The 286,385-nt window shown below is 44.8% G+C and overlaps 2 protein-coding genes and 1 long non-coding RNA gene across 4 annotated transcripts; 1 reads left to right on the top strand and 2 right to left on the bottom strand.

The window, feature by feature from the left end:
* Positions 1-33,456: 33,456 nt before the first annotated feature.
* Positions 33,457-37,860, bottom strand: BHLHE23 (basic helix-loop-helix family member e23). 2 transcript variants are annotated; one of them, XM_030010258.1, is made up of 2 exons: positions 34,937-37,860; positions 33,457-34,026 (listed from the first exon to the last, which is right to left on the bottom strand). In XM_030010258.1, the coding sequence occupies exon 1, from the start codon at positions 37,704-37,706 to the stop codon at positions 36,993-36,995; it is 714 nt and encodes a 237-aa protein (XP_029866118.1). In that variant the 5' UTR covers positions 37,707-37,860; the 3' UTR covers positions 33,457-34,026; positions 34,937-36,992. The 2 variants fall into 2 exon arrangements, with proteins under 2 accessions (XP_029866118.1, XP_029866119.1); XM_030010259.1 differs by having other exon boundaries at positions 33,457-33,984.
* A 35,651-nt stretch (positions 37,861-73,511) lies between these two features.
* LOC115339061 lies at positions 73,512-284,692 on the bottom strand. The gene is made up of 13 exons (XM_030008393.1): positions 284,613-284,692; positions 232,002-232,074; positions 154,357-154,431; positions 111,911-112,063; positions 110,570-111,290; positions 108,556-108,785; positions 107,066-107,178; positions 102,861-102,962; positions 101,308-101,459; positions 95,238-95,351; positions 94,033-94,161; positions 80,195-80,300; positions 73,512-74,420 (listed from the first exon to the last, which is right to left on the bottom strand). The coding sequence occupies exons 5-13, from the start codon at positions 110,879-110,881 to the stop codon at positions 74,371-74,373; spliced, it is 1,308 nt and encodes a 435-aa protein (XP_029864253.1). The 5' UTR covers positions 110,882-111,290; positions 111,911-112,063; positions 154,357-154,431; positions 232,002-232,074; positions 284,613-284,692; the 3' UTR covers positions 73,512-74,370.
* LOC115339062 lies at positions 217,538-218,720 on the top strand. The gene is made up of 3 exons (XR_003922623.1): positions 217,538-217,814; positions 217,929-218,037; positions 218,379-218,720. It is a non-coding gene; the product is annotated as an uncharacterized LOC115339062 (long non-coding RNA).
* Positions 284,693-286,385: the final 1,693 nt, after the last annotated feature.

Raw genomic sequence — 286,385 nt, 5'->3', positions numbered from 1 at the left:
GCACCAGGGAAGTCAGGTGCAAATCTCTGTGTAGCATCACTTGCCACCAACAGCATCCTCTGAGAGAGGGGCACAGCATTCAAACGAAACAGGGGCCTGTCCAATTAATTAATTTGGCCTCCACACCCTGCACAAACATAGCAGATCAAGGGCCTATTATGTTATAAGAGCAATCTGTGAAGCCTTTGTAGCAATGCGTGGCTCTGAATCATGCTTTGGAGGTTAACAACTAAAGTAGGGCTAAAGCTCCCTCCCTCCTGGTCTATCTTGCACGTGGAGGAGACACTGTATAATCGAGCAGAAAAGGCAAAACCTCTTCCCAGGAGAGGTGGAGGCGAGTCAGCCCCAAACCCTAATTGAGACCTCGGAGACCAGCCTTTAGATGTCAAGCAGCCGGACAAAAAATGATTGCTTCTCAGTCATGCTTGGACAGATCAGCTGGGCTCCCCTTGCCCTCGGCTTTAGCAGGGCTCAGTCTGGTAATGGCCGTAAGGAAAAAGAAGAAAGGAATAAAACCCCCAGATTTTAGCAGGAGGAGGGCAAAAGAAAGCATTCAGAAGGACTGTCTATCCATTCCTGGAAATTTTTTTCTAGGTATCGACTGCTTTATCTGCTTGTACTCTTGCATGGTCCAAGGTTTGCAAGCAACACTGCTGTAAGGCAGAGTAAGGGTTAGAAAGCAAGGTGGGGACTAGCGCCCGCGGGATGGCAGGTAAAATTGTCCTGCCCTGTCGTCAGCACATCTGGCAGCTGCTTCAGAGAAGGAAAGGTTCTTCGCTTTTACACTGCCCTCCGAACCGAGGAAGGCACTTGAGTGTTGTAGCCACACTCTTCTGAGAGTCTGAAACACTTGGTTTCGAGAGCTGGTTTGATTTCTTGCTTCTAGACCCAGTATAGGACCAGAGCAAGAAATCCCAAAATATCAGAGAAAATCATCTACATGTCTGTAAGAATGGGGAAGGAAACAGGGCCATTGCCTGGCTCTGTAAGGTGGGTGGGAAAACCTGGCAGCAGCTGAAGGGTCACGTTAGAAGGAAGGATGGAGCTTCATGCACCCAAGATGGATACCGGCATTCGGAGCAGGAGATGGGAACGGGGAATTTTAACTCCTGACCTGCTCTGAAGAAGCAAAGAGCTGGCCCAGAGGCTGGGATTGCGGTGAGGGTGGGAAGGTGGTCGGTGTGGGAAAGTCACAGTGGAGAGTACATCTTACCCCTCCCGGCAAAGCATTTATCTCCGTGCTTTCATCTGGCTCTCAGGGATGATGTTTATCAGGCAGAGGTTTCTACCCAGGGCCTCCAGGCACAGGTGACAACAGCCCTCTTAGATACTCCAGACGGAGCAAAGCAAGAATTTGAAGTGCAAGGGCAAAATAATTGCTTGACGCTTTGTCCATCTCCTGAGCAGCATCGTCCCAGCGGCAGCATCCGCATCCCCGCAGCTCCGCCGAGGGACGGCCCTTTGTGCAGCGCGCACAAAATTTCCTTGGCAAAAGCGTGGATCCCTCCACCCGCGGCTGATAAAACCACATGGTCTCACAACTCTTTCGTTGCCATTGCCCAACTACAAACATAGCAAATGGATTTGCATTTTCTTAGAGCCACTGGGAATTTGGATGAAAAATTTTTCCAGCTGATGCTCAGCACTGGGCGGTAAGGACATTACCCCATGTGCTACAGCTCTAGCTGGGACGCTGAAATGCAGAAACATGACCTGACACGAAGAATAAACACAAAACACATGATTTATTTATTTATTAGTCCCCTCACATGATGTGCCATTAGCTAATGCCTCAGCAATGCGTTACCAACAGGCAACATAATGAGTATTGTCTTGCTTGGCTTCAGATAGAAACTTCAAGTTGAGACATGGATTGAAACTTCTCCTTGTGGTCCCTCTTGCTTTCCTCCTTTTTTCCACAGGAATTAGAGGAAACTCCATCTCCCTTCCCTGTCGCCATAGCAGAAGTATCCCACACCAGGTCACCGTCTTTTTTGCTTTCTGCAAGAAATCATACGAGACTTCTCTGTACCTCTATGTACCGAAACAGTAGGGATAGTTGGACAATATCTTCCTTTTCTCCCAATTTCTAGTTTTCTGTAATTAATGTTTTCTCTCTAGAAGGTTCCCCCCCCCTCCCCAAGGTCTGCCTGAAAAAAGCAGCTCTTAAAATAAAACATTTGGGGTTCAATATGGGTATGCTCCACAGGAATTTCTCTTGGTTTCGTTTTCCAAGTGTTTTGAATGGAAAACTTCAACCAGATGGCGCCCGAGAGAGCGCTTTGCAGCTTTGCAATTTTTAGGACTGATATAACTTATCGTCAACTGCAAAATAGCTTCTTTCACTCTGTTCCTTATACCAGCCCTTAACAGCAACCTCTTTGGTGACACAGCTCAATAATTAAAACCTGCACTCAGGAAGCGAATCCTTTCACTGTGGAAATTAAAGAAGTTGCTCCTGAGCTTCCAAACATTTGCACGGGACTGAGAAGCCATCCGAGAGCCTGTCCCCACCGTGGTTTTACCGTAGGAAAGGGAGAGAAAAGAGGAGAGTGATGCCAATGCTCGGTCCTTGGAAAGAAAAGAGCCGCTTGCGAGTGCGTGTGCTCCAACTGCAGCCTGGGCTCGTTGTAAATCTTCCCCCCGTGCAGCAGCACCTCTTGCTTGATAAATGATGCTCCAGCATGAAGTGTCAAAAGAAAAGAAAAAAAACCCACTTTTTTTTTTTTTTCCCCTACTTCTTTCTAGTTATTTTTGACAAGCTGGAAGAGAACAGGGGGAGAGGGAAAGGCTGATGCATGTTTGATATACACTTTTGACGGAGCTTTTACTTTATTATGTTTAATTGAAAAGTGTTAACATCGTCCGACATGAATATTCAGCTGATGCCTTTTGGTGCTGTTCCAGGAGTTACGATCGCCTGTGATTCCACTACGGCTTCTCAGCACGGAGCCCTGTCAAAGCCAGAGTGACAGTGGGGAAGCTATTAATTGAAATAGCTTCATTAATTAGTAATTAACAGCAGGGTAATGACTATGTCACACATCGTATTTCAATGAATGCCCTTCATGTGTTATGGGGCTTTTAATTAAAGAATATGCATTTTAATTAAAGGCAAGTTTGGCCCTTTGGCCTCTGGAATACAAAAGATGTTTCTAACTTTCAAGACTGGGAGGAGGAAAGGTTAGTGTGGGGAAAAACAGGCTAAGTGCAAGTCGTTTCAAAGTTAAATCCCCACCGCTGCCGAGCCCGGAGCGTGATTCCCGGCTCCCGGCCGGGTGAGGAGCAGCCGCTGTGTTTGCAGGATCCGTGTGTAAAGCCGGGTCCGAGCAAACCATGTCTTTGCACCCAGGGTGTCGCTTGATGCACCGTGCTTGATGCAGCGGCCGCATTCGTGTCTGACCGAGAGAAAATGAAGGTTTGGGGGATTTTGGAGCGGCTCGAGCACAGCTCCCATCCTTCACGGCGGTTCCTGGGGAAGAAAGTACCTGTCACTCCTGAGACGGGCACAGGAGTGGGAGAGGATCGTTTCAATGAGCCAAACGGAATAAATCATAGCAGATTTCAGTCTTTGCATATTCTGCTGGTTAGGATTTACTCCCTGGGACGGGAGTGGGCACAGTGTTGGTTTCTGTTGGCTGTAAGCACAGCTCTTTCTGGAGTGATCCCATGCATATGCTCGGAAAGATGATTTGGAGGTTTGAAATATACGGACTATACAATGAGCATCAAGGGAAAGTTTAGGAAAATAGATTCAAGGTGCCTGAGAGCTATTTACAGTCTCAAGCAAAAAAACCTCAACCCCCATAAAACAATAAAACCTCAACCCAACCCAACCAGAAACAACCACCAAAAGGGTTACTTTACATTTTGATCAAAAAAGCATTTACGTTTTAAAAACAAAAAACTTCAAACTGGCCCCTTTCAAAAATAAACTCTACTCCCCTGACATCCCGATCTGAAGGACTGAAGAGAAGCTTCCCAAATGTGATGAGGATTAGATGAGTGAGACATTGCATTTCAAAGAGAAAATGGCACATCAAAGGCGGCTCCAGCCCGATATTGAAGTACCCACCCAGGAGGGCTCCTGCCTGGAGGATTGGACAAGGCAGAGGCGGTCGCTGCTGCTGGGAGCGCTCGGAGAGAAGGTGGGAAGGGCAAGAGGCAGCCCCACGTCTTTCTGAAGGCAGCTGGGGTCTGGATCAGGCCAACGCGGTTTTTGGGAAGCACATCTGCCTCTCCCGGCTAATGATGCCGGTTGGAAAGTCACCGCTTTGCCCTCTGCTGCTGAAACGTCAACAGTGTAATCGTGTCTTTGACCGACCCCAGAAATTAATGTAATAACGAACTAAGAGCATCTTCTGCCTCCCCACCTGGCCACTTCCAGAAGGTTTTGGGTGAGGCATCCCCCACCTTGCCAGCGTGTCTTGGGGATGGCTGATCCCCCGGTCCGTCACGCGGTGAGGACGCTGTTTCCCTCGAGCAGATCAGACGTTGTCTCAATTTATGGGCTATAGAAGAAATTGTGCTAAAACTTAGTCATAAAAGCCAATAGTTTCACCAGGTGAGGATAATTTATACCACTATTCATACTAAAATATGACCCTCTTATTGCACTAGAGCGCTGAACTCCTCCAGTATCTCTTTAGCCTCATCGGAGAGGGTGCAGAGAGATCTGCGAGTCCCTGATACTCAACAGCACTAATTGAGCTCACCTTGGGTCTTGGCACGGGCCAAACCCTTCCAGACCCCCCCGGTACCCCCATGGATGTGGTAGCTGGAAACTGGGACACACACGTACGCACCAAACGGAGGCTTGGTGGCTGTGGTGCGAAAGAAGGAGATGCAGAGGAAATAAGGTTTGGAGCAAAGTGGATGGGGATGGTGAGATACCATCTGCCAAATCCCTTCTGCTGCTTTAAGGAAATAAATGGAGAAAACAAGCGGATGTCGAAAATCAGAGTTAAACTTTGGAGGAGAAGTTGGGGGAGGGAAAACGTGTGAATCACTCAGGGTATCCAAGTATGGTAATTAATGTTAATAACATTAAATAATTTAAATGGACAAGCAATATTTTATATTATATTTCTTTGGCATTTTTACTGGTGTCACACTGGATTTGTCCTTGTGTCCTGGATCAGTAAGATCCCATTCACCCTGAGTAAAACCAAGGGTGACTTTGGGGTGAGGGGTTGTTTTAAAGATCACTTATTTTTTTTCTATTTCCCAAGGTAAAATTCCAGGTATGAAATTCCTAATCAGGTGGGAATGTAAATTGTACAGACACAAATGATTTATTTATTTTGCAACAGCAGGTGTTTTGTGCAATTGAGGGAAGATGGACCATGCTTCTGTTCACCACTAAGGCTTTTGTGTGTACATTTTGCTGTTACACTTGCTCAGATACTAAGAACAGCATATTTTAAGCATATTTTCACCTTCAGGCCCTACATCCATCCATTGGTTTCACAACCTGTGCTAAAGTTGGGACTAGGCTGGAGGGGAAAGTGCCATCACAATATGTGTCAAAAAAAGTCTTTGGTTTTACCACAATTGCTTATACGATTGTTAAAATGCTGTTGGCGTGCTCAGCTGTGTATAAAACACAGAGATCAGGTTTGCCTCCCGAACAGGGCTGCTTGAAAAATCATACACGAATTTTTAAAAGGAAAATGGTTCCTTAGGTACATAAATTTTGGTGGCACATAGAACAGCAAAAGATGCTATGGCTTTCATAAAAATAAGAATCAAACCCTCTTTTTTTCCAGTTATCTCATCTGTAACGCTGGCTGGATTCACCTTAGCAGAAAAAAACCCTCAATGAGTCTTAATTTTCTTCAACAGTTTGAACCAAAATAAATCCTGATTTAGGGTCAGTCTTGATAGACTAAGCCTAAACATGCTGAGCATGAAATGCCTGGATTGTCCCAGCCTTATCCCTTTTCTTGCTGTAGGGCAGAGAGATGCTTGGGGTGTTTTTGCAGCTCTGCAGCTGGAAAATTCATCAAAATACAGTAAATCCCTGTTCAGATGCAACACAGACAGGGGGAAAGTAGTCTGGCTGGTCTCCGTGGGACATCTTGGCCACAATTTTCCTCTTTATTTGCAGACACAGCAAGAAAGTCCAACCGGGACATGACCCACCCTGCGCAGAGCAGAGTTTGGCCCTGACTCACGGCGACCGCGATTCAGGTCTGATGATGCTCGTGAGGTTTCTCCCACTTGGGCGAAGAGTCTACCATTAGTCTGCCCATTAGGTGCAAGCCATTAAGCTGATTGCTATCGCTGCAGGAAGGCCACCGACGGCTCCTGCCCCCAGCCAGGGGATGCCAGCAGCCAGGTCTGTGGCCGATGCCGGCGTCGGCTCTGGAGTCAAGCCAACGCTGCTCCACGCTTTGCCTCCACCTGGGAAGAGCATCGTGGCAGAAGACAGACCGACCTGTCCTATTTACAGGTTTAAGTGAAATCCAAACATCCCCGCGACACGCGCTGAAAACCCATGTAAATGCCTGACCTTGCTCCGCTTTCCCTCTGTTGTACAACTCCAGGAGGGGAGCCAACTTGTCCCTTTTTTCCACTCCTTTTTTTTTTTTTAATACCTTGTTTGTTGTGTACCAGAAGTTGCCTCATCACTTTCAAATCAAACGTCGTCTTCCTTTCTGCTCCCAGAAATTAAAATGTGGCAAGGTCTTTTCTTCTTCTTCTTTTTTTTTTTTTTGTTTTTGAACAGCAAGATTAAAAGTTGTTTGAAGAATAATGTTTTCCTAAGTTTTAGCTGACATTCAATTTTAATGACTTTTTAAACAAAGTAACTATTAACTGTGCATCGTTTTATAGTTTCCTGATGTCTGACAGGTGTTTTTGCCCATGTGGGAAACAGATGCTAATAACATTTTCCCTAATAGCTCATAAATAATAAGCATTTAGCATTTTCCTTTGTATACTGCTCTGTCAATAGCCAATTTACTTTTCAGAAGCCACAACGTTTTCCTGTCAATCAGTTTTAGCCTCGGGCACTTTTTGGTGATTAGAAACCCCTTAGAGAGTGAGAACTCCAAATTAGTTTTAAATAAAAAATAAGAATATTCATGCTGTTGAACATCTAAAGGTAAAAAAAAAAAGATCTGGGTACATAAATATCACTGGTGGGGTATTAATACTTCATAGAAATAGAGTGACCAACTGCTCTCAGGAGAAATGCAGCAAAGACACGCACATGACACAAAGAAAATAATGTGTGCTGGAGAAAAATAACTTTTTATTTTAAAAAGGAAGTAATTTAGGGGTTTGCTAAAAAGCTTTAACTCTAGGAGAGCTATATCACCTTCTCATTTGGAAAATGAGCAGCGGGTCTAGCACAGCACTTGATGCCTACCGCTGTGCCTCATTCTTCCAATATGCCTTGGATCTAGTCGTGACATTTTGTCTCTTTCCAGAAGAGAAAAGGAGTAAAGCCAAAATCTTTCCCTCCGAGGGGAGAGCAGATCCAGAAGTGGGATGTCCGCAATGGTAGGCACCAAACCCAGAAGGTGCTTGGAGGACCACGGGGAGCAGGGACCGGCTCTCCAGGCAGTTGTCTTCTGCTGGGTCATCCCTGCAGAAACCTTCCCTTTTCTACAGTCACAAGAAGCATCAGGTAAGGGTCCAGGTATCTCCTGTCAGACCTTTTAGGTTTCACTCTAATATCTATGCACCTCCCAAGTAACAACGGTTTTAATAAACTCCCTTTAAATCACCTTTTCCCCCTCAATGATCACAATAAACAGCACTTTGGAAGAGAGAAGAACCTTGTGCTCCAGGATTCAAACCTATTTCTGGTGGTGGCGTGTTCAGATTTGACACCGGCTTTGCATCACCTGACTTTTTCACATCGGCGTTTTGGGGGTTGTCGGATCTTCAGCAGAGTTCTGGTCACCGCTGGAGACAGGATACCAATACGGATGCAGCTTGGCTCCAACACAGTTTGGCCTTTTCTGCATAAATGAGCTGAAATTCATTGATTTCACTGTTCATTAGCCTTAGATCATCACATTGCGTTGTAATATGCAGCTCTTCTGCCAAATTTATTTTATCGTTCATTTTGCAAGAGAAATGGAGTGATGCAACATTCACCAGCCAGTACAAAAGCCAGCATTTTTTTTAAGAGAAAGTGGCCTCATTTATTTCAACATATTGACCTGAAACTCTGCGGCACACTGACATATCTGCAGCCACACTGAATACCATTAAACCCCAAGGGGTCTTAGTTAATCAAATGTAAACATGAATAATGCAGTGACATAAAATGCAGGTATCACACATATATAAGACAAAGGGTCAGACAGTGGGTTGGTTCTTCTGGTTGATTTTTCTCATTGAGTGAAGGAAAAGGAAACTTTTGCCCTCAAATGAAGTGATTCTTCAATCCCTGCCGTCAAACATGACAACAGTGACGTGACCCACGTTACTTTCTTCCTTCATGAGCTCATTTTGCAGCAGTAGCAGTGTCACATCAACTCCTTTGGAAGTGACAGCAACAAAATGGTTAATGGCAGTGTTAAATGACTATCCTTGGATTTAGCATTAACACTGAGGTGAGGAAGCTTGGATTTCTCTAAGCAATTCAGGCTGCCTGGTTGCCCATGCAGAAGGCAAACATGCCTAATGTTTCAATTCACATGTGGTAACTTTCTAATAATAGGGGTGTTAATTGAGAGTAGAATAGCTCTAGCAGGTGAGCAACAATTAGCTGACGCTCCTGCTTTTACAAAACGTACCATGGCACATCCATGCATAGGAGGCTGGAAATCACTTTTGCATATCTAATTTTTAAAGCTAAAAGATGGCTGTTCTGGAAGCAAAAGGGCTTCTGGCACCAGGCTGGGGCATTGCATTAGCATTCATTGCTCCGGAATTGTTGCAGCGAACAGCCCTGACATCACTGACTGTAGGGTGCCCGGTTTTGTTCAGTTCAACACCTTCTCTTCAATCCCCAACTGGACAATGTCCTTCAAGGAGTACTTGCCAGGAATAGTTGGATGAAAGAAAGGTCGATGCTTGGTATTGCTGGGATCATAACTCATTTTCAGGGTCTGGGTGCTGGTAGAGTACCGAAACCCGCGAGAAGTTTTGAGACTCGCTCTCCAGATGGCGTTGGGTGGGAATTGTCACTGCTGAGTAGCTCAGCGTTAAGTGTAAGAGGTTTGAAAGAAACCCGAAAGACTCATGACACTTTTCTGTCTGTTATTTTTCATTCATTTACTCCTCGGTAATCTTCTCCCACCCATCCCCACCAGCCCCAAACCCCTTATCACTGCTGCTCAGGCTCCCACGTGGGAACAGTTCACTCCTTGGCCAACCTCAACAGCCTGAAAATGAGGGAGAAGCTCTTAAAACCCACACACATCCTTATGAGACTTTCTCTTGCACGTCAAAGCGATGGATAGGAATCAGAATAATCCCAATGAGCTATTTCAGTATATTTAACCCCGATTCTTTTTGCCCCTGCAGTAGTCAGGAATAATGCCTGGTTTTGGTCTTCTCCTTTCCTTTTTTTTTTTCTGGCTTACTACACACCAAATGGTAAACTGCCCTGAACAGCTACCTTGTTAGTTTTTCCTCTCTGAGCAGTTGGGTTGAAACATATGCCATTAGACCTGATGTCCCCAGTTAAAACCCCTGTCACATCACTAAATATTTTAGCAAATAAAAAATTTTTTAAACACGCGGCCAGATGTCCACATTGACATAGTGCTTAAGGCGTTTGACTGATAAAAAGCCAGGGCCCTTGGTAAGTGGGGATTTAAAAACATGTCCTGAGGCAAGTGTGTGATATTAAAAACATCCTGGGCTCTTTTGTATGGAGATTTGCATACGTTGAGGTTTTAAAGAGAGTGTCCATCTGTCACTGAGCATTCTCCCAATACAACAAAGCATCGACAAATATTTTGAACCACAGTCACTTTTCAGCAGGCACCAGCAAGGAAGCAGAATGGTTTCAGCTGGGATATCCATTGCTTTGTGCAATAAAAGGAACTGCAGTTTCACTTGGAAGCGGTGTTTAATATTCATGAGGATGACAGCCCTGTACAATTACAGAACTACAACCTGGCCCTTGAGTGATTCCATAAAAAGTATCGGCCAGCCAGAGCAAAAAAACCCAAAACGCAAAGCTTTTGTTCTGGAAAGTCTGGCTGCTGGATGTAGCGATGTCCTGCGATCGTGCTTCGGCAACGGTGGCACCCGCTTGCAACGCACATGGCAGCAGGCCTGCTCCAGTGTCTGTTGAAGCAACGGAAAGACTCCTGCCAGCTTTAATGAGCTCTGGACCAGCCTGGATGCAGCTGAATTGTCACCGAAGTGGATGAAATCCATCGTTCTTAGTGTACATGTGGGGAAGAAAGGGTCAAAACCAGGCTGCAGTCCTGTTCAGATCTATTGCATCAGCGATGGGTTTGGCTCCTTGGATTTAAGACAATATTCTGTTTTAAGGTTCAGTCTGGGATGTGAGAAAACATACAGTGGCAGCAAGGATGAGGATCAGGATGTTCTCACTGTTCTAGAAGGCCCAACGCGTGGAAGGCATTTTACAGAAGGAAAAAGCAAGCAAGCAGGCATCGCTTGGTGCCTTGAGGAGCTGGCAGTCTCATTTCAGACAGGACAGAGTGAATGACCAGCTCTCCAAACTCCACATTTTTATTTAGGTTTGCTTTTCTGGGTTGACATTTTCCATTCTGGGTTGCCATATTCCTCTTATTCTCCAACCATCTAGAAGATCTGAAGTGTCTAATTGAGACGAGACAAAGTCACAGCACAAAATACGCTTGCAGCAACTACTTTAGTTAATTAGACAATTACAGTTTAAGCACGTGTGCATTTGAACAGATTGACTATCTCAGTAGATTTCCAGCCTGTCCTTCTCGTGTTGTTTTCTCCCTTTAATCTGAATCCATTTCTGAACTCTTCCTGCCTGACCACTGACCATTCTAAAGACCCACCCATAAAATAGATGGTTATTAACATTTGGTTTCTCTGTTTTTCTTGCAAAGCTGGTTCTAATGGTGCAGTAAATATTACTGATGGTGCTGATGGCGGGACATGCCAGGTGGCAGCTGGATTTTTTCAGAGGTGCAGCATGATGCTCTTACACAGTATATGGGTAGGTGACTGCATATCTAGCTTGACTGAGAAAGGAATCTCTACTAGCACGTTTGGGGGTATTTCTGTAAGTCTCATGTTTAAGTTGTTAAACATCTGAGGAAAGGAGACTTTCAAGAAAGCAAAAGGCGGACAGTAATAAACCCCATCTATTTCATTTGCAGAATACACATATTTATTGGAAAGGCATTGATTTCCACCCCCCAGCAGGCAATACATGTTTACTGCTGCTTGACGGCAGCAATACTTTATTTGCAAGCATATGCTGCTAAAGGAAACTCTGACTTTCCTGTCTACAGTTGTAGTACAGCTTCTAACCAAGCAAGGGACACTTTGGGGCAAACCCTGTGTGTCTTGATGGTTAAACGGCTGCATCAGTTGTGTCAGTGGTTGTGGTGTTAAATGCATGATTGCTTGGGAGAACAGGAGGATGTGACAGAGGAAAAATAGCTCATGACCATATTAATTTCAGACAGAAGACAGGGGATGACGTGGATAAGAATATCAGCCAAAGACATTCCAGTCCTAAGGCCAGTTTGGAGAAACTGAATGCTCACCTGCTTGATTAATCTCTGCCGGAAATTTAAGCTACCTAATATGCAAACTGGGAACTCAATGTGCAATTGCAGCTCACAAGCTTTCTGCACGCTCAGTTGCTGGTAGTAAGACATGCGATCAGACGGCTCAGTTCTGAAAAAGAAATCTGGTATTCTAGTCTTTGCTTGTATTTTGGGCACTAATTCATATTAAAGGGCCATTTCCCCGCTCTGGTACAAGACCTCAGCTGTCATTTAATGCAAGGGCTTAGATATTTTCCTCAAGAAAAAGGACTATGATGACCCACAGCTTGCATCCATCCCAGCGGTGTGGTACGTCTCAAGGACAGCTAACATACGAATCAAGTGTCATAGACCTTCCCTGTGAAATCTGGTTCCCAGGAATTTGAGACTTGGGCTGCAGGGAGGGATATTTCCACAACCCTCTCAAACACCTGTGTTGAGCAATCTTCTGCTTCCAAGCAGATAGCAGTCCCTCCTTGGATCAAGCAAATGAATTTCAGAAGGTCTACCTTGATGATTGCTGGAAATTGGTGCAAAAATTTTTGAATTTAAAGTTTGCCACATCAAGAACGCACGTGAGAGAGTGTTAATGCTTCCAGCACAAGCAAGAGCCAGGAAAACAAACGGTGATTTTAAAGCCTTTGTGGATAGTCCCAGTACGTTTTTGCAGAGGGGACGCAGCTGTATATTGAACCAGTTTGGCTGGGCTTTATTTGATTGCCAGAGCTGGCTTGGACGCACCAGTCCCATAGCCCATGCAGCTGAAGAAGGGCTGGAAGACTTTTATTGATCATTTAACAACCTGTTGGCTGGTGCATCCTCGATCCAGCACTGATGGCCTGGGGAACATGCACACCACGCTCGCATCAGCCAGAACCTCACCTCGGCAAGCCAGCAGAGCCATGCCAAGTTATGCTGGCTCCGACTCTTGCCAAATGGATATGCCATAGAAATTAAATGCCAAATTCTTTTGGTTTTGTATAGCCAATTAAAGTCAATTAGACTACTGGCGTGAGCTGGGCACACCAGCACTGGGGTAAAGACAAAACCATGCTGCATGCCTTCAACAAGCAGAGCTGGATTATTCTCTGTTTTTCCCCCAGAATGATTCAAGTGAAGGGAAGAGGCACTAGCCTGGGAGGAGAAGCATTTCAGAGAAAAAATCGGCCCTCGCTAAATCCATATCCCATCTCCTCAAAGCGTGCTTACTGCCAGCTCCCTAATTTATGTAAACTAGTCGTCAGAGCTGAATTAAAACCTACAATTAGCAATCCAGGAGGGCACGGCTGTAATTCAGACAGATGTGCCACTTAAAAATATTTACATAAAGCTTGCAGGATAACTAGCACTCCCACGGGGAGCCATCAAGCAAGCCTCCCGTCGAGCCCGGCCACGGGACAACGCGACTCGGAGCTGGCTTCGAGGTGATGTCCACCAACTCAGCTCAGCTGCCCCAGGCTGCAGAGAACAGCTATGGCTTAGATTTGCAAACTGCTGCAACCACAGCTGCAGCTCTTGGGATCAAAAAGTATCAAGACCTAAAGAAGTTATCAAGAGCCTGACTGTTTTCTGACCTTTTTCTCAGAGGAGATGGGAGAAGGTGCTCTGGAACAGGTGTGAGTTGGTTTGAAGCTGCTCAAAAAAGCTGAAAACCATCTTATCGGACCAGAAAAGCTTTGTTGCTTGCTGCACCATAAGCTTATTGGCAAGTACCCTCCCTGCACGCAACGATTAGGACTTTCTGAGTTTAAAATCAAGGAAGAAGTACATGACATGGAGAGCAGCTTGGCTCCGTGGTTAGAGCAGGAGGAAAGGGCTGGCAGCTGCTTCTCAATTCACTTTTTTGCTTGTAAGGGCCAATTCAATCTAGCAATTTCTTCTTGGAAAAGACTTCAGAGATTAATTTGCAGTTTTAAAAACTTCAGATTATTGACCAGACTAGAAAGCTTTCGCTGTGACCTGGCTGTGAGCATGGCTTTCACTTTTGTTTTAACCAGCTTGTGCCAGCAATGTGCTTTTGTTAGAAAGCATGAAGAAGCTTAGGGGAAAAGTTTTAATTTGTAAAGATCCATTGCTGTTACGGTGCAAAATTTAAAGCTGTTTATACCCTCCCTTAGTCATTCTCCAGTGTAATTCAGATGTGAAGGAAATCCTTGTGAATGGACACTGGGTTCCATTTGTTGACCTCTCCCTCTGGTGCACTCCCTTTTTTATCTCCCAAATCAAACGCAAGAGATAAATAAACTGTGTCAAGAAACTCAAATTTAGAGGCTTTATCTCCAATTTCAGAAGCACGTAAGGATTGCTTGAAAGGAATCGTGTTGGTGGCGTTGGCATGCCAGGAGGGGAATCAGGCTTCCTCAGGAGGGTTTAGGAGCCCTGAACAAACACATCTGCCTGAGTGTTTTAAAGCTGGGAAAAACATTTGTAACAGTCAGTTATAAAATGGGGCCAGTTCACACAGATGGTGAAGACAGTCATGCTGTTTTAAATCCACAGCAAACCCAATGACTAAAATTGGCTCAGATGTAGCTCTGGTAGAACCAGTAAAAACTATTCACAGATGTCAATTTATGGAGATAAGCTTTTTTTTCCTCCACCACTGCCCTGGCTACAAATAATCACCATTTTCCACCTTTCCAGCTGCAGAAGTTCACATCTGATGTAAAGAAATTTCAGCCTGGAGAATGCAAATGAAATTTTGAAGGTATTTCTTTGATATCCGCTTGCTACTCTCATCACACACAGTATTTCCTGCTCCCTTACTGGTAGCCAACACCTCCTCTGGCACTGACACATATTCCAAAATGATTGCAAAAGCCCATCAATTTTTCTCAAATATTTATGGGAATATCCAGCATATTCACAGCAACAGATGAAAGAAGACTGGGTACCAGATTCACTCGTGTATTAGCAAAATACAGAAAAAAAAGAAAAGTGGTTGCCCCGTTTTGTTTCTATTCTATCTGTGGCTTGCTCCAAACTTTCCAAATTTGAATATGCTTTCATTTTAAAATGGAAGTGATTTACACCAAGCTTGATTCATCTGCTGGCCTTGGCAGCTGGAATATTCCAGCAACGGGTTTGCTTTGTTTCAGCACAATAGAAGTTGAAAAAAATACTGCAGACGAATTTTATTATTGCAGCTTTTATATGGGACATGAAAGTGCACTAGTTTAATACAAAGTCATTACTGCAGTTAAAACCATTAAGTTAATTAATATGGACATTTATTACTACCGATAAAAGATAATATCAGGGGATTTATAGAAACAATATATCTGTATATTCTTCCTCCTAAAGTCTCCACAAAGACAGGACTTTCAGTGGGGCGGAATATATTGTAATGGCACCTGTTACTGGGGCTTGCACTAAAGGTAGGTCAAGGGGAACACTTGCAGGAGAGTCGTTAAGATAACCCCGTCCCCGGGAGCACCAGGGCTCGCAAAATAAATCCTTCAGCCTTTATAACGACAACACGTTGAAGGAAGCAGAAAGTCCCTTCGTCCTGCCAAGCCTTGAGCGGTAGAGAGGGAGTTGTTAGTGTAACCCGTCTCTTCCAGCGGGAGCAACCCCTCCACTACCGAACGTGGGGACGGTGTCAGCTCCCACCCTCAAACATAAAGATAATTCCGTACGCCGTTTTTTAGCCAGAGAAAAGTCAGCAAACCCTCAGCTTTCACCCCTTCCACCTCCCCAGGTCTTCGGAACTGAAAAACCTCAAGTTGTCCCTGACTGCTCTTGGTCATTTCCTTGTACTGATGCTGGATAACAGTTGGGAGACGTGGTAATTTAATAAAGCTTTGCAAATGTCGACAACTGCAGAATGTGATAGAGGGGCTGTATCAATCACGGTAATGACAGACATTAGCAGAATGCCAAGTGTTTTGGTCTCAACAGATCTGTCACCGGTTTGCAGGCGGCAGTTGTAAGTACAGGTCTGTGCAACGGCCGCTCTAATTTAGTGCTGTCTGCAAAGCTGTCATTTCAAGAGGAGATTTATTGGGCTGATACATGTGATTTATGTCAGACGGCTTCAGCTTTGCTAACTTGTGTGCGACAATAGTAGTTAACAAGCAATTAAAATCTTTGGTCCATTGTGCTGGAAGCTACAGGATAGTTCCCCGGAGCCATCATTCAGCATTATCCCCTCTTAAAAATCCTCGTTTTGGAGGCTGGGGAGAACTTCAGGGACTGCCCTCCCTGGCATAGATAGTTTCTTCCTCCACTTAAAATGGTGTGAATCTGTTCTCGGGTAGGGTATTTTTAATTCTGATTTTCTCCAGCTCCACTTCTTCCACGGTTATGCTGTGGAAGTCTCTAGGTGACGAGAGATATCTACCACCTATGTGTCTGCTCCTGCACGCACATGGTGCTGTGACCGTGGTCTGCAGCCAGCGGGAAGCACCATTAGATGTAATGACCCAAAGAAACATCGCCTCGTCTCATGGCTAAGCCCAGTTCAGCCTGTGCACGCACGTTTGCTGCGATCCTCTCTGCCAGAGCAGCTCCCCCAGGACCCCGCTCCTTGGCTGCTTTCCTCTCCCCCAAGCTGACGAGCTGGTGACCTCTCGGTGACGTCCACCCACCTAAACTGCTGCCGCCGTACCCATCCTGGGAGCAACGGGGCAAAAACTTGGTACAGCCACACCCGGATGTGAAAAGAAATAGATATTCTGGAGCAAAAATGAATTTGGGTCAATCGTTTCAGGCAGCATCTCCTCAAGCTGCACTCGTGGACCCGTTGCCGTCATCCCAACGCCGTGCTCCATCCTTCCCGCGGCTGCGGCTGTCGGGGGCTACGGACGCCGATGAGCGGTAACGACCCTTTCTGCCGCCTCCGAATCCCACCGTCAGGGCGAGGAGCCGAAGTCAAACCGCTCCGACTGAAGTGCAGCCAGCCTAGCTGTGTGAGCCCCTCTGCGTGTTCCCGTGAACCAAACTCTTTTAAATCAAACAGTACTTTGGAGATAATTAGCCTCATTGCATATACACAACGGCTCTCCCATGAATGATGCAGGCTTAATTACTAATGACAGGGCTGGGGGTTTTTTTTGTCCTTCTATTACAACCGCAAGTGACGGTAAATACACACCTTAGTGGGGATTTTCACCCACTGAACGCTGCAGTCCTTTTTCCCCCTTTCTTTTTGTGATCTTTGAGATGGTATTTGAGATACCAGAGGTTTTTTCCCTGTTATGAAATGGGTATGGGAGGCTGCATGCAGTCGGAGTTTTCTGTGTGTAGGTGATGCGCTCGCTAATACCTACTGTATATTTAAATCCCTTTTCCCCTTGTTTTATGTACAAACTTCAGTTCCTATTAGAAATACTATATTCGTGTTTCTGCACTTTTCAACCTGTTAAAACACAGGGAAATTTTACAGAGGAGTGATTGCCCAGCGCAGAGAGCAGCCATCGGGAAACGCTGCATCTCACTGCTTAACCAATAACCAGAGCTTTTGTATATTTTCCAACACTTTGTCCTGCAGGGACAGTGTTTATATGTCGCAGGTGAATATTTGGTGTTTAAAAACCCACAAAGCCCTCCCCCTAACCCTTATTCCTGCTATTAGTCACTTGTGGTCCACATGCAGAGAGCCTTGAGCAGGGAAGGTGCTACTGGAGGGCAAACTCCAGTGATGGGCTTAGTTCAGTTTTTTGGCTCCAGCCCAGCTTTACTAGTATTCAGGCAAGTTTTTCTGGTATTTACAATTTTCCTGGCTGTTTTTCCCTCTCCCACCACCCCAGAGGCTGGATCCTTCCTGCCCCCCCCACCCAACAAGCCAGGAAAACCCTGGGGCATCAGCTAATGAGGCATCGGGAGGGATTTGTGCCTTTTGGTACAAGGTGGGTAGAACAGGTCTACTTCTGCTCCTTTAAATTGTTCAATGTTTTCTTCCTTTTCAAGGCAAAAACTATATCCACCCTTTTGGCTCATCTGTTTTTACCAGGGGGCTGAATTGTCTGATCCTTTATATGCAGGACCTGGGCGTGAAGACCCAAATAAGTCCAGGATTACAGTCGGCATCCCAACACGGTCTGCGGCGCTGAGCCGTGCAGCCTGTCTCACACATCAGGTTGGGAAGAGGGCATGTTTGCTTAAAGTAAAGCGAAAAATACCTAAGGAACTAAACAAACCCTCTGGAAAAACTTCTGCTGAGCAAAGGTGATCCGAACTGACATTGAGAATTGTTTGATTTACAATAACGGGGAGATAATATTTTGCTAAGCCTTCCTGTAATACAATGTGTGTCATTTTAAATTTCCCATTACACTGAGCAATCTAATAAATAAATGCCCCGGCTGCAATAAACATGAATCATTCAGTGCGGTGAAGCTCTCAGCAGCCCTGTAACACATATCTTCTTCCTAATGGTCTTTGGAAGTCACCGATTAATTTGACTTTCAGCTGACTGGCTCTGAAGCAGAGGAGCCTGGCTACTGCCAGACAAGTGCCTGCAAGATGCTAGGTCAAACTCTGCAGAGATTTAGTGACAAATCAGATTTACAAATTAGGGATATGCTGCTCTGTAAAGGATATGGCTCAAGCCTGGTGATTAGCAAGTACACGGTCAAATAGAATTGGCTACCAGGGTTTTCCAGGTTTTTTTTTTCAATGGTAGAAAACAAAAGCAGTTGTTTTACATGCTGCAGTAATGGAAGCCACCTTCTGAGAACAAAAAGAAGTTCATGTTATTTGTCCCCTAATTTCTGCTGTTAATCTTTCACCGGATTACGTGCACGTGAAGGTATTTTAGCTATCTTCTGCCCTCATGCCAATATTTGTTAGAATTTGGGATGGAATTTAATATGAGTAATGCTAGGAGAAACAGGTCAGGGTTTCAGATTAACACCAATAACCGTAATGAGAACAGATGCTTATATCCATCTGGAATGTAGATTTAATATGTTAAATTCATAGCTCAGCCCATGAAATGCAATCATCAGATGTTTACTGGTCCCAATTTAATGAACGATTTTGGATTAAACAGGGGCCAAACAACAGGCCACCAATCTATATTAAATCTCTGCAAAATGAAAATTGCAAAGATTTACTTAGGGTCATTACACAAGAAAATTTAATCACAACCTCATCCATAATGTCACATCGTCATCAGACTGATAATTGAAATGCCATGTGAGGGATTATGAATAACCCTCTGTTTATGAAGATAGCTTTCTGATTATCTCGATGTCCTGTGAGTAACATAAAATATGATTTGTATTAATGTACATAGTCCTTGCCTAAAAGAAACGCATTGGGGATCTGCATAAAAAGTCTGGGTTTTTTACCTTCGCTAATACTGACGGGAGATGTTGTTAAGTCACATTATTGCCACAATTTTAAAGCTGCACAGTAAGGTGAAGCCTTGCATACAGACTCATGCTGTGTTTCATGGCATCGCAGGGAGACATAGCTTGCAATATCCCTGCAGCGGTGCGGGTGCTATAAAGTATTCAGCACATGATTTTAGTAAGCAAACATTGATTTGTCTAGAATCAATATTAATTTTTCAGACTGTATGTTCTCTGGGGCAAGAAATGTATCTTCCAGTATTTACTAAACACTTAGTACACTTGGGATGTTAATAAGAGCACGCTTTTGATTTTGGCATATTACAAAATATTAAACTCTTGGATATCTGACAATTATATAATTGTGCATTGTACTGGATTATACAACAGCCTACAAATAGCCAAATTTCTAATAGCATTTGTTTTGAAAGGTCCATCTAAATATTTATAGAGCGTGTGCTGAGGGACTTTCTGTTCCAGCCCCGAAGGTGAATGCTCAGTTGAGATACTCCAGAAACCTCACAAATGAGCAACAGGCTCTTCTGGTGAACAAGCGTATAAGCTGCTGACATACGTGTGTCGCTACCACCCTTTGCTTCCAAATTTACACCTGCTTCGTTGTTTAGTTCACACTTACATGATCCAGCCCGTCAGGAGATGATGTCCTGCTCTGCCACCGACTTCCTTGCTGGCCCTGGTCATGTCACCTCCTCCTTGTGAGATGGTACCACGAAGCCAACGTACCCGGCCACAGGAGGTGACCCAAGACACTGTTAGTGGAACCAGTTAGTGCCCTGCACAGAGAAGAGGGTTTCTCATTTTCTGGCCCCGCAGATGAGATCTCGATTTGAGTAACTAAACTGAGCTTCCCCCGGCCAAGGCCAGGGCGGGAGTGAGGATGAACTGAGCAGCTCATCTCCAAAAACATGGCCTCCTCCTCCTCCGAGTTGCATGAGCTCAGTCTGAACATGTCACACACCCTGGGGATTGAGGTCCATTTTGGGCAAGACCAGAAGGCAAGCGGGAATGTGTCTTTTCCCCTGTTCGGCGCTGCTTTCTGTACCTCCTCATTGTCAGTGCTGCAAAACCGATCACATCCGATGTGTTTTAATTGCCCTGCATATGAATTAATTAGCCCCTTTGTCAGAGAACAATTAACCAGCAAGCTCAGGAACAAGAAAAGCCGAGGCAGAATAAAAACCTGAGTCTCCCGACTGTCAGACAGAAGCCAGCGGTCCCTGAGATGGGCATCTCGCATCCCAGCTGGAGAGCGGTGCCTGCGGTGGGGCATCCCGACAGTCGGGTCTTTGCGTCGCTGCAGCCCCGAGCAAAAGTTCAGATCAACTCCCCCCATCGCACTTATTTATCCAAATTTCAAACAGCTTTAGCCACATACATGCCCACATGGAGAGAGCTAAAGTTTCCAGTGGTTCTCAGCCCACATTGAGCTTAACGGGCTCTGCAAAACTTTTGCATCTACTTCTTAGCTGTGCTAGCCTGGGAATGACCTTCCCCTCTGTAAATCATTTGTCTCCAAGCAAATCTCCGCTCCTCTTTGACTGCAGCAGGTATCAGGCAACCACAAGTGGAAGGAGCCAGATTTTTCACCAGCGATTAAGTAGGAGGTAGAAAAAAGCCGCACACTTTGCAGGTGAAGGTTACACCTGGAAAAAGGCTGGCACTCAACACTGGATGTGTCACCCTGAGCTCTGATACATTTACCAGCGTCTACGGCTGAGGATTCACAGAAAAAATGTTGCTGTGCATTCAAAACATGCACCTGCTATATATATACATGGAACTGGAGAAAGCAGCGGAGCAGCTTGATGGACCCACAGAGGTACATCGGTGCCACTGCCCGTGGGCATGGTTTATACATCGGTTTGGCTTAGGTCAGAAGGTACGGGGCAATGCGATTGAAGTGCAGACAAAGTGGATGTTGTGAGTTGTAACTACAGGGCTTGTCAGAAAACGCAGGCTGAACTTCTTGCCCTGAGATTAATGCCAGGGTGCCAGGTCCTGGAACAGGGATGAGATGGTTACTCTGCCCCAAAAATTGGCTCAGGAGAGAGGGAGCACAGATGGAGCCCTTTCCAGCTGGCTAGTCCGGATCAATGACCGGACCCCAGCTTTCATTATTTACACAAGTAGCACAGATAAAGCTATTAAAAACAAGACATCCGCAGAGAATGGGGAGCCATACGCTGCGCATAATTTACATCAGAGCATGCACCAGCACTAATACATAACCAATGCAATTAAATGCAGATAAATAGGTAAGCCATATCCCTCCATGGACCAAGGTAAGAGAGGATGTTATTTTAGAAGTCCTTGTGATATTTCTGGCTGCCCAACCATTGGAAAACCAAGGACCAACTCCCATGCGGGTGGAATTTTACCCAAGATGCCACATACCCAACTAAATCACAGGAAACAAGGTGCATTAAGTGGCTAATAATGGGGTGGACTCCTTTTGTTAAGTAGACATAAATGATAATGGCCCAGCACTTGAAGCACACAGTGATTTCCGTCTGCTGGTGTTAGCAGAGCACACAGATGGGGAACTCCACAGGCAATGACGCTGCTCTCATAACTTCACTTCAGCGTATGCTTCTTGAAGGGGATGGCCCAAAGCTACTGTCGTGAGATGGGGTGGTCTCCGAAATCACCACAGCACCATGGAAAGGTTCCTTGGGAGGATTACCCCAGCCCTTAAAAAGAAACGTGTTTTCCACTAAAGCCACAAAACATTCCCTGAGCCTCATTTACATCTGTTTAATCCCTTATTGGCCAATAGTGTTTTTAAGAGGAGTAGTATGAAGGAATGGACTGGGTGATCTCCTCTATGCCTAAGGGTTTGTGCTTGTCATGCCACCCAAAATGCTGAAATATGAGCAGAAAATTTCTGCTACCGACGGTGCACAACCCCGACTCTGTCCTGAGTCAGGACAGAGAACAACCTGTGGTATTTGAGGTGGGTATCCGTAGAAGGCAAGTTGGATATGACTCGAGCGTTCACCTAGGAGCTGTTTGGCCCTTGCTGTCTTCCACTTTAGGTGTGATTCCATCAGAGATCACTGACAGATGATGGCATATCTAGCGGCACATTTAATGGCACCCTGAAATGCCACTTCCCAGCTGTCCCCTGCCACCACTATGGAACAAGGTCCCCGCTTTCCCAAGGTGTGCGTGACGAGGGTGATGTGTACCCAACGCGTGTGGGCTCTGCGCACCATCTTCCCATGCTCACGTGCAAGAATCGGACCGCCGTGCCTGCAAGTGGACAGTTACAGTCACTTTCTCGGGATCTGCATATTTAACAGGCTTAGCCAGCGTTATATCTCCCAGGCACCTTCTCTCCTGTGGGCTGATCCATATAAGCACCTAAGAGCATCGTACCACTGCCAGGCGATGGTTCCCTCCACTGACAGATGTCCCTGTGCGATATTTAAACTCTGAGGTTCTAATCCCGCAATTACCCATTAGGGAGGTCATTATACATGTACTGACACAGCAAACCTGGGTGGAGATTGACAGCTTTCATTAGTCCCTTCCTCTTTTCCAAACCCAGGATATCTTACTGAGTTTGTCTAGACATAAGGTGCTGGAGTGGATTCAGCTTTGCGGTGATGACAGGACGCTATCTGCTACTTTTTCATTGAACAGTTGGGCTGAGTGTTGCCTTCCTTATTACCGAGGGTAAAAAAATAACGAGTCATTATTAATGGTTGCTGGCATGTGGGCAAAGTTCAAAGGTGTTGGGTGAGGGCCAAGATATGCACATGCCCATGGCTGCATGGATACAGGCATGCTCTCATGTGTGGGTCTCCCTGCAGCTATGAGAAATAGGAATTTAAATGCAAATACTGCTATGGGGACAAAGCTCTCCGGTGTGTAACAGGGCTGATACGGCGCAACGCTTTAGTGAATCCCATTCTGTAAAAGTCCTCATCTGAAGGTGACAGCAGCCACAAAATGGAGGTGTTAAAGAGAACTGACGCATCAGATAAACTCCAGCTGTCGCCTCCAGTCAGCGCCTCTTCTCTTTCCCCTGTCTGGCCCTCTTCTCTTGGCTAATATCCCCAATGATTAAGATTGAAAACAATTTTTTCTCCTTTTGCTGTCAGCCTCAAAGGTTGATCTTTGTTCTTCTTCCTTTCGTTCTTTAAACAGTCTTATTTCTCAAAGAAGAGGCAACTGAAACCCAGGAAAAGTCAGTAGTTTGCTGCTTGACCTGTTTTTCTCTAGAAAGCTTGTAAGACACCTTTTGGATGCTTTTCTGTATTCCTCCAGGTAAACACTGCTCCAGACTCTGTGCTCAGTACTTTTCTTTTTCTCTCCCACCCCCTGTTTAAAAGAGCAGATCTGAAGCTTTTTTTCTTGCTGCAAAAAGACTTCTAACACAGATCAGAGGACCCCAACCCAAAGTCTTTGAGGTCAAACTTGGGTCACATCATCTAGTCTGAAACAGATTATCTTTGCTATATTTTCTGGTTGAAAGTTTGGTGTGGTGGTGCAGGGTGGTCTGCAAACAACTGCAAACTACTACAGTGGCCCCTGGTCCAAAAATTAATTGAACTTAGTAGACTCTCTCTTTTGAATTGTTTCATAGGGTGATTTTCTCATAGCTTAACCTTAGCCAGGGGAAAGATGAGTCTGTTTGCAAAGAAAATCATGAAAGAGTTAAAGGATGCTGCAGAAGCAGAGGCTGCCAGTTCAGGATGCAAATACACTACCCACTAAATCAGGGCTAAAACTAGTGTTCCTCAGAGGGTAATAAAGATTGCTGTGTGGCTCTTCTGCGCTGAGATGAAAACATTTGTTTGAGGTGCCTCCCAGGTACCCAGTTTTTGCATGGCAAATACTAAAAGCATTCCTGGCTCAAGTAACGGTGCCAGTAAGGACCTGTCTCCCTCAGCTCTCCTAGCAGGGTAAGGCAGTCTTCCCTGCCTATACACAACCCTGTTGCGATTCACTCAAACCGCTAAAATTGATCCCCCTCCCTGTAGAGGCAAAGTATTTAGGACCTTTTGGGACACTTAATTTTGCTTCATTAAGCCCAAACACATAAAGTCTATGTGTGTATAGAAGATCGTGGGCTTTAAATGGACAAACGTTCATTGTCGTGCTGACAAATGGGCCAAACAGGTCTAAATATATCTCCATCAACAGATATATTGAGACACTGATCAATCCACCACTATACCTCAGGATGTTATTTTGTGCAGAGAAATAAAAATCTTTTGAATTAATTTCTACTCTTGTCTCAGGGGTGCTGTGGAAAATTACCCAATGGTGAAGAATGTCACCTACTAAAGTCTTATTCTGTCCAAGTAAAATGGTTGATAAATTAATGTAAATAATCTACAGCACTTTGCTTTAAATAGTCCACCACCAGTTAGAAATCTCATAAAGAGACTGAAGCAATGGGAAAACACTGTAGAACTGATCCCTTGATGTTGTTTTTTTCCAATAGTGGCTATTTGGAAAATATACTCTGCTTGCTTACATGAACAACACACAGAGAAGAGTTAAAAGTGGCACATTATCTTTCCAATGACATATTTAGCCAGTTATTCAGGCTATAATGAAGCTGTGTAATGAAGTCAATGTCCTTGAAAGTTCTTCATCAATTTTTTTCTCATCTGTCAGCATATCCACTTGCCGACACAATATTAATTAAACACAACATTTCCTGGAGTGTTGAAGTGAAGTCCCATCACTGATAATGAACAGGTTTAGGAGAGTCACATCCCAACAAAATTACTTTTTAAACCAGCCTTATTAAGCAGAAAATTAGACCTAAATCACCCTACAACATCCTCATTAAAAGCCACTGATCCTTGGCTGCTTCTATGTTCTAACATCTTTAATTAGCAAACTGCTAGTCTATCTGCCATGATAAATGCTATTAATCTTACCTTTCATTTGCTTTCTCTTAACCTATCGTTTGCCCACTTCAGGGAGACACATGCTTCCACCAGAATTCATTTTATTGCGTCTAACGTCCTTGTAAGAATGAAAAATGTGGTAGTCACGGGTTAAACGCGATGACTCTCTCCGCCCTCACTCCATCACTGAGTTTCAGGATTTGCAGATATCTTGGATGGCAGACTTGCTGTGTTTGAGGGGAAATTAAGACTATTTTCCAGTAGATACGTATGGAATACTGTTGTCAAGCCTCGATAGTAAACCACAGTGCAACTGTGGAGCGGTGCCCTCTCTGCTGCCCTACTTCAACCAGGGAAGAGTTATGGACATCAATTAAAAAAAACCTTCTGGGTGTCTGTGAAGGCTCCACCCAGGGAAAAGATATGCTTTAAAAACACAATTGCATTTTAGAATTGTAGCTACTAAACCTATCGCCTTTGAGTAGCCTTTACAAAGCGTGACAGCTTCACAGCTTCCTTAATATTTGTTCACAGAAGCTCCAGAATGTATCAGGACAAATAACATACTGCATTAGGCCACTTTCACATTACATTCATCAGATGTAAGCATATAATGCAGGGCCATACTATGCATTTCAGAAATGCATTATTATTTGCCGTGTTCTCAGGTGCAAAATGCCATCTTGTACATGCAGTGCTTTTTTCCAGTTTATAACTATGGAATAGGGACTTTTCATTAGGTCCACACTGGCTGATTTTTGCAGCGTGCCTGTGCATCATCTTCTTACAGCAAATAACAGCACCATCTTCAGCTCACAGCTCTGGGGCAACAGAGAAGTACAAATTTGACCTCACCCACTCAAATATTTTGTGTGATAAATTCTGTTCGCATTATTCAGTAGGTCTTTTCAACGGATCTCTGAAAGGGGCTCTAACCCGGGTTAACGTTACATGTCCTGATCGCAGACACTGTCCACAACCTTCAATTTTAGGAGCTTAGCTCTGAGGTTTGTCAGCATAATTTACTCCATTTACCCCTATTCATTTATCTCTTTCATTGTTATTATCCCATATTATTTAGAGACCACACTTGCTTCCCACAGATATAAACACTTTCCCTTGGCAGCTTTAATGAAAGCTGCTTTTAATTTCACATTGCCTTGGGTTATGCTTACTGCTGATGGGCTGCTCCTTATCGCGGCCAGGTTATTCTAACTGGTAGGAAACCGCAACCTTTCAAGCTCTCATTGTAAGTCCTAGCACTAGGCTGTAAGGCGGGGGTTTATCTCACTGTCTTTAGGCGTCTGAAAACCAGGCATCTATTCTAAGCAACCTCTGTACCTTCTGCAGTCAATGTCAAGAGATAAGCATCCCCAGAAGGCGACTTGTCCACCTATTCTACAGTGACATGAATTACCCTTGGGAAACCGTTACCTATTATTCCTCAGTATGGAGACAGCCCAGGCTTAATTAGTTGTCTGACTTTTAGATGTTGAGTTAGGTACAATAATCTGACTCCTAGTGATGTTTTTTTCGGTCTGGAGCAGATGAGTCACGGTTCGTATGCGAGAATCGTATTCATGAAGCTGTGCTTTTCTAATGAAGCCCTTCTCTCACCCCCAATATGTTTCCATTATCTCGCCATCAGGAAATAATTTTTTCTCCTGCATGCAAAGACACATGACATGCTCATTTACCCGCACACGTGCGAAACCAGATTAACTACTCCATAAATTACTTAAAAGATTTTCCCAGAGAAAATGAAGAGGAAAGACATGTAATTTCCACTTCTCAACTCCTGAATGAATGAAGATACCCTGTCTGCTCTGTCCATGACTATGTAGACAGATACTAGAAATCCAGATCACTGAATTGTGATGACCAAATTTATGTGAACAGAGGGTCACCAGTCTATCCCAAGCTATTCATGTTTTTATCTCAAAATTAATGACCACAGTGGGTTTTTTTTTTCATATTTGGGTTGAACACCACCATCCCGTGCCTCCAAATTTGGGATATACCAATCCTGAATTTTAACAGCTGGACCAAATGAAACCCCGAACTTGGGGTAAAACCACATCTGAATGGAAATTGAGATCAGAATAAACATTTGGTCTAACTCAAATAGAGTGTTTCAGGCCAGCAGCTAGGATAATGTGGTGAATGAATCATAGGCCACTGTAGCAAACAGACTGAAAGTCGTTAGAGAGTCATCAGAAGATTTGTGACAAAAAAATAGCTTTTGCCATGATTGGACTGGTTATGGGGCATTCTTGTCTGAGCAGATACCGCTCACATCAGTACCAGGCTGAGCCACTTTCTGCTGGCCAAATCCCAACACGACCCCAATCCGCTGACCCTTGGAGGAGCTTTTAGAAGTTTTTAGATTATATTAAAGTGCAAAAGATGAGGGTTACTCCAACTGCAGGACCTGGTGGGAGTTACACACCTGTGGAGCATACCTGCCACATTCAGCAAGTGAGCAGAGACACACCTTTTTGTCTGGGTTGAATAAAATATCTACTGTGCCTTACCTGGTCACCTGGGTTGTCTGCTTTTGACCAGAGCATTCCTCATGTCATTTCCTAGCAGAGTCTTTAATGCCATTGGGTAGGTGAAAATAGTTCTTTCATTTCAGACAACTAAACCCAGCTATTAAAAGGGTTTCAGCCAGCAGAAATGTGTGCGTGTGTGTCATCAGCAATGTTGGGTGTTACAAAGGACATTATGGAAAGGGCTAGAGAATAGAAACGAAGTGCTAGAAGTTAACTGCCCAAATAATGCTGATCACAAAAAGTGAGTTTCATGAGGCTGGCACTCGTCTCATTTGAAAATGAGAAGGCTTCCTGACATTAGGAGAGTGATACTGGTGCAAAATTAGTGTAAGAAACGGATTAACTCCTTGGAATGAAAACCAAAAGTTGGGTGTCAAATTGGGAGGGGAATTAGAGGTGTGTAAGTATAATCACCTCAGGATGAGCGAGAGCAAACTGGGGCTGGTTCAAAACCAAAGGCTAGGCTAAAGCAGGGATGTCACTATACGAAAAAAAAAATCTCCGTTAGAAGTGCCTGTCTTCCTTGTAAAGAGAAAACCAAAGAGTTGTTCAGCCAGCGATAGCACCTCCTCCTCCTCCCACCGTGTATCAGCCTTTCTTGTTTCCTGGGGTTACCAGCTTCGTGCAGGACTCTCTCTGAGGCAGGAGCCTGTGGCTCGAACAGCGACAGAGATGCAGAGAGAGCAGCAAAGGACAGCCCTGCGATGACACTTCACGTTACAGACTGGTGCTTTCACAGACAGAGCCAGGATCTTGGCTGGAGTCTTTGCCATCTCCCCCGTTGCAGGGCAAGAAGCGAAGGGTGTTGAGACGGGAGCTCAGAGAACAAGAAAGCTGCGTTTTGCAGCGAGGGCATGTTTCTATAGCAAAGCTTTTCATAAACTCTGGCCCAGATTCTCCCCTACGACTCGACTGCGCTCAGTGCAAGACGAGGATTGGAGAACAAAGGTGGCTTGAAGCCACCTTTATGCTTCTCCACTCTGGAAGCAGCTGGGGACTGGCTGGTCCCAGGGTAGGTTCAACTTGCCTCGGGCTAAAGTAGCGGCAGGAGATTGCTAGAAAATAGCCAAGATGAAGCTACACCTCCTTTTCCATTGGCTGTCGCTGCTCCAGAAGGAACCAGGAGGTGACTTGGGTGACACCACCACCACAATAGAGGCTCAGTCTTCCCAGGGACCCCGAGCGTGCGGAGAGAGAGAGAAAATATCAGCACGGATGCTGCTGAGGAGGCAGCGTAATGTGCGGCTTATTTAGGAAAGCAGCAAGCTAAGATCATCTGAATTCAAATATGGTGAGCCACTCACTCAAGTCAGTGTGTGTCCATGGGCAAATGCCTTGATCTTTTCTGCGCCTCAGGGCAAGGCAACTGGAGAAGGAAGTCAAAAGCAACAGAATTTCACTAAAATGATCAGATGCTGCTTCCAAATTTGGTTTAACTCTAAACCCAAAACCAAGTAAATATCTACAGACATGCACGCTCGATGCGGTTGAGAATTAATATCTCACATATTTATATAGAAACTATTCTGTTTGCAGGCTGGATCAGAATCCCACTGAGGGCAGAAGCATTTACAGGGCAGATAATTTGCGAGAATGGGAACTTCAACAATAGGTCTGGTCCTAACAAGTGCACACAAGAGCTCAAAAAGGAAAGGAAAGTCTCCTGCCTGACAAGGATTTTGGTTTTGCTTTTGATGGAGTAAAATATAAGACAGACCCCAAACAACTGCCAAGGAGAGAAACATTGGCGAAAAGGTGCTCTTTGCTGCATTGCTTACCCCCCCAAAAAGGGTATTTGCGAACTGCTACAAGCAAGCACCTGAAAGAGGAGTCAAGTCATACAGGAATAAGCTTGCCTATGTTCTGCAATCTCCCAGTACCAAGATTATTCTATACAGTGCCACATTCAATTGCAAAAAGGACCGTTAGGAGTAATAGAGCTCCTGTAACTAAAGTGTTTTCTGTCCTCAAATCTTCGAGGAAACTGATGGAGTCAAGAGAGGGAAAAAGCCAAGGGGAGAAAAGTTGTTAGAAGTAAAATTGTATTTTCTTGGACATCGGAAAGGAAGTAGAACTAAGCCAGAGGCCTCCAAGTCAGCAGCCATTTTAACATTTTGCAAGAGATTTTCATCTTTTTCCCCTACAGCCTCAGTTCTGCTGTAAACACCGAGCGCACCCACCATGGCTGTCAGCTGTGTAGTTTGCTTTACACTGAAGCTGCCAGGAGATAAAAAATACTTAAGGTAACATAATTTACAAATCAGTGGCATAAGGATTTCTTCATGACACCTCTGTGAAGAGCGCAATGCATGACATTTACTTTTAGCAAATCAATAAAAATAGGATGCATGCATTTGGAAACCAGTAAAAGCAAAGATACGCTCGTTCTCCATCGTTCTTACTGCAAAGCTGCCGATGGCAGAATGGGAAACGAACACCCTGTCCTGTCCCAAGACATCACTTTCTTTTTTAAGGGTAAAATAAAGCGATGAAAAATATTATTCACGGGTTTGTCATGTTGGACAGGTCAAAGCAGTTTTTCAGGAGACCAGCGGTTTTTATGCAATGACACTTTCTGTGCTACAGTCAAATGATGTTGTACAAAGTTTCATGAGAACATAACAAAAGCATGCCAGTAAAGCTACCAACAATTGATGGAAAAAAGACACGTTGGGTAAACAAATTATAGAAATACTCTTTCATGCGTGCATGAGTGCAATACATGTGAAGACATTATAAATATACATCAACACATCACGCATGTGGATGTGCCTTTTACACAGACAAACATGCCCGCACATAGAACCACATTTATCAGCGTAACCTGATTTTGACAGGTTTTTTCTTCAATAATCAATTGACTGCTGTTTTCTTGAAGGCAAATACAAGCACAATAAATTCCTTACTGGTATCATGGAAGAGGAAACACAACTACAGACTATAGAAAAGTTCAGCACTAGTAAATTCTGATGAACACCATTACTGTGATTACTGTTTGTGCAAAGATATGCCTGCCTCATTGTCATTTCTTATACTACATCAAGCAAAGGCTGGTGGGGACCTAGTACTGCTGTCGCCCAACTGAATGTGACCTTTTTTGGGTGACCGCGTTGCGGTGGGGGTTTTCCTACTCCTCTGGGAAAGCGTGAATAAAAAAAAAAGTGCAGACCCTAGGATGCGACGTAAGGTTTTAATAAGTGCAGAAATTAAATAGATGAGCTTTTTGCTTTTAAATGTCAGCATTGCAACTTCCCTGTCGTTTGCAGGAGAAAAGGGAAGGGGCTAAACATCTTGGGATGTGGCAAGTTTTAAACCACATAATGATGGCGATAAAAATCTATAATGTCAGTTGCCTTGTGGCAATCAACAAACATTTCGCATTATGCTTGCATCTTAAGGTTTGCGGCCAAAAAACAGATTTGCCTCTGTCTCATTAAAATAACGAATGCAGTCCGAATGGATCTGCAATGATTCACTGTACGTCACACTAAATCACAACGCTTTTTGGAGCCAACTGACTATGGCCTCATTACTTTAGACAAAAGTGGGCTTGGAGGAAAAACTGGGGTGATGTTTTTTTGCTCAGCCATGTTTTTCCCTTTGAAATACTTAAGGCAAAAGAGCAGATAGTTTTTTCCCATTGGTAGCTGAGGAAGGTTGGGTTATATTCATAGTACAATTCCGTATCAATATGCATAAACACACAAAACATTAGTATTAGCATGGGGAAATAGAAATTAAGCAAATACAAACGGCATTAATGAAACAGATTTTAATGAACATGAATCACTGATGAAATTAAAGACTTAAAAATGAAAATAAGCTGTTAAATAATAATAATAAAAATATATATTTTAACTGTTTCACTAGGGCAGGGAGTTTGAAAAGCAGCATGCTCTCCTTCTCTGTTTTGTAAGGTGTTACATACTTGTGGTTTGTCTTCTGCGAGTCTTTGTTCTGCAAATTTCGCTACCTGACGTATAGCAAAAAAATTAAAACCCCACTTTTGGGTTTTTTTGGCTAAATATCACTACGAATCAATTTATTTTAAAACTAATACTTAAGATTAATCTATTTGGCCTTAAAGAAATTTTGAGATTTATGCTAAAACCTGTTTACCATTTCAGGAATAAACATTAACTCAAATTTTACTATTGTTAAATGAAGTTAAGAATATTTTAAAAAATTAACTGGATAATTTTAAAACTGTACTTATTTATAAACACAAATGGAAATAAGAATTTGAAGTAACAGGTAAAAGAATTAATGTGAATTTTGACTATGAAAATATTATATAAAGTTCATGGGGAAAATCATACTTTGAAACATCTAAATGAATGGCAAAGATCTCTCACATATATTCTTTGTTTTCATAACTGTTTCCATTGTCTCTTATGCACATATGCTTTATTATAAAGAGAAAATGTTTCATATTAAGCTATTTTTCTACAAAAACCATGCAAACATATTTCTAATTTGACAGCAAAATATTTTCTTATATACCCATTAGGTATTTTTTATTTCAGGTTGGAGAAAAACTGCCTGACAAGTATTCATGGAATGACTGATTTAAATGTTATAAATCCCTGAATTTTTCATCTCCCTTTGAACGGAACGCCAAAGGGGATTAAAGACTAAAGACATATCACAAACAAATTTACATTATTAAAATTACTGTAATCAAGAGTCTTTTCTAGCCTTAATCAGGATTAGTGAAAACAAAACCCCCCAACTTTTCTACTGTGCAATACTAATCAAAATTTTATCAAATGACAGGTAAGAGAGTAAAAGCAGTTTTGAAAATTAAAAATATCAGTTAGAGTATTCTAGTAGTCTTTAAAAGTATTTTCACCCATTTGAGATCAGAGCAATGATTTCTCTGTTGATAATTCACATGGCAGGCAACAAGCATAGGTAAAAATAAATTTCAGTAACGCTGCAAAGTCCGACCTCTTATTTTCAGGAGCACATCCAAGAAACATACTTGTTTGAACATACATTAATAGAAGCAGGAGGGAAAAGTGCAATGTGGAATGCTTGGTTTTGTTCTCCTAAACTCTAAGCTAAATAACACGAGTTGTGGAAAACTCAACTTGAAACCTGCCGTAAGCGAGAACTCAACCTTGCAGCACCGCAACTCCCTCGCTGCTGAGCTGGCAATTAGCAGGTTTGGTCTGAAGAAGCGTGAAAGGTTTTAAGCAAGGTCTTTATCCACCGTGCCTGATGCTTTACAGTTAAGTTACAAGGCTGATACAGCAAAGGGATAAAGCTTGTACAGACTTTTCTGGTCCTCTGGAGCCTCTTGAAGAAGGCACCATTATGTTGGTTTCGGAAACCACCACTCTGCTCTGGAGCATCAGGCCCCATCTTGCCGTCACTAGAATCACCAGAAATGCCGCCAATTAGTAAAACAGCAGCAGGATTGGACCCTACATTCATTTCACCCTTGTAAAATGTCAGCTACTATTTTAAAATGGAAAGGATAGAAATGTATATGTAAAGAACAACCCTGAAAAATGATCTGAGAACAATGTCCACTTTCTAAAGTCTCAGAAACAAGCTCGGCAATGCAGCAGTATTCAGATATTATGAAGTATGTCAGAAAATCAACTATACAGGTTAAAGAACAAGGAAAACTGCATGATTGTCATGGCTTCTTTCTAGAACTCCAACTGATTTAACTTTTTGCTGGTATCTGAAGTAGACAGCTGCCTTCCGGGCCCTCCATCTTCAAACCTGTTGCTTCCCTGTATTTGGTTAAACAAGATTTTACCTTGCAAGCTCAAGACTGCTAATGTTAAATCTTGACTGATGCAGTGCAAACTGACAGCAGTTTCCAACTCCCTGTTAGTAAGGTTATATATATTAATTATTAAAACCTTAGTTTTGGTTAGTGACTAGAATTATGCAGCTTAAAAAAAGCAACAGACAGTGGAGCAGCATCTCCTCTCTGCATCTCTTCCTAATGACACCTCATGCTGATCATTCTTGAAGTTCAAAGAAAAACTAAGTGAGGTTAGAAAACAATATATTATCTTTAATTAAAAGTTGGCATAATGTTTTCTTCAAAGTATGAACATACCAGGATAATGAGTACATTAGAACACATGATCTGTATTTCAGTTCCATCTGAGCATACACCATAAATCCTTCTTGGAAAAAAAGCAGGCAGCATAACAAGAACATTTGAGCAGAAAAAAGATCTTCAGCATTTTGAAGTCCTCCCTTTATATTCTCTGAGACACCAACCAGAAGCAGACACTTAAAACCTTACATGGTACACAAAATAAGTTTTGGATTTTTTTTTTTTCATACGCCAGAGAAGGGGAAAAACAAATGACAAGTTACAGGATCTCATCCCCAGGATAACCATGCACATTTGCAAGGTTAGCACCGATGCTTCACACACACAAATGCAATAATCAGATGATAGTTTATCCCCTCCCAACAAAATCATCTTTCCAGTGGTATTAGGCATTCACTTGGCAGCGGTTTTAGCAGCAGCTCAGCACAAAGCGTAAGTCACATCAAAATAGATGCCTTCCTGTTAACGGGAAATGCAAAGGGCTCAGTACGGGTTTCAACTCTGTATGAGAAGAGCTAAAATCCTGTAAGTCTGTGGTGGCTAGAAGCAACCCACAGGACTGAGCTTTCAGATTAACTGAGAAGTTAGTCAACTTTGTTTTAGTTTAATATGAATTTATTTGTTGCAGGAAAAATTATGATTGGACTTCTTTTTACTTCTGAATTAAAACCCCTGTATTTTAAGGTCAATTTCAGTAATGATTTACAAGTTCCTCTAGTATTGCTTTGGTAAGTTCCACATTTCTGTTTTTAATACCTAGCCTTTTAACAGTACTTAGATACTCAAGCTTGCTATTTTTTCTATCAAAATTTTCTTTAATGAAGGTTTTATCTTCTGTATTTGAAATTCCATGTTTAGCCTCCTGAGATCGTTTAACTCAAAGTGCACTCTCAAAGCGCCTTCTGAATATTTCAAGGACTCTCAGAAGGTGGATTTTTAGGATTCTAGGTAGATACGGTAATACGAGCAAGCTTTTTACTCATGTAAATTATAGCAAAAGAATTAAACAATCACTGTACTAAAAACCACTGTTCCAAAAATAGCTTGTCTCTAAGACTATGAAGAATTTTTTAGGCTCTGAAATTAGTGAGCCACTTTTTTTGCCATAATTATTTGAGAAAGAAGCAATCATAAATTCCATTATTATTACCGTAAGTCTTTAACCAAACTCATATTTAATATTAAGCTGTTAAATACTTTATTGTCCAACTATTTTAGTTTTGGTGAAAAATGAACAGTTAAACTAATCTCCATTTAAATATTCCCAACTGCTCAATCTTCTATAACTTTCACCAGAAGTAATAAACATTTACCTAAAAACCATGACTCTCTGTTAAACTGACCCCCCCTTTTTTTTTTTTTCCCCAAAATATTATCTAGCACCAACTCAGTCTGCAAAATTTTAAATGACCTTTGCTGATTTGCAGTATCCAGTCATTTTTGCTTCAGTAGTGGTTTTGGTCGGCTTTCGCTTCATCAGATGCCTTTTAAGAGTATTTTCAAGATTTTCTTTTATGGAAAAAGGTACAACAGATAAACTGTTCTGTAAAACTATTCTGTAAAAAAAAAAAAAAAAAAAGAAGAAATGAAGATATAAAAATGGAAATGAGCAGGAACCAGTTTTAAGCATATGTCTTTATGACTGAGGCTTAATCACACACTTCGTTTTCCAAACACAAAAAGTCTTTTGGAAATGTATTAATTAAAATTAAGTGCCATAGACAAGCAGCTTTAGAGGGATGGCAGTCCTTTTCAAATTAGCATAACACTAGCGACAGGCATGGAAATTGGTTTAATAACCCTAAATAGTTACACCCCACTCCTAACACAAATGGCCATGGACAGCTCTAGCCCCTCAGGCTGCAACTGTACCAGTTTACACGGTTGCTCTGACATTGGGTGGGTATTCCAATCTGAACAGAAATCACTGAATGCACCTCAATTATTATTATTATATAATGACTAGTGAAGCGTACAAGGCACCAAAGCGTTAAACATCATAAACCAGAAAACCAAAGTAAACCAACACAAGCAACATCAAAAACTTCGCCAGAAAGGGGCTCACTTTGTAACTTGTACTAACACACTCAATACTTGGCAAGAGATTATTAGTTTAGTCATGACACTAAGTGGCCCAAACCCCACACATGGGTCTAGGGTCAAGCCACAGATCTAACAGAAAACCAAGCCAAAGGGATAAGCAGAGTCTTTAAGTGATTTCCTTCCCTGCCATGTTTTACATGGATGTCCTCAGAGCTAAGATCAGTCCTACAATAACCCCTTTTAAACACCACTTTCAGGGCACAGCATTCTCCAGCAAGTGTCCAAATACACAAGCTAAATCTCTACCTGCTTAACTCTAGATGTCAAGCATAATCAACATTTTTTTTTGTGTGCTCATGATTCATGAGAAACTGGAGAAAAAACAAATCCCTGCTGATAAGGAGCTGAACGTCCACAAGCTTTTTCCAAGTATTCCGATCATTCGCCTAACTTCACAAAGCTGCTCCTCTGCAAAGGATTGCCGTGTCCGTCTCTACCTTACTTCAGCAGGGGCTTTGCTTTGACTGCCAGCTGGTTTTAGAGACATGCAGGACAGAGAAAGCAGTTATTCATGTCTTTTATTTATTATAAATACATATAAATATGTTAATTGACCTTTTGCTTTGTTTATCATGATGAGCAATGACTTTGGAAAATCATCCGGAAAACTTAACCAAGCTGAGAAACAGGCAAAAAGCAGGCATTAGCATACAATCACAGGTTCCTCTCGGCTCAAGAACAGGTCAATTTTTATTTTAAGAGGAAAAAAAAAAAAAGCATCTTATTTTGAAGCATCTATTGTTTTATCAAGAGCACCGGTCTTCCCCCCTCCCATGAGCTGACCAAATGACATTTTCATTTGGATTTGTGGGTGCAGTCCAAGCCAACTGGCTACACCAGACATCCCCCACCCCGATTCGGAAACATTGCATAGTTTTGCAGCTGGATTTTGCCCCCCTCCCCCTTCTTTTTAAGCTATTTTTAACACAGGTCAATAATTCCAGAGAAAACTCACTGAGGTTTCCATTTCCAGATCTCTCTCCCTCCCTGTTTTTCTATGGTTTAGTTTAAAAGCTGCTCAAAAACTTTGTAGATCAGAGCAAGTGGAAAAGCAACGTTGTGCTCACAGTCCACTAACAGGCTGGGAAGGAAATAACTCTACAGATGAAGTTGCGTGTGGGGGGTGCAACTAAACAAAGTTGAAAGTGGGTGTTTTGGGGGTCCACGTAAACTGCCAAATATTTCCAAATGGGGTACGGGGAGGGGAGGGGTATTTAAGAGAAGCAAACGAAAAGAAAACCCAGACTTAACTGATGGTAGGAAGCCAGGGCTGATGGTAGTGGAAAGAAAAAGTGCACAGAAAAAAAAAAATAAAAAAAAAAAGAAGAAAAGAAACCCAAAAAGCCCGAAGAAGCAGCCAGAAGTCAAGGCTTGTCATTACAGTGTTTGCAGAGGGCGGAGGCGGCTCCTGTGAAGGCAGTGCATTTCTCGGGGCAGCCGGGCAAGGCCGCGCCGCCGAAGGGGTAGACGGCCGACTGTCCGAAGGGGTTGAGGGTGGCGGGCAGCGGGGTGCTCAGCGTCTGGCCCTGGTTCAGGTAGGCCACCAGCCGCCTCATCTCCTCCAGGGCCTGCGCCTGCATGAGGATGTAGTTCTTGGCCAGGAGCAGGGTGGCGATTTTGGAGAGTTTCCGCACCGAGGGGCTGTGGGCGTAAGGGATGACGGAGCGCAGCCCGTCCAGGGCGTCGTTCAGGTCGTGCATCCTCCGCCGTTCCCGCGCGTTGATGCTGAGGCGCAGCGAGCGCTGCTCCTTGGGCTTCTTGCCCAGGGCTCCCCCCTTCAGCTTGCCCTCTCGCTCGAAGGCCGCGCCGCCCTTCACCCCGGCCTCGAAGCCGTCCTCCTCGTCGCCGCTCTGCTCGCCGCTACTCTCCGCCGACTTGCCCAACGCCCCGGGGTGGAAGTCCGACCCTCCTCCTCCTCCTCCTCCTCCGCCGCCGCCTCCTCCGCCGCCGCTCCCCGCGTAGGCCCCCCGCGGGCCCTCGGCACCGCCGCGTACCGCCCCGTAGGCGAAAGCCGACGGGCCGTAGCCCGGGGCCAGCGCCAGGTACGCCTCGCCGCCCAGCGACTTGAGCTCGGCCATCGCCTCGGCGCTCGGAGGCGGGAAGCCGCGCTCTGCCGCCTCAGCGCTGAGGAGGAAGAGGAGGAACGAGGAGGAGGAGGAGGAGGAGGCGGCCCCGCCGCTCCGCTCCGCGCTGCGCCCGGGCTGGGGGCGGGCAGTGAGCCCGGCGCCGGCCCCGCCGCCCCTTATATCGCGGAGAGGGGCCCGCTGGGATTCCCCCGCCGCCCAATCAGAGGGGCCGCGGCGGCTCGCGGGGGGCTGAGGGGCGGCGGGCAGCGCCTGAGGCGGCGGGCGGGAAGGGGAGAGACGGGAGGAGAGCGGCGCCGGCCTCTCCCTTCGTGACCGGCCTTTTCCCTTCGTGACCGGCCTTTTCCCTTCGTGGCCGGGTTCCCGCTCTCCTCACCGCCGTCCCGCGGCTCCCTGACTTTTCCGGGAGAGACAAGATACGCCCGGAGGAGGGGTCCCGGGGTCCGACGGCGGCAACGGACACCCGTCGGTGGTGAGAGGAGGGGCTGCCTGAGGAGAAACCAGCGGCGAGCAGCGAGCGGGAATGGGAACGAGCCCCTCTTGCCCTTCTGGAACTTGTGTTTGCTGGCTGGGACGAGGCAGCAGAGGAGAAAATGGCAGCGTGAACTGCTCGGCACCGAGGGTATTGCCTCTGCTTCACTGGGTGCTGGCAGGGCAGGGAAGGGATCCTGACTTCGTGGTGCAGTCCCTGGCGTGCGGTGTCTGGACTCTCTGGAAACGTGAGAGCAGGTTCAGCTCTTAGAAAGTAATAGAGCTGAGCTCCAGGCCTGCCAATTTGCTCGTTTCCCTTCCTAAAATTAAAGGGAAAAGGCGATGGGTGAGCTGATGCTTCTGACTGCTTCTCACCTTAGCCCTTGTTGGCCCCAGAGCAAATAAAGAATTGAATAGGGAACCAAAGTATTTTCTGGAGAGCTTTCTAGTGTCATTCCCAGGGAAAACTGGAGGAGCGAACGCTCTCCCCCACCCCAGACATGGGAACACGAACCACTCGTGGTACGTGTTGCGATGGGAGGCAAAGGCATGCAAGGTCTTGACAGCTGTGGGCATGGCTTGCTGATCAGGTCCTTTTGATTTAGGCGAGGATGACAGAGGAGGCACCTGTTGTGCAGAGAGATTTCCAAGGCAAAGGCCCTGTCTATTTCCATTTTCTTCAGAGACTCCCTTTGCTCCTTCCTTCCGTGTGCCAGAAAAAGAAGTTTGATCCTTGGTGACTCAGTCCAGCTCTGAAGGGACTCTCTGTCCTTCCCAGTTGTGGGTGCCAGTAATTGAGTGCTAAGCTTGGAAAGGAAACAAACCACTTCACATCGTGGCCTGCAGTGCGAGAAGTCATCACTCGGGGGGGGGGGGAATCCTTGCCATGACTGGTGGACCGTCTGGCTCACGGAGAAATCCCAAGGAGAATCCAAGGCAGCCACTGGCAAAGGTGAGAGCTGCATAGAGAAGGATAAGCAGGATGCTTTGTCTTATGTTCCTGCGTTGACATGATAGAGAAGGCCTAATCTTTAATTGCAACAGAAAGAGGTCCCAGTCTCTTTTTTTTTTCCTAGGCTTCTGAGACTGCTTCACGATACTGAGTTTTGGTATAAAGATAGTATAAGGGCATTCCAGGCTTTCTCCAAGCATGACACGTGCCTGATCCAGGCCCCTCAAGTGTCTGCTTAGAAAGGATGGGATGAATCCTGTGTAGTGACGTACAGATGTGAGCAGGTGGATATTGCCTACAGGCAGATGCAACCAGTTGATGCAGATGTACCTGGTAGGTTATTTGCTGTAGTAAATAGCTTGGGTGTTAAGGTGACACGAGGCTTTTTCCAGAACGTGTTTTGTTTTTATCAGGCCCTCTACAAAGCGTAGTTAGCTTGTCCTCTTCCCATCACCTCCCTTTATGCAGTGCGCTAACGTGAAATGACGAGCTTGTCTCTCTTCCTTCTCCACATCAGAGCCAAGAGTGCCAAGATCTGCAGTGACACATGCACCCTCACCCGTGGTTGCAGAGCTGCTGCCTGGAATGAGGCTGTTCTCCTGCTTTGTGAATGTAAGTCTGGAAGGTTGCGTTTCCGTGTTTTGGAGTAGTGGAGCACATAAAACTAGCTGCTGTCCAAGCCTGGCTGTCAGACCGTGCGCAAGGTTTGACCATCATACTTTTCACTGGTCTTCTCTTATCTCACCTCCAGTGTCTTTAACGTGTTACAATATTGTCACGTCTCTTCTTTGCTACCCTTATCGGGCTTATCAGACCATGAAGACCGATTACTGGTTTTAGTAATTTAATTGTTTTATGAGAATTGGACCACTTAACTACTCCCGGGACAGATCACTGTATATATTCATGGGGACTTTCAAATACCGGCGAGCACAGCGTAACTTCCGCTCATCTCTGGAATCAGTCCCACACTCCAAGTGATAATAGACAAAAGGAGGGAGGTACTAGAATATTATTACTGGCATAAATCATTCCCATGAGAAAGATGTGCAGGGATTGTTAAAAGCAGGATCGTCCCCTGCTAGAAATGATTTACCTTTTTTGTAATGTGTTGAGATCTTGCAATGAGAAGGACTAGCAGTGTTACAACGTTTCAGGAATTCTGGTTGTAAAGAGATGTTACAAGTATTGCTGGCTTTCTAAATATGTCATATGCATTTATCAAGGCTAATGCCAGGAGAAGCAGTGGGCTGAAAATTAGATGTAAACACTTTCCACACAGGCTCTCTAGTGCTTTAATAAATAGATGAGTTCTTCAAGGGTTATTTCAACACTGAAGGGCAGCTTGGGAGTTATATTAACTACAAGAGAACAGAGCAGAAGGATTTGATGCTTTATATGTAATTCCAAAAAGCACAGCTGAGGGAAATCATTTGGAGCCTGTATGAATCTGAAATCAAATCAGGTTTAATGTGCTACCAAAAAATGCACATAGAAGAATTTGGTTTGGACTTCTCTCTTAAATTTCAGCTGTGAATATGCATCTTTGAAATTATTCAACCTGGTTTCTCACTGAAAACTGAGAAACAGGAACATCTGATTTGGATTTGACATGTTGGACTAGAACAACAGAAAAGGAAGATAAAAAAATAGCAGAAGGGAGTGACTCATATGGAAGAACGTGGCAGAAAATAAAATCTCTTCCAAGTGCTTTGGGGAAAAATGGACTTATGCAATAGGAAATAAATTTATTAGATGCTGTAGAGTATTTGCCAGCTTTAAAGTGTTTTTTTTTTTCTTCTACTGTTTTACATATTCAAAACTTGGTGTGAATATTTAATAATTAATAGCAGACTATTATCACTGCAGTTATAATAGTTCTTGTAACTGTAAGTTCCTTAAGGCAGGACCCATACCTTTATTAAGACTCTTTCAAGTCACAAATATTTTATAAATAATAGGCAGTGTCAGTGATTTCGTTACTGCATTCCGCACATCTGCCTCCGTAAATTCAAGGGCTTTCTGTTAGCTTGACAAGGTGAAACTACCTACAAAAAGAAACACTTGCTGCTTAACTGTGTACAGGGACCAAACCGTGAGCAGCACAGACTGCCAGGGCTGCACTGACCATCGTTTGCTGCTATTTCAGGACTACAGCTCCCAGGTTCAGCTGCAGCTTGGAGATTGCTCTCATGCTTCTGGGGAAAAAAAAGCAAATTTGGAGGTTGCAGCACCTGTTACTACAGAAAGAGCTTGCATACAATTTATTTCAGTTTTGATATGAAGAGAGGGAGAAAAGGATCGAAATAATTACATATTTTCTTCAATTTCAGTTTTAAAGTCACGCACCTGAATCAAGCAATGCATCTTACAGTGTCAGTGCCTACTGTCTGAATGTCTAGAGGACTGGAATGAGATAGGACTAAGCTATAAAGCATGAACCTTTACTCAGAGCTATGTGTTACTTATCACACGTAGATAAAAGACCTCAGCATTTGGGGTAGACCTGTTATCGAAATGTATAAGAAAATTAGTTGCAAAGATTGCCACATTTGTTTAAAAACTTTAGTTGTTTTGCTGGATAACAGCATTTTTGACTGAGGGACCAAGGCACAAATGGATTTTTTTCCACCAGAAAAGAGGGGGCCGCTGTGAGAAATGCATCTCCATCCCGATCAGCCAGATTTGGCTATTAAAAGTAGAACAACTCCAAATCTCTTTAAAAGATCGGAAGGAAGGAGGTGTAAGAGAGACCAATATGCTCTGGTTTTATGATTTTTGTTAGGACGGCGGGGCGGGGGGGGGGGGGGTCGGGCAGGCCCCCCCCGAGGGCCCGGCGCCCTGCCCGGTAGCCGGGAGCGGTGGCCGGTGTGGCGGTCCCATGCTGACACCTAGCGACCACCTCCTCCAGAGCCCCGCCGTCAGCGGGCACCCACCGACCCTCCTCGGCGTCCAGGCAGAGGGTAGGCAAAGTGCTAAAAATTCAGAAATAACCCAAAAGGCTAACAGGCACAATAAGGGCTGTGAGCGCTTATGGGCCTCGGGTTGTAATCCCACACCTTGTGTTTTGGCTTCCTGCCCTGTAAATACGACCCTGTTCATGGTGGCAGCTATCACTGCAGCCTTTGGACCTTTTATTCAGACAAACAGAAGAGAGTGGAAAGTGAAGAGGTGTTCCAGCATCCAAATGAGTGAATGGATCATCTTCTGCTGAGTACAAATGATGGTAGGATGAGTGGAGTTATTCTACTGAAAGCTCAACTGGAACTGCTGGAAATAGTGGGTGAATACTTCTTTCCCTCAGGTGTAATAGTAGAAAATCAGCAAGAACAACCAGGCAGAAAAAGCACAAGCTATGGCAACACTGTGCTGGTTCTGGCTATTTGGAAATGGTAGGTAGGCAGAGGACAGAAACTCAAGGCAGGGAAAAGCAGGCAGGGATCAGTCTAGCAGGCGTCTGGCCAAACATGTATAGGTCTGGACTAGCTAGAGGTCACGGCTGTCGCCTGGAAGCATGACAGGAATGTAAGAAGAACTGGAACTGCTGAAGTGTTAGTGTTTCTGCTGACTTCTTGTCTATCACTTGTCCATCACACAGCTGAGGCTTTCCTCTCAAAAAATCCCTGAGTGATGCAGGAACGTACCATTTTTATTTTAGGGAAGGAAGACCTTATGGCTAAGGTACAGGGCTTTGTATATAAGACTTCTGTTCTCAGTCCTACCTGAAGCTCACTCAGGTAGTAACAAGAAGTTTGATTCTGATTGCAAAACCTGCCTGAAAAATTAGGTGGATGTGTAAAGAGTCTATGCTTATAATCCTCCCTGCCATAGTGGCTATACTAATTATGTATTCATGATAATAAAAAAGACAGTGAAATCTTCCTTTACTGTCTGATACTGCAAAGACCACCTCAATTCCTACAGCTTATAAGAGCAGTCCAAAGAGTTTCAGTACAACAAAATGGACAATATTGTGTTGCTCTTCAGACAGAAGTGATGATAAAGGCCTCCGTCAGTAGCAGGGCCCTTTCTGAAGGAGACTTCCAACAGGGAAGGAGCAGACCTTCGTGCAACTTTGAAGGTTATTTTGAAGCAGTTTATTCAAAGTAAGAGTTTGTTTAATAAGTACAAGCCTCTGGGATGGCTTTTGCTCCGCTTATGTCACTCAGTCATACTTTTTCCCCTTCACTAGGTGGCAGCAAGAAGATAGGTATAAGAAATTGCAGGATTTTATTTTTTTTTTTTAATACCGTAAGTGGAGAGATTTCAATTGGTTTCCTGTTTGAATGGATTTCTTTAGCAGTCCGCGTACACACACAGCCTTCAACAACCAAACCAGCCAGCAGCAAGTTGGTCAAAAGCACTGGCAGACGTGCCTGAAACATCTCTCCCACATAGGAGAGAAGAGATGCGGCTTATCTACGGGCTTCGGTGCATGTTTCAGCGTGGAAGGAGAGATTATGTGGTCTGCAGTTCCCTCTGCTGGCAAAGTCTCTCCTTGCACCAGCCAGCCTCAGAAGCAGCCCGGGGAGGAGGGACAGGGCCACACTGAAGTAGCCTCGGATGTGCTGCCTGGGCACAGGGCCACAGTAGCCCTTGCCCCTTACAAGAGCAAGGGGGCATCATCCTTTCTTTCCTACCTAGCTCCAGTTTTTGCTTGCAGGTGGGATACTGGATATTGAAACTGGACATACAGTTCCTGCTTCTCACATGTCACAGTCTCCTCCTGTTCTTCCTTCCCAGCACTAGGACAAAGTTCTTTATGGCAGCCAGCAGCGCACGGAGGGCCCTCAGCTCTGGCTGCACCCTCTACAAACTTGCTGAACAGCCCTCATCATTGCTTCTGCTAAGAGAAGGGATGTGTGGATATTCAGCCCCGCACAGAGAGGAGAAAGCATATATTTTCAGGGAGAGTTTGCATAGTCTTATGCAGAGCTATATCCCAGAACGTGAAACCTACTAAAGAGAAGACAGAGTGACAAAAACCCCAGCTGCCCCCTTAGAGTCCAAGCAAAAATGTTGCCTGCCTTCAATAAAACAGATGCTAAACACAGTCCGTTTCTAAACTGGAAGAAAGGTTCAATGCATGCCTTCCTCTGTTCTTCACAACTCTCTTATAAATCCGCTGTGCATCTTGCTAACTCTCCACAGCTGGGCGCAAGGAGCAGCTTGGATCCCTTTCCTAGCCAAAGCAAAGGAGCTAGCCCTTCTGTGGTCCTCTCCTGGCACAGGGGGCTGCATGACACCAACATGCAAGTGCTTAGTTTTCCAAGAAGAAAGTGTTGATGGAAGCAGTAGCATGCAGAAAGAAGGGATGGGCTGACTGTTCAGACCTGAATGACTGTATAGTCATGGCGTGGCTAGTGGGATGTGCAGTGTGAATGTAAGTGCATTGTCAGGTTGGTGCAGGCTGGCAATCATGGGCTTTGGTTTCTGTGCTCAAGCGTAATAATGAGTCCCTGTTGTCATATCCTCAAGTCTTAGAGGCATTAAGGAAGGTGCAGGGGATTCTTCTGGTAATTGACTTTCTAAGACATTGGCTTGTCCCATCGAGTATGCCTGTTTGGCTCTTCCACCTCTCCAGAACTGACCCATGCATTAGAGAAGGCGATGCTTGAGAGATCTGGATGTGACAGATGGCCTTGAAGAAAAACTGAAATGAAAAGATGTTCCAGTGTGGGTGAGGGCTGACGGTGGACGCAGGATGTGTCACGGTTCACAGAAATGGAGCCAGGCTTTCTATCAGAAGGTTTTTAGAGGAGGGGTTTGGGTTCAGAATAAGGTCTAGGCTTTTCTCCCAAAGGCAAATGATCTGTTCTCTTTCCTGCCTTTCAGGAGGTTTCTGCTTCTCTGGGCGCTTTCAGTTCCCTCCTGCAACGTGAATATCCCAACCTAACAAGTGTGGGAAAACTTGGCTGTTCTAATAAGACAGGGGAGTAGTTGAAAATGGATTAAGAAGGGATTGAATGTGTCTTGTGAGAGCTTGGCTATTGATTTCTAAGCCTCCCATTCTGATGTTATTGCAGAAATGATTTTCTCCTGTACCATGCAAAGATTAAATATTAATAAATAGAAAATTAAAAAAAAAGGAGGAGAAAAAGACCAGATCCCAAGACATCCCACTGCACAATTAAAAAGTAAATGAAGGATTTCTGGAATGAAAAACTTTGTTTCCTCAAGTTTTCTTGAGCTCAGAGTAGAAACATAAGGGGTTTTGTTGAGATCATTTATAATATTTCTATTTAGTGTTTTGTAGCAGAGGTGTGTGAGTTCGAGCCACATTCAGTTGCAGTAGGTTGAGTATAAAGATAGAATAAAAAGGATGGAGATTTACTTAGATCCCATTCACCAGTGACCCATTTACTCACTGATGATGAAGTAAGGGGGAAGATGCAGGTCTACTTTGGCTTCGCTTACGCTGCATCCTGCAGTCATACTCAGTTCCATTAGGTTTCTATTTATTATTTAACACAAGAGATGGAAGACAAGGCACACCAAGATGATTTTTATGTCCTAGGCTTTTCACTTGCACAGGCATTGCACAGGCTGCTACTTCCCATGAACTCTGTGGTTCCCAAGTGAAACCCACATCCTTGGGTCTCTGAAGCAGGAGAGGAGCGGACAGGCAACCTCTGCATGCAGACCAGGGCTCCTAATGCGTGCAGGCTTTGCAAGGAAATCTACTCCCCACTTTGAGCTCTCCTATGAGAACTACAGTTACCATTCTGCCCCATCTTTCCCCTCATTCCAGAGAGCTGGGTAGTAACTGGATGAAAAAAGGGCTCAGTGAGAATCTCCCATCCAACTTCTGCAAGATCAGTATTCTCTCTGGAGCAGGACACACATGGAAAATACAAATGAAAGTTTAGAGGTATTTAATATGGAAGACCATTCTTTTTAAGGGAGTTGTTACCATGAGAAGGGGGCTTGCTAGGGTCTTATCCAAAGGCTGCGTAAGTGTATGTGTGTCTACCTCCCATCATTCACATTCTCTCCCAGCACTCTAAAAGGTTACTTATGTTGGTACATTGTCCAACAAATTCAGAGCAAAGTTAGTGAGTGGAGACAACAGAGGAAGGAAGAGGAAATAGCTCTAGGGTCCCATGAGCATAACCAAAGGCAGGATTTGGCCCACTGCTTTTCTCCACTCCCATCTGCAACAGTCAGCAGTGTTGCTGGCTGATTTCCATTCTAATCCAATAGCTTTCAAGCTTCACAAGATGTATGATCAGTGTTTTACATCCCAAAGAGGCCCTTCTTTGACAGACTCATAGCTGGACATACCTTGTCTGTTCCTGTCTCTATTCATCTTCTTTTTTATGATCTCCCTTGAATTTAGTGGCCATGGCTGGTTGTGGCTTTGCTGCTGTCAGTTCTTCATGGTGTTAATGCTCAGCCATTTGAAGTCAGCTCAGCGGCTTTGGATCTTGTCCCCGCGTTACTCATTTCATTATGGTCCTGTAGCCTGTTCTTTGTTTCCTCAGCAAAGCAAGCCCAGGTGGGACTTTCAAGATAGATGGGCAAGCCTGTGGAGAGAGACCCCTTACTTGGATGGCAGAACTGCTGACCACCAGTAAAGGAGGGGGAAAAGGATTGTTTCTCTGGATTTAAGGGAATTTGGTAGATAAATTTGTGCCAAGCACATGGACAAATGGAAACCTGGCCCTGGGCTTCAGATTCTGCTGTAGGGCTGAGCAGATGGGGCTCCAGTCTTTAGTCTTTTACTGATTCACTGTGTGCCTGAGGTGGCCCAGGTCCTTGAAATCAGTGGGAGTCAGGAAGCTAAAGGCTTGTGAAACCCTGGCTATAAAGTGCTAGAGCTTCCGCAGCTTAACAAGTGACTGCCTATCAGCAGAGCTGGAGTACCTAATCATGTGCACTCTCAGTCTGTTCTGAAAATAATACATCCTAAATTGGAGAGTGGTCCAAGAATGCTTATATAGACAGTTATTAGGGATCAGCTGATAGGTGGTAACCCTGTAAGCCACAGTAAATCAATTGCTTTCTGTTATTCCTCATGCTCTCAGCTGCTTTCTGCGCTTCAGTTCCTCGTCTTCAAAATAGCAGTGTTTGCAGTCCTGGGGCCTGAGAGGATCATACACAAATGATTGTAAAGCACTGATGTTGTAGATAATGCTGGAGTCCCATACATGTTCTCCAGTGTTGCCTGGTAAGATGGTACAGTAATAGAAAAAAGTGAGTAAATGCCCTTCCTGGGTGTATAAAAAGAGCATGTGCAGATTATCCAGCACATCACACCTAGGTTTAGGAGCAACATACGGCATTATTTGGCAGACACTAGGCAATATTTAGTGACTACGCGAGCTATATATAATGGAATTACGGAGGGTGTGAGAAAGCAGCACCTCCTCCCATCTGCCCCTCTTAAGGGACGCAAATGCTTTGCTATAACACCGTTCCCCAAGAGCTAGAACTTTAGCAAATAAGGGACTTTATTAAGTTGTTAATAAGATTTCATTTTCTCACTAATGCTGTGGTGCTACATTATTAATTTAAAACTGTATTTAGCCTGACATGCTAAAGTGCTAGGCCTCATTATTAATGCATAAACCCATGCCTCTGTTGTTTAATTAAACACCATGATTATGAAGTTCTGATGTGGTTTAATGATAGCAGGCTGGAGTGGCAGTACATTCCTGTGCTCAGATCTCCCCCATTCCCCCCTCCTGCTACCTTCTCCTTTCATTTCCCTTTAAAAGCACAAATGCAGTTGTTGTTCTGCTGAATAAACACCACATGACAAATGATGTTGATCTTCCCAAGGTGACATAGAATTGCATTTTTATTTTCCTAGGCTTAGCTTCTTATTGACCAGAGATTCCTATCCTTGATTTCTTAACAGCTCTGAAGGTAACTGTATTTCCCCAGAAGACAATGTAATCCTCGCTCCCGATAAAGTCAACAGGAGTTTCCAACTGGTTTCAATGGGGCATTTTCACCTAAAGGCAAGAAGAGACCTAGAGAAGAAGCCTAGACCATTGTTGTATATGTCTGTTTAAACATGGTCGTTCCTAAACAGTTGTTACCTTGGAGATGGAGCTTGGTCAAGGGAAGATGTACTGAATCACATAAGAATTAAATGGATCTAGACCAGGATAATAAACCCTGTGGACATTTCCTTGTTTCAGTTTCCCCACTAGCATCCTTCTGCATCGTGCTCAAGTGTTTTGGAGTCATTGTTTCCTGCAGCCCATAATTTATTGTATTCTCCTTGTTGTCCTTTGCAGGACCAAGACTTTCTGGGTATTTCTGGGAGACTTTCTGCTATGTATTCCCTCCTTTATCCCCTCAACATTTGGCTTCATCATCTTATTCCTCCCTGTTCCTTGTGATGATTCTTTCTGAACAGCAGCTTACCCAACTTGGCTTGCAGAGCCTCTTACTTTATTGGCTGGGAGTAAAATTAAACATATTCTTATGTACATTCCTGATTAATAAGCATTTACGCAGATCAGCCCTCTGTGCCTGTGTTTCTCTCCATACCCCTTGCCTGGTTGTCTGTTCAAACAGGAAGTTCTTGGCTTTGGAGCCTGCCATCTCCCAAACTTTGCAGTCCTCTCCGTCTTTTGAAGGCAAAGGGGGGTTTGCTGTGGTCTTTACTGGAACCAGAATTTTTCCGCAAGTGTTTTTAAGCCAAGGCAGACACCGGTCTGGCTAGAGGAGAAGGACAATGAACAAGTTGCATGACTGCATCAGGAGTGCAGGAGCGCTCATGTTTCTGGCCGTTTCTAGCAGGGTGGGTAAAGTCCCTCTCTATTGCCATCCAGGTGAATTCACAGCTGACAACTAGTGCTTTGCTCAGCAGAGCCCAAATTCTGTTTTTAAATAGCCATTTGTTTGAAACACATCTTCGATTCTCTTCCTTGTATTTCTCAAAGAAGAAATTTGTTCATTATAATCAACCTTCCTTTGCATTCTTGCACTGCAAGTGAGTGCACAGATCTGTTCTCTGCATGGGCAAATACAACAGAAATGTTACCAAGCTTAATTTCCTTTAGTAGATTTTTTTTTTAAAGTATGCGTTCAGCAAAGTAACCTTTCTCTAACAAAGAGATGACCTTTTTGCATTTATGTAGTGCTTGTTGCTAGGATTTAGATCTTTGCTGAAAGCTGTTATTTCTCTTAAGTACGGGAGAAAGTGCATTTTCACCTCCATTTGGGTAAACTGTCATTTTCTACTGTTCACTGCTTTTCTCACCATGGAATAATAATTTGAGGTTCAGTGGATTTTTTGAGAGAATGCATTCCAGGAGTGTGGTGGGGCCTGGGAAGTCCTCTACATTGCTGGTGGGGGAGAAAAGGAAGAGGAGGGAGAAGGCTTCTGAAATATTTAAGGCTTCTGAGTACTGCAGTTGCTCAGCTGCTGCCATCAAATCATATTCAATTTAGGAGGGTCATGCAGGTATTTTATAATCGTACACAAAAAGCAGCTGGTGGGTAGCTGAGAAGCTATACATGTATGCATAATATATTATTTTTTGGTGGTAGCACTAGCATCCATGGGAAGCCACTTTAGGTAGATTTATGAGGATTCTGTCCAACCGTGATACTGATGAATAACAGAAATAATCTAATATTACTCTTTGTATAGCTGCGTTACCGGTGTTATTAGAAGTCATACCATTAATACGTGATGCAGTAGGAACTGAGCCACTTCACATGCAGTAGGCTGTAACAGAGTGAAAGGGAGAGTTAGACACATGTATGCAGATCACTTCATGAGGCATAGAAATTAGTATCTCACTCTTTCTTGAACTGTTTCCTGTATTAGCTTCTGTAGGTAGTGAGAGATGAAAGAAACTGCAAAGAGCAACTTGACTAGTTATCTCTCTTTTCTCTGCAAATTGAGCATGGGAAAATCCCTCAATTCCCTTGGTGTTGGAAATGTATGAAGACCCTGCCTACTGGGGAAAAGGGCCCAAAGACTTCAAGCATGTGCAGCTTCAGTTGTCTCCAAATAGGAACATGCAAAGTAAAAATGTCCCCTAAGAATATTTACACTTTTCTTGGTCAAAATTGCTCTTCAAACACATGGCTTCATAAATTGGATATGCTGTTTGCCAGTCTCACAGTATTTCAGGAAGTGGCAGGCAGTATCGTAAGCATTTATCAGTCGTGTAAAATACGTCGTGTAAATTGGTCGTGTAAATTGAATTGAATGGCACAAAATTGCACTGCGCAGTGCAGAGTGCATTGCATGCTGTGGTTTCCAAAAGGTCAGTCAGGCCAGCCAAGTTAGCAGGAATAGTCCCTCTTTACATCCTCTTTCTGTCTCACAGGCACTTAGAAGCGAGAGAACAATCGACAGTTTCTTTGCAATTGAAACAACTAAAATTAATCAAGTCCAAATCCATCCTGTCCAAGAGACCGTGAATTCAACTGGATCAGAAGCCCTTGGTTAAGCAGCCCCTGAAAGTCTATCAGAAGTTTATTAGTATGGTAATTTATCTGGGTAAGCGCATAAAGATGCTAATTGAAATGTTTTTTTATGCATTATTTTTTAAAGGCAGAAAGGCTGGGGATTTTCTAGGAAGAAAAGTAGAATTGTCACTTATGTTTCATCATGTCATAATGTTATAATTTCATTATTTTCCTATGCTTCACTTTAATTTTTTTATTTTAAACATGAAGAACAAAGAACTTGATACTCCAAAGATTTGGGGCTTGTGCCACGTCTGGTTCTGGTCTTGATGCATGGAGATAGATTGAATTAATCAAACTTCTTCACACTGCTATTTAATCGGGTTTACAATTAGCTGAGGGCTGCAGGTCTCCCGGGCCTATCAGCTTTGCAAGCAGAAGCTGTAATACAGCAGCTCTGCAGCCACACACTGGGAGTGCCTTACAGACCAGATTGTCATAATGTGGCATGAAATTAAAGCGTGATGTTACTTGACAACAGAATTTCAATTTCTCCCTCCCCCCCTTTTTTCTCTTTAACAAAGTCTCTACCTAGAGATAGGCCTCCCTGTTGAGCTGCACCCACCTGCTCTAAGCTACACAGCTGCCTTCAAAAGAGTTTCTGATACTATTAAACCAATCTGTGTTCCATTACAGTCATTCTGATATTCTTCCCTGTCTGCTTTCAATGGCAGATTATTTTGCTGTGAGGAGCTAATAAGCATACAGCTCTTAACTTGTTTCAATTCTTACTCAAATGTATTGATTTCGTCTCTCCCTCTCTTCTCACAACACAGAGGGTTTTCGCTGGCATCTGTTCTCCCCAGACCTGCCTGCACAGTTATGTCAAGCCTCCTCAAACCCACTTCCATTCAGATAAAAAAAACAGAGGAGTGGAGAGCCTGGGCCGTTTTTTTCTTCCATCACCCTTCATCTCTCGAGAAGCAGTGTGGATGCATGGTTTGGAAATGGGATTTATAATTCCCCCTCCTGCAAGCAAGTCAAGATCTTGTGAACACCACCACCACCACAAATTAATTATCTGGGTGTTGATGATTCTGTGTTGTTCAGGAAACCTGTCATAGGAAGAGTTGAAAAGAGGACATAATGAACATGAACCCAGAAGGGCTGGCTGGAAAGAGGTGAGGATCAGGTCAAGTTGGTAATGGAGGATGTTATTCCCTCCTTGAACTGACCTGGAATCTAATCTAATTCAATGTACACCTTAGAAATCAATGGGTAGATGATGAAGCGTTCCCTGCAGTTGCAAAGGAAAAGGTTGGGCATATGTTCCTGATGGTGAGATTTGACTGTGGAATGAGCTCCCAAGCTGCAACTCTTGAAGGTGCTGGAGTTACACTGGACAAGGAGAACCAGACTCTAGGTTGAGAAGCCTGGCCAAGTGGTGTACATGGGGGATCCACCTCTGCACCTGCTGAAGGGAATGAGCGAGGCTTCTGCAAAAACAAGGTCTGGCCTTTGATGACAGTTTGGTTTCTGTGGACCATGCTCACTGTGTTCTCATGACTTCTCTAGGTCTGGGAAGTGATCAGACCCACTGGTGGCCTGGCCCTTCAATTTGCAATGATGGATTCTGCTCATTAGTTCTGTGCTTTTTTCCACCTCTGAATTAAGGAAGTGTTTAAATTCTATCTCTTCTAATATCAGACACTGAATCAAAAACCATATTGTATCCACAGAACAACACTTGTAGGTGGGTGACAGAGGTGAGATTTGTGCAAACCAGGCATAATTATGTCTTCTTCATTCACTTTAACTCTATCTGCTGCCTGAAATGGCACAGAGCTTTTTGGACATATTTAATCAGAGTAGCCTCCATTTAGTTATCAAACACAGGAGCAAAATGAGCTTTGCTTATAAAAAACCCCAAACTTTCTAAACGTCTGTCCCCCATTGCTCTCCATTCTTTTTTCCTTCCTGCATGGTGCTGAGCATCTCCCAAGGATTAAGCGATTATTCAGAAAATTGATTCTGCTCCCATTGAAGGTGATTACTTCCCCCATGCTGAAATCCACAAAAGCACAATCAGGTATACAACTAAGGTAGTTTTAAGCATTTGCATCTTATACAGGTTGGCCTGCAAACACCTGTAGTTTTTCTGGCTGATAGCAACCATTTATGGGCATAGGGGGTAAGGAAAAAATCAGTGAGCTTTAAAAAGCAAAATAAAAAGGGAACATTTTTCTGATTGAGAAAAATCAAGCTTAATGAACTGAGATGAAATCATTTCCTCAATTTGCTTGGACATTTTAAATTAAAAGCAGAGTGTAACCTCTGCTTGCAAATTACTGTAAACATTTCAATCCCTCTCTAATTCATGGTGAAAGGGAGGAAAGGCTGGACTATGGAATATTAATCAACGATCACTCCTGGGAAGTCAGACTCTTTGTTTTCCCCTATTTTTTTGGGCCAGAGTGTCTAGGACTTTACAGAATTTTTTTTATATATATATATATATATATTCATATATATATATGAATATTTATGAAGAGCTTGCTAGTGACAGACCAGGCTGGCCCTGCAGGCCCAAAGGAATTAATGTAAATTCCAGTCAACCATGAAAACCCACTAGAATTGAACTGTATTTCAGCATGGTGGATAAAGCACATCAAAGAGCAGAATTTCTATAAGATAATTACACACAATGCAACTCTAATCACAGAAAGACTGTGGATATTGCTGATAAAGCGTAATAAATCTTTTATGACTACGCCTTGTTCTGCTGAATCAGCTTTCTGTTTCTATTGCACTAAACTCCAGATTCTTGCCCTTATTTATATATTTACAATTTTAAAAAACACATCAGCTAACAATTTACTGTAAAGGTTTGAGCTTATTTAGATTTTTGTAGTTGCACTTGTTGAAGTGCAGTTAGATCAACAACAGCAAAATATTTGTCTCTCCTGTCTGGCAAGTCTGCAGAAATAAATTGTCTGTAAGCTGAGAACCTGCCTTTCTGTTGTATTTTAAGAAATTGGAATAATTTCAGTTTTGACAGTTCAAAGTGTTCAAAATCCAGGCTCCTTCCTTCATATTCTGTAGCACCATGAATTCATCTCACAGACTCACAGAATGGTTGAGGTGGCAAAGACCTCTGGACTCTCATCTAGTGCAACCCCCCTGCTCAAGCAGGGCCATCTACTCCTCAGGACCACATCCACTCGCGTTTTGAATGTCTCCAAGGATGGAGACTCCATAACCCCTCTGAGCAACTGGTTCCTGTACTTCACCCTCACAGGAAATTTTTTTCCCATACATTTAAACAGAATTTCCCGTGCTTCAATTTGTGCCCATTGCCTCTTGTGCTTTAAGTGGGCACCACTGAGAAGAGTCTGGCTGTTTCCCAGCTTCCCACAGCTGGTGTCCCCTTACACGCAGGTGTAAGCCTGGGGAGTGAGCAAGCTCTAGCACAGTACGGGCCCTGAGCAGCAGTAACCTGTGCCAGGGATAAGGCCTGATGCTGATAACACCCCATTCCTACAGCAGTAGAGGAACTGGAAACGTAGAGTGTGTGGTCACCAACTGTTTCTTGACTGTTCTTGGGGACTCCTTGTGTCTCACTGTGGATCTCGCTCGTATATCAAAACATCATCTGAGCACCAGCAGCCACATTTATGGAAGGTGTCTTTATTGTTCCTTAATCAAGAAGCAAAAGTTTGCCGCCTTCATGTGAGCTTTGCCCTTCATTTGTCTTTCTGGCATATGGGCAGCAGAAGGTCTCTGCTTCTGACAGAGTGAAAGAATTTTACATATGGTTTAATTACAGTAAATTATCAGCAAAGGGAAGAGTTTTCAGGGGGACAGCTGAATCCCACTCATGGGTTCAGTGAACGTCTGCCCAGGATCTCAGTGCTCTGCCATGTTTCACAGTGACACTTTGCTCCACCCCAGAGGACAACTGTTTTGAGAAAAGTCCATCCCTTGGTGTCTCTCTGTGCTGGGAACCTTTCTCAAAATGACAGCATGGGAAATGTGTGGCTTCTTAGTCTGTCGTCTCAACTTTGTGCTCTGGGAGGAGCATGGAGAGGAATTTGACAACAAGATCAATATTTCCTAACCCCAGATTCATATCCTCTTCTAATTCCAGAACTTAGAGGCTGATGTCCTCTCTGGCTGTTGTCTTCATTAAGTCTATGGCAAGTTTGAATATGAACTGATGTATCCTCTGGCAAGTAGCTAGATATTCTCTTCCCCATCTATTGCACATTCCTGATCCCTTCAACAAGTGCATGTTACTCAAGTTATACTTAAGGATTTCCACAGCCCTTGTGAGTGCACCATAACTTCAGAGCCTTATTTATATTAGTAGCATCATCCTGGTTGTCACCCAATGGGAAGTGCTTTTGTATGCAATCCCCCAAGCAGACATGAAAGACCATGTCAGGACAATGGAGGGTTGCAGAAGATGTTCTTCCTTTGCCTGATTTACATCGTATCTTTGAAAGTGTATCCCTCTTGTGACAGTCTGAAGCGAATAAACAAAGTTCCTTGGGAAATGGTATGCAGTGTTCAAACACTTTGCTGAACTTTAATGTTCTGTAAGTTGTAAGAAAATGACTACAAAAGCCTTAGAAGAGCAAAGGAAGAGAGTTAGCTCAAGGCAAGGTGATATTCCCTCATTAAAATCTATTTGTGCAAAGTTAAGATGTCAAAGAAATTTCACTTGTTCCAAGAGGGTATGAAAGCCCATGTTATTAGTGATCAGAAGGGACTTGGGAGTCCTATTTGCCAAAGAGGAGGGTGTAGTGAAAGAAAGGAAAAGGAAAAAAAAAATGTATTTGAGCATTGAATGTTATCTAAGAAGAATAATGAATTCAGCTGCCTTAAAACAACAACTTTTGTTACCCAAGTATAGATCATAGAAAATATTTTTAAGGAAAAAAGTCTTCCAAATGTGGGCTGAGATTCTGCATGCAGTTTTTCAAGCCATACTGCTGCACACAGAGACACCCGCAGTTCCAAGGGTAACCAGCCTTGTATCACTTCACTCATTTTCATAGAGGGTGAATGAGGTTGTTAAAGATCACCTTATTAATTCTTAGATTATCCAGATGTATGCTTTTGTGGATGGTGTGTGCCCCAGAACCGTGGTATCACAGGCAGGGTTAGAATGAGGTTTAGCATTAAACCTGGCACTTCTTTTCATATTTTCATAGCTCAAGGATGACAGCATCAGGGGTTTTTACAATCCAAGAATGAAACACTCCTCAGATGCAAACCGTTTTGTGGTTGTCGGGGGGTTGGCCTTTTAGATGCAGGGGTTTTGGCAGAATCAGCATTTGCATCTGTGTTCAAAGTTGCCTGAGCAGAGATGTGGCGAGGAGCGCCATGTGGTCAGCCTGCCCTTAACTGCTAGTGAGTAGAGGGGGAAATGAGTCTGGGCCTTAGATTCTGCACTTCATGATGTATTAGCCATCTGCAACAGTGGGAAGAACTGCTAAAAATACTAGCCTGAGGTACTAATAATCCTGCCTCCAGGAAAAGCAGCTTTGGCTGATGGTGGGGCATGCGAGTGAGCCAGACTGCAAAATTTAGCAGCGTTCCTGGACACCATGTGCCAGCAGTGACCCTTTTCTGTGCCTCTTTCCAAGTGCTGTACTCCTCGACAGGATCTGCCGTGGGACCCGCTTGGGAAACTCAGCCCGTGCTCCAGAGAGAGCAGCCGTGTTGCAGCGGGGAGGGGGTGGCAGCAGACGAGACTGCAGTAGCACACACAAAAATGGAGTTAGGATAGGTAAGCTTATGACCCTCCAAGGCCTTGCCAGAGCCTCGGTTGCTCCGTGAGCGGTAACTGCTGAGGATGTGCATAGTGCTCGCTGCATGCTTTTTCTCTCTTTCCCATAGAAATCAGCAGAAATCTCCTATCTCTGCCTACGCTGGCCTGTCCATCTGTTTTGACAGCTCCTTTTATCACTAGTGGCCATGTGAAGAATGAGCACATTAAAAGGTAAGGCTCTTTTTTTTTGTGCTGATAGTAGACGAGGCCCTCCCCCAGTTTTGCATTAATGTAGAGTGGCGACGTGGCCATGGGCTGATTGCATTTGCTAATGTTAATCACCAAGGGGCCAGGCGAGGTGAATAAGTGAACTATATTTTATTCAGTTTGACAGAAGGAGGAGTCGAATGGAAATGATTTTTATCTCTGGTTGTGGCCGACCTAAATTAATGTTACCTCTGGTGCTGAAAGGCTCAGGAGAGCAGATGTCTGTATTTTATATGCTCTCCTTTGTAGGGGTACCAAACTACACATCAGACTGTGCATTAACTTATGGACAAAGCTGATCTGTGTTCCCAGTTGCATGGGCTGTGCAGCCTGAAAGATGAAGATGTAGGGAGTGAAGTCATAGTTTGTTTTTTGCCTGCTTGAAACAAAGACAGGTGACTAGAGCTGAATTTCAAGTGCTGGAGAAGTGGATGGCAGGTCCTTTAGCATGACCTGTACAGAGGGAAAGCGGGGAGGGAAAATACCTTAGCAACTCTTCAGCAAAACACTAATTAATTGCTGAATACCAGTGATGATTACTATCCTGCCAGGAGTGTAGACCTGGCTGTATTGTTTTTGTCTGAGGAGACTCTGCACTCCCAGACCAGGTAAACAAGGTTGCATGTTGGACTGTTCCCCAGACTCACCCAAACCTTGCAATCTAAATAATACTGAAAGCTTTCAAGGTTTAAATAGGGGGTAAGATATTGCTGCTGCGGTGCCCAAGTGGGAGGGAAGTTACTAGAAGCCTGGCAAGGACCCTTGTCTCTAACATCCCTCCTGGGGAGCAGTGCTATGGGCTCCCTGCCAGTGGGATCTGAGGTGCTGCTTGCCCAAAGGCTCTACAGGGGATCGGTAGGAGAATGACCAAGGCCTGGCACTACCACCAGAAAACATTTCCTGCCTTTCATCTTGCTTCTTTTTTTTCTTGGGAAAGTATCTTGCATTTGCCTCTTGCATTAGCATCTTGCATCTTGCATTTGCTTCTCGGAAAAAGAAACGCTGTGCTAATGATAGATAGGTTAAAACAGAGCAGTCACTGGAAAGAGAGAGGATGGAAGAGGCTTAACGAAATCTACCCAGCAAATGAAAGAGCGATGGGAAGGAGAGCGAACAGGGAAGCAAATGTGATAATTGGCAGAGCGTGGTAAGCAGTGCCACCCACACAGCTATGGGTGGGATGTTGGGAGCTAAGGCAAGAGGCACTGCAAGCACATTTCCATTTCTTTATTCTCTGTATCATGTTCCTCTTCTCATTTCAAGGTCTGATCAAGTTTGACTATCGTCACCCCTTTTTGCCGCAAAGACACCTATTAATGTTGACAGTTTAGGTGGCTGGGGGATGTGGTATTAGTACTGACAAATGCTGGTAATTTGCAAGCAATGTTTTCCCTCTAGCACCAGTGGGAAATCACCTAACCTTTGCCAATAATTCTCAACATAACTCACAAAACCTCATCTTCTATCATTACAAGGAGCAGCATTTCTGAAAATTATCAGCTGCTTCTTGAATCCATCCATGCTAGACTATACAGAGGAGGTGATATTAATCAGTGTGTGAGGCCCACTGTAGTATTAAGGATTCTCTTACAAGATCTTTTTGCCATATGCTCTCTTATATTAAGCTTATTTGATTATGCTTTCAGATCTTTTTTTTCCAACTTGTCACATCACTTGGCTTTAACTATTTTTTAGCTGTTGTTATTATATCAATTTTTTTAACTATAATTTGCTTAACATGTCTGTGGAGAGCACTTGGGTATGTTTTTGCTTTAAACTAACACTGATTAATCAATAACTGGTGGACTGGTATAACTGTAACTGGCACAGATCTGAAGGCTGCAATGGGGACAGTGAGCTGAGAATCTGACCTGCCATCCATACACTGACGCATAAGTAACAGATATGCAGAAGTGCTGAGCTTAGAGCAGCTCCTTTGGAGGATACATTGAGCTGTTGGCCAGTTAAGTCTTTGGCAAATCTTGCCTTAATTTTTCAACTGAGAATATACAAAGAAACGACACTGGTCGAAAATATCCTGGCACCTGTGCTGAGCCAAGGAACCTCCTGAGTTCACATATAGCCTGATCTTATTTTGCAGAAGCTGTAGCCAAACAATGCTGATAGCAACTGTCTTTAAAGTGAAATTAAAATGTAATGAGGGTGGGAGGCAGGGACAAGCTAGCATGGACCATCTGAGCTGTTGCAATTCTAGAATTCATCAGTGCCGCTGAAAGTGGAGAGCGGCTGTTGTGTTATTGATGCAGGGGGAGAGCGAGGTTATTGCATTATTGACATACAGTAGGTGGAGAAAGATTACCATGTTAGCAGTGGTACAAGAAGCGAGATTATCCAAATGCAATAAGCCATTGTTACAGGAATGACATTTTTCCACACCTCCCCCCAACCCCCCCCTTACCCTGTCCTTTCCACCTCCCGCCTGCATAATATTAAAGGTCAGTAATATCCAGACAGATGGTTGGGAGGGTTTACGGAGAGGGCCTGCTTTCTTTGGTCATTTTTCTGAAATGGTGATTGTGCTCAGAAAAAAAGAAAGCATTTGGGTTTTCCGACTGGGATTAACTCATCCAAATGCTATACTAGGCAAGAGAGAATTTGGGTTAGGAGATTGTCCCTTTCACTGACATCTGCGCTACTCTATATGACAGCTCTGAGAGGCACAGCTGCATCACAGGCACTGGAACCAAGAGATAAATGCCACTGGATTTTGGGTCTTCATTTAATAAATAACTTTACTAAATGTTTTTTTTGCTGTGAAAAAGGGGCAGCAAACTTTTTGAGGGGGGTCTCTGCAATGTGCTGATCCTCAAAGGACTCTGATCCCTCATTAAGAGAGTATTTATCTCTCAGGTTCACTTTTTTTGCTTCTAGATGAAACTTGTCTTCTCTTATATTTCAGTTCCCTGGATTTAGTTCTGTCTTCATCTGGAACTGCTTGTTTGCTCTTAGAGCAGGCTTCCTAATACTAAACCATAATTGAGTAAAATCATTACCCACTGCAGAGAAAGTGACTCACTTTGTAAAATACCCTCCCCAGAAGATGCATCAAGCAGTGTTCATGGGTCAGATCTGCAGTTCAGAGAAGTTCATGTCAAGATTCCCCATCGATGGTCATGAGTTTTGGAGCTGGTGAGCAGCTCATATCCTCTTGGATTTAATTGGGTTACAGGGACAACTTCTGATCCCTGATCCCCAGGGAAGGAGCCACAAAGATTGCCGCGTCTGCAGCAATCTCATCTGTCCATGGTCGCAGTCAGGGAGAGAAGAATGGCTGCTTAATCAGACGCACAATCTGAAAATGTCACATTATTATTTATGAAGTGTTTAATAATCACACCACAATCATTGGACGCAGTGAGGTGGAAAACGAAAATGTATTTTTTCAAATAATATATTCAAATTCTGTTATTTTGGGAGAAAAAAACCTAAGTAAATGATTTCTTTTAATTTGAAGAATACAGTTTGTGCTAGTCTTGCAACAATGCCTCATTTATGCATGGCTCAGAAGTCACACACAGCTGGGGCAGTCTTGAATTTAGCAGCTAGGATCAACTAGATGTGCCCTTCTGCTGTCCACATGCATCTCTGACTTGCTGTTGTGAAACCTGCAAAGTTAATTCAGCTCTCAGCATCACAGCCCAGGTGCTGGATTGTCTCTAAGAAGCAGCACACTGAGAAGTTCAAACCTGGCTGTGTCTGTGAATACTAGCAATAATCTATAGCTTTTAGGTATTTTTTAGATAAAGCTATAGTACAGTGGCATTTTCAGCTGAGAAAAAGCAACAGCTCTATCATAAAAAACACTTACTTAACTATCCCGGGGTGGCTGGAGGGCAAACCACATTTGGATAGATGTGGGTCTGGAAACCGGAGCGGTGCAGGGAGTGTTTCTACTGTGGGCAGGTATTTGCATGATGCTGGAGAACATGACTTGTCTCAAAAGAAAGGCAAGCAGGCTACTGTGCTTACTGAGGGAGAAAAAGGAATATATAGTGTTTCTTTTCAGACAGAAATTAATCTGAAAAAATGGATTAGTGTAATTTGTAATTATTAGACATGTGTGTCTGGTTTTTTGCCTGTGTGTTTCACCTAATAACTTTTCCATCTTGCTGTCTTTCCCTTTGTGACCAGGGAATTATTTTGTAGAAGAGCTTAAGCTTAAAAACATAAACGCCTATCCTCTCTCAATGTTTTGCATCCTTTCTTTCCAGAGTGGCCTTTTCTTTGCTGATGTCTTGCTTTATTTTCCTATTTTCAGATCACGGCTCTTATTTGGAGTAGGGTCCTGCGAAGAGCTAAGCTGCTCCGTGTCCTGTCACAGGGGAAGGGAGTTCAGAGCACATTATTTCTCCAAGGCTGGAGCCTTTGGCTGCCTCCTGGTTTGTGTGCCAGCACGATCAGCAATCGAACACAGCCGAGGGGATCGCAGAGTCCAGGCATGTACCGCTGCTCAGGAATTTGTGCTCCCTCTGTTGGCTGGCTGGCTCTGGAGCAGTGGAGGAAAAAAAAAAAAAATGTTATTACGTTATGTCAGGCAGAAAGAATTTCTCTACTTTTAATTGCCTGGTGCCCAGCAAGCCAATTTTGGAGGGCACTATCAAAATAAAGGGCCTATGGCTTCAAGAATGTGACTACCCAACTGCTTCTGGTTTGGTGTGTTGTGGATAACTCAGGCAATTAGACCTTGAGTCATTTAAATGCTTCTGTCTGGGGTATGTGTCTATGTGGGAGAAACAGTGTGAAGCTGAGGTGGGTGGGCTCAGGTCTGTGTAAATCTGAGCAGCTTCAGGAGCCACTCCAGCACATCCCTGGGGCAAAGAGCCTTCATGGTGCATGGCAGCCAGACGTGTCCCCAAATTTGTCATCTGTGCTTTGGGCCTGTTGGTGGAGATGGTGCAAAGCCTTGCGCTCGGCGTGTGCCTCTGTGGCGATGCTGTCAGCTCATCCGCAGCTTGCCTCCACACACACTTGCAGCAGAAATGGGTCTGCATCTCTCCCCCACACCTGCACCTCCCACCCCACGGGTGTGTAAGTGATGGCACGGGGAAGAAGACAACACAGGCCCATACAGACATGTATTTCATATAGCTTCCCATGTATCATATCATCTCTGCCGATTAATGCGGTGCAATCAACAGTTTAATATGTTACTACTAAATACGTTAATTATATTATTCCTTTCTGACACTGCAATCACTAGATTTTTATGCTTTGATGTTGAATCTAGTAAAACTTTAAATGAGAGTAATTAAATAATTAGCTGTAATATGCGACAAGCCAACAAAACGATTACTGTTTTATTATTTTTGCGGTGACATCGTCGCTTCTGTTTGTGTTCAGGAAGCCAGGCCTTGCAAGGGAGTATACAATCAGGAAAACCATCTTATTTCAGAACCAGAGATCTCAGCCAGAGAAAATTTTGACCAGGGAAAGTAATTTGTACTGTCTTGAGCTCCAACAGTAGCTCTCCATGTTTTTCTGACTTCTGTTTCTTTGTCTTTAAGATATACTTCACCATCCCTTTCTCCTTAAGAATTATTTCTACTCTTTTCCAAAGCTCTACTGTCCCTAATGGCTTTTCCCTCTCCGTTTAACCTTACACTTCAGTGCACTTGTTTAGGCTTTTATCTTTGGTTCAGGGCTCTGCTGTTTTCTGCATGCCTTTTTTTTTTTTTTTTTAATTTATATATATTAGCTGTCCAACACATCCCTGTGACAACTGGAAAAAGAAATATCCCCTTTTCTGCCTGAGGAGCTCCTGCGGGGGAAAATGAGTTGGGTGAGGTTTCACGGTATAGCACTGGCAACCTGAAATGTATCAAACTGGACAGCCCTGCAAGAGAAATGGATCTGTCAATGCCGCGTTGTGGTATGCTCAGAAATCAAACATCCATTTAGATGAGCAGGAAGATTGCCAGCACAGACCTGGGCTCTTCTCTTTCATTTTCCCTCTTTACCCCTTCTCCCACTCCCTCTGGTTCTCCCTCGCTCTCCTGTTTACTCATGCAACCACTTGTGCCCGAGCAGCACGCAAAGTGCTTGGGAAATCACTGGTTGCAGCAATTGCAATTACTAGATTTTATAACTCCTTCGGAGATCATTGAGATTTTTAAGTTGACATCTGAACAAGGTCCTGTTACGAGGATGTCAGGTTTTAATGGAGCCTTTGTTTGTTTGTTTGCTTGTTTATTTTAATGCCAGCTGTTTTCTTACAGGTTGGTGCCAGGAGAAAATCCTGCTCTTGTACATTATTCAGGACCCTTTAGGTGAGAAAGGGGATGCTTCCCTGGCCCCTCTGCAGTGCTTTGGCACTGCAAACCATGGCCAGAGGCAAAATGAGAGTGTCCTCGTTTACCAGCTCCCTCCCATGACAGTGGGCAAAGACTCTGGAGCGGCGTCCAAAAGCGTTTCGGATTGTGTTGTTCCAGCAAAGTGCCCCTCGTGCAATCCCTCTGCCCATGGACGTCGGCATCTCACTGTGATTAAAACCCCCAGCCCGTGCCTGCGCAGAGGCAGGACCTCGGGCTGGAGGACCCTCCTGAACGACAGCTTTTGTCCCTCCTGCACACGTTCTCCTGTTTTCAGCAGCTCTTCCAAAAACTGAGAGCAGCAGTGATGTGTTTTACAGCCCCACAGAGTGTGAGGAGAAGTGACAAGATTTTCCTATAAATAAGACTCTAATCACACAAATGTGCAAACCCCTTAGGAGGGATCCAGGTGAATTTCACACTCTCTGATAGGTTTTTGTTGTTGTTTCATTTTCTTGTCTTTGGGTTGGGGTTTTTTTTGCTAATTTTTTACATCGCTGCAAGTTCTGGGCTGCACCTTACATTTTTTCTTATAGACAGCTTAGGCTACGTCTCCAGAAACACTAGAAGGATCTAAATTAAATACTTCACAGCAATGCAGCACTTTACAGCCTTGAATTGACTATTAATCCTCACACACTCTCTTTTGGCCAGCAATGTAAAAACAGTCTGACTCCTCTAAAATAAGTGGAAAACAAAGCAAAAGAGCCAGGTTAACTGTGGTTGCCCAGTAGCAGCATCGACTTCAGTGGGCTTATGTCAGGGGTTAATTTGGCTTAGAGAGATTCTGTTTTTAAAAAATAATCCTCCAATTTTCCTCTCATCCTATCAGCACCTTTATTTGGTGCGTACCCATCCAGTAATGACACTCATACCCCTGACAGAACATACAACCACCAAGCCTTTTGCTGTTGCTATTTTTCTAGCAACGCGAACACTATATATATTCCTCATGCTACATTTCAAGCATTTTACATCATATGTACATATCTGGCATCACTGGTCCCTGAGATGCTGCTTGCTGGTAAGCTTGATGGGATATGAATTTTGTTAGCTTCCCTGGGAAAATTCATTCTTTCACTTGTTTTAACTTCTTGTTTTAATCCTAAAAAGGAGCGGCAGGGAGTAACCTTGCAAAGTAGGAAAGATATTTAAGAAAAAAGAAAGAAAAAGAGAGTAATTTGTCGAGCAGGCTTCCCCCCCCCCCCCATAAGAAGCACTATTTTAAAATGTTAGAAATTTGAATATAGACACTCAAATGGATTTTTTTAGCAAAATTAGTGGAAACCCAAAAATAACACCTTAAGTAATTAAGGCACTTTGCTCCTAACTCCTGAGGTATTTGGTAGGCTTGGCTCTTGCACAGCAGAAGTTGGATATCATTGCAGGGAGAGATCTGTAAAGTAACTTACACCAGGTGGAAGTTTGATGAGATCTAACTTAAATAGGTGCCTTTTAGGGCATGTTACAATAGCTCTACCTTTCAGCCCATTACTGAGCAGCCTGCATGCAAACCAGTGGGATCTATTGTCCGTCACCTCCGGTGCTATTTATATGGGTAATTTAATTTAACACCAGCAGGAGGCTTCCAAATAACTCTCCCCAGCATGGGAAGAACAATAACCTCTAGTGCATATTCACACAATATTTTTGACCTGCGGGGCTGGCCAGATTTGGGAGGGGATGCACGTTGTTCTGCTTGGAGGAGAAATGAAGGCAGATATGCCTTTATCCTCTTTCTGTTTTATTTAAGGGATTTCCTAATTCTCCTTTCTCAGAGCTGGGTCTCCAGGGCTCATCGCGTCCCTGCCATTTCTTTCTCCTAGCTCTTGCATTTGTGATATTATATTAAACTGCACAAATCACATCTGCCTTTATGACCAAGCCTCTATGCTGGATTTTTTTTGGACCGTTACACAAATGCAGTTTCAATGACGGCCCTATAGATGATTGTATTGACCCAGGAGCAGTGTGTGTGGCTCTTAGGGGTCGGGAGCATGGTAGCTCAGGGCTGGGAAACTCGGAACCACAACCCTAGCGTTGCTGTGCCAGCCTGTGTTTTGAGTGATGGCCTCTCTTGTTTTGGCTATCATGACATTAAGCCTCAATGGAAAGGCAACTGCAACTGCCAGTTTCACTGAGGTTATAACCCACCCATCGCAATATGGTATATGTCTGCGTAGAGTGAGGATTTATAGGCTTGTGGAAAGATGCCACATGCTTACTAGCCGGTGAATAGAAATAAGAGAGTACTAATTAGGTCTGTGATGTTGGCAGATGGATCCATGTGTCAGGAAAAGAAAGCACTGTACTATACAGAAATCCGGCCATCTTTCAAGTGTATTCATCAGTATATGTAAACTGGGAAGAGGAGTTATTCCACGTTTGAAGAACACAACACAGATTTCGGCGCCAGGCTCCTATGAAAGATGCAACCTTCTGAACCGAGCCATTTCTGAATACATCATTTAACTTATCTCACGGTGCAGCTGTCTTGTGTGATTCCAAATGTCACTAAGTTTGGGGAGATTTCTGAAAGGAAATGTGCTCGCTATTTCTTCAGTTGCCTTTATTAATTGAACCAGAGAAGGAGCAAGTGGATACAAATGGTTTCATTTGGCACGCGGGATATATTGATGCCGGTATTTTATCCTGCAAGTATTATTTGCTGGAGCAGAAGTTTTCCAAGCTGGATACCAGTTTTATTTAGTGCCTTCGCATGTCTGGGGGAAGCTGGCAGCCTTGCCTGCGAATCTGGTGGCCCAGGTGAATGCATAATGCTCTGACTTCGCCTGCCGGTATTAGTCCTTGCCCTACATTTCCTCGCAGCGCTAAACACTCCTTTATTTCGGCTCCCCCCGAACGGGCCAACAACAAGAGCTAATTACCTGCTTCAGCTCCGCTGCCCAGGCCTGTGCATATCAAAACCCAGTATTTTGCCCGTGCATCGACTGTGTTACATGAAAACACGCTCAGTTGCATCCTGCCAGCTGCTGCTGCCCCTTATACTAGTGCTCTGCAGTAACCAAGCCCTGGCAAATCCTGGAGGCATTCTCACCCCTCACTCAGGGTGCTGATGGGTGAAGAAACATGCTCAGCTTTTTTGGGAGCTGTGTTTAATTATTGCACTCAATTAGTCACTTCCCCCACCCCCACACTTTATTTATAATTCTTTTTCCACAAGTCATGAAAAGGTTGTAGCCAAAAGCTTTAGAGATGACAGATGATTCACAGATAACCCCCTCTCCGTTTTTGTACTCCCAAGAACTTTGGGAACCAGAAAGCAAAGTAATTTTTGGACTAATGCAACCGCTCATGCTGGGGCTGTATAGCGATAAATTACCTGGCCTCTCCCTTCTCCTTCCCTCCGGTGGCTCTGGCACCTGCGTGTTATGATTAATATAGGCATTGCAGGTAATATTAAGCACACTGGAAGGTTTCCATGAGCCAAAGGCTATTGGGGGCCATTTCACGGGCTGGAACGAAGGCTGTTAGGGAAAATGTGGGCATTGCAATTTCATAAAATGCATGAAGAGCTGGCTCTAAAGGAAGACACACCTCCCTCTTTTGAGAGGAGACCCCAGAAAGGCAATCCTTTATTTTCCTGAAGCCTTTTTCTGCCTGCTTAAGTTCTTGAGCTGTTACAGAAAATAGGAACATTTGGGCCCTATCAGTGTAATAGCTAATAATAGCCTCACAGTTTACTTATCTTCACAAGAACCCTTTAATATACCCAGTCATTTTCTAACAGATGGGAAACAGGTATGGAGGAAACCTAAGCAGCTGGCCCAAGGTCGTACGGGAAGGCTGTGGCAGAGCCGGAGCTGAGTCCAAGTCTGCAGATCTTGAGCCAGATCCCCAGCGACTGGGTGATATCCTCACCTAGCAAGCAACGGGAGATTACACGCTGGGAGCCAAGCCATGTCCTGGACTATCCTCAGCCTTATCTGCTGACAGAGAAGGTCTCAAATTGCTGCTGAGGGCTGAGACTGATCTGCCCTGACTGATGCTGCAGCCTGACCCGGGGCTGGGATCTCAGTAGGAACAAGAGGGACTCAGCATCTCTCTGAGCGGTAGCTAGGATTTGGCCTTGTGCAGCAGCGTCTATGCTAGGGAGAGCTGAAGGAGCCGGTCATCTTGCAGAATGCATGCATATATGTAAATATATGTATATATAACCTACCTCCCACATGCAGCTGGAGAGGTTCAGCTCAGCGCCATGGGCTCTGCTCCACCTATTACTGAGCTCACCCCGCTCAGACTTGCCACGCTCCCGATCGATACCTGTTCATACAGCATTTCCGCGTTAATTTTTGTTTGGCGGCCTTTGCAGCGAGGTGCAACAACGTGCTTGTACAAACACCGCCGGGGAGAAGAGAGGGCACCTCCTGCTTCGCCCTGCCAGCTCACCGGCAGCCTGGAAACACTTTGCGGAGGGGATGGTCTCTCCTGGGCTCCCCAGCACCTCCTCGGGGAGCCCCCAGACCCAAGGGATGACGTTTTCAAACCCGTCAGGCTATTTTAAAGAGGGCCATCTCTTTCTTTAAAAACACTTCGGTGAAACAGATGCTTGAGTCGTTCTTTAATCTAGAAGGTAACTGATAATTAGTTTTGCATACAGCATAAGCCTTCGCTCCACATGGCATATTTTGTGTCAGCGAAGGATCCCTATCAGGGACTTTATCTGTTCGCTGTCCTCCCCCGGTATTCAAGAGAGAAGCGGAGTTCCCATCACCAGCTCTGCCTTTCCACTCTTATCATTTCTCTCTTAAAAATCAAATCATGCATCCCGTGTGGCCGAAATGGGGTGTTTGGAGGAGGGGACCAACCCCTTCCCCCTAGTCCTGCTCAATTTCTTTCCACGAAGGCTGCATGGCTTCTGGGGCAGTCCACGTGTGTGTTGTGGCTGCACACTAGTGGTTTTTTTTTCTTTCAGCAGGGCCCCTCTGCCGCATGGGGATTGCACATGTGTGGGAGGAATACAGTGCATGGCCCATTTGAAGTCTTCTTTATAAATATTCAATTCCCCTTGACGCAACGGGCAACACAGCAAAGCAGCCCCTCGTGGTCTTGCATGCCAATAATTTGCAGATTAAAACTCCTCCAATGTGCATCTCCACAATGGGCCCTGCCTTATCTGGAATGGGCCTGTGGAACTATTGTGGTGATAATCTGGGGATTAAGAGACTTTAATAAAAAGCTTTGACATGACAGGTCATAGCCGCTCTGGAAAAAAAAAAAAAAAATCAAATCTGTTACTCCCGAACGGCTTAATCCTGTGTGAGCCAGGATCCTCACTCTCGAAGGGTGCCAGAGGGATTCAGAGGCGCTCAGCACCTCACTCCAGGAGCTCGTGGTCCCCTAGGACCGGGCTAATTGCCTTAACGAGTTTGCTGTTCTCAGTGTCCCCTATATATTGCCAACCTGGGGGGACTCCAATGCCCTTTTGGAGCTTTTCTTAAAATCCACCACCCCAGGGCTGCCACTGCCCTTAACCCTCGGCCGCGGAGGACCCATGCTGCATCCGTCCTTCTGAGCTGGCTGCGATGCTGGCCACGGCACAGCCCGGCCACGGTCCTCACTCCGCTCCCAGTGTGTTTCGGGGAGGACTCCCAGTTCAGCCGCCCTCCTGGACCCCACACTGAGCGTACGCCCATGCACATTAATTACATTTGGGTTTCTTATAAAAATACAACGCTGCAGCAGTCCTCATCCAGCACTTGTGTCTAAACAAATTGTTAATATTTTAAGTGTCTTTCATGAGGCTGAGTCTAATTAATTAAAGGTTTATGAAAAACAATTAGGTTTTGATAGGGATCACCTTCTCTTGAGTCCCATGTCTGCATGGAAAAAAGAGAGGGGTTAGAAAGGCTCAGGTTGAAATTTAGAACTGCAGTGAATAAGAGAATACACAAATCCCACATGGATTGGGGAAATTAGGACATTTGGTGCCAGATTGTCTGACTAATTAGATTTCTATCAAGTCCTGAGGGACTGGCTGATGCAGCATTTTAATTTAAAGCTGCAGCAGCAGCAGCAGCAGCAGCTTTTTTCCTTCTTCTCGTGCTCTTTATCAAATTGCCTGTGTTTTCAACATGCATCCGTTTTCCTTTCTAACGTTGCACCTCTGCAAGGATCAAACCTTTTTGTTCTGCGTTTTGCAGCATGGGTCTGCTGCTCACTGCTGGGTTTCGTTCGAATGGGAAAACAACTCTCTGTGTCTGCAAGGGGATTTTCCCATAACATGAGGCATGGCATTCCTTGACAGACACGTGGGATATACTCGTATGGGAAAAAGCTGAGGTGTCGCAGAGTTACCCGGTACACCGGCTAGCCTTTATAATTGAGAGCATCTTCAAAATCTGATGTATTGCACAGGAAAGCAGACTGAAGGACGTAGTCCCTCTCGCTGTAGAGTCACGCTGCTCTCTGAACCTGCTATCTAAATAGCTTACTGGGCATCGGGAGTGTAGCTTTGCATTTCAGATGAAATGCTGGCAATTTCTTGGAGTTAGTTCATTTCCATCCTGAACCTCCTGAAATTAAGATCAATGCTTAAACGGCTGCTCCCTGCAGGGAGAATAGAATGGCACCTCTTTCAATTATATTAATTTAAAATACAGTGATGCAATTGTTCTGCATTCAGATACAGGCTGGAAAACAGAGCAGCTTGGTGGCAAAGCTGTGGAGCGAGTACAAGTCTGAGGTCCCCGTCCCTGAACTATATTGCTAGTTCAGGCACCTAATTTAGAGCAGGCATCTAACTTTTAAGTCCCTGAAGTTATAGGGGCTGAACTCAGGCTTAATGTATATGGAGCAATGCACAAATTGATTCGGAACTGCAAAATTGTCAGATTCCTACTTAGTAGGTGCCCAAATTTAGTGTTAATTGCTTCAAAATTAGTTAGCATTATTGAAATAAAGTGGAGTTTTTTAAAGCCATTTCTTACTTGACAGCACGAGATTGCAAATATTCCAGTGCCCTATTTAATGAAAAATTATTATGCTATTATTGCTATTTTATATGATGGATACATAATTAACAGGGTCTATAGAATCATTTCTTCTCCCATTTTGCTCTACTTCTTCCAGATTATTTTATCCAAAAAAAAAAAAGATAATGGAATTATATCTTATGCTTCAATGAAACTGAAAACTATTATTCCTCTCGATAACCAAACCCAGCAAAGTCAACCATTCCAGTGAATATTAAACACAAAAAGTACATTTCAGATGTATTATGAATCTGCTGCTAAGTCTTTAACTCATTGCTTTGTGAAAAGAAGTTCAGCAGTGGAGGGAGCTAAAATGAAATCATAGCCTCTAAAGACATTGAATTTCCCAGCTTTCATTGATTGAAAGCAGGCCTATAACATTATTGAAATGGTTTCACTTAACCTTATTTTTTTGTTATTATTTTGTTATGCTTTTTGGGGAAGGTTATATAATACTTATTAACTCCTGTCAGTGATCCCTAGATGCTAAAAACGATATAACCCCACCGCGTTTCAGCCAGATGCCTGATGCAGGAGGCAACAGGAGCCTGGCTGGGACCAACAGCCCTGTTTGTGGCCCGATCATTTCAATTTACAGTATATGTGTTACAGAGGGAAAAGGCCAGCTATTACTGTAAAAGCATTAAAAGCCCGAGTGATGGATGAGATCCCACTAAACTGAGTAATAAAGAAACGCAGAACAAAAAGGACATTTCTAGCCCCCAAGTGCCCAGAGCTGCTGGGCTTTGAAAGGTACCATAAGCATCACGATAAGAGCAAATGAGTTTGAGCTCCTGTGAAAGTATAGCTCTTATTTAGGGTCCTAAGAGGGATCTCGGGTCTCTTGAAAAAGTAAAAAACCCTAATTCTCTCACCCAGATTTGTGGACCTATAAAGTGCTCCTACAATTTTGTGCTGGTGCTTTTTCACCCTTGAAATGTCGGAACAGATAGAAAATGCAGAATGATGATTATAAAACACACTTTCAGGAAGCTGCTTCTGGAGAGAGATGGTTTTTTCCCTCGCTTGCTCCCCTCCTGTTTCTCTCTCCACCCAACAGAGAACTGCAACAAATTTCCAACATATTTGGATTAACTAGAAATTAATTTTCTTTCTCGTCCTTTTCCTTTCACTGAAAGAAAAGCGAAGAATGGAACAAGCCACTGTTTTGCATTGATGATACTCTTTCATTTCCCTTTCTTTTGTTTTAAATCCCATTTTATTTTCAAATTAAATTGAGGCACATCCAGAGAATAATTTCTCTCACTGGAAGGTAGTAGAAACGCGAAGGAGGGATATGCTGTTTGTGCTCACGGATTGTGGAACCTAGCTGAGGGGTCTCCATTTTCGATGGCTAAAGTTACAGAGAGAAAACCCCCCACTGGAGGTCTGAAATTAGAAAAGAAATAGGTATTGGTTTGAAAATTATCAAAATGAGATCATTTTGACTTTTCCTAAGAATAATTCCTGCTTGTAACTCTGCATTATACCTGTGAAAAATTGTCTGTGGCTCCATCAGAACTAATACAGTTTTGAAAATAAACTAGTTATCTGAAAATGCATTTATTTTGATTTGCAGTGTGCATATTGTGAAAACATTGTCCTGAGCGACCATGATAAATGTTGTTCACACCATTCTGTAAATAACAATACAATGAACAAGTTGAGGATTGCTTCCCAACATAACACAGCAAGTCTAGCCAGAAGGTTTGAAGAAAAAAGCCAAAAAAGTCTTGTTTCAGCGATTTCCAAGATGAAACCATTTTGTTTCTAATTCAAACATTTCCAGGATTCACCTCTCCCGATTTTGAGCTGGACAAGTAACCTGGGACAATTACAGGAGGGACGGACGCAGGTCCTGCAGGCACCGGGGCTGGGGAGTACTTGGATAAATGCTGAAGTGGTTATGGGCCACATGTCACACTATGAATATGTGACACATGAGGATGTTTTTCAGGCCGTCAGTAGCGAGGGCAGATATTGAACTCTTTTTCAACAGTTCTTTACAGTTTAAAAGTGGATCTGATGCTCGTGGAAGGTGTCTCGCTGCCTTCCTTCAGGTAACTGGGAAATCGGGAAAAGGCTGTTAAAAAGTTTGGGGACACTGCATCATTTCTCGTGTTACCCGTCCTCTTGCTATAATGCCAGGACACAGTGCGTTTTCCCTCCAAGCACTATCTAGTACTATCTGAGGTGTCTTCTTTAATGTTATTTAAGTGTAAAGCACGGGTAAAAGATGTCCAAAAGCATGATTTGGCAGAAGAGCAAGGAAATCAGGACCTGCTCCGTGCCCTGCTCCTTTGCATCTGGCAGCCTGTGTCCGATGCTGCCCAAAAGCAGGAGGCTGTGAGCTGGAAACTCTGCAAGGCGAGATAGCAGGAGCTCAGAGAAAGTTGTCTTTAACACGCGCTCCTGTCTTTTGGGGATTACTGGCTCTAACTCCAGTCCAGAGACTGTTACTTTCAATAGATCACATATTGGCCAAGCAACTGTGAAAAACAACTGCTCTGTAGGAGGTGGACGATCTAACAAAACAGTCAAAACATTCCTATATGAAATAAAGGGTATAACTTGTTATATTGCAGCTATTGCAGGCAACAGCGTCGAGTGTTTCATGTTCTGTTGGCCTGAGCAACTAGCCGAAAAAATGGGGGACTTGAATATTATTTTGTGTCTTTGGTTCAGTCCACAGAAAAGAAAACAAAACAAAAAAATAAATCATGTTTTCCTGAAAGTAGCAGAACTCTGCCAGGAGGAACCAGGTTCTGCTTTTGCAGCTTTGAGCCCCTTGTAGGGAATAATCAGCCCAGAGCATCCTTCTTGCTGCCCCGAGTACCAGGTTTGCTCAGTGTCTGGCACATCCTTGCTACCTTTCCCCTCAATGCCTCCGGACTTTTCCGCCTAATACCAACCCACAGAGCTCGTAGTTTTGCAGCCTACACCTTGCCAACCCTTTGCTGAAAGCGGTGGGATGAGTCTGTGCTTTGGGCGAGGGCTGCAATCCTTTTGTTTAACCTGAAGGATACCTCAAGTATGTTTTACCTGCCTTAAATGGAAGGTGACAGCTATGTCTGCATCTTCGCTACTCCCTGACGTGCTATCTCAGCCCACAGAGAGAAAACACATGATTTATTTTAATACAGGAGCCTAAATGACTTAGAAGCCAGACCTTGTTTTCTAGTAATTATTTATGCCCTGCTCTATAGTAAAGAATAGATTGCACCGGTGGGATATTTTCAAAAGAAAGTTTGAAAAAAAAAAAGCTGAAAAATTATGTGTTTGTGCTTCGGACACAAAGAAATTACGAACTACTGTGCGTTTCTGCCCGGTTTGATGCAGATGGAAACCCTGTCAGCGATTTAAGTCCACGGGCCCTTGACCAGCTACCTCCAGTCAACACGTCTCACTTGCCTGGGAAGTGAAGGGAAATCTATTTTGTTTGTAATAAAGCTGATTATCATAGATAAATGTATCTAATTAGTCTCATTTGCTGACACACAAGCCTTTAATTGCAAGTTGAATAATTAGACATATCTGCATATGCAAATGAATAGGGTTATACTATGTCACTCTTAACATGATTTCTCTAGAGACAAATAGCTCTCTATATTTCAGGAGAGAATATGATATATTAATTTACGTAGACAAATAACTTTATTTAGAACGAGTCGCTCTCATGTTTGTTTATATAAAGCAATAAGAGAAGAAATAGAAGAGATTTTTATGTGGAAGGAAACAGCTGGAAGATACTAATTTATGAGGGGGAAATCCTTGCAAACCGTGATGCTTCTCTGCGGTGCGCGACGGGAGCAGGGACCGTTCCCCCAGCAGAATCCTCCGGGTGGGACCGGACATCCCGGCACGGCGGGGTCGGGATCTGCGGCACACGGCCGTGGCCTCGCTGGAACCGTCGCTCCCCGCTCTTTCGCTCCCGCGCATCCATCCACGCCGACCACCTTCCTTCTCCCTGGCATTTCTGCATCCCCCCCCCCCCCCCCCCCTTCACTTTCTCCTCGCTGGCTGGATACATGACGTGATGCTGAAACTGTTTGGCCTGTTGTTTTCCAACCAGATGGCCGCTGCAGCACGAGCAATGGTCTGCAATTTTGGGCGGGTGCATGCCGGGATACGTATGCCCTCCTCCGTCTGGATGCGAGGTGAATCCTAATCAGGCAACGGGAAGCTTTTGGGGGGTGGGGGGGGGCTGACAGGCACCCTATTTTGGGTGAGAAAGAGGTGGAGACCGCTCGCTGGAGCACAGGAGCCGGTTGCCAGCGGGCTACCAAGACCCCAGCGGGCTACCAAGACCCCGTGGCGGAGCGGGACACTGCGGATGGGGCAGGAGGGGCAATCCCAGGCTGGGCACTTTTTTTGGGGGGGGGGGGGTGGCAAAACTGGATGCTGGTGGGGGGGGAGGATGAGCAGCAGCGACTAAAAGCGCTTGGAAGCGGTGATGTCTCCGTGTCCGCCCGCAATGGAATAGCTGCTACAGGATGAAAACGCGCTCCGAGTCCCGGCTTCTGCCCAAATAAAGAGCTAAAAATGAAGAAGGATAATAGAATACTACTAATAATAGCGGAGCGGCTCCCCCCCCCTCCCCGCCCCGGCTCAGCCCGGTTTGCAGCCCCCCCCCCCAGCTCGGCACCATCTCCGGAGGAGCCCCGGCAGCGGGACATCCCCGGCGGAGACGGGTCCGGTCCCGTCCCCGCCCCCCCCCAGCCCCGTCCCGCCTCCGGTGCCCCGGTCCCCGTCCGTGTGTCCGCCCCCCCCCCGTCCCCGTGTCCGTCCGTCCCCCGTCCCCCATCGTTGCCGCGGCAACCGCGGGCCGGGCCGGGCCGGCTGCAGGGGGCGGGGCGCTGCCGGCAGGGGGCAGCACCGGTACGGGCCTGCCCGGGGCGGGGGGGGGGGCCGGGGGGGTGCAGGCAGGGTGCAGGCAGGGTGTGCAGAGGCTGGGGGCAGGCTGGGTGCAGGCAGGGTGCAGGCAGGGTGCAGGCAGGGTGTGCAGAGGCTGGGGGCAGGCTGGGTGCAGGCAGGGTGCAGGCAGGGTGTGCAGAGGCTGGGGGCAGGCTGGGTGCAGGCAGGGTGCAGGCAGGGTGTGCAGAGGCTGGGGGCAGGCTGGGTGCAGGCAGGGTGCAGGCAGGGTGTGCAGAGGCTGGGGGCAGGCTGGGTGCAGGCAGGGTGCAGGCAGGGTGTGCAGAGGCTGGGGGCAGGCTGGGTGCTGGCATGGGTGCAGGCAGGGTGCAGGCAGGGTGCTGGCAGGGTGCAGGCTGCACACAGGTTGATTGCAGGCTGGGTGCAGGCTGTGCAGAGGCTGATTGCAGGCAGGGTGCAGGCAGCATGCAGGCAGGGTGCAGGCTGCACACAGGTTGATTGCAGGCTGGGTGCAGGCTGTGCAGAGGCTGATTGCAGGCTGGGTGCAGGCAGGGTGCTGGCAGGGTGCAGGCTGTGCAGAGGCTGATTGCAGGCTGGGTGCAGGCAGGGTGCTGGCAGGGTGCAGGCTGTGCAGAGGCTGATTGCAGGCTGGGTGCAGGCAGGGTGCAGGATGTGCAGAGGCTGATTGCAGGCTGGGGTGCAGCTGGGTGCAGGGTGATTGCAGGCAGGGTGCAGGCTGCGCACAGGCTGATTGGGTGCAGGCAGGGTGCAGGCTGTGCAGAGGCTGATTGCAGGCAGGGTGCAGGCAGCGTGCTGGCAGGGTGCTGGCGTGGTGCAGGCTGTGCACAGGCTGATTGCAGGCAGCATGCAGGACCCCCACTTCCAGTGCCAGAGCCGAGCCCCTGCTCAGCAACCAGCATCCCTTCCTGGCTGCCCTGCACAGGGAAATGCCGTGCCAGGGCCTGGAGCTGCGCAGGGTTAGTTTTCCATTTGCGCCCATGTCCCACTCGTGTCAGCTAGAGGCAGGTGGTGTTTTGCCCCGCATCGGGAGCAGCCCCGCGTCTCTGCATGCCACGGTCACAGCAGTGGAAGGACCATCATTCGGAGCTGGCTGGCGTCGGGCCACGGTTTCCCATGTTAGCCACGCAGCAAAGCAGGGGTTCCGGACAGGATTCCCGTTCAGACCTCATATCCCTATGAGGAAGCCTAAATCATGTTCAGGACTTCTAAAACAAGCCTGAGTCATTGTCTTGGCAGGATCTGATGATGCAACTTGCTTCTCATAATTTCGTAACTTCCTCTTCCATCCTGATTTTGAACTTTTAAGTCAAGCAAGATAGCCTTAATTTAAGCATGGGGGTATCCATCATGACACAGCAAGGGAAGCTCGCAGAAAGGCAGCCCCCTAGTCCATCCCTCTGCCCAGCTAAGGGAATGGCCACATCTGCTATATCAGCCCAACTCAAACATGAAATAACTGTGAGTTACTTAAAGATGTTTACGCGTAAACTGGATGTTGGTTAACTCACACTTTACTACTCAAATACAGCTATGAGCTAAGGAAAATTGCAATAAACATCTACATTCTTAATACAGACTAGTACAACACCCTTAACGCTACACAAACAGCCTTTCTTTAATCTGACTCGTATAGACTTTGTGATAAGAGAAAGATGGGAAAAATGGCTGATAAGGCACCCAGATTTCCGTGGCAGGTTTTCTAAGCAAGTTGCCAGATGGCCTCACTAAGGCGCTGTGTCATGCCGTAAAGTTTTAGGATTCCCACGACCAAAAACCTCCCCGAGCCCTTAAAGACATTTGGGGTGTGCTGGCGCTGGAGGGGTTAACTAGCGGAGAGGGTGGAATCTGCATAAGGCTGATTTGGGGAAAAAAAAAAAATAATGAAATGCAGCTTAGCTGAAATCACGGCTGAGTGGGATTTGGTGAATGACATCTCTGAAGGGAAACCTGCCCTAGATAGGAGCTGCGGCGCTGTGCAAGGGGCATCTCGCTGGAAGGAGGCAAGGCCTCTAATTCACGCGCAGAAACATCCATCCCTCCATGAGACGTGGGTTATTTATCGCTTCCCGGCTCAGTGCTTTCCCCCCCTGCCTGCAGGGGAAGGTGATGGGTGGCCGTGGGGGCTGCCCGCGGGTGCTGGTGCCCTGTCCTGGCCATCGCAACGCTGCAACGTGACCTTGCGTGGAGCCACCTACCCCAAGGCTACATCAAAGTTGCATTAATTTGCCTCAATGATCAGTTCAAGACGAGCCTTTTCCCATTGCACTATTATTATTGTTGTTGTTGTTATTATTATTATTGAATATTTCTACACAGCAGCATCTGGGAGCTGCATCCAGCCCCAGTCTGTTCCGTGCAATCAAATCCTCTTGCTGCTGCAGCGAGTTTTTCATGTAAAAGCAGCTCTGTGCGACCGATCCCTTCCCTTGTTCCAGAAACTATTATTTCCCACGGGCTGGATGTGTGCTGGGAACCACCCTGCATTTCTCCCTGCGATTCAGGGGACAGAGGGGTCTCGGGATGCCCGAACCCTATTGCTGCATCCCCCCAGCAACAACACCCCGACAGCAACCTCCTCCACGGACCTTTGAGTCGATGAAATTATGCAGGTGCATTTCTGTAGCCCTTCCTGGGACAGCTCGGTCCCCTGCTCACGCTTTTCTAATGACACCTTGAGTCCTTACAGGCTTTCCTTCTGTGCGTATGGCTGCGTACGTGCATGTATTTCTGCGTACACACACCCAAATACGGTAGTTTTTGGAAAGGCGATGTCACAGTGTCACGACGCTTTGCTAAAACCCGTCAAGTTGTCATTCCCGTTAATGCCTTCCTAATCCCAGTGACTTGGTGAAGAGTGATCAGACTGCATCCTTGGCTTCGGAAAAGCCGTGGGGCTCTTTTCACTAATTCGTGGTTTTATTCTTCCTAGCTGAGTGCAGCATTTTAAAGGCAGGTTGCAGCTCAGCATCGCCCTTTTTATTCTCTGTAACAGTTTCTTTGCCTCGTGACAACACAGAGCTTTCACAGCACAAACAAGTCCAAGGAATAGATGAGTTTCCTCAGCTATGAAATAAGTAAAGCAGATGATTGAATAAAGTTTCTTTTCCCCGCCTGGTTCAGCAGCTCTGTCTTGCTGTATTACATTTCCTAACTTCTGGCCTCAGCAACTCTCTTACCCAGATCTGCAACCCCCCCCCCCGAGCGGGTAATGCCATTGGGTTTCCTCTGCCATTGAAAACCCGACCCTTTTACATAGGGCCAAATGCTGCTTTCAATTCCCTGGGTTAATCTGGAGTAAATCCCTGGGATTAACTGGCTTTAACCCTGCGCTGGCTGAGCAGCTGTGTGCAGCCCTCACTGGCGGCGTTGCCAGGGGTCTATTGGGCTCTGCGTCCTCGCCACGAGCCACAGGTTGGGTAAAGAGATGCTCCCAGAAAAGTCCAATAAACCATCCCACTCTCCACAGGCAACGGCAGCTCAACCACCTCCTGGTGAAACGCTGGAGGGGATCCATCCAAAATCAGCAGAGCCTTTCTGCTCAGCAAGCGGGTAGACCTGAAAGCCGAAGGCCAACCCCTTTCCCCTCCATTAAATCATCCTTCTTAAAAAAAAGGATCTCTCCTTCCCACTTTCACCTCCTTTTCTCCCTCCCTGGCCGCCCTGGGAGTTTTTGCTGCACAGTTTATTAGGACTTTCTTATTTTCATTCTCTCTGGTTTCCTCCCCAGAGCATGTGCCATCCAGGAGGGGGGCTTGGGGAGCTGTGACCATCACATGCGGGGGCTTCCCTGCCCTCCCTGGGGTGGGGGCACAGGGTTTTGTTTCAGTGGTTTTTTTTTTTTTTTCCTTGGGAGCCTGGGTAAAATATTCAGGCTCTTTGGCCAAAACCAGGCTGAAAAGCCTGCGTGAGGAAGGTGCCTATAGCCATGGTTTTTCTACCTGCTGGGTATTTTCTCGGCCTGACGTGAACGAGGGGAGGTTCTGCCTCCACGGGACCCTGGCGAGAAGCTCACCCTGCCCCTGCCTCCGCGTCTTCCTAAAACCCTTTTCAGGCCCATCATCCCACGAGGATGCCGTGACTTGGGCTGGGCGCCGGAGGACGGAGCGAGTCCCCTTTTGCTCTCCCTGTGTGTAACCGAGGGAGAAGCTCTCACCTCCGGTTCCCCAAAGCCGCCTCGGTCTCCTCCGCCACTGTTCCACCCTCGCCGGCAGAACTCTTCCCCCCCTCACCCCGCCGCCGGCTGCCTGGCGAAGGAGGCTGATGGAAAAAGAGAGCAGCAAACCCCAAAGACGTGTCATTGTGCTAAGTGCTTTCAAACCTTGCAGGATGTCACTGTGTCACAATTTCAGTTCATTAGGCGGCGCAGGGAAGACGCCGTGACATCAAAGCACTCCTTTTCCCTATAGAAACGGGAGCTGCTCTTTTGATCTCAGCCCCCAGTATCCCCCCCAGATTAATATTTACTTGTACAACCCAAACCTACGGGGGATCCTGCGCTTGATTCCGCCATATGTTCTGGGGCGGTTTTTGTTGCTTCCCTGGTTTTCTTTGGGAGGCGGTTTGTCGGTGGGGGGAGGAGTAAGCAGTAATTTTTATATGTTTATTTATATCCACGCTACCCTCTGCTCCTCGGGCACAGCAGGGGAGGGCACCCAACCTATTTCGTGTCAACCAGTCGCTTTGAAGCTTGCCACAATCAAACGCTTTTATTTTGGGGGAACCCGGCCAGCTGTTTGTTTGCTTCCCTGCTTTATATTGATTCAAGGAGATGATCTCCCAGGCCCCACGTGCTTAATCTGTGAGCTGCTAATGTTGCATGAGACATCAAAATGGTCCCTTCTCCCCCGGACTGCTGGGGTATTTATAGCTTAATGCAGAGGTTTACGGCATAACGCTCATTTTCAGAGCAGCGGAGGATACGTTCGTGTATCTAATACCACTTTAGACTTTAGCGGGGATGTTGTAACTCTAATTCAGTGCCAAAAAGTGACCAACGTACTTTATATTGTAAGAATATTCTGATATAACTTGGTTCCCAGCGAGTCGCTGGCATGTCTGGCGGCAGGGTTCAGCTGCTGCCTGCATCCGAGCAAGAGCATTGCTTCGTGCAAAGGATGCTCCCTGCGGTCCCGACAGGCAGGGCATGAATTCGGGATGGGGACAAACTCGGCCCCAGTGCGAAGCCCCGGCTTCTGCGCGCCAAAAGAGGGACCGCGTCTCAAAGCCGGTTAGAGCGGGATCTGGCTCTCCCTGTGTTAGCGTCTGACAAAATGGAGTGGAAATGAATTCAATTCAGAGACATCTAATTTCATGAGAGACTCTCTAAGAATAATTCTACTGCAGATGCTTAAAGTGATTTCAACATGAAAAGCAGGAAAGACAGAGAAGATGATGGAAAATGACTACAGAATTTATACCTTCCCCTCCTTCGTTTAAGCCCGGCACATACTGCGCGTGTCCTGGCATGAAAGCTGAAGAAAACCGCGGTACAAATGAAACAATTTCTTCGATGTTCTTCTTGCCCTGAAACAAAGAGATGGCCACTGAAGGTCTGTATAGCTGCCTGTCCTGGACCCACAGGGACCAGTCCAGGGGGAAAATTTGTAGTTTTTTTAAATGAAGTTTTTTAGCATGGTTTTAAGTGCTGCTTACAGAGTGAGAAAAGGCAATATTTAAATCACATGCACTGGATATCAGTTATTCACACCATCCTGGGGTGCTCTAGATGATACTTCTGTGCCCTAAGTCGTGTTTGGAAAGCCAGATCCCAAACGCCTTGACACAGTGACTGTTGCTGATAAGAACACACGACCACTATTCTCTCTCTTTTTTTTTTTTTTTTTAACTGCTTTTTTCCTTCCTGCTGTTTAGGGGGTTTAAACAGCCTTGATTTTCTGTGGCTGACAACACACCCCATATGCTATTTATCTTGTCAGAACTCTCTCCCTCTGCCCTCAGCTCCCATTTTGTTCTCATTAATAGTGATTATGAAAAATGGGGCTAAATACTTACTTTCATATGATTTATCCAAATGTTGAACTGCGTAATTGGAGAAGCTAAGACATTATCCCTTCAGATTCTGTCAAGACTCAATTTCTGCATTTGATTTAATTTTTAGACTCATGACCCATAACAGTACATATATTTATTGCCTTTATGGTGGCTTGGCTGAACAATATATCTATCAGTCAGAAGCGGGAAGCTGCATATTATTTATAAGAATTTAAATAGTCAGTGTTTTTTAAGAACACTTGTCCTTAGCATGCAGTTATTAACACAGGGCCCCTAGATACAACAAAATTGAAAGTCAGCTGGAAGGAATGCCCTTATAATGAAGATATTTAATAACTGGCGTCAGACTCTGATTTTCCTTTCGGTGACAGAAGTGACGCATGAGCAGAGGCAGGGGAGAGCTTTGCAGTGCAGAAACCTCCCCTGCCCCCTTCCAGGGCCTGATCCCGCCGCTTCCTCGCCTTCCCCTCGCCACTGGGAATTGCTGATGTATAAAAGGCACGGCTGCACAGCCACAGAAAATTTGGTCCTGCCTTTTTGAGCTCCCACCCAGCGATGCGCAGACACCCGCGCTTGCACACGCAGCGTTTACGGGAGCGTGCGTCGCTGCCTCGCAGCGATTTTGCGCATCCCTCTCCCCCTTCCTAATCCATCATTTCTCTGCCTGTTTTGTTTTTTTTTTTTTTTTTTTTTTTTTTTTTTTTTTCCCGCAAATCACTTTTGCACGGCTTTGGCCCTGATGGCCAGCTGAATGCAAATGCTTATCCGCAGTGGAGTGTCTCGATCGTATGGATCGTCAACACGCAACTCGAATCGAAACCGAGACTCCTCTAGGCTTCAAAGCCCGGATTGCTGGGGTAAGGGCGGCCAGCGCAGATCGGCGAGCTAAATAACAAAGCATCGCGGAAACTCAAAGCCACCGTCGCATCCACGTCGCTGACAATACCGCCCCGCTTCCCAAATCAACACTGACACAGTGTTGAAATTGTTAATAAAACAAGTAATCAAGCTGCTAATATCTGCAAGCACCATTTTGGAAAAAAGATAATAGAGCAACCATCAGGGAGTATAGTTAATGTATAAAACAATTACTGTAGTCAGATGCTTAAATAAGAGCCATAGTGGTAACAAATGCATTACTGTACAGAGCAGCAGTTTACAGTACACAGGATATTTCATTTCCGATGCCCAAATGAAAAAGAATACCTCTAAGATGAAGCTGATGCATTTATCACCAGATTTTCTCCAGCAGCCTTTTTTCTTGGCATGAAACCTGCTAACACACGCGTGTGCACACTCACATACATGTGCACCCCGACACAGTTTTTACTTAGTATTATTTGTTGTAGAAACTAATATAATTATTTAAAGCACACTCATTTACTGCCAGCTAGTTGATGTCAGTGGTCGTCTTTCTTTTAAATACAAATGCAGTAATCAGTCAGGAGGGCTTTCTTTTAAGTAGACCTTTTAAACAAAAGCTTCCCATTGCCATTTTTGATAAGGATCTAACCGCTAATCTTGTATTTTGCAGCCAGCCCTGAGACTTGGGCATGGCTCTTTCCTCCTTGTGAGACCCTTGCAGAGAACAATAAGAATATTGATTGTTTTTTTTTTTTTAGACTCGTAATATCGCAATGATTTCCCCCCCGCCTTCTTATTTTCGCTACCATTTGGTGGGTTTTGACCAGCTTTAATTGCTACAAAGCTCTCCTATTTTCTGTTGTTAGCGCTAAATCCGTACCCTGCTCTCTGCTGCACGGCAGCGGTTAGGACTTCTCATTGTCTCTTTAATCCCAATTCTTCTGTTGTGCATCTTCCTCTGGAAGGAGTAAAAACTGCCTGGAGAACCCCAAAGCACAGAGGAAAAAATATCAAGAATATAAAGAAAAGGGCTGGCTGGGACATCCTGCTTAAATACCTACGGAGCGGGAGCGTGTTTGCTGGGAGAGGGTTGCTAAGAAGGAGTTTTGCTGGTTTTAGTTTAAGGCTGAATGTCAGAGTGGACGTACATAAAATGGCTTAACTGAAGTGCGTTGGGTTTGTTCAGAAAGATTTCTGTCTATGCAGCCATCCAACCTGACTGGGAGAAAAAGAGAAGTGTTGTCACCGATAATTTTTTTATTAAACCTCGCCTTTTAGAAATCCCAAATTGCTATTCATGAAATATTTTTCCCTCTAGTGAACGCAGCTCAATTTTTTAATGGGTACAAGATATTTTAGTTGTTTCCTCACCTTTAATTTCAAAAAGTGAAAAAAAAAAGTCAAAATTCAAAATAGTGTATCAGCTTTAATAACCACATTATCTCTCCGGTTTTGATTTTATGCCATATACTGCATACTAGTACAATTCAAAGCCGGCAGAACTACTCTACACCTCCATTTAAAAAAAATGGAGATGGTGATCTACTGTACAATTCCTTCTGGTTGTATTATAGACCGAGCAACCATAATAATCGTACTCAGGTTATCTAGCACTTTGCATTTAAACTCAGTTTCACATTATTTCAAATTATGGCTACTTTTAGCCTAAATTTTAAACTGAAACAATTGACTAATTTCTCAGAATAAGGTCAATGACAATCAAAAAACTCTGTCCAATAAAAAACTATTTTCGGAGCCCAGTGCACTTGCTGGGTATTTTCCCCGCACGTCAGGATTTGCGAAGGGCCGTGTGCTCTTTCCCATCGACTTCCATGAACTTTGCATTTATCTATTCATCTAGTGCTCTTTGGTTCCTGTGGGAAATATCTTTAATGCTGGAAAACCCGAGGTTAACTAGCTACAAATGGTATTTAGTTATTAAAAGCATTGGCCGGTCTTGAGGCTGAGCAAGGATGGGTTTCTTGGCCAGGAGATCCAGGGCTTTGCCTGGAGAAACGCAATCAGCCGAACGCGAAGGGTCTCATCCGTTCCTGGGCAGCATCACCAGCTCCGCTTCGACGGCATCAGGGATGCAGGAGACCTCAGCCCCTCGTCCCAGTGCCCTCCGCTACGGTGGCCGGCACATCGCAATTGCTATTATTGGTTTTTTTTTAATCATATCGCTTGCCTTTTTTATGGTCAGACTGCCAGCATCAATTATGAGCGTTAATATTGACGTTGTCTTAAAAGAGGTTTAAATATTAAAGTGAAAAGGGACTTGCTCTGGGCTTCATCTCTTTGTGGTGTTCGTCAGTAAAACCTTAACTTGCAAAACAGTTGTCACAGTGATTTTTTTGTGTCTTGCTCTGACGATGCCTGAGCGGCAAATGTCGCTGGAATTTTTCAAATGAGCAAACTGCGCTTATTAATTATGCTAATAATCACGACTCAAGATAGCTGCTCTGAGGAAGACAATAGCTGAAACTTGCTCCTCGTAAAAGGGGCAGTGGACGAGCCGCCGCCTTTGTCGTATTTAGAGGCTCTATGCAGGAAAAAAAATCTTCCTCCACTTCTCGGGAAACAGCCGTTCACACATATAAACCAGAAACCTCACTATGCATATCTTTATTTTAACCACCATGCTATTTATTGATTTTCCCTACAATTATGCAGCGCCGTATTTATTTGCATCAGTGCTCTGCTGTGCCATATATTAAACCTCCCTTCCTCCAGTGGTGGCTCTTTAGAAAAATGCTTCTGATTTCCCCTCAGAGTATGAGGTCAATAGGCCATAACTTATGATTTTGAACCTATAGCCAGACCTAATTTATGGATCATTTCTGGTTTCTTGTGTTTAACTGTTTCTGGGAGAGGGTTTCATCAGAGAGATGGAGCGGATTCGCTGTGCACAGCTGAGATCCTGGCTTTAGGGGCGAGAGACGTATGGATGGTAGTAAAGCTCAATGCACTGCTATAGCTAATTCAGCTCTGCTTCTCTATAAATTATGTATAGTTCTTCTGAAAAATGTTTGCATTTCCTAATATAGCTCTAGATTATCTCACTAAAGCAAGGGAAATGTTGTTAAGAGAAAGTCAGTTCTCACGTATCAGAAATTAATTTTCATTTGCTAAGCACAGAATGCATTTAGTTCTTAAATTTTGTTTATCGGACTAATATTGACAAAACATGGATTCGCTTTTCTCACTCTCTAACAACTTTGGCAATATTTGCCATGGACGAGAGGTTAAGGTTTTACATTACAATTTGTAAACCTTAAAAAAAAATTCTCCTGATCTCCAGCAAGTTTGCAGCTTGCATTGCCCAGCACCTTTTGCAGCTCTCACGGCGGTCGGCAGGATCAGCAAAGGGATTGCCGATTTGGGTTTCACTTGCCGTACGAGCGTTTGACCGGCACGTGCTCTTCGCTCCGACTCAAACCGGCTCAGGGTGCTTAGGAAAGGGCCGATCACCCCTTCCAGCAGATTTTTGGATCAGATGCGGAGAAAGCTCGGCGTATAAATCGCCGCGGAGGCCGCGGGGACAGCACGGAGCTGGCTGTGCGGAAGAAAGCGTCTGAAGCCGGCCGGGACAGGGGCTGTGGCATGCTGCATGCATCACTTCATTTTTGACTTAACTGCCTCAGCAGCTCTTGGGAGCGATCCCCTTGTGCTTTACATCACCAAAACCATCTGCTAGAGTTGTGCCTTGAATCGCCTGGTCCTCTAGAGGCAGCAGGGAGAAAAAAGGCAAAGTGAAATTCTTCCGTGGAAAGAAGTAAAAAAAAAAGAAAAAAAAAAAAAAATTTTAAAAAATTTAACCCATTCAATCCCGAATGAAGTTTTTGCAACCCCCAGCCCAGGCAGCAGCTGGATTGGACCCATCCTTCGGGAACTCACTGGTGGTATCGGGTGCCCTGAGGTTAGCCAGGTGCCTGGAGGGTATATTGAACAGGCCAGGGAACAAATAGACGGCAGCGTCAAATGCTACTGATGAGGTTCGGATGTGAACCGGAGCCAGGCGCTATCGTCAGCGGTACTGCAGCGTCGCGCTGCGTCAGCACGGAGCTTGCCATGAGAACCTTTTCCACTCGGCGTGCGCACCCCGGCAAGTGGGATCTCGGGAAACCTGGCAAGAAAAATGCCACGGGAAGTCCAGACCGAGGACGGAGCTGCTCCTCTCTCCCTGGAGCGTGGGCTGAGCATCCCAGGCTGCCCGCTACGCTGCAGGGGCAGCTGCACATGTGCAACGAGTGCGTGGGTGCTCATGCCCGCTCACAGCAGGCTCTGCCCCCCCCCCCCGCCGCAGCACCTAGGCACCACGGGGTGGGCTGGAGACAAACCCGCAGCCTTTAATTCTGGATTTATGGCTGTTACTGATCCTAAGCTAACCTTTTGCCATTACAGTGTCTGAATGCAACTTTGGGGATTAATAAACGGGAAAAGTCGGGACCTTAACTGTCAGGAATATAGTAGATGTGCCCGGCACTAAACCCAACAGCCATAAACCATGGAGGAATCCACTTCACCTAAAGAAAACCCAGCTACCTGGTGTATAGGGTTAATAGCATCAAGCCAACGTGCTAAGAGACCGCAGCCATCGCTACAGGCTCCGCTGCGCAGCGTCTGCGTAGCAGGATCCCAAGGAGTTAAAATGAAGCAAACCTCCTCATGCATTTTATGTCACAACTCCCCCTTTTTTTGTCTGTGTGTGACCAAGCCAAGTTCTTTTTTAGCTCTACCCTTTTGAAAACTGCTGGTTACAGATAAATTAAAATGCCAGAACTGAAATTGCCCACGTTAGCCCCTAAGGGAGCCTGCACTGTCATCTTTCATTAGATGCTGATAGACCAAAAGCCCAAGGCAAAGTGTAAGCTGGTTCCTAAGAAAGGGCTCGGAGCCAGGAGCTGCATCTCTCTGCTGTAATCTTGCATCTCTGTCCTTTTAAGTTTAAGCTGAGCAATGCTTTCTTAGGCATGTCTGTTTTCATACTGCAAATTTCAGTCTTAAAATCAACAGCAAATATGAACAGGGTATTCCACAGAGTCCTGAATTGTCAAGACAAGCCAATGCATTTTCTCGGAGCAATCTGATGGTTTTGTCTGGTGTCAGCCCTTACATCCTCCAGTGCAGATGATATGTTTGGACGGTTTAATAAAGAGCTGTTTAGAAATGTGACTGTTATTCTTTTTTAAAAAAAGAGAGTCACGTAATAGTTCAGCAGCAAAGGCGGGATTTTCCCCATACTTCTTCCATCATTTTGAAGGAGGGATGGTGGCTTCGTGGGTTTTGTGAAGTGCAACACAGCAGTGACACGGTCTAGTCTCAAAAAAAAAAACAAAAAACAAACCCTAAAATTATGCCTGCACAAGGAGCTTAATAAACCATAAAGGCCAGTGGCTTTCCAGCACCCTTTCACTTTGTGTTTGAATTAGAGATGTGCTTTGGCTTAGAAAAAGGGATCTAGTTCTTGGTGTGCATAAGCACTCGGCAGCAGGGCAGGCTGCTTGCTGGGCTGCGGGCAGGAGCCTCCGAAAGGAGCAAAAGCCCAAATCCGATTCCTTATGGGTAACTCGAATTGCACTTTGCTGTTGTGCCTGAAGGATAAAAACTTCCTTGTGTCCCCAGGAGCAGTGAATGGGTGAGGAAGAGGAGGCTCTCAGACATCACCCCTGTGTCACCTTATCCCTACAAAATCCCGCTGAGGAAATCAAGCTGGAAAACCATACTGGGCTGCCTGGTTATTGTAAATCTTTGGATGGACGGCCACCGTGAAGTTCAGCAGCAGGTGGCCGAATATGGTGGTTTTTTTAAGGCGTGCAAAAGTGTTGAAAGCCTGGAGAAGCCAGCCCAGTTGTTTTTTGCTCATCTGTCGCTCTAGGCAGTGAAATAATTTACTCCATTTCCATCCACCTTCTTCTATTTATTTGTATTGAGTTATGATGGGGAAAGGAACCGTCTTAGATGTCTCTTACTTTCCTGGAGTCAGCAAGACTTTAGTTTTCAGCCTCTTATATCTCTGTGCTCCTAATCTCAGTGGTTTTTTTTTCTAGCTGCTCCTGAATTAACTTTTATTCTGTGTACACAACACAAAGCAAACAACTGCACAGCAAAGTCCAGCGCGCTTTTCCCTCTGCAGCAGGTAGGACCGCTTCACTGTATGACATCCACAATTGATTGAGTATATGAAACCATAACACAAAGTAAAGAAAACTGGAAAATATATTGTTCCAAAAGTTATTGGGCGAGGCCGTGGGGAATTAATTTTCATTGCACTACAGCTCCAGAGACGGCAATAATAATGAGCTGCACTTAGCAAAAGTAAATACCTGTGACAACTCCATGTAGGTGCACAGGGCTCAGGCTGCTGCGCCGTGTCAGCTGCTGTATGCTGGACACCTCGAGATCACAAAGTAAGGGGAAGCATTTTGACTTGAGTTCTGGGGAGTTTCTGCTATATCTGAGCACTTAATTGGAAAGCATTGTGGTAGGAGTGGTATGAGAGGTCTCAGCAAGGACAAACGTTCCTGCGATGCAATAACTTGGCATTTTGATTATAGATTTTCTTTCACCGCATCCCAAAGACTTGCTTCAAACATGCAATGAGGAAGGTACTTCCATGGTCTTCACTGAACAGCACTGCCACTGCTCTGCCTTCCCAATTTCACTGCTTCTCACTTCTTAAATAAATTTATGCTCATATGCCGCAGATGAAGTTTCACCTATCCCGCCTGTTGCCAGAGGCTACTCATTTGGGATAAAGCAGACGTTTAATCTCACGTGCGTGATCTAAATAAAATGAGAAGAGTGAAAAGAAGCAGATCAGACTTTGGCTCTCATTTTGCTCTCACTTCTCCTGAGTCTGCGGATGATTTTTGCAGACTGTGATTCATCTGGAGGGGTGGCAAAGGGTGTGCGTGCACCCAGCAAGCCTTCGTGATGCCCAGCGAGAATGCAGCCTCATCTCCTTGTCTGGCTCTTCCAGTCCTCTGGCATCCCCACTACATCGAAAGGACATGCAAAAAAAACCAGCCAAGCCTCCATCCCTTTCCAAAAGGAGCCCGGGAACAGCCGTCAGGCAGCAAGGGTGCTTGGCACGGTGCAAATCAGGGTGGTTTCTCCCACTGCTGTGCAGAGACGGGTGCTCTAAAGAAGCTGTTTTGGCCACAGAGCAAAGGTTGTGGCAGCAGAAGCTGTGAGGTTGCAAGAAGGGCAAATTTGGTCTAAAATCAGAAACGCCATTTAGTTTCCTGACTTACAAAAGAGGATAATCACGCTCCCTTTACATGGGTATCATGCCGTTTAATTAGTAAATGATTAATTTGTTAATGATTTCCCTGGCATGGAAAGCACTACTGAACAGCTTCTTTTCCCAGCCATGTAAATCTGTAGCAGAAGGGAGGTACATCTGCACCTTCTCAGGTCCCTGTTCGGTTACTCCCCCATTCCTCTGCTGCTCTGCCCAGATCTATTCCCTCGGGAGATGCAGCGAGTGAAACGCAGCTCGGGGAGCCTCTTCCTGCAGCACCTCTGCATCAGGGCATGCAAGATTTCCGTGAAGCTGAGCCACGTCGTTGCCCTCTCTGAAGCGAAAAGAGAGAAGATGTTTTCTCAGAGCTGGACGAGAGCTGGGAACCGGAGTATCAGCTCTCCTGGTGCCCACCACTGCGCCTCACGCGGAGCCACCTGCAGAAGATGCACGTTTGCCTTGCAGACTTAGACCTAAACCATGTCGTTATGCTCTATAAACACTCAGATATCCCGAATTCTGTTTTATTCACAGTTTCAGCAAATAAGATTATCAGTGAAAAGAGAAGGAAGCAGAAACAAATTGCAGCCTTGCTTCAGAAAAGGGAAAGAGACCCATTTAAGCCAATTTCTCCAATCAAGAAGAAAGGCTTTTTGAAAAACAGATCAAAACAAGCCTCGTTTCTTTGCAAAGGGAGTTGATCAGAATGGCATTTTCCATAAAAAGTGTTCGAGAGGGACCGTCAGGAGGCTGGGGCCGATTCCCCAGGGTGGTTTGCACCTTCGTAGCACACGCTGCAGCATTCCCATCCCCTGGTGTGGCTGTTCTCCACCTTCACCTGGCTCCCAAGGGGTTAGCTGGCTACAGAGACAGATGAAAAGCTCCAGAAAGGTTTCCATTTTCCTGACCCTGCTCCAAAGCTTCCCTGACCGAGATGAATCTGCTCCCTGGCCTCTGGGAACATCTCGCGTTTCAGGCAGCTCAGTGGTAGCAGAGATATGGCTCACGCCTATCCTCTGCCGTGGGTCCTGCCCTTTTAATTCTTGCTAGCGGCTTATCTGCCTTTCCTTATCTCAATCCTTTCCTTCTTCATGATGCCCTTCTTACCCTAACCTTCCCTCTATCCTTTTTCCCAGCCCAGCTAAACCTCCCTGGGGAGGGGGCTGCCCCTTTTAGAGCTTTTTGCCTGAAGCCACATGACTCCCAAGCAAGTGCTTTTTTTAGGGCTCTTGACTTTAAAAAGCTCCAGTTTTGGAGCTCAGTGGTGAAGTATAACTCTGACATTGGCATTGTGGTACCGGAAAAAAACCCTGCTACAAGCGTGAGCAGAGCTGGACCCCTCGCATTTTGAGTGGCTTCATATTCCTTAGGAAAGCTTAACACACAAACACACTGTGCAAAAGCCATGTATTCAGCTCTCTGCAAGCTGGTGAGATTGGCTTAAAAATAATGAGGTTTAAAAAATAGAGTAAAATACATTTTGGGCAACTTTCATCCGCTCCTTGGCTTTGGAGTGGTTTTCAGTTTGGCTCTGGGGACCACTTCAATCCCATTTCCAAGTTCTTCTCCGTACCCTGGAGGGCCAGACATCTACTTGAGGAAATCAAATCAAATCTGAGATTGCCAGAAACCCTGCAAAAATACTGATTGTTTTTAAACCAAACAAAATCTTCGCTCCAAATGGAAGCCCAGTCCAGCCTGACAACAAAAATCACAAGTTGGCAGTGCAGCCCTCCTAGCGAGGCATCCTTGCTGATTAGCGCTGCTGCCTCATTAACATGCATACTGTAATCTCATTTGCTCCAGGATTGCTTTGATGTTAATTCCAGCGTTTTGGTGCAGTGTGGTACTGCACTTTGTGTTTCCAGGCTAGCATCCCTCTCTTCTGCAGCCCAAGCCTTTTCTTTCTCTTGAATCTACCCGTGCTGCGGCCACTAAAGCACCGGCCACCTTCACCCTCCCAGCTTGTGGCTTTGCCCTCCTACCTCGCAGCCTGGCCCCGTACTGGTTGTGCTCTGCTCTCCGTATAATGTTCTCTCCCCGTAGTTTTTCAGCCACCTTTTCATATATTTTTTCGAACTACGCGCACCTTTTTCCCAAGCCCTGTGACACCTAGGTAGGATGTTCAGCCATGAAGGTTGTCAAATTTGGGGACGAGGGAATGAAACCTTGATGCATCCCGCCCTGTGCGTTTGCTATGTGGCTCATGAATAAACCTGCTCAGCCCTGCGCCTGCAGCCCGGCCAAACTGTGCTGCGTCCCTTCGCCCTGACCGTGGGGACAGCTTTGGAGTGGAGAGGGACGGACAGACAGACAGACAGCATCCTCGCAAGGGCACCTGCCGAGCCCTGGTCTCTCCAAACACGCTCTCTGTTCCTGAGGTTATTTTTACGGCTAGAGGAGAAGGGCTACGGGATTTCCATTCCGAGCAGGAGCTCTGAACCTGCCTGCCAGCCCGGGAGAAACGTGCCCGCTCCCCGTGCAGCTGCATCCAGCCGTGGGGGCACGGTAGCCAGACGGGTCAGTGGCCACGGCCACGGGTGCTGGGGTGCTGGCTACGGGCTCCTCGCGCTCAGGGATGGCAAGTGCTGCATCTCCAGAAAGCGCTGCGCTCGTGCATGTACATTGTCTATAGGTGCTTCTGGGGACCGCGTATCCCAAATGGCTTGCACCCCCCGGGAAACGCTGGCCCCCTCCTCCTGGGTGACCCCGAGCTGGAGCACGGGAAATCAGCAGGAGAAGCCAGCGAGTGCACGCGGAGTAGTAAATCCTGGTTACTCCAATGAGAAAATAAATGCAATGGTGCAGCGTGGACGAGGGCATCAGGCAGATGTCCAGCGAGGCGGGGTAAGAAAGTTTAATGCATGTCATTACGGGGAGCTGAGTTATCAAGAGAGCCAGATGTGTGGCCGGGGTCAGCTGGGGCTGGAAATGCTGTAAAGAGGTTTTGTTCAAAGCAAGATGGGGACTTCACCTCCCTGCGAAATCGATCATTTACACACTTCTCAAATGTGGCTTCCAGGTATCCCGGGTGTTTACGACTGTGAGGGTTCAGAGCTACCTCAAAATACGGGCAGGCCAGAAAAGTGAGCCTGCTTTATTGTCTGGGAGATCAATGACTTTAATAATTAGCATCTTACTTACACACGATGCCTATACTCAATTTGAATCTTAATTAGAGATGGAGAGGGGGACTTAGAAACCGTGATGTAGCACAACGCCGTGCCTTTCTCCCGCCTGCTTGGAGGAGGAGACCCTCCGGCAGGACTCGTGACAAACCCGCCGCAGCATCGGGGACCTCACCCGGGGGTGGGGAGGACGGACACGGGCTCTGGAGGGTCCCACAGCCACGTCACCTACACGCGTGCAGCCCCGAAGCACGGCTCCAGCCTGCGGGGACAAGAGCTGGCCAAAGGGTCACGCACCTCGGGTGCCCACCCGGCGCGTGTCCCCAGCTTGCAGGTGCCGCGTGTCACCAACACCTTCTGCTAAAGGGAGACGTGACCAGCCCTGGGACCACCTTTTCTCGCTGGGGAGCACGGAGCAATTCTGGACACAGCTGAGGCCGAGGTTCCTGCCTGAAGTGCTCAGCAGCTGTAAAAATCTGCTGCAATTTAGGGACCAAGAAAGGGACCGGGGCGGGGGGGGGGGGGGGGCTGTCAGTTCAGGCAAGCAGCTTTAAACCTCTCAGCCTACGTGTCTTTACACAGGGACGTGCATTAAAAAAATGCGAAGCATTTGAAGCCCACCATTTTAATTAAACTGATTTAACATCCGAGCTTGCGAGGGGCGTGGGGCTGGCAAACACAAAGGAGCCGCACAATCACTTTGGCTCCATTGTTGACGGGCTTTTGCTCTCTGTTTGTACAATAACCTATTGAACTTTTCCAGACTGTAATTCAAGACAGAATAGATCCTTGCAGGAGGCTTTTTTGGCAGGGAGCACTGAAGGCCTTGAATCAATTTCACTTTTCCAGCGTGGCTGTTTAATGTATTGATACCAGCTGGAAAAAAAAAAAAAAAAAAGAAAAATAAAAAGGAATCAATGTTACTTTTATTTGTCCTGAGCTGAAGCCTTTTGGGTCCGTTCTTTGTGACACTGATACCATGCAGCGTGTGGCTATTGTCCCACCTTCGCCAGGAAAAGCAAAGACTGTTAATGCGAAACAAGGCAGGTTTTTTTCTTCTCAGTAATACTTCCCGGTTTTGCAAAGGCTTAAAACCTTTTATAGGAAGAGAAAAGTCCAGCAATTGCACTGCCACATGGCTTAGCTGGTTTTTCTAGCGATAGCGAGACAATACCGTGTAACACCTCGGACTCTGGATGCGCAGCCAAGGTGGTGCTCAGGATCAGGCATGGCCCCATCGCTCGGGCACACGCCGGGAGCTGAGCACCGCATCGCTCCAGACAGGGCTTTTCTTTTTGAGGTTCTTTTTGAGGACCTGGTTTAAAAACAACCCAGGGAGCTGCTGCCACGGTCTGGCAGCGCAGCTGGATCCGGCCCTACGAGGGACCGGTGCGGCATCGCCGGCGGGACGCCCTCATCCTACGCATCCCGGGCAGCAGCACAAGTACGTCTGCGCATCCTCAGAGCAAGTGCAAGAGGGGAAAAACCGTCATCGTGGCTGCAGCGGAGCCTGGGATGGGCTCGGCAGCACCGTGCAGCCCACCATCACCCTTCCACATGGAAGGGTGAGGAGTGGGAAGGAGCTGGGGGATGTCCGCAGTTTGGGTAAGATGGTAGGAGAGCGCAGGCTCCGGGAGCAGGGGATACGCACGCTGCGCACCAGAAGCACTCCCAAAAGACAAGGCTGTTAATTGTTACTTAAGCAATCAAGCTGTTTCCAGATCGCCTGGGGTGAAGCGGCGGCAGTGGAAGGTGTCTTACTGCCAGAGTGAGAAGTGGCATCGTCGGGGCCCCTCTTTGGTGGGAAACTTTTGCTGGGGGTGTGAACGAAAGCTGTGGGCTGCCCGGGGGACCGCTGGTGTGGCATGCAAACATGAAGCACCTGGGAGAGAAACTAGAGAAACCAGCGGAAAGCGAGCATGCGGAGGGAAAGAAAATCCCTCTTGGGTTGAGCCAAACTTCCAGACAAAAACCAGGGAGGAGGACTGGGACAGGTCAGACCTACCCTGGGCTCCCAGGCATCCCTGCTGAGCCGGCGTGCCTTTTCCAGCACCAGAAGAGGAGCATTTCCCTGCCTCGCCTCCATCCCAGCCCTCCCTGAGCCATGCTGCGTGCAGAGGATCTGGCCTCCGTCCTGTGTGATATATAATATGTGCACCAACGTAACATTATACATATGAACACGCACACACAGAGGTAGAGGATGTGCTTGGTGACAATTGCCAGTTTTCCTAGGAAAAGGAAAGACTGGATTTCACAAATCCTTAAGTGCTGTAAAAGCACAAATCCCGCTGACTTAACACTCTGAGAGTATTTTTCTGTTAGGATTTGCCCCAAATGAAGAGGAGACTGTTACTGCAATAGTTAACTGCAGGAAACAGGACGACAGTTTTGAATGGAATTTCACTTGCTGAAGATCTGCCCTGAAGATTTAGCCTTGGGTTTAAAAGGCAGCTGCTTGAGGGCCAGACAGAGCTTTCTGCCCTGCTGTTTACCAGGAGAGAGAGGGTAAAACGCGTGCCTAAAATATATATATTTATGTATGCATTGCGAGGTGTCTGTGCCTCCCTATCTGATTAGAAATCCAAGCTGTCCGATATTACTGTAGCGAGTCCTACCAAAGGGAACTGGGAAACAAAGTCACTGCTAATAATTAGGTGCTGCAGTGTAAATCTAATCTTCATTCACAGCAATTTCTGAAAGACAAAGAAAAATCCACCTGACGAGGTGTTGGTGAACCGTACGATTTACCTACAAATCAAAGCCCCGCGTCTCGAAACTTAGCTGGGAAGGGGAAATAAATGGCAGGGGAGCAGCCGACGAGGTGGCACACACCTTGCAGGAGCCATCCCCGGGCAGGATGGGGCCGGTGGGGATTAAATGCCCAGGAGCATCGCCCATCCGTGCAGCCCCCTCCCCGCCGCACACGCGATGTACGCCTGACCCTCAGCATCCCCTCACTCCCCTTCCCCCCCCTCCACTTATAAATCAGAGCAGAATTAATTCAGGCGCCGCGTTTTATTTGATAAACGTCAAAATATGTAAATACCGGGCTCTCTTCCTACAGTCGCTAAAACAAATGGAAAACACATTTATTAGCATAGAGATGAGTTTAATCAAATCAGCGGCGAGTACAAATTAGCCACAGGAAACGTAATGAGCTGGGAATTAATTAGCAGCATAATGGTAATAACTTTGCCTGCTGATTACCTTGCGGCCATGGCTCTCCCCCAGGGCTTTCCATGGGTTCTCCAACAGCTGATCTTTTCTGTTGCAGGAGCCCCTGAACTGGAACAGCATGGCCGACAGCTCCCGTGCAACAGACTGGAGGAGGGGAGGGAGACAGAGCGAGGGAGGGGAAAAAAAAAAAAAAAAGCCATGTGAGAGATCCACTGCCTTTACCTTCCCAAGCCACAAGCCCGTTTCTTCACCTATTGCTCTCCCAGTTTGTCCTGCCAGACGGAGCGTTCCCCAGTCCCGATGCGGCTCTGGTGCGGGGCGGGGGGATGCTGCGCTCATGGGTGGTGGGTTGGGTGAGACATCTGGGTCACCTTCGCCAACTGAATATTGCCTCCCTGGCCAGGCACATGGCGCATTTCAGAGCCCCAAGAGCAGCCATCCTGCACCCCGGGGTTATTTCAGTGCTTTCAGCATCGTGCTGCAAGGGGGTGATGCTGGACCCGACTTGTCCGAAAATAAATAGCCAGGCAGTTTTGGATAGGAGCTGAAGTTGCCTTGGGAAGGGCAGGAGCAGGGTGACCCCCGGAGACTCAGCTGGCTTTTTTGAGGAGCTGATGTTGCATGAGAAAGGGACAATTGGTGCTCCAGGGGCTTTGTAAAGTGCTGGGCTTGTAAATTAACTGTTTGACACCAACAGTGATGGAGAACAGTGGGGGGCAGGGGCTGGATGGAGGAAAGGGGCAGTTTCTCTTCTTGATTTATTTGTATTCCTTCTGCAGTGCCTCTCCTCCTAACACCTGAGCAGTCCAAAATAACTTGCGCAGAGCCTTCCAGTGCTGCAGCTAAAAGCACTTCATAAGCCTTAATGAATCAAGCTGTGCAACAGCCCTGCGAGGAATTATTATTCCCAATGGTGCAGGAAGGTTAAGGGAAAAACGCTCATGTTTGGGGCCCTCCATTTAGATGCTCCAGTCCATCCTCGTGCACCTTCACACCGCAGCCTCCCATTCAAGTGACTGAGTCAATACTTGAGAAGTTAAAAAAAATAAAGCTAAGTTAAAAAAATAAGCCGGGCCACGCATTGAGGTGCTTTAGCAGGGATTTGTGGGGGGATTAACTGAGCTTCTAAGTTTAAAATGTAGTTCAAAGTGATTTCTGGAAATCGTACGGATGCTGAAAAGTGGGAGCACTGCTCCCAGGTCGCTGGTACCTGCAGCAGCCTTTTTTTTCCTCTCTGCTTTGGATAGTTGGCTCCAGCCTGCATAAATGCTCCATGAAATGGAGGGAGAACAATAAGGCAAAGGCCCAACACTGACAAGGACACGGTGATTTTTTTTTTTTTTTTTCCAGGGAGATGGTGTCAGTTTGGACTCGTGCATCCCCCAGTCCTCTGGGCTGTCAGTGGTACCTAATAAATCAGGCTGGTGTATCCAAGATGTGATGCTAACCATATCGCTCCAACCGCTCTAAACTGTGCCTCAACCATGCCAGTTGCTTGGGCCATCTAGGTTTGGACAGACGTTTGATTGGAGCTGTCAGGAGCTGGCGGACTGAAACTGATGCAAACAAGGAAGAAGTCAGCACTTTAAAAAATATATGGGTTTTGGATGGGAAGGGGCAGAGGTTCTTTCATTTACTGGAGACAAAAGAGAGAGAGAATTTTCACATTTTACAGAGCGTGTCTGTGCTAACGGGAAGGTATCTGCACTTTGGGGTTTAACTCCAGGAGGCTTCAGAGAAGCAAGGGTTTCTCTCAACACTGAGATGAACTTAGACCAAAATGAAGGCTCTGTCTCGTCATTAAGCGTAAAGAAACTTAGTAAAAATCCGTATCTGACCTTTGGAGGCAAAAATAAGTGAGTAGGCATACAAATTCCTGCTTAGACACCCAAGATAAAGCTTTCCAAAGTCCTCAGTATTGCCCTGACTTTGTTTTTCCAGGCTTTTCTGGGGCATTCGCCATTGCCTTTAATTCAAGCAAAGTTGGGTCATTGATTCTACCAACATCTCCCTAACCGATTTGATCAAACCTGCCAATGTCAGCAGCACTGATGGCAATGCCTCGCCTCAGCAAGCTGGATGGTAGAAGACTTTGATGTCTTCACAGTTGTCCCCGAAAAACCTCACAAGTCCCTCCAAAACCAAGAGTCAGAGGAGAGAAAAGGAGCCCTGCTGCACACCAGATCAGACTAGCTTTCACGGAGGGACTGAAATGCTTATTTAGAAGTCCCAAAACATGGCAATAAACTGCAATTCGCTCCCCACGGGAGGTTTTGGTGATGTGTGAACTTCCGTGGGAGCCTTTGCTCCTTCCAGAGAAGCAGAGGCAGAACTAAGACACGGCAACTATTTAGAGCCCACTCTGCAGAGGGACGTGGGAAAAGGATGTTTGCAGGGATATTTTCAGCATTTTTGCAAAAGTTCTCCTTTCAGGAGGCAGTGCTGGCTGCCCTGTTAGTGGCTTGGCTGGGCTCAAGCCTTCCTGCTGCTTGTTGGGTTTGTACCTAATGTTGAAGGGTATCCAAAAACGATGGGCGCTGTGGGCTGTGCAGTAGCTATCATCCACTCTCAAAGGCCATCGCCGGAATGCTCTTCCACGGAGATCTCACTCTGCAGAGTCAGGGCAACAAGGGCCTGACCTCTGATGAAAGTTGCGTGGCTTCAGTTAAAGATGCTTGGGTTTTTACTCCTTTTAATGCCTCTGATTTTTTTTTTTTCCAAGGGAGCTTGTGCAAGTTGACACAATAGATTAAACCATGAGTTGTAGTTGAAGGATCCTGTATTTTATTATCAAGGATAAATAATATCTCACCCAGAGGAAAGTGGGAGAACACAAGGTCACCCAGCATGCCTAAAGCTGAGCCCGAATAGGAGGTCTAAGTTGCTGGCTCGTGCTCCAGCCTTCCATGCAGCCCATGCTTCGTTCTGAAGGCAGAGGGTTTTTATTCTTCAAAGTGCCACTTTCCTTTGCTATCTGCAGACAAATAGGTTGCTCTAAGATGCATGCCACGAGCTGATTTTTGATTCATGAGAGCCTGAACCAACACTGATCATAAGAGAATCGACAGTGATCATAAAATATGAAAGGTTTTTAAGAAGGACTCTACATCATATTGAGGTCTGCAGCAGGCTTTCTGCTTCAGAACCAGAAGGGCCAAATGCAACTCTAGTTTATTAAGGAAAATGTGGAAATGAAAGCAGTGAGAGGAGAATTTGCCCCTGTGTATTCAAGGCTACCTAGTTCCGCAGAAGCTTTTAGGAAATCTACCACTTTAAGCATAAACATAAGACAATTTTGTTTTCATGCAATTTTCTTGCCAATGCTTTTTCTTAAAAATCTGTACGGCTGTCATATAAAATATGCCTTGGTTTGTTCTAATTTAGATTACGCATATTTGTCCTCAGTGAATGATTGATTAAGTGCTCTGATCTTGACTGCTATGTTAGCAGCAGGGTATCTGTGCAAGAGGATTGGAAATCTCATTGGATAAATGGTAGAGATGAAATCCTAGCTGTTATAGATCTGGTTTTCTTTTTCACAGCCAAGGCAAATGCTGTCTTCTTTGCAATAACAAACACGCTTTGTAATGCGTTCCAGGACAGTGCTGAGCCTGACTTTGTTTCTTCATGGAGGGGCTTTAAGCTGTCATAATACCATGGCACCAAACTCTTAATGTCACAGATATCGCTGTAAAGTGGGTATCTCTGAGTTCACTAGATCAGTTGTGATTTACACTGCTGTAACTGAAAACAAAATGTGTCTCACTGACATCTGCGGAGTTGCTCTGATAAAACCATCATATAAGCAAAACTAGGGAAAAAAGATATCTCTGCGCAACTGAGCTCATTCAAAGCATCAAGCATGGTTTAGCAGGACTGCCCAAAATGGAAAACCTCCTTCAGGGGTTAGTTACCCTGTCAATCTCACTTTAACATCACTGAACCTGAGCTGTGTGCGAATGCATTGTTACCCACAGGAGCTGGGAGATATTTTCTTGCTTGTTTGTATAATCTTATGTCCCATACTTCTTATGGGAAATTATGTCAAGCTGTGTTTTGTCATCTTTTCATTTGTTTGTATTTATGAGCTAGAACTGGCGCAACTAAAGGTACCTGAAAAGACTAACTTTAAAAAAAAAAGGTATTTTGTTTTTCTTTAATATGTCTTAATTTCTAACATTGGTCTATTGCGTTGTCTTTGGAGCACTGTATTGCCAGGAAGGTGTGGTAACAAACCAGGCAATTTTCTAAAGAAAGGAGGATTTTTTTTTTCTCCTTTTCACTTTCTGAAGCTTTTCTCTGACCTTCTTGGAGGTGTAGAAAAAGCTTTCAAGACCATCAGAATAAATGGGTTGTTTACTGTGATGCTTGCAGCCTTGGAAAAAAAAAAGATAAAAGAATAAAGAAAAGAAAATCCCTATACCTGCTGTCTTCCAAAAGGAGACAGATGTGGTGTGAGCTCAAGAGAAAATATTCCAAAATCTGAGCATGATGCCCTCACAGTAGAGTAAAACAGAGAAAAACTAAACAAAAAGGTAGTGACCCCAGGGGAGGCAGCAGGACTCAGCACCCTCCTTCTTTTCAGGGGGTTCAATGCTTTGGAAAAAAAAAAAAGGCAGGTTGCGGAAATATAAGGAGATATATCTTGGAAAAAAGTCTGTTCTGGCTTAATTTCCCATGATTAGGATATCATGTTTGCTATTGTCTGCACTGATTTGTTCACACATACCCGCGCGCGCAGACGTGATGACCAGGGGCAGGATCTCAGGTGACTTCTGACGAGATCTCCAGGCTCGGTCGCCGAACCGCGAGCCCTTTCCCGAGGAAAACCATGGCCTGTAGCCACGTACGGAAGTGCTAAGCTGTGTTAATGATGCTGTGTTATCATCAGGCTCTAATGCTGCCTTGAATGGATGTCACTACTGTGTATGTTCCTGCAGATCAGTTGGTAATTACACTTGCATCCAAAGTAATTACGTTGAGACTTGCACTCTGGTTTAGAAGACAGAAATAACCATGCACTCGCCTAGTCCCACACGTAGCACTTGTGATGTAATTTAATAGCCAGCTACTAACATGAAAGTAAAGAGGCATTTCTCTTACATTTATGCCCTTTTAAATTAAACATCGGTGTTTTTTCCTTTGAAAGGAGCAGGGGCCGGCGTGCCACCGGTCTTCTTTTTCCCGCTCAAGCGCCCTCCTCTTTTCTTGACAAAATGAAATACTCTGAAGCAAAATAAATATTTATAAGCTCCTCCTGGTGTGCGGTTGTTTTGACAAAACAACTCGAGCAGGTTGCTTTGGCTTTACTCTCTGCCCTATTTCAATTTTAGGCAGGGCAAAACCAGCCCTCTAAAGGCTGGAGGAAGATGAGACGTTTGGATGAATTTTGTGGTCTCTGGGCGGGGAACGGACGGACCAACCATCCCTTTTTAAGGTTTTCCAGGTCACATCTGCCAGTGCGTTTCCTCTCTAACCTCTGAACATTAAACACCTGGACAGCTGTAGCACCGCATTAAGCACCCTTTTTTGATGAAGACCTCAAAGGCGAGGCAGACTGACGCCCGGAGCCCACGTATAAACGGGTACCTTCACTGTCTGCAGTTCTGTTTCCCAACCGCCCATTAGCAAAGCATGCAGCTTTTTTTCATGTAGAATTTACTCCTTGTGCATTTCCAAATCAGCCAGTCCTTCTGCAAATAGTCTTCTTCCTTCAGGGTGAGTGGCTTATTTTCGTTAGGAAAAGAAAGAGTCTACTGTGATCTCTTTCTTTTGGCAATGTCTGGGTAATCATTGCTCATAATAATGCCATCCCAGATGTTGAAACATCTCCTGTATTAATTTTACCCAGAAGATAATTTCCCTTAGAAATCATGTGCAAATCCCCTGTTCTAATTTAAGAATTAATTCAGTACACTAAATCTTAGCACTTCATCCTAGAAATGTTTTGCAGTGTCTGTTAACCCTTTGCAAGAACAACAACAACAAGCCTAAATGGGAGATTTAGGGATTTAACTAAGCCTGTCTCTCATACCAAGCTCTGTTGAGTCTAGCACACAATATTTTGAAATGTGGGTCCCCTTTGACACCTAGAGCCTACCTGCTTGAATGATTTCCTTCTCAGGGAATCACAAATATAACTTGATTTGTTGTTACAAATGTAGCGGGCAAATACACCAGTGGTCCCAGAGAGCCCCGCTCCAGTGGTGCCTGGAATCGTCATTCCACCCTCCATCGGGGCTTTGGCGGATGCTAGGAATGAAAATATGATGATTCCACATTTTACAAGACTTGAAGGAAAATGAGGAGCTAAATGGCTTGTCTGAACCCATATAAGAAATCTATGGGAGAGTTCGGAACACATCGCACTTCTTTTGAGTCCTAGACAGGGGTCAGTGATACCTGACCACCCTTCCCTCCCTTGGTGGTCTCATGCATACACCAGGACACACCAGTCTACTGCTGGTGTGAAGTGTCCCATGCATTTGATGGGCTTTCTTAATTTAGTTTATAATGGAAACTACGTCAGACTCCAAACGGGGCAGTTTCCTGCCCTTGCACATTGTGACAATCTTAGCACATCACTAAGCCTTTATACTGAAAGTCTTTGACCGTCAGTGAAAACAATAAAGAAAATAAAGAGGCCAAATCTATGAATTTCATCCCAGCTATGTGAGATCAGAGTGCAGTCCAGCACACCTTCTACGGAGCAGGATGTTTCAAAAGCCATGAATCTTCTGTTTGTACTCTGCTTTGCCTTTTTTGCCTTATTTCTAGTGGTATTTGGAGTACAAAAGAATTTCAGGTATCGGTATTTTAAGTTAAAAAAAATCATGCAAGGAATTGGTCTCTGGGTTTTTGCAGCTACACAGCTTGCAAATGCACAAACCCATATTAATAAGATCATGCCACCAACTATAAAGTGTACATGCAAACCTTCAGAAGATCACAGAATTCTTTCAGACAGAATTTTTATATGTATCTACAAATGTTTCCTGATTCCTACCATAATGACATGAATTTATTATGTCTCAGTGATAATATCTAGCTAGCTCCTTCATGCAACGTAATGTCACATTTTGGATTTCACTGATTTTACTTCTGGTGATTGTTGTGTTTGCACAAGCAGTACCTCGTGCATTTTGCAGAGCAGAGGGCAGGCCAAGGACCTTCTCCAAAGAGGATTCATCTGGAATCAGCTTTGATAATTATCATAAGGTGATAATAAGTGATTAATGCCGGGACGTGCCAGCACTTCCACTACCACCTCATAAACTCTCACATGCTGTACTGAGACTGCGCAGCAGCTCAGCCTCAGAGGAGAGGGATGATGCAATCCCAAAAAGGAAGCAAAGGAGAAAAGGCAATGTGGCTCATAGTGGGGCAAATCCCATTTTCCTCTCTCAGAGTGATCCACTGTTAATAGTAAGTAGTGGCTCTGAGCCTGTCTTATTCACCTATGTGGCAATGCTCAGGGAGGTAAGGCAGTAAATCAATCACCCTAGAAAGGGCATACATTTCTCCCAAGCTGATCATCAGATTGAATGCTAACCTGGCATAAAATGGTACAGATCCAAGGAAACTTTTCTGATTTACACAGCCAAGACTGCACATAGCTCCCAAAGTCAGGAAAAAATGAAAGAACATGATCACCTGTCCCATCCCGTCTGACCGGATTGCAGATCCCGTGCCAGGTGTCTTCACATCCCCCGAGTAGATCACATCTGCTGTCCTGTGCATCACTGAGAGGATCTGCTGGAATGAGAGAAACCATTTAAACCTTTTTCCTTCATTCACAAAAGATATTCAGTTTAATGACCCCCTTGCTGGGCACTGCTAGTTAGTCTTGTTTGCTGCTGCTTAGACTTCATGTTTATTCTTTCTCTCTCATTTCAATAAAATAGGCTGGAAAAAAATACTGTTGTGTCCTTCTGGTCCTTAAGTAAGGGAGACTGCATTTATGCTACCCTGAAATTCAACACACTGACAACTGCAGGATGGATCTGCTGGCCCAGCAACTCCAAGCTTGTGCATTGGTTATTATTCCTCCTGATGAATTCACTTGGGGGATCTGCTCCTTGAATGCAAAGCTCTCAGGTCAGGACAAATGGAAAATGCGTTACATGGAGCGTGACATACTGTGAGTCCCAGAAATGAGTGCGTGTTGAGATATGTCCACAGGCAGTGGGATAAGTTGTTCCTTTATCTCCAAGTTGCTGCTGGAATTTCCTTCTAAAAACCTGTGTTTGCAGCAGCAATGGCTACTTGCAGTGAAATATTGGAGTTTCTTGTATTTGTTACATATTGAGGTTTAACAAGCTAAAATCACAGCTTTGTTCTTATTTGGTTAGTGGGGTTTTTAGCTTCCTGTCTCCAGTGTTCCTGGACTCTGACCATTCCCTGCAGTCAGAGACCAGTCCCAGCAAGGAGACTTTTCCCATGGGGAGCAGTTTAGTTCCCTTCCATTCCTTCAACTCCCCATTTGGGGTCCCCCTTCACAAGACACCCACAACCAAATCAGGTCCACACGCATCTCGGCCACCCTCCCCACCCGCAACCTCGCAGGGCAAAGAGCAGAGCCCAGTGCAACTCACCTCTGCTGTGATGGGGATATGCAAGTTTCTCTGCGTGCTATAATCTTCCTTTATTTTATTATCTCCAGGCAGCACCCCTTAGCCTTGACATGAAAGTGCCCGCCCTATAACTGCATGACCAGACATTTTATATTTATCTGCCAAACCTTTGTCTCTTGCCCTGCTCTAGCTATGATGTTAATGACGTTCCTATTTTCAGCCACAGAGGCTGCTGTCATTTAGGTTTTGTCAAGGAAATGACAAAAAGATCCAGTATCAAATCTGAAATATTTAGGAAGCCTTTCTCCAAAAAGCAGAACTTTAAATATTGTCCTGCTGGGAAAGCTAGCTGTAGTTTTCCAGCAAACTTCCAGCCCAAATTTTCTGCAGCATCTCAGGATCTTGATCCCAAAAAGGAACAGTTTGTGGTGTCTGAGGCCCTGATCCTGCCACGAAACATGTGCTGGGTGGTTCTGCGGGGGTTTTCTCCTGTCTTCAGAGAGAGAGAGAGAGACATAGTTTAGTGTTATTTAGTGAATTGTCACAAGACAAGCAAAGAGACAGCTATTCTCACCCAACCCACTGATCTTTCTAGAAGACTTTATATATCGTTTGTTTTGCTTTGCTGTTCTCCTGAGCTACAGGGTACTACATTCTCATTCAGGTTGTTTCATATTCAGATCCTAAAACATCTTGTGAAGGAGAGGAACTGTGTTTCTAGCCACATTTTGCAGCTCAGATCAACATGCTAAAGTCCTGGTCTCAGCAATAGCTTCCCAAATGTGTAGGACGTGGGAGGCTGACGTGTGGATGAGTTGATGCAATCAAGATACAAGGGGGCAGGAGGTCGCTGTTAGTTTGGTGGCCTGGGAGAGGTCCTGGTATCTGCTGGAGATGGGAGTAGAAGTCCTGTGCAGCCTGTTGGCAGCAGGAAGGAGGAAAACATCACGGCAGAAAACGATGCCCACTGTCAAACCAAAGCAGAGCAGAGGTTGAAGAACTGCGTCTAGATTTGCCTGTATTCTAATGCGCATCAGAAAGTCAGCTGGCGGGCAAAGGGAGGAAGGAAAAGCCAAGGGAAGAAGCTGGTGCAGGGCTGACTTCTGGGATTCAGAGGCTGTGCATGGAGAGTTGGACTGAGAGTCTGTGGGGGTCTTTGTCATTGCCTCACTGCAGCCCCAAGCAAGACCGACCGTCCCTCGCCGTGAACACGCACTCATGGCAGCTCTTGTTCCAGGACCCATCTCCTAGCTCGGTGTTTTAGCTGAGGACAGTGAGCGTTGGCACAATAGGGCATCTTCTTTTCTTTCCCTTCGTTTCCCCTCCCCTGGGGGAAAAAGTTGGGTTTAAAGACTGCTCTTGTTTGATAACTTCCCTTAACTATCAGCTAAATAATACATGAACACTGATCCACCACGCTGACTGATGACTCCCTCTGCTGACCCTGTTTTATTTTTATTGCTTGGCTCGGGCCAGTTCCTTCAAGTCCTGAATCATCAGAACAGAGACCTTGAGGTATTCCAGCCAAATCAATCCCTGGCCCATTGACATATTGCTTTACCTAACCAACCATACAACTTCGCTTTTCCCTGATAATTTCTCAATTAATTGCTTTTCAGCTCTCATTCGTTACAAGGTCAGGCTGTGACTGGGCTTGTACATTCCCATCTCTGATAAACTCTCCTGGTCCCCTAATCAGCTACGACTGGGATTTTAGTTCCATTAACTTATTCATCATCTAGACATTTTCATCTTGGGGAGCTTGACTTTTGATTGTATCAGTAGTATCTTCAATTATTTAAGAGGACTTAAAATTCCCTTCTTACCTAAAAGGAAAATGCATTTTGAGCACTGAAAATTGATCATATTGGACAAGTGTCTTTTGGATGTTCGTATGTGCAAGCCCATGTTAAACAACTCATGCATGGCGACAGCATAAGAATTTGCTGCTGCTGAACATGTGTGTGCATGGGGCTGACTATATTAAGATGTCAGATATAGGGGAATGACAGTATGCTGATGACTAGTGGCTTACTAATGCTAAATCACGCCTGAGATTCTGTTCCATGATGTCAAACATTGATTCAGTTTCCGTGGGAAGTTATGCAAATGCCAGAGCCCCTGGATGAGATCTGAAACTGAAATTGCTAGCACAAAAAAAAAAAGCTTGCCCTCTCCTAGCGATAAATCTTCTTAGAAAACCTCGAAGGGAGCTGCCTCAGGAGGGGAGTGCATTTTGAACATGCCCCCCCTAGACAGAAGGTCTTATAGGACCCTTCTTCAGCTTTGGTGCTAGCTGGGAGCCAAATCCTTCGCTTCTGCTGCAACCTTCTGTCTGAGTCTGTGCTTCATCTTTGCAGCAGCTGGTCCAGTCCAAGGCAGCAACCCACTAGTGCTACTCACCACAAAATTAATCCTTTAACAGAAGCAGCAGTCCCTGTTGCACAATGAAATGCCCTCCATCCCAGCTCTTCTCAGTGCCCCTCTTCTCACAATTTGCATCCAGGCAAAAATCCTAAGAGTCTGCAAGATTCTTCCAGTAGGAAAACTAGTGGCAAAAACTAACAAACCGGCATCAGCTGGGAAATAGTACATTTCTGAACGGGGTGATGGGACCAAGGCGTCTGGAGGTCCCGTCTTGCTCTTTGTCCCAGGCTCCGTGGAAGCCAGTTGACTGAAAACCACCTTCCTAGGATGGGGCCAAGGGACCCTTTTAGATTATCTGAGCGCTTCAGGCTCTGAAGAATATCCATAGAGACAGGTCAAACTGTATTGACAGACTCTCCAGGAAGAAAAGCTAGTTTAATATTGGCAAGGCAAGACCTACTGCATATTTAAAAGGACCCTCTCCTTCCAGGAAATATGTGCTCAGGTCTCAGTTTCCTTTCTGCAAAATGCAGGTCATAGATTTTAATGCTCATGATTTCATTGCAGACAGCAGAATTATGGATTTTTCTTGCGAAGTCTACGCTCACACTTTTGAGTGTAAGTTTTCATCATTTGCTCAAAAAGAAAAGCCCACATTATTGCTCAGAAGGGCTTAAAAAAGATTAAAAGCACAGAAAATTGAAAAAGCCCCACACCAATAGGCAGTGCGTTGTAATGAAGGAAAGTGCAATAGCAACAACAGTATGAACTCTGGAGTGTTGCTTTGTTTGCTTTTCCCCTCAGACTGTAATAACTCACCCACCCCACTGGAAAAACTCTGTCCTTTCCTGCTCTTTCTTGATGCAACAGCATGAAGGGCCTTTCCAAGGTCTCTGTTGCTCCCTGTAAATCACGTACCAGAAGGCACCAACACTTGGAGGACGTGAAGAAACGTACAGTTCTCTCTCCGCCTGTTGCTAGGATTCACAGCTATACCCCACCACTTCCTGGGGCTTCGGCTCCTATTTTGGCTGTAGGAAAAAAGAAGGAAACCTTGTTGCTTCCAGGCTCTCTGCATCGGGCTTCAGCAGCTCCAATGCCAACCCTTACAATATTGCTACAGTCAGACATAAAATCTTAATGCACGATAGTGCCTTGAATCTTACATTCTTCTGAAAAAGGTGAGTCCCCAGTAGTAAATGAAATATTAAACATTATTAAATATGAAGCAGCTAAACCTGGATTCCATTAAAATGAATCTTTCATAGTTTTCCTGGTTTTTTTTTTTTTTTCCTTTCCCTTTTTTTCCCAGGGCGCGCAGTGATCTCATGAGCTTTTATGTGTCCTTTTAAAGACAGAAAAATCACAGGTAATTTAAGTCTATTCTATTCAGATTTATTTTAGCTGGAAAACAAATCAAGGCTGTGAAACTCTCTCATGGTCGCATCTATCTCACTGAACTATTCAGCAGTCTATATCAAAGGCTCACCTAAAGACACTGTTGTAATGCCTGCTGACATGTGCCACCTATTTAGAGCTGTTGTATCCAGTTACGCACTCTACTTTCATTTAGAATGGCTTTAATCTTCCACCATATGCTAAAAAACCCCCTCTTTTCATATTACATAGGATACATTTAGAGCTGGTTTTGTTGCTCCTGCAGGTTTTCTGGGAGTTAAACTGTGACTAAAGTGAGTGCCGATGTGTGAGCTGGCAACTGGGCATCTAAAGGCATCTCTGCAAGAAAAAGCTTAAAATTTTATAGAGCTGCCATTAGTCTGGGATAGGTTGATCATGCAAACATGACTGAGGTTATGACTGTACAGATAGCACAGGGCAGTCAACAGGATAAGCCGTGACTCAATATTGTTGCTATATTTTGTGACCCTAGTATTTGCACCTCAAAATTCATAAATACATGGGCATCTGCGCAGGTTGGCTGAATCTCTGGTGCTAAAACAGATACAAAGGTGTATAATTCTCATTAGATGTATTTATGTCCTTGCACTCAGAATGTAAGCTCTCTTTTTTATTATTCACCGCTGTATTTGAACAGGACTGATAGGAATTTTTAAAAGAGGATGGGAAAAAGAGCATTTGGCCTTGCTAAGAGGGTCCCAGAGCCTGGTTCTGTGTGAGAGCATTCCCACCCTCCGGACCGCTGGGACTGCTGAAGAAAGCTGGGTCTGGTGGGAGGCCGCATCTCCAGCACACCCCTTAATTCTTGACTCTTCAGGCTGCTGCCTTATGGTCTCCAAAACATGCACGCGTTAATTTGTCAGTCTACAGACACACTTTCGGACTGGAAGGCAATAACTACTAAGAAGGACGAGCTAAAATGGCAGAGAAGGTAGAAATCCATTAATTATTCATGACTACGGTTCCATTTTGTGCAAAAAGCCTTCTACCTTGCTTTCCTTAGGTCACTTCTGAGGCTCAGCAAAGCGGATTTAAATGGACTCCCCACCGCAGGAGCTCGTGCTCGTGACTCCAGCGGTTCGTCTGCACCCAGCTGGGTTTCACATCTCCCCCTCCAGGAACTGAGCAAAGTGGGGGAAAAAAAGAAGCTGGTTCTGCAGCAAAGTGGGAGAACCCACGCTCTTCCCTGTTTCAGATTTTTGTAGCATTTCGCGGATTTCTAAAAAAAATAAAAAGAGCAAATTGTACGAGGTTATTTTCTGTGTTTAAACACCAGTGTTTTGTTTTTGGTGTGCTTCTACTTCAGCTGAGATGGTAAGAGCATCCCACCAGCAATGACCTTCTCGCAGCCTGACCAGAAACATACGCTCTTCGTCTGGTTTTGTAAGGGCTTTTTGTGCCTAATTCTGGCCTGACACCCTTGGGATTGAGAGGAACAAATCCCAACTTTATTATTTATTTATTTAAATGAACTGCCGTTGGCCAGCTCATGTTTTCACCACAAAGGTTTCAAATTGCCTCAGAGCACCAGGAAACATGTTGCAAACTGCTATGAAGCTTAGACACAAACATGTCAAATAAGTGATCCACATGAGAGCAGATAGACGTGACATTTAGTAATCATCTTTCTTGGACAAAATGGGGCATTGCTGTCACTTTAAGTAAATCTCAGTCAAATTTCTCGCATTTTACCATAGGCGAAGCAGGAGGCATAATAGTAAATTTCTCTTTAAAAAATATAAAAGATCAACCTTGGGAAAAAAAATGGTTGCCACAATTTCAGGTGTAATACCTCATCCTAGCTTGGCCATCCGTTTACTTGCTGCTGATATCAGTATGTCACCCCTAATGTTTACTGATGTTCACTTTATAAATGACTTTTCCTAGCTGTCAGAATATCTGTCACCAGCATCTCTTCCTCCTCTTTGCCTCTCATCCCCTTTAATAAAGATTAATATCTTTGAGGTTAAGTAAAAAGATCAGATACTACGTAAATGACACCATAGGTCTGATATTTAAACAAGATGAACATGTAATTGCTGAGATTATGTGAGCAAATTGGGTAATTCCTAGCCTAAATGAACACAGTTGGCTTTTGCGGGGTCAGTTAATATGAATGCACATTCAAATGAATTGTATATCGTGCAGGCATTTGGGCTTCTGAAGTTTCACCCATTGAAGAATTGTAGATGTCCAAAGCAAAAATTGGTGAGTTTAGCTTCTACAGCTTCTCTGAAGTACTAATACGTTTAAAAGACATGCAGAATGGGGATTCTATAAAAATATGGCACATTGGTTTTCCGTATTTATAGTCCACCAGTGACTTCTATATTAAACGGTTTCAGTCTATGAGTCCAAACAAGATTTTTCAACCTGTCACTCCCGCAGCTCAACCTGCTATATGAAATGCTAAACATGTTCTGTCTGCTTTGTACATCTTCCTTGACAAACACCTGGAGTAATGATTCCAGAATGAATATTTAGCTGGCAATTTTATGGATGAAGCACAAACCAGTTATTTTGGCTTTGCAATGCTAAGAGTAGTGAACATGCATTTGGCTTTTCAATTGCAAGATGCGACTTGGAAGACGCAGTGGAAGAGATGATGGACTCTTCACATAAGCTATGCTCCAAGTGGCTCAAGTAAGGTTTGCCTGACCAAGAACGGCAGGATCAGACCAAAACATAGGATCATACCTATGGACCAAACCCTACAAGATCGGACCAAAACAGCTGCTGTGGAGGTCAAACTTAGACTTATTTTGCTGACCACCACCTTTGTTGTATACTTAGGATGGTCTTGTGGTTACGAGTGGAAGATATGAGGTTCGTAGTCCAATTTAGAGTTTCCTGCAGACCTCCCAGCCAGGTTATGTGGAACACAGCTAATAAAGGAGGCAAACACCTCAAAAGGAACTTCAGCCCTACTTCCCAACCTATTAACCTGAAATCCTTTACTTCTTGGCACTCCAGCTTTGGATGTTAGAGCTCTCAGATACCTACAGCAATAATTCTGTGTATCCCCGGAGTCATGGCAGTTTTGACATGGCTGAGCCACTCAGTTTGTGGTTTGTACTTCTGCCCCGTTGGGAACTTGCACACAGAGGCTCTTCCACCCTCTTTCAGGCACCATCCACCGGGATTTCTCTGAACGTGGTGGAGACCAGGCGCAGGGCGCTGGTGATCTAGGTCCTGCCGCTGCCTGGGAGGACCCAGACCCACCTCCCTGCACGTGGCAGTGTCTCCTTTTCTACGCTGGCGGGTATTTTGGACACGTGCATGTGGATGTGTGGCGGTGATCTGGCTCCTCTTCATCCTGCCTGTTCAAGAAGCATCCCTGGAGATGGAGAAAATCCTAAGGACTCATTGGATCAGGAACGGAGCATGAACGGGGTCGTGGCTTTGATGAAGACACTTCTTTAGGAGTGGAGCATTTGGTTCTGTTTTGTGCTTTATCCAGAGGCAGTTTGACATAAATTGTTAGATTTAACCCTTAAACTCTGAGTAAAACCCTCCTCCCAATGTCAAAGGCGACGTCCCCATCAGTGCCATGCTACAGCCTCCTCTTTGAGCAGGTACGTTTTGCTGTGTTGTGAACTCAAACTCAGAGATAACTGCAGTTCCTTGCCTCCACAGGGATGGGACTGTTTGAGAGGCAGATCTCGCATAAAGGGCGCTGACGGTGTTCCTCAGCATCACACAAAACCTTCCAAATATTGGCAAGCTGCAAAAAAAAAATAGTAAGTACCAAAAGCCGACTCCTGAAGTGAGAATTGCGTACGTAATTTCTTTCCAGTGCACCAACAAAACTATTGTGCTCAGAAGATGACTCTGAAACTGCCTTTTGTTGTATTTTGTATGAAGTAGGATTTTATATCTGCAATAACCACTGGGTGATTGTATTTCTAGGAACTAGATTATTTTACAATAAAAGAAAAGACTCTCTGATCGGTATTTTAGGAATCATATTATGAAGAAAAACCACATCTAAACGTTCCAGGAATATTATAATATGTCCTAAAACCAATTTAGTTTTGACTCACACAGATTGATATTTGCACAATTTAATGTACGGCACTGGTTTTCTTATACACACAATTGTTTCTTTCAACTATAACTAACTTGATTCTTCATGTAGCAGGATCTGAAATTTTACACTGCAGACTGCAGCAAGCAGAGGTCTCTCTAGCGAAGGCATTATTTTACAAAATGATGGATGTGCATATTTATTTGCTCTGTGACTTCCATGTCAGGTTTGTCATATTTCCTCAAATTACTAGTTAAACCAAGGTTTTGTGTTTTGTTTTGTTTTTGTTTCTGCTGAAGCCTGCAGGCTCAATATACCTTATAAAAATCAAGCTGTAATTTATCTGCTCCATAGATCATGTGTAACAATAATCACTCTGGAGTCTGTGCTGGGTTCTGATGTCTGGCTTTGTTGGAAGAGATGTATGAAGTGAACAAAAAGCTTCCTGATTTTCATACTCTGTAATAAACCTGAAATATGGAGAGAAGTGAAACACGTATTTAAATTAAACTGTGGAATCATGACAAAGAAGGAGTACAGAGAAATACATGCACACCCAGACACATATTATGCAATGACACAGTATTATTTCTCTTACCAGATGGACCTCTACAAGTTATGTATACTATACGTCGCATACATATAGCAATTGAACTAGCGAAACCATTTTTATCCTGAACTTGGACTCATCAAAATGGTGCATATGTTAACTTGAATTTTGCAGGGACAAAAACCTTTGCCAACGTAAAAATGCGTGGACCCCCAAATGGGTTAATCTTCACAGGCGTTACCCGCAATAGCTAAGTGATAGTTCACACTAAATTCACTGCTCAGTGTTAATGTTTGTTTCACATACATATGGGTAATTTTGGAAAGGCCACGAAGAAACTTCAGAATTTTTTGTAGATGTTTGCAAAAATAAAAAAAAAGGCTAAAATTATTAGATGAACAATCTAACTGTATACAAATGGAAAATGGGTAGAAAAACTCGCTGAAGATTGCTGTAGCTTAAATTCCCCCAACACCCACACCCACATATACCCCTGTGAGGGCAGGAAATAATATTAAAATCTTGCAATATTTTTTATTGCCCTGGGTGGGCAGCTCCTCCCACAGCTGAATTGCCTTTTGCAAGGCGTTGCTCTCCCCGTTTTGCTTATTGCAATACAAAAAGAATACGTGATTCATCTTTGCAGATGTTAGAAAAGCACCTCCCCACCTGGAGACGCGAGCCGGGCGCTAGACGTTGTGCAAAGGCGCTTGCCAGGACCATGCGAGTCCTTTGTCACCGCACGGGTTAATAAGCATTGAAGTGCTGTCACCACCGGGGCCCCAAGGAAGCCAGGCACTGGGTAAAGATTTCTGGTCCATTGGCCATAGGAATAGAGAGCTGCAGCGAGGCCCTAGCATTAAGAACAGAATGTAATTTTAAAATTAATTAATTCTCTGCAATGCACTTAGTTGGAGAGATGCAGCCCCGTTCTGACTGTGGGAGGGGTACCTCCTCCGCTCCCTAGCTAAAACGATGCCTGGGACTGTACGGATAAAACACGTCTTAGGAGGCACTTTTCAAAAGGCTGAGGTCCATTTAGTCTGCAGCCTGAGTTATAGGGCAAATCTGATTCTGCCTCTAGCTCCCCAAAGTCTCTCTTGCCTTTTTTTTAAAAAAAAAAAAACCAAACCAAAATTGCAGTGGCATCATCATTAAGAGATCCAACAGAAGCCTGGAAGAAGAGATTAGCACATACCAGAGTGACAGGGCTGCTTGGAAGGGGAAAAAATAGACAACATCAGTGCAATGTACCATTAAAAGTATGGAGTGACAGATGACAGTTGGTCTGTGATGGGGTGATTCAGCTAAATGGTAAACAGAAGGGCGAATTCTGATCTTGCTTATGCCAACATAAACCTTGGGTTGCAGAGGAGCTGCTTCGCGTCTCTAGTACCGGAGTCGAGCCCATAAAAGCTGTGACTCAGCCAGATAATCTCTGACAACTGTTAGCGCCGTGGTAAATATGGCAGCGTGGCAGGCTGGAAAAGAGACTAAAAAAAGTTTCACTTCCACGCTTCCAAACCGAAATGTTTCAGAGCTTTTTTTCCTCAAAACAACATTTAAAGTCTTGATAGTAATAATAGAGGTCGTTAAGGAGTGTCTAGGTAAAACATAACTTCTTTTTTTTTTTCAGGTTGGATGAAATATTTTGATTATGGCCAAATTAATAAGGTTGCTGAGCCAATGAGTTGAAAAGTCGGTTATTCCCATAACTCCAGTCTCTCCGGATCAGATCTGGTGGACACCTTACACAACCATTAGTGGCGATGCAGTGGACAGACACTAACTCTGCATGAGATGGACCCGGATAAGTTTTGAAAGGAGATATTTGCTAAGAAACTCTTTAGCATTTCATTTCGCTTCAAAGAAAGGATCCCACCTAAAACATACGGTACCCCCTTTGCGTGGGCAGGTGTGCAAACACTAACGCGGGACCTCACAAACTGCAAATTAGAGCTGAAGTCTTGTTGAAGCCAAAGCCAAAACTCTCCCATCCTGCCTGCTGGGGCTTCCTCGTGATAAAGCTGGCTGATTTTAGCACCGAGATGTCTGAAACTCAAAGGGATGGATTCGGCTTGTCCTGCCTCCTGGGCTGTCCGAGACCCCTTGTCCCTTCATGGTGGTGCCACCATCTGGCACCACGTTGTTTGCATTTGGCAAATCGCAAGCTAACAATTTATTGGGATGCGAGCGTGCGTCATATTGCTTTGGTGATTAAAAGAACAAATTCCTTTTTTTCTGTCTGTGGTTTAACTTTGCGAGGTATTGGTATTTTTACTTCAGTCCACATCGTGCCTGGTTTCACTAGCAAGCTACTGCGGTATCTGCAGGACTAAAAATAAGTCATTTCTCATGGAAAAATGTCACATTTTTGTGCGCAGAGCTGAGAAGATCTGAAGTTTGCTTCTGATGTGCATGCAAAAGTTGGGATGCCCACCTGGAAACCCATCCTCCTTGGTGGGAAAGGCCGAGAGAAGGGGCTGTCCCACGGCGGGGGGCCACCGCTGCAGCGGGAACTCGCAGCTCCTGAGCTCACATCACTCTCCAAGGCTTTCGGAAATTTAGGATCACTCAGAGCTATTTGAAGATCTGGCGAAAGGTTTTTGTATTAAGCAGAATGAGTTTCGCCTGTGAGCCCGACTCAAGGTGGCAGTGGAAATGGGTCTAGGAAATAAAGCCATGCAGAAGTATTCACCTTACAGGAAAGCCACCAAAAAATATATGGATTGTGGAATTACTCTTTGCTGAGATGGGAATTCAGATTTTATTCCTTTTATTACGTTTTATTTCTTGTGTCATTACAGCACACACAAGCAGATTATTCCCCAGCTACAAAAACAGTTGTACTGAGATGCTGCAGTTGAAAAGAACAAAACAGGCAACAGTTCAACATTCTCAGTTAAGATAATTATGTTAATATTAATGGATATTAATTTCTGTTTATTTTACAAATATTGTTTTAGGAAACTAGCTTTCAAATTCACACCTCACCAAATGCTTTTCAACAATGATTTGTTTCATTAATTTTATCAGCTGCATTCCTTATTTTTTTATAGCACATTCTTTGCTGAGAGACATTAATCCGTGATAGAGCATCCTAAAAGTCTGTGCAGAGGAACCGAGCTGATAAATGTCAGTGTATAGGCTACCCACCACTGTCAATTTTTCAATTTGCAATGTAGTTGGGGCACGTAATAGATTTCTGATTTTTTAATTTTTATTTTAAAGAAGCCTTGAAAAATTTCTGTGCATATTTTCTCACTGTTTGAACACACGTATGAGACCTCAACATTCAAATGTCAAATTATGTGTAATATGGGTTAGGTAATAAACCCTATGGTATTATTTTTAGAATACCTATAAAAATAACTAACAGAGTTTAAATATCTTAGTCAAATATTCAGTGCAGAATTAGTTTTTAGCTGAATTCAGTATCCACCATTTCTGAGTTTCTCACTAATAAATACAAAATGCTAACAGCAAATGAACAGGAAAATATTCTGTGTATGCTAAATTCACCTTATATTCAAAGTGCACAAATGCTTGTGCCATGTGTTTAGTTGGTTAAAAAAAAATAAAGTGCGTTAATGCTTACACCTAAATGAAAAAGGGAACAGTGCACACATTGTTATTTAAAATGTTTTCTTTAAAATCTCAGGTTTAGAAAATGTTGTGGCCTTCTCCATAACGGCGAGAACAGAGAGGGCTAGCTGACACTAAATTTTGTTTCTGATTTTGATCGAGATGAATTCCTACTGATGTAACTCCTCATTTCTGAAGGATATTCTGCTCCCGAGTATTGCAATTTTACCCCAGTGCCCCTTTACCCATTGTGGGGGATGTCGGTGGGCAACTGGCACGAGGGAGCAGCAACTGGTACCCTCCAGTGCACCCAGCTCCGGTTGAGTTACGTCTGGCACATATATTTATTATTCTTTAACACTTGTGTGCCAGCAGGCTTTACGTGCCGTAATCAGACAACGGCATAGGACGTTACACCTCCGAAATGATAAACTCTTCCCCAAAAGGAGCGTGTAAAGCCAAGGCGGGGATGGAGGTCTGCAGAACCTTCTTCCAGGTAAGGGCGAGCCCTGGGTGAGGGTTTTACAGGCTGAAATAACCACCCTAAGCAGAACGCCAAGCTGCTTTTGCTCTGCGCTTCCCTGCCAATTTGCTGTGAATGCTCCACTAGATGCTGAATTCCTCTGCTAAAAACTGGAGATGGAGCTAAAAATCAGGTCTTGCGATCAAACCTCCTTGTACTGCGCTGACTCTCGTGTCTGGCGAGCACCGCCGGCTATGAATCAGTGTGGGAATGTCAATAGTGAAACATTACAATAAAAAATGGGTGCAGTCACATTCCCTCCCCTCTACCCAGCTTGCTGGACCAAATTTCTTTCTCTCTCCAAATGTATCTCAAACCCAACGAAGTCAATAGAAAAACCAGTTGACTAGACCCTGACTCACCCCTTGGCTTGCTTAAACCAGGCAATGCCGTTGAGTTAACCCATAATACACGTCAGTTTACCTTCATCCCTTTCCCCAGAGTAGACAGAGAATCCTACTTTTCATATTTCTTTCCCTGGACCTTGGCCAGCTGAACAGAGGTCAAATACGTCAAGCTGGGTCTAAAGCACAGGAAAAAAAATGAGCTGCATTTCAACCTTTTCCTCTAGCAGAGTGACAATATAATTCATGTTTATATTCCTGCCTTTGCCACCGTCCTGCTGTTTGACCTTGGGGAAGTCACTTCATCTTTTTGGACCTTCATTTCTCCTCCAGCTAGTTTCTTTTTTATGTAGACTAATATGGGGCAAACCCAGACTAATATCTATGGGGCAAAACGTGGCTTACGCTGTGCATTTGCGTTGCTACTACGTAGTGCATCCATCTCCTGGACTTGAGGGCTCAGGCAGAAGTTAAGGAAAATAGTATCGACACAAATTCCCAGCTATGGGATAAATCTAAAGCAACGTACTGTCTCCATGCATGCACATATGCCGTGTGTTTTCAGTATTCCTTGCATGTTTAAGATGACTCAGAAGAATTTGTTCCCAACCACCCAAATTAGCAGGCAGCCTCTTTCATGCAAAGCAGCGCCGTGCCCACCAATTCTGCCATACAGCAGGAAAAGCAAAACGCTCGCTCTGTGCTGAGCTGTGATTGAATTTGTTCAGATTAGACCAGGAGCTGAGCAAACTTGAAATGCCTTCATTTGAGTGAAGCTCCCATTTTTATGGAGATGTTTGGCTGTCTTCAGATCTAATTTCAGGATCCAAACACTCCAATTTCCCCATAAGAATGTGTTCAAACACCGCTTGACTGCTATTCTTCTCCCTTGATGCAGAGCTGGGAAGTCATCACGTCTGATGAGGATTCATTATAAAGTTGACAATTTGCCCCTTCCCTTCAAAAAAACTCAGCAGAGCTTCGTTCCTTTCAGCCCACACCGACTCTCATCCGAAGCCTTCCCTGCTGCTTTTAAGAAACCTAAAATATCTGAACTGCAGGATTAAACCCATCCTCGCCCGCTCCAAACAAACAAACAAATAACAAAAGAAGGAAGAAATTATCTCTACGGTGGAGCGATGAATGTAAAGAGCTTATATGTTAATCATTAGCAGAAAAAAAAAAATCCCAACTGCTCACACCGCCCTGAAGTCAGAAGGAAAGAAAGGGAGAGATAAAGGAAGAATATGGACATCGGGCAAAGAAAAGAGGCAAGAGCAAGAAATAAAAAGTGCCGCTGCCAAGAGTATTATTTGTCCGCTGGGCAAGAGCGCTGTTCGAGCCCTGTCCGGACTGGTTAACTAGATGATTCAACTTTTAAACTCCCAGTAATTCCTGCGGTGAGTCCCCTGGGCTCCCACACCTGGGGGGAGGCCACCCACCCGCGGGCCCCCTCCACGGCGCTGCGCTCTGCCTTGCAGAAATGCCGTCGTGTCCTCGGAGGGCTGGGAGGGAGGGAGGACAGACCAAACCCAGCAAGCCCCCCTTCTCTCTTGAAGTCCGCGATCTCCTTTATACCCATCGCTTATTCAGGCATTCGTTTCTCCTCCTGATGGCTATTTGCAAAATAAAGGCCGAATTTATGTATTTTTATTTATCATTATTTTATTTTTTGGGTATCCCTGGTCTGGAAGGAGTTAAAGTAATTATCTCCTCGGATGTCCACAGCAGCACCACATCCCCGCTGTGCTCTATCAGAGCTGCTGGGGCAGTGTCAGCGATGACTTCACCTCCGTGCATTGCAGCATTCCACAGTGCCCAACTGCTGGAGTTTGCTAATTTGTGTGTTTTCACTCGAGGCCTGCTGATTCAATCATTTTAAAGATGCCCATTTCTTCCAAGCCAGGGATTTTATGACTCTAAGGATTAGAAGCTGTTATCCCAACAAACCCTGGAGCTCTATATATTCTGATTTTATGGTAAGCTTCACTAATAAACTGTTTAAAACATATGCTAATTGTGTTTATTGTATTCTTTAATTATCATATGTATCATTAAAGATGTACTATCCCGTTTGGAATCCTAATACCTAATGCCCTCCTTTTTTTTTTTTTTTTTGTACCGTTGCACAGTACTGTGTTACTTTAAAAAAAAAAAAGAGAGGAAATAGAGAGATATATATTTTAACAAGGAAGCCTATTTTCAATTTTCATTGTTTATTTAAAAGTAGAGTCTTTGAATTTAATTTGAAATCTCTCTCCTGAAGAAAGGCAGGCAGGGAATGACATAACAAAACATGGCATTCTGTCTCTGTGCATTTTATTCCTTAATTTATTTTTTAAATATGCCTCCCTGTAGTCTATTATGCTTAGTTTTCTGTTTTCAGACTGCTCAAAATGATAATTTGCACAGCCGAGATGGGTTACAAAAGATCAGAATAATTGTCCCCTCATTTTTGTTATAGCTCATTATTCTTATCATACGTACACACACTCATATACACACTCCAGCACGTGCATAATAAATAAGTGTATTATGTATATGTACACACACCCATGTATACATATGTATATTCGCACTTATTCTTGTGCCAATTTTTTCCCAATTAATTAAGAGTTGTTTTTCCAAAAAAGAGATACCAGTCGTCTTAGCCATGCGAGTAATTTTCACTATTTTGAAGACTGATCTTGATCCTGAATGCGGTTTTATCCTGCCCCTTTAAAATGAGGGTTCCCCTGCATAATAAAATCCTCATATTTAGCTCTCACAATATATTCCTCTCTACTGACCTGCTCCCAACGGCTGAAACAACGTCTCCCAGCCCTGTTCGCTATTGATTGCAATGGCCTGCCCCCATTCCTCTATTTGCTGTTTTGATTTGTTTCTTTTCTTTCTTTTTTTTTCTTCACCTGGGAAAATGAATTGGCATTAACATCAGGGCATTTCGTTCACTGCTTAAAAACAAAACAGCAACAAAAAAATCCAAGTGTTTTTCAGCTGTGCAAGTCGAGGAAAAGGGATGTGGGGAGAAAGACGCATGTGCAGTGAGATCGGTCCTTGGTCATCAATATTGCAGATGAGAATAATAAATATGTGCAGACACACACCAGCAAAATGTGGGCACGCATGTTTATCACCGGCTCCTTCTTCCTTTCCACTGGGTCGTGTGCATTCATGTGCTCCAGCCCAGATCTTTAAAGTTTTTTTTCCCCACGTTCAAGGGACATCCTGGGAAAAAACACGAATATCCCAACCGAGAGTTATGTTTTGATGCAAAAGAATGAAACTACTGGGCTGCTTCACTGCTGGCGTAGCGGGGAATTTGTTCTCACGAATTTATCAATCAGACTTTTTTTATTTTAGTTGGTGAAGAGTGTTTCCTTTAGGTACCAGATGCTAATGTCACATCATGAATGAAACCGCTTCTGCAAATTGAATCATGTCATTTGCATTCACTCATTCAAAATAACATTGAAAAGTGGCGATGCTGCTCTGTGTTAAAGTAAAAAATCATATTTCCAGGCAAAAGACAGCGTCTGCTTGGGTATCCAAGCCATGATAAAACAATGGGATTTGGATTCTGATAGAAGTATTTAATATACCTGTTAAATAAGTGTATCATTGGGCCAAAAATAATTTCAAAACCCACAGGATTTTAGTTTCTAAATAATGCCAACCAACAGTCCACAGCATCCTCGTCACATAATACAGAACTTAACGTCGGGTCAGATTCTCTTTGTAGGGGTGTCGGGTAAATTTGGAATAAGCTGCTTGCATATGTTTTGATGCTTTTCACTTGTTGGGATCACTGAGAATGTCATTAGTTGTTTGTTTTGCTTTTTTTGGAGATCCAGCCCGTGTGTACTTGTTGGTTTGACAGCCCAGCCACAGGTGTACTTCAAGCTGCAGGAAGAAATAGTGGATTGTATAACGTCAAAATAATCCTATTGCGATTAGAGACATCTCAGCCGTGTGCAGACCAAGGTTGATTTTACCCCGGCTTCCCTGGGTTTAATATTTTACCCCGGCACCCGGGGTGTTGGTGGGTCTGGGGGACGTTGGGGAGAGCACGTCTCCCCTGCCTGCACCAACGCAGCCAGCGCCGGTCTGCCCTCGCTGCAGCCCCTGGAAATGATCATTTTGCTCAGCCCCAAACAAATTAAAGCGTCGCCCTCTCTTCCTATTATATTAATGGATTTTATGCTACTTTTTAAATTACGCTGTTTTCAAACATGAATACATTTGAATGTCAGACTCTAGTACCCAAATATAAATGTCAAGACCTCTGTACATCTCTGGCATGTAGGAACTAATTTAATCATCTCAGTGAAGCGATTTCAGTTCAGACAATCACTTTGTTCGAGTGGAAGGGTTATGAAGAGGGTGCACAGTCGCAGGAGAGTGCTTACACACTATTTAGGGCCATGCTTTTTTATAAAAAGAAAACCAAGATGGGCATTTGTTCATGAGTGGAAATTCCCAGCCCCTGCTCAGCTGATGGAAACTGGGGTAATTGTATCTCGGGTTCAGAAAAATGACGTGTGGCACCAAGGAATATGAAATTTTCATTTCTTGGGGAAAAAATGGGGGGAAAAGTGATGGGAAATGATTTTTTTTTCTCCTGTGATTGGACTAAAAAAGGACAATCTTGTGAAATATAGGACGCCTGGTCACTGTGCGCTGCTCAGCTCCCCGAGTGGGTGATCATGCCGGCTGCGTGCACAGATGAAGCGAATGCGGGAGCAAAACCAGCTACAGCTTCGCATATGGACTGTGGGCCTCCTTCTTCTAAAATTCAGCTTAGATGGTTTCCTTCCTCCTTTTTACATACCGCATTTAAAAAAAGGCAAAGGCAGCGCAGGCAGTATTTTTTCCAAGGGGTAACTGCTAAACAGGACTAGCAGAAGGAGCTTATTCTCTGTGTGGGCCAGCTACCCACAGCAGTCATGTTACTCAACCATAACCCATGTCTTCAATCTGTCTTAGGAGGAAGGAAAGTTCCTCCTAAATTTCTGGGGGAGTTCGGATCGGCTCTCTGCGCAAAAACTCTCATTGGGGTCATCAGCAGGAGCACAATGATTGTATGGGAAAGACCAAGCAACCTCACGCCTCATTTCTGGGATTTCTGGAGGGTCAGAGCGGCTTACGATGAAGTAGGATTGTCGGAGAAAGATGAGAAAGAGCAAGGGGAAAGTTGGATCAGAGCGTGGAGGCTGGGCACGGGGGATGGCATTGCGGGGGTGACTGCAGGGATGGTTGGGGACCGCAGATTTAATAAATGAAGGACAAGCATCGATCCAACCCGTCCATGTGTGTGGGGAACGTTTGACAACGTCCTTTCCCTGAGCGTGCCACCACCTCCCAAACCACAGCCCGGCACAGTTTGCGTGGGAGCCGCTCCAGTTCCCTATGAAGTTGCTGGGAATAAGCACGGATTTGGTGCTGATCGCATTCACCTGTCTTGAGTTTAAAACTTTTCAGCTCTAATTCTGTCTTCACGACTAGCAGGATTAAAAAGTTAAAAGTAAAATAATTTTGCTACTGTTTCAAGCGCCCCCAAACAAAACAAACTAAAAGAATAATCAGAAGTGCAATCCATTCTGGAGAGCTTTGGTGAAAGAGGCTTAATTTGTTGGATTACTTGCTACAATTAGACGCAGTATAGATGATATCAATTTATATTAATAGCTCTAACATTTTGTAAGTGTTAGTATGAAAACTGCCCAGCCTTGATAATGAAAACATGCACAAGCGAGCTTTGTAAAACAATCAAAAATCAATCCCATGTGTCAAGCTGAACATATCAATAAGACAGTTTGCAGTCAGAGGGTTTTCTTATGAAGTGCTGTCAACAGTCAACGCTACACTTGTCTGATCCGTCCAGCTCCGCTAAGTGGAAAGATTTCTCGTTTTTTTTTAACCCAATAGAAGAGAAAGGAAAAACAGGAAAATGTAAGCCACGGTAATTCATCTCAAGTATCCTGAAGGACAATTAGTAACAAAGGCTAGCAGTGGTAAGCCTGCTCTTTGGTGTGGTTTGGAGATCGGGGGCTGTAATTATTGAGCCATCCTGCTGAATAGCACAATCAATGCTTGACGGCTGCATGGCAGAACGCCGGTGCGACGGCTTGAGCTCTTGTGTAAATGAAACGTCAGGCTGGGGGAAAAGGGGGCCATTGTGTTTACCCGCGCTTTGATTAGCTTTTAGCGAACAATGAATTTTCGAGCCACGCAAGACATTTTAATGGTGTTGTCGGGATCTTTCTTAATAGGAGGTTCGGATGATAGAAAGGGAGAGAGAAAGGCACGGGTGAGGACGATGAATTTCCCCAACGCCGTGCAGGTGCGAGGGGCCGGTGTGCACGCAGCCAGCCCCGCTCGCCGGCAGCGAGGTTCTTCCCGGCCGGACCGCGGTCCTCGCTGGAAGCAGCCGCCCGGGATCAGAGCATCAGGACCACAGCACGGTCCTGCCAGGCTTCATGACTGGCTGGGAAGGTGACAAGTTTTTGCACCCGACTACACATTTTTCTGCCCCAAGGTCCTCAAGCCTCCCCCCTCTTGCTCCCTCAAGCATGGCTCTTTCTGATTTGTAACCTCAGGGTTTGTCCCTCTCCCTCTTCCATCATATTTTCACCCTTTTCCCCCATCTCTCTCAAAAATAAGCTTCTCCCTGCAGCATCAGGCTCAAGCTTTTCAGCCTTCCCTTTAAACTCCTGCCTAACTTCTCACAGACACATCTCTATTCTTGTCATGTCTTCCTTCCTTCTTTCACAGCAGAAATATTTATCAAACTGTTCTTCAAACCTGCCGGTAGCTTCACTTCTCCCTTCAGTTTTCCCAGCACTGCTCCTTATATTGCAAAATCATCCCTTCCTCCGTGTGCCGAATGAACATTCAAGCTCGAGCCAAGGATGTTCTGGGAGAGTTTTGTGAGTGCGTGTCCAGAGATTAGGGACTCTACCAGATTTGTTATGCACAGGTATTTGCTAATCCCATTTTTTCACTAATTGCAAATATTCCAGACTTGGACACCGTTGCTGAGTGGGGAAGGGACAGGTGTGCCTTATTTCCAGCTGCACGCCAGAAGAGCAAACCCGCACTGCCAACGTACATACTAAAATTTACTTTTTGCCCATGTGTAGACTGTAACGTTCATCCCTTCAGGAAAGGAGGAATATCAAAGTAAAGAAATTCCTGTAGAATACACATTACTTTGTGCTTATTTTTAATGCAGGGGTGTCAAACCACCCCAGTGAAAGAAGCAGCCCTGGCTGCGCTAAGCCTGCAGAAGACAAGTGACAACAGGAATATCCAAATGTTTTGGGAATGCATTTGCTTTCTTCACTCCGGTCTCATTCAAACACACTTTTGCAGCCAACCTGTTCAGCGTTAATCCCCCCATAACGAGATTACGCACGTTCTACCCAGACCCTGCCGACACCGTGGCTGGTACGTGAGATGCCTGGCTCCTGCCGTTCAGCTCTGATGAAGAGTTTGGTCCCGTATTTCTTCCTCCAGCCACAGCAACTGCTCAGCCGTTAAGTAAAGCCAAGCGGGATTGTCTGTAAGCCGCTCGGGGCAGGCACCGTGCCTTCCCCGTAAATCACCACAACGCACCTCCTCAATGGAAGGCAAACTCTGCAGATGTAATTGATTAGTAACTATCAGCTAATTACAGGGTAATCACATGATTATTTTTGCTTTGCAAACTGCAGAGTTGTCATGAGATTGAATAATTGTGCGGGGCAATTTTACATGCAGGCACATACTAATGCTGAGTAAAAGCAGATAATCTAAAGGCTGCATACAGCAGGTAGGATTATTTTATTCCTATCACTGTATAAATCCAGTGTGCACATCATTGCATCGTGCGCTTCTAAAAGGATGTTTGGATCCTATGCTCTAAAGTAGAACCAAAAGATAAGAAATCGCTCTACCAGCATTCCTAGAACTAAACACAAACCCTGAAACCTTTGGCAAGGCAGCAGCCTTGCAGCTCTGCCAGCCCAAAGGGAAAATGTGATGCTTCTGCCCCGCGGAGGAAGGAGGAGGATTTAGGCTGCTCCTCTCCTAGGAAGGAGGAAGAGGAGGAGAAGCGGAGGCACGGACACACCGCAGGAGCACACGCTACTTAACCCGGGAACTGGTTTGCCTGCAGCCCACGTAGCCGTCGCAGCCACCCAGTTGAACCTGCAATCAAGTGCAAGCGTTTCACTCTCCTCCCAAAGCCTGGTCACAAAATGCAGATAGGGTGGTTGGAATAATTTGTCCCTTCATAGCTTATTAAAATTTTGGTGTTGGCAGGAGAGTCAATCAAATCCCAGCAATGCGACCCAAATATTTTCACAGATGGGTTGAACATTGTACCAGTAAGCAATTTGAAGAAATGATTTTCTCTGTTGGCGGTTTGATTTGAAAGGGCCTTTAGCTTCTGAGTATCTCTTTCCTAGAGACGACGATTAAACATTTCAAGCCATTTTCAATGTCACTGATTCAGATTAATCAAATATTGAAGAGACGGGGTTAAAGCTGGAAGATACCATGTTCTCTTTGGGCCTTCAGTATTGTGGCACGGAACCTGTGGGATAAACACTCCCACGGAAGAGGCCTGTATTTTCCAAGTTTAATGGGAGTATGAATGCTTCCCTTGCCAGGGAATCCTAAAGCTTCCTAAAGCTTCCTACATCTCAGGATACCTGCAAAAAGCACTAGAACTACTAAAATAGGACGGACTGGGGAAAAAAAACACACTTCAGTGAGTTAGAAAAAATAATATAAAGAACCAACATATGTTTGAATTAAAAATTGCTTGTATTAATTTAAGTTTGGCATTAGAAGACACATTTCTATACGAGCCAAGAGCTAGCAGAACGTACAAGGGAATATTTTTAGTTTTTATCCAGAAAAGTTAATACAAGAAACACATGCCATAAGCACATTCATGAATGTACAGGAGGATGGTTCAGATCCTCAGCTGATGGAACTAAGCCTCCACCATTTGTTACAATGGAGATACAGGGATTTACCCCAGCTGAGGCTTCAGCTCAGCCTATGGAAATACTATTGATGCCAAGTGGCCACTAGGCACTAACTGGGAAGGAAGGAAGGAAGGAAGCCGGAGCAGGGAGACTTCATCTCTTTGTATTTCTTCAGGAAATAATGAAGGAAACATAAGTAGAATATATCTGTAAGGCCACACTGCTGTCAGAGGGCTTGGGTACAAGAAAAACAACTCGAGCTTCACTCTTGTGTTGTAATGTCCTCAGAAGCTGACATCGGAGGCTCAGCCCAAGGCCCCAGATGAACTAAAGAATGTTTTTGTGCAGGAAAAAATCTCTCAGAATGAGTTACATTGGTTTTACATGGAGCCATATGTACTCACAGTCCGATTTAAAGATAAAAACAAGGAAAAAAATAATTTTTTGCTAGCAGGAATATTTCACCTCCCAGAAGATGATCTATTGTTAATGTTGCATCTGAAATTAATTTTGAATGAAACTGAAAACTCATACACACTCACTGATCTGAATTTGGAAGAACAGAGACACTTCTCAGTCATTTTTAAAATGCCCCCTGCTACTCCCACACCATGTATTTCAGTGTGTACCAGCTAAGCTTTCTTTAGTTTCCAGGTGTAGATTTTTGTAACTGGAAAATATATGTATCATGCAAACTCTTTTTTTAATATCTCTGGATTGGAAAATCTCAGCGGTTAAACTAAGAACTGCGTTAGAAGTAGAAAGGAAAGGTTGAAAGCTGTAAGTGAGGAAAAAAATAAAGAGGAAAAATCAGGGTCACCTGGTTACAGTCAGACAAAAGCCACATTTCAAAAAATGTACCCTGTAATTTAGTCAAAATGGAAAGGATGGGAAAAAGGTCAATATTGTTTTAAATGAGACTAACAGCTTCCTTTATGTAATGGGTGAACTCCAGTATGTTTCCGGATGATTGGCAATTTAGCTGCTCGGGGAAAAAAAAAGGTTAAACTTATCAGCACACAAAAGTGCCAGCAATTTATTTCTGTCACTTTCCTACAAATTAACCTATTTTAAGGCATTCTGAACCTCATCAGCAAGCCCAGGTGTGCTTGGGAATGAGGGTCACCACCAGGTCCACGTGCACGGGGGGAACGTGACAGCAGCCCTGCGAGGCGGCAGCCACACAAAGGAGCTCTTTGGGTGGAAGATGAGTCCAATGAGGAGAAGGCTTATATTTACAAAAAGGAAAAGAAATACTCAATGCTTTCCCAAAAGAGCAAGGTTTGGTCAGCCAGGACAGTAATGGGGACCCCGAGGTCTGATGCTCTGCACCTATCTGCAAGTCGGGAAGGTGTAAGGGATGGATGCTCAAGGGTTATGAGCTTGCATAGCTCTGTTACATCAAAATATACTTAAGGACCTGGGTCCTGCACTGAACAACCCCAAGCTTTCAAAGGCAAAGAATATGGACAAGCGGGAAAAAGCATGTCTCTAACCCTGTCCTCTCACACACCTTCTCTCATCCAGTTCAGAAACCTTGTCATATACGTGCACGTAACTGGGTTTCCTAGCCTGTAATCCCCAGAGACAGCATGGAGAAAACACACTCTTCTGCAGCCGCAGCATCGGTCTGCTCTGCTGTCTGTCTGTCTGCGGTGTTGAACGTGTGTTTATAACTTTATGGACAAACATAAGGTTGGGATCCCATCAGCGGTGCCAGTCTCAAGCGGAGGGGTGGCACACAGCTTCAGTATGTGCCCAGGCAGGGAGGTTTCCCATCGTCTTATTTTTTTACAGAGCAACTATTGATCAATCCCCATTGATTTTTGCCATGAGATTGGCTTGGCTTTAAGCCGCATCCTTCACTGGTGGGGTGTCTTGGTGGAAGGATGAAGCGGGACTGAGGAGGGGATGGAAGAGAGATGGTCAGCAGCAAGGGTTCGGAAAGGCTCCTGGCATTGCGGCTGCATGGAAATGGGCTGGGAAAGCTGGAGAAATGGTACGGATGGAGCAGGGGAGGAGGCTGAGTGGGAGGGTATGCTCTAACCCACCTCCGAGAGCCCCTGAAAGGCACAGTTCCCCACAGCAGGGAAGGAAAAAGCCAGAGCAGAAAAGTAACCTTTTTTTTTCATCATCTTCTATGAGGGACATGGGTTTATACGAGAGACGCTGGCTTAAATGAGACCTTTAGCATTAACATTTTCAAACAACAGTTGGTCTTTCCTTTCCATGCTAATTACAGCCTTTCTGAAAGACCAGGGCAGGGTCTCCTGTCACCCCGTGTGTACTGGGGCTGGCCAAGGCTCTCTCACACAGCACTCTGCAATTTCAACAGAAAATAGCATGATTAATTTAAACATAATAGCTACAATTTTCAAGAGGACCAACATGAAAGTCTAGTGGATCAAGGCTTCCGTACCATTTGTGGCCAGAAGTTTCCACGGTCTAGATGCTGAGAATCGTGGTAGTACCAATCTTCATGGCGAGGTGCTCAGCTCTCTGAAAATCAGGTATTTTTACCTGGTCCTGCCTCTCGAAGGGAACACTAACAGCTTTGATCTAAATCACTCAGTCTCAGCAGTTGAAAATGCTTTTAACTGAAGCAGTGGTTTTCCCTTTAAAACACACCTAGTAGATAAAGCAGCATCTTTCAATATCTGGATATTTTTTAGTGTCAATTTTAAATACAAGGATGCTTGACTGGCTGCTCTATACCATAACAAAGCTCCTAACGATTGTTCCAGATACATCCACAGGTGAACCTGCCAGTGAGTTAATCAGCAAAAGATGCTTGACCCAGTGATATTTTGATCTTTGGGATTTCTGTGAACACTTATGGGCCCTTTTTTCCTTCTCTGACCATTTAAAACATCACCATCAATGGGTCTCCTTCATACCCAAATTACTCTACAACGAAATCCTGCCCGATAGCAAAAAGCTGACCTCAGATTAACAGCAAAGACCCCTGTAAAACTTGCAGGAGTATGATTTCAATTCAGACCATTAAAATATTTCCACTCCTTCTGCTTGATCCTTAATGCTCGTGTTCTTGAATACCTGAAATACCTGTTTTCACCTCTATTGACATCATTACCTCTGCCATCCCCTCTTGTGATACAACACTTACTCTCATGATTACTCCCATAGATGATCAAGAAAAAAGACTGAAAATACGAGCTATTTGCAAGCGGTGGGGGGAGCCTTTAAAATTTATCTTTTAGATCTAATTAATACAGCTTAATTATCTTTTAATAAAAGTGGCAGTCATAATAAGAATAAAATATGATGTAAGCAGCATCAGGAGGAATGGGCTGTAGATTTCCAGCAAAGTTTTCAGGCTCAGGCAAAGTGCCTGGTGTAGGCAGCTAGAAAAGACCAGCTTAGGAAGAAAATTAGGAAGGCTGAATTTTCAATTGCTCTTTTTCCCCTTCTGGTATGAGATAGTCAGGTGGCAGCCCATGTTAGCAAAACATTAACTTCCAGAGGCCTTTAATAACGGCCTTCGGTGATCCTAGAAATGCTAAGAGGGCCAATTTTGCAGTCTAGGGTATTTGAATCAGTAGCTTTTCATATTGCGGTTGAGGCATAAATAGCCATTGTATCTGCTGAAATTATTTTGATCAACTTATGTATTCACCAAGTGGTGTCACTACCACCGTTCTTGCCATCGCAGTGCTGGAGGAGCTAAGATTCGAGGAACTTGACAGGATAATTAAGTATGAAAGCAGACTGGATTTAGCAGGACCCCAGTGAGTCAACAATCCTGATTGTTTCATCATCTCGGCTTTGTGCTGTTCATATCTTATCAGATTAGATAACAATCTGGTATAGCTATGAGTTGAATTACCATGTTGAACTGCACAGTTAGACCACATGAAAAACATCAATACACATTTAAATAAACCCATTTTCAAACTCAGATAAGAAATGGCCAACCTCTACAAATCAAAGGCATATCCTCAGGCTAAAATAAAGAGTGGTCTGATTACCTATTCAGTTATATCAAAGTGCAACAATCAAATGCTATTGCCAATATAACGCAAAGGGTCTTATAGCAGAGCAGTAACACGACTGCCTCGTGACAGCAAATTTCAGAGCTAAAATTCACGAAGGCTGAATTGCAAAGGCGAGGAAAGGGTGTAGCCAGGTAGGTCTCACGAAATTGAACGCTTTCGGTGGCTCAGAGCCTCGTCCTCCACGTTCCTCCTCGCAGCACTCACAGGGCTGCTGTTCTCAGCCTCGGGTGCAGAAGCTCGGAGGGTCTCCAGGCAGCAGGTCCCCCCTTTTCTACCCTCTCCATTACCCTCCCTGGACACGGAGTCTCTGTTACCACCCCATGGACACAGGACCTCTTGTTCCTCCTGCCCCATCTCCCCCAAACGACCTACACTCTCCCTAAAATGTCACTTTACAGGCAGATGCAGGTGGTCAGATGTGACCTCCTGGGAGATGGCCGAGCCGTGGTACATCTAGGAGCTTTTCCTGCAGCATCTCTGGGGAAGAGGTTGTAGGTGACAGGCTTGAAGGATCTGGCCAACCTGTGAGGGCACACAGATGCTCTCATATCCCGGGCAGCATGCAAGGAGCAATGGAGACCTCCCCTTGGAGACCTCCTGCTCTTCCCTTTTCTTCCCTTCTTGTCTATAACAATATGAGAACTGATCAGAGTTTCTACTTGCATGAAGGTAAGTTTTCCCAAGTTGCCCTGTCTTTAAAAGCCTCTCATTAAAAGGGTCTCTCTCTCTCTCTTTTTTCTTTTTCTCTCTCTCAAAAACTTAAAACACAAAGCTCCATCACTTTGATCTCATGATCTCATATTTCCTATTCTCAGTAATGCCGTGGCACACGTAATGTCTTCTCTTTAATAGGGGATGGAGGACTTGAAGGCCCATGCTGTTCCACCAGATTCATGTGCCTGGGAAATGTACTAATGGAAATGAAATTATTTCTGATCTGTCCTGGGTTGAGAAGAGAATTAAGCCTGGCAAAGTTAAGTTTGAGACGAATATGTGGCCCTCTTAATTACAGTCACAGTTTCTACCACCCCGCCAGATCCTGACACTGCATGAAAGCTGGATGAAATTCTGCATTAAGAGCCCTATTGTAGAGAATTAATATCGAACTAAATAAAAAGTAAACGGGAATCAATTTTCTTTAAGTACTACCAGTCATTCCCCTTCCTTCCTTCTCCTTTCCCTGCCCCTCGCACATTACGCTCTGATCTCTTATGCAGCTATTTGCAAACTAACCATTAGTTGTCAGTCTCCAGCCGTGCACCGCCGAGCCAGCAGCCGGAGGATCCCACGGCCGCTCCGAGAGTGACCCGGCTCCCGCGCAGCCACCGGCATGCTCGCAGGAGCATGGAGAGCCCACGCGAGGACACGTGTGACCCACCGGAGCAAGGAACCACCGTCATTAATCAAGGATACCTGGAAATGACCGAGTAACGATCCCAAACCTCAGCTCTTCCTGCTCTGCTTCCAGCCGAAAAGCAGCCGGCTGATGCACAACACGGCCAAGCGGATGAGCTGATTTCCAGCCGTGGCACCGAAACTTGTCGCGGCATTGCCGGGCTGGAGGGAACGGCACGTGCTGAAGCAGCGTCGTGCCGGGGGAGGCTTTTGCACTTTAGTTTTCATCCGTGGAAAGCAGGAGGAGTTGGGGGAGGAGAGGGGCATTAGCTATTTTTTCACACATTTGGCCAATTATTTTCAAAGTTTCCTCTGCTGAAAATGCTTTTTGATCACGACATTCTGAGAGAAAACAGTGAAGGAGCGTATATTTCCCACAAACATTTAGATTTCAGTAAAACAGCCCATCGCATCTTATATATTTTTCTAAACTGGAGACCTCTCAGCTGGGTTTGCTCGGAAGCTCTTTGGCTGCAGATTAGGTCCCGCAGCAAAGAATATCTGCAAAGTTCCAGAGTAAATGGAAGCTGGTTTGGCAATGTGCATCATCCTCTTGCTGAAATGAGCAGTCTGCAAGGTGCAGGTTGGGAGGGTAATAAATACGGACTGTGGATTTTCTGGGCACCCATCTTGAAAAGAACTTGCTGTAGACTAATAGGAAAGGCAATTGTCAGAGAGAAAATACCTTTGGTGTGCTGATGCTGGAAGATGTGTGAATAAACCATAACTTGATCTGTTAAACTGTTATCTCTTCATGGCTTATATACCCTTCAGGACATGGTTCATCTGACCAGGAATGGTCAGAGAACAATTTCCCTCAAGGGGCACAGTGTAAGCTTTGAGAATAATTGATTTTTTGAGTGGTGGCCAAATTGCAGGGATGTGTGCATCTGTACTTCATTTTGGGTCAAACGGAGCATGTTGTTCAACCCCAAGTGAAATGTCTGATTCCTAAACCTTTAAAATAAAATTTAGCCAGAGCTGAAAAGAAAACAGGAGTTTGAAATTTTGGAAGTATATAATTAAGGAAATTTCTAAAAGAAACCTATTTCAATGTTTTCACCTTTGCTAGCTAAAATAATTTATGAATTCAAGCCATATTTAGTGAACAGTTTTGATCAATGCTGAATCCTATTTTTAGCGACTAAACCATCCAGCCAGCACATTCTCTGGGACAGTCAGTTGCAATGGTGGTTGGGGAAAAACCCAAATCCAGAAGTCGCAATCGGGGGTGGTAGCATTTCGAACTCGCCGGCTTTCCAAGGACAGAGGAGGAGGAATTAAGCTCCTGGCTCCATGTAACTCGGAGGGTTTCCCCTGCAATGCTTCCAGAGCAGACACTCGGAGCTCTGCTCGGCAGCACGTGAACTCCCAGCCCTTCATTCTTGTCTCTTTTATGGGTGTTGACACCATAACCCAACATTTTCCCTTACAACTTTCCCAGCACCCTTACGTGACGCAGGTGCAATGGCAAGAGATCAGTCAGCTCCTCAGTTACTGTTTTTTTCGCCCAAGCTTTCCCAGATGCCCTCGTTCAAAGCGGCAGCCTCGGGAGACGACGCAGAAGAGAGCATCCTCGGAGTCTCACAGGCTGGGTTCTGGGATGATCTTAAGGGTCTTTTCCAACCTAAATGATTCTATGATTCTAAGTTGGAGAATTTGGCTGTGTAGCTCCTTCGGACTGTCAGACCGCATTATATTCCCCAGGACTCCTGCGCACTAAGGTTAGAGCGACATTTCCAAAACAAGGGGCAAGATACCAAGGAGATAATTATGGATGGGAAACAGAGATCTTTTTTTTTTTTTTTCATTTAAAAATGTATTGATATATACATTGATGAGCTAAACTGACAAGCTGCGCTTGAGAAAGAAGTAATTGCATCTTTAATAATATTAAACCTGACACCTGCCTTGGCCGATAACACACAGTCCTGACACTACTTAGCTAACAATTAGGACACATGAAAAGGATGAAGGGAAAAACAGTATTAAACTGAATCTGCATTTTAAAGAACATAAAAATAAAAAGAAAGACTGTTAATTGTCTAACACTGTTAATTCGATCAGGCATGCAATTTAAAAATAGCTTTGCTTTTTCACTGAAAGAGGAATTAATTACGATTTCTTCTGAATCCCATAAAGGAGAAAAAATATTTAGGATAGCCACGGTGCTCTTAGAAAGGTTGTTTATTAATAAAAGCAGAAAACCCCAATGCTAGTTGGTATCATAAGCACAATTAGAAGAGATGCTGTCCTCCATTTGAAAAAGAACAGAGAGCTACATAGCTGAAGGATATTATTGCAAAATGATAAACTGTTCAAAGGTACAAGTAAAAAAGAGGGTCTTTTCTTTAATGGTAAAATGCCATGTTATCTTGTTTAAATGGCATAACTTTGCAAAAGACGCCATAACATTTCAACCTTTTAAAATGTCAGTATTAAAAAATACATATCACAAATAGCTTCTTTATATACTTCCTTCTTTTCCCTTCCCTTCTTTTTTTTTTCTTTTTTTTTTTTTTTTCCTTTTTTTTCTGAAGGGCTTATGTAGAACTCGCAACTTCAAAGGAAAAAGGAAAGGAAACAGCAAAGATGGTTCAAGGTGATCTTGAGTCTCGCAAAACGTAAATAGATTTAGAAGCAAATTTGGCTTTGCAGGGTTTCTTTCCCTCTGTGTGCATGTTTGTCTGTGTTTTAAATAAAAAACACATCCATCCTGCCAGCTGGGTATATATTGTCTCTAGCACTGAGGGTCTGAAATGGGAGGTCCTCACTCTGCTGAGCTCTTTCCCGTCTTGATTATGCAAAGAGCCAGTGTTGACAGAGGGTGCAATGCAGACCTATGCAAAGGTGCCAGGAGGTTGGGGTTATTTATTTATTTCTTGGAAGGGCACCTTAATCATCACCACCGTGCTGCTTACCCCTCTTTTTTTTGTTATCTTTGCAGTCACACTTGGGTTTCTTCAGGGAAATAAATCTGTGGCTCAGTGTAACAAGAGAAAATTATTTTTTCTCAGTTTGCTGCCTGAACACAGTGAAACATATTATGATCACCTGTTTCTAGCAACAACGGTGACAAAAAACAAAGGGGGAGAGAAAAGAGACACTAAAAATCCCTCATGCAAGTGTTAGAAGCTGGCTGGATGGCAGAGCCTCCCTGTTGTCGCAACGGAAAGATGAGCGTGCGGAAGAAGTTGTTAGGGATTAACCAGAAGCAGGTTGAGTCCATGGCTGGCAGCAGGATTTGGTATTCCTGATTTCTAGATTTGATCCAGCTAACTAGTGACCAAAAGCTCAAATGAATCCCTTAAAATATTTTTTTTGGCGGAAACCCTTCTTCTATTCACCCAGGAGTTTTGCAGTTGATTTCAATGAGGCTACAACTGTGCTTTGGCTGCTGACAATTTCTTGCTGGAATAGTATTAAAAAGTAAAAACGAGGTGGGGACTCCGCCACCCTTTGATTTCTAAAGGTTGCTGTGTATGACTGGAGGAAAGTAAGGAAGTTTGATCTGCCGTTCCTGGTTCTGCACTGGACTGGCTAAATAAACTCTGATTTCAGACTTGCACATTGAGCAGCACCGTATGCATCTTTCACCTACAGAACCAATGACGACAAAACTAAGAACCCCAAAGCAGGAGGTTTTGTATAGTTACATCTGGAATATTCTGCAAATAATCCATCCACACATGTATCTAAATGTATGTGCGTGCATACATACATATACATATAGACATATATATACACACACTATATACACACGCTCACATGTATATATGTGTATATATATACATATACAGTTCTCTAATTTAATGCTATATAGAAAACCACACGCTACTGTTACACTGGGTATCTGCAAACACAAATGACTATAGCTTAGCTTGATCTGTGGGTTTTTTGCAGTATACCATTACACCTCTATCAAATAAACCATTGCACCTCTACCAAATAATCAACGACATTGAATATATGCAACATAAGCATATGCAGTTATTTATACATATATAACATGTTATATCTATACATATAAATGGATTATTTTCAAAGTATATCTCAAAATATCGTGACAGTTCATCATATTGAAGGTGCAGTAGTTTGGTTAAAATGACACTGTTGAGCCCCTAGGGTCTTTTTTAATAAATATATTTTTGGCTTCTGCCTTCTGGAAATCTGCACCAGGCTTTGAAACTCCTGAAAAATTGATTTGCTTTTTTATTGCTGCTTAGCCCACACTACAGGATGGACATATTTTCTTCTGTTAATTGAATCTGCCCGTTACACTGCACAAGTGCCAGGACACCAATTTAATATCCAGATTTTTTGTAAGCTTTCAAACACACAAAAGAACTTATTTAATATGGTTAGATGTTTCTATTTTGCTCCTCAGAGTTTTGATTTGTATATTAGCATTACAGTAGCTGTCCAAGTTGTGTGATATTCCTTGGGAGAAAAAGATATAACACGCCAGAGGAATTTTTTTTTTTTTCTTTTTTGCTGCCGCTGCTGCTTTCCTGCTGTAGCTTATTTTCTTAACAAAGACAGGACTACAGTGGGTTTCACAATCTGAGTAAAAGCACTTCTGCTGAGAGACGCACCAATGGGTAAGAACTGAGAGAAGATAAACATCCCCACATCAAGAGGCACCGTGCTGCATGAAAGCGGTACAGCAAGGAGGGATGTGCAAAGGCTCTCGAGAGCAGCGAGGGAGTCTCCGGCACCAAAGGGGCCTTCTGCCCTTCACCGCTGCGATAATCGTCTCGGCGACAAGTGCTCACCTTGCCAAAGTTAAAATCGCACTTGAAAAAAACCATAACGCCAAAAGAACAACCTAACAAAAACCCAGAGAGCCCGAAGTGCCTGATCCCAGTTAGCGAACGAGGCTGGGAGCGGTGGAGTCACTTGTTTGCAACAAGCACGGACGGTTGCAGAGCAGCAGCTCATACAATACCACGGGCAAACAGGGACCGGGATGAACGCGGGAGCTCACGAACAAGAGTTTCTTAGTTACGTGCACAAGCAGGTTTCTGCTGGGGTTGACGCGGTGATTGCACCCCTCATGCCTTCAAGTCCATGAGTAACGGGGACCATCCTGGTGATGGACTGGGGCAGGACTGGGCGGCTGCACGTGTTCTAGGTCGGCTGAAAACCTTTACCAACGTGAATGAATTAAACCTCTTGATTAACTTCTCGGAGAAGGAAGAAATAAGCGGTATGAGGCGAATGGTGCTTAAGGTACTGTCTACAATAATTTTCCTTTGTGTAATTGATGTAGTTACTTCCCTGAAAATCCCTTATGCAACAGGCATGCTGGAAGGGTGCAAAGCAAGATTTACATTGCTCGTAGTCTGACTCAATCTAGAAAATCACCAGGGCAAAGAAGATTGCTGTGTACAGAGTTAGACCAGCACAAGCTTCTCTGGTGCTCGAAGAGGGTCTAGACATGTGCTCCTGTTCTGAATTCTGGAGCACTGTCCACATCTCCTGAATCCAAACCTTTATTTTACTCACTGAATTATTATTTCGAGGTTTCATCCATCATCTGTTGAACAGGAGCAGGACAGTTACTCAGAGAAGACCCTTCACAGGCTGCGCAGTGCGTGACTTTCAGATTGCCATCTGGGTTTCAGACAAATAACCCAATATCAAGAAACTGTTTAAAATATTTTGGTTTTGTTCTGCTGTCGTGCAAGCCCGCTAAGTAAACATATTGTACTGGGGCAAAAAGAGAAATGCATCGATACAGCTGAGTCCATGTGTAACTAGGGTAAGGCAGTTGTACAGCGGTGCAGTCAATTGGTATTAAGGAGTTTCCACTTGTGCATTACTTTGATGTAAACCCTTTTCCCCACTGGATCAGATAAAATCTCAGCTTCAGCCGACTGTCTGCTTCCAAACCCAGAACAAAGCGGGGCCTCCACAGTCCCGGAGAGAAAAAAAATTACACGTTAAATGCATCTCAGAAATAAAAACAAATGCCAGAGTTATTTCAACAGCATTGTATCATGTACCAGCCATATTCCTGGGCAAGGAGGGGGCAGCCCTGGAGCAGGTACTATTCATTATTATTGATGAATATTCTCAGGAGAAACAGCGGATGTTGCTTAATGGCTTGATCTAATATGCCATCAGAGAAGAGGGAAGAAATAGAGTGAAAGATATCCTCAAACACAAAAGCTAAGGAATCTTCTGAGCTGTGGCTGGTCCTTTAATTACCCATGCTGCGAGGGAGGAACACACAAAGAAGAAGATGGCTTCAGTGAAAGTCCTTTGAGATGAAGTCCTTTTACTAAGGTACTCTACTTGTTAAAGCTGTAATAATGTCACCTGGAGGTTAGCTTTTATATTAGGACTTAGAGTCACAGGAACATTTAACACACACTTGTGCATCTAATCTGCCATGCAATTGGCATAACTACCTGTGCCAGCTGGGGAGGGGCAGGTAAAAGTTGATATATTTGTGCAAGGAGTTATTAGGTTTGTAGAGACAATCAGAAAAAAGATGGGCAAAAGAACAGGTCAGAAGAGGATCTGGCTCTGGCTCTGGCATGGAGTAAATATTGTGCAGACAGAATCAAGGATGATCAGAGAAGCTTTGGGGAAAGCAACACCTACGGCCAACAGACCCACAGACGTGGATGTGCTGCTCCTTTGTAAAGTTAGAGATTTGTTTCCTCTAAGTCGTGGGGACGACTGGGAGAGCAAAGCCAGATGATACGGCGCTTCTGTGGCTGGTCAGGCAGGTTCAGAAGTGCCCAGAGGTACCTGCTCACCTGCTGCCCACTCTCCAAAATAATTCAATGCCCAGAGGTACCTGCTCACCTGCTGCCCACTCTCCAAAATAATTCAATGCCCAGAGGTACCTGCTCATCTGCTGCCCGCTCTCCAAAATAATTCAATGCCCAGAGGTACCTGCTCATCTGCTGCCCACTCTCCAAAATAATTCAAACAGTGCACCCGGTTGCAAGAGAAACCCCGAGTTATCTACCGCCCTTGAGAAACCTCTCAGCACCGTCTCTGTAGGATGCTTCCTCGATGCATCTCTGACGGCTGTGCAAGCTCTGGGGACCAGGAATTCCCCTGTCACAGCCTCCCACATCCCTTTGCCCTGAGTGGGGACCCAGAAAGCGCTCCGGGTCCTGCTGGAGAGCAGTGGGCTCCCGAGGGACCTCGCGGTGGGTGCCGAGGATGCTCTGCCACCTGTACGCAGGGCTCCCAAGCCCCGCATACCCATGAAACCCCTCCCCAGCTGCCTGCAACGACGCAGGACCACCCCAGCCAGCTGGCAGGCGAGGAGAGCGGCAAGCAAAGCAGGCAGAGGAACCATTAGGAAAATATCTCTGGCACCAAGCCTGGCAAGCGTGTGGTGCCAGCGCATGGGGAGGAGGGGCAGCAGGATGCTGCCGGGACTGGCCCCGAGGTCCGGGTGACAGCGGGGTCCCCAGCCTCGTCCTTGATTTGGCTACGAGCTCCACTCGTTGTGTGGAGGTTGATGTCCAGGCTACGGTGGTGCAGCTCCTTGGGCTTTAGGGAGGTTTCTGCACAGCGAGAAACAGGCGTGAGAAGAGATGCGAGCTCAGGGTTTCGAGGTAGGGGCAGGAGTGGAGCTTGCAGGACACTGGCTGAGGGAAAGGGACAAGCAAGGAGCCATCTCCCTGCACTGGGAAATGTGGGGAGATGCTGGATTAGCAATAACAGGTGCTAAAAGTTGATGGTCTACAGGGTGACAGCACCCAAATGACGCAGGCTGGACTGTCTCCTGCCTGCTGCTGTATGGATTCGCTCTGCTCGCACCGCGCCGTGCAACCCCTCGCTCTATCAGCAGCAGGGAAAAATCGGTGCCTGGTTCTCTCCTCGCTCACAGCTCATCTCCCCCCACTGGTTTTGTTAAATGCAGCACATTTCCAAAGAAGCAGATTTTAATTTCAATAAACTCTGTAAGAAATAGATCAGCGCTAAGGAGGGGAGCAGTCACAGGAAGTGAGTTTAACTGCTCGGCTGCAGAATATTAATAGGATAGAATGTTATTAGAATAATTTTTCACCGTTTATTAGAATAATTTTTCATCATGAATAATAAATTAATAGAATAATTTAGTACCACTAGCCCTCTGTTTGAAAGGGTATTTTATTTAAAAGTAGCTTGAAAAGTGGCGTTTGGGGAGGTGGGGTGGGGAGCAGACCCAGGGTGGAGGAGGCACTGCAGGGCTGCACCGTGCAGGGACTCTCCGCTTGCCTTTATCCCCCTCGATTTGGGCAACCTCCTTCTCACCGCGTGGCTGGGGAAACCCAACCAGGTGAGTCCATCGCTGCTGATGGCTCTGCGAGGGTCCTGCTTGGGGCAGGAGACAACAGGACCAGAGGATTCAGCCCCTGGGACCCCGCAGCTCGGGCCTCCTCCTGCCCGGCTGTGCATCACCGTGCATCCTCCACAGCTCCACATCCCAGTGGAAAGTCCGTCTTTCCTTCCAGCAGCCTGGGAAATGGCCACATTCACTCCCGGTTACCTTTCTGTAGCTTTAACCCCTTGCTTCCCTAGCTCGCAGTGGGACATTGATGCCCATCGCGGTAGTTTTGTGCAAGCCAAGAGGTCTCTCTCTCCCTCTTTTTTTTTTATTTGCATCTGTGTGGAAGATAATCATTCCTCAGAAGGCTATTCACACCACAAAAGCACAATGACATTATTCTCTCCCTCTCTCTCTCTTTCTACTGTTTTACTCTACAACTGACAATTAATGTTAGAAAGAACATGAAATGGAGGAGAAATTACAGCAATTTATCAACTGAAATTATAGGTGTAGACACATGTCAGCAGTGGAAACAGTTTCTATCAAAATTAAAGTATTTAGAGATTTTCCTCAAATTTCAAATTATGCAAATCCCATTTTTGTGATACACTGGTACTGTAGCTTTAATTGCAGGATTACCAGCAAGCTGCAAACTGCACTTGTAACCAGGATTCAGCTCTTCAGAGAGTGGCTCCCTTCTCTAGCACATCTTATTAATTCAACAAAGTTCCCATCTCTTTAACAAATTAAATATGTTTTGCAGAACAGGCAGTGGTTTTCTTGGTTTCAATCTGTCACGAAGGACCCTGCTGTTTGCAGAGGTTACTCGACAGCTGGATGAACAGACAGGTTTGAGTCCAAACATGGATTCAAATGCATATTTATACATAAAACATATTTATACAACAACATAGCAGGAACAGCTTGTGCTGCTGAAGTTTCTACAAGTCCCTTTACGGTAAGGACACCGTAACCAAAGACAGAGAAAGAATCTGGATTTCAACTTCTTTCTCCAGGTCTTTCTGGATCAGTTAAAGCTGTTCTGTGACCCCAGGAGATCCTGGGTGCTTCCATGAGGATGGAGCTTGCTTTTCCCCTAGAAATAACCCGCGTGGCTGGAAAGCCCCGTCCCAGCAAGCCTAACACGGTGCGCTCCTGAAAAGCTGTTTGATCCCCGCCAGCCTAATTAGAAGGCACGATATTCAGGATGTCCTTTCTCTCCCCTCCCCAATTTTACGTTCCTCTGATGTTGCAAAAGGAGCCAAGGATGAAGCACAGGAGCAGGCAGGAGCTAGGAGAGGCATTTGCACGGTAAAAAGTGCCAGGAGACTGCCGGGCCAAGGAGAGGAGATCTGATGTGCCACACCGGAGCCCGAGACATCCCTTCGCTGCACCGCACGCTGGGACACTCTGGTTCCACTCACACCCTCCGCAGAGCCAGGACAAAGCAGAGCAGGCGGGAGGAGAGGAGAACATATTTCATCTCCAGAGGAGAAGCAAAGAAAACTCTCTGGGTAGCTGTTCTGTAATGCCAGGCTTTGCTGGGGATGGAAAGAAATCATCGTTTTCTCAACTTGCCCCAATGGAAGAAGAGTGGGGTTATACTCTGCTGCATCTGCCAAGTCATGGGATAGCTCTGGGGTACTGACACCGGGGATACCTGTCCGTCACAATATTTGATCTCAGTGGTCCCTTATCATATATCCGAGTGCAACACTCTAGCGACAAGCCGTGGTTTGTAGGCAGTTTGCAGCGGTGCTGTTTAATGCAAGAACATCTCCAATGCTGTTCAACACAGCAATGTTAAGCGTCACCATCCTACAGGCACTGAGGCTGAAAAACTTTTCTCAGACTCAACTGGAGAGCTATAAGGCCTGGATGTGGAAGATCACATGAAATTGGTAGAAATTGTGGCAGGACTATGAGCTCCATGTACAGAGGTGTGGAGTTTACTCTCAGAAGCAAACTACGCCAATTTGGGCTGGATTTTTCATGCACTTGGCTTGTTCACCTGGTGACTGGGTGGGTGAAGAACACTGGAGATAGGCTAACATTTAATTCCCCTTTCTCGAGTGTTCTGCCAACGATGAACTAAATCGATACCAAAGTGAAGTAAAAGGTGGCACAAACACCGGAGGTACCTCAAGTATTTCATTCGAATCCCTGTGCTGATAACAACCCCCAGGCGGTGTGGCAGCTTGCGGGTGCTGCACCCAGCCGTGGCTGTGCTATCGCACCTATCCAGTCCCAGCAACACCCAGGCCTGCCGTCGGCTGTGCATTTTGCATGGCCAGTCATACACCTACTACTTTTGAAAACTCCTCCTTCCCTGGCTTATCAACCACGTCACGAACTGGATGGGAACTATTGCACGGTAACATCCAAGCTACGGCCAGTGGGTCTCCCTAACCAATAGGTTTCTTTTAATATTTCTTAATGTGGCCAGCCCAAGACAGAACCAGATGCCTGGGATCTATTTGCATATGCCAGGCAATGTAAGGCTTCTGACAGTCACTGTATCCAACTTCAATAACCATGATATGCTCCATCTGCTGACGCCCCAGCATAACAACAGTGGGGAGCTGTACTGCCAGAGGCACTATCCTTTAACAGCTGAATGGCTGAACAGCTGGTAAATCATCGAAGGACACTTTTCATAGAAGAGCAGGGTTGTTGGCCCGGCTTCTCGTCGCACACACATCGTGAAGTGGAGGCAGAGGGACCACGTAGGCGACGACATGTTATAGGGACAGCCTCAGTGAGAGCGTTTGCGTCCTCTGCACCCCAAGTAGCCACGAGCTGAAGAGAAGCTGGTGAATTGGTTCGTGTGAAAAGAACAGTCTAACTGGAAAAATAAGTTAGCTGCAGGCCCCCGTGCATTCAGATGGGGTAGAATTTAGCCTGTTCAGGGATCCTGTGATGATGCTCCCTGTGTAGCAATAACCCTCACTGCCGCTGTTTGTAAAAAGAGCGATGGTGCCTCGTCTCTCTGTGCAGGGGTGATGAACACCACCCAGCTGGGCTCCCTCGGCAGGCAGCTCCCGGCAGGTTGCAGGATCAGGCTATTTGGATATGTATTTTGCCACGCAGGGAGAAATGGAGATTGCTGATCAACTGCACAAGGATGGCAGCAGGGGCTGCTGGCCGGCACGGTGGAACTGGGGTGATGGGTGATGCTCAGCAGGGAGCTCCTGGCTGGGCTTTGGTTGGTGTTACCCTTCTTTTTTTTTGAAAGACAGAGAGAGAAGAAAGACCTGGGAATGTTGAGTTGTGCATGTTCAGGAAAAAGACTCTGGTATTCCCGTGGCTTGGGGTGTGAGCTTGAGGGAAGGCTACAGATAGGTTTCACTTGAAACTGGGAAGGGGAAGGGAAAGGGAAAAGGAAAAACGGCAAAGCGGAAGGGAAGGGAAGGGAAAGAAAGGAGAAAGAAAGGAAAAAGAAAGGAAAAGAAAGGAAAAAGAAAGGAAAAAGAAAGGAAAAAGAAAGGAAAAAGAAAGAAAAGAACAATCATTGGGAGAAGGGGGAAAACCAGAATTGATTCAAGCATTTTTTTTTTCCAAAATAATTCAGTGATTCTCATTCAGCTGGTGCTTTTCTTAAAGACCAAAGAGCCTATATGATAAGCATATTTTACAAATTAGGTAGCGATTTATCCCGCTTTTGTTTTAATGATTGAAATGAATGATGTCGTGCCGCTTGCTGCTGCTGCTGCATTCAGTGCCTGCTGTTCTTGGGAGCTGAAGACACCGAGAAATTTGCATACTTAATGCCGGGAACTGGCACAGACTAAATAGCTTCTTTTCTTTCCTCTGTGTTTGTAGATTTACTGTAGTGCTGGGTTTAATCAAAGGCTTTTTAAAGCCGTCCGTGTGCCGTTTCACAATGCTGAACTTGCATGTGACAAAGGCAGCTATTTATTACTTATCAGCTTTATGGCAAGTACCACAGGCTACTCTAATTAAAGGTATAGGGGCTGCATACCCCTGCAGAAAAAGGCACTGGCCGGTTAACATTTCTAATCCCTAATCAAGGCATGGCATGGATTAATTTTTTGTTTTGCTCTGTTTCTGGCTAAATATTCAGCAATAAGGTTAGGGCTAGGCAGGGAGCTAAGCCAAGCAGGTCCCCTTGGATGGGATGTGAACTTTGAGGCGGAGGAGATGAGGTCTCCATGCGGATCCCGTAGGCTTCGCTCATTGAGGTGCTCTACACTTTCACCTTCACTGAAGCGGAACTTGCTGGGACGTTGTCTTCTTCGTGAAATGTCACCAAAACAGGATGGATCATTAAGGCAAAAATGTTCCATGGAGGCAAATCCATATCAGCCAGCTTTCTTGTGGGCTTCCCTGTTTATTTCTCATGTGCACATAAGATAGAGCAGAAAAGAGAGAGCTGTCATACTGCATCACTTGATTTGGGGTTGAGTGGATCATCAAGCAGAAGATGTAGAGTGAAAAGCTCTTCTTGAGAAGGAGCTTCAACCTTGCAACGTTTATGACTAGGGCCACCAACCCAGAGATCAGGTTATGGCCCAGAAGACTCTTCTATTTGTTAAGATAATCCAACAGTCCTAAATCTAAGAGACCTTCTTACGATAGCTAGGTTTTGATTTGAAAACGAATATTTTGATAAAATCCTATGTCTTCAGAAACCACCCCAAAATTCTTTTTTTTTTTTTTTGTTTCACCACAGACAAAAATAAATGCTGAACTTCGGAGGATGCTCACAGAATGGAAATACCATGTTGTGGACAGCTCTGCATTCAAATCAGCGCCCACAAAATCCTGCAAGAATAGCTACACTGACTGTAGTGAAAGCAGGATTGCCCCTTATTTACCATCAGCAAATTTAGGGCTCCCTTTGAAGTCAGTAATAAATTCCCACTGGCAAATTATTATTATTTTGAACAGCAAGAAAACACATTTTCCTCTCTAAATATTTTCTGACTTAAAGAGACAAAACACAGTGAAGGGGAGAGCAAACAGAATTAATCTCTCGTCGGGGCTGGTCTTTAAAGAGGCAAACTTCTTAAAAAAAAATAAAAAAATTGCCCCCTCCCCCCAACATCTGCTGGGAGCACTCGGAGATAACTGGCAGCTTGAACAATAACTCCGAGGACTGGAGTCCTCGAACAATGGGAGTGGGACGAGAGCAGCCCTCGCTGTGGCATCGTTTCCAGGCCTCCTGCACATGCAATTGGTTAACGGGAATAAAGATCAAGTTGGACCAATAACACTATAATTTGGAAACAAATATATTGATTACAAGAGAGTCCCACTGGAATGAATGGGACTACTTGCAAAGTGTGGTTATTATTCTGCGCGCATAGGGATTACAGAATATGGTCTTCTGTGGTTCTGAATTGATCAGCATGATATTATCATCTTGCAAATGCAATATTATCATGCTGCAGTAATGGGTAGCCATGTGCTGGGGCCCGCACAGACATGGGGTGATGCAGCGGTGCCCAGCCTGAAGGACCACTCACGCACAGTAATTCTTCCTCACTCCTTTGCTACGGCTGCTAATTCCTACAGATCCTGTTAAAAATCTTCATTGCTAGACCCTGCAGGTCGTCTGCTTCTGAACTTCTCTAATAGGGAGTTTATCTTTCCTCTAAAGTGACTGTTTAATAAAAGAAATAAAACCTGGCTATGAAATATTTAGGAGAAAGGATAGTATTAAAATAACGGGATTTGCCAAAACCTCTACACCTATTAATAATGTTTTCAAGCACAATAATGGGATTAATTTTAAACTCCTAGCTTATTTTTCACCATCGGTGGGGTTTAGTTAGGTTCAGCATTTTATTCAGCTCTGGAAGTGACACCAAATCACTCTGTTTTTATTCCTGACTATTTATTTATTTAAATTTAAATTAAAAGATAAGATGCACAGCTAAGACTTTAAAATCCTTAATTCATCTTTCTTAAAGCAGCAGAATCCCAACATCATCAAAATGATCACCTTGAAAGGAAGTCAACCGGCCAGATCCCTTTAAAAATACAAAGAGAGGTCCTCAAATTTGCAGTATTTCAGAACTAGCAGCAACAAGTCCTAAGAACCTGGAGACCTCGCCGTCTCTGTCTACATAACTGATGAAGATTGGCCACCTTTCCCTCTTGTTCTACCACTACTCTGTGTCTACTGTTACTAGCCCAGAGTAATGTTTATTTCCACCTCATCTCCTTCTAACATGAGCATCACTGCTGCCCTTACACTGGTGCTTCCCTTTGTCAAAGCATCTTTTTGCCTTCCTGCATGTGGAGTATCACAGTTACTCTATTGTACCTGGCTTGATATTTTTCTTTTTTTTTTTTAATTTTTATTTAAGGCTAAGTTGAGCCTTTCAAACAGACCAGTGAGTTTAGGGCCCATCTTTAGCTGCCTGCAGAGAACAGGTTTTCCAAAGTTGGGTGTTCAATGTTTTCTGAAAATTGTTTCTTTTTAATGAGTCCAACCTCAGGCTCCCAAGACGAAAGACACCCAAACTGCTGATCATTTCTTAAAACTTTATCCCTGTAGCAAAGTTAAATTGCAAAGTTGCATTTTCTTTTCTAAATAATTTTCTCTGCATTTTAATTCCTTTCAGTTTGACAGCCTTAAAGGAGACAGCTCAGGCTGAACCAAAGATTTAAACTAAGCCTGTTTGAAATGACTGCAATGTTCATTTCAAACTAGGAATTGTAACGCAAAAAGTCATTTTTTCCCCACCATGTAGGTAACAGCCCTGTGCAGATCCTTTTGGGAAAACATATGCAACAGCACAATGCTGATCAAACTAACAAAAAAAAAAAATGAGCAGGACCACAAATTTGCAAAGAGGGTTTTGCATTCAGTCCACTATGCTCGAAACCACAGACAGAGACTCTAATGGCCTTCTTGGGTCTCATCAGGCTCATGCAGCTGTTACTTCAGCTAGTGCTAGTGTTAGCCTAAAGGGAAAAGAGACACTTATTTTTGGTTTGTGGTGGCTGCTGCAGCTTCATCAGCCTGATTTATATGCTGATTTGCATATGTTCACCCACAAATGCTGGGAATTGCGCTTTTCCATGAAACCGTACCATTAACGCTGGCTGTTGAAGCAATGATCAGTGGTGCTGTTCCACATGTTTGTCTTGCTCGTACCTTGGGTGGTAGGTGGGTTATCAGGCCAGCCTTAAAGCTTCAGGTGCTCCCATCGACACTTGGTGATAATACTCCGTAGGAAGGAAAAGATGGATGATATCGTAGCGGGGATGGGTTTTTTGCTAGCAAAATGAGTGCTGTAACATTTCACGTCTCTTGCCAGAGAGAATACTACTAGCACATCACTTGCAGGCCAAAACTGGTGATATCTTTGTACCGTAGTAACTGGCGCCACAGCACTCCATTTACAACAACTATAATGCTGATTCATAAAAAACAACCAGCAAATATTCTGTGAGCACAAAACTGTGTTATTTATAGATAAATTTCTCAACATCTGACATTTCTGCAAGAAACCTAGATATTATCTTCACTCTAGTCACCATGCAAACCTCCGAACATATCTGCAGTCCCACAATATCTTAAAAGAGACAATTAAACTCCCTGGGTAATCACAAAAGTGCCGAGCGATACTGGAACGGTTGGGAGGACGTTTCTTATACCTGGTGATGCATGGGCCCTCTTGGTGAAGGTCATCAGACCTCAACTTGAGCTGGACCATTCCCAACTTCCAACTTTGGGGAAGGAAAGCTTTCAGACCCCGGCTGCAGAGTCCCTTCTGCCCGCGAGAAGCAGCGCTCGCTTCCCTCAAGGTGTGGCAGTCAGGATAGAAACTTGGCTCTATAATCGATTTTATTCCATTTTATTACTCTCGGCTCTTCCAGAGTATTACAAACTCTCAGGAGACCTTTTAAGACATCTGCTGATGCTTCACTTATAAATCAAATTTCCCCCTTCCTGGATACTTCGCTGGGTCCCATCCCCCTCCTGAGCTGCAGGAACAAACTCCTGCTGAGCACAGCCTGGGAGCGATGCGCTGAGGCCACCTCCACCCTTGCGATGTCTCCCCCAAAAAAGTTGTAAGGGGGAAATTTTCCCAGTGTGAGCTCAGATTTTACTGGTCAAACTTTTTTTTTGTTAGGGCTTAACGAGGTGCTTTATCACCCCTTCTCCCCAGGTGGCAATTGCAACAGGTAAAATCAGCATTTTGCTGCTCTATCTGGATCTGCAAAAGATTTTTTGGAGGCGAGCTGTGTGGGGTGGAGATAGGACCTCTTCACCCTCCTGACTGACAAGGCTGTGTCAGACGGTGCCTGGGACTGTGGGCACATTTGAGACAGAAGAAGGTTACTGGGAAAGAAGATATTTTCAACCAACATTTTTCTTGAATTGAAATTAAAAGCTGAAAAGATTTATTACAGTGGCATATTCATGCTGCTATATTTAAGGTGATGTCAGTGTTCTCAGCATAATCCTTCTTATGCACCGAGGATTAAAACTCAGCCATAATAAAGTACTCTGAGCTGAAACTTGTCCTCAAATGTTTCCTACTTGAAGCATTAATTTTACTTTATTAAATTAAAAATAAAATTAATTCAAGAGTTTTGTGGGTTTGGAGACAAGAACAAGGAGGAATTCTGCCCATAGATTTGTCCCTGCTGATTGCTAGCAAAGCCAAGAGACCCACGCGGAGATGATGCTGCCAAGGTAGAAACACGTTCCTGCTTTTCTTACTTTGAGCATGGAATATTGGACTACGGACTGAAAAAGTACCTTTACCTATAAACTGGTGATAAAAGGGCAAACAAACACAAATTCTTGTTTGCACTGTGGCCCTTCCTGTGGTGCTCCCAGGACATTTGTGTACAGGAGAAGGGAGCCAGAAAGAGCTGAACTTTAAAAAGCCTTCGCTTCCTCCCTGGAGTGTGTGTTTACTCTTGAACATGCTACAAATAATTAATAGGTTATATCTGTTGAAATTATAAATAAAATGGCAACAAAGCTACTTTGCTTGTGCGGTAGGAACAAATCTCTACAAGGGAATCTGCATGTCTTTTTCCAGTATATTGTAATTACCAAAAATATCTAGTTTCCTGAGTTCTCCTTGGTTGATGGCCAGCATTTTAACTCCATAAGTTCAACTTTAAAATACGAACTTGAATCATAGTCCTGATCACCCTAAAGAGGTTTCGCATGATTATTTTCACCTTTCGGCCAAGGGCAGGACTCCAGGTCAGGATCTAGCTAGCTATGCTGGATCAGTAGAGTGTATATGGGACAGGGAGTGCTCGACAAGCATGTACGAGAGGGAGAAAACCAGACTGACTATGGGATGCCACCCCAGACAGCAAGAAATAGCCAGGTTTCCATTTCAGAGAGGACAAACATGGGTGTGGGTGATGTCAGGAAGGTCTCAGCAATACGGACCTTAAACACTGGGATCCTGGACTTGTTGGAGGAGTGAAAGGACTTGACAAAAGCTGCACATCTCACCATAGGGCTCTTAAATATGTATGTTTATACATACGTGTGTTAATTCAGGGCTATTTATCAGCTTTGCAGAGGAGCTACTTAACTCGTTTCTCCATCTGCCCATTCCTGGTGGCTATTCACAGGTCCTGCGTAAGGATCTGAAGAAGCTGCTCCTGAAAAGGGTAGAAAACAGGCATGCTTTCCCAGTAAGCATTTCTTCTTGCAATTAATACCTCTGTAGATTAATTAGCGCTGATAACAACTGTTCATGGCAGGCCATGGGAAGTTGTTGAGCACTTAACGACTGCCATAAAGTCCTTCCCCAGCCTCCAGGTGACAAGCAGAGCACATCTAGCCGCGGCACGGTGCAGAAATGCAGAGGAAAGGAAGATAAAGGGTGGTGGGAAGAGCAGCAAATCTATCTGGTGTTTCCTACGCTGGCCACGCTCAAACCCCAGCCTTCGGGCTCAGCTAGAAAGAAAGAAAGACTTGTGGTTGGGCTGGCCCTGGGCACAAGGAGCAAGTCAGCATTAATGCAACCCTTTGGTCCGAGATAGAGATGAACTGAATCTTTGAAGCTGAGATTGTGGAAGGAGGGAAAAAACTATAAACCTAGTGAATAAGCCTAGTGCCGCTCGTAGCATCGAAAATGGCTAGAGTCGAGGGTGTCCCTTTGATTAGTTTTAATACGAAACTCTCCCAAAAGCGTGCTCCAGCTGGCAGCTCAGTCTGAGAAGGAGGAGGAGGCAGCAGGACCATGAAGATGGGTAGTTGGCCCTGGAGCAATATAATATCACCAGGAGACTGTCCTTTCTGATGTTATAACACTAAAATCTGGGATTCAGGGAGACCATGGAGCATAAAGATATTATACATGCAATCTTTGTGTAACACATAGCCTGGAAATGTCAAATTAAATTTACCTGAACAATTTAAATTTGATTCCTTTGGGGATATACATGGTTATACGATCTTTAAGTTAAATATTCGCATGTCGTTTTTTTCCAAAGTGTCCACGTGCGCAAAGTACAGATCTCCTTTAAAGAGCACCTATTTGATATTTTATTTCCAGAAAACTACTCCAACACTGCTCTGGAGGCAATGACTAATTTCCTCTCAGGCTTGTCTATGGCATTCATCAGTTTAGCATTAATTTAGGAGAAGGGAGACATTATTGTCACTTTACAAGGAAAGTGCTGAGTCACAAACAGAAAGTTCACGAAAATGCACTAATTTGCAGTACTCAATTTTCGATGATGCAGAACTGGGTATTTCAAGTCCTGGGGTGCTTTCTCTGTTACGCTGCCTGGATGTGGCTGGGGGAGTTCAGCACCCCTCTACGACCAGATTCCAGGGTATCAACCCCAAAATGAGCAGCTTGCATCTATTAATGACTCCAGAAATGTTAGCACCGTGTGTAAGAACTCTGTGAGCAAGGGTATATTATCCAGGTCTTTAGAGACAACTGTCTTAAATCCAGGACTACCTTTGTAGTTGTTTACATTGGGAATTTCTGGTTTGGCCTGAAATTTCATGATGATAAATTTTGAAAAATTTCAAGTAATACAGCTTAGAGATTTCTGAGGAGAAAAAAAAAAAAACGAAAACAAGCAGTTTTTCCCATGTTAAAAAATGAACGGCAATCTGCTCTGTTAAATTTTTTACTGTTGCAGGGGGATGCGGAAGCATTTTATGCTGGGAATATGCCTTTTGCCTTTTGAAGTTCCCATGAAAATCTGTTCAAATTTGGCCATGCTAAATACATTTGTGAAATTACTATTTGTACATGCTCAGTAGAGACTTTGTTTCAATTTTTATCAGCTAAAATCTCTAGAGAATCACCTGAGTAGCTTGGAGCTGTGCCATAACCACAGGCTGATTATACTCCAGCCCAGGACATCAGCGTGAAATGTGGGATGGAGCAGGCTTTTTCAAGAAGAGGAAGATTTCAGCCCTATGGATGAACATGTGAATGGCACAAAATAGACGTCATTATGCTTTCAAAACCCACAGATACTATCAATAGATACTGAACCAGAATCTTTACAACTATCTTTGCAAGTCAAGCAAAATTAATAGGAGGTGGAGCTACCAGACCACTTGCAATAAATTTTAAAAGATGCTGATCTCTGGACATGTCCCTTATTTGGACGAGGTTTGTTGTGTGCATTGTCTGGACAGTCACTGCTCCAATTTTCCACCTGCGAAGCAGGAACCATCCCAGACACTGTGGTGACGCACAACCTTTCCTCCCACCCTCCCCACTCCTTGCCTTTTGGAAAGACAGCAACGCCTGCCCTTCAGCTGCCTTTCCAAATCGTACGTAGGAGTTTGGAGCGAGGAGAAGACATCCTTGCTCAGGGACCGAGCAAACAGTACCTTTCCTTTGCGTGCCACAGCCCTAAATGTGTCAACACATGGTCAGGTCAGCAAAGGGGAGTATTACCTGGTCACGGCCACAGGGAGATAAAAGCAGCAACGCTGCTAAACAGAATTAGCTATTTATTTGTATGGCATTTAATTGTGCTGAATAAAGGTCAGTGTGTTCTCACAGTCTTGCCATTAGTGTTGGGGAAAAGAGAGCAGCTGTGGCTCTTCTCCCCAGCCCCAAGATCTCACACTCCCTTATTCTATAGTCAGGTATTCTGAACTACTGTTTATGAACAAACTCCATAAAGAGAGGTTTCTTGCCAAGAACCCAAAAGGAATTTATCTTTTAAACTCTCACCCACTGCGACAACAAAGACAGAGACTAGACTGTACCCAAATGCAGAAGGCAATGAAGCAACAGCATTCCTCCAAGAAAGCTAACCAGAAAAGTTTGGCTGATTCATTTTTCCCTGGGTCACTGGGATTTGCCCACATGCTGTCCAATATTTCATAGACTGCCCTTGCCATATGATGTACTTTGTGTGTCCTGCTTGGTCCTGTGTCTTTCATGTCTCATGGTGAGCTACCCTATAATAATGTTTAAATAAGAGGGAGTTCTCTGAGACTCACTAGTATCATCTTGCACGCTCACGTGCACACCTGGCCACGCGCTCCAGTCTCAGCACGCACCAATGTGTGGTGGGAGACGGGAGAGGTTATGTCCCAGAAACTCTGCAAAAGGCTGTTCGTTGCAGATGCAGATACTGCCTGCTCGTCAGTCCTGGTGCAAGTGTCAGGGCACAAAGGTCTGAGGGTGGAAAACCCCACATCTCACATTGCAGGACATGGTGGAGCTACATGGACTCAGCGCCCAGCACACACAAATTAAAACACATTAGACCTCCATGTGGGTACTCTCATTCAGGCGGATTTAACTACACTGAGCTGAGAGCCTCCATACAAAGGTTTCACCTGCTCTAGCTTTACACCTTTACCCGATAATCTGCTTGGTTATGCTTGACCCAACAAGCCCAAAGCTGGCACCAAACCTGCATATCCTCTGCTTGCCCTCAGCTGTGTGTAAGGCTCAGGCAGGACTGCAGAAGTAGCAATAATTTCCTCAAAGAGCCTTTCCAGAACGTTTCCTTTGGGCTTTTTATAACCTGGTACTACATCAGCTATTCTCACTGAGCTGCCGTGTGGGATAATGTACACAGGCGAACATTGTTACAGGCAAACACAAATACTGGAGACGCTGACAGATGGAGGAATCACACTGTTTTGCAGGAAGGAAGGGCAGAATAGGAGCAGGAATATCAGAATGAATCTTGCCGTTTACATATAACAAGCTACAGCTATATTTGGATCCGCTGCTGTATTCACAACCTTCCCAATTGCCAGGCTTTCAAATACACACATTACCACCAGAAGTGCTCTTGCTTAAGTGCTCCCATCTCCAGGATTTCCTTTGAAGTATCTGACTGAAGTAACGTAAAGTGCATTTCAATTGGCAGTGAATGCAGGTTAAATGGTAACAGCACAACAGATCCAGTGTTTGTTCCCTGGGCTTTTTCTTTTACCAGTCTCTCTTTTTAAGAGAGTTGGTTACTTACTGTAACACTGCATTCAGGCACCTTCAGTCTATTAAGCCTCTTTCCTGACCCTCTGTACCACTGCTTGAGGATGCTGTGAGCTGTATCAGTACTGCTTTAGTACACAAAAAAGTGAGTAAATGCACCGCTGAGTGCCCAGGCTGAGCAGTAAGCAGTGGGTAAACTCTCTTTAGAAATCTGTGCACTTGCATTTGTCCTTGGCTACGCCACCAAGCTGGCTGGAGACGGAGCCAATCGCTTTGGATCACTTTGGATTTGTGTGTCATCTCCCATACATGTTGACGGAGCATCAGCTATTTAACCTTTAAATAGAGTACTTTTCTAATCCATTGGATTGGCTGAAGAACATATATTATGCTAGCAAAATAGCCAAGTCTGCACTGAACAATGAAATATCCCCACCTACCCATGCCAGACACTCTCTCCACCTCAGGTCCCTGAGCCAGTGCTGCAGCATCGCTCTTTCAAAAGCAACCAAAAAATGCAGAGGAGGCGAAGAGCTTAACCTAAGTCATTAGCATTATCCAAGAGGTATCTTACCCTGTCGGGTCCTGAACAGGATCTTGCTCATCAGAAGGAGGAATGACCCACTGCAAAACCTGGGACTGAAGACTCCGGGTGGTTATTAACCAGGCTAGTTTTGTATTGCAGAAAGGACCGATCTGGGTTATGGATGTGCTAATACACTATCCAGGTGTGTCAGGGGGAGAGGACATGGATTAGCTGAAGAGGGGCACAGAGGTTACATCTTTCTTCCACTTCTGTACCACAAAATCAGGCTGAGTGACTTCTAAAGGTACCAAGAGAAGGGATGATGTCCTAAAACCGCTGTGTAGCACAGCCAGGCTAAAGGTTTCCCACCATCAAACCCTATTTGTGTCTGTGCGTATGTCTATGAAAGAGAGAGAGATTTGTATTTAACTGCTGCAGTTAACCTGCGTGTGCTTCATACACACAAGCTCGAGAGGATTTTCTTTTTTTTCTTCTTAAAGCTGTGAGACATTTTTTTCAGCTTCATCTTTTTGGAGTGGAAAGGGGGTGGAAAGGGGGAAAAAAAGGAACGCTTTGCTAGGGGTTTGCTGAAGTGAAAACGTTACATCTGAGTATCTTCCAGATCTGGATGTTGGTAGCTTCTTATAGCTTCCTCATGGCTTCTCTGAACCTCCACCCATGATAGATGTTTAACATGCTGTAATGCATATTACTCTGTAATGACTTTGGTGGAGCCATTACAATGAGTTACACCAGTGACAGATTGATACTTAAGTCAGTATATGTTTGCATAATATCTGTCTACGTTCTCACATAGCCCCCCATTACCGGCGCACATATAGCATAATGACAGCACGGAGAGCCATATGACTGGTGGGTTCAGCCCTATTCCCTGTCACATATTGCCATGGTACCCAGAGCTGAATCACTGAGTGTGTTTAAATAGGCGGACACTAATTTATAGAGTAAATCATTATGAAATGGAGGAAATAAGTGACTATCATTGGCACTGATTTGATCTAATGGAGCCTCACACTAAATTGCTAATATTCTCCCTCCCCCACTTTTTTCTTTTAAATGACAGAAACAAATAAAAACATAAGCCTTTGTTCAACCTGCCTTCCGAATACCATTGCCAGGTACTGGGTTTGCTGATTACGTACAAATTTACCTTACCTCTTCCCTGCTGCTTCTCAGGCTGGGGAACAGGATCTCTTCCTCTTGGTTTCAGTAGAGACTCGGTAACCTGAAAATTGAAGGAAGACACGTTTATCGCTCTCTCCTAAACTGCCCTTTCCCTTCCGTATCTGGAAGAAGGCAGCTTTTGGTTCACTCGAGTGGAAGTTGGCTGTCCATTTCCTGATGGCAGCGAAGAGCAGACTCCCATCTGGTTGATGCAGATGCCACTGTTTTGACTTTATCCAGGTGGTCACCCAGCAAACCCTGTTGTGCCTAATTATTTAAGAGGGTTGTGAAACACTAGGTGATTTTATATACCATATGTGCTAGAAAACATAAGCATGAAGATGCTGTGACTTAATGATGTGGCAACTTCAGCTCTGAATCTTCCGTGTTTTAAGGCTTAAATCTGACCTTTCGCTTGACTGTAATGCACTTTGTAGCGTTTAGCATGAAAGAAGAGCAAACAGAATTGGAGATGGGGAGGTTATCGGCAGCGGTTACGGAGCCATCCTCCATCCTCTATCAAGATTGACTCAGTTTTAGAATATCCCTCCTAGCTGGGAGAAGGCGGGAGGAGAGGGGGAGAGAGCCTGTCCTTTAAATGGAATTTCAGGATTTGTAGTTCAGAGACTTCCTTTGCGGTGTTAGAGCAAATCACAGACCTTCTTCTTCAGAGCCAACAACAACACACCAGGTCTCCTGCTCTGGTTATTAATTTATTTATTTTGAACGCCCGTAGTTTGTTGCTTTGACTTCTCAAACAATGGGAAGGTACAAGGAGAGAAGGATAATAAATTGCATTCCCTCCTTTTTGCCATCACAGGAAACCTTGAGGGACTGTTCAGCAAGCTAGAGCTCTTATCTGCCTTTGGGCAATCTCATTATCAAACCTTCATTTTGCTCCCCAGCAGGAGAGATGGCCTGCAATGTATGATAACCTCTACTTATGAAACTCACACTCCAGAAATCTCTGATAATAGGCCAGCTAAAATGGAAAACCAAAGAGCAGGCAGTGGGTTTTCAGTCACCAATAAAGACTATACACACACACGCACAGGCAGGCACCGAGACACCTTTATGTTTATTTATATTTCTATGCATCAGTCCAACTCTGATGGCACCTTCCAGAACTTAAACCACAAATCTAATACGACTAACATTTTCCAGCATACTCTGAATAATATTTTCAAATAAGCCTGTGCAATATAGGAGCCTGTGTCCCGTCTACCGAGAGGTCAATGAAATCAGTGGGAATTATAACCTATCTTACCTGCTCAGGTGTTTTTATAAATCCCATTAAACACTTATTTAAAGACTGTTGAAAATATGAGCTGTAGGAACATAAGTAGTTCCTGGGGGTACAGAGAAAAAGAGAAAAGGAAGAACAAAGAGAATCATGTTCCTAAAACACTTGGGCACTTTGATTGTATTTATTTTCAATTACTTTCCTGTTCCTAACTCTCTTGTGAGCAGGCTTTCCGACAATGGTTTAACACTTTGCCCACACCAGTGATGCCACCCCCCCAATTCATTCTTCAGCCAACAAACCCTCCATTTCTGAACCCTTAATCTCTCTGTAGGCAGCTGAGGAAGAAATGGGGTTGCAGCACTCCCAGTGCAACCCCTTTTGGGTACGGGCTAGAGAAGATGAGAGATTGAGGGCCCTCCACCAAAAGAGCCCTGTTAGCTACTCAATCTTGTTTGGATCAAGATGCCTCCAGCTCAAGACCCAGTTGTGAACCGTGATTCCTCCCATTTCTCCCCACAAAGAAAATTTACTTCTGGCCCCTCTCAGCAGTGAATGACCACCTCCCTTTGCGTAGCCAGGTGTCACCAGCATGCCAGCTCACCGCTATGCAGTCATGAATATCATCGGCCTTCTGCAAAGCGCTCTGTCTCACCCAAGGGTTGGAAAATGGTGCTGGAGAGCCAAGAGATGGGGAGAAGGGGTGGACAGGGGATTTAGGGAGTTCAGCTGCAAATCCCAGAATTCATGTCCAGTTTGCCTGGCTTATGCTACATGCCCTGCAAACCACCGTGCCCTGCAAAGTGATCCAGCCTACAGCTGGCCATGAGGGCACAATCACGACATACACCGAAGCTCAGGGCTTCTCCAGTAACTGCCCACCCCAGTTTGGGAAGGTGAAGCGTTGGGTCACGTAGCAAGGGTGAAGAGGTCCTTTTGAGCACAGAAAGGTCTCCAGAAGGACTCCCTTGAAAGCACAGCCCCACTAATCCGTACATTCCTACTTGCAGGGCTGTGCTGCAACCAATTCCCAGCTCCACGAGCCCCCCCGCCAAAAGTAGCTGCTCTCCCCCAGGCAGGGGATTAGGCCATGCAAAACAGCTACCACTCTGCTTCCCTGGGCCACCCACATCCCCATCATGCTACCATGCCAGAAATTCTTTATCACAACCTGAAAAAGTGGCAATCCAGGCTATGAACTTAATTCTTATCTTCTTATACCACTGGGAGACATTGTGGATCAGAAAGAAAATGGTGTGAAGGTGAAGCACCTGGAAACATCAAAAAACCTTCTCCTTTTTTTTTGTTTCCATTTTCCTATCAGTAAAAGGGGTTAGCAATGGTCAGTCGGTCTCCCTCACTAGTGCGGGTGATGCAAAAATGTATTTGCACTTGTAAAATCTCCCTAGGCATAACACGCTGCTGAAAATATGATAACACTTTTAATTATATTTTAATATATCATATGGATTATATTTTTAATACCTTAAAAAATAATCAGCCTGAAAAATCCCAGCTAGTGAGGAAATAAATGCAGAGGACAAAAATATTAAGATACGAACAGATTTTTCTTATTAAAGGCTAAATAGGTCTTGTTTTTAAATTCCCATGAAACAGGAACATCTATTAGAAAATAATAATAAAAAAAAAACCAGGGAGGCACCTAGTTACCTGAAGGGACCTCATTGGGATAGGTTGTCCTTGCTGAACAAAAGAGTAAATGCGAGAGAGCTCCCCCCAGTTTTCTGCACTGCATCTTAGATATGGGGAAATGCTCATCCAGGGGTGTTTCTCCAAACAAGCAGAGGCAGAGAGGGGAGCAGGAGCTCTCCTGACACCGGGGCTCCCACCGCGCGGTGGGAAGGGAAGCACGCTCGGTTCCCCCTTCCTTGCCATGCATAGGCTGTAACGTTATGATTGAGCTCATCACCACCACACACACCAGGAGGGTGAACAGGAACCAGGTCACACATACTCTTATAGCATCACAATGATTTTTTTTTTTTTTTTGTTAGATTAGAGGTTTTCAGTTCCAATGCCTATTAATCTAGTACTTTTCAGAAACACTACAACCCCTCTTAAGAGCACATAGGATGGAGTTTGGGTTTTCTTTAATGGAAAGCAGAATGACTCACTCACTGCTAAAATGGCCAGGGCTGAAGTCAGATCTGTCTGGGCAGACCCTGCAAGAGTCCGCATGAAAACAGCAATATCGATAAAGGCAAGCCCACTTCAAATGAACATGCAGAGGCCTTTTCTACAGAAATGGTCAAGGACATAGGTGGAATTCAAAGCAGTCCCCTTTTAACAGAGGTGTTGGAGCTCTTCTCAGGTGTTATTTTGCAAAAGACAAAAAACCTGAACCCTAAAACCAACCTCACAAGGCAGCAGATCTCCTCTGCTCCCAACGTCCTGCACTTGGCGTTTCACACCGACGCGTCGGTTGGATTCCAGGGAGCTTGAAGAACAGAGCTCATGCTCCTTCTCCTCTCTCATGCTAAGGGCAGGTAATTATCTCTGCATTCCTGGAGGAATGTTACAATAAATATGGCTGTCATTTTTCATTACTGCATAGTGAACAAAGGGAACAAAGAGAACAAAAGAAAGTGTGGTCTTGCTAACCTGGGCTTGCATGTGCTTGTATATATGCTACATAAGTAGAGGGGGAGAGTTTATTGCTATTATTTACTGTGGATATACCAATCTGGGTGAATGTCTCAAAATTTGCCAGTTTTTAAAACTAATTAAAAATCATTCACTGGGAAAATCCTTACCTCCTACTTGATGTCCCACCATCAGGGTTGTTGGCTTAAAATGGAAATTATTTGAAAGGTAAGAAATGTAATCATGTCTCCCTAACTTCTACCCTACAAAGCACAAATATTCTCTTTCTCACTTTTTTCCCATTTGACCTCCTCTCAGCAGTGGCTAGATTTCTGAATTTATCTTGATGACCATTGTCTTACCATGTTGGAAAATACGGCAAAGGAATTTGTGTAAATAAAAGTACGTAGAAAATGTGTGTGTGTGTGAGTTTCTTCCCATCTTTGACACTTCTCTTTCAATGCAGACAAGATAAAATAAAAAATGGTCAATACCCTTAATCAGTATCTAATCTGAGACATAGCCTGCTCAGAGTCCATCTCTATGCCTGTGTATTTTTTTGCATGGTTCCTAGGTGTTTTTACTGACTAACTGAACAGACACTTTGATTTGCCAAACTGTTATTAGAGAAAAAAAATAGAAGGTTTGCAGTGTTAACACTGACTGCAAAATTATCTCCTGAGTTGCAGAAAGAACAGTTTGCACTCCTCTGTCTGAAGTGTAGCAGCGAATGGAAAATTACGGTGTAAGCAAAATTTCCCTTGGCAACTGTCTACGTATGAAACATCAAACTCCGGAAAGGACTGAAAACCACGTAGGTCACAACAGTTTCTCACGTACGAAGGATCTCAGAGTGGAGTCTTGCCTTTCCCTTTCTCTGGTAATAGATCTCTGAAACTTTGCTGAGATCTAGTAGTGACAAATTCAATTCCGTCATATCCAAAATCCTGTTCTCAGTCTTCCATGCTGTTTTCTACAGCTTTTGCAAATCCCTTCCTTTTGCATCTCAGCTGTTGATGGGTATGGTTGTACTGTCACTTTGACTACCGTCTTCTCCACCCCAAGGTCCCTGATGGTCTCTCCTGCACCCGCGCTGGTTTGTTACCAAGATCCAACTTACAGAGACCCAAGGGCCAGCTGTTTGCTAATGTCTGCACCAGAGACACACTTTGAAATCCCCCTCCCCACAGCAGCACTAAAACACCAGCCCCACAAAGTCTTGCAGCCTCAGACCCCCTGAAAAACTTCTGCCTTTAACTACTCTCCAGAAGTCCACAGCTGTCAAGCTGCTGCATGTTCCTCTGTTATTTCAGGTCCAACGTACTGAAAACCAGTAATATTATATATACATATATATATATATAGGTCAGAGCTAGAGTGGCTCCATACGGGCCCAGAGATGACGGGGGTGAAGCTCACCCACCCCTGAAGATGCTGGTTTCCAGCAGTGTGGACAACCTGCGCCAGCTGGCACGGGGCGAGCTGGGTCCTCTTCCAGCACCGCGCACAAAGAGCGTGCGGACACGTGAGCGTCACGGGGCTGATGCTCAGCTGCAAGAAGGCTTCATGATAGACATTTCTACACTCTATGCAAAGGTGAAGACTCATCCAAGTTAGGTCCTCACCAGCTTTAGCTGTGGTAGCACAAAGCTCAGCGAGCTAACAGGTTTAGCTCTTGTACGGCTTCAAGGAAGGGTAGCACAAAAGTTGTGGGAAGCAACTGGAAGCCCACCTCTGGCAGAAGTGCAGGGAGCGAGTAATTGGAAATTGGTGAAAAGAATTTTCTGAAATAAAGAACATGGGTGAAAAATGAGATATTTCTGATTTGTCACTCCCTCTCCTCTTATCCGGTCTCAACCTGTTCGCTCTAACAGGCACCTTCTTGTCAGTAGCCACAATGACATCAATTGAGTGGGAGTGCAAAGCATCAACATTACTTGTGAGAACAATTCAGTTAGGGAAGGTTGCTCTGCTGGTAATATTAGAATCAAAACATTCAAATGCAAAGACAGAGAGGCTAACAATTCAATTTACGCCATGAATGCTGAACAGCACATTAAGCAAATCAGTTCAGATGGCTCTCAGTTGTTCTTGTTTAAAGAAGATCAGGAACAAAATTTCAAATCCTGTACCACATCTAAATGCTAGAGCTGAAGCACTAAAACATTCACTATTGATATTTTTATTTTTCTGCATTTAACACAGCCGACTGGTCTTTTACTGCTGCCCTGTGGTCCGTAGGGAACTGCCGTGGTCCTTTACAGAAGAAATGTCAAGTTTGCCATGTGGTTACACCTCATGTAATGGACTGGAAGGAAGACATTTTAGGGATGTTAATGGTATTTTTTTCCCCAATGTTTTTCTGTCATAAGATCATCCACAACACAATAAAGCTTCCAGCAAGAGTTTGCCATTTCCCCCACGGTTTTAGGCTCAGGTTTCCAAAGGACCGTGAGTTTCCAAAGTTGCAAATAGCCATTCCAAGGATTTTTGAAGAGCTTTAAGCAGGTTTGGCACATAACCACAGCGGGTTATACTAATGCCAGCTGTCCCATCAGGACCTGGAGGTGTTCCCCCGCCTCTGACACACTGCCTTGAGTCCTTCAGTGGAGCAAAGAGTCTGTACAAACAAGACAGGAGCGTAACACCACTCTTTCCATGCAGGACCTGATCCTGGGAGAAAGTCTCAAAATCTTCCTGGACTCAGTCTTAAACCCCGGCCCATACGCTCCAGGGGTCTCCAAATACCGCAGCAGGGTATATCTATATATAATACCGCACATAACTAGACGGGCTGGAGACATGGATGAGAAGAAACCCTTACAGCAAAACCTAGATCAGATTGTAATATTATAGCTGAAAGCGTCTCTTTCCGAGAACTTGAGGAGATGGAGGGAAAGCCCCCAAAACGGAGACGTGGAGACCGCGGGGCTGGAGGCAGCGCAGCCAGCCCCGGGGTCGGTAGCACTGCGGTGTCCCCACGGTGCCGTGCGCTCCCAGGTAGGGCTAATTAGCTCTTGTTGAGCACCACATTAGCAGAGCAATGCAGACCTGGGGACTCGCGCTTGCTTTCCCACATACCCTGGCTTGCTTGGAGCTACACTGTGCCACTTACAAATGTTTTAAGATTCATTAACCTCCCTCTGCACTCCCCAACTAGAGAGACAATATATCAGGATAGGAAACCTGCAGCAGCAGCGAGACAGACAGGATGATAATTTCTCACCCATTCTCCTTTCCTCTGCTCTAACACACTCCAGATAATCACACCCGAAGCTAGATCAGACAGGGACAAAATTAACTGGAACTAGAACTTGGTCCTCACATGTTTCTTGCTTGTATCTACACAAGGCACCGTGACCCTTCCCCATCTGTCACCTTGTCTGTACGTCAGCTGTACTAGCTAACAGCCCAACTTCACCACGCCATGCAAGCCCGTATGGCTGTTAAGCGAAAAGGATATTGAGACATTAATGATTATCACTGCTAGGCGTGCAAGCATGCACGTGCGAGAGGTGACACAGGCAATTGCACACCCGGTTATCTGAGTCCTGTGTGCATTCCCATGCAGGTGTGGGAATTCAAGGTGTGTTTTCCCCGCATCTCTCTCTTTTTCCAAGACTCAGGAAGTCAGTGCCTACAATTTAACCATCTCTGCAGCACTGTTATTCAGTTGTTTATGTATTAAAGGTACGGAGAATATTCTTGAAAGAATGAGCCTGGTAATGAATTCTGTATTTCTCTTTTTCTTTTTTTTTTTCATAAATGATCTTTGGAAAACTAGTTTTCTTTGGTCAAAATATAACCTCCTCAATTTTATGAAGGTTACTGGGAATTATACAGGTCTACTATGCGTTTCTGGACCTGAATTAATAGTGACTAGTTTGACACATACTACTTAGTTTACCTAGGTAGGTTATTACTTTCTTATCTAACTACATTAATTGATTCTACATCACTTAATAGCTCAATAGCTTATCAGGTTACTTCACTCACTAGACAAGCTAAATGTCTGGAGGCAATTAGAGTGTCATTCTCCGTAATAACAAGTTTCTTTGAGAAGTTGCTGATGAGGTTCTTTATTACACAGATTATAAAACGTATCTTCATACTGTTATAAATATAGGTACAAATTGAAATTACTTACCAGGAGTCCCACTTCCCTAGCAACCAGGCAGATTTTAGGCTCGTTTTAGGAATGGTTGGTTTCTCCCCTTCCTCCCCCCTCCCCAATGCTCTCTCCTGCCTTCATCATGATCTGTGTCCAATTTTCTGTCACTCAGAGGTGATCTACGGTCACAGAGAATCTGTCACCGCGTCCCTTGCAGTTTGCCGTTCTCAACGTTCAGTTCATTTCGAGGATGTTACCTCCGGGGCACCAGGGCTCAACATCACGGTTTAATTATGGCTGCTTTTCTCCTTGGCTGCCACTTACATGATAAGTGCAAAGCCGGAGACGAGCTCTTCCCTTTCCCATTTCCATACGCCGACAGCCATACCATACAGGAGGTTACACACAAATTCCCACTCTTGCCCCAGCAGAAGATCTGAATGACCTGTACTGTCTTCCACCCCATCCCTCCCACTGCAGCTTTCAGCATCAGCTTGGTTACCTGGTTCATTTCTCACCTACGTAGCTGAAGAACCATTAAACATGTTTAATCCTGTGCAACACAGCACCTTGGATGGAAAGCCCTCTCTGTGCATCTCCATCCACACTCTGGTGCCCAAGAGAAACCTGAACACATTTTGCTTACTACTGCATGCAAACAGTAATAAATGCTTCTTTCCACGGATTAAATTAGTAGCGTTTAAAATTAAGTGGAAGATCGTTAAATTCATTTGTTAAGCTGTCCACAAGGCTGAGTTGTATGTGGGAGAGAGCCCAAACCCAATACAACCGATTGCCACTTTTGTGCAATCCCCTAACCTATCTGCACTCCACAAAGCCTAAATCAATATTTTCTTAACCCAAACCAGTGTCCCGCTTTTGGGCTGCGAGGAAAGTAAGCAGAGGGGGAAGCGGGGAGGTAAGGGATGAGCTTTGGGCTCTGGTTATCTTAGCACCAGGCAAAAGGGACAGTCGAGACTCTCGTCCCCCAGGCTCCTGCTGGTTCTGCCTCCAAGCGCTCTGCTCCTCTCGTCTGCTTCTCTCCACCTCCTCAAAGCCAGTGCTTTAAAACTAAAAATCTCTTTGCATTACCGGAGCGGTTTGGATGCCTTTCTGTGAATGCATTAGGAAGGCTCCTCCAGTTGTCACAGAAGTGACAATTTGCCATGGTGCCTGCAGTGGCAGAGGTGCAGGAAAGGTGACCCTGGGTCTCCTCACTTGCAGTTTTCCAGTTGCCTCTGGAGGAGTTTGAGTGGGTAAGAACAAATCCCTGCAAAAAGACACTCCTTTGTGGCACTACTATGACTCCAGGGCTGCTAGACCTGGGGTAGTAACAGTCATGACCGGGATGGAAAATATTGCTAATATGTAAAACAACAATTATTCTTGGATTCTCTTTGTCAAAGCAGAATTTTTAGATAATTAAGATGAACAACTCTAATTTGCTGCAGGGGACAAGGTAATGTTTCTGTTCTCACCCCCTGGCAAAGAGGTGAACAGAACAGCACCCATCCTTGAAGACCATTGAGACCTTGAAGACCCAGAGCCATGCTTGAAGGTGACAGTCCAGCTGCAGGCTGGGGTCTCAGGAGAAGCAGCCCTTAAGCACGTACAGACTGCACTCTTGGAGCTGGGCAAAGGGGTCCTTTGCCCCATTAGGCTCTAATTATAGACCCGGCTGAAGTGCGGTGGCTGCAGAGTCCTGCTGTCAGGCAATCCCCAGCCAATGTTTTCAATTCTTTGCCTGGATGTACTGAATGATAATTAAAAAATATTCAAAATGTTAGATTTCATTTTGATGAAAAGCACCAATGATGCTACACTTTAAAAGCAGTCAGCCCAGGAACGGGGCAGAAGCATGGTTTTAAATGGCAAAGGAAAATCCTTTATCGTGTTTTTTCTTTTAACCATTCTAAATCTTGCTGCTATTTCTCAGCCATCTCCTGTGGCCAGGCAGGTGATTGAAGCTGCCATTAATTGTGCTTTTTCTTCTGTTTCTTTAGGAAGGTTTGGGGTCACTGCTGGAAAAGCTGCAGCAGCTATGGGAAGATGGAAAGACTGGTGGAATTAAGGCAGAGGGTGTTTAAGTATTGCTTGTGATCTTGGTTTAAAGGAGGAGGAACCCCATCTCCCTCCACAGAGGGAAAAGTCTTCATCTCATCTGGGTTCCTGATAAACGTCCAAGGGAGCGGTGGCTTTTCCATCCCACGTGGAGGCTCTGCATGTAAGGAAAACCAGGAGCCCTTGGCCCCTGGGCTGGGGCAGAAGAGGAAGGCAATGCCAGGTCCCATCCCGAATTCTCAACTCCTCCGCTGACATAAGCATCTGCATCTCGATGCACATCACAGATCCCACATCTCCCTTCAAAAAGCAGTTCCTCTAGGCTCATAGTTTGACTGAGGAAACTGTGCTTTGCTTTCAAGTCCCTAATTCTCATCCACTTTTTATACAAACACCCTCCTGCCTTAGAGAATAAAGACATAGCACAGAGCATCATGAAGAGATGTTGTCCTGAGCTAGCAGCTCCTTCGCCCGGCAGCTCCCCGTGTCCGGGAAACACCAGGGCTCTGAGCCTGCAGGAAGGTGCCTGCAAGACACAAAAGCTGCCTCCAAACTGCAGAACCGCGTTTCTGTGCAATCACGGCAATCCTATGTGAGCTACGCTCAGCCCGGTGCATTTGCTCTCTGTGCCTCCTATCTCTGGCATTTAAGATGTTCAGTAATTTTCAGAGGACAAACAAACAAAACCCTTGCGGTTCGCCTTTAAATAGTATGCAAGACCCACGGCTAGTTGATATTCACCAGCAAGAGATGTCTGCTACCTCAGAACAATTAGTCTAAAATATTTATCAGAAATAAGTGTTGGGGTTTTTTGTCCAAGTTTTTGAAGTTATGAGGCCTCAGATGGGATTAATGGAAATTTTAATTAAGATATGGAAATAAGCTGCTTTCTCCCTGTCTCTCTGAGACTGCAGGGAGTTAACATTATCCTTAACAGCATGTCTCAACCTGCTGGGGGAACCATTTGCAAGATGACTTTGTTTTTAAGTTCACCTTAGCCAGGATGTTTAGCCGGGAATTCGACGGGAACCCCAAGTCCATGTTTGCAAATAGCTGCTCTGCTCCCGAGTACCACAACCGATCCCCCCGCTTTCTTGCACCACAGGGGCAGTCAGAAGCACCAACCCCTTTCCCACTGCAGGGAAAAGCTTTCCCGAAGAAGGGAAAGGGATTTAAATCCTTTTATGTGCTTTCCGACACGCATCCTGGCCATCTAGCTGATTAGCTCGGCTCCATTCATAAGGAGAAGATAAACAGAAACAAGAATTGAAGGGGCAGCAGCCGAGGAGAGGAGCCCAGCCGGGCTGTCGGGAAAAGCATCCCCGGAGGAGCAGAGGCTCTTGCTTCGGCACTTCTCCAGGCTCATGCTGGTTCAGACAGGACCCTGACAAGGCTGATGCTAAAGCAGAAATGAAGCACTGATGATTTTAGGTCTGATCAGCAGTGCAGAGCTCCCCTGATTTCATTCAGCAATCACGGTGTACATGCCCGACACCAGCAGAGCGAGCTCCCCTCTCTTGAAACGCTGCTGTTACTCTTAGGAAAACATTTATTTTGTGGATGTTTGCCCTCTTTACATCGCAGCATCTCTAATTGGTGTGAACGGAGCTTTTTTTTTGAAGGTAAAGGATTTTAATTCAAGCCTTAGAGCAACTTTGGCCTCTAATTTTGAAGATTTCACTGGAAATCAGGAACTCAAGTATGCTGAGGAGTTGGATTTTTACACAGAAGCAGAAATTGTGACTTAAATGGAGAGGGTGTCTCAAAATATTGGGGAAAGGTGTCTGCACGAACTGCCCAGAAGCTTTTGTGCTTTCTCTTCCTCCTTTCTCCCTTTAGTCTGTATAGATAAATCTCACTTTTCCCAGTCTAAAGACGAGGGAAAAAGAAGCACATAGGCACCCACATTTTTCAAAGAGAACTATATTTTTGGATGCTTTACTTCAAAAAATGATGGCCTGGCTTCCAGATGCACTAAACATCTGTATTTCTAGCTGAGCTCAACAAGAGAAGTTTTAAGAGAAGGGCATTTTAATTCTGTTTCCAAAGGTAGTGAAAAGTATCTGATAAAAGTATTTCAAATTATTCATACTATTTTGCACCCTGTGGGATCACACTTCAATTCCTACTGATACAAAAAATGTTGTTTTATTTATGGGAAACAAGTCTCATTCCCAGACCCGTTAAACCAATGGAAGCACTTCTGAATGCACTGTGAGTAACTTATTTCATGTGAGGAACACAAAATAACTTATGAGCATTAATTAATCAAGTACTGAGACCTAAACATAAGCTATCTAGGCATTTCTATACCAAACAAATCTTACTGACAAGGTGGGACTACAAGGCATGAAATGACTTGTCCAGGGTCACAGACAAGTCCATGGCAATGCTAAGACTGAAATTCAGGAGTTCTTTTTCTCTTGCTTCAAACCCAGAGTCTGTCCTCTAGCATTGGGAACAAAGGAAAAAGGAAAAAAGTAAAAGGAATAGATGTATTAAGGATGCCCAGATGTTCTTGACACAGAGGGCAGAGGTCAAATCTGAGATCCTATTTCAAAATCTAGAGAAAATTACCTTTCCAATGACATGTGGCATGACCTTCAACTCCTAATAGTCTAGGAGCAGTCCATTTCTGAACGTTTGGATCATGCATTTTACATTCAGGATCTCTAAATCATCTCTTATCATTTACTTACTTCTCCCCAATAATGAACACTATTTTTCTGCTGTAACTCTCTTTTTATGTGGGCTGCATCCTGCTACACACTTTTCAAAAGCACATGAAAAATCTCAAAGCACAAAACTGACATTTAATGAAAGACTCGGGTATAGTTGCTGATTACTGCTTGCTTGTATGTTTTGTACGAAACGGGCAGACAGACTGCAGAAGGCTGGAAGGCATTAAGCAGAGATGATTTTGAGGGGATCTCAACCAAATTAAACTTTTTTTCAAGTAAAGCCCAGCAGGGGATAACAAAAATTAGGGTTGGATTTACTAAAAATGAAGTGCTCCGGTGATTAAAAAATGGTTGGCTGCAAAATCCCAAACTGCATTTGATTGTGAAACAGCACCAAGCCAAGACAGTGTAGCTTTAATAAATTGTGTTGCTAATTACAAATATTTCATAGTATCTCCATTTGTACAATAAGGATGGAACTGTTTAATGACAATTTATTAGTGCATATGCACAGATATAGTGTATTTTGATCTTATTTTTCTTTCTTTTTTTTTTTTTTTTTTCCAATTGGTTCTTCCAAATAGGAAAAAATTATAATCGTTATCTAAGCTCTTGACTTCCCTTGACTTAATTGCAATCTAAGCCCACTTCTAATCTGTACAGATCACAGTTGCACGATTTGGAGTTTAATTTGAACCCCTGGTGAATACATGCGCAGAGGCTGGAGGGTTCGTGTGTGCACACGTTTGTGTGCTTAGTGTCTTGAACGTGCCTTTTTTTTTCCAAAAAAGCTAGCAGAAAAAGGTCTCTCTATCTTTTCCCTATCAGCGCACGCAGCATCTGCCCGTCTGCCAGTACTGCAGCTTTTTAAAGGATCAGGATTTTTTCCACAACTCCATATTTCATGATATAAATAAAATTAAGAGCCTTTGAGGAAGAAAACCATAATTTGCTGAGAGTGGGGAAGACCGGAGCAGTTCTTCTGTGCCTGGTCCACAGAGTGTGTCATGCCCCTGAGCTAGGGAGAAGATCCCTTTGTGCTTCACATCTGATATTGCAAAGCTGTCTAAGAAATCTGGATGCCTAATTCTTATTAGAATACTAAATTGAGGTTTTTCTTACACATCTTCACCTCACGTGTGCCTCAGGAGGATTCCTCCATCCATTTAGAAATACTGTGAAGGGGATCTCAATCTCTGCATTAACGTGGCTCAGCTGGGGAGAACAGGCAACACAGATGAGGTAAGAAACAACGTACCTAAAATTTGAACTGGCCCATTTTTGAAGCTCAAGAAAGATGAATTACCTGTTTTTCCATCTTTTTGATTTTTAAAGTATCTGCCCATCCTAGATCACGTCGAAACCCCGAAGCACTGAAATATCTTCGTGTTTGATGCCTGTATCTAAATAAGAGCAGAAGGACTGTGTTTGCCCCTATAGGAACTGCATCACCTGCACAGACAAGGGATAAGCTCAAAACAGCTTTTCCTGCCATGGAGCAAAACACACTATCTCCTTCCCTGCTCACTTGCTAACATAAAAGCAAAGCCACACACACTGAAAAAAATATTTGCTATGCTTGTAGCTAAGATTTAGGTTGATTACTCTGCTGGAATAAGACTTCCACAGTTTTAATTAGCTACAGGGTGGGGGCCTAGCTCATTACTCTGAAAATGTAATGATGTTTCCGCTTCCATTTCCACAATCAGGTCCTTCTCTTTACGGAGGGCCTTCTGGCATATTAAAGATGGGCTGTGAGCTAGCCAAGCCACATCCACCGTTGTTGGACCAGTTTGGACCTTGCTGCGGGACTGGGGCTGGAACTCCAGCCTGGCAGAGGCAGCCTGCAGAGCTGGGAGCACTGGGAGGCCAAGCCAGATTTTGGGGGCGAGCTCTGCACCGGGTTCCGAGGCAGAGGCTGACCCGTGCTGGATTTACACCTCCGTTGTCCTCACCTAGATCTTGCAAGCCTGCGGTGCCTGCTTCAGCACTCCCGATATCTTGCCTGAGCTGAACTCCTCTTCCAAGAACAGATCCCCAAACCCTCCTGCACGGTATTTTTATCTGCAGTATATTCAAGGTCGTAATGAGCCCAGAATTATCCTCACCTGAAATGATGCATTGTCCAAGCTTTCTCCAAGCACGCTCTTACGTGCCTGGAAGTCCCGGCGCCTGATGATTAACAACGAGTCCAAATGGGGACTAAGAGACAAGCGATGAAAAATGTCCCCGCAAGACAGGGAGGCTGAATGTGAAGAAACGAATCCCTTTAAGGTGCCCTGAGAGTTACGTTTAGGACCATGATAGCTCCATTAGTTGTATCTAAGGTGCCACTTCGCATTTCATGCTACAGCGAAGTTTTCGTTTGACCAGCAGTGATTTGCACAACTTGTGGAAGTTTCTTTCTCAGTGCTGGCACATTAAAGAAAAAGGCTATACGGCGCTGCAGGCGAGATCCAATGTTTTGTTGTCATGTACGATTGCCTATTGACTGTGAAAAAGCAAATAACACAGTCTGAACCATGCAAGCTTTTGGATACCTGCATCCAAGCCTGTCTTGCTGCTTAAAAAGAGACTCTTTGGTAAGTGTTTGGGGGGGGATCCCGTTTTGCCTGACCCCAGAAAATGTGTCAGACTCTCCCGGTTAAGAAAAAGGATGTCTTTCTTTTAACTCAATTAGCAAACACTGCCAGCTCTGACAGTCCCTAGCTCAGTCCCCAGGCTGTCAGCTGCTAGTCCAATTTTAGTTTTGTGTACTGTCTAGATAGCAAATTTATTGATGAAATATGGTGGTAGGTGTAAGAAAAAATTGGAGGATCCGACACAACTTCTTGAACCTATACTTATGAAGACTAATGTATGTCTTGATGAACTGGCAAATGCATCTTTCTGTCCCTGAAGGTTTGTGTATGTGAAAAAAAAAATCTGCAAAAAAGATGCTGATACTTCGAACGTTGGCTTGGGTTTTTGTTTTTGTTTTTTAGTCCTGCTGCAGTCCGTGAAAAAAAAAAATCTGGAAAAAACAACATATAAATAATTGTTACTATGACAGTGCTGAGGAGACCCAGCCCCAGAGCAGCACTCTGTTCCACAAGTTTTTTTCTCAGCTTAAAAAGCCAAAAACTAGTTACGGAAGAGTTTTGCCCTAAACATTATTGGGTGCTAACAGATGCAATTCCTACCCTGCTGCACAGGTAGACGATGTTGTGTCAAGAGACTGGAGGTTGAAGGGGAGAGCGGCAGAAGGGATCTGCAGGTTGGCAGCTGGGTAGAAAGGTGACACCATCCATAGAAATCTTTGACTAAGTTTTGCGTTTCTCATTGAAATTAATGCCAAACATATAGTTGTAGTAAGTTAGCTTCCAGTCTACATGCCATCTTTCCTGTGAACGGAGGTCTCTCAAAGCTCAGAGTCAGCTCAGAAGAGATACTAGGGGACAGATTTAGCAGAAGTTAGTCCCCAGAAAATCTGGATTTTGTAAGATGCCAGCCCATGCAACTGTGAAGCCAATGGGATCTGTGGGAGAACATCATCTCAGGACCAAAATAATTGTAATGGGGAAGATCATACCCTCCTAGATCATCGTATGGAGATCTTTGCATGTGTGGGGATTGCCCTTCACAAAAGGCAGTTGAAACCAAGGCGGTCAGGGAAAGCGGGGGTATGGCTTCATGGTACACTGAGCAAGGGCTGGAGAGGAAAGAAATCCCTCCAGTTCTGTAGAGGTTCCCTGAAAATAACAATTAAAGTTCTCCTGAAGGACTGTGAGCATTGGCTGGGAGGGATTTACATCAGAAACAGAGGAGATGGTGCAAACTCCTCAAAGTCAATGCTCATGGCTTTTCTTCCCAGAGCTTCTGGAGAGGAAACAGTGATTGAATCCAACAAATCACAACCCATTTACACACAGAGAGGTGAGCAGGTGGGACTGCTGGCTACGGAGCCAGGGAGCAGGGGAAGGCAGAAACCCCTCAGAAGTGTGAGAAAAAACGTCCTCGATGTGTGGGAAGAGAGGGAGAGGTCAGATAGATAACGCTGCTGGCTTCTGTTTTGTGGCTCGGGTCTTCTCATGTTCTAACTGTCTGTGTTTGACATGAGCGTGCCCTCATTATTTTAATTTAAGTATAAGTTGTATATAGTATGTTGTTAATGCCTAGTGCCTCATTTGGTAGAAGCAAAAGGTTCTGAGCCCATAAGGGGGAAAAAATCAATAAATTACAATAAAAGTGAAAGAAAAACATTTCTCTGGCAACCAGCAATGCAGCACCAGCAGGAGAAGCAGCCGCACTAAGCGGGGAGAAAAGACAGGGGAAAAAAATAAACAAGATGTCTCATTTTTAAAAAAAAAAAAAAAAGAGAGAATTTAAAGCAAGGCACATGTTTTTGCAGGAAAAGAATAGTGAGTGAGAAGAGGACAGTTACATGGAATAATTCCCCTTGAAAAGCTTAGATAAATGGGAAGGAATATATCCTAAACAATAGCTGGGCTTTGCTGGGCATTAAAGACAAGTGAGAGGAGGAAAGAGAAAACACCACCAAATTAAAGCACAGGGCAGCAAGCTGCCTTCCTGCAGGGCTGCTTCCTCACAAACCTCTACCAAGAAGCCTCCAAAGTCCAAATTTCCTTGTGGAGGGGAAAAATGACATTTCAGCTGGCTCTCCCTGCCCCAGTTAGGACTGGGGAGGGAGGACAGACACGCTGGGTGGCACTGGTGACTCTGCCTGAAGCAGACCCCCACCACGGTGCTTGGGCGTGAGGACCCCCATGGCCGTCATTGCTGTGCAAAGCCCCTTGCCCATTCCGTCACAATTTCCACAAGAATATTTTGGGCCAGGTCACAGCTCAGTCCTGCCTGTGCTCTCCCTGCACCTCGATCAGGGGCTGAATTTTCAGTGGAGGGTATTTATGGGCACTTGAAAAGCCTCTGCTTTGGGGTCCTGTGTCAGGGGGAAAACAAAACGATGAGGATCACAACCTGCTCCAGGTCAGAGAGACTGGCTGGACGGGGAATGGGGCAGGATCTGACCCTCAGGCTGCAATCACGTATTTGTGCTGATGCTTCCCAGCAGCTGGGTCTCTGCAGATGCTTCAGCCTATTCCTACTGCCCAATTTCTTAGCTGCTACAATTAATGTGGAGAAAATGTGAGATCTGCAGTTATGCAAACATTTAGCACTTGGGTATGGAGTCCCTGACTTCATTTTACAGCTGGCTCGTCAGGCTTTTGCTTTCTGATTTTTATATCTGTTTAGAAACATGGAAAAGCCCAACGCTTCCTGAGAAGTCATGGTGCTCACTGGCACGGTTACGTCAACCATGTCCATCTTGTGTGTTAATGCTCACAGTGCCTGTGCTTTAAGTTTGAACTTAAGTTTGATCAGCAATTCATTGCTAAACAACTCTTTGAGAAACTGGTACATGGAAGTGAGGCTTTGGAAATTAACTCTGGGCTTGGAAAGTTGTAAGAAAACTGTCTAATTATTGGCTGCTGGGCTGATTTCTTGTTTAAGAGTCCTTTAAGAGTGAGTCTGATCTATTGCCTTTGCAGGTTTCTTCCTCCCTGTCAACACTGAGAGTTCATGAGAGGCAAAACGCTCTGGACGTATCGGATGATCTTCTTGCTTGCCTGAGAGTCACTTACAGCATGTCCAATATTTTTAAGTTTAAAAAGTAGTCAAAAGGTTTTTAGAAGAAACAAGATGGAAACAGGCTGGTTTATATGGACGGAAGTTATATATTCTTGGCGAAAATCTCCTGACATCAGCTAACAACAAAAGGAATGGGTTAAAAAAAAACCCCACTGTTAATATGAGTTTGAAAGTAACACTGAAATTAAACAGGTATTCTCCAAATAAGGATTTAGAAGCAGATTTCAACCTGGGAAGCTCTGAAATAGCTGAAGGGAGACGTATGGCTGCAGAAAGCCTCTTGCTCTTGCAGTGAAACCTTGCAAGGCTGTTTGTTCCCAGGAGAGATTCCCCATGACTTCTCGTTGCACACACACCTGCATGCCTTTTCTCTGCAGAGGCCTTCATTCCCGCCCTCATTTACAAGACAAGGACTTGTACAGGAAGAAATAGATGCACTAATAACCTCTTCAGTGACTATTTTCACTATTTTAATATATGGAATCAAAGCAATTACCCAGCAGAATATGGTCTCTCAACTACCAGAGAGGACATTTTTGAGTACTTGACAGCTGACCAGAGGAATTGCATCGTATTATACACCCAGTAAAGATTGGAGTCAGTAGGAAACAAGGAACATACAGCCACTATTTCAGTTTGTAAATTAATCACACTGGATGTGAACCCCATTGTTCGCTACCTCTCTACAACCTGTGCTGCACAGCCAGCCTCACTGACATTTTACAGTCCAAATAAGGAATTATTAATGCTAATCCTAATTTGACTGAAAAACGAAGCTGGGGTCCCCACCATGGCCCTCTGCTATGGTAGGTACTCTCCAAATACAGACCAGAATGATGATCTCCAGCAGACTAAAGCCAGAGAGAAAATCCTTCTCCTCTAAACTTCTGTGGATTAAGCATTTCCATGTATGTGTGTCTACCCCTATTTCTGGGTGTGTGTGTCTTACCCGCCAAGACCCTTTCTCCCCCCAATCCCTGCTTGCCTGTTATCAGCCTGCAAAGACACGTGGGCTCGGTCTCGAGTAAAATAAGAAAAATGGAAAGCAACACAAGCAAAGCAATGGACATGAGCATTGAGTTGTCTGCAAGTGCAGTTGGAAAGAAAAGCTGCAGGTGGAGAAAAAACAGAGGAGGGAGAGGGAGGAAAGCTGAAGCCCAAGGAAAGTCTCATGGGCATGGATAACTGGCTTGTTGCCGTTGTGGTTGATGGAAATGCCCAGCTCCTCTGCAACGGGGCAGATTTCAGAGGAGGTATTCCCACCTGCTTTCCTTTCTCCTCCTCTTCCAAAATACTGTAACCCAACAAGCGGTTTTGCAGAGCGGTCATTCTAACGACCTTCAAGCTGAATGCTAAATAACATAAAATTCACCCAGTCTGGAGTCGAACGCAGTGAGGTATTTCAGTCTTAGTGCTGATTCACTCCTCGCGTGGGGATATACCATCATCTCTCCATCCCAAAATCCTGCCCACCCCAGGTCAACAGACAGGTACAACCAACCGTCTCGCTGTCTGCCAGCCCTCCTCCTCCTCCTGCAATGTCCAGGAAAGAGAAGAGCATCCGACTACCAGGAGATAGCCATGTATCACAAAGGGCATTTGCTATCATCATTATTCTGCTGTAATCATTCAATAGCAACCACCCCAAAACTGTGACTTTTCAAGGAGAATTGGGGTATTTTTCAGCCTACTTGATCTGCCAGAGTGCTGCAGCCTGGGAAGAGTCCTAGATTGAGGTTAGACCCTAAGGACCTGATTTCCAATATTCCTGCCCGTCGGCCCCATTCAGAAAGAAACTGAAACTTGTGCCTAACTTCTTGTTTCACTGAAGTCGTAAGCACAGGAGTCAGAATTAGGCAGGGAGGCATCTATCTGGCAGTGCTGTGTTACCCATCACCTTAGGCTTTGGTGTTAACAAGGCAATACAGATACCACCGCTGTGTCAAAGGTGAAAAATGCACTTTATCTTCCTCATCATGCTATTGAGAGAATTCCAAAGAAACGTGTGCATGTCTATATTTAACTCTTGTTCCTTTTTAAAAATAAATAAAAAATAAATTATTCAGCTCATACAGGCAATGAATATAGGCCACGGAATCCAACACACAGCAGCAAAAGTACTCCATTATTAAGTCTGTAATTGCCAAGAATTAATTTGCTAATTGCATGCAACTAATCTGCGTCCTTTTTGTTTTATATCAATTAACAGAGTAATTAAAAAAAGCAATCTTCTTGATAGTTCCTCACTGGCAGACTTAGCCCAGCAGAGCTAATGAAAGAGGGCCACCCTTTAACTAACCTCATTAGTATCTCTTCTTTTGTTAAACATCCTACAAAAAATAGTTAATTTTGCTGCATGAAAGTCCTTGATGTTAGAGTGCTAATGAGGGGGCCACACAGCTCTGATTCGGTGTTTGTTTGGAGAGTGGCTCTGCTCATTGCAAAGGAAATGCTTGTTCCCTGCCTTGCTGCCCTTTCAGGGATGGAAAGTCAGGTAGACAGCCAGAGCCATGTACTGGTTAGAGTTTTATCGATATGAGCAGTTACCAACCCTTTAAAGTTCCCTCCAGGTCAAAAATGAAGTTTGTTTCATGCAAAAAAAAAAAAAAAAAAAAGCAAACAAGAGAAGACCTGACTGCAAGAAGAGAGCGGCTGGGATACGGCTCTTTCTAGTTTATGATCTGAAGAGATACCTCTCTGACAGCAGAGCTGGGGAAAAAAAGAAAGGTGAGTTTCCAGCCATGGCAGAGATGTTGTGCTGGAGGTTGTACGCATGGTGTAAGTGATCCGTGCAGGGAGCAGCCAAATGTGGCTCTGGATGCCTGCGCAGGCTCATCCGAACGGCGGATGGGCGGGCGAGCGCGGGCAGGAGCTGGGAGACGCACAGAGACCTGCTGGGATTTTCAATAGCTTGAAATTTCCACTTATTACCTGCACTTCTGAAACCCTCCAAGGATCTCTGCTCACTGGCAGCTCCTAGCTTTGAAAATGCCCGTGCACAAGGGGAGCACAAGCGCTCATCACAGACTCATTTCTAACCTGTTTCTGGCTTACAGCTATCTATCACCTTTGAAGGACGGTGATGTACATGGCAGTGATGTCTAAGGCATTTTAAAGGTGCTGGTTAGGGGAAGAGTGATTTGGCAAACAGAGGGGAATCACCAACAAGGAGGGCAGGAGGATGGGTGTGCGGCTGTGCCTGTGTCACTGTGATTCAGGAAGGCAAGCCACTGCTCTGATTACAGAATAAAATATACTTCAAAGTCCTCTCACCTGGTTGAACATCATGCGAACCTTTGTATGAGGCACCTGTAAGTTCAGCTGGGCACTGAGCTGCATTAACGTAGTCTTCCTCCGAACCCGTGTGCTTGGTACTGCCCTCATTCAGCAGGATAAAAGCACATAAGCACTTTCTTTTTTTTTTTTTTTTTTCTGTTGTAAGAGATATTCTATAATATTCTATTGTCCAAAGGAGAGCTTGTGGGGAGAGCTACAGCATCGCTACCATAGCAGACGTGCGCTAGTTCCCAGGGCCATGGGTCCTTTCATTTTGTTTGCTTTGCTTTTGGGGTCTGCTGGCTTAGGAGATCCCCGTGCCGGTGTCTGTGACGCGGACGTCGCGTTCCACGTAGTGCTGTGGTGGCGCGCGTGGAGCTGGGCCACGCGCTGACTTCTTGGCCCTGGTTTAGCACCATGCCAAGTCACCTGCCTCCCTGCCAGGCTCATCTGAAGGTGTTTGCAGCTCATGTCCTGCTTTTTCTGATAGCTCCTGGAGCTGGAAACCGTCCTTGCTGTAATGAGACCTTCCACCAGGAGGCAAGTCGGGCTTCACACCGGCACGGCAAAGAGCAGAAACGGCTCTAGCCAAGAGCTGTCTTTCACCGTGGAGGGGTCCCAGATGATGCTCGGGTGCCAACACCACCAGGAATTTATTTCTGAACGCTTCAGATGAGACTTACAAATTTTTCCCTGGGTTAGATTTCTGGATTTGCTCAGTAGATTTACTGAAAAAAAGTCAGTGTAGCAGATGCAGCGGTAGCAGTGTTTCCTTCCTTCAGGGGCTGGGCTTTGTCAAAGGAGACCAAAATGGGTCCACGTTACTCTGAAATGACAAGCTGAAACCCAGGCAGGTTCAAAAACCTCTTCCCAAGTGAGCTGGGAGCCCAAATCCTGGACAGAGCGCGTTGTGTTTCTCTTTAGGAGCTTTTTGGAAGCCATCTCTCCCTTAGATGCTTTCTCCCGGGTTGCGTGGATGTTCCCCATCACATTTAAGGGACACCTGCCAGTGAGATGCTGGACCCGATCCTGGAGCTCCTTCGACACAAGCCAGAGCTCATTTCACCATTCTCCTGCCTATTACCTGCATCTTCAAGATGTGCTCTCACAGGTAGCTGTAACCTTTTTGTCATTGCCCATTCCCAAGTGAAAAGAAAGGATAAAACAAAAAATAACCTACAACTGCTATTGCTATTGGTGCCTTTGAAGCAAGGGCTTCGTTGCACCGGTGAGAGCCGAGAGCTGGGCGACGGGCTCTCCTGCACCGTGCCCCATGCCCTAGAATATTATGCTATGACAATGTGTTTGTTTGATTTTATTTTGACCCAAACTCTCACCCAGATACTAATTACAGATAAGGATTGAGCTGACTTGCTCCCTGTGTCTCCGAAATCATGAAAACGGCTCACTACTGCTTAAAACCATCAAGATTTTCTCTTCTTCCCTCTGTGTGGGGATGTCTCGGGACCAAGGGGACAGCAGTGCCTGTAGCCGTCTGCTTTGGCTTCCCCGTGCGGGGAACAAATAGGAAGTGAAGCAGGGGAGGGAAGCGAGGTGTTACCACCGAGGGGGGAAAAAAAAGAGAGGAAAAAAGAAAGAAGCCAGATTTATGCCTCAGCCATTTCCCTCCGTAATCAGCTTATGTCGTAGAGTTAAATGAACCGACGGGGAACTCACGCAGGCGGACGGGGCTTGTCGGCTGAGAACTTGTAAATCACCCACCGGCGTGCGAAGCGCGTGCAAGGGCGGGCGTGCAAGGGCGGCCGGTCGTGCACGCACGCGCGCGGCGGAGCGAGGGCCGGCGCGGCGGGGGGCAGGTGGGGCTGGCGGGGGCCCAGCGCCCACGCTCGGCGGGTACCCCTCCCGCCAGGCTGGGTGTGAAGGAGCAGCTGAGACGAATTGCAATACCTCCCACTCCTCTGCCCATTTGTTTCTTATGAATGCATAATGAATGCTAATGAATTCCTCACTTGGGGCATATGGTTAAGACATATAGAGGCTAACCTTGCTACAAAGAAGAAAGACCTTGATGTTACAAGATGGGGGAGGGCTGGGAGGAACCCAGCGATTCGTGAGCCGAGCTTGGGTCAGCGGGACTCATCCTGCTCCAGCCCAAGGTCTTGTTCAAATGCAAGGGCTACGGGACCTGGAGGGCGAGAGAGAAATGATTTACTTCCCTATTAAAGGAAAGGCAAACATACGTCCACGGGTATGTTTTAGAGGCTGAGAGTTGCCATGAGGTTAAGGAAAAAGGATTTCTCCTTTCTCTGGAGAAACGGGGGGTATCTGAAGGAAAATGTTTCACAGCGGTGCGGAGGGGAAATGGATACACAGAGATTCAAAAGCAATGTTGAAAAAGACCAAACCCACCCTCAGTTTATGCTTCTTTATGTCTGTCCAGTCCTTGGGCTTCTTGAGCGAAAGCAGTGACTGGAGGTGACATGTAGCACCTGAAGTGAGGGATGGGTCTGTGCAATGAACAACTCTCCTCCAGAAATGCAGCAGAGCCCCAGCTCTCTGCGGACAGGCGCTGAAAGCAGATCTGGCAACGGGTCCCATGCTGAAAACGTGTAATTCTGCCTTGAGCTGCAGCAAAACAGGGGGTGATGTCTGAGGGCTGATGGGGAGAGAGGGGCAGAGCAGAGTGGTGTGAAGGCGCTGCAACAGCACCGCAAATAACAGCTTTGGAAATGGAGAGCAGGATGCTAAGGGATTAACAGGAGATGCAGCAGCGGAGCCCAAATGGTCGGCGTGACAGTGGGAGAGGCTCAGGATTGCAAGGCAGAAGCCTCAGACACGAGGATGACAATGGAGGTGACCGACACAGCCACATCAAAGCAAAGCAAGTGGCATGCTCTGGCCCCAAGGACCTTCGTCCCCTCGACCCCCGTCCCTGCCACCCCCATGGCCCCCTGCACTCCTTCAGTTGCATTCGACCTTCCAAAGCTGGAGGTTTAGGGCTATTTTATACTTCATAGCACAACCAAGTCATCCTCGAGGGACTGGCAGATACGACGCAGGAGCCATGAGTAACCTCCACCCATCAGAACTGCAGCTGGTGACACCTCAGGGCATCTCCAATGGTAAGAGACACCTTTGTTCAGGCAACTGAATCCCACCCACTGTGTTGCAGGCTGGTTTAGTAGCATTGTAAAAAGTCACTATAGGCCTGAAAGTGTCAGGTTGGAGAGTGGAAAGCACAGGTTGGGACCCTGCAACAGCATGAGTTCATGATTCTGCTTTGGGCGGATGCGTGAGCAAGAGGTTTGTGAGCAGATTTCTGCTTTCCTGCCTAGAGATCTCAGGTGCCAGAGCCTTACGGGTTAGTGCTGCAAACCCTGGACTGTGTCCCAGCCTTTCACAACCCAATATATTTGGAAACTACTGTGAGACTTCTTTTTTAATTGGAAGAGCTAAAAACTTGATTCTCCAGACAACTTTGGATCTAGTCATGAAGTGCTGCCAGTACCCCAAAGAAGCAGACTTAAATGAGACCAAGACTTAAATGAGCTACCTTAGATACCTGTAAAACCACAGATCTCTTTACTGGGCTATATACCAAACTACACGTGGCTGGGTTGTGGCTCTGCATATAGCTCTTACCACTCTGCTCTCAGTCCCAAGGCAGGCAGCGCTTACTAGCTCCAATATTCCTCCATGGGTTGCTGTCATGTCTGTGAGATATCAACAAACATGCACCCTGATGGCCTGTCCCCAAAGGGTTAGAAAACATCAAGAAAATACTCAAGGACTTTCAAAGCACTCAAAAAATGTCTGAAGAAACTTCCACCCACACCAAAAATTCTTTCAATATCAAAAATTTGCATAGGACCCTTTTAGAAACCTGCAGCAGGCAGATTTCTGAGCAAGACCACCTCTCTTGAACAGCTGAGGACTAAGCTGACATGTGAGCTGGATGCTCCACCATCAGCATTAGGACTTGGAGCACTGTGGGTGAAGGCTTGTCTTTCTCTTTGCTATTTCCCAGCTAACTTTATCCACATCCTCTCCCCTGAACTGTAGCAGGAGCAATTAGATGGACACTTCTGTAGTACTTTGAGGCATTGCTGTCCTTTGCTGTCCATCCCACGCCTTACAGCAGGAGCTGAGATTGGTCAAAACAATGTAAAAAAGCAGTGTTTGCCATAGCTTGCGACTGCTAATTTATCAATGCATTTCTGAGAACAAAGCAGCCCAGGTACCTCACTGAGCAAGCGGTGAAAAACAGCAGAGCGAGCTGGAAAAATTTCAAAGTCCTTCTAAAAATTAAAATCTGAAAGCCAGCCAAGTCCCAGCAGCTGAGTGGAGGTGCGAGGCATTTAGTCTCCGGGGTGGGCAAAAGCAGCCGACTGCCGTATGCAGTGTGCATCAACACCTCTTGACACTTATGAATACGGGGCTGGTGCTGATGCCCACTTGGATGAAAGAACAGAGTGAGATTGCCAGCGTCAAAGTGGGTGGAAGGGAGGGATGATCTGTAGCAAGATGTTGGGTTTTCTTTAACCCTCTCTCACACAAAGAGCAGCCCATGCACCCGTTTGTCTGGGGGCTTTGAGCCGTGGAGATTTAAAGACTGCAAACATTTGGGTGCAGGTTAACTGAAGGATGGATCTGGGCTAAGCCCACGGGATGGGATCTGTATGGTTGTGTGTGTGGCCGAACCACACGCGGACACTGGTACTCAGCGCTGGGGGAAAAAAGGTCTGATGGATTTCTTACAGCACTGACCCGATTTGTGGAAATGTTTGAGTTTGCTGGGAGCTGTGGTTGTTGAGCAACTCTGGAAACTCAGTCCCTTTGCATGTCCTGCAGTGCTTTGCACACAACCCAGCAGCAACCCCCGACTCCTGAAAAGCAGGGAGTCACGCTGCCATTAACTCTCCAAGCCTCGATGACTTCTTTCTGCAAGCCCAGAGAAGATACTGTGATCACCTAAAATAGCTCTTTGCCATGAAAGATCGTGGTAGGAACAAGAAGGTTTCAGTGAAAGCTGCCAATAAATGACGGCTCAGCTTGGAGTGTGTTTTAAATCCCTGGACGATAAATACAAATTCATGTAGGTGGGGGCAGCTGGGGTGAGGGTTTGGGTCATGGCAGCCTCATCAACGGACAAAGAATCTCTTTAGCTTGAAGTGCCAGTCTCCTTCACTTTCAGACTTCTCAGCTGTGGGTTTTGGCTTTTGCCAAATCCTAAACAAAACAACAAAGTAATGCCAACCTGCTCTGCTCTCCTTCCTGCCCCTCCTTCTGCTCTCCTTGCAAGAGGCTTCCCCAGGAGAGCCCCAGGGGCTGGAGCAGCAGCATCCCAACTGGGGAGCTCACCCAGGAACGCTCCTCATGCTACCACATTTGCATGACAGACGGCTCCTTTGCATTATCCACCTCTTCCCACAGAAGCCCCGTCCATCCCTCGGGCATCCCGTGGGGATATCTGCTGTCGCGGGCTGCTTTCCACCCCCTCGCTGCCCACCCTTGCCCTCACTCCCTCACTTCCAGAAAAGCATCGCTCCAATATGTTGGCCCCACATTAACTTCTACTCATGCTCGCTCCTTCCAAAATTTGTCTAAAATTTCAGGCCTCTGAGATGAAAAGGGTGAGACAGTCCTTCGACACCTGCGATGACCGCCCTGTGCGGACACGCTGCAGCTCGGCTCCAAGCCCCCAGCCCACCCCAGCAAGGGGCTTTGGTGGACAGGAGGAAGAAAGGAGCATCTCTCCGGGAGAGACAAAGTCCTTACCCCAGCTGCAACACGCACCGTGCCTGATATGTTGTAATGACATGAAAATGAATAGAATAAACTGACTGAGTGGCATTGTTATTAACCTTTGTTACCTCAATAAATCACACCAAAGAGCAGCAATTATTCCCGTTTCTGACAAATACTGGTTATGCAGCGGATTCCCCCCTTGCTCTCGGTCCCGTGCCCTCTCCCTCACTATCTTTCACAACTGGAACCAGTAAGGTGCAGTACATATCATGGTATTGAAAGGAATAGGAATAATTAAATACCACCTCATAAAGGCACGTAACAGATAACATGGGGCTTCCATGGCATCCATCTACTTCACTCTTAAACCATCTCTTAAACAAGGCAGCAGGCTTTCCAGGGACTCTGCATCCCTGGGTGGATCCTGGTCTTGGCCCCTAAACCCAAATGCACAGCAGCGCTCATTCATCCATGCTTGCACAGATATGGATATGTGCATTTCTTTTGCATCAAGCTTTGGATCTCAGGAATTACTGAATGAAGAGGCTGGGAAGTCAAACTTCCCCTCCTCCAAACTCTGGTGCAAGGTACGAGTCAAGCTTTTGGCCCCAAATCAGGACCAGCAATTGGGCTTTCTGTGTAGCACTAAGTTGGCTTGGGTGTTTGTCACGCACTCGTGTCAACACCGATACGAGTTTAGGAATTTGATGCTGCTCCCAAGCCAGCTAATTTCTGAGGTCAGTGCCATGCTTTCAGATCGATAAGTTCAGAATTCAGTCAGCACAAACAGCCTCACAGTGGAGTGCTATCCTTGCATATTTAAAGCTATCTGGGAAGAGGACCTTTCAACAAAGGTATTCAATGAGACTTAAAAATCAATCCTTGTTTGAAGAAACTGGCAAAGTATTGTAGCAACCGTTGTTAAAATGCCTGGATTAATAATAAATCAGAGTTGACAAATACTTTTTGCATTTTTTACTTTGTGGATTTGTTTTCACAGAGGACCTTGTGGACATGAGAGTTGAAGACATGTTTCTTTAAAGAAGGATTCAGAATCACAATTCAATAAACTTTGAAGGACTTTTTGTAAACCTGGCAGAACCCGTGTATTTTATTTGTTCGTACTATTTTTTCTTCAGAAATCCACAGAAGTCTCTCTGGAGATTTTAAAAATTCCCTGGGATTTTCCAAAGTCATGTATACAGTGTAAATAGTGGGATTATAACATTCAAATATCATGCCTGGTCTTGATATAGTTTGAAATGAGAATTGAACAAACGCTCTGTGGCCAGAAAAAGCTGATGTTCGGGTTCCTGCTGCAGAGGTAAATTTGTTCGTGCAGCATGTAGCATTCGTGACTCCTGCCTTCCTTGTTGCAGGTGTCTGAGTGAGTGTACCGTCTGTGCTAACACCCCGCTCCACGGACCAGAAAATACAGAAGCAGTGCTGGGCTGGTTACCGTGCCAGGTGAAACCTTCCTTTTGAGATCGCTTTGCTGGGCTGTATTTGCTTTCTCATGCTTAGATATTCATTAATCCAGCATAAAACACCAGTCTCTGATATCAGCACCCTCCGGCACAGGAACGGCGTCCCATGGCTAGTGCTAGACGAACCCAGAAGACATAAAAGTGGCCCAAAACCATGGGTGACCCTTACCTCTCTGTCTGGAAGACACTGAGGGGACAATAGATATGATCATGTGAACACCCTGAATAAATTTCACGACAATGGCTTATTTCCTCTGATATCATTTCAGCAGTGTAACAGTGCCCGATTTTCACGCAGGGAACTACAACTGGTAGGACCAACGGGAAATATTCAGCTCTTCCTGAAGCAACTGCTTGTCTCGGTAGCTTTGCTAGTACCAGATCTGCAACGAGCCCAACCTTTGTTTTAGGTCAGCTCGAATCTAATTTAGGGAGGAATTTTTGTTGTATGGATGTCTTTGTGACTTATGTGCTCGGAGTTGATTTTACTCCCCCAATCTTATTAAGCACTTATTATAAAGTGAAGGCTGCTGCAGAGTCCATGAGGGTATGGGAGAGGTGCCCTTTATTGCTAGCAAGGGGTACGTGTGCGAGCTCAGAAGAGCGAAAGGGAAGCAAACCGGACATAAATCATCCAGAATGCCAGCCAGCGGAGCCTAAAAGCCTTGGAAAAGCAAGATTATTTTCTTTCTCTTTTCCAAAGAGCAGAGGATCTGACCCAAACTCTGACAGTGAGTAGCGACTTCAGCAGGCATCAGGCATGCAAGAAACGGGACAGGACCTCTTCCCGACTAACCTTGGCGACCTAGTTTCTGCACTTGCATTATGCTAAAATCATCCTTCCTCTCCCGCGTCCCCCACTGCATCCGAAGAAAGGAGGTGGGATTTTATCATTTCATCAGCGTGAGAGGAGCAGGGCTCATTTGGGGACGAGGTGGCTGGAGCCCACGTTTCCTTCCCTTTCTTTTCCGCTGGAGCATGCGACAGTTTGCAATGGGAGGACGGGGCGGCTGCAGGAGCATAGTAGTAAAAAAAAAACCCCACCCAGTCCCACATCACAATGACTTTTCTCAGATGATAAACATAATAATAAAACCCCTCCTAGTAGCCAATATGATGCTAATGCTTCTTAGCTCTGTCAAAAGTGAAAACAGCTCCTTGCTGTCAATTACTGGAGGGACAGCTGGAGTCTCTCCTCTCACTGTCAGGATGCAGACATATTGCATGTCATCGAGAAGGTAACAAATTCACCAGGACAGCATCACCATCTGTCACCAACAGAGACACCGCCGAAACAAAGGGTCAGGCTTCGGCGCAGAGCTCGGGCCTGATCTTACTCGTCTTGCTCGTCCTTCGCGGCGAGGTGGAGGGGTGCAGATGGAGGTGACCCCCAAAGCCCCGTGTCCGTCCCAGGGATACACGGGGGAGTTTCGGTTTATAAACCAAGGGGACGAGCTTTGAGTTTTGAAATGATTGTTTTTGCCAGCAAACCTCGTGCTGAAGCCTCCAGACCCTGCTGACGGGTATAAGCCATGGCGTGAAACACCGCCTGGTTTAGCACTGTCCCTCAACCAGTTTCCATCTCCAAGTGCAATGTTTTCTAGTGTGACCTCCTTACGCACGGAGCATCTTCCTACGTGCACGAGTAGATGCGTTTGGGCTACTCGCAGGAGTAAAATGACACCCACGGAGGGCTGGGGGTTCAGGCTGTAAGTCGATTTGTTTGGGGCCAGATGGTTGATTCCCCACATTATTGAAGTCTGACTGCCCTGGATCCACTCGTGAGGAGATGCTCGCCCACCCCGGGAAGGCACTTGCGCTCATCCAAACTCTATACACGATCTAAACCCCAGTAAAATGACAAATAATTCTGTGATATGTTTTGAGGTCATTTTCAGTATTTAACCAGCTCTCCAAAAATGTCAGAAAATACTCTTCAAAAAAACACCTCAATTAATAATGCCATTTTAAAAAAACATGTTTTTGAAGATGCTGTTTTGGAGAATTCTGTAAATAATGTAAATAATTTAAGCGATTTTTTTTCTCTAGCATATATTGTTGTGCTATTTAAAAATAACCCACATAACTCCATTCTTTCACTCAAGCTGAGGCTTATTTCCAACTGATGATGTGCTAATTATTTCGAGAGCAAAGTTTATTTTTGACAGAAAAATCATTGTACTTAAAATCACGTAGAGTGTTGAGACTTCGGATGAGTCTGAAAGAAAGATGTTTCTGCAAAACTAGCCCAATGTGACAATGTAACATGTTCACGTAGCTCCTGTGCTTGTGTTACAGTATTAATTTGGGATACCCTGCGGCTGCTGGCAAATGCAGCACTGTGGGGTCCAGCTGACATCTGGGGATACCCTTTGGGTTTCCAGAGTCGGATGGCAGCTTTCCTGTTTGCTATCTGTTGCAAGATGCAGGGCTTACAATTTATATTCTTAAATATCTCAGGTGGTATTTAGAAGTTAGCTCAGAAGTCAGTCTCGTGAAGGAAATGAAGTTACCTGGAATTAAATAGCACAATTCAGACTTTGGCAGTCATTTGGATGCTGCTTTGCTCTGGTCCTCCAGGACTTGCCTGGAAATCCTGCTTCCCCCCCGCTCTATTGCACAGTAATAATCCAAAATAAGCACAACTGAAATTTGATTTTAATTCCAAAATGCAGCAAAAAACGGACTCGCTACTGCTCTTTCCCAACTTGCGCAACTTCTGCTGAGATTTACAACCAGCACACCATCATTCAGAGAAAAAAATGTTACCGCAGACATAAGGATACGTTTCTAACAAGGAGAAATAGCCCATCCTCTAGTCACAGGCCTATATGCCAAAATTCATTTCATGCTTTAGGTGACAAAAAATGACAATCGACTACCCTGAATCACATGAAATAACTTTTAAAGAAATTACAACTGCCGCTTCCCCCACTTCCCCGCACAGCTTCATTTCTCAAACCCTGTACGGACATCTCCAGCACAGAGAGGCAGAGCACAGAGCTGTGAGGCTGTGTCCCCCGTCCCCCCCTTCCTTCTCCCCCAGTATTTGTGGGCTGCCTTGGGATTTCTCGCTTGACTCTCCTCCAAGGTTATGTCAAGATTGCCGTGATGTGGAAGTCACGGGATACTGCCAGCAAGAGGCTGGAAATGAGATTTGAATTGCGGCTGGTGGTCCTCCCTCCATCCCTCCCGCCCCGCTGCGCCCTTGTCCTCTCCCACAGAAATTGGGAGATTCTTGGGGGAGCTGCAAAACTTCCACGCTCAGTGTCGTATAAAGCTGCATGAGTGAAAGGAGGAGGTTTGTAAACCGATTTGGGAGAATGGCTTGTGTTTGGGAAAGGAAGGCGGCGGTTGCTGTTCTCGTTAGAAAGGAGGGCACGGAACGGTCCCGTGTTCGTCACCGTGAGCTGGGGGCGGGTGGTTGGGGCTGCGATTGCTGCCTTCATCTAGACCCACACTAGTCTCTTCTCTCGGGGAGGACGGAGGTGACTCACTCGTTGCGGTTTCCACAAAACCCACTTCCCTGAACTCCCACCATTTTTGGAGGTGGCTCTTTGGCAGACTTTTAGATGGACTCTACTCTGCAACCCTCACTATTTTCGTCTTGCTGGGAAGGGCAGACAGCCCAAAAATTCAGTTGTGGTTCCTCTAACAAAGCCTTTCAGGGAGGTGGTTTCCAATACACCAAGGGAGAGCTGTGATCTGGATTTCCATGGGGGAGCTGAGGCCATTGGGGAGGCTATGACAGAGCAGTGAGTGGAGCCCTGAGGTCTCTCGAGCTATTTCTCTGCCCCTCAGAACATCCTTCATCTTCATCCTCATCCCTATGTGGGACAACCTCCTCCACTGAGCAAATCCCCCTCCCCAGAGACCCAAACCCGAGCAGTTTGCTGAAACTCCAAATCTGACCTCTAAATTTGAACACAATCCTGCCTAAAAACAACTTCAAAAAATTCATTTAGGAAGTCGTATCAGAGTTGCTCCTTGAGGGGTGTCCTGGTCTGCTTTGAAGAAGTCACCTCTGCACAGAAATCGCCTCGTTCAAACCCCAAGTTGCAGGTTTAACGGCATTGAACGGATGAAGCCTGGGCCACACACTTGGGATGAGGACGAGGTTTTAATTCTCTTGTTTGCAAAGGTTTCTACAAACCAAAGCAAATCCTGCCCTGGCTGCCCGGCTTAGTTTGCCCTGTGAAAGGCTTAGAGCAGTATGAGGGTATTTTATCTTTGTGGCTACATAAGAAAAAGGCCAAATGATCAAATGCTCCACGTACCCCTCTCTAACTCAGTCCATGCTGGGCGGCTGACTTCACAGCCGGAGCTTGCCGACTTTCACAAAGCCCTGTGTAGCTATTTTGGAAGTAGAGCTGATCTTTATGCATTAACGTGGACCCAGATTTTAGAAGAAAACTTACATCTCTTTTGAGCTGCTGCTCAGAACATTTTGCTCTCTCGATCGCTCTGCCTGCAGAGCCCTGTAGCCACCGCCAGCGAAAGAGAAATGAGAAACACGACGCTCCTCCTTTATTAAACAGAGTGGAAAACTTCAAGAGAGAAAAACTTAGCTTGAAAGCAATATCTGCACTTAGATGTTGTTCGAAATGTTACTGCAATATAGAGGCATGTTGAAATACAGCTTCTGCTGCTGTCCTGAGCTTGCATTTAGGTGCTGCCCCCACATCACAGGCTATAGCAAGGCTCTGTAAGTGGTACTGTATATAAAAATTGCTTCTCCCTCCAGTGAAATGCAGCTGTCCCCGGGGTGGAGAGAGCAGTTGATAAAAATGCAGTTGTTTCATTAGTTTGGACAGGGAATGGAAAAGAATCGGAGAGCTACAGGGGAAGTCAGGTGGGAAGAACCTGATCTGAGGAGCTGCTCTAAGGAAAGATTTTTTTGTTGGAACACAAATGGCTTTTCAGCATGGATTTTTGGCATTGACCACATTTTTCTTGTTGAAAAAATTGTGACATTTCCATTAAAACTTTTCATTTCAACTCCTGATTTGATTCAGTCCGTGAAAAATCAGCAAACGTTCCGATATATCTCATAAAAGTCACGCACGTCTTTGAAGAAATAACTGAAAAAATATCTAAAACCAGTAAGAATTTTGGAAATTCTGGGTTTTCCCAGTAACTTCACCAGCTATATTAAGCAATAGGCAAATGGTAAACGTCACAGTTGTATCCCTGAGGACCCACAAACAGGGAAGACGTTAGCTTTGAGGGGTTATGAAGGACTGTACGCCGCAGCACAGCTGAGCCAAGGCACGTAGGCTTGTCCAGTACTGGTTCAGAGGCCTTTTATAAACTGGTAAACTTTTTCACCACAGTTTCTACAAAATGGAGCAACAACAGTTGTGCGAAAGATGTGTATGGGTGTAAGTGGTGTTAGAAAACAGGGTTACGCAGTAAACAACAAATCTGTCTCCTCTAGTCTCGAGTTATCAAAGACATCTCATGACTAAATGCAGAAGAGGCAAATACTTTGTGTAGGTTATAAGCTTTGGGACTCTGGGGCATGGCTGACACTTAATCAGTGTTTCCTGCATCTGTTTTATCAGTGGTTACTGATAAAAACATATTTTCTAGGAATGCAATTGTTCAGCCCATAATGTATGAGGTGAGCAGGCAAGGGCAATGGTCCCAGAAGTATTTTTCTATACCTTGAATATCCATGATGATAAAAAGTGATGTACACAATTAAATGCACTTGTTAGCAATTAACTTTTTTTCTTTTTTAATCAAACAACAAGTTAATGTTCTAACACATTAGAGGTATTGGAGATATGTATTTCTGGGATTTTTTTTTTTTTTTTTTTAAATTATTTCCCTCGTCAAGTCTAAGGGACTTGGCTCTGCTGACATCCAGAAAACAGAGATTCATGCTCAAGACTTGGGGCAAGATTTATCAAAGGCAAAATGAGTAGACTCTTTTGACATTTCTCCTTGGTGCACTGTGTGACGACTTTCACCTCTTAATGAGCAATACTAATGGTTGCTGCAAAGCGATTGCACTAGAACTGAAAAACACCTTCCCCGATTGCTCCAGTTAAGATGGTTCACAATGAGAGGCAATGAAGAAGCACACATTTGCTTACATATACTAGGTAAAAGACCAAGTACACAGCTAATGATTTTTTGTTTTAAATTAGTAACTTTCCATAAAGGTAGATACATATCTGAAATTTGTTGGTTTATTTTGATATTTCTGTTTTAATGAAACTTATTTTCACAGGTAACTTTGCATGCAAAATGCAAGCGTGTCTTACCACGCAGTCTGTGCTCATGAAATGGCCAGGACCGGGAGCCTTCAGGGGATGCACAACCACATGGGCTGACTGGTGCTTTTTTTTATTCTCATGGGCAAAATTCCGCCAGTTGCAAACTTTCCATTTCAGTTACTTACACGCAGAAGCTAATATATGATTTTGCAGATCTTTAGAAGAAAAAATAGCTGTTTTGTCTTGTTCCCTAATACTGAGATTTTTTTTTTTAAGTCCCTCAGATCTAGATGTAGTTTACACTAAAAACCAAAGCGAATTAACTACCTGATGTACTTAGGTAAGTTCAAGAAATCCTTATTACAATTTTAAAAGTTTTACTTGCAGCTGAAGTCCTTTCTTCTTCAACAGACAGGGACTAACTACATCTACACATTCAGAGACGGATTTTTACTGCAATTTAAAAAATATCTGGGCACCTGAAGTTGCATATGGGCGTACTGTGATTTTTGAAAGCTCTTGAATGTTTTCTAACAGTAGCTAAATGCCACGAGTTTTGAACGTTGCACTAGACGTCTATATGAATTTTCAGGCGGAGAAGAGTTTTTACAAACATGGGCTAATATTTGTAGGGATGAATATAGAAGAATGTAGACAAATACTCTTCTGAAGATGGTCGCTTTTGAAAATATTATCTGGACTCCTCAATAATTTTAACATTTTGTTTGCTTTGGTCGAGTGTAAAAGACAAAATGGGGACCTGGACCTTACTCAGGCTTTCCTACCAAGTAGCTCCACCAAATTAGGAATTTAAACCAAGTCTGAAACAGCATTTTGTCTGCATTTACAGACGTATTGCCCCAGGATAAGAGATGTAATTCTCTGAAATGAAGAAAATTAAATCATTACCCTCTTCACCCAAGCCTTTTTGCTGTTGGAAAGTTAGTTTTGCATTTAATGAATATGGGCTCATGTCTTTCTAATGAGTATGAGATAGCTGATGTAATTGAAAACTTAAGCAGGGAAAAATCATTACAAGTTTTTTTTTAATTAATTTATTTTGTATATTTGTGTTATGAGTGATAGCTACCAGTAGAGTAATGGGGATGGAAAACCACAATTTACTCAACAGGCAATTCAAAAACCTGTGTTGTAACAGGAGATTCCCCATATTTTACCTGCCTGAAGGAAAGCAGCTGGAGGAGAGTTTTCTGCTGTACTTCCCTACGTCTCTGGGAGATCCTAGACATTTCCTGATTCCTGCCTTCCTCCTACTTCTTACCGTGATGAACTTGTTCTCATATTTTCTGTTCGCCCTTTTTCTGACAGGAAACACCTCCTCTGCCTCTTGTTCTTCACGACTGTCAACCACCCTGACATTTGGGAAAGGCGTCCGCAAATGGAAGGATGGGCAGGAGATAACAGCTCCCGGGCCGGCATCCCCCCCCAGTCACATAAATGCCTGCTCTCCCACACTGGGCTGTATTTCAGGCTGGGTTTTTACCTTCCTTAAGGCCAGGAACTAAGGAAGAGCCTGAGGAAATCCAGGGGAGAGCTGCTGCTCAAGGACCACGTTTCTAGGATTGCAGTGACGGCTGTAATTTGGACAAAGGGAGGACTCGGGCATCCTCTGCTCATTGTTCAAACCTTCAGCCGATGTCTTTGGTGCTCCAAAGACTAATGGGACTGATTGTCACTGTGTTGCCATGTATGAAATTGAGGACAGAAACATGCATTTTTAATAATGAAAGGACATTGAGGGGAAGGGCAAAGGAGGTGCTGGGGAGAGAGAAAGGTGGTTCATAAGGTCAATGTGATTCATAACACATCCATAAATCTCTACCATTAACTGGCAATGCTTTTCTCCTTCCTTTTTGATATCTTTCCCCAGGTTTTGATAATCCCCATCAGCCCCCTGCCCATTTACCTCTGGAGGCCAGCCTTCATCCACAGGCCCATCTATCGTTTCCAGACAAAGATTTTCCTCTCTAAGCTTTTTGTTTTCCTTTGATCTTTCACTAATAGTTAGATATTTTGTATGTCCTTGCTCTCCCATGAATAGCTTTTCATGGCCGCCACCATCCACAGCAAAATACCTGTCATTAACCCCACTTTAAACCCCGATATCATTCTCCTGATAGTTCCTTCCATACTCCCCGTACAAAAATTTCCTCCCCATTCTCATTTCAGAGACCATCCTTGAGATATCCTCTCTAATTTTGAGAACAAAATCAAAAGAGAGAGAAGGTAAAACGATTCTGAGAAGCGCTCACAGCAGGGAGTTTTCCTGGAAAGCCCTATTCACCTATTTACGGATGTTGGTTATCACAAACTGTGTTTGTGCAGTTAGCATCGGGCTCCACGCACCACCTCGTCCTCACAGAAGAAGGTTTCCAAAGTAGCTGAGAGCACAAGTTAAGAGCATAAAAAAGATATTTCTTTGCAAACCACAGAACTGATTGACGCTTTTACCAGCCTCCAGCTTTTCTTTCCTTACTGCCAACAGCCGGCAGCGTGTGAGCGCTCCCTAATCAGTTCCACGCGGTCATCCATCTCCTATCTGCAGTCACTGGCACTTTAAACTAACCTGGCTGATTTTGCCCGAAGTGGATTAGGGAGTGCACATACCATCACTCCTACCTGCAGGGCTGGCAATAGACAGCTGGGGAAAGTTAATGTCTTCAAGTAGCATCACTTGATCTGGGAGAGGATAAATGTCTGAAACAGTAGCCAAGGGTTATGTCCTGATCCCGGTGCATAATTTATCCACAAACTGGCTTTCTGGAAAGAGGCAGGAGTACAAAACCACCACTGTTTCCAGGCAGATTGAGCTGAGATATTAGAAGGTTGCAACTCTACTCCGGAGCTAGATCTGGACAGAGCTTTCTGCTTTTCCTTTCCACAAACACCCAATTTAAAATCAAATGTCAGTCCCTACTAGCTGTTTGGATTAGAACAGACGCATCTGGAAACCACGCGTTGCCCTGAAAGCCACCCAAGCTGGCTCTGAAGTTGAAGACGAGGGTGGAATGTTCTTATCCCAGAGCCAAGGCTGTTGCTGCGCGAGCACAAAAGGCAGTTGGTAGGACATCAGCTTGTGGGAGTTTCCTTAGTTACCGTAAGGAAAAGTTAAATGTCACAGTCTCCACTGGATCAAATCTACAAGAACAGAGATGATTTGTTTGAGCACAGATCTGGGTTTAGCCACTGATCTGAACGTGAGGCTGGAATATGGAGCGCGCAAGAAAAGCGAGTTTGCAGTTTCTAAGGTAAAACTAGACAAGTCAAGGCAGCAAGTTTTAAACGAGGTTGGGAGATCATGGTCTCCCTGATCGATGATTTCAATTGTCTTCACCGATGTTTTAACACGTGTAGCTTGCTCATATTAACTAAATTTAACTGAGAAACTGTATATCTGAGGAGAAAAGAGACACAAGATCTATGAAGCAGCAATTCTGGTCTCACTCTCATTTCAACTTGCTGGTGGCATCAGTGTGACCTGGGTAATATCTGATTACAGGGCTGTGAGGTGACAGCCAGCACTCGGACACACCGAGGTGGGATTTGCAGGTACACCGACCCACATCTCCCCACGCCTCCACCACCCAACAGGCAGCATCGCCTAAACCTTGCACCTCACGCTCATTTATCTGCTGACCAGAAGCGAATCAAAAGAAGAGCCTGCTTGAAACATTATTGGCAATTTAACAAGATGCTAACGCCACTGCCAGCACTGAGACCTTCAACAATATTTTTTCTCAGCCTAAAACCCACCCTTTCAAAAGTCAGCACCACTTTAAAGAGGCAGAGAGAAGAAAACGGTACTCATTAATCATTCTGCCACGACAACACTACAGGGTGATTTCTGCTCTACACCTTTTCTCACAATAGTATGCAATTTAATTGCTTTTAAAAAAGCTTTAATGATACAGACCAAAAGCTGATCTTAGCAACATCTTTTCTACTTCAGTGGAATTAAGGACACAGTTGGTAGTTGACAGAAATGAGTGACCGAACCACTTCAAAAAAGGCAAATATATCTCAAACCTCAGTCAGGCTAAATACGACACTTTCTGCAAAGGTCCAGTAAAACACCTTCTATCTATTCTGAATCCCAAATGCCTTTTAACTTTCTGTCTGGCCAACGCATATCATTTGAGGGTGTTTTGACCCAGGACCTTCTTGTCTATAAGAACCCCTCTCTGAGGGGCAGGTTTTACAGATGGAAAGAGGATGGAGACACAGGTGCATGGTTAGTAAACTGAAAAGACAAAACGGATGAGGACACTGATGGAGAGCCAGAGAGCCTTTATAAAAATTAAGAGTCACAGGCAGCCAGGTGTTCAAATAAATGTGGTGTGTATCAGCAGATCCAGCTTTTCAGCAGCACTCAGCAGGCTGGGTGCTGGTTACACAGTGGGCACTTCACTAGGATTGCGTTAGATGCCAGGAAAAAATCGTATTATTAAGAATGCATCGGATCTGGAGCTGGACTTTTCCGCAGGTCTGACCTAGATCACAAGTGCTTGAAACTGCAAACCTGTACGGATAGTGCAGAGAGTTAATAAGACAAGGCAGTGCTCAGACAGGGTATGCAGACTTCTTTGATGAGAAAACATGTCCAAAAGTCAATGAATGACTTTTGTATTTGTGCCGCCAGCTACAAAGGACTTGTTTTAAGAGCGATTCGGGTCACTTCTGCTGTTACTACTTGCGATGTGTGCGCACGTACAAAGTAATGAGTGGGCTTTACCTGCTAAAGAGACAAGCCTGTGACGTGCGCTGCTGGAGATGTCTGATGAACACACCGCACACAGCTTACTAAACGCGTGCATGCTTTTATATCACTGGACTTTGTGACCAAATTCTCCTATCTCAGAACGTCTTTTTCTCCCTGTGTGGGATTTACCACTTATTTGACAACTTTCCAGCTTCTGAGACAGCAGAGCTGGACAGTCTTGCTTTAGCATGCCTTCTCAGGGAGAGCTTTACTGAAAAGTCACAAGGATTTCTGCCTTTTCTGGATTCAAAGGAATAGTGCCTTTCCCATATCATTACCAGGAGAAGCAGAAATTCTGAGCACTGGGGTAGGAACCAGGCTGAAGCAATGGCATCACAGGAGCAAGAAGGCTGCCCAGTGCTGCAAGTGGAAGCCAATCCCTTGAGAAAAGTGTTCAGAATTCAGGCTGGAGGCACGAAGAGGATGAAAAATGTTGCCTGTCGGGGAGGAGGGGAGACAGAGGAGGAATGCAATTTGTGAATAAAGAGAGAGGCCTCATTCTATGTAGCTTTGCCTCTGGAAAAGCATCTGTGACCATCTTCTCCCAGCCAGAAATGTGCACTGTGACTCTATCCAACCCACACAACATGCTCCGAGTCATAAGGTTGCATCTGTTATCGTTCACGGTCTTAGCAGAGCTAAGGCCAATTTAGAAGAGATTACCTTTCTAAGGTGAAAGACCTTGCTTTCTCTAAGAGCTATGCATGAAAACATTATTTGATATAGGAATGTACACGGCAAACTTACTGGAAAATATTTACCTCAATGGAAAATGTTACTCTGCTCATGTATCAGAGTGCTACGTTACTTTAGATAGCACCTTAAAAATCCCTCTGGGATCCCTTTTCTGAAAGGCATGAGTTTCAGTGTTGATGGGGCTGTCTAGGAGGATATTTTCAATGCAATCTATGGACATGAGTGATTCACTGGATTTAAAAAAAACAAAAATAATGCTTTGGGAGTTGCAGGTCATGGACAGGTTTCCCTTTTGAACCAGGGTTGCCAGTGAGGGGGTTGACACCGCTCTGTGCTGCTGTTTTCCAACCCTTGCAGTCTACGACTGAGGAGAACACAAGCACTGTCTAGTTTGTCCCATGCAAAAGTCCCAGACTTGGTGAAACCAGGGAATTTCATTATTGCTCAGGGGTTTATATGGGAGCGGAGAGCTCTGAGGGCCAATGGCCCAGCCATGCTCCAAAAGAACAAGAAGCAAAAGCTGCTGCTTAGGTGAGCTGATATTTTTAGCTAGAGAGAGAAAACAAAGAAGCGAGGTAAGGTCATAGAGCAGGTCAATAGCAGGAACAGAAATAGAGAACAGATCTCTCTCCTTCCCAGCTGGTGCCCTACTCACAACAAGGTCTCTCCAGCTGGAGCAAAGCCTATCCTACAAAATTTGGCCCCATACATGCAACCTTTCTTCCTATGGCTTTTATTTAATAAATGGGATTCAAGGCTCACTCTTGTGCCACAGTATTAGTGTAATGTACATTTATTTTGTATACATTATCTTTCCTTTCAAGCACTTCAATATGTCTGAAAATCAGAGATTAAAAAGGATAATACATTAGACAGTAACTCCCAGAGAGGCAGCCACGGTGTGAAGAACGTTGAATTCCCATATGATATTATTATATTGCCTTCTTTGCTGCACAATGTTACAGTAAGTAAGGGGATTATCTGCTTGTCTCCCAATATACAGATGAGGAACAAAAAAAAAAAAAGAAAAAAGAAAAAAAGAATTAAAAAATTGCTTTTGTTTCAGTAGTTCTAGTCTATTTGCCCACAGGAAGACAAAATCCTGCCTATTCAAAATACTCTCCTCTGGCAGCATCACCCTCTTTTCTCAAGAAATCATCTCTGTCTAATCAGAGGGAGAAAGGAGAAGGTAGAGCAAGCTAGAAGCTGACCCAGATGCTCATCATCATAACTTACACATGCATCTCCTTTGTAGGGTGATAAGCCTTTACATGGACATTCCCCTTTGGAGCAGGTACGTCTTCCAGGGCTTGTTCCTACCCTGGGGGTTTGAGCCTTCCCTTATTGCTCCAAGGAAAATCAAAGAGGAGAGCATCCCAGAAATCAGAGAGAGGGTTTAGGTCCTGTAGTAGGAATAAAGTTAGACTGTGATGAAGGTATGTGCCTGTGACCAGGAGAAAGGTATAGGCAAACTATTTCTGAGTTTTTCAGAGGTTCTCTTGGACACCGGCTATTAAGAGAAAAGCAAAGGGCAAGGTTGCCACCAGCCCTCTTTCTTCAGGAAAGGACTTGCAAAGTAACAAGAAGAGCTGCCACATTTCTGAAAGCCCAGTCACCCAGCTGCAGGGAGGTACAGCACAGCTGGAGAGGATGGGCCAGCACTGGAGCAGTTCAAGTGCTTCAGCATCTGGATAGCTGGGGCAGCATGAACTCCGTCTACAAAATGTCACCTTGTGCCGAAGGCAAACCGTAGCGGCTGGATACCGCAAGGTAAGGAGCAGAGATCATTTCCCCAAACGTGCCCAGCTCCTTCCAGGATCAGGCCCTCTCACCTGATGTGCCATTCAGCCTGGTGCCTGACCTAGTAATTAAGATGTCCTTCCTTGTCTATTAAGTGTGGAAACCCTCTCCCTCTTTACCCCAAACATTAATTTAGAAAGCAAAATGCCAGAGTGACTGCCTCTCTTGTGTAATTTTTCCCCCCTTCAGATTCCCTTGCTTCCTTTATTTAGTGCCAGCAGAAAACAATATGGTTTCTTTCATTGTCTTCTATTAAGACTTCCAAGCGAGGGGGGAGATTATTACTGTTCCAGCGTGTGACGACATAATAGGCTCCTGTCCCAGAAAACAAAAGTCTTTGCGAGACGATAAAGAGACAAGTCCTACTTATGATGTCACTGAAAAGACAGTAGTAGAAATAAAGAAAGGAGGGGGGGGGAGATAAGAATAAACATCTGTATATTGGGAATAACAATAACATTTTTTCTGCCTTTTATTTCTGAAAGCTGCCTTAAATTGTGCCTTGTACAGAGCAGAAAAGACTTTTGTGTGTGTGTGTGTGTGTGTGTGCACAGATGGATTTATAATAATAAAAAAATCCATTGAAATGCAAAGTTTAGGATTTCCCCCCTCCCCCTCAAAAATAAAAAGATCAAATAATTCTTGACAAAGGAAACCGTTCCGGTTCTATTTTTTCCTGATCTCCTCAAGTTCTGCCCCTTTTTTAACTGTGCAGAGCAAAATGTAGGATTCTTTTCAAAAAAGAAATGCATGTATTTCTGGAAATATGCTTTAGGTAGTATAATTAATAAGGCATATGAACAGCAGGAATTAGAAATATAGGAAGCGATTTGTCTTCAGTGTGGATACAACTTGGATGGTGGGGGAGTCTTTCCTCACTCAAGGGCTTTTTCCCAGAGGACAGGGCAGGGAGGATGCTGGGTTTGGAGCAAGTCATGGGCACGGCGCAGGGATCCCGGTCCTAGTGCCAAGTGGCTGCATTTGAACAGCAGAGAAATGCCGTGCAGAGGTGCGAGCCTGAGTCCCAGCAGCAGCACGGTTGTGTTCACACCTCGAGATGCTCGAGCTACGATGCTGCTTGGGCGCGACGGCGATGCTCCCGAATCCAGAGGTGGCTCTGACGCAGCCACACCAGGGGCTCTGCACCACGTTGTGCTTTATACTTGGTCATAGCAATGAATCACACTACCAATGGCTTCCACAGGGACACTCTGGATTTATACCAGTATATCTGTGAGCAGTGTTTGTCCCTCTGTTTAGAAAAGAAGGGGGAAAATATCCTGATACTTTCAACATTAGTTTGAGTTCTACATTAGTTAGCATATGGCTTGTTGGCCACTGATCTGCAAGCTGAGATCATGAAGTGCTCTCTGTTGTATAAAGAGGGAAACCAAAGCACTGCAAGTCTCTAGCGGTGCTGACAGAGTTTGCTCCTCGGGTGTGTGGAGATGTTAAAGCAGTAGGATAGATCAGAGTACGACAAATCACAATCCCATGCAAGGAGCAACATCGCTTCCCAAAACTGCTGTTGCGGGGACTGCTAATAGTTGTTTCTCGCGGATTGCCTAAAACCCCAACATAAGCAGCCTCATTGCATCAACTGCTCTAATGACTATTTCTTGCTCTTAAAGGCAGCATTATAAAAAAGGTGGGCATTATTTGATAAATAGAACCAAACTATGCATTTACATCTGATTTACCTTCTCATAGCACGGTTATTCCTAAGACTTGCATAGTGTTATTAGATCTATATGCATGTGTATTAATAATAACAATTGTACTTGCAATTAATTTTAAAGCCCACCATCAATCTTTCTTAGAATTCAATCTGATGCACAGCCAGAGGGAAGGGACGTGTGCACTGAATTTATTTTAACCCCTTCCTTTTTTGTTTGCCAACATCGGATTTACGGTGAATAACAAACCACCGCGGCTATTGCATTTCCAGGCCAGACCTGAAGAGTTAAATTTGCCATTGCAGGGAGGTTGGACATCATCAAAACCTAAAATATCAATAAGTAAACAGAGGAGAACAATGCGCTCCTCCCTCACGTGACTGATGTTACTAGTGGAATTAGGAATTAACTACAAGATTAAAGCCACCATTTTAATTCATCAGACAAAGCTGGTTATCTGTACAGCCATCGTAAGCAGGTGGCCAGCTTGCTAGCTACCATGGACACAACGGCCAGTATAATGCAAAGTGGACCGGGAGGTAATAATTCAGCCGATAACCCCTGACACACTTATTCAGTTGCTAATTCGCTCTGCGTGCAGGAGCTGTAACCAGCGTTTAAAGATGTGCTATGATATTTAAAGCCTAATTTATTCTCTTTATTAAAAATGATATCAAACAATATTTCACTCTCCCTTTTGGTGAAGATTAACTGTTTATGATCCTTGTGTATTACGTGGGGCCATAACCATTATTCACGTCAACTGTTTGGCTGGGGCATCTGAGGCCCTTTAGATTAATCGTTTGGCAGTTATTTGTTAAAGTGGAAGAGGTATCATGGAAGGAAACAGCCTCAGTTCTGAATCAACTTTATGCCAAGTATTAAAAACATTTATTTGAACTTGATTATTTATAATGACCTTTATATTGTGATGCTTTTTATCACAGGTAGAGATATATTTTCAAATCTGAGTACAGAAGATTTATTCTTAGATTTATTTAACACCCACTTTTCCACAACTGGATTCTTTCTAAACCCATTTATTAGACCACTATCTAAGCAGCTACACTTCACAGGTGTCCAAACGTTCAGCAACTTGCAAGATGTATCATTGGTGCAAGTAGGTTACGAATACCGGTCAAGCTGCACCGTCCGAACCCCCCACCAAGACCTGGATGAGCCATTGGGCATCAGTGTTTCCAGTTTCCCTGGGGAAGGGATTTATTTTTTTCTCCTCTGGACTGTCTGGCACATTTCCTCATGCATCTTTTTCCTCGCACAGAAAGCAAACCTCACTGCTCATCTATTTTAGCCTACAAAGACCAGCGCTGATCCTCCAGGTACTGCACAGGTCCTCTGAACTAGCCCAGTTGAAAGGAATCATAAAAGTCGTATAAACATGTGTGGAGTACCATTGTAATGGCTAGGGAATTTCTAGGGAAATAAGGCTATTTCTTTTAGTTGCTAGTAGTTAATGAAATATCATTATTAAAGCAGGTCCCTCCTGTTAAGGAGGTGAAGTTTGAAATAACAAAATGGAATTAATGTAGATATAGTAATGAACTGCCCTTCCAAAATGCAATGAAGGGAAAGGGAATGGACGTTATAAAGCAAGGTACCACTACCTCTAAGGGTAAAACAGAACACAACCTCCACCAAACTTTCTATGAAATGGAAATAGAACATTAATGGAACAACACTGCGATGTGGAGTTGTGAATGGGAGGAGACATTCAGACTCCAATTTAGACACAATCACAGAAGCCGTAAGTGCCTGGGACGCTCTTTGGCTTGATGTTGGGCTCCAGGATTTCAGAGATCGCTTCTAGCCACATTTATGATTTGAGGGCACTACGACAGTTAAACTGCATCGCACATCCCATGCCTCCTTTTCATTCATTTGTACCTCTGGATTTTCTAAATTTTAACCCACAGAGAGCGCTTTGATTTTTTGTCTGCCATAAAAACCCACCGGCTCTGGAGGGATTCTGCTGGCTTGTCATAAAAGGCACAGATGTTAAGAGCTTCCAGTGAGTGGCAGAGCCAGCTCCACGGGAGCACGCAGCTCCATCCCATGCCGCTGCAAATCTGGAACAACTCCGCGAACTTCAGAACACCACACCGATGCTGCAGGGAGCAGAATTTGGGCCACTGACTGGAAACAGTAGGATAGCATGTGGTTTTTTGCTGTAAAGCTAAGCTGGAAGTGAATGGCTTTTACACCTCCGTACCTCCGTGGAGTTGCACAGATTTATAGCAGCTGAGTGGCTGCGGAGCAGCTCTGGTTTCCCTTGGCCTAAAAGGGATCCTAATTCAGAGTTAGGGAAAGCAGGCAAGCAAACAAGCTAGCAAACAAGAGCCCTCTCCATCCTTCATGACTCTCATCATGCCACAGAACTTCATTTTCTTCTCTGTCAGAGCAATGCTAGTCAAAAATAGTTCAATAAGGAGCCCATAGCTACACATTACAAAACCCGTGTTAGTGATGGTAAATTTGGATATGTAGTGTACCCATTCAGTCCTATTATTTAGGGCCCCTTTCTCATTTTGTCATCTCAGTTGTATGCATGTAGCTACCTGGACCCACAAAGTCACTTGCACACCCATTTTAGGTGCACCTTTGCACAGGCAAGGCACCCAGAAAACTAGCCCCCTCGTTCCTAGTGCTGCAGAAGCAACTGAACAAAAGCGGTTGCTCATCTCATGCAAATAGAAATTTGATGCTGGGAACAGCAGGAGATTCGGTTTGAGATCAGGAGAATAAAATAGGTCCCTCCTGCTCTGCACTTCTAAAGAAGGGAGGGATCAAGCTGGAGCTCCTGGGACAAAGGGGCTGTGGTTAAAGCGCTGGAGGTGGGGATTTGGTCCTAGGTCTTTCCTGGACTCTGTGCTTCCACTCCGCATCTGTGAAATGGGGACAACTGCACTTTCCTGAGAGTACGACAGCTTATCTTGGAAAACGACTGAGATAAATAGATTAAAACTGTGCTGGTAGAGAGCCACAGAGAAGAGGGTCATGCGACAGCCTATTCAGACAGTTCCTATTATTAATATGTAAAGCTGTCATACTTCATAAGATCACATCCAATGTAATCAAGAGGATTTAGTTCACTAATATAGCAGCAGTCACACTAGATAAGATTGCTTATAGGGATAAGAGTGTACATTTGTCGCTCCATTTTAATTAAAAAAAACCTTAATAAAAGGTTGTAATGATAAACTGATAAGCAATTGCGTTCTCCCCTTCTCCCAGTAGGTTACTACACAGAACTCATATTGCAATTAGAAATCTCCCATAAGACACCATAGGACATATATCAGTGTTGGCTCAGCAGCAGAGAGTTACTGGTCACCCCACTTTGTATGTTCAATTGCTGCTAACTAGATTTTTTTCCCCCCACCTTGATTCACAAATAATTTTGCCAGACAGGGAACAACCCAGAGCGAATTTATTTAACACATCCTGGTGTTATGACTAAGTGGGAAGAAAATCCGCTCTCCGAAGAAAACTAATTGAAAATGTAAGTAATTCCAGCAAGACGGCCCTGCTGCATGCTCTCCCTCGAAAAGTAGAGGCTTGCTCAGTGGTAGCACTGCTAAACATTCCCCCCTGTTAGCTGAGGTGTTAAAGCGTATCTCTTCCCCTTTTCGGGAGATGAATTATAAAATGGTGTGATCCAGAGCTCCAGCCTGGTTGGATGAGAGGTGCATGTCGATTTATACAACTGAGCATATACGTTCCTGTAGCAGCATGAAGAGGCATGCTGCTATTGAAATTTCAGATCATTTTGCAGCTGCAAACTGTAATAGCAGTAATAATAAACCAGAAGCTGTGCTATCCATTAAAAAGAACCCCAGACACTCTAGCACGTTTGTTTTGCCTCTGATTTTAAACATTCAGCACCAGCTGAACTTCTTGTTCACGACTCATTAAAAATGTTCTGCATCTTTTCATACACACAGGCTACTGTGTGTACCCAGAGATAAGTGCACGAAATGGGAGGAGTGACAAAACCCAAGCTCTCCCCTCGGTTAGGTGACTGCCTTAGCGTAAGCTTAGGTGGTTCTCTCCACCTTGCAGAGCCTCGGCGGCTCAGAGGGCAGGAGGGAGGTGGCGGTGCCTTGCACGCCTCCGTAAGGCAGATGCTTTTGTCCTGATAAAAATCTGGAAACTTTAGAGATGAGTTGTCTTGGGCATAACCAGGCACAGAAGCTGGCTGATCGTGTGCACGTGTCCTGCTGAAACACAGCTGCGCGTCACTACTCAGATGCGGCGCCGGTCGGGGCTGCAGCACACGGACAGGCTCTGAGTCCGGTTGCAGGAGGCTCTGAGCTCCTGTACAGGCAGAGACGTCGACACTCAAAAGTCCTGAAACTCTGTCTGCTGTCTCAGACATAGAAATTCGTTTCGGGTCACAAGCGCTGGCGCGTTAGATGCAAGCTGGAACTTTTGCCTAAAAGAGTTTCCCCGTGCCACGCGTGCTGTGGGTTAAGGTGGCTGTGCGCAGAGCACAGCCCAAGCAACCTCCGCTGCTCCTCCCCAGCAGAGAGGGAAGCTCCTGCCCCTACCGTGTCATGGCTCTGCAGCTTTAATGGAAGGATTTCTCTGCCTCTCGAGGTCTCACAAGTATTTCACTTCATTACTCAGATTGTGGAGGAAGAGCAAGATCTGCACGATGGTTTGTGCAGTGAGCCTGCATGTTTTGTAAAGGACCACGGGAAAAGAAAGATTTTGCTCTAGGTTACTCAAGAAACCTAGCGCTAGAAGCAGGCGTTGGAAACCGTCTCTCCCGAGTCCCCGTTGAATGCCTAAACTCCATTAATAAGGGCAGTAAGAGAGAGCCACGCTGCCACTATTGCAATTTAAAAATCCATTTGCACATTTCTGCAGTGACAAACTGGGAAGCAGCCCGGGGCGAGCGGCAGCCAAATCCCCACCATGTCGCACCGCAACGGTCCAGCGCGTGGTTCCAGCACTCGCGCCGTTCTCGATGTTGTCTTTTGCAATGCTGGGCGATTAGCTGAGTATGGTCAACCAAAAAGCTACACTGGGTTTTGTGAACCTGAGAAGACCACTATCCCCTATAAGAGGATAGAAACATTTATTTATCAATAATATTTTCTTGCTTAGCTTTTTTTATTTTTTTGAATTGTGCCAAATTAACACAATAATGGCAATGTTGATTTTTTTTATCTCTACTTTTCAGTGAATATGAATGCTCAACTCTGGCAGGGCTTAACTTTGTGTATGAAGAGGGAAAAAAAAATCCTGGTAAATATGTTGTTACTGATTTAAAAATCTATTTGTTCAGTAATTTCTGCTGGAGCCATCATTATCTTGCCAAAGCAGCTGTTGGAATATTAACTAGACACAGCAGTAACAAGTGGAATATAATTAGCACTCCTTGTTCCAGTGAATTTTCAGTTTTAACTAGGAACAATTTGCAATGAATCTCTGTGCTGTTGTAATTAACTTAACTAATGCACCACACATACCGACGACTATACTGAGTACTGTAGGAAATCACCAAGGGTGCTGCGGGTGGGGCAAAGCTATTGCCTAATTCTGGCCAGCTATTACATACCGAGGATATCCCTCCTTGCTTTGCAGTGCGTTGTCTGCAGTTAAAGACTGGCAGCATGTAGTTATGAAACCATAAAAATGAAATTACAAGGGGATGCTAATACCTCACACTTGTTTTTTGGGGTGTATTTTCACAGCGTGCGCTTTTAACATACAAATTGTTTCCCAAACATTGAGACTAAAATGATGAGGGTAGAAACACAGGCATAAAAGTGAGCTTTCCCAAGAAAAGCCGCTCCAAAAGCCCTATCCTGCACAGCCACGTGTACCATTAACTTTTACTGCCCCAAGTAGCTCTTTGCAACCACTGGCATAAGCCAGAGCAGCCAGAGAGGCTGCTGTTAATTAAACAAATCACTATCGCTGCTCTGGTACCCAATAACACGCCAGTCACAGCATGCTCTGGGGCTTACCTCCCCTCTTTACCAACGCATTTCTTCCAGCCCCATCTCTCTCTCACTTGTTTTTACTCTGGAGATTGGCACGAAACCACGGTCCTACAGTATTTCTGTAATGGGTAAATTCTTCATGGGGCTTTGTCAGCCCCGGGGCCTCACTGGACCAAACCCTTTCCTACAGGTTTGGGGTCAGTTTGGGGTTTAACCCCCATGCACTGCATCCAGGCACATTCTCCAGCCCAGGCAAGCCAGAGACTACGTCTCCATCATCTTCAAAATACCTGAGCTTGTCATGCCTTCCTTGCCAAAGCAAAACTCTCAGGGAAATAGCAGCACAGACAGAAGTTGTTTCTGAGCTGTCCTTGTCTTTTCACCTTTGGAAGCTTCACGGTTGTTTAAGGTTGTCCCAGGTACTGAGATATTGTTAAATACTTGGCAGTCTTTGGGGAGAGAGAGCGAGCTGAAGGCTCGCTATTTCCTCTCTTACCCTCGTCTCCCAGAAAGTCCGATCTTGCTGGTGGGGAAAACCTGTCCCTCGATAACTTCATCCACGGTGGAGACTTTAGCACAAGGTGTCTCCACTGAGCGGTCCTACGCTACGTACAAGAAGAACAGAGCCAACATTAACTCCACCTGAAAACACTTTTATTTGCTCTCTCCGTGGTCAAGTTTGCAATCAACTATAATACGATAGAGCCACCATCCTCCTGCACAGGTGTATACGTGACTCCAGAAGTACAGTTAGGGCCAATTCATTACTGAAGATGATCAAGATTTTCTTGCAAAATGTCATCACGCAATACTCTTTAGACTTCAAGCTCCTGGAAAGGTGCTATGGGAGAATCTCAGCTTTTCAGCTTTATTAAAAAAGGGTAAGTTGCTCCCTAGACCTTACAAACAATTCCAGAAACTACCCCTATGGCTCAAAGCAAAAAAGACACTCAAAACATCTGGAATTTTTCGTGTTGGAGTCTAAGGCCATTTTTTGGAGCCAGTGGCATGAGTTGCAGCTTCACTCAAGATTTTGAATACAGGGTTGTAGGCAACGCTGCCATTGTAAGTTCCAAGTGCAAACCTCTGGGAACGCGGGCTCTGCAGGCAGGCTCTTGTCTCCTGCCTGCAAAAGCATCTCCCTGAGGAAGGCAGAGCCACAGCTCCCCAGAAGCATGGGCTGGCCAAGGCTGTGGACACCTTATGTACACTGCGAGTGCACAAGGGCAGCCAAGATCATGAGATTGTAGGCACTGCTGGGGTTAGACCAACGCTATATAATCAACCAAAATAACCATCACCCCCTGTGCCTTATATCAGTTTTTCTCTCTTTGCCCCAAACTATGTGCTGTACGGGGCAAAAATGGCTGGGCATGGTGTGGTGGTGGGACTGAGTCTTCCTGCGCTGACGTCCATGAGATAGATAGAGCTCCATGTAAAATACCCATAAGGCTCACAGGAGGCTGTCTCTGCTTCCTCCTCCTTGTACTCAGTAAGAAATATTAAGAAGTTATATTTTGAACTGTTTTACAGAACAACCCCCTGAAAACTGCTGTTGTCCTGGACCGCATCAGTGGGAGAATGAGCACTTCTATACTGTCAGCTCTGGCACTGCTGACCAGGGCTGAATCAGCCCCTCATCTGCTTCCGTGGGAGATGGCACGTAAATTAAAGGTGTTAAAATGTCTCCCATACGGGCTTTTCTAAAGGCAAGAGTCTTTTCCAAAAGTCAGTTTTGAATGAAAATTTTTCACAATATTTCAGTTGCTAAATTTTTCACCCCGATGTCTCATTTTCCTCTGAACACCTTTTTGCTTGAAGAGCTAAGGAGGGGGAGAAAGCAAAGCTGAAATATTTTTTCATAAATTTTTGAAGCTTTTTTCCTAAAATTTAATGTACAAATAACTTATTTTCTGTTAATTCTAGCCCACATGTTTTTCCCTGGATAACTACTTCTTCTTCCTCTTCTTTGTCTTATTATTATTATTATTTGAAAGGCACATTTGTCCTACCTCTAAATGTGTTACCAGCGATCAGGACCTTCATTACTTTTAGCCTCTATAACTGATCTCGTAACAAGTCTCCTGAAATAAGGACCAGTGTGTGTGTGTAGGACTTTTGAATCAGGACAACAAACGGATCAGATTTGAAGAGTCACATTGATCTAGCAATTTTTCTTTAAATACTTACTGTGCTAGGAAGAGGAAATAAATTTTAAAATCTTGACAGCATAAAAAATAAAACAGAAATAGAAAAATAAAAGAAATAAAATAGGAAGTCTGCTATTTTTAAAGGCAATCGGAGTGCTACAAATAGTAAGCCAAGCTGATACTTAGTCACCAATATGGAGAATAAAGATTAAAAAGAAGCGAGAAACGGGGTGGGGACTGTAAAGAGCCGCTTTCATTTCTATAAATACTCTCTCTTGCCTGTGTTTCTGCAACAGAAGGGACTTGGGAGATGGTCCATCTTTTGGACACCTTCATCGCAGCCTTGCAGACAGGAAGGTACGTGCTGACGTGCTCTATCAAAGCCTCCTGCATCGCATGAAAGACGAGCCAGGGAAGCGGTAGCTCGATAGGCGTCACAGCCTCTTAAAATCAGGTGTAAGCTTCCAAAACCCAAAGAAAAATCCCGCAACCTAAAACTACGCCAAGCGAAAAGCCCTTTGTCGGCGCAGGAGGCAACATCACAGAAGAAGGCAAAGAGAAAATTTATTAAGTCATGCTGCTGCAAAACGCAATTCTTGACATCTAACTTCTGAAACGCAAGTGAGGTGGGCTCCTCTCACGCTCTTTAAAAAGCATCACTTCATGCTTTCTTGTCTTTTTCCATTAAGATCCCACACGCGTGGCTATTCATCCCCTCAGCACACAGGAGCCAGATTGTTTGCTGAAGTGATAGATGAAAAATTCATTCTGTTTTGAGGATGTTTAAACATTCAAAGCAGGAGTGTAACTGGCTGCTGGGTAGCCAGCTTAGCAGTTGCTCTCCAGCTCAGAGTCTCTAAGGTTCAGGCTGCAAATTCCAAACCCTACCCGTGGTCAAACAAAATCATCAGAAATTTGACTCAGATTATTGTTTTTTTTCTTGCTTTGTATTGAAGAAGGATTTTTTGGTTTATAGATCCATCCGCACTGTACCATTTTACAATTTGTTCTCCTGAACTTGACCAGGGCTGTTGTGCATAAAGTAATGAAAATCTTGGAGTCCAAAGGGAAACATCTCTCTGTGTTTGCGTGTGTGCGTACACATACATATATTATTTTGAAAAATGAATTGACAGGCACCCCTATGAGATCATGTTTGCAGGCTGAATTTCCTACCCTATTTTTTCTACAAGACTAAATCAAGACATTTATGCTACAGAGGCAAAAGATTTGAATATCTAACCCTTCCCCACCCAGTACGTGCTTGCACACACACAAAGCCAAGGCAGAAAATCACAGTGCTTTCTCAGCAGATACATATTCCACCCCTGCAAAAATGGTGTAATCTGTTTTCCCTGGAACTGGAATTCATGATGTCAGGGATGCTGATGGCAGTGTCAAGAAATCAGCTGAGCCTCTGATAATGGCATTTGCACATTTGACTTTTTTATTCTTCCTGCTTTATGATTTAAAATCCACAGTTTAATCTGCACCCACCATCTCACATGCGGACTGTAAAACACCCACACATCCTGACACGGAAACAGCAAATGCTCTTCTCTATTGTCAGCCATTGCTGTCCGAGGCCAAAAGAAAGAGGTCACCCATAATAATAAGGTCAACCATCACCATGGTATCTGAGCACCATTTGATTTAAAGAATGCTCTAAGAGTCTATGGAAAATGTAGAGGCAGCAAAGGAAAAGCACTCAGAGTAACTTCAGAAATAATTGCAATGCAATTAAGACGTGCCACCAAAATGAATATTTCAGATCAGAGTTCATCTGCGGAGAGGTTGCTAGTATTATAAAAGTTAGAGACATTTAGGCTTGATTAGGCTCTCGCATGCAACTCAGCAGCCAAACGCACAAAAATCAATGGATTTGTATCAGTAAAAATCCTCTCTGACAGGAAAACCTGCTTAAAAGGACGTAACTGTAGCCATCAGCAGCTCTGAAGCCTCTGACACTAATGGGTGGCCAGCACTGCTCAGGACCAAGCTCTGAAGCTGAAATATTGCTGGACCAAGGGAAGGGAAGTAGAAGAGGGAAGATGGAGCTGCTACGCTTTTGGAACGGGCTTTTCACAACTGTCTCCACATCTGCAACAGGCAACACCTTCAGCTTAGCTCCTTCAAGTTTCACCATGTAAATGCACGTGGGAAAGGGCACTGAGAAAGACCGGTGCGATTCCTTTTGTTACCGATGTCTCGTTTAAAAGGATCTTTGTCTTCACGCTAACAGAGCAAGCGCAGAAGGGCTGTGATCCCAGGGTGCACCCACCGCAGGGGCCCGCACCGGAGGAAAAGGCAAGGATCTTTCCAGCAGGCAATTCACAGGTTAAGCTGCCTAACCCCATCGGGGAGCAGTTGGCATACGCCTTGAAAAATGATGGTATTTCTGCTGAAAAAGAAAGGAAAAGGGAAGGCCCTTGATCCGTCCCCCTACGGCTGCTGCCTGTCTAAAGCCCGTTTCAAGCCCGAGCATCTTCTCCCCATCCAGTGCGGAGCAGGGATGGGCTCCGCTTTCAGCAAACGACCAGCCCCAGTGAAACCAGCTGGGCTTAAGGACAGGTTTAAAATGAAAATTAAGCATGTTTTGCTTAAACGTTTAATGATTAAATGTTTGGGTGAAGGGGATCAATCCTGGCAGCGCTGGCAGCCCGGTGGGTCCGACCCCAAAAAGAACTGAAGGATTATGAGCGCAAGTTAAAAAAGCCAAAAATCTCTTTGGAGAAGCACAGGGGGAGCAGCTTTCGGAGGCTGCTTTTCCCAGAACCGCGCCGCAACTCTCAGCAGCAGGATTGTTGTGAGCAAAGACGTGGCTGTTTATCTACTAGAGGCAAGGATTTATTTTCCAGAGGGCAAGTGCACCTCTAGGGAAGACTATTTTGGTCATTAATGCAGGTTTAGCAGGCACCATTATATGTCGAGCTGTGCTGGTATGAAGCTGTAAATATGTTTAAAATTCTCGTGATTGAAAATCGGGGACGATGCTCCCCCAGCCAGGCAGTGGTCCAAGCTGAAGGCAAATATGAGCACGGGGCAGCTTTGTTGGCTTTTTATGATCCCCACCGTACAGTAGCCTTTGATGTTTATTATGAAATATTATGATTTAAGTGACTACGGTAGTTCATGAAAAATGACCCCTGTAAATGCTGCCTGGGAAACTAGATTCAGTAAATTAGCACATTCCTTAACATGATCCTCCTAGCTGTATATTGTATGTTAACTTAAATGTGCCTAAATGGACAGTTCAGTAGCCTATACATAAAATCTTTAAATGATTATCCTATTAAGGACTATTACTGGAGTGGTTTAGTCTTGTGCTGTATCATTTATGCAAATGAGAGAAAAACTGAAGTTACTGTTACTTTTAGACAAAGTGCAAATAAGCTTTTCATTGCATATTAATGAATTGCTAATACCACGGCTCTTCTGCACCCATCTTTATGCAGATTATAGTAATGCTGTTTGCACAGTTGTATAATTTGAACTTTTTCATTTTGAAGCACCTAGACTAAGATTTAAAAACAAAACCAAACTCCATACCCTGCAATTTAAAGCAAACCAAACACTCTTCCTACAGTTACATAGAACTGAAGCTGCAGACTTGGTGAACACATTCGGCTGACTGTATTTTGCGCTAAATATATTAAAATAATTTTTTATGGGTTCAGTGTAAAACTTAGCAGATCCAAATTGCAGTTCAAGAAAGCATTTAAGAACAGACTGAAACCCACCCATATTTGAGATGATCCTTAATTTTAAGCACGTTTAAATCCCACTGATTGTAGTGATATGCTGACATATGTTTCAGTGCCTCTCTGAAGGAAATATTTTCTTGATTCAGGACTTTAGAGAATACATCTCATGTTTGGACTCAATCCTGCAACCCATTACTCTTAACTCATACAAGCAACCCCTGTGATATGAGACCCCTTATGTCTGTGCAAATTCCTCAGGTATCAGAGTCATAACTGCAAACAAAAGTGTAAACACTCACAGGCTCTAATGGGCAGAATATCAGGTCCACAGGGAGAAATAGAGATGATAAACGTGATCAATAATGACTGTAACTTGTTAAGTTATAGCCTTATTGCAAACAAGGAACTGCTTCCAGCTGTAAGAAAGGTGGGAAAAATACATATACACTATTCCACAGAAGTAATAATGCACTTTTATGTAGTTTCAGCAAATTTCATTCCAGAAGAGAATCAACGGAAGTGCTTGATGGATCTTAATTTTTTAGATTTGCTTGTTCTATTTTACTGCTACCTGATCTAATAGCTACATAGTCACTAATAAAAGTTATCCTCATAAAACCATCTAGTTCATATTTACAACACTGCATTTGAATAAATATTAGAAAAACAGAGTCATGCAGGAAGGAAGTATCTCTTTTGGAAACACCTTTTAGTGCAAAACAAAGGGAGGAAGGACTGGCCCCAAACTACCTCTCTTCCCACCAGCTGGTCCCCTGAGAAAAAGGTGGATTTGCAGACGGATGGTTTCTCTGTAAGAGTCGCTGCTGAATCCAGATTTAGTGACAGCAGCAACACAGCCGCCGGCACCGGGCAGGGGTTTTGGGCTCGGTTTCGGGCCCTGCCACCAACCTGACATGCAGGTTGGTGGCACTCCGGCTGTTTTTCCTTCCTCTGTTGAAGGAGACAGCAATATTTGATAGCAATCCTTTGTGAAATTTTGTTGTTTCTACAGAGGGGAAGCACTGCATTCAGACAGGAGTACTGTATAAGTTTGAGGGTTTTTTTAAAGGCAATTTACATTCGTGGTTACAAGGAAGAAAAAGTCTGAATTTTCAAGAGCTCCCATCTTCCAGGGGCTCACACAGAAACAAGCATTCCTTTCCTTTGCAACCACCAAACTAAATACAGCTTATTGGGTTTGAAAGAGTAGATCCTGGCTACAAAACAATCTGAGGACCTTAATAGCAAAAGTACGTGGTTTTCTGTTACCACCATTCATGTTTACAACATCCTGAGGCTGATGAAATATCAAAAGCGAGCACAATTCAGCCAGGCGAGGGAGGTGAGATGCTTGGTGCTCCATCACCAGCTTCTGTGTCCACCCGCTTCACCTCAAATCCTCAGACGTTTGTATTTACCCTAGATCATCACAACCGCTTCACAGCCATTACCAGCTATTCAGTAAATAATACGTATGCTGTCTAAATGCATAACATACAAATGCTCAAATACATAATTAATGCCGGTTTACCCTTGAGAGCTGTTGTTGGTCTCCTAGGTAAGTAATAGGTCTTTTATTGTTTAGACTTAAAGATCTCTTGAGCCTCTTTTAAGGACGTGCTTTGAGCAGCTAAGAGAAGGAAAAAAACCCCGCGCACGAGAAATCTATAGGTGACTCCATTGCCAAGAAACCAAACCCACCATCCTGCTCTGCCTTGCCCTGGCAAGTCTTCATAGAAGACGACTGCACAACAAAACTGTCTGCTTCTCCTCTTGCAGAAGACAAGAATTTGAGTGAAGGATGAAGGTGCAGGTCTGACCTCACCTTGAAGAGGACCCTGTCCGGCTGCTGCCCTCCCACGAGCTAGCTGGGAGCTTGCAGAAGGGCTTACAAACAGCCCTGCAAGCAGGGAGAGGACTCTTGGGGTCCAGAGACCAGTGAGCATGAAAGGAAGCTGAATTTGAACCAACAGCTTAAAGGCAAAAGGGCATTTATATTTTTTTCGCTAATTCTTCGGAGCATCCAAGACCCTCACCGTCCTGATTTGGAAGGATTACAGCATAGAATTCCTCTGTGGTATCTGGGCAAACCATTTCTAAGCAGCTCTGGGAAGCCGTGGTGACCTTCTCCAGACGGGCTGGGCAACCACGTCCGACAGAACACAAAGTGAATTCAAGCAACGGTACGCTCGCTAATGGTTCCTTAACACGATCCTAAAAGCTCCGCACAGATGCTCCTGGTATTCCATAAAAACCATTACTGGAGTCCTATTAGTCTTCACGTGTTCAACATTTTCAGTTCTTATATGCATAAAAAGTTAACATTCCTTATTTTTGACAGCCCAAGAGGTGGGGCAGAGCCCGCGCCGGCGCAGAGGCAATATCCCACCACGGCTGTGGACGTTTATGCTTCGCGGTGCGGGCTGGTGAAATTCTCCTTCGCATAGTGCTGCTATTTATCAATGCTAAAGCCACTTTAAGACGCTCTTTCAGCCTAAAGGAATAGATTATATCTAAGCCTGCCTTAACACACCTTAGCTAGATCTGTGCAGGCGCAAGCGTGTGTGCACGTACACTGACTCTGGGCTTTCAGTGTGGCCCGGGGGATTTAGACACTCAACTCATGCTCGTTTCAATCTCTGTTGAAGGCTGCAACCGTAATTTGGGAACAGGGTTTGTAAATACGGGCATGCGGGGTAGATTCCAGCTCTCACCATAGGCTTGTACAATAATTACCAGTGGTATTAATGAATTTATGAGAGAACATCAATGGAGAATATACCCCAATGTACTTAATCTAGAAGTATAATATGAACTGCAATACTGCACACAATCACCTGACACAAATGGAATTCAGGCCTTTCCTACACTGTAACAATTTTGAGGAGGTCAATAACTGTTTTCAGATACAGATAGCACTTGTTTTTGCGTTTCCTTTTATAAATGATCAAATTAAATTTGCACTGTTACCTCATTTGGGCTCCCCTCCTTTTATGTTTAAAACACAACATTATTATAGAGTTACTTTATGGGTAAAGTAACTAAGAACAATACAAGCATAATGAAGAAGATGTGCAGCATTTTACACTGCATAATAAACGTGTGTCCATATCAATGTAAAACATACAAATGGCAATAATTTAACACTGAATATTTTTCTGCCTTTAATTAAAATAAACTAATAAAGATTTCAGAGATGCATTTGCTTTAATAGAATGCAGAGTTATAATTGGTGACCTATTTTAAGCAATTTAATTTCCCATGACCTGTTTTGCAAATTAACATAGTAATAGAAGAATGTTTATTGTGTTTCGGAATATAAGTTTCTCCTTCAAAGATGTCATATGCCTTTGTGATTTGATTTAAAGGTGTGTTCTTTTATTAAAATGTTCATATAAAGAGCTTGTAAATTATGTAAATGTTTCTTTTTATGGCATTTAATGAGCCTAGAATTTTAAATCAAAGCACAATCAAAGAAAATAAACAAGGACATCTTGAAGATTCAGAAGATCACTTTAAAAAAAGCATATCAGCTAGGTGGTACTGAAATCATTTGAATCCCCCTTTTCTTAAAGCGTTCAAGAGAATACTTTCCCCAACTATTTTATTACATTCGTGTGTTTGTATATACACATAAACACACCCATACACAAAATTATGTATTTTGCACACACAAGCTCAATCTGCAGCTGTTTAGAGATGGCTCTTTTTGGAATCTCATTAAACTCTTGTGGCATTATGTGCCAAGGGCTGATTAGGTCTTATTTAAAAAAAAAAAAAAAAAAGAAAAAGATATTCCCTTGTGTGATTTTGAGGCACCTGAATTATTCACAAATTGCACAGGGGGCCCATTTCCCAGGCCTGCCGCTTCTGCACCGGCGCGCTGAATGCAGCTAAGAGCAAGTTCAATCCGCTATTACAACAGAGCCCAAATCCAACAGTTGGGGCTGAGTTTTAAATATTAAATCCTCACCTTTAAAGAGTGATGCATGGATGACTTGTGAATGGTAGTCTCATGGATTTGGTGAAAAAAATACCATCAAATTCTTTTTTTTTTTTTTTTGTTAATTGATTTTAGCAAGCGTTTTAATTTTCTCCTGATCCTTATTCGGCTTGAGGGCAAACTGCCTGATAAAATGGTAGACTGAAATCCTTTAGACTGCCACAGCAGAGGATAGGGGAGCTCACGTGGGGTGAAGGTGCTGCAGGGACCTGGGAAATCCTCTGTGTCCCTCCTGTGCCGGGCAGCTGAGAGCTCCATCCAGGTAAGGGGCCCAACATAAGCATCATGCAAAGATGTGTCCCTGCACATGTTACACTGGAAGTAATCCTGCTTTTCATTATGGGATTATGGAGTAGTACTTTACAAGGCTTCAGAAGACCTCCAGTTTGGGGCAGGGTGGGGGATGACACAAGATTAAGGCCAAAGTATTTTAAAAAAACAGGAGAAAACTTTTATTGCCTTCTCAAATGCAATGTAGGTGGGAGTGGATTCCTAAGTCGAAGGGAGTAGTGGAATTGTTTCAAGGGGTTACGCAAGGTTAATGAAATATGTCACCTCTGTATAAAAAAAACGTTCTAATGTTTGTTATTTTAATTATTTTATCACATTGAAAAGTTGTAGATCAACCTCCTTTTCTGGGATAATGAGCCACTCCCCATTTCTTCCTATAGTTCAATGGGCTTGCTCATTATAAATGTATACAAAGGCATCTATATATGTTTGCGTACGTTTTACTGCCTATATATATTCCCATAGCTGTGCACGCACTACACCACAGGTCTCTATATGCATGCAAAATGTACGATAGCTCAGTCACAGTCACGGCTCGTATAAAGTCCAATTCACTCTCCACAGGACTCCATCACCTGAAAAGGTGGGAGAGAGGAAAAACCCCTCCACCGAGAAGATTCTTTAATATACCACAGACGCACGTGGCCTGCCGAAAATCTCTCCCATGCTGCGCTCTCTAGACCATCTCCAAATCGCTTGTGAAATGTTCGGGACAGCAAAGGCGCATGTTTAACAAGAGGAAACTCTCGTCATGGCGTTCGTGCCTCCGTAAATATGCAGAGGAGCTGAGTGAGTTTAACAAGGGGTCAACTGCTTGACTAGATCTCTCGGTGATGAGCAGGACATCAACACCTAGACAGATGACAGCCTCCTCCTCCAGCTCGTCTCAGTTTCGTTAGGGCTCAGACAGCCGCGTGGCATTATTTTAGCAGCGCATCCCCACAGCAGAGGAGATGCTCTCTAACAGCTTGTTATAGCCCCATCTGTTAAGAATTTACAGCTAATGTATCTTATAACATGGGGTTTTATAGGTAAGAAAGAAGCATTTGGCCTGGTTAGGAGATCTCTGCGCGGCTCTGTTCGTGATCTCGCTGCCTAACACGTTTGATTTAGTATTTTGGGGAACTGGTATTAAAAATATCAATGATTCATCCATCATTGATAAACACACTGAGATGTTCAATAAACACGCTTCAGCAGCAATAACTATATGTATGTATATATAGGTAGATGAATACGTCTCCTACATGTGTTTCGAGCACGATTCCCCCAGAACAGTCCAAGCTGTAAGGTATTTTACGCTCAAACCCAAGTTTTGTACTCTGACAATTTAAAACATGCAATCTACGAAAGTGCAGGGACTGAGGGTTGATGGAATTGGGGTGCCCAGTTGGACCCCTCGACCAGCTGCTGCTGTGCCGGCTCCTGGAAGCATCGGGAAGAAAAGGTCAAATTCCCCACTGTAAGAAATTTACAGCCCATTTCTGTTACATTATTTGCTCTTTATAGCCTTATTAAGGCACCAAACAGCTGAAGGCTCTGCCAGTAAGACTCAGAGCGAATGAATGAAGTGGCTTTGGGTGGTGAAAGCAAGACCAAATCACGTTTTTTTTTCACTGAAGACTAAAGCTAACCAAGTTCTGATTTACATCTGCCCATTGAGCTGAAGTTCTCCATCCACCCGGATCCCCAGAGCACCCGCCGCCTCAGGGCTAGACGCAGCCCTAAGCCTCGGACTGGCAAACATCCCACCCAACGAGCACGCTGGGGAAGGAGCCGTGATGGTTTGTCCCACGTCCCTCGCTGATGAGATGCAGCGTGTCATCCCCGCTCCAGCCGCCCCAGCAACTCTTGTCAGAGAGCAGGAGAAATTGGGGGAAAAAGCACTAAAACAGACAATAAAGAGAACATTTCAGAAACCTATCCATTGGGGATCTTTTAAAAGCATTGATTTGGGGGCTTCAAGAGAGGAAAAGGAAGAGAATAATGTTTCAAGAGAAAAATAACAGCCCCCAAACCACAGACTTCAAGCTGCCTAAATTTCCTATTGCCTTGAGGAATGGCAGTCCGGGCTCGCTGCGGTTTAACGCCTGTACTGCTGGATTTGACCCCAGCGTGTGCTTCACAAGGACACCGCTTCGATATAAAACCACCACCCGCCTTTCTGCCATCACATTTTCGGGGTTCAAAAGGCCCAACGCTGCTCTCGCATCGCTTCCAACCCCAGGGCAATTCGACTGACTTCAGTCAAGCACCCACTGATAGAAACAGCCCTGCGTGGAAGCAAAAACCAGGCCCTCCATTTCCTTTGTATTTCATTTTTAAAGGCTCTGAACTGAAAGTGGGAGGAGGGGAGCATCTGAAGATCTCCGTGTGTCTTCTTTTTTCAAGGGGTAACAGGGGAAAAACATTTTGCCGCTCCGAGGGTGCACAGTCAGTGATCTTAACGGCGCATTATATAATGCTGCTGAATAAATGACAGCCAGCCAGGGTTTACAAGGCGAACCGAGCACATCAAAGTACCCCGGTGACGACACGAACCGCGCGAACGCAGCTTGAGTGTGCTTGCTGTCGCTCCAGCATCTCGAAAGGCATCCTCGTGCCAGCCTCCCTCTCTTTAATCTGTGCAACGAGTTCATTTTGCCCTCCGACTCTCCCGACGAAAAGACTGATGCTCTTCTGGTCTGTCTTCTTCCCTTTAGGTACCTACTCATCCAACACCCTACATCACCATCAACCTCTCAGAGTGCCTGTTCCTCCTTCAGTCTAGCCCTGTTCCCACTCCTCTGCTCCTCCTTCAGTCCAGCAGGAAAAATACTGCTGAAATAAATCATATTGGGTCTTATTTAGGATGAAAAAAATTACTTCTCTGGTTGCCAGCCTGGAATATCCACATAGCTCTGCCTTGACCTTACGTGCCTTCGGTTAAAGGGATGTTCCATTATTAATCCAGCTTAGAGCTGGATTAACTTTTAAAGATACAAAAATGCCCACAAGCCAAGTAAGGTGATATATTTTTGGCTGGTTAGAACTGGCAGGATGCCGGGCAGGGTTAGCAAGCATCTAGAGCTTAGGAGAGATGCTTTTAGATATAAATCCTGATGAAAAAACACCCAACCAAACAACCCTAAAATAAATTATGTAAGCAAGTAACAGCCAGCAGGTCACGCAAGACAGTTAACGTCCTCCAGATATATTTGTACTCTATGAAAAATTCCCACTACAGATCGAATCTGCCCAGCCTGGAAAGCAGAATCACGTTCCGACCTGGCGACTTTGATTTTGAAAGGGGAGGGATGAGGGAAAAACAGAGAGGGGAGAAAAAAGGTAATTCAAAAGAGGAAAACAAAAACACGCTGAATAGAAAAACATTTAAGGGCTGATCCAAAGCCTACTAAAATTGATGTCAATGGGAGGTTTTTGTTTTCATCCTTTCAATAGACATTGGATTGTGTCCCTAGAGAACAGTTTCCAAATGTGGCCGCTCTAATGAAGCATCTAGAATCTGCATTTGGAGGCTGAAAAATCACAGTGATTGCAGCCCCCCCAGGTAGGGACTCTGCCTCATTTGCTGTTTTACTGAACCTAGCACGGGGTGGGCACTCCTGGAAACGAGACCTGACTAGCGGGAACATAATCGGGAAGTGAGCAGAATGATGGTTGTGATTAGTGAAACGTGGATTTTCACATGCGTCTGCACAAAGAGAGCTGAAAAACCATCCTAAGACACCCCCTCACATTTGAAATAAGGTATTCAGATTTGTAAACACATTTAGAATATTAACTTATGCATCAACAGAAAGATAGCTTTTTACATATCCTTTAAAACAAACTCTTAAATACTTTTAATGTATGCCTCTCGTGAAACTCAGCGCGCATCTATACCCACAGATTGCTGCTGGCTGCAAAATACATATCCATTGTGTTTGCTTTCATCGCTGCCTGAAGAAGGGATTTATGAGCAGGATACCTGCTTTTGACGAGCATACTAGTGAGGAGCTGAGCTGAAAGGGAGAGAGAAGATGTTACAACACTTCTCTTCAGACATCCAATAAAACAGAAACTGTTGAGCTGCTGCTGTTTTGTTCATTGCAATAAAGTTCCTTGTTCAGCATTAAAAGAAGGTGATTCTTACTAGTTTACCTCTATTACCATATATCAAAACTGTATAAGCAAAAATAGTCAGATAATGAGAAAAATTACCTTTGAACAAGTAGCACATAAAAAGAAATAGTTAAGATCTGCCGTGAATTATTCAAGCAGCTCCAAATATGAATTGCCACAAATAGCAAGATGAGATCTTGCCTTTCTGCGTGTTGCAGATGTCCTGCAACAACCCAAACAGCACGTTTCATTTGGGAAGCTGTGTATGGAGAATTGCATTGCCTCGAGGAAATCCAATGGGAGGCAATGGTACACAGGGCAGAATATACTCTTCTTCGCCTTACAAATCGCATATATATGTTTTAAAGCCATTTTGTGCAACTAGGATCTTTCAGCACGTAATGCCTCTGTTGAAAGCCTACTACTACACCCAAAGGGTTTCACAGAAAATACCGCAGCCTAGGGGAAGTCTGGGTCCCACAGCTAGAAATTAGGGCTGTAGAGCTGCAAGGGAATCTGTGCTCTGATATAATTAAGAGCGATTCCTCTCTAAAATTGCAATTTTGTTACTGCAATACCGACAGTTATTTAGATGCACCTAGAAAAAAAAAAGTACTGGCTAGTGGCTAAACCTGGGTAAATCTGTTTATACCAATAGGGCTGCACCACACAGGTCAAATAGCAGAATTTGGCACGAAGTCAGCGGCCCTTGGGCTCACCTACATTTTCTAGGACATAGCACGCAAAGGACGGTGGTAGTCTGCGCTTTTACTTGTCTGAAACTGCAGGGAACAGAGCTCCTCTCCTCTAACTTTGGTCACTGTGTAACTCCACTGATGCCTGATCAAATTAAACGGATCGAATGCAGAAACACAGCCTCATGCGACCCGCGTCAGCTCGGCTGAGCCGCACAGCCGCTCTCCAGCATGGCACCTCTCCGCATCCAGGGGGATTCGGCATCTTTCCTCCTGCTCTGCTTCCTTCCTCACCCTCAGCCTCTCCTTTTCTTTAAAAATTTGGGTCACCTTGCTTACACCAGCACAGCTTTGCCCAATGAAGACTGCTTTTGTGCAGTTCCCCAGGGTAGGAATAAAGTGGAGATTGATGCTACAGGGAGAAAGACAGCTATCCTTGCACAGGAGTTAAGTTCTTTCCTTCTGGGGTATGTACGGGTGGGAATATATAGACAAGTATTTATATTATTTCTTTTCATAATATTCCAGATAAAATTTCAGAATATTACAAACATGTAATCTGCAGAAATGTATTGTTTTCCTTAAATGCATAGGGGAAGTCAGAAGTCTTTGCTTTCTGAGTCTTCATTTTTATTTTTTTACTATCTCTTCCTTTAAAAAAAAAAACAAAAAAAAAACGTTCTGCTACTTTGAAAGCAACATACATTTGCATGTGCCCACCGCTTGCGAGTGTCTCTCTGCCTTGCCGGAGGAGCATGTGCCTAGCTCGAGTCCCCACGGTGAGTGGCAGAATCTGCCATATGGAGGTCACCTTGTCCAGGTCCATAAATAGCTCTTTTTCCTAAGCAGGGAAGGGAAGGAGCTGGTGAGAGTAATGAAAGAGGAGGCTAGCTTGCATCCGTGGCACTGATTGGTGCCAGGGTTACAACACGCAGAGACTTGTCATGCCAGCAGCAGCGATACCGTCAATCTGCAGGCACAGAAGTCACCTAGTTCCACCGCGAAAACATGTGCCAGCCAGTTTTTCATTTCAGTTTTCACACAGGGGTTTGGATGCCTTTCAGGAGTTGAGAACAGATACTTCAGGAAAGGTGTCCTTGGGGAGATGACAGCAGCCCCCAGGCAAAGGGCTTTTGCTGCTTAAGTACACACATTGGGGTCTGCCAGGTTGGTCCCACGTGGTGGGTCGGGGCAGGGGAAGGATTTTGATGAGGTGAAGAAGCAGCACCGAGGAGGCACGGTCCAAGCCCCCCACTGCTGCCGAGAGCTGTGTAACGGCACAGGCACGACATGGTTCAGGCACAATGACGTAACCGCCATCGGTCAGTCCCCCGGTTTGTGGCAAGGACTTCTCTTCCACGCACCGACAACTGGAGATGGAAAGATCAAGATCTGCACCTTGTGCAATGAACCGGTTTGGGTTTTTTCATCTTTCAAGAAACCAGCAGCTACGAAAATGCTGCAACAGAACCATCTGATAGCCAACAAGGTGCTCAGCTAGCGGCTAAGTAATTGATACATTCATTTAAAAATAGACCGGAATATGTCAGCTTGTATGTCATGTCAGACTGACTTTCACAGACCAGAAAGCAATACTGTCGTGTTTCCTTTACAACATCCTGTGGAACAACGTAGAACTGATGAAAATATTGCAAAAATAATGTTCCCAGGTAAATCACAAGAAATTTAAAGGAGGATGGAACGGGAGGAAGAAAGAAAACCGGTTTCTTTGATTCCAATTCAAAATTATTTTGGAGTGCAAACACCTAAAGTCTGAATTAAACCAGCCCTCTTTTTGCCCCAAAACGTTTAGCAGATAAGTCATATCAGGTTATAAGGTCAAGCAGGAGGCACGAGGTCTTGATGCACTCAGTTCACAACTTTTTAGGCAGTTACACCTGGTAGCAGCAAGGTGGTAATCCAGCCATTAACATCCCCTTGTGCGGGTGATGCTAGCGGTCTCCTCTCCGTCCTGCTAAAAACGATCCCCTCCCATTTGTCGATATAGGAAGGGAAGAGCACTTATCCCTCCATGACATCTTTTTGCATCCCACAGGCTGCAAATCCCTGGTTTGATCTTGTTCAGTGTGGAACATCTGACATGCCTGTGATGGGGAGGCTTTAACCGCTCTTATTCCTGCTTATGATACCCATGACTATAGGATTGGATAAAAGGAATGAACAGATGGATGGATCACTTATATACACTGTAAAGCCTTTATCCTTCACTAGGTGTTGGTTTAAGCGATGCGCAGTATTTTTAAATAGCCTCTTCTCTTTTTCCTTTCCCCTTCACAAGTTTTCCTCTATGTTCCTCCCTTCGGCAGTCTCTTCCCCCCTCTCCCATACAAACACTTTGAGCTAGAGTCTTGATATATAAAAAAAAAAAAAAAAAACCACCCACCATGAAGCAGCCCTAAGCCAGTGTTTCCTTTGTCCTTGCTCTTTAAAAGCTGTAGTTGCTGCTCAGATGAGGTAACGGGCCTCATAACACAAGAAGTATGTTTTTCAGAACTTAATGTCCTCTGCCACAGATGTCGTCTCTGCCAGAGGCTTATTAACACCTCAGAAGAGCAAAGCCCTGCCCACAAAGGGAAGGGAATCTAAAGAAGATACACAAACAAAGGAGGTGAATGTTAAAAGCAGCTAATGAGGGGGAAAAAAACCCCTCCACCTTCCCATCACGGCACTTCAGAACAAGTAGCATTGCCAAGCACTAAAAACCTGGGGATTAAAGAGACAATTTAGGAAGACTTGATGTGGGGAATGGAAATCTCCTGGAAGACATTAAAAGAACAGAGAAGATCGGCGCACATATTTGGGGAAATTAAGAAAAACCTAGGAAAAATATATATGTATGTATATGGACAACTTTGCAAGGACTAATAGAAAAGCTATTTGGAAATAATCAGGCACATTTATTTCCTATAAGGGAAATTTAAATTTGAAAGGAAATTGAAACAGGGGGACACGCACAAAGCGGTTTCATTATCAAAAAAGATGTACGTTCAAAGGGACTTACTGAAAAAGAAAACCTGTTTGTTTACAAACCTTTTTATTTAAAACCAATGCTCTTAGAAACACCAAGGAGTACTCAAATAAAATATCCACTTCACTGACTTGTCTTCCTGGCTTTGGAAGTGCTACGTGTTGCTTTTGAAATTTTTTTTTTTTTTTTTTTTCCCCTCAAAATGCTACGCTTGGTCCTCCTCAGCGGCGGGGTTTGGTTTCCAGCACACCGAGGCTGCGCCGGGCGTACGCAGGCACCTCCGCCGAGGTCGTCCTCGCGCACAAGCCGGCTCGGGGACTGCGCTTGTGTCCATGGGCATCCCGTGGGGCTCCCCACCACCTTGAGCACCGGGACAGGGTTCCTCTTCCCTTTCTCTCCAGGGCAACCAAAAAGCGATGCAGGTGCCCTGTTACTCCTTTGGAGAGAGAGATTTGGGGAAGCTGAGACAGATCGTAAAGATGAGGATTTTCTCGCTAGAGGAAGATCCTTGCTCAGAGACGTGTGTCACCGGCAGGAACGTGGCAGAGGTCTGGGACCAGATTGCAGAGTAAGAATTCTGGTGTGAAAAATGGATGGGTAAGAAGTAATTACGGGGCCACAAAGATCACCAGAAATAAATAATAAGTCAGGATGTTCAAAAGGGCACTATGACTGAGATCAGCCACAGCAAGGACAATAAAATCAGCCCCTGAGACTGTTGCTATTTAAAGAAATGTTTCATATGGAAATGAACAGTCCATAGAGGGATGAGCTGGGTGTATAACACGCATAATGCTAAAAGTGCCTGGCGTTTATCCCCAGCGCAGCACACAGGGGCTGCAGGGATCACAAAATATATCACAGGGGTTAAGAAAACTCAAGGGGCTAACAGGATTCAAAAAGCCCTTAAGCCAGGTTAGACACTCCTCCCAGTGCCGCAAGAACTGGGTGGTAATTAAAGTCTTTCCAGTTAGTTAAGTTGCATTCACTCATTCAAGGGGAAGCAAACTTTTAGCATGGGTCTCATACTTCCTGCCCTTTGCATGAAAAAAGTAAATTCATAAACAGAAATTATCTTGAACTGCTGCAGACTGAACTGAGGCTGCAGTGGACATTGAAGAACCCAGCCCTTGAAAAGAGCTGCACCGTCGAGATGTCCTGGTCAAACATCGGGGCTGTAAGTCCCCACGTCGATAAGGACCCTTGGAGGAGACGGTGCTGTTACCCCTGTGGTAGCTTAGCTCTTCATCAGTCACATGGGGGATCATAATTTTCGGTACTTTGACGCTCTCCTGTGCAGCCATGCTAACAGGTCAAGTCCGTGGAGAGGAGAGGAGATGCATGGAGCCCCAGCTTCACCCCTGGGTCAAGTGTCTTGTCTTGGTCACTGGGTGCACAGCAAGGAAGATTATAATTTTTCAAAGTGTCCACCCCTCTTACCTGATCCAACCCCAGTTTTGTCAGCCATCCTTGCTTGTGACGGGCTGAGCCAGACCAGAAGATAAGATCAGGATCATTCAAAGGGCAGGAGGATGCAGTTTGCTTCAGATGGTGCAGGCTTGGATTGCAGTCAAAGAACTGAATCTTCTGCAGACATTAACAAGCTCCACAGGTGCAGGGGAAGAACAGGCTCTTCAAACACAGGAGGAGAAAAAACACACAGTATGGAAAAGTGCCCACTGCCCGACTCACTAGTGAAACTGTTAAACAGCTGCCAGTGGGTTTTCTGGAAGGAGGTCAGGAGAAGCAAAGGTGTGGAAAGAGAGAAAGCAGCAGCCGCCGATGTCCCACAGGAAGGAAACGCCAGCCAGCGCTAGGAGATACAATCTGATCCTTTGTGTATTTTGCAAGTTGCCTTGTTGGAATCAAAGACCGTAGAAAACCAGTTTGCGAAATAATGCTGGTGACAGAGCAGCACCACCCCGTGTCAGGGCTGTTTCACAGAGTGGGGCTAATTCACCTTTTGTCTGCCTAATAGTACTGCAAAACCTGAATCTTTCCGATCAGAGAGGCTGAGTTATTTCTTGCTACAAACCCTTTGCAGGCAGCCTGACAACAGAACGGGCTCTGCAAAGCATTACCGAGTCGCAACGAGCCTCAGATGGCACTTCCCAAAGCCTTTCTACCCCATGGAGAATGAAGACTGTGGTGGGGAAATACCAGCTTCTCCGAGAAGGGGCGTAAATAGCTTCAAGTGAGTACGGCAGCAAAAGCAATGCGATAATAAGAAGGAAGAGCTGCTGAGATTATCAGTTCCTGGCATTATATTCCCAAAACACTCTTGAAGCCTCACAGCTTCCATATGGCTCATCAGACACATACAATAACATGATCGCTCAGAACATTCAGTCCTATAGAAAGGAAACAAGAAACACAGACATGTCCTCGCGCTCCTGCACACGCGCCCACAAAGGCACCGCCGGGACCTGAAACAAAAGGGACGGGAGCAAATTCCGTGTTCGAGTCGGCCTCCTCTAGGCTTCCTCTTCACAAGTTCCCTGTGAACATCAAACGTTTGGAGAGACAGTTCATGTGTTGCTTCCACAGGGGGCACAGATCCCAGCGAGCCCCCAGACCCTCCGGTGAGGCACGTCTACGCAGATGACCCAAAATGCAAACCCAAGCTCCCTGGGTGCATTTTGCAGATCAGCAGGTGTCACCTAGCACTTCCACAGAGCCGCAGCTCCACGTCAGCCTGCTGGAAATCTTGCCTACAAGCAAACTGGAGATCAATTCTGCTAGAGGGAGCAAAGCTGTGCTGAAGTGACTGAAGGTAGTGGTGGCTCTGTACGAAGGTGGCTGTTGTCACATCCACCTCGGTGACAGCTGAACGGGGCCTCGTCAAAGTCCTCATCCCTCTGCGCTATCAACAGAGCAAGGTTTTAAGATAGCAGAAGGTGTTATTAACCCTGCAAGGAAAATGTGGCTCTTCCATGGAGTTTTCTTAGAAGATGTCCTCGTGTGACAACTCTGGCTCATCCCAAAGCTGTCGGAGTCACGGTCTCTGCTGACTGCAGCATTTTATTTTCAGTCTGGGGAAGGATCAGGCCCGTAGTGAGCTCCAGAAAAACTTTTCTCTCATGGCTTGTAACCATGAAAACTCCTTCCCCAGCCTACTGGGGCTTAAATAGATGCAGTTGCAGTTTCTGTGATTCTTTTCCAAGACTGATAAGCCAGCATCCATCTTATTTGTTTCTCAGTCACCTGGTCTCCGGTTTTGAGAAACTGTTTCAGTTCTACAAACCTGGCCTGCCATCGTTTTCCTTCTATGAGGCTTTAGTAAGAAAAAAGGATGAATCACCCTTTTTTTTATTACTTTTCCAAGTGGGGGGCTCCTTCACATAGGTACTTACTTCTAGCATCCACTGCACCATTCCTTCTTTGGCACCTGCAGTTTCTTTGATGCTTTCTCTTTCCTCACCAAGGGGCTTGTTTATTTTTATTTTTCATAAGCAAAGCCTAATTCTTGGTTTTCTTGTTAAAATCCTTCAACCAAGCTCCTTGAGGAATAAAGTAGGCATACACAAAATTAATGAGAAATTCTCCCTCTACCCCTGAGAACTGAAGAGGGGATAATTTAGGTAATATTCGGAACCAGCTCTGACCCTTTTAAGGCTCTCCGGCATCACTGCGGGAGGAGGAGGATCCAAATGTCCTACATTTTCCTTGTGGATGCCACCACTGCTAATAGTACGTGGCTTTTCTTTCACGGCTCTCCCGACAGGTCTAAGCAGAGCCAGGTGGAGCAGAAGCCGCAGCGCTGAGCACACAGCTCCGTGCCGGTACCCAGCGAGCGCTGGGATTGCCTGCGTGGTTACAGGCTCCTGGTAATAAGTGCTAATTTCCATCGCTTCCCTACATTGGGCACCCAGAAAGCTGGTGAGTAGTTATGGCACCTTCCGCTGGATGCGATCATCTCGTAATATCCTAATTAGCCAGATCAGCTTTCCTCCTCATCACGAGCAGCGACTGAAAGTCTTCTCCCTCTGCCCAGGACGGGCTCTCCCCCCGCTCCGCTCTGCCGCGCTTCACCCTGGGAAGCGTTTTGTGATACTTGGGATCCCTTGTAAACCGTATTCTTCGATTTGGGCAGTCTTTCAACTCCATGAAAGTTACACGTTGTTTTCATTTCTTCTCAAGTACCTCAGGTCAAAGAAAGACCTGTGTCAGTGGCTTTAAAAGCCTAATAAAGTCTTTCATCCGTAGACCTGCTTGCTGGCGCAAAGTCAGAGAAAACAAACTAAGTCATCGAGTGTTGTTCAAACTGTCAGATCCTTTTCAGCATGCTCTTCCTGCCAGCCTGTTCGTGTGCGTTTGGGGGCTGGGATGGGGAGGAAGGGAAGGAGAAAAAAAAAAAAAAAAAAAATCCTGATGGCATAAAGCCCATGGAACAACTGGCACCTTTCCAAAGCAGCCTCCCCCCGGCCCCCAGCCCGCCTTCGTGGGCACAGGCGTCTGCCAATCTGTTCTGTGCGCGCACACACACACACACACTGCACAACACAAGCAACAAAATGACTTTCCAACAACTTTGCTCACAAGTGCCACTCTACTCCGAGTTTGGCACCTTGCGCTTTCTCCTCACCCCCGCCTCTCCAGGCTTTGCCTCCCAACAAGCTGGACAGGTTCCAGTGTTTAAAAGCCCATTTAACCACTCCCTTTTGTTTAGAAATGCTAAGCCTTGATCTGATTTTATCGACCCTGCCGTGCCAGAAGGAGGAGGATGCTGAGGGCTTCTGAGGATCCTGCAATGAGCTGAAGAGCTCCAGGAGCCCTTCAAGCTTCAAGAAGGGTTTTGCCCACTTTGCAGCAGCCCTCGTGCTATTGAGAATCCCCAGAAGGAGAGCGTGTACCATTCACGAGACCACACAGGATGGCTTCCACTCTTGCTTTTGTGCACGTTTCTCCATTTAAAAACGTCATTATTGGCATGTTTAGGAGCTGAAATTCAGTGCCATGCTTGGCTGGCACTGTCTTTTGATGGTTAAATAGTTCTTTACACTCTCTGCCTTGTTCAGTGCTGCTATGCCCAGGAAAAGCAGAGCGGCAGGGGAGGGAGGCAAAGAGGCAAGAACAGGACCTCTGCTCTGATTGACAATTGTAATCTTCCTGGGTATTGTTAGGAGACATCTTTCTGCACTTGATAAACCCAGCATGATTACATGAAACATATCCTTTTAAAATATATTTCTCTTTTTCATAAAGCGGGTAAAGCCAACTGCATTTAGAGCTAATTTCAATTCCTTTGTACAGTGCAGCATTTGGATGCCCTCTTAAGGATGCTAGGTTTGAAAGTTTGCCTTATCAACATCCTTTTCTCATAACCCCAGAGAAGCTCTTAACATTAGTGATAGAAAGGACTGGGTAGATTACAAGTCAGACAGAGCCATAGAGCTCTGGAGTAACAGGAGACCCTTCCCAAAAATAGACCTCCCTTTCCCACGTGATTATTTCTTCAAGGCAGATTGGAGAGGAAGAATACACACAACTCAGCCAGTTACTGTGTGTGGAAAGATGTAACCAAACATTGACCACCAAGATCACCAGCCACGGGAAAAGACATTTTGGTCCAATTCTTCACATCCATCATCCTGCCAGTGCTGTGCTGCTGCTGGTCATGGTGCTGCTGAACAGCGGGAAGAATTTAGACATCCATATAGCTGCTATAAATTTGAGTGAATAAGAGTACTTTCTCATCTATGGCAATTTACACCAATCAAGGCTCTACCTTCATGTATCCAGCAATCTGGAGAAAGGAGTCTGCCTCCTGCTAGGCAGTTACTGACACATTTTTAACTTTCCTACACTGGCTCTGACCTCCTCTGCTTTTCATTTCCCACCAAAGAGAAAACATAAAGGAAGTAATGATGAACAGGCAGCTGTGGTCAACAGAAGAAGTAGCATGATCATGAGAGATCCTATCCAAAAGTTCACACAGAAACAGAGACTTACTGGCATCGAGAATAGCAGAGCCTGGAACAATGCCACTGAAAAACAAATTACACACAGACACTATCCAAGCAACTTTCTTCAGTCCAAACCAGTCAGATATTTTTGATATCCTGCAGCTTCAAAGAGGACAACAGGCAGTTGAGTGCTAGTGCTGAAGATCACGTTAGCCCTACCGGATTATTCAGGTCATGCTAAACAGCAAATTCAGTGGATTAAAAGAGTCCTCATTCCTGCTGTGCAGTTTTAACAGTCTGCAAGTTACACAGAGGAGCTGAGGATGCTATGTACGTTGCATGTCTTGTGCAGCACTTTATAGTCAGACAAGCTCAGCAAGGGGCATCTAACTTCCTAAAAATTACCATTGACCCATTCCTGCTTAGGAACATTGAGAAACCAATGGACTCACCCAGCAGCTATGTGAAAATCTCTTTGCCAAGCCATGCAGAACTTACTTTTGTGTCTGCAGTGTATCGGCATTGTATTACCATGACAAAACCAAATTACCACCATTGAGGATAGCCTTTGCTAATACAACAGTCCTTCTATAGTAATATACTCGTGTGCACAAATGATAGCACAATGGAGTGGATGTGTAACCGCCATAGGACCTCTGTGGTAGCAGCGAACAGTTTTTCAGCTTCTTTCTTGTCTTACCCAAGTCATTCTCCATGCAGCCGTTAGTGTAAAGTTTCAGTGGCGCAAAGCTTGCCTAACATCAGAGCAATGTCATCGTCTCATATTTACATACTATTCCCGTAATTACTACAGACCAAAGGCAGGACGGCCCCAGTTGTCATTGCAAAACATTTTGGAGGGTTCTGCTGTGTCAAGCACTATCCTTGCTCTCGTTACGGGCCAGTGAAATCATAGGTGTTCCTGTACAATGACCAAAATCAACGCGGTACCAACGCGACTAATACTGAAACCACCCACAGTAATTAAGGCTGTATTTCAGATGTCAATTAAAAAAGGTTTTTGTAATCATTACAAATGAAGATTTTGTATTGTCTGGGAAAGGACATCCTGGGGCAGGCAGAAAGAGAAGCACCCAGCTTTCTGACCCAGCTCCTACCACCCACTCACCAACCCCCCCCATGCTGAGACCTGCCCAGCACACAACAGAGCCAAAGCTCCACAGAAACGTCGTGTTGGTTGGTGGTCACCACTCCATGGCTCACTTCAAAAACCAAATCCTTCAATGGGTAAGCGAGCAAATAGCAAATAAACGAACTAGTGGTGTTTCTGCTTGATTTTTCAAAATACCTGCTGCTGAGGTAGACAACCAAGGTGGGGTCTCTGATGTATAATAGAGGTATAAATTATGCAGCTCCCTACCCTTCAGGGGGGAGAAGAGATGGGATCTCCATTCTACCCCACTGCCCATGCTGGAAAACTCATAGGAATTAAATATTGAGACTTCCACCTCTGTCTAAACTGATAGAAATTAGCTGACAGGCTTGAAAAATATTATGGAAACTGATAGACAGAGACGCCTACACACTGCTTGGGATGGCACAGAACTGCTTTCCTGAGAAAAAACTAGGCTAAAAATGAAAACGGTCAGTCCCTGAGCAGGTCAAGGCATGGATATGAGCTTGTTGGTAGTAGGCTGACAGATTCCTTGTGGAGGCAGACAGCTCTCCTGAGATTCAATAAGCAACGTAAGAGAGAAGGATTTGGTTTAGGGTAAAACGCTAAACCATGCACGGAGGTTTAGGAGGACAATTCTTCCTAAGACTAAACTCAATCAGCAGTTTCACAGAGTAGCTATGACCTCGCAATCAGCACATTACAGTCTCAAGTCCCACACCTGCACCCAAAGGTCCAAACTACCTGTTGAAACACTTGCCTTTCCACCCATAATTATCATTTTACTGGAGTGTTAAAGTCAGGATACAAAAAAACCTAAAAGGCACTCTAAGAAAGTCAGTAACAAATCTAGCGTTACTTTTTGCTGAGATAACGACAGAGCACCATACCACTGTAACAATTTGACAAGGGTTTTTTCACAAAAGTTTGCAGACATTCTTGGGTATTTTTTCAGCTAAGAAAAATCACCAGGAGCTCCCACAAAGGACTTCTCGAGGGTAGGAGATAGCAAAGCTGAACATTCATCACCAGCAGATTAGGGAGCAGATGGAAAAACCACGGTAAGAGGTTGCACCGAGTTTGCTGTTTCTTTAAGTCGCTGATGGATTCACACATGATGCAACTAGACACAACACAGCACTTGCATCTTCCTGCATCAGTGATTCTGCAGACATAGATCTTCCCACCCTCCTCTTCCCCCTTCCAAGGCCCAGACATATTTTTTTGTCTGCAACTGGATACAATCACATTCTGTGTACAAGCCCAGCAAAACAAAACATCCCATTTTCAGTTCACAGAGCTGCCATGGCAGAAATAAATATTATTTTGTTTGTTGGGGTTTTCTTTCTGGTTGCTGCCGTTCTGTTTTCCAAAATCATTGTTCTGCAGAACAATTTAACAAAACGTATTCTTCCTGATTCAAGACTTTGCAGCGAGCTGTGCAGTAGCTGGGTTCTCATTGAAAAAGCCAACCCTTCCAAGCCAAACCCCAAACTTCTCTGAAATCCTGACCTCTAGAGAACTTCCTAAATCAGCAAATCTAAGACAAGCACTGGGCCTCCTTCCAATTTCAGCAGGAAACCACCAAACACAAGATCTCTGCAGCACTGCCATGGTTCGCAAGCGGAAGGTAACACCTTTGGTTTTGCCTCCCTGCTTGGAGCACGCCATGGCGGAGGGAAGGCAGCTGGGCACAGACTAACCCATTCCTTATTCCCAGCCTGAACTCTGTTTGCAATCGGTATCAGCATCGCTTGGGAGGCACGGTAGCAACTGCCCATCTGGCTGATGCCCCCGGGAGTTTGGGATAAAACATCCAACGGTGCAGCAGCCTTGCACCAGCCACCATGGCTGGGTTGTGTTTTCAGAAGCACGTTGCTTGGTGTTGCTGAATCAAGTCGAGGATGAGCCCTCCTTGGAAGAGAAACCTGCTCAAGTTTGGGCTTTATGATCCTGACACAAACTCACCAAGCTCGAGCACCTGTAAAGGAGCCTGAACTCTTGTTCGCAGGGGGCAGCTTCAGGAATTAGCATCTCTTTTCCTTCCTTTTCCTTCTCCCTTCCCTTTCCTTCCTTCTCACTTCAATTGCCTGATCTGGTGGTAGTTTTCCTCTCCCTGGTACCTCCCTCCCCATCCTTTCCTCCTCTCTTCCCACCCTGTCAGCCAATGACAAAAATAGAGACGAGAAAAGAAACAATTGCATAAAAGAAGGGATTTTTCCATCTTTAATCGCAGAGGGGGATTGGTTTGCGCGCCGCCTCACTGCGAAAACATCGCAGGTTAGGCAGGTAATATTTGGAGGGAGGCTGTGGGATGCATCGAGCCGAGGCTGCCCCTTGACCTCCAGCTCCCTGCCTGCTCTGCCTTCAGCTTTATTGAAGGCACCGGCCGTGAAATGGTACCAGCGGTGATGCTTCGTGCTTTTCTAAGCAGCCTTTGTGTGGAAGGAGTAGTCGTATCAAATCTGCACCCTGCGTGGTGTGCTTACCTTTAACGGGCGTACCTGGGGAGGAATATTTCCCTGGTTTTGCATCACTAATAAAAAAAAGCATGTTTCTGTGCAGACACTGGCTCTGTGGTTCAGCAGATACAACGCTGTCGTACTCCAAGGTTAGAATCCATTTAAAGAAACGTGAGTTACTGACAACTTAAGAATGAAGAAAAAAATATTAATCGATGCTTACCTTAGATTTTGGCTGGTTGGGCTTGGGGGTTTCTTTTCCCTCAGCAGGGATTGCTTCACTGGGCTTTTTGTAGCTAGAAAAAAAAAAAAGAAAAAAAAAAATTGTAAGAACAAACCAGAAGAATCAATTACATCAGCATACCATTTTTAAAAGGTTCTATTTGTCTTATGGTTTATTTTGATTTTTGCTTAGTATTACAGCTGATCAGATTAAACTTACAAAAAAATATTTGTCACAGGTATAGCCTCATTTTTGTTGGATGTTAGCGCTCTGATCTCTAGTCACTTGAAGTATTGTTCCTCTCCTTCCAGCCCCTTCCTTCCTCACCGTTTGCTACAGTTGAAACTGAGTTCCAGAACTGCTCTGGGACATCTCATCATATTCACCTGGGAAATTTATCACCAAACTCAGTATCTTTTTCTGCTCCCCGAGTGGACAATTATAACAACACAAGGTTAACAAAAGATGAATTTCCAGGTACCATCAGCACAACTTCCAGGACGATCGCTCATATGAATCAAGGCACTCTCCCCCAGTTCCACCAACACTATGGCAAACTACTCGACCATTTCTGAGCGCAGAGTGAAGGAGCAGAGGTGAATCCTCTGAGCAGCCCGTGCTGCTTTCCCTTGTGAGCGGGTGCTCCTTGCCTTGTATTTCTCCTCCGCGCTCATTTCCAAGCTGAAGGGTCCTGTCCTTCACCTCCATGCATCCTATAGTCATTTACACCAGCGCAAATTATGTTCAAACCAAAGGAAAGCACCGAGAGGAGATACCAAGCCCATGGGACGGTGTCCTGATGCTCAGTGTTTGATTGTACATTCCCCATATAAAATTAATTGATCGTGTCTTTTCAATGGACCACCTACAGCTCTCAAAGTTTAACCTGATGGAAGCAGAGAAACTCCATTCAGGGACTTGAATCAACAAAATATGATTACAAAAAAAAATTATTCCCATTATGGTGGTTTTTGTTTGGTGGGGGTTGTTTTTGTTTTTTTGGGGTGTTTTTGTTTTTGTTTTTTTTTAATGAATACTACTCAGTAGGGCTACATAAATGGTTTTCTCTAGAGTACTTTGGTCTGGGCTTCTTAAATACATTTGAGAGGTTTCCCAAAATAACTTTTCTAGAAAGATGGATTTATCAAGATTAAAAATTTCTCCTGGAAATTCACTGTAAATATTTTTTTAACCTACTTTTTCTTCCTCACTCCCTCCCCAGGAGCTCTTTGTCTCACATCAGTGCTCTGCCACTCTCAGATCCTATGAGTCCTTCTGCCTCGATGCTTCTTGGGATAAAATGATCTTTACCAGTGACTCCAATAGAGCTGATTTAAAGCATCCTTTCTCGATTCATGCATTTCACAATTCCTCTCTTCCCTCTTGCAGCTACAATTACTGGTGGATTTCATTTTATTAAAAAACAAAATAAAACAAAAAACCCCACAAACACCTAAAAGGTATCCTAAACCCCTCTCGCCGCCCCAGTCTCCCTTTCTTCATGCCAGAAATGACCCTCAGCGATCTGTGCTCAGGATGGCAGCAGGGCTGCCCGAGCCAGATGGGAGCTGCTGAAGACCTTGGAGATCAAGCCACCAGCCTTCAATTTTGACATTTGGTCGTGGGTGGCAGATTTCTTCCTTTCACACTTAGAAATGTTGAAAACCACAGTAGTTCTGTTTGACGGGGAATCAGAGGCTGATTAACTTGATCTTCTTACGTGCAGATGTTGAGAAACAATTTCCCACCCACATTGGCCAGAACCAGTCTTTGGACCATTAGCCAACACACAATATGCCATCCCGAGCCCAAAACCCTCCATATGCTGCGCAGACCTCTAATGGGGTTTTGGTGCCATTCAGTACGTGGGAACCGGGGGAAAATAAAGTTTACTCTTTCCTATGCTGCCCTACAACTGCTCTGGAAACCAGCCCTAAATATTCCTGAATTTTTAGCATCATTGCAAAACATTTTCCTGATGGGCCAAAAAAATCAGTCCCTTCTGCCATGCCGTGTTCCCCTCCGGGCACGACACTGAACCAGCAGGACCGTTCCCATTACAGATGGCAGGAGTGAGGACAGGGCTCCCCCTTTTTCTTTTTTGAAATAAGGAGGATCCTTCTTCATGTGCTTTTATTAAACCATGTGCTTGCACCGTGAGCGCAAAATGACACTTTTGAATAATTTAAGATAATGATAATAGAAACATTAAAAAAAACTCTCGTAGAGACCAAACCCAATTCCTCTCACAGCTTCTGAATTAGTTTTTCACTTGTAGCCACTTCTGCTCTATCTTAAGAGCTATAAAAAAAAAAAAAAAAGACCCACGATAGAAGGGAATATTAGGAAATTACTAATGCCTTTTTGAAAGCACCTATTGCTTAATCTTCTGCAGTACTATTTCTGGATTCCTGTGCAGCTTTCATCTTTACACTGAGTGTTTTACAAGACACCTCGCACACTCACAGCCCGAGTCCAAAGAGGACGGGTTGTTTTTGCGCATTTTCCCCCTGCAGCTGTTTTGTTCCATTGGAGATGATGCCTCACTGGGTCAGGACTTTTTTTGGTTTTTTTAAGGGATGAGCTTTATTTACAAAACAACATTAACCATTTGGATTTCCCAGCTCCAAAATTCCTTGCAGGCATTCTGAATATATTAGGGTTTTTTTTCTTTCAAATTCTATTTTTAAAGCTAGGAATGCTGACTCCGACACAGCTGGGGACTTTGCTGCTTTTTCACGTTTTGCTTTCAGGAAAGCAGAAACACAGGCTACTCCTAAAACACCGGGATCAGGACATCATCTTTTCCCCAGCAACATCTGGAATATTAACAGACTGGGGCAGGATTGGAGTTGCGTTGGCTGAACCAATCTCCGGCAGGAGCCTCCCCCCCCTCGCAAGAAGGGAAAAGCAGCGGCGAACGTGAGGAGCAGCAGACGCACTCACCGCTGCGTGACTCCAGTTTCATGCCTGCACTTCTCCATTGATTTATGGGGCAGCTCATTTCCAGATCCACCTCCTTCAGGAGGAGGAACTTCAACTCGATGTGAATAATAGGGTCCTATGTCTCTTAAAGCAGTCGCTGCTTCTTTCTGGGGTGGGGAGGGGGGGATTACGGTGAAGAGAAATATTCCTCCTCCCTTTGGATGGGTCTGGAAATGAACTGCGTAGCCAGGGAGCTGGTGCATTTTGCGCTTAAAAAAAAAAAAAAAAGGAAAAAAAAAAAAAAAAAGATGTAAAGCCCATAACCCAAAACACAGCTCGAGACAACGCAGAGGAGATCCCGCAACCCACTCCCGTCGTTAAAGCCGCACAATAGAAGACACACACGCCTTCCGCCCATTCAATCTCTCCCTTACATCTATATATCTATATACACATGCCCCACAAAGGCATATTTTCTACGTTAAGCCTATGGATTACTGGCTCAGGCCCTTACAAAAAAAAAAAAAAAATTAAAAAAAAAAATGTTGCCAAGGCAACGAGCCAGGGGTTGCTATGGCATCTTGGAGCCGAGCAGCTGGGCCAATCCCCGCTCCCTGCGAGCTGGGAAGGCGCAAAGCCTCTAAATTTAATGTCAGTGCGGAGAGGAAGGGAAGCTGTTGAGGCATGCATGATGCTGAGCGTGCGCTTGCTAAATGCGGACAACATGGCCCCCATGATTAGGACCAGCACACTAATGAATATTCATTGGGCTGATTAAAGCAAAGTCAATTAACTACTTGACTGCTTGATTTTTTGCTGGATTTTAGTCATCTCTTTTAACCATTTTGCCACTGGGGATGCTCTTGTTCTCCCCTTCATCTCCCTCTTTCCTCCTCTATATTTCCTTACGTTGGCAATTAGGGTTTAGATTTTTTTTTTCTTGCCTTTATGCTTTTTACTGACAATAACCCATCCTACTCAGATTTTACTGCTCACTTTATTTCACCAGTAAATCATGTTCTTCTAGGGTCACTGTCTTCCACTACAGTCATAGGTAAGCCAGAAGGTCACAGATTTCCATCAAGTTTTTAAATCTCACGTGCGATTTAATTCCAAATCCACAGCTAAGCAATAATGCTGATTTTCCTAAGCAATAATGCTGATTTTCTACTTCACAGTGGGATTCTCCCCCATCACCACAGCCCTTTGTTTTATAACACAGGGAGTTGCTGTGAGCCAGGTCAAGGGCTGTGGAATATTTTTTTTTTTTTTTTTTTACTCTGATTTGTTAGATCAGGATTCCTTCAGACAGACAACTCAGACCAAATGTTCTAGGAAACGTAAAGGGATCCTAAAATAAAACAACAATTCATTAGAAATGGTTTTCAATTTAGAGAGATGTCTTTCTCCCAGTGCAGTAGTGATGTAATAAGACTGCGAAGAGGACTGCATATTTTATAAAGATCATTTTTCAGAATGTGCCTGCAAACTAAAACATGTGATTAAATTAAAAATAAATGAAAAATTGTTGGCCAAAAAAATTCCACATTTGTGAATTCAGCCCTTACAACCTAACCTGGGAAAATACATTCGTTTTCCTCATGTTCTCTGGCTTGTTTAGAAAACTCTCTCAGGTTCTTGTATTATGTATACAGAACTGTGTCAGAGAAAGATGCATTTACATGATAGTTATGACTCTCCTGGAGGGGAGTTATTAATAGTTGTAAGTAATATATCTGATGGGTAGAGTGGAAAACCTGAACGCAATCACCCAGAATTTGGGCTTGTGTCTTTGTCAGCAACTGAAGTAAAAAGGAGCAGAAAAAGGCAGAGTCTACAGCGGGGTAGGGACAACACTGACTTCCAACATTGTACGTGCAATTCAGCTACTTGCAAGCAAAAAAAGGGGAAAAAGTAGTGGAAGAGGAATGAAGTGAGACAGAGCATAACTGAGTGGGGAAAGTCTGCATTATTTTTAACTGCAAACTAAAAGAATCAATTTCCATTATATAAACTCCACGAACATGCAGGTTTCTCTATTATTTTGCTGGATGATGCCCATATTTATGTAGGTTTATATGTATATAGTTAAAAAAAAAGAGATAGCTGCTTTTCCAGCATGCCACTTAATCGTCAAAAATGGGGAATTACAATGCTTTCCTATGCAAGTTGTATTCTGGGAGGACTACAGGCAATTTCTCTGCAAACTCGCTGTGTGTACGTCATCCCTCTATTAACACCATTATCCCAACTTTCAATCTTTTCATTTGCAACCAAACATTCAGCACCTGTTTGGACTCTACAAGTCGTTCGGGTTTTGCCCCGTGCTGGGTAACGCTGCTGGAAGGATGAAATCGCAAGAACGATTTGGTGTGCGCCTTCCCGGATTGCAGAGATGCCGCCCTTCTTTTCAGGGCTTTACGTTTCTGCCATCAAAATCAGAAATCTGCATAGCAACACTGAGCTCTGCGGGGTAACACATTTCATTTACCCAAATCTGAAGAAAAACCACAACAAATAATTACCTATTTACAAATTAAAAGAGCAACAAAAGAAAAGGAAAGGCAACGTGTTAAGCTGCCACATTCGATGAGAAAAAATATATATTGGGGGCTCTTTTTCAAAATAATATATTTTCATCTACGTGCTGTGGAAATCTCTTCACAGGGGGCAAAATGCAAACATAGATGTACGCACACAAAGTAGAATAATTCCTCTCTTACAAAAAAATTTAGAGAATTGGATTCAAATTTTAACTGGGTCACAAACGGAACATAGTCAGCAACCTAAAGTACAGGGGAAAAAAAGAAAAAAAAAAAAAAAAAAAAAAAAAGACAAAACCCCACCCCAGTGCCATGCAACTCAGCAGTCTGCAATTCCTGGTCATGAGAGGCCACAGCATTAGCCAGACAGGGTGTTGCAGGTCAGGGTTAAGACGCATTAACAAATTCATATGGAGGAAGCTTGCCCAGCACCTGCCTACAATTTGCCAATTCTCTTCATCTCCCTTCCACATGAATCAAATTCTCTTTTCTACTTGGAGGAAGATTTTTTTTTTTTTTTTAATAATGTTATTCTGGGTAAAATTTGCATCCCTGAGCTGCAAAAAAGCATTTTAGCTCAAAACCTACATGAGAGTAAGAACTACACAATTAATGTGCTTATATTGTGAATGATACTGAGATAAAAAACACTCAAAGACATGTGCATGTGTGCGCATGCATACACACACACACGCAGATAAATGACAGTAAACAGCATCTACCCTGGTTCTAAGATATATGGCAAATTCTATAAACTACTAAACAAACAAACAATCACAAAAATACAAGCCCAGAATCTACATCTGCACAATGGAGAATATTCTGACTGCAAACCCATTGCAGGAACAGTAAATTCAGGGTTAAGTCTCTGGATTCCTGTCTGATACTCTCAGCCTTTCATCATGTCTCTATGAATTTTTATTCCTGCACTCTGGGGTAAATTAAGGCTGATGGTGTCAATATGGAGTTTTGAGCCCTATTTCGACATTTCTTGTGTTTCGCCTGTTTAATTCAGACCCTTTAAGTTTGATTTTTCAACAATTTAGGAGAAGGACTCGCGGCTTTCTAATCCACTTTCAAAATGCCATATTTTCCAGGAGGCTATTTCCCACCGAACTCCCCCCCCCCCCCCCCAAGTCATCCTGTGCACGTTGTGTCAAGGCAGTAGCCATTTTCCCAGGCAAAATAAATTCCTCGTCGTTCACTTGTAGGGAGCCGATGGCTGATCAATCCCCTCCAAATCGCCAAAAGCGGGAGCACCCCAAAGCTGCGGAGATCTTGAACTTTTGCATCTATCTGCTTTTGAAAAAACAAATCCCCCAAACCCTTCAGGAAAAGCCTGATGCGTTTGAGATTAAAAACGTGATGTGTCTGGGATTAAAGCAAAACACGTTTACAGACCTCACAATGCTAACCAACCAGAAGAGTTATCTAATACACAGTACATGTGATTGCTTGAATAATATTACAGTAGACACCGCGTCCCTTCCTCCCTGCATGCATACCCCTCTATGCATGCACACACATGGTATTTCTAATAGGATCTCTTCTCCCCTCTCTCTCTCCCCCGCTTTCACAATCTGTCGCTCTCCAATCTGCCCACTCTGCTCTATTTTCCCATCCAATATTCCCCCTCTAACACCTTCCCCTCCTCTTCAGCCCCCATCCTTGCTCCCTCCATCTTCCCCTTCCTCCAGGCTCTGTTATCGGCCACATTAGCTCCGGCGCCGAGTTTTGGGTCCGTGGACATTCAAAGCAGTTTGCAGTCTGGTTCAAAAAAAAAAAAAAAAAAAAAAGGAAAAAGCAATTTCTCCCCTTACTACTAGCACTTAAATAACGTAGTAACTAACTAGCTCCTCTAATAATTTGGCGCCTAAAATCAGTTTTTCATAGCAATGGACTACATTATTAATAATCTTACTTGGTGCTATTTTATCAGAAACTTTACAAACAAGTTCTCTATTGCTATCTCCGCTTTACGGAGGGGAAGAAACAGCAAAGGCAAGGAAGAGGCTTGGTCAGAGCTCCCCAGCAGGCTGGTAGCATAGCCTGAAATAAATTAGGTCTCCTGGGTTCCAGTCCAGCGCTCTACCCATTAGTCTCTGACTAAGAAACAAATGCAGAGAGGACGGAAAAAGCGTAAATTGAAGCAACACTTGACTGTTTCTTGTAGTCTGTAGAATAATTACTAGATGCAGATGTAGCTAGAGATGCCTGAGGCTTTGGTGATCCCAGGGATGTATTTATAAGATCTGGCTTTTCCTCCAGACCATCCTGCTGCTCTTCTGCGTTGTAGGAACCATTCGTTCTGGCTGAAATTTGGGCCTAACTTGGGAAGCACAAGACACAAAAATGTCTAAGTGGAGCGACTGGTTTAAGGAGTTCAGAGGAAGCATCAGGCTTTATATAGGCCTAGCAGGATTATGGAAATAAGTATTTAATTTCATAGAAGAGAACAAGCTTGCGGCCAGCTGATGTGTGCCTACACATGGACACATACGTGCATGCATGGGAACACACCGAGAGCTCCACCACAGCACTCAAGGAGGGGGAGAAATGGGTTTTATGCAGTGTGTAGGATAACAACAGCTCTCACAAAGAGGGGATAAAGACATATAAATTCACCCTCTCTTAACTTATAGGTCTGCTTTGCGGGTGCCCCTTGCTTCGTGCCATGCTGCACAGCTCATGGGGACGAGGATAGCGCTGACCCCGTGGAGGAGTGGCCATGGCAGCACCATCGAGTCCCTGCATGGAATGGGGACATGCAGAGCAAGGACTACGTAGGATCTAGTGGCACGAGGATCCTAGAAGATTAAGACATTCTGCTTCTCTTTCCAAAGGACAAAAGCACCTACCGCTAGGAAAATGAACACTGCCGCATACAGAAAGCATTAAAATCAATAAGAAACGGATGTCATTCCTGCAGACCAAGCAAACACTGCGTTTAAGAATAGTTTTAAATAGGGGGAAAACCCCCAAAGTTCCTTAGAAGTCCAGAAAGCTAAGTTCTCATCCCCACTCTAAATTCCCATCTGCTACACATCGTATTTAGACAAAGTAAAACACGGGGTAGCTGATAGCACGGATTGTCGCAGCACAATGCCAGTATTACATGGCAAGACTCACAGCTTTCAGAGACAAACCTGCACACCACAGAGCAAGGAACTGCTCTAAGATGTTATCCAGAAATCTCCTGGTGTGGATCATGGTTGTGACAACGATTACTGGAGAAACCTCAGCTATTAAAGTTGTTCCCCTGCTTGGAACATGACTTCAGCACCTGCAGATGACGCTCCCCAGTACAAAAGAGACATGAACACACTGGAGAGAGGTCAAGGAAGGGCCACAGGGATGATGACAGGACCAGAGCATCTCACATACGAGGAAAGGCTGAGAGCTGGGACTATTTAACCTGGAGAAGAGGGATCTTGTTAATGGATATAAATACCTGAAGGGACGGTGCAAAGAGGACGGAGCCAGACTCTCTTCAGTGGTGCCCAGTGACAGGGCAAGAAGCAACGGACACAAACTGAAACACAGGAAGGTCCTTATGTCTGAAAATAAGGAAGCACTTTTTCACCGTGAGGGTGACTGAGCCCTGGCACAGGCTGCCCACAGAGGTTGTGGAGTCTCCATCCTTGGAAATATTAAAAAAATGTCTGGACGCAGTCTTGGACAACTGGCTCTAGATGGCCCTGCTTGGGCAGGGGGGGTTGGACCAGATGACCTCCAGAGGTGCCTTCCAACTTCAGCCATTCTGTGATTCTATGAAATTTGCCTTTTTAAAAAAAAAAATTATCTTCATTATGAAATTTCCAACAAATGTTTTGTTGCACAATTTTCAAATATGGCTTTACAAACCATTTCTTTATTCCAAAGGCAACAAACAACTTTCTGAATCTGCAAAATTTCTGGTAAGATGGCTGTTCGGATTTCCTTGCAATAGTGGCACTGATGACTGCAAGAAACCAGAACAGCCAGATCACCCGGGGACATTTCCAGTTCAAAACTTTGAGGATCAAGCCTACAGCAAAGATTTCTGTGCATATCCAGGCTTCTTTACCAACAGGATGGCCTCCTTGCCTTGGGCAAGTACATCTTTATAGAAGGAATCCAAGAAGAAATCAGCCATGATCAAGGCATGAAATATCACAGCAATTTTTAAAAGGGCTCCAAAGCTGAACCCACAGACTACAGACTTGTAAATATGACTCACATAGCTAGCAAAAAATACTTGCAATTATGTACGCTTACACAAATTCTTAAGATCCATGGTAGATTTTTGAGGTGTGACTAACTCATCCAAGACAAAGGTGACACTATTGTGACAACACTTGCATCTCTGAAAAGCTTCTGACCACTTCCCTCTCCAAAATCTCTTAAAGAAACTGAACTATCACAGCATAAGAAGGAACATCCCCTTCTAGATTTGTAACTGGTTGCAACATGGGAAGCCAAAGACAGGAAGAAAGAGCTTTCACAGTGGGTGAAGTTGACAATAGATTGTCCCAAGCATCTTGGGGCTCATCTTGCTCAAGTAATGTGGAAAAGGTCACAAACAGCATGAGGACAGTCTGCAGCCAATAAAAAGTTATTTGAGAACCATCCCTTAAAAAACCAACCAAACAAACAAACCAACCACACTTAACAGTTATTACTTATTTCTAAAAGATCTCACTAAACCTGATGACAGAATAATAAAGCAATGTCAGTAAACAGAGACACAGAAAAAGAATTGCTGTATTTGTCAGGAGACCACTCCACTGCTGGACAGAGGGTACTGGACCAGACAAACCCTCACCATACCTCTTCAGCAATCCTGATACTTTGCATATCCCATTTTGGTTGTTTCAGACCTTTTGCACCGCTGCAGGAGCACAAAGTCCATGTTGCGTCTGACAACCAAGGTCTTCACTTCTAATTTGAAATAAATAGTCGGTGTCCCACAACATTTTACTGGTATCTGCACTTTACAGGATTCTCGGCAATAAATTTTATAGTCATCTGGATCTATGATTGCGTGGTGGATGGTATTTCTCCAGTACGGAGTGAATGGAAACTTCACATAAGAGCAGACCCGAGGTTAGCTTTGACTCCAGAGGTCTGCTGGACAGCCATCAAACATGTTGCTGACAAGTTGGAGACTAGTGAAAATGCAAGTATAGAAGGATTTTCTTGGTTGTCCTGCATATGTCATGCCCTTGCACATCTCTGTTCTTGTGATTGATGACTACGCTCCAAGATGCTGATATACCGTACAGCCGAGCCAGTTTTATTTTACAAATCTGTACAACTTCTGCATGCACACAGTCAGGTACTAAGAGCAGTCTGCCTAGAGATGGTGACAAGAGTACTTTCCTCAGACACAACTGAAAAATCTCCAACTCCAGGAGATCTTGAGTAGGGGTTTCTAAATCCCTTAAATCAGGCAAAACCAAAAAAGTTTTGCTGCACAAGAGAAGTGACACTGGGAAAATGCGTACTGAGAAAGGACAGAAAGAGGAACGCTTTGAAATCAACTTGAAACCCATTCTTACTCTCTTGGGTTCGGTTGCGAGTGATGCAACTTTCCTGTGCTAATACAAACACGTTTGAAAATCAGGCTGGAGAGAGTCAAAAGCAGTGCCTCCGGCTTTAAGTAAGGACACAATCTTCCTTTTAGTTCCTGGTGTGCACGTAGATGCCCAAAAAACAGAAGACTTCATGTCCTGCTATCTTGTCCTGAGGGTGGGAGCAAGAGGCTTGTGCATCGTCTCATTTGATATTGCAGCCTACAATACACCAAGACCCATCTAAAACCTCCAGACCGCAGCGTGCAGGTTGCCCATGTGGAGACCCCAGGTCCAAGGAAGCCCTGAGATGCAGCATAAGTCAAATGTGCTCAACTTGCACAGACATTTCGAATCAGAGTAGCCCATCTCTGTGCCCCCTCCACTCGTGCCAAGTATCTTGACCTTTTACTTCACCCACTCGCCCAACAAATGCTTTGTGCTGCTCGGCGCTTGCAGAACACAAAGCCACCCCTGCACCGAGCCAACCCCGTTCAACAAGTGCAACTGGGAGACAGAAGCAGCATGCAAGTGCACTGGTGCAAACTTGCCGTGGCCCCAGCAGAGCTGCAAGCACGCACGTCACCTCTCCAGGAACTTGTTTGTATTCTTGGGAGAATGTTGAAAAATATCTCTGACCCCCAAACATTTACCTTTTGATCGGAGGTTTCCAATGTTGCTGTAGTGTATTAAAGCTGAGATGCTCATAAAAAAACCCTTTGTGTCAACATAGTAAATGACTCTAATTAGGCTGGTGGTGCAATGAAAATGCTTAATTCATTCTGATGAGGCAGAAGGAAGAGCTAAAATGTTTATAGACAATGGGTGAACAGGGAGATATAATGCTGAGTGCCAGCTTTAAATGCAAATTACCGCAGAAATCTTTCCCTCTCCACCATCCCATTCCTCCCCCTTCCTCTCTCTCTCCATCGCCAGCACCACACTGTAATCTCCTAGTGCAGTAATTAGAAGTGAAAGGAGCCACATAGAGGGGCCTCTAAAGGCAACACTAAAGAGAATTACAGAAAAAAATACCTGCGTTTAATAGAAGACAGCACCATTTTCCAAACTGCACCACCATTGCAGCACTTAGCATGGTGGTAGGATCAGAGAGGTGATAATTTGGAGGGGTATGACTGAAATGGTATGTAAATTTGTTGTATTTCCACCCCCCATCTGAACTGGCTTCATCATCTATAGTGTCTGTTCACAGGGCTGGGGCCACTTTGCCTTTTGGAAGGCAGCCAGGCCAGCACCAACAAGCAAACATTTTGGGGAAGGCAGCTCTCGTGGTGTTTCTTCCACTCACCAGAAGTATGGAACTGCTAGTGGACAAGAACTGTAAGCTTGAAAAAAACCTCAGCCTGGAAGATGTCAAGAGAGAGTGTAAATATGAAAACCTTACAAGGTCATCCTTAGAAATGTTTCTCATCACACTTGCAGTATCTCCGCTTGTTTTAGAAGAGGAGGAATTATACATTTGGTGAGAAAGAAGAGGTGAGAGAACGGAAGAGGACAAAGAAGGAGGGAGAGAAGGTAGCCAGTGTTTGGTTTGCATATGGGTATGACACTGTTCTTTAAACGTTCTCATTTGAAACCTCTGGAATAGCTTTTTCCTTGGGAGTTTAAGTGAAGAAATGCTCCTGCTGCCAACTTGACAATGTTGCACATTTTAGGATCTCCAGTATCAGCATGGACACAGCAATGCACAGCAGCATACAGATGTGCCTTAGAGTTTCACATCTGGAGTCTGAGCTAAAATTGGGGTTTGTTTCATCTTCTGTGAATTAAGTGCTCTCAGTCCTTCTTCAGCATTCGAACAAATCCCCTTTTCCTTCCCACACACAGGCACACAAATCACCCCAGTACAGCAGAAGGTCAGAACAGGAGACCAGAAAATCTGTCACAGTCCTAGACTACAAGCCAAATGAACTCCTAGTAAAAAGCTGCTGAAATTACATTCTGGATTGAAAGCCTTTAAACAAAACTATTCTCCTTCCTCCTTGCAGCAGTAGCTGAATCTCAAGCTTGAGGAAAACAGGCAGATGAGTGTGCCCCGACGCACACAAGCAGGATAAGGCAGCCCTGGACTTTTGCCACCAGGAGCTGACCGGGGCAGGGGAAAGTGGCCGATATCAGGTCGCCTTTTTGTTAGGACTATGAATTTTTATCATCTTTCCACTCTAACATGATTGTGTTGTCAGTGGACAAGGTCATGCTCGCTCTGGGCCCATCTTTTAACACCATGCTCATCTCTCTAAGCAAGCTTGGTGACATGCCCTGCCCTTTTCTGCAGGTGGCCCGACCACAGCAGCCAACCTGGGCTTGCTTTTACTTGAGGGATTTAACACCCTTCGGGAAAGCTGCAGGAGGCTGAGGCATGCTGCTGGAGGTCAGTGGTCAGACCCCACTGCCAGATCACGTTATGTTACCAACTCCCAGTCAAGCTGGATTTCCTGACTTCAAAAATTTTTATTTGCTGAAAATACAAAGGTGACATTTTTCCCCTCTGTTAAGGCCAGCGTGCAGGAGGTCCAGCTACAGCCCAGAGCCTGGCTTGGGCAGAGACACATTCCTGCAGGACAGTTATCATAGAGGTGATGCCACATTTGTGCATTGCATAAATATAACAGAGCACCCTCCTCTGCGTAAACAGGACCACACAAGCCCGAGACAAAGCTGGACTTGGAAAAAGGCACTTCTTGCTTGTGCCTGTGATTCATTCCCAAGGCTTGGTGCAGCTCATTCATAAAAAGATCTCCGTCTGACCCGCAGAGCCACCTCGAACCCCTGGTGCGTAGGTGACTCTGGGGTCTCCTCGAGGATGCCCCTGGGCACAGCGCAGCGTGCCAACAGCTCCCTCTGCACCAGCCGCGAGCTGGAGCATCCCACCGTCTCTTTCTCTCTCTCCCTCTCTGTGTTTGCTCAGTGAGACAGAAGCAATACCAGTTTGCAGCACAATAAACCATGTAAAGGAAGCATCAATTAACTAGAATACATGGATATAGTATTTAATTAACTGATAGGCTCACAGTTACCGTATGATGTCATGGAAACCTCGAATCTCCTGGGTGCCGCCTCACGCACACCAACTGGGAATTGGAGCCATCACAAATCCCATGTAAAGTTTGAATCCTGACATTTTTAATTAAAAAAAAAAAAAAAAAAGAAGATTCTGACTCTCTTAAGTACCTTTTAATTGACATAAATGTGTGCACATCTTTGGTATTGCAGGAGCCCTGGGTGTGATGACTCTTGCAGAATGGAGGCCAGCAGCATTACTCACCCATTCAAGGCCACTGTCATTAGCCATGGCTTTGTGTTAAGGAACTAGAAGAATGAGCTCACAAGGCTCTAAGGAAGTAAAAAGAGGGCAAAATCATACTGGATGGTTTTCAAGGATATAACAAGATAATACACTGCATTTACATTGCCTTTGATATGAGGACCTCAAAGCACTTCGCAAAACAAAAATGCAAACATTTGGGGCTGATTTTCTGACTCCTAATTCAGTATGAAAGCATCATTTAAGTCTGTAACTTCTTGCTCAGCACCTTCCTGAGAGGCAACCTGCCCTAGTTCGAATACTGGATAATGTAGCCTCATCCATTTAAAAAGCAAGTGTTATTTTACAGGATCTACAGCTGAGGAAACTGAGGCAAAGGGAGGTTGGGGCCATTGGTCCAAAAGTCAATGGCTGTTGAGTGCCAGAGCAAGGAACAGAGCCGAGACTCCAGCATGTGCCGACCGGTCAGAGCCAGGAGCGGCGGAAGAAGGACCAGCACCCTCACAGTACTGGTGGCAATGGCCCAGCACTGCTAACCGACCCCCCCCAGGGATGTGCCCAGAGCCAGCATCCCTCCTCACGCCAGGTTTGTCGGGGCTTCCCGCACTCCAGCAGCACTAACTCTGCCTCCTCGAATAACTGCTAAATAATGCAAAGGTCTAGTTTCCCCAAGTACCAGGCTGCTGCAGCAGGTATTGAGGTTGAACCTTTGTAGCCCATAAACAAATACCAACAATCAGCCTCAAACAACACTCTGATAGAAGCAATTTTACTTCTCCAGCTGTAAACATTAATACTTTCATTCCATTTACTGCAAGATATTTGTTGCCCAATACTAATTTTGTCCCAACAGCTTAAATTACAGGAAAAGTCCTGTATTAAAAACCATTAGGCTGAGACATATTGTATACCTTCCTTTAGTGCTTTGACAGTAGAACATTAGACTTAAATACACCGAGACAGGTAAGTACAGTATTATTTTCTGTGAATGAAGGTGTGCGTTCGTTCTAAGTATCCATTGTCTCCATTTATGTGTGAATTAGTTTATGGATTGTTCTTGACAGAGCCACAGCGCCCTCCCTTAAGGGCATTGCTGATATATTACCTTTGAAAGAGAATCACAATTTATTCATTCAAACACTGAGCTAAAGATAGATGTGCACTGGAATATTTTGAAATATTGCATTATATATAAAATGAAATAGGGGGAAGCTAAATTACACAGCTATAATTACTTAGAGTTCAGGTGGCGTCGTAAATAACCTATTCACAACTCGCTCAGTGTTTATTATGTCACCAGAGCAATATAATTAACATGGTATAGATGGGAACTACGCAGGGCAGAAGCCTAATATACCCAGATCAAACACACTACGACATAAGTATAAAAACACACAAACACATACTATGTCATTCATGAAAATTCATATGGAAGTGGAGGGGGGGGGGGGGGGGGGGGAGGAGAAAAAGCAGCAGTTTGACAATTTTGAGGCCCTAGCACTGCTAACACCACCAGCACCTCTTTGGAATAGTCATAGTTAAATTTATGGGCATGCTTCAGTGTTGACATTACAGAGGCATAGATGGTTTTGCATTGACTGAATTCATGCTACCTATGAAATTCTGTCTGTGTTACTCTAAAATTGGCTTCCTGGCTGTTTGAAATGAAATTGTTACAAGGAATAAGAAGTTGTCAAACAAAACCTGGAATCTGCAAGTCACCTTCACCCGGTCCTGCACCACAAATGCATGAGTTCAGATACCCAAACTGAATTGCCTAGAAATTATAAATAAGGTGTTAAGGAAAAACATAAAAAAGAGTAAGAAAATCAGAATATATTACAAAGGGAAAAAACCCCAAACATCAGAGTTGATACAGTAGTTAAATTTGTAGGAAAATATTTCCTATTTAACCTAGAAATCACAATGTCTGTCCAGTCAAGTGCTGTTTCCAACAATCTCTACTCACACAATAAAACATATATATACCTTGGTACTGGAAGAAAGTTTTAGAAACAAGTGAAGGTGCCTTTCACAGGCTCAAAGAAGGAATGAGATAAGCAGGTGGCAAACTTTCCATTAAGGAAACAGAAAGGTTAGAGGAATAGGCTTTCAAGCGGGTTTGTTTGGGGTATGGCAGCGTAAGGGACTGGAAAATAACCTGCTTTTCTCCGAGTCTAAGGTATCCTTAAGTTTCAGTTGCTTGACTCACGACAATATTTTTAGGGTCTTTGAAAAACAGTTGCATTGGTGTTACTCCATTTCTGACTCACTCCTTTCCTTCCCATAACATTTTCCTGGTTGCCATTTCCCTACATATTATTTTTTTCCAATTTTGTTTCTGTAGAAGGGAAAGCAAAGGGAGGAAATAGAGCAGGGGACAAACTCCCACCATTCCTCCCAAACTGGAGGTGAGAAAGCAAGTCAAATCAGATTTTTCCCTTTACACCTTCTGCTTTTCACCGCTGTAATCGCTATATGCGGACAGTTTATTACATGCTTCTCCATTGAAAAGACACCCAACACAATATACCAGCAGAGGAGTTCTATATGTTTGCTCTTTCACTGCTTTCTTGGTCAAATCTCTTTACTTTAAAAGCAAGAGGACTTTCCCCCCAGCCACCAGCTCTCCACTACTATTAAAACCCCCTCTCCAAGCTTAATCGTACCCTCCGAATAGAAACTGGAGCAAGCCCCAGAGGACACATCCTTCGAAGGGCTGCAGCCCAGCCTCCTGCAGCACCAACTTCACCCTGAGATTTGAATACACAATTTATACTGAAGACTGGAAGATGCCCGAATAGGCTGGGCAAAAAAAAAAAAAAAAATCATCATTCCAGCCAGCTTCAGTGAAATCATAATTTCCTTTTTCCTGCAGTCGAATTGCAGGTACAAACGATGTCCTTAAAGAGTTTTGGCCCAGCACTGAGCTTGTTCTTGGCCTGCCTCATCGCCTCGCAGCAGAGGTGTGAGCAGGCTGGCTCTCTGCCGCTGCCGGGGAGAAGATTCAGGAGGTTAGACGCAGAGCAGAGGCAAGCGCTGTGTCTTTTATTAAACAGCATCTGCCCTTCTTCTGGATATATTACTTTATGCCAAGTGGTGTGGATTTTTTTTTTTTTTTTTTTAAGTAAAGAATATTTAACATCATATAAAAAGAAAAATGGTCCCTTAAATTATTTGTGGCATGTCCTCTGCGCTGTGGAGGAACAAAGCTCACTCTCCCAATGTGCCGCACCAGAGTTCGGGAGCAGCGGTGACAGTCAGGAAAGAATTTATGGTCCCGAGGGAGAGATCTGCTAGGGTCCTGCAGAACAAGATAAAATATTTGAAGGTTGGTGTTTGGGTTTTTTTTTTTTTTTCCCTTCTTCTCCGTGGGGGTAGCAGAGATGAAAGATGTAAATCCATTTCCCAGAGACCAAGACAGCACCAAAACACCTTCCCCTCCCAGAAGACAGGCTTGGGTTTGCATAGGGAAGTGAATAATCTGGTTTTGTTTCCATGATGCTCTTTTCTTAGTTCCCAAGAAATTTTGCAGCGTGAACAGGAATTCTCCAAAGGTTAAAAACAAACTCTGGAAAAGACAAGAGAAAGCAGCACACCAGGTTCCCTTCCCCTTGGGCCCCTCATGATTTTTTATTTTTTTTTTTTTTGAGCATGAGGTCCTTGGGGAACACACTTCATGATTAACATGATTCATGAAGGCTTGCAGAGGGCACTCCATCCAGGTGCCACCAGGGAAGCTGAGCAGCCTCATGTTTTTAAATGCCTTTTGCTGGCTGCTCCCTTGGGGCCAGGCTGAGCTCAGGACTCAGTTGGTGGTCACAGCTGGAGTGTGATGGAGAGGGTATGGGTTATTTCTCCAGAACCCGCTCTCAACAACCAAACCCCTCACAAGCTGTCATTCCCAAACCCTGCACTGAAAATTGGTACAAGCCCTGCGTGTTTGCACCAAACCAGTAACTGTTAGGTTTCCAGTGTTGGGGCAGAACAGCACCACGCTTGCTGAGCAGTTGCACCATCATTTTAGATCTTCTACCCCCCTACATGAGACAACCTCTTCCAAACTTGCCCAGTTTCTTCCTCCAGACAGAGAAGCATCACAGGGTAAAATCCTGCACCCTCAGACACCCATCCACAACACACACCACTGACAGAAAGGGCAGAGCCATTCAGGACCCGTGCTCTGCCCTGTGCCAGGCTGGCTGGATGGGTCCCTGCTCTCCTCCAACAGCTCTCTGCCCACCTTAGCATGGTGCTGGGCTGGAGCCAAAGAACCCTGCTGAGAGCTGCAGCAGCAGATGTATCAGGCCAGCACATCAGCTTCAGCACCGAGCTGTACAAATGCAGCTATGCAGCTGAGGGTCCATAACCAGCTTTGTCCAGGCAGCTCAGAGCACTTGCAAAAAAAAAAAAAAAAAAAAAAACAAAACCAAAAAAATACTAAAACACATACTTGCTCAGGTGAACGCCTGCTTGTGCACTAGCTACCATCGCTTCAGCATCTTTAAAGTGAAGAGCAGCATACGATTGCAGCCACATCGTCTTGGAGACAAGAGTCAGCCCGATCCAAAGTCCCCCCCAAAGGAACAGTAGCTTTTCTGTCGGCTCAGTGGTGCTTTGGATCTGGCTTGTAACTCCTGTGTCACCATGATCTTTAGTATTGTCCTTTCATTTGCAAAGTCTTTTCTCCCTTGTCAGCCAGAACTGCCGAGAACAACTCAAACAGGTAAATTATTTAAAGTGCTGTTTCTGCCTCAAAAATCAACTATGGCTTATCCACCGACTTCAACCCAAGCACAGGAAGCATTGCCTTTAGCAGTCAGCAAGGTTCAAAAGTGACGACCTCGGAGGGACAATCTCTGGCTGATGCAAAGTACCAAAGGTTCATTTCCTCCAGCAGTGCCATAGTAATTAATACTAGCTAAAAATCATCATCTTTTTAAACACATCTTGTGAACAGACAGATGCCTTCAATGTTAGGTTCTTATCTTGAATCACACTTAGCTTTAATACAGAATAAGGCAATAAACAGGGGGTTGATCGCCAGCACCAATGCTGCTCACACCTACCCACCAAGGCACCCTGCTTCTTGCAGGCTGCTGCAAATTGTATTCAGCACTACCTTGGGAGCAGGGGCAAAAAACCCAAAGCCAATCCCATGCACAGGCTGGAGGAAAAACATTTGTGTCTCCAGGTGAAAAGGTTAAAAGCTACAGGCAGGTTTGCTGACCACCCAAAGCAAGCCCAAGCAGCTACAGAGCATCTCTGGTCTCAGCCCACTTCAACTCCAACAGCACTTTCCCCCCCCCACAAGACCCCAAACAAAATCCCTCATCGAGGGACTGATTTCGCTGAAAATTAGCACATCAGCAAACTGCACATCCCACTTTCTGGTAAGAAGATTTCAAAGGCGGCTGCAGTCCCCCCCCTTTCTGCTGCAGGGAAGTGGAACTAATTACACCGCAGTTTTGAAGCACCACTGGGCCAGTTTTGCCCCCTGGGCTCCCACCGAGGCAGTCACAACACATCGGACAGTCTCTCTGCTACCAGAGCAGCAAGGCACTCTGGATGGAGCGACAATGGCAGTAATAGATTTGATCTTATTATTTTCATTTAGAAAGATGTTTATGGCAGGCTGACATGAATTTCAATGCAAGCCTCGCTCGCTTCTCGTAGCATCTGCAGATCCCAGAACCTGCAAGTGGAGGCAAACATACTGTTCTTAAAAATTGAAGATGTAGGTCAAAATGAAAAAATCGTTACTAGAGCCCTGTGTTATCTGAGCTCTTTACAGTTTCAGAGGTGTTCTGGTGTCTCAGCTCTTTTAAAAATGAGGGCTAATAATAAAGCCTGGTATTTGCGCATGGCTCACGAAGCCTCTTACAACGCTACAGAGGTAGAACAATCTCCATTTCACAAAGGACCCAGATCCTCAAATCTATGCAAGTATTCAGGCATCTACTTCTCAAGACCAGTGAGCTCTAGTACACGAATAGCTGCAAGGCTATCGAGACTGAAATAGTGAGGAGTCAAACCAAAACCACTCCCCATCACTGCCCAGGGTCTCCTGGACCCCAATCCTCCCATAGCACCCTTAGCTATAGCCAGTTCCCATCATGGCAGCAGTTCAGATCAAGGCTAATTGTATTTGAATCTACAGGGTACCAATTTTCCAGCGAAGGGGTTTTAATCTAACATGCAGATCTCTTGTCTACATTCACATCACCCCAGAGACCCATAACATAGGTCATTTGTGCATACACAATCTCGGTAATAGGATGCACAATTTTAAAATGGCTAAATCTGTAGAGAAGAAAAAAATGTTATTACAGGAGGAAAAAGAAAAGATTAGCTCACAGGCTGAGATCATGTTTGCCAAGTTTCCACCCAGAGAATTATTCCAGTACCAAATTCTATGCTACCAAAATAACGGGTTTATACAGCAGGCATTGTGCCAGCTTTTTGGCTATAATTATAGTGTTTTCTTCTCTCAAGTTCTTTATTGATATCTGGAATTTTTTTTAAAAAAGAAGGAGGTGGAGAAGTGATTTTATACGTTCAACAAACTACAGCAACACTTGATGCAGTTAAAAACCAGGAAGTTTTAACAACCTGCCAGCCTCCAACTTCACAGGAAATGTCAGTGCCACTATCAGACTTTAGAGAAACCCCAGGGATCCATTACTGCGGTTTGAAGATGTCCCTGCACTTCCCTTTTAAGTAAACGCCGGAGCTGCTTGCTTCATTCGGTTGCTGCTGTGCCGCACAATATTCCTTTGAGGAGATGCTTTGCAGTGACAAAATAACTGCTGACAATGTGAATACTGACTTCATTTTAATTTTGTTTTACATTTTCTTTGGTATGTTTTGATCCTAAAAATCTTTAGAGTGCAATTTTTTTATGATAATAAAGCAACTATTTATACAGTACCACAGAGTCATTCCATTACTTCTCCCCCCACCCCTTCCCATTTTTCCCCCCATCCAAAGGGAGCGGGTTGTGAAGGCATGACACAGCCTCAGCGCAGTTTCAATAAAGCGGAAGAGAAGCACCCTAGAAAGAATGTAAAGATCAGCAGTGACAGAAAATAGGGCAACACTTCTTTTTTTTGCAAGCTATAAAAGCAAACATTGAAGAATGCGATGTCAACGCAACTGTTAGGGAATCAAGCCCTTGCGAGAGTCATCTCTTGTAGAAGATGCTAGTTTGCCATCCCATCTCCATCCCAAAAGGGGCAGCTGACAGCAGCAAGTCCCAGTTCAGGAAGGTCTCTTGTTCAGGGATGCATTTGACTGAAGTCTTAATAAATTCCCTGAATCCAGGACATTACTATTACTTCTAAAAACCATGGCTTTTTCATCATCTTTTATAATTCTGGGAAACTTCACCACCACCACCACCACCGAAATTAAAATTCCATCAGCCCTGAACCCAGGAACAATTAGCCCAGCCGAGATGATTCCCGATAGTCTTTCACATATAATAACCAATATCCAATATACCTCAACATTGTGAAGATCTCTGTAAATGAAGTGACATCTCTTGCTGGACAAAGCCTGGAAATGTTATCCTTCTGTGATAGGAATCCTAAGGGGACAACTATTCTCCCTCGTTCGAAAGCTTACTTAATTGTTCCAGTTGCTGGAAATTTTAAACAATTTCCCCAGTCACTATGCCAAGTTGCGTTAAGCTCTTTGTCTGGCTGATATGCCAACCAAGGCACAGGGAGATAAGGAGAGCTGTGGGAATTACACAAACTGACTTACACAGTGAGAGTTCCCTCGCCCAAGCTCCTTCCTTCAGCTTTGCCACTACTTCTACTATTTATTATTATCGTCACATAACTGAAGCCAGCAGCTCTTCCACCTCCAGCGCCTCGGCTACACTTACACTAGAAGGACTCTAAAAACAGGACCCTGCATTTAACACCTTTTTTGTTCATTTCCCTTCTATATTTGCTTTAATTTCCAGGAAAACTATATATATTTATCCTATTTTTTTCAGTATTCCAACAGCAGAGTGGGCATCCCAAAGTACATAGATTTATCTTCTGCATCTGAACTTATTTTCCCAGATCAGATTTTCAGTGGCAGTAATGGTGGGAAGCACCTCATTTTCCAAAAACAAGCTGAGCCATAACTAAAACCAATCCTCTGGATTTTTGAGCAGATGGACATGGTTTATGCTCACCCTCTCATGATTCCCAAACAGCACAAGATTCCCTTCTCAGCAAGACCCTGCCCCTTGCTAGATAAACCAAAGGCCCCACATAGCTAAGATTAAGAAAATAGGTTACTTGATGGCATTTATTCCAGAAATTGTACCTTCTTGCAAAGTATGTCTTGACTGAGCAAAAAAAACCCTCCTTGCCGATCTCAACCACCTTTTCTGCCATCTGCCTAGACAAAAATTTCATGAAACCCTTTTCTACACTACGTCCTCCCAGGATCAAACTACAATGCAAAGGCCAGAGCATTTAGTAATGGGTTGTATTTCTGTAGCTCTCAGGTACAAAGGTTGATCTATATTGGATTTCAGAAAGGCTAAATCTTCTCCAAGAAGCAGTCATAAGAATCATTACATTTAGTCATCTGTTGGGGGTTTTGCACCTTTAAATGGACCTTTCCCATCAGATCAATGAGCAGGTCGTTAGCAATGTAGTGCGGGATCCTTGGAAGGGATTGATCTCGGATATGAAATAGGATTGCACAACTTGCAAGCATTCCTGGAGCTGGGAGAAGCCAGCATGCCCTCTCAGACTTTTCCCTCCGCTTGGACGCACAATTATTTGTCAGTACGGTCCCACCACCTGTTCTGCACCCAAATGATAGAGAAACTGGTCCTTGGCACATGACCTCCTTCCTCTAGTTTTGGCTATACGAAGTTGCCAAAGAGTTTTACTTCAAGGACAAAACAAACCAAGGAGGCAGCTCTTCTCTTATTTGACCTCCTGATGGATTGCCTTTGCACACCACATAGCTGTAGTTTCATCCCAAACCTTCATATGAACATTTGTATTTATTTCAACATCACCAAAATAGAAGCATCCAGTTCCCTAGTACTTTTTAAAACATCACTTCTTTGTGTAAAGCAAGTTTAACTCTGCATGAAGACAAACTTCAGGACAGACCTTTAAAGTGGCATGAACTTGGGTCACTTCAGCACTGACAATATTCCTAAAGGTTTGAAGATCCAATATCTTTTCAATATTATGTTCTGTCCTGCAATATTTTGTTCTAACTGTACGCCGCGACAAAGATGTTTTCCTTCTCTATATCCCCTTTTCCCCTTTATAACAATAGCAGGATACAGAACCATGCAAACAAGAGGTGTCTTCTCTCTAAAGTCTTTTTCCTTCCTTCTCCAAGAAGAAAGCCAACAGGAGCCAGGAAGGACCAGAAGAAATTGCTCTGCACTCTGCTAGTTCAAGCTTGTTACTAAGTTAAAAATCAGAATCGACATCAAGACTGGTACCAGCCTACAAGTGTTTCTCCTCCAGCAAAATTATTTTTGTAGAACTTCCTGATTTCCTATCACTTCAAAGTGTTTTCAAGACTGAGGGGGTTTTTTTTGTTTGTTTTTTTGTTTTTTTTTTAAAGTGTTTGGGGGCAACAACTGAAACATTTTGGTCAAAAATAATTGATTTGTAGCTTGAAAAAACCAAAAAGCTTTTGCAAAAAGTGTTATGAAGAAGTGGGGTTCCCCCCCCTGAAAATATGAAGAACATCATGTACAGGTACCCATTCCACTGAAGAAAAGACACTTTCATTTTAAAAGTCCCTAAAAAACTCTCTTCGGGAATCAGTTTTAAAAAACTGATTTTTTTTCTTTTTTCTTTTTTTTAGGGTGATATCAGCAGTGACTGAGCAGGGCTAGCAGGACCTGCCCCAAGAGCTAGCAGTTATACATGAAGCAGGGCATATGTCTTCCATTGCAGATTCAGTAGACAGGACCACAATGTCCTCAGCTCTATCCATTTCAGCAGAGCTATGGTGCTTTAGAGCTGCAAACTTGGCCCATAGTCCCTACTCCCAGACACTTAAAGGTCCGATTCGTCCCCTCCTTAACAAGTGGCCTCCCACAGCGAAGAGCCCCACTGGTTTCACTGGGGCCATCCAACCCAGAAGCATCCATAGCATTAGCATCTTCCATGCCCCCTGCGAGGTTTTTCCTGCGAATCAGTAACGCTCATCTCCCAACCTTAAACCGATTTCATGGTAGGATGGAGGCAACCGCCAGGCTCTGACGTTGGCCTCCAATACGGTGTCACAAGCTTTGCCACTTCAGCAAGATGGGTGCTTGCCAGCAGGAGCAGGCGGCTCAGGATGCAGCCCGTATTCCTCCTTGAAAAAAAAATATATTAGTTTTAAATGCAAGTCGCAGCTTATAAATGCCAAGAAATTCCTCTTGCCACATGAACGTTTCCAGAATGCTGTGCTGAATTAAATGGATTCAGCCTGCTTTCAGATCCGCACATACAAAGAGACAGCTTGATAGATAAATACATTTAGGGGTGCAGACAGCTCTGGTCAGTGGACAATTAAGGATAGGAAGACGACGATGCCCGGGTAGCTTCAGATCCAGAGCACAAATTATTCCTGCTAGAGAATTCTATTAGTAATATTTGCATCTTGCTAATAGAAATCCAATTACTCAGAATGACTCTGAGCACATTATCCATTTTTAGCAAAATTTGCCTTATTCTGCAAACAGATTTTTGCTTCATCGCCACTTTACTTTTGTTCCCGCGGTCCTCTGGGATGCAGCATCCTTCAAGGACATGTCAGAGGAGCGTGCTATCCCGTCATCCTCTCGCTTTGAGGCCTAGCAGCTGAATCACCCCCAGCCCTATTTTCTTTTGCAGTGTTAGATTAGCGAGAGGGCTTATGACCTGCCATCTGTCACTGCAGTCTGCTGACTGTGAGTCTCTGCTCTCTCCGCAACATTGCTGAGGAGGTGGAAGGCTTTGGGGGGGGGGGGGGGGGCGGGGGAAAAAAGCCTTTTCATCCCGCTGCTGCTCCTTGCTCCAAAGCCATCCCTTAAAGCCGTAGCGTGCAAGCCCGACGGAGGACGCACCAGGCTGACCGGGGAGGAGAGGCACCCACCGAGGACTTTTTTGGTTTAACGCAGCGACATTTGCCGTCCAGGGGCTTTCGCGGCGTGACGACAAATCTAGCGGTACCTCGGAGGCAGCCTGCTCTGAACCTGCGGCTCCCGCATGCTGTTTGATCACACCTGCTGAAGCTTTCCCAGCCTTGCCAGGGAGAGCCAGGCAATGTGACCATGCATCTGGCTTCCTGGCAAGGAAAGGGCTGCCTCTGGCCCCGCGCCAGCGCAGTCCATCTCCTCCTGAAAATAGTGCACCATTTAAAAAAAAAAAAAAAAAAAAAAGCTGCACACACCCCCAACTTGCACAGACCCGGGGGACAGCTTTGTCACCCACCGCAGATGGGAGACCCACGGACGATGCTACGGGACCGGGAACCAGCCCGCAGGGTTCGGGGAGAAAGCAATGCATCGACTGCTGAGTTTTCCTGCTTGATTTAAAGTAATCTGGTTGCAAAGCTCCTGCCCTGAAGAAAGGGAATAACTTTTCATTGCAGCAAGGAGTCATAAGACAGCAACTCTCCTTGAAAGCTGAGGGAAGGAGTGTTCCCACCTCCTGTTGGTTTGCTTGAAAAAAAAAATCTCTGCATAACTTCTCCAATATTTTCCACTGAGTCTCAGTATAATTGTACCAGAACTTACCAGCTCCGTCCCCGCTAGAGCAGATGGGACTTTTTCAGATCAACTTATTTCTGTCTTAAAAATAAGTCACTGTACAACAATGTGAGCAAACACCAAATCAGTCCAGTTGTGGTATCAGACTTCTCCCCACCGCGGTTCCTTCACCCTCCTGTTCCTGAAATGGTTTCTACTTAAATGTCTAGCCTAAATCGAGCACCCAGCTTCTCTGCTGGGATGTGCTCTCACCCAGCTTCTGGTGAGCGACCACTATCATTGTAAAACCACAACACATAAGGAAGAACCAGCAGCCTGAGGATGAAAGACCCGATTTGGGACCTCGCGTGTCATCAGCAAGAGTGAACCTGCCCATGCATCGAGCCCTGGTGCTTGAGGAGCAGCAGCCCTCCAAACCGGCCTCCAGATAGATCCCCTGCCTTCAGACACCGTTCAGGGCTGTCAGCACTGGGCTGCTCTCATCCTCCTACACCATCTGAGAAGTCTCCAGAGACGTTTCTCTGGCTGAGAAAGAAGAACAAACTCAGGAACCAAAGGAAAAGAGCAAGTTAAATTATTTCTCCAACCTGACATCCCTGGGACTGTTTCAGCACAAGCTGATTCCACCTTGGAGATCCAAGTAGTCTCAGCCAGACCCCTAGTAACCGGTATCACAGAAATGGGGAAGGGGGGTAAGACGTCACCTTGCCAAATCATTTCTTTATACAGAGGCCCTTCCCTATCCACAGGTAAGTATGAAAATAAGTCTCGCACGTCATGGTCAGATGCCATGTCCTCCCATCCCTTTCCAAGCAGTGATCCATCCAGCAGATGGTATTGTTGACAAGGAGCCTGTGGAACTGGCACTGCCAGTCCTGCGTTCCCTGCGGTGGTCCATGACCTCACCGCAGAGCTGTGTTCTGGATGTTGCTAGGCACATGTGGGTAGTCTGATGTTAGCAAGCAGATAGTTCTTGAAATAAGATTATATCGCCTCCTAATTGATATCAGCAGTAAGTCCCACCAAGCTAGGGCTATCTTGCCCCTGGATGCCCCCATCCGTGCCCTCTTCCAGAACATTTTGTCTGGATGGAGTATGAAGATTTTAGCCACATGGACACCCAGAAATCCCAGACAAGCGGCTCCTGTGAACGCACAGATCGTCTCGGCACATTTGGGTTTGCTGCAAGTGGTCAAGCTATTTTTGCAGCATATGTGCAGCAGGCCTAACACAGCTTGAAAAATCACCGTACATGTGTTACATGGTGTATACGCACATATTTCTGTACAAGAAACCTCCATCAGAAGCATGACACCTTTTATCATAAGACAGCAGGACCCAAACATCCAACACGGCTCTGAAGCCACACATACAATTTGCGTGCAGACACAGCAACAGTGTTCACAGGCATAAAATTAACTGAGCTGCGTTATCCCCTCCAGCAACTCTGCATTCAGGGATGCTGCAAAAATACAATAGCAAAAGAGGACAAAGGACAAGGATGTGGGTTGTAGAATTTGGCATCAAAGCAGAAGCTGTTCAACTTCAGTTTTTCCAAGGCAGTCTGGCCTCTTGCAACCCAAGGAGCGCACAAGAGGTACCGTGCAGAGCTGCCACTGAACAGGGTTGCTGTGAGCGATGCAGACTAGACCCGTGCACGTGCTGTAGGACTCGCTAAGGTACCTTGGACATACCATTTCTGGCCCCAGCCAGAACACCACCTGGAGTTGCACCCAGGTACATGGATCAGGCAAAGCTGCAGGCAGAAGACACAGGTTTCCAGCGAGAGCCCAAGCTTCTTTGCCTGCCAAGCACAAAGTTCACACCAACCCTTCCAGACAGAAATGAGTTGGCGAGACTTGCTGGGGTGCAAGCCTGGAGGGGCAAAGACCATTCAGCCCCTCTTCCTCTCCTCGAGAGCCCGTTACAACTCATTAAGCCATACCGGCTCCTCTTTGCACCAAAACCATAGAAGAAAGCAGTGCCCCAGGTTTTCTTGTGGATGTTTTGCAGCATGAACTGTGCACATCACATTCTTATGCATTAGACATGCAGAGAAGCTAAAAAGTCATTTGGAAATAAGGAAGTGTATAAGTTACTCTAGCTTGAGGGCTCTAGTAATTTATGCACCGAGAATTTATACAGGTCATGTACCTATTTACTTTGCTGTGCTCTAAAAAAATGCACAGTTACCTTAGCAACTTTAACATTGCAAGAGAGTACAGAGCCTTCTTAAAGAGACATCGTCAAGAGCGGTCAGCCTGACCAGCCATTCCCCCACTTCCCTCGTGTGTGCTAGATCTGCATTCACATGCATTTTTTTCCCCTCAGATCAAATATACATTTTGTTATTTGAACAGTGAACAACCCATCTCAGAACTCATTGACATCGTCTAACAGTAAACAAAAATAAGACTACCATGCACAAGAATAAGAAAATGTCATCAAAAAAGTAGACTGAATTTACTCATTTTATCATCCTGACATGTTCTGAAAGCTTAAAATAATTTTTCAATTTGTAGAAATTGCCTAGACTCTATAAAAACATAAAGCATGCTAGTTACACCTTGGGGGCTTTCAGATTTTAAAAAAACATTGTAGAAGAAATCTAATAAGCTGACTAGGCAATAAGTACCCAGCCTCTCAAATTTGTTTTAGTTTATTCTCCTCTCTCTCTCTCCAGGATTTTTCACTAGATTTGTTCATGGAATGTTTTTCCCAAAGCCAAATTAAAAGACAGTCTCTAGAAAGGGCTCCCCAGTACCCAAAACGCTGAAGTAGCTATTCAGAAGAGAAACACCTTCTCTGCCCATCACAAGACGTCTGATCTGATACCCGGCCGAGACAGTGAGGTCCTACCGAGTCTGTTACCAACCTTTTGTCAGCCCTGTGAAATATGTGAAAAATCTCACAAACTAAGGAAAAGCGTCTGATAAATTCCCCAAGCTCACAGTCACAGAGAAGGACGGCGAAGTGTAGAGTTGGGATGTGGAGGAGAGCACAGCCACCCGCTTGGGGAAACAGGCAGCCCTCGCCTTTTTGAATCGAGGGCCCAAAACAAGTACTGACTGATCCCAAGCACACCCGACACAGCAGAGTTTTCAGCTGGGCTTCGAAAACACAAACTTGCCACCCCAACAATTCGGGTTGCACTTCATTAGCTACCAAAAATCCTCCCCCTTCTGCTGCAGCTATTAAAAGCAGAGTAAAGCAATGACAGGACATGCTGCAAACCAGGGAGTGACTGTGCTACAGAAAAAAAAAAATGATGATTTTGTTACAAAAGCCTTAAGGCCACAATCAGAAATGGCCCAGAAATGCTGCACTGAGGCACTGCTGGAATTTTGGCCTTTCTCTTCCTTCCTACCCACATCTAAGTCATTGCAAACTACAAAGCACACAATGAAGTATCTTTTTTCTTCATACCTACATAACCACCATCCAGCTTTCAGTAAAAAAAAAAAATTTCTCTCCCAAACAACTCTTATTTTGCAAACCTTAGAGAGCACACAATAGATTTAAACAGCAGCTTTTTTTTTTTTTTTTTAACAGCTATAAATGTGATATATTTTCTGCAGCATCCTGTGAATATAGGAGGTGCCTCTTTTCTGCACACAAAGGTTGTGCGTGGTGAGCTGGGGCAGGGAGAGCGAGGAAGAAAGCTATAAACCCCCTGTTTTCTGGGCAACCACTTTAATCCTACATTATCAAGAAAGAGTCAAATTGTGGCTCTTTTCAATCACAGGGACAAAAAAAAAAAAAGACTTAGAGAAGCAAGATGTTGACTCTCCCTGATGAATAGTACATGCCTCCAATCAAATTCTACAGCACTAGGGCCATACAGTTATATTTCAGATGGGCTGTGCCTGAGAATTAAGGGAAATATCTACCACAAAACACAGGTTTTCTGCATTTCTGTCTGTCCCTTTTCCTGATAAGCATAGCACACCTTCAGGGCTTCATTTCAGGAAAAGATGTGGGAGTGGAACTCAGAAATCACCTCCATAAGCAGCATGAGTAGACTCCCTCCAAAGCAATAGGGCTGGGCTAGGAATTCATTACTCCTTCCTCTTGCCCTTACAGTTAGGCACAACCAAACCTCAGTGATTTTCTTTTAATATCGCACCCGGTTGGTCCCATCCACATGGTATTGCCGAGACTGTTCAGAACCACCTCGGCAATAGCGTCCGAGGGTCTTGTAACATGCTTTGCATCTATAGACAGGGAGCACCAGGGCAAGGAACATACACCCTATTAACACCCTTCCTTCACATCACCCCTCCATGGAAACCAACGGAGAGACTGCACAGAAGATAACGCAACTTTAAGCTGTTGCAAGGAAATCTCTCCTCCATATCCAACTTACAGACGCGCCAGCAGATCCGCACCGAGGAGCGAGGTCCCCGGGTTTCGGAGCCTCCTACGCAAACAGCACGGCTACCATCTAATGCAGCATCCCACCTGCCTTTCCTACCGAGGCACGAGCCTCGTACCCTCCCTTCTCCCACTGCCCTGGAGCAGAAGGAGTCTGGGAGAAGAGAGGAGGATGGGGAGACGGTGGTTTGCACAGAGCCGCTCTGCTCCCCATCCTCCACCCCTCGTCCTTCCCTGCAAGCTTTTCTCCATAGAAGGAAGCAATCTGCCTCCTGTGCCCAGGTACCGCAGGCAGCGTGCCACTTTGCCAACGCACTGTCAGATCTGTGCCGCGTCAGAACGAGCCCTACCACATTAATTCAACTTGGTGGATTTAAAAAAAAAAAAAAAAAAAAAAAATAAAAGAGGGAAGGCAGGACAAGGCATAGCAGATGGCTGAGGACAGATACTGCGTCCCATTCTTTCTTGCTCTGCAAGGAAACAGCTTCACTCTCTGCTGTTTATCATGCTGCTCCTAGCTTTTTTCTTTTTATCTAGAAAAATGCAGAAATTGGTGTCCAAACACCCAAGGTTTCCATGTTTTTGTTGCCTCCGCTGAAATTTTGTGGCTTTCCATCCCCGTTGCAGTTCTTTAGGCGACATGGCACAATGAGGGTGCGATTGCTATGAGATAATCACACCCTTGGGGTGTTATTAAGCACAAGGCTATGCCTCATGCCTCTCGCTCTCCAGGGATGTGATTATATCATGATAACCAAACTCCCCAGAGACACCTTATTGCAATTATGACATTTCTTTCAGGTTTATGTATGAATACATTATTCAAGGAAATTACTTTGATCACCAGAAACTTCCACTTAGTGTTCAAATACTTAAACTGCATGGTTTACCGAGATGAAGTTCTTTCCTTACAGTGTTTGACAGGGAGAGAAACGGGGCTTTTAATCTGAGCAGAGCAGTACCAGGGCCTAATCACCAACATACAGATATGTTCTCTCTTATTTAAGATACGAGTTTTTCTTATTTAGGATAGCAGTTTTCTTAAATAACCAAACTAATCCAATATTCAACCCATATTTTGGCTACTCCAATACCCAGATAACTAGTCCAACAAACAATTTCTCTAAAGAACAATTTAAGATAAAAAGAATTAAAGCTGGAGCTATTACCTTCTGGCTTACCTTCAGCACAAAGACCTGGTAGCTCAAGGATCAGAAGGAAAAAGTAACAGCTCTTCTTACTGAGCTTTTGAACTTGGCTGCACCACTTAACGTGAGTGGTCCCACCTGGGTAAGGCACCAGCATCACACCCAAGTGTTTCAAATGACCTTCGGTGGTGGTTTGCCCTGACTGGCCCAAATGCTCCAGCAAAACTCATTAGTTAAATGTGTCCACCTGCCTCTCTTGGTTATGGACATCTCTGTAGCAGCAGGAGGTGCTTGTGCAGCTGGCTTTCTACTTCCACTGTGGTGCAAGAAAAATCAGATCTACCGTATTGAAGGGTTAAATAGTTGAAGGGCCAGAACTGACTCTACAGATTAGTGGTGGGGCAAAATCAAGGTCACACGGAAGATAGGTCACAGGAAAGGCCAGCACCGTCCCGCAGATGGATAGTGTTAGCTGATAAAAGGTGTGGCCAGAAGGTCTCCAAAGCCCATAAGGATTCTTCAGGGACCAACTGAATTAAAACAGAGAAGCAGAAATAACACCTGCACCCCAATAGCAATGAATATTCCCTAGAGACCTATGGACTTTAGTAAGAGTGGACTGTGTATCTGTTCCTGTGTTTGTTTTACTGACCTTGGCTAAGTGTTTATGAAATACATATTGGTTATTGATCACTCTCCCCGTTCCTCACCAGAGAGAACCCAACAGTTAATAGCATAGGTCTGGTGTCAGAGAAACACAGAAAACACACACATAAAAGAGGACGCAGTCTACGTGCTTAGCGGAAGAGATCAGAAAATGTACATCAAAAACTCAGTGGCATCATCCATAGGCTTTTTTCATAGCTTCTGTACAGCTGGGCTATGTTCCCCATAGAGAGAGAGCAAGCCAGCTGGGGGGAAAGCAAAGCTGCTTTTCCTAGTGCCCAGCAACACTCCTTGCTCCCTGCTCATAACAGCCCTGCTATCGCTGCTGCTTTGAAAGCCAGCAAAAGCCAAATATCTATGCCACCTTATACTGAAACAAACATCCAAGGGGAACAAAGAGTATGTACCTAGATTTATATGCTCTCTTTCAAATTAAAAAGAAAAGGGTTGTGCCAGAAAAAAAGAATTGCTAATTAAACAAATTCTGGCAGTTTGGTTATATGTTTTGGCTTTTTTAAAAAGTACTGAATAGGATGGGAAATGTAACAAGAGCTCAGTGTGCTCAGTACAGCTGAACAACGTACAATGAACGTTCCCTCTCTGGATACTCAGTTAATATCGTAATAATGTTATTCCTCCACTTGTGACCAACAGTCAAAGAAGAAATCCTAGCATTACTCCATATTTCCTATGCCAAGCCTATCTTTCCTATGCAAAGTTTTAGTCCCTGATTACCTGTCTCTTCTAAACATAATTGCATCCTGTCATGAGCTTTGATCTCTAAAGTAGAGATCATCTCTAAAATTGCCAATGCTTGGGGGCCTCTAACTAGCTAACACTCACTGTAGCAGAGCTTCCTTGCAGAATGGTTTAAAAAAGCAGATATTCGGCTGTGGTAGGCTGTAGGGCAGTTCGGCCTTTTATTTGGGACTTGCAATCAAGCTTTAGGAAACAGCATATCTATGAAGCGCTGGACACCCTTGCTCACGTTGGGTTTGACTTCTATGGAGCTGCTTACGCTGATGTCTCTTCAGACCCAGGTGGCTGCCAGAAATTGGCTTCCTGACCATGCACTCGTGCTCTTAAGGCCATTACGTGCTTTGGAAAGACCTGTCCTTTTGGGGAATAATGCTATCATGCACCTAAACCCCAGATTTTGTGATACAGTCCCACCTAAGCAGGGAATGCAAATGCTTCCCATCTGCATAAGACCTTCTGATAGCTACTGCGATTCTCCTGTGTCTTCCTCAGTCTTCCCACCACCTTCGGAGCCCATCGCGCTCACACCTCTTATTCTGAGTTTGAGAAGCAAGTAGAAGCGTCAGAAAATCTGTTACACAGGTGATGCCTCACTTACAACAGCCATGAGAACATTTCTGCCATGGAAGCCAAATATATATATAAAGTGCTAAAGATAATGACAGAGTGTGCATTATCAGCCTCTCATCGCTGTATAGTTATTGGGGATAAATTTGAATCTATGGTGAACTTCATATATCTCACATCCATTACTGACTATCAGTGAAGGTGACTCCAAGCAGGGGCAGCTTATCTCCAGTAGTTTACCAAGTTAATTGAAATGAGCTTAAAACCAGCTAAAATGATCAAATTCCTATACACACTACTTTGTTTCTATCTCTTCAGCAATGTGACAGGCGATCTGCAGAATTACAATGTGACAGAAAGCGTGATTGCCAGGAGAGCTGATCAAACACATTTGAGGAGGGAAAGAACAGTAAGCTTGGTTAAGAAGTACACTTTATTGATAAGCAATCCCTGCTATTTGAAAACTCTGGAGGATGATGACAATGAACAAAAATACTAATGCAAAATAGAATCATTATTAACATTACTGTGAACTACTATTTACAACAGTTGCACTGCTGCTCACCCAGCCTTTTTCAGTGTTTTTCTTTACGGCATGAATTGTGAGCAGAAACAAAATGTTTATGTATTATCAGGGAAATTGCTTCTTGCTTATCCTGTTATCACAGAACTTACCTGCACGTGGGGAGTGATGCCATGAGGCTGAAGCAGCCAGTCCCACAAAAGACGTGACAAATAGCAGCCACGGTGTTTCTGTGCACCAGGGCTTGCTCACAGAGGCCGCTGCGAATAACAAACAGAGTCTTTCCCAGCCCAGCCCAGCTCTCTGTATCAATTTTAGTACTAATTCAGCCACCAATTCTGCACCTTTATTTGGCCGAACCCTTCTTTTTTTACACCAATACTTTTATTCGTGTCCCACACTAACCCAGATGTGGTAGTCCACGCTTAAGCAAGGTAAACTGAAGCTGAAGTAGGTGCAGAGAAGGGCTGCTTAGATGATGTGGGGAAACAGCCCCTTCTCTTCTAAAAGAGAGTGGGAGAGCCTGCTTTGTTTGGCCTTGCAAACCCGAAGCCCTGGGTGATGCCGTTGACTGTCTCCCCCAGTTTGGAAAGCTGCAAACACACATCACCATCTTGGAAAGCTGCTTAGACCTTTCCTCCAAGTGCCCACTGCCCATTAGTAAGAGACTCCTACGTTCATCATGAATGCAAGTAATAAATACAACCTGCATACAACAAATGATCCTTTGGACAATTAGCAAGAGAAATAATTAAATTTTAAAAAGCACCTTCATGAATCAGATCCTCTGTTTGCGATGATTATATTGCTCAAGAGAAGATCTTACATCAGTGTCTTTCTCAAAGCTAGACAACTCTCCTCATGGTAACAAATAAATGCACTTGTTATGGTGTACTTGGTTCTCATAAGGACAATTACGCAAGGACAGCATCAGCGCTGCCAGAAAATGAAATCAAGAGAGAGAAGTCAGTGGTTGCCAAAGCTGAGGCTGTACCTTATGAAATCTGATTCTCCCCCAAAGACACAACTCCAGCCTGGCAATATTTGCAAAGGTGACACAACTCACAGCATATTCCCGTGTTGTAAAATTCATTGAGGGCAGGAGAAGCCAAAAAAAAAAAAAAAAAAAAAAATTCAAACACTCCAACATTTAAGGACCAAATTTTAAAATAAATGCACAATGAAAGGTTATGCCGTCATTAAAGAAATAGCCAACACTTTACAGCATGAGTTAATACAGTGCTGCAACAGACACTTTACATTTGCAGCTAATCTGCCAATGATTAAACGAGCTGTTATTGAGCATTTGCCCTGTTGAACTAGGTTTTTCTTATCCTTATTAATCATTCATTTTACACTACAGTAGCCTCCTGTCTTTAAGCAAAACATCTTTTTTTTTTTTCTTTTCTTTTCTCTTTTTTTTCAGTGAGGCAAATATAGCTTTTTTTTTTTCCTCCGGTGATGTCCTTTATGATCCCAAGAACAGATAGCCGAACAAAAGCATGAAACAAAACCTGGGAGAGCTCTAAAGAGCGTGGGGAAGCAAATTCTTTTTGCACTAAAACTTAGGGAGTTAAAAGTAGAGGACATGGCTGGAGCCACTAAGCTCTGGTGTAAACACGGCCATTTAAGAGGATTTGCATACCATTTATTAACCTTCCGGAAGAACTACACAGACCCCAGTCAGGGAAAACAACTGTGTACACATGTTCGTTTCATTCTTGTTATCGAAATATAGCTTCTGCCAGCCACCTCCGAGCATTTTCCGCAGGCAGATAAATACAGGGACTGGGAAGGGGGTTGATGGATCCAGCCTCTTTCCTGCCCCCTCTGGGTTTCATGAAATCTGGAATTCATTTTTTAGCTACATTTTAGGAGGCAAGGTGTGAGCAGCCACCTGCTGTGCTTCAGTTATCTGTTAAGGTGGAGAAACGAAGGCGATCGCGTGATCCAGGCAGCCCCATAGGGAAGGAGTGCGGATGCTGTGCGGATACGGCAGTGGATGCCGGGCGCTGGCGATGCCTCGGCCGTGGCCGAGCGTGGATCGTGGGGCTGTGGCAGAGCCCGCAGCACCTCACACGTCCTCAGGCTCCTCCACGAGGTCCCAGTCCTGTCCTCATCCTGATTTAGGATTTCGCCCTGTGACACCACAGTTTATGCCTCAGTTTCCTCAACAGCAACGGGGAACACCAACACCTCCTCTCCTTCCCTTGGGCGCTCCCAGATCTCTGGTGGCCATATAAGCAACGTGTCTTGCTCTCTTTTGCTGTTAACGGTCTATATTTACTACATAGATTTCAAGGTGCTTAATAAAAAATTCTCAACAGTGAATTTCACAACCTTTGGAAAGAAAATTCTCTATATGGGCATGTACTGAGACTTTTTTTCGAGAAACATGGAGGAAATGAAAGCAAAAGAAGACTGTCCCCACAATAGTAAGCAAATTTGTGCATCCACAGCAGGTTAAGAGTAGACAGCAGGCACACACACACACAAGATGAGGTGGGGGGATGTTGGATGGAGATCTTCCAAAGGCACCAACTGCCCCAGCTTCCACTGAGCTTCAGTTGCACCTTTGCGAAAACTTCCAGCCTGCTTTCTTGTGGGGTAGCTGTGCTTCATAAAGAGCAACCAAATGAGATGGGATCATGCCATGGGTACAAACTACCCTGGGACTTAGGAGATCCAGATTCTCATCCCCATCCTACCCCAAATTTGCACAGCTCCAGAGTCCCTCTGATTACATCTGCACGGCTAGCAGAAACTTGGCCAGAGCCTTGATCGTACAACCTACATGCTCTTGGAACCACGGGTGGTTTTTACCACGGCAGTATCTTGAGCTCTGGATGTCCCTGTCCCTCAGCAGGAGTCCTGGTATACTGGGACTGCATGAAGAAGGATGAAAGGCCCCATTAAGGTACTGGAAAGGCCCAGATTTCCATCCCCGAGAATGCTCTGCACCGGCAGTGCTGTACCGGTGCGAAGAGTGAAGACGTGAGCTGAGCTTGCACCTGGGTGTGTATGGGGATGAAGATCAAACTTCATTGTAGCCGTGGTCAGAGGCATCAGGGAGCCCTCCAGCCCCGGAGGAGTGCTCCTTCCCTCACACACACACGCTCACACTCTCTTACTGCGAAGCTCAATACAAAGATGCTATCAGCTTAAAAAAAAAATCAGAAAAGTAAGCTTGTTAGAAAGGACTTTTTTCCCCTTAATTTCCTCTGCGTTTTCTTTTTTTCACTTTAAACACACGTTTCGTTCACTTTCCACTTTGGTTTAGAAGCTGGATTAATTAATACATTTTTTTGCTTTCATTTAACAGCGTGTTGTAATGTTTACTTTGCAAGCACTGCATAGGAACAGTTTTAAAATCAAGCCCTGTCATTGATTTTTCGTTGATTTTTGGTTAAACTACAGGATCTATGCCATTGCTATATGGTTTTATAAAACCCTTTTTCTATGTGTTTGTTCTTTGGATTATAATTTATTTTAACAGTAACTTCTTTAAACTTTTAATGTAATAAAATCCACCTTCATAATAGCTACACTACCACTAAAAATCCAGCAACGCCTTCCAAAACCCAAGGTGAACGTGCAATTGAGGAGGAAAACCTGACATCCACTATGTTAAAGATATGTAGGAAAAGTGTAATTAATGTAAGACAGAAAGCGAAAAAGAAAGTAAGTTTTGAAATCTCTCCAGGCGATCACATACTTCACAGCGTAGTACAAATGCAGTTCCAATGGTTATTTTTAGCCTGGCACACACGGGTATATTGTTACCCAGCCGGCTGCTAGAAGTAATTTTAAATATCTTTCTGAACAATCAAAGAAGATGCTATATTCAAGAACAGGCACAGAAGTCGTCCTTATCTCGCATTCTCCATGAGAACATTTGACCTTCCTGATTTGGGTTCATTTGACAAGAATTTGCTGGCTGCTTAAAGATCTGCATCTCATGTAGAATGATTATAATAAAAGTTCGTATCACAAACCCTACACAGAATAGCATTCTCTTTACCTACGAAAAGGTGACATTTTCCAAGCTGTTACCTAGAGAGCAAAGGACAAATGGAAAAGATCAGTCACATAAAAGCAGCATTATCATAACATCCCATGGCAATTTCAGAGTTCTTTGAAGGCCAGATGCTTCTGCTCCATATCTAAATTTCCTATAATAAGGGACTCAATGGAAGCACAAAACGTACCTGTGTCGCAAAGTAAAAAATCATGGCTATCCTACAATTTCAAGTAATTTTCTATTTGGAGTTGGTCAATTTTTTCAGTGTGAAAGTGGTATGGTTTCCCTAGTGTGCCAGAGACAACAAAATACCGTGAGTGAAGTTGAACAAAACGCTATAGACAGATTGGAACCATTGAATGGGCTCAGCTGGACAGGAGCCGCAGCTGAGGAGTTGCAGCTGAGTCTGAATTTCCTCAAAGTGCAGGAATCGTCTGGCAGGATCCCATCTCATCCCTAACAGCTACTTCACAGCAAACGCAAGAAACCCTAGGATTGATAATAAAAAACCAACCTGCATGCAGGGAAAGCTTTTTGGTGATCTCTTCCTATGCCAAAGCAGACAACTTCCAACGCTTTTTGAAAATGCTTGGGTCTACTGCAACGTATTGGGTATATCTGTTGGTGGTGTTCAGTGCCCAGACTTTTGTGAAGCCTCCAAAGTTTGAAAATCAAGGTTTAGAGTGAAAACCAAGAAAAGCCAGTCCTTCGCAGGATCCGAGTACGGTTTGGGCTCAGCGATGAGCAGCCCCTGGGTACACCCCCAGCAAGCTGACATATTCCAAACTCTGCGAGCTTGATTTCCTTGCACAGATGGCAACCTTGCATGGAAGGTCCACAGCGAACTCTAAAACTGTCATTTCAACCAAACACTCATGTCGGTCCTGCCTTTCTTAGGCCAAAATCATGCCAGACTATCTGCAGGAGCTGGGGAAAGAGACTGGCTTTAGGAGAGTGTAAACTGACTTCACTGGAACTACTGCCAAGCTAGGCTGATGGAAATAAGAGGAAAATCACCGTCCTCCAGTTTTAATTCCCAAAGGAAGCAGAGCCTTTGCACAGCCCTGGTTCCCACTTGCTTAGCCAAAAGAGAACAAAAACAAATAAGGAAGGTGGGGGACGTCATCCGCGGAGTCTAACCAATGCACATATCTACCTGACCTTGCTTTGCTAAATCATCTCAGAATACAAGCTGGTTTCCTGGTTCTTGTTATTTATTTATATATTTTGAAAAAGGAAAAAAAAAAAAAAAAATCGATTCTTCTATGATTTACGGTGGGGTTAAGGCAAACGTGAAGCCCATGTTAAGGCTGTTCATCTCATGATAAGGCAGCAAAAAGGTCAACAAATTACTCTCTCCCTAATGGTTCATTTGAACCAATGAAAACAGGATATTTTATCCTCCCGGGTCAGGCCTGCTTAGAAATCCTACGTCCCCTTCCCCCCTTTCCTCCTCAACCTCCCCCCATACCCCCTCCCTCTCTCCCACTCCCAGCCCCTTTCTTTTAACTCTCTATCTCTGATCCTCCAAGGTGACCTTTTCTCCCACTCCTAATACCAAATTTTCTGGCTGAGTGACGCTGAGCGTTGCTGCCGCCCTGGCCGGGGGTCCCTCGGCTCCGCGGGGCAGGACTCGAAGCTGCAGCCCCAGCCCGGGACGGGCCGTGCCGCTCGCTGACGCTGCTGTGCTGAGCGGGAAAAGAAACCAGAGCGAGAAAGATGGAGGGGGTAAAACCCTACGGTTCCTATCCCGCTTGGGAGAGGTTTATTTGGCAATCCGAGCCTCATCAGTTATAAAGTCGCAGGGGATGAGCTAAGGTTCTTCTGCTTTAGCCAGAGCTGGAGCAGCAAGCGCTAACTGTCGCCTATTAGGAATAGCTATCACATCTAATTGTTATCCTTGCTGGTGATTGAAGGGGGAAGTGGAGGGATGGGAAGTTCAGCCGGGTGACATGATGCAGTTTTAATGAGTCTCTCTTTTTCTTTTCCTTTTCTTCTTCCATTTTTTCCCCCCCGGCCTGGCTGTTTTAATATGGAAATACAGTAAATTCTAACAAAATAAGGCTGGCACTTAGAGCACAGACCGAAGGCAAACCTCCAAGAGTCTTTCAGCAGTCACAGGGCAGCAATAGCACTACAGAAGCAATTAGTTCCTTAAGTTCTTTAATACAGGGCCTTTGGAGGGGGTGGACACTAGATTAAGCCCTGCTTCATTTGCCTATTTATTCAGCTGTCAGAAAGCTGAAAGGGTTAAATCGTCTGTTGGAGAAGAAAGACTCCACAGAGCCAGCTCCTGGAGTGACCGTCCCCAGTGAGCAGCCCCGGTGCAGACAACGCTGGCTCCGTTGCAGCGCGGCCGGTCGCTGCAGTATGACCTCATGCATGAAATAGTTAAAAATGCACTTTTTTTTTTTTTTTTTTTTTGCCTTCTTTCCCAGCAGATGCAGTGTGCTGCGTGGCAGGCGTGCAGCACAACCTGACTCAGCAAAGGCGCCTGATGTCAGAGCAGCCCCAGCGGTGCTGGAATTCACCCCAAGCAAAGCCCAGGGCAGTCTGCACCGAAAGCCAAAACCACGCTCTGCAGAATTAGCCCAAGTTTTGAAAGAGAGGGTTTCTAAGCTGGGGTACATGTCTGAAAGCGGGAGAGGTTGGTATGCAGCAACGGACTCTCTGTCTCTAAATAATAGAGAGATTAAGCTCCACATTTGGATATGGTTTGTATTTGTTCCCTTCCTTGCTTTTCCTTCCTTGCAGCCACGCGTGCTTCTGAGTCGTCTGTCTCAGGGCTATAAAGAACTGATGCTCCCCTATATATTCCAGCTTGTATTTTCAACGTTTCATCAGAATGAGATTTAAAAAGTTAACTCTCCCAGTGAAGTTGTTTTGCTTTTTTTGCGTCGATGCACACACTGTGCATCAATTGTGCCTGTACCAGGGAGGGTTTTAATTACAGAATCATGTTTGTGGTGCATGACCAGTTGATTCCTAATATAGGTCACTAATTTGGAGTCTCTTTTGGCTGAAGTATCCCTTAGTGCTGTTCGCTGTAATGTCTGACAGCCTATATCCAACCCCAGAGCATTTGCTCTTTCTCTCTGTAATATTGGAGATACAAATCTGAGAGAATCTGTTTTCACAATCTAAGAACTGTGTGTGTGTGTTTGTTTGGTTGTTGATCCAGGATTTTTTTTCTTGAAGAATTAAAAATGTAGCACATTCAAAGTGGATTTAAAGAAACAGCTCACATACGATCACTGACACACAGAGGAGGAATGCCAGTGCGTATGGAGTGTGTTAGCTCAAAACACAGAGATAGCATGTAATGCAATTTTGTTATAGCATATCATTGAATTTTGTTAATATAATAACCTGAAATAAAGTATTAAGACAGATTGACATGCCTGGGTAGCACAGCTGAGGATTCAAATATTTAAATCTAACATGTTCTAGCTTGTTCCTGTTGAAATCAATGGAAGTTCTCCTTCACAGCTGATTGCAGTGGGGAAAAATGGATCCAGCTTATGCAGAATAATGACGGGAGGGGGAATGGGCAAGTTCAGCTCAGTTTTCAAATGTTGATTTCTTAGCTCAAATCAGCTCTAATTTCTGCTTGGGTTTTGTGGGGTTTTTTTGTTAGAGGAGAAAAAGGAAGCTATTTTCTTCGACATCCATAAATAAAATAGAAATCATCCCAATGCAAGGAAGGAGAGAGGGAAGAAAGTAAAAAACCTGTTTTATGTGCATCTTCCTTTCATGTCTTAATGATGTAAAACTTCCTTAGCCACTCGTTTCTATTTGCCACTTTATCTACCCAAAGGATAAGACCATATCCTGCTGGAACCTGGGGATTCGCTGAGCCTGCTCACAATTGACACAAAAACTTCAAAACATTTTTGAGCTCCAAGTCTGAAAACATAAATATAGAAAAAAATATCGTAGCCTCACGTTCAATTTATGTGCGGTCACATTTTCGTACCACTCGCCTATCTTTGTTCAAAGAGCATCATTCGCTCTCTGAGCTGGCTGCTAACATCATTTCTAATTTTTTTTCCAGGACTGCACAGCTTCATGTTAGTGATTTGGGTCTGGGCATTCATCCTCCAAACTGACTTCAAAAGACTTTAACAAAAAGGCACTAGTTCATATTTCCATTGAGACAACAGCGATGCCCCAATTAATCACAGGAGAAGGAGACTCCAACCCAGATCTCGGAAAGCTGAAATCTTTCGAAAAAGACTAAACCTATTTCAAATTGTTTCTACAGAGGGCATTTGCAATTACCCCTCCCTAAGACCGTTTCCTTTGATTGACTTTAAACATCATAAAAGTTTTGGGAAATATAAAACTTCCGCTATTAAGAATCACACAAACACGTTTAAAGCTAATGCAAATTTCCATGCTAAAAACATGCCACTTCAAAATGTTTTCTCGGATTAAAAGCTGAGTTTTCAAAAATAAAGCTGTAACAGCTACAAAAGCAGACTGGAGATTTTTGCTAGAAATAAGCAGGAAACACTTCATTTTTCCTTCAAACAAAACTAAATCAAATGGACTAATGAAGGGCTAGGAAAATCAACGGGAAGGGTCCTGACATTTCCAATAGGAGCTTTGAAGGGAAAGAAAATGGCAATCCCCAGCCCTCCCAAAACAACCCAAAGAAATCCTTTCTGTGATAGATGCCTGGAAAGAGGAAAAACGCATACCCCAAAATATTGCAACACCACTCAAGGAGGGGCAAAAGAAAACCATTCCACTATTTCCAGTCTCCTGACTGTAAATTCAACCTATCCCCCTCTCCAAATGGTTTCAGTATTTTATCTACAAGGTTCCTATGGCTTGTTTAGTTCATGTGGTTTGGTAGTTGTTTGTTTTTTTTTTTTTTTTTCTTCAATTGCACTTGACAAAAATCATAAACCTTTTAGCTGCTGAATATTTCCTGTACTGTGGTGCTGCTCGCAGCGTTCCCAGGAAGGTTCATCTTTTGTGACGAACAAAGAGTTAGGGGAGGCAGATGGGAGCAGCCGCCCAGCCCTGCTCTCCCATCCCCTTCGGCGTCCAGGGGAAGGGAAAAGTCTCTTGCAGGGTATGACCTTGATGAGGACGCTCCGTTTGCAGCTTCTCGGGAAAGCAAGGTTGCATCCTCTGCTCTGGACGGCTCCTTCGGTTTCTGCTTTTACATTCAAATCAGCTTGGCGGGGCGGCGGGGCTGGACGCTCACCCATCAAGCCACGGGCGAGAGTGTAACTTTGTGTTCCTCAGCTGGAGGAAAACACTGGGAATACAAATTGGAGCCCGAATCATTTCCTGGCGTTATTTCACTCTAAATTTAAATGGCCTTGGCGTTGTGAAACTCTCTCATTTATTTTAAAAGCAGGAAAGATTTATTCTACCCAGAAGTCATTCAGAGTAGGATGGAGAACAACCAGGACTTGGTTTGCTGTTTTCCTTAACAACAACCAAAGTCAGGCCTGCTTTTTTGCTAAACTGCAGCGGGGTTTAGGGCACTTTTACTTCTCTTCCAAAATAATCTCAGGTTTTTTCTGTATTTCAAGAGCTATCCTACACATCTTCTTCTGACATAAGTCCTGGTAGTCCGATGGGCCATTCACCCCTTTAAAACCCACCTGGGTTTTAAGTAGCAGCTTTGAGAGCCATCCCTGTATTTCTTGTACATGCCAAACATAAAGGTTCATTCATAGAAATTCAAGATATTTGGGCAAATGTGGGGTCAGTCTCCCAGTCACAAAAAAAGTGTTCCTGTTGAGGACTATTCTGAGACACAAATAAATACTTAGCATTAACCTCCTCCCTTCTAGAGATGGAAAAACAGACTGGGGAAGGAGAAATGACCCAAAGACAAAGAACAGACCTGCTGGGAAGCTGAGCTTATTGCTCATGTTCCTGGCTGGCAGCCCCATCTCCTTACCACTACTCAAGCTCTACATCTTTGCAGGGTATGCAACTGGCATATGGAATTTTTAAAAGCAATTTTGTAAAGATGGGCTTCTATTTCTGTTCATGCCATAGCTTTTAATCCTGAGGCAGAAACAACCAATGCCTGAGTTTTGCATGCATGCATATGCATTACCTGGAAAAGGCAGGCGAATGTCAGTTTTGGGTTTCTACCAAAATCTTTCCTTAGCTGAGTTTTTCTCAGGAACTGGAGAACAGACAGAAGCAGAGCCCTTAAAATATGTTTTCAGGATTTAAAATGCAAACTGCAGCCTTCCTGCCTTCCCCGCATATACTCGGGGTGGAATTCAACGCTCTCGGTAACTCACAGACCACCCTTAGATGGAGCGCAAAGTGGCCAAGATGGACATCATACCGCAGAGATGAACACTGAATCTGGGTACGAGCTCTTTGTTGGGTCAAAAACATGTGCAGAGGGAGGTTGGAGCAAAATAAAAGAAGTGACAAGAGACATTCTTGACTGACCTGCTATCATTTGAATACACGGGCTCAGACTTATGCCGTGCAGAAAGGCTCCAGCCCCTAGGCCAGCGCTGGATATTAACAACGCAGAAAAGATTTCAAGCTCTGCCTTCAGGGTTGGTGCTGGACTCTCTTTTGTCATATATTCATATCTCCTTTGTATGCAACCCATTAGCTTAGGCTGTGCTTAGGGTGTCAGGTGTACGAATATAGCCACGCACATACCGCATCCACACGAGCGTACGTCATCTCTGCATTTTCATGGATGCTCAAAATTAGCCAGGGATGCCTGTTGTTGGACTCTGTTATACATGGCTGAGAAATTCAGGCAGTACCGCGACCATCTGATTCACTTGTTTACTGCCCACTCCAACAGGAACTGGCCCTAAAATCTGTTAAAGCTGTAAACAGCACTCATTCGATGAACTAAAAAGATGGATGTTTGTTCATATGTGTTCTTTTAGATGTTTATTGGCCTAACTGGCTTTTCATTAACTCAAGAGCTCTGCTATTTATTTTAATATTCCAAGCATTTATGACCTTGTAGCTATATCATCTGATTCTCTCTCTATATATGTTCTAGGTCATCAACAGTTCGTTTTCATTTCCCTAACGCTGGCTTTTAAAACTATTTGACCAGGTCATACAAATTCCTACTGAGGAATTTCAAAAAATCTTCAAGGCTTGATCTTTTCTGGGCACAGACACCTCACTGAAATTGGGGTTTGCGTATTCAAGTGTAGAAATTAGGTTTGTTGAAATCGTACACAATAAAATTATGCTCTCCCCTTTTTTTAAACAAAGGAGGAGTTGGCAAAAAGTCGCTAGCTCTACTTGTATTTTTATAATTTCATGGTTGACTTCCATAGGGTTATAGTCCAGTTTTACCAAACTTTGGTGTCTGGACGAAGTTTGTCCTTCAGACACAGAGGGGAGAGAGAGAGTAAAGGGAAAAAAAAATAATAATTCACCTTTATGTGAATTAAATTCTCTTTTCCTTTACTATTTACTCTGACTCAAATCAATCACTTATTTCTTAACCTTTTAGAGGTTTACATCATCAAGAGAGAAAAAGGTATTGGATAAAAGCATGTATAACCATCACTTTTCCATTTGTGTCTTGTTTAGAAGCTTCCAGTTTTGGGGCCAAACAACCCAGAGATCTCGGTGTGGTCCATGTGCACCTTCAGTCCTCGACTTGCGGAAGCTGGTTTAGCTCTGCAGACTTCACTAAGTATCTACATCTACTTATGTGAGTTTTTTAATCTTGTCCTTGGGTTTGCTGTAACTATGATCTGAGCTAAGTGACAGCAAGGTGAAAGGAAGTGATTAATATTATTTTCAGTGGTGACTGCATTGAGCCCCTCATTCTGAGAGTTCCTGAGCGATGGCCATGGTCAACTCTGCACCGCTCAGGATTTGGCTCTGCTAATATACAAGCCAATTATCACACACACACAGAGAACAACAGAATCTGATGGGAAGAGAAAGTCCAAGAATGAAATCAGGCCATAAAATAATGAACTTTCTGCTGGACTGGAACTGTCGTGTCATGGGAAAGGAGCAAACCGAAGAGGCTGAAAATTCAACTCATCTCCCTTCATCAGAAGGGCGGTGGGAACACGCAGGGATGCAGAGCTCTGGCTATCCCAGCTAAACCTAACACAGACCTTCAGGCATGGAAAACACCCTTCAGACCTTTGACATCTTTGGTTTTCTTCTCACAATCTTCAGCCTCTCTTCTTTATTTGAGGGGGAGAAAAATCCACTTGGCAATTGCAAATGGCTGTGATTCAATGCAGCAAAGGGTCTCTACTGACGCCAGCCTCTCTGAGCCTTGGGAACTTCTTGTGCCATAATGAAACCACAGCTGTTGCCAAGTGGGAAGTCAGTGAAGGATGGATGAGTGGGGAGATGCTTTCTCAGGCAGGCTGGGCTCTACTACTTCTCGAGTTTTAACATCCATGTGCTGCACCATCTGGGGCGTGCGTTGGTCCAGTCATCTGCCCCAGACAGAGTAACTCTTGAGCAGGTGAGGGGGTGGATCAGGGTAGAGCGAGGACCATTTTGCAATGGATCAGCTGTTACAGAAGAAGGGTAATGATCCTTTTTCAGCAGCATTTCACAAAAACCAGTGTCACAAATGGGTGCCCTGTTTCCAATGACAGGCTACCCCGGGATTGGGAAAGCCCAGAGAAGTGGATGTAAAGGCAAACAATGAATCTCATCACTGATTCATGGTAACAAGAGCCTACAGAAGTAGCACTCTTAACAAATTTCTCCAAGCTCTTAGAGCATCTTAAGAGCAGATCACTGTATCGCTTGCTTTATGGGTCTATGGAGGATCCAACTGGGTAAGAAATGCACATATTTAAGTTTATGGAAAGCTAAACCTAACACTTAGTGCCCAGCTATGTATATGTTTAGTTCTTCGCATTATAAGGTATATTTCTGCCATATGGGGCATGCTGGCTGACCAAACCAGAATGAGTTCCGTAATTATTTAATTGCTATAGCAGGATGATACCTGTTATTAATACTATGAATAATAAACAATATGTCTAAAACTATAAACCCCAAAGAGCATGTCAGACAGATGCACAGGAAGAAAAAGAGGGATATAAAAATATATGTGTCTCTAGTAAAGATGAAACAGTGGCACCGTAGGAGTCAGGGAGGTGGAAATATTGGGGAAATAACAGTATTGTCCCTGCCTTGTGCTGAATCTACACAAACCCACACCATATGAAACGGTCTCTGTCCTGAGGACTTAAAATTCATGGCTTAGGCTGAATGAGAAAATGCCTTTACGATGTCTGTCTCTCTCTTGTGTCTCACTGAGGGATGATCTTTAGGGGTAGAAATAGCCAAGCCAGTGGATTTTATCATCTCTAGCTGGATTTTCACCTCCATGCCCACAGAGAACAGCTTGCTCACAGGAAGGGTTTGCAGAGGGAGAGAGGGCAAGGACTGCCAGAGAGAAGTAAAGGAGGAGCAGACACCAACGCAAGGGAAAGAGAGAGCAAGAAGAGAAAGAAGCAGGACAAGGTCTCTGCTCATCTTTTTTTGAGGGAAAATGGAGAGATGCTTTAGGGGGACCGGCAGGGTATAGATGGGTAGGGGGACAGGGTGGGAGAAGCCCAGCAGGGTAAGAGGCAGAACTGGAAGTGATAAAGAAAGGTTTCAGTGCCAGAGAGGGTGACATTCAACTAACCTTTCCCTGCTGGCACTGTGCCGAGCCTGGACCCGATATCTCTGCGGGCAGGTCCTACACAGGCTCCCTGCCCCGGCCACCTCCCCAGCTGCCCCTTCCTCTCGTGTCTGTGTGCAGAGCAAGAGGAAGGACATCATCTTCTGTGCTTTATTTTTATGTAACAAAAGAGTGACTCGGACAGAAACCACTCAAGATCTCCTAAACCCATCCCAACCCATCTCCTCTCCTAGAAAAATTCTTTTGCCTTTGTTTTTTACCACCTCCAAAAAATGAGAAGCAGAGATCCCCTCGGTGCCGGAGAGTCTGCTGTGGATCCCCCACCACCCCCTGCCACCGCCAGCTCTGGAGGCAACGGGCCACATCTCTATCAGCAAATCCAGGGAAAGTGCTTTAACCCTGTGGTGTTTCCCTGAGTGCCTTGGGAGAGGCTGGGAATTTTGGCAATGGAGCGGGAAAAGAGGGAATAATAATAATAATAATAATAATAACAACAACAACATAGAACTCCACATGAATGAACTGCTCCAAGGTCACCTGGTAGATGGCAGGGTGGGACAGACTTCCTCCCTGCTCCCTGTCCTCTAATGAAAGATGCACTTTAATGTGCTGATTACATTTGCACCAAGTTCTTTTAAGTGCGAAACAAATGCAGAAACTCCAGAGATTTGCTGCACTGCTGAAAAAAATCTTTGCTAAATAATTAGCATAAGGCATCCATTTCTGTGTGTAAGTTTTGCTGGGTTTAACAAATTAATAATAGAAACAAATTTTGTGTAGTAGGTTTGGGGCATTGCGTTTACGCCTCGTCCATAATTTCATCAAAATTGTCCAGCAAAATACATATTTTTTTATTCTACTTTGTCGGTGATGACAGAAGGAGAAAGAAGAAATAAATCTCACCGGGACAGTGTGGACAGGAATGCCTGTTTGTTCTGGGAAGAATTGGAAGAAGAAAAGAAACGGTTCGCTGCTGTACATTAATTGTACAAGAAATGCAAAATGGCTGAAAACAGAGGAATGGTATTTATAAAGCTGTCTAGTTTTCGAAAGATCAAAGGCAGAGGTAGAGAAATAATCCATTGGACATGTCTAATTGCAAAGCGTATATTGTAAGAAAAAAAAAAAAAAAAAAAAAAATCTCTGGCTGTTTCCCTTGCTTCCTGCCTTCCGCACAGCGTTCGGTCCGCGCGGGGCTGTGCCAGCAGCCACCGGGGAATGGCCACAGTGGATGCTGCAGCGTTTCCCGCGAACGCGCGTGTCTCGGAGGAAGGACGAACGTGGGAGCGTCTTCGGAGGAGAGAGCTCAGAGAGGGTCACTGGGCCACTGGCTGTGACACCCAGGGGACGCGCCAGCTAGTTGCCACTCGGTGCTCGCTCAGAGGAAAAAGCCTCTTGGGTTGCAAATGCCCAAGTGCCTTTTTATGGGTGATGGGGAGAGGCCGGGTCCCCTTGCAAACCTCCTCCTTCCCCCAAATGCTCGACGGCCGGGTGGGCTCTGCAGTTTATCCATCCCAAATCCACCCGGGGACCAGGGCGGAGGCGGCTAGCTGGAGCGGAGCTTTGCAGGCTGGGGAGGGGACGAGGGCAGGGACAGGCAGGGCAGGTATAGTTTGGGACAGCCAGGACAGGAGCAAGCGAGGCAGGGACAGGCAGGATAAGGACACAAACAGGCGGGATAGGGACAGGCAGAGCAAGGACAGGGCAGGGACAAGGAGAACAGGGCAGGGAGGGGGCAGGCAGGGCAAGAATAGGCAGGGCAGAAGTAGGCAGAGCAAAGGCAGGGAAGGACAGGCAGGGCAGGGACAGGCAGGGGTGGCGGCTGGGGCTGGGGGGCTCGTAGCCGGGCAGCTGGGGGTCGTAGCCGGCGGGTTCCCCCCCGGAGGGTCGCCCCCCCCCGGCCCCGGGGGTCTTGCGGCCGCCGTCCCCTCACCTCGACGCGGGCAGCGCGTCTTAAAATTAGGCTGGGCGGAATTGCGTTTCCCCCTCCCTTTAATCCAATAAGTCAGAACTTCTTAACTGATTAATTACAAAATTAATGAGTAAAATGGCAGGGTTTCAGTGAGGCGGGATGGTAAGGGATTTTTTTTTTTTAATGTTGTGCTCTTTAAAAAGACTGATGGAAATAAAGTTACCTCAAAGCATCAGGGTGCTTTGATGCCTATAATAGCAATTTAGTTATTACATTAATAGATTTCCTCTTTATTTTTAACTAGGCATTGTTAAATATGTTCTTGTTTTGTCTGAGCGAGGAATATTTGAGTCCGCGTTTTTCATTATACGAATTCTCCCCACGCAAAGAATTATTTTGCATTATTCCCCCGCCTTAAATCTCAGCATTAAAGGGAGATTATCAGCGCATTTCACGGGGAAAGCAGGACTGACAAAACTCCATAACCGTATATCATCACCCGGCATTACCCCAACCAGCCTTTCAGCAGCAGAGGTTGTGTTTACAAACACGCTCTTCCCTCTAGAAACTACTGCATCCAACTTAGCACAATCAACCCCCGAGACTGAAACCTCTACCCAGAATCCCAAACAGACGGGACTGATGGTTTGAGATAGCACCGACGCGTCAGTTCAATGCACACTAAACGTATGTATTCCCCCCCCCGCCGCCCCCCAAAACTCTGCTAGAGAAAATACGGATCTGATGCTGCAGCAGCAAAGATACAGTAGTTTTTCCCCTCTCATAATGAACTCAGAGGTGCCTTCATTTCAGCGGATTGTCATGCTTGTCACAGAGGAATCAAAGGCAGAGATGTCTGCCAGAGTGGTATTTGCAGGTATTTACACTTGATTTTTCCCTGTTAAAGCCACAGCGCAGGATGCTGCGGCTCGGGGGCTGCCGCAGCGGCTCGAAGCGGCTCCTGGTACCCGGCGCGGATGCTGCCGGGCTGTTTACATGCTGCTGAATTTGTTTGGAAAGCTCTCTTTTATCAAACAGGCTCCTGCCTCCATTAGAGACTAATATTTTTAGGGCAAATATTTAAGGTGAGGTGAAACTTGAGGGGGGGGGGGATCTTTTTTCTTCCTCAAAGCACTTCTGGTAAATAAACGAAGAGGGAAAGTGGACGACAGTGATGCCCAGAAAAACACAAATGCGTGTTTGTCCCTTCAATGAGTGGAGCATCAGGAGCAGGAAGATGCCTTTCCCCTTTACTGGGACCTTCGTTAGAGAGATGAGCTGATTGTAAGTGAGGGTGGAAAACCCACGGTGACAATACTTTTTTCCCCCTTTCCTTAGAGTAAAACAACCTCTCCAAAGCCCCCACGGCCAGGAGAGCATTCCTAGGGACAGCTCGGGAAAAATGTATACCCTAAAAGCAAAAACAACCCCTAAGAAATTCTGTGGGGTTTTTTTTTCAGGGAAAAAGAGTTTCCCATAGCCTACCTGGTGTCACTGCCTAATACCGCTCTGTTCTCCCAAACACAGAAGGTTTGCAGAAGTTACCTCCTGGAAGGGGCGCGGGTTTGGAGGGGATGGGGTGCAGGGGTGCCCCTGCCCGCGCCCGTGGAGCTCCAGGGCCGCAGCGATACATCACCCAGAGCCGGGCTTAGCCCTGGCTTTCCCCAGCTCATTCATCGCTGGTAACTGGAGGAATGACCATGATAAAGCCACTGCTCAACTTCCACGGGGGAAGCCAAGGGGGTACAATGCTAAAATTAGGCGTGTAACGGGGAAACGCGGCTGCGGACGCCTCTGACGGGGCTGCCGAGGTACAGACGTGTACGGACAGACGGACAGCACCGCAGACGTACCGGCTCGGTACCCACGGGAGCTATAGGAATTTATTCCTATATATTCTGCGAAATGTCTCCATAAACTAGATATATATTACACGCACTAAATAAGCCATGCAAGTTGTACAAACACAGCTGGAAAGATTTGGAGCACGCAGGGCGTTACAAGCACACACGGTGCGTAAACACACATGCAGCCTGGCCGTATAAATATATGTGCCACGCCAATTATATATGCATTAGATATATAGATATAGGTATATATAACCCAGTGCATTCGGTATAGCCACGCAAACGGGGCTGTATAGCTGACAAGTGGGCAGCGTTGCACGCGTGGGAGATGGGCTGTGGCTGTGCCCACCGGTGCCGGGGGGGGGCATTTGCTCCCGTTTTACCCCCCTACCCCGAGACAGATCTGCCCTCGGCCGCGGGGCTGCCCCGACTAGGTGGTGGGGAGCAGGGCAGGGGTGCAGGGCCTGGGGGGGGGTCGGTCTGAGCACCCACCTTCTGTACCCCCCCCCCTCCCCCAGCCAGGATAAATATCCACGGCTGGGCTGAGTGGGGAGGTTTACAGGGGAAAGCAAAGCTGGAGGGATGGGGTGGGGGGGAGGAAATTGTGGGGGGCCCTTGGTGGGGGGACGGCACCAGCCAGAGATGTCCCCAGCGAGGGGACAGCCCTCGCACCCTCTGCCCAGCGTTCAGGGCCCCTTCATGGCCAGACCCCCCCTCCCGCGGCCCTCGGTGCAGGCAGACCCTGCGCCCCGTTTTCCAGAGCCGTTTACCAATATTTTGCGGAAATCCCATTAAATAAGTGGCGAGCGGTATTTAAACATAGTGCTGTAATTATTAATTCCCCCCACATCCCCCTCCTCGAATGCGAGGGTTTAATTGGCTCCGAGATGAGGAAGCTACAAGCAGTGTTATAAAATGAACTGACCCCGCGAAATGATGCAACATCTGGAGGCAGGGCAGCCCAGGGAGGCAAAAGCATCTCTGCGGAGCATCCCTACGTGCAGCCTGCGCGGATGGGAAGGGCCCCACCGAGCCACATCCCGGCTCCTGCCTCGGAAATCCCGGGCAGCCCTCGGAAGCCTCCGAGTGTGGTAAGAAAGAGAAGCCCCTTGGTGCTTACCTGCCCGCAGCGAGGCACGTCCCCTCACCACCTGCAGAAGAGAAGCCCTCTCCTTTCAAACGGCCCTAAAAAACTTCCCCTAAGTCCATCCGGGCGATTATTTTTTTAGAGCTAATCAAGGAAATAAAGTTAAAGAGGAGGAGAGTTCCTCTTGTTTGGGGTCTGATTTGGGGGAAGGAGGGGGTGGGGGGAGTTAAAGAGACCAGTTGCTGCCCACTGCTTTGACCAGTGAGGGATTCAACCCTTATTACCATTTTGTTTTTGTCCAGATTTGAAAGTAGGGCCCCCTGCATTCAAATCATCGCCCTCCATCGTTATTGTAAAGGACAGGCCTTAGTGGGCCCCCTTTGGATTGTCCTCCATTAACAATCCCTTCTTTTGTGGAGGTGTTTCTTTTTCTATTCACACACATTGCTGATGGTACTTCAGGCCCAGCTCTTAAAGAAACTGTTTGCAAAATTATACCTTTCCGCACGCTACTCCACAAGGAAGCGGGGAACTGTAGTTAGGAAAACATTATTGAGGCTTGTAATTTAATTAAAAATGCTAAAGCTGGCAAAGGGGAAGGGAGAAAGGGAAAAAGAGCGCAAGAGTGCAAAAGCAGGAACCAGGTTGATTTTATTTTCATCCTCCGCAGCAGCACATCCCTGAACATCCAGGGTTGGGGCGTGCGGGGAAGCGCTCGCACTCCTGCCTGTGCACACACGGCGTGTGCGTCTGCCTGTAGCCTGCACGGGAGCACACGCTGCCCACGGCTGTACGTGTGCCCGCGCTCCCCAGCCAAGGCACAGATGAGGCATCCAGATACCCTTAAGCGAATAATGTTTTTAAAATGCGAATGCAACCTCGGACGGGCGTGGATAGATGCCGAGGGGCACGGCCAGGCAGCAGGCGCCTGCAGCTGCGTGGTGCTCAGGGCAAAGCTCTCGCCTGGGGTAGGTGGGGGGGTTGCACATGTGCACCCCATTAGCCTCCTCCTAAAAACCTCTTGCTTTAAGAGTTTAGGCTGAAATAAAGGCGGAGGAGCTGCATCCCGTTCAGCATCCTCGTTATCAGAAAGGCTCAGAAGCACGTCTGCAGCGAGGACGCCCTTCCTTCGGTTATTGTTGTTATCCCCGTCGCCAAGAGATCTGTAAATGTTCAAAGAGCAACACGACTTTAAAAAAAAATAATAATAATTCAGCTGGCGAAGCAGGGCAGAGCCTGACCTCCGGCTCCATGGATGAGTGCTTCGCTGGGACCCCTGCTGAGCCAATGTGGACCTTCAACATCAACTCAGAAATTGGTGTGATTTGCCTGGGAAACCAGCAGTCATAGAGCAACTGGCCTTGACAAGATGAAGAGGAAATGTATAGAAGACGTTTAATGGGTCGCAAAAGGAGGAGGGGGGAGAAACTCAGCCTGGAGTGCTGCATTTTATGTCTGGAGGGGCCCTTCTGCAGGAAGGGAAGAAGCAGGGCTGGGGAGGGGAGACTTTCCCAAGTTGGGCTTCATTTCCCAGCCATCAGAAGCCATCCGGGAACGCTCTGCCCTGCAAAAGGTTATTTCCCTGTCCCTGGCTGGGACTCGGGCCCAGGCTGGGCTTCCAATAAAAACGGTGATTTCTTTAATGTCAGTGAATAGCTGAAGGCAGGCCGGCTGGCGAGGCTTTGTACATAGACGCACTGGGCTTGGATTATGCACGCCTAATCGCCTAATTTTCTTCGAGTGATCTGGATGCCGTACTCTTGGGCTGTGGAACATTTTATAAATAGCTGTGCTTGGAGTTAATAT

The sequence above is a fragment of the Aquila chrysaetos genome, chromosome 3, assembly GCF_900496995.4.
Source record: "Aquila chrysaetos chrysaetos chromosome 3, bAquChr1.4, whole genome shotgun sequence".
NCBI lineage: Eukaryota > Metazoa > Chordata > Aves > Accipitriformes > Accipitridae > Aquila > Aquila chrysaetos.
The sequence above is the reverse complement of the archived record's forward strand: the minus strand, read 5'-3'. Positions and strand labels throughout refer to the sequence as shown.

Bases quoted from the DNA above. Each gene is read 5' to 3' on its own strand.
- BHLHE23 (XM_030010258.1), bottom strand. From the start codon at position 37,706: ATGGCCGAGCTCAAGTCGCTGGGCGGCGAGGCGTACCTGGCGCTGGCC.
- LOC115339061 (XM_030008393.1), bottom strand. From the start codon at position 110,881: ATGAAGAGGAGCCAGATCACCGCCACACATCCACATGCACGTGTCCAA. The intron at 101,460-102,860 runs GTGATCATGTTC...TTTCATTCCTAG, and splicing joins GGTCAGACGGGATGGGACAG to CATCCGCCAAAGCCCCGATG. The intron at 94,162-95,237 runs GTAATCAGCAGG...TATATCACACAG, and splicing joins GGGAGAGCCATGGCCGCAAG to GACGGAGGCCAGATCCTCTG.